This window comes from Eleutherodactylus coqui, unplaced genomic scaffold (assembly GCF_035609145.1).
Source record: "Eleutherodactylus coqui strain aEleCoq1 unplaced genomic scaffold, aEleCoq1.hap1 HAP1_SCAFFOLD_53, whole genome shotgun sequence".
NCBI lineage: Eukaryota > Metazoa > Chordata > Amphibia > Anura > Eleutherodactylidae > Eleutherodactylus > Eleutherodactylus coqui.
The window spans coordinates 61,796-314,496 of record NW_027101708.1 but is presented as its reverse complement, the minus strand read 5'-3'; the positions used below and the strand labels follow the sequence as shown (position 1 = coordinate 314,496).

The following is a 252,701-nucleotide window of genomic DNA, read 5'->3' as shown; positions in this document are numbered from 1 at the left end:
ATACTCTTGGCGCTATGGAGCCTATTAGCGCATGAAGCAGAGTTGGTTTCTTTTTTAATTATTCAAACTCCATGCTAATGTGCGAGTTTGAAAAAAAATAAGAAGATCGGTCCTGTCCTATCTTTCTAAAAAAGTAGTGTTAACACACGAGAATCTCGATAGTCGTAATGAAACCATCGAAATCAATAGTTTCATTTTGGCCCGTTACACAGCCATGATTATCATGGTCGCATAACAACATAAAACATGCCCATCTGTGTAAGCCCTAAGATAAACATGGGATCTAAAATACTTAAATTTTTTTGGAATCAATCCAACATACTCTGCCCAGAGTGAGGGTGGCTTTACACGAGCGTGTATTTGTGCGTGCATACGCGCGCACAAAAATACGCTTCTATTAGAACCAATGCATTCCCTATGGTGTGTGCACATGTCCATGCTTTACAGGCATGTGCCTGCAAAGATAGGACATGCGTGCACCAGAGGGAGTGCACGCATTGTCTTCAATGGAGCGCCGGCTGCTGCCAGCGGCTCCAATGAAGACAATGGTCTGCCGGCACCCCTGAATTGTTTTTCAGGGAAGAGCTTTATATATAAGCTCTTCCCTGAAAAACAAGAATTTTAGTGTAAGAAAAAAAAAATGTTAAAATCCCCGCCTGCTGAAAGAGCTGCTTCTGATTGGCTAAGGCGCTCAGCCAATCACAGACAGCTCTCGGCTGTCAGTCATTCAGTGAGAGCTGCCTGTGATTGGCTGAGGTGCTCAGCCAGTCACAGACAGCTGCTTCTGATTGGCTGAGTACTTCAGCCAATCAGAAGCAGCTCTTTCAGCAGGCGTTGGTTTTAAATCCCCACCTGCTGAAAAAACTGTATTACAGAGCCGGGGACAGCGCAGAGAGGACGCGGCTGAGCCAGGCAGCTGAAGGAAGGTGAGTATTATTTTTTTTATATTTTCAACACCACTTTTCCTTGTTTTTTAGTAAAGGGCTTATATTTAAAACCCTTCCCTGAAAAACAATTACAGGATGCCGGCAGCTGGATCCCCTACCACAGCTGTCAACTGTGACAGCTGTGGTAGGGAATTCTTAATTCCCCACAGGGATGAAGAATTCCTTTGCTGCATCTGTCACAGATGTGGCAGGTGCAGCAGGGAATTCTTTTTCCTTGTGGGGATGAAGGAAACATCTGCCACAATTCAGGGGTGCCGGCAGACCATTGCCTTTAATGGAGCCGCTGGCAGCAGCCGCCGCTCCATTGAAGGCAATGTATGGACCTTCATACGCGCATGTTTTTGCACGTACATAGTTGTGCACCTATGTACACACAAAAACATGCTTGTGTGAAGCCACTCAGACCTGATAAGTTTCTGCATAGCAAGTGATTATTTCTAATACTCCTCCTAATCAATCTATCTTCATTACAGCACAAATAACTACTACATACCAGAACTCATCAATGATTAGTAATTTATTTTTTTTTAACATTGTTTTTTATTTTATTTTTCCATGAATAACTGTTACACAGGTGCAAGCATATCATAAATTGTATACAAACATAGAAAGAAAGAACATCTTAGTATTGTAGTGTATAGGCAATTGCGCTTCTTCTCTTGAATATTGCATTCACAGTGAACCTTTATACCGCTAAAGAAAAGTATCTGATCAGCAACTTGATACATAAATTTGCCCTTTGTAAACAACCGTATGGAATATTGTTGCAGTCCATGACATAACAGGTAATACCATATTCGCTCAAACGAAACATAAACTTAGCATCGTTAAAATTTATATGCCTTGAAGTTATAAAGGCTCCCTCCATCTGCTCCACATCTCCTCGTGCCTCGCTAGCGCGTTTTCTCTGAATGCCAACCATCTTTCAAACACCCTCTGTTCCATCATTCGATTTTTAAATTCGCTAAATTTGGGCGGGTCCGGGCCTCGCCAGTGTTGCGCTATAAGGGTCTTAGCAGTCATCAGGGCGTGACCCACCAGATATCCAGCTGGGGCGGGAACACTCTCCAGGCCCACGAGTAACAGAATGTGTTTAGGCGCTCTTGGTACACGGATTTTTAAAGTGTTGTCTAGAAGATTTAGAATATCTTGCCAATAATTGGACAATTTAGGACATGAGCAGAAAATGTGTGACAAAGTGCCCGTACAATCGCACCCCCTCCAACAAAGGCCATCTCCCGTCTTGAATCTGCTACGCAATAGTGCAGGAGAGTAATACCACCTCAGTACAATCTTTGTTTGGAGCTCCAGTATACCCAGCCCCTTGGTAGACCTTCCGGCCAGTCTAAAGGCATTATTCCAGAATTCTAATGGAATGTCCGACTCTAACTCTTTTTCCCAGTTTAGCATATGGACTTTCTTTAAAAGATTATTGTTACCTGTCGATATATCATAAAAAGGCCTAGTTTCCGATTTTTTCAGGTTGGGTGTAGAGTTGAGTCTATTTGTAATGTCTCTTGGGATCTTTATTGTGTGTATCCTAGATCTAGCAAGAAAGTGGATAATTCTAGAATACTTAAAGACGTCCCGGCCCTTCAGGCCATACAAGTATCTGAGCTCATTAAAGGATTTTGCAGAACCGTTTGACCACAAAGCCGACACTGTCCGCACTCCTTTCTCTACCCATTCCCTCAGGTCCAGCTCAGGGACAAACACACCCAAAGTTTCGAGAGGAATGTTAGGGGTCTCCAAGGCACTTTGTACAGCCATCTTTTTTGTTAGTTCACTCCAAGCCGTAAGTGATGATATTGTAGTGGGGGATAGTGGTTTAGTATTTATCTTTATATTTGCCTTCGATTTTTGTTCGGTTGACATAGCTTCCAAGGACGCTGCAAGAAGCAGTGAGCTGCTTGAGGTAAGCTTGGCAAAACTTCTCTCCATTCCTACCCAGCCTGTCCTATCGTCCCCAGAGATTAGATATCTGGTTTGATTTAAGATTGAAGCTCTATAGTATTTTTCCATGTTGGGAATATCCGCTCCTCCCTTAACACGTCGCATAGCCAGAATAGACAGTGCCAGGCGAGGTTTCTTGCCGCCCCAGACAAAGTTTGACATTTGTCTCTGAAGTTTGCTTAATGTAGTATGGGACAGAGCAACTGGCAAAACTCTAAAAAAATAGAGGATCTTAGGTAGGAGTTTCATTTTGTACGACATGATTCTTCCGTACCAAGTAAGGTTAAGTCCCGTCATACGATCTATCTCCCTCTGCATTTGTTCTATCAACGGGGGGGTAGTTTGTTTTCTCTAGGTTAGCCATGTCGGGGGATATATGAATACCCAAATAAGGTAGGTCTGTATCTCTCCATTCATATGGGAACTCTTTTTTTATTGCATTTTTTAGTTTTTTAGATGTATTAATTCCCAGGATTATTGACTTATTTATGTTGAGTTTATATTGCGAAGCATTACTGAAAAGTTTTAAAATTTGTTGGGCTGCCCTTAAGGAGCTCAGAGGGTGTGTCAAGGTGAGGGTAACATCATCCGCAAATAAACCGATCTTGTGTTGGCGGAAATTCAGTGGGATGCCCCTTATCTCAGGAGACGACCTGATGGCTTCGGCCAGTGGCTCTATTGTGAGGACATACAAGACAGGAGAGAGGGGACAGCCCTGTCTCGTACCGTTAGATATTTTAAAGGGCTCTGAGAGTGTGCCATCCACCAGTGTCTTAGCCAACGGAGCAGAATACAGGGCCCGGATAGCACGCCGCAACCCCCTCCCCAAAACCAAACCTGGCCATTGTTTGAAATGCAAAGTCCCAGTGGACACGATCGAAAGCCTTTTCGGCATCAAGGGCCAACATGACCGCTGGGGCATGAGATAACTTTAGTGAATGCAGAAGATTAAGAGTTCTGCGGGTGCCATCCGGGGCCTGCCTCCCCCTCACAAAACCAACCTGATTGGAGTGTATTATCCCGGGGAGAATCTCGAGCAGTCTCGTTGCAAGGGTCTTGGAATAGATCTTTATGTCCGCATTTAAAAGTGAAATCGGGCGAAAAGTTGACGGGTCGTCCGGGGTTTTGCCCGGTTTGGGCAATACTACGATAGTAGCCTGGAAAGCCTCCTCCGGGAAAGACCCATGCCGCATAGCAGTGTTGAAGTATTTAACCAAATATGGGGCCAGTATGCCGGAGAATAGTTTATAGTATTCAGATGAATACCCATCGGGCCCAGGGGCCTTTTGATTTTTCATATTTACGATTGTGTCTAACACCTCCGGTACAGACATTTCTCTATCTAGTTCCATCGCTTGTGAATTGGTGATACTTGGGAGGTTTAGATTATTCAGGAAATTATCTATCACAGTTTTATTTGGCTGGACAACAGACGGATCATCTTTCAAATTATATAGTTCACTGTAACAAGTGCGAAACTTGTCTGCTATCTGTTTTGGGTGAGTAATTTTAAATTCTTTGTGCTTCAAGTTCCACACAAATGGAATAGTGGCTCTGACCGTCTTCTTTTTAAGTAGATTAGCCATCCATTTAGATGGTTTATTTAATGAGGAGTATATATTGGCTCTATGGGCTGTGACTTCTTTATCAAATTCGTTTTGAAGTATCTTACGGAGTTCGAGTCTCGTTTTAAATAGCTCTTTATGGGAATGCGAGGCAGGGTCATCCCGTAGTGTGCCCTCCAGACGCTGTATTTCTGCCACCAGGGACTCGGTCTTATCTAATTTCTTTTTTTTGTATCTGGCTCCTTATTTAATAAGAACCCCTCTCATAAACGCTTTATGGGCGTTCCACAAGGAGCAGGGATCTATGTCTGAGGTGTCATTTAGAACGAAGAATTCCTCCATGTTTTTTAAAATTTCTGATTTGTATTCAGGAATTTTCAATAAATATACATTATTTCTCCACATTCTGGCTGGCTGTTTACACTTGCCCAAGGCAATTGATGTCACTATTGGAGCGTGATCCGACTAAGTAGCCGTACCAATTTCTGCTTTCACTACCGATGTTATGAGCTGTTTGTCAACCAAGCATAAATCTATGCGTGAAAACGTTTTATGGCGGGGGGAAAAAAACGTATTTCTCTGGCTGCGGCGTTGAGGCAACGAAAAGTGTCGAAAAGAGCGTGTTTGCGCAGCCAGTGATTTAGAGAAGCATTTATTTTCCTGGAGTGGTGGGTGGAATCAATAGAGCCCTCCGGAGTCAAGTTAAAGTCTCCGCAGAAAATCAATGGACCCTTCGCCACTTTGCATATTTTTTTTATAAGTTTGTTTAGAAAGCTTAACTGTTTCTCGTTTGGGACATAGACATTGATTAGGGTGACTGGGGAGCCCCTCAATTCTCCCACCAGGACTATGTAGCGACCTCCGGGGTCGCAGATTTGCTTTGTGAGGTTAAATGAGGTAGATTCACCAAACGCCACCATCACACCAGCCCGCTTCTTCGGGGCGCATGCAAAAATGGCGTGCGGGAATTTCTTGTGGGCCATACGGAAAGTGTCTGTGTCTAACAGGTGAGTCTCCTGAATACATACGATATCGATGTTATTACGGAGGGCCTCCTTCCACACGAAGCTTCTTTTCTGGGGAAAATTCAACCCGTTGGCATTCAGTGACAGAATTTTCATAGCCATATTACTGGAACAGGCACCTTGGAGCTAAGAGACGGGGACCTTGGATAGATAGCGATGCCTGACAAAACAGAACTGAGTAAAAGACAACAATTTGTTACACAGAAAGCCATACATTTGTAAGATATAGAGTCATGAGGCGAAAGCTTGCTGTAGGCAAGAAAAAAACTGCATAAAAAAAGAAAGGAAAATGGCAAGCGGTCGCTTGCTTACTCATTTGGGGGGGAGATAAGAGTTCGCGAGAGTGTCCAGCATAACTCTCTAGTCTGCCATTCCTTGTGGCAGTGGAAACGGGTGTGGATAGAGCTCCTCACTTAGAAAACTTCGAAAATAGTAATTATGGTCTTCTTTCCCGAGTTTTTCCAGAGGGTTTTTCGGTGCGAGACATAGGAAGATCTTTTATCTTTAGACCCCACGAATTTAGAGTTGCTTTAGCTGAAGCGAAGTCGTGGAATACATGGGCTATATTTTCCCTGGTAGCAATTATCTTCGTGGGGAATCCCCACCTGTACGGAATATTCGCCTCTCTCAGGGCCAAAGTTACACTTGCGAAATTTCGTCTAGCCTCCATAGTTGCCTGAGAAAGATCAATAAATAATCGAATGTTGGCATATGGGCTTGGTAAGGATTTCATTCTCCTTGCTGCTTGCATGAGAGCATCTTTTGTGCTGAAATGGTGAATCCTCACTATATCATCTCTTGGACTGTTATCCTTTAAAAATTTCGGTAGCGGGAGTCTATGTGCCCTGTCGATCTTGAGCTCATGTTCGGGCAGATTCAGGAGTAATTTCTGGATCAGACGTGAAACGTATTCAGGAATTTCGGCATTAGAAACTTTTTCGGAAACTCCGCGGATTTTGACGTTATTGCGTCTGTTCCTGTCTTCCAAATCGGTTAATTTGTTTTGCAACTTGATAACATTTTCTTCTAATTCGTAGTGGGCATCGATAAGCTCGTTGTGCGATTTCACAAGCTCTTCCATTTTATTCTCGGTATTGTTTAATCTGTTAGTAACTTCTGAAATTGACGTGTCGACATAATGAGACAAGCCTTTCAGGTCCACTTGAAGAGTATTTCTCAAAGCTAATATCGCCTCTTTAATATATGACTCGGAAGTCGGTTTGTCTGAGGCTGGCAGATTATCGATTTCTCCTTCATTTACAGGAAGGGATGCAATTGTAACAGGGCTCTCACCCTCTGTGTCCTCTATCATTCTTTGCCTCTGCTTAGCTGGGCTATTTGACGCAGAGTAAACGCCTTGTGTTGCTGCCGGCGCCATTTTGTTTTTGGAGCTGCGGCTTGTGGAAGCCCCAATTATTAGTGTATTCTCTCCTAATAAACCGTTTGCAGATTGGGGTGCGGTTGTATCAGGGCTCTCTCCCTCTGTGGCTTCTGACATTCTTTGCCTTTGTTTAGCTGGGCTGTCTGAAGCAGAGTGGACGCCCTGTGTTACTGCCGGCGCCATTTTATTTTTGGAGCTGCGGCTTGTGGAAGCCCCGGTTATTAGTGTATTCTCTCCTAATAAGTCGCTTGCAGATTGGGGTGTAATTGTATCAGGGCTCTCTCCCTCTGTGTCTTCTAACATTCTCTGCCTTTGTTTAGCTGGGCTGTTTGAAGCAGAGTGAACGCCCTGTGTTTCTGCCGGCGCCATTTTGTTTTTGGAACTACGGCTTGTGGGGGCCCCGGTTTTTAATTTATTCCCTCCTGATGGGCCTTTCTCTTCTTGTCCTGCTCCTTTTAACCCCTTCTGCCCACTGTCTCCTTCCTCTCTGCCCGCGGGAATTGGGATCAGGGACTTGTGGAGGTCTCTTACCGGGGTTCCCGCTGCTGCATCAGGCACCTCTTCTGCCGCCATTTCCGGGAAAGAGCCGAGCGGGACAAAGAACTCCTCCAGACGTGTCGAGACCGCTTTGGAAGTTCTCCTTCTTGCTGCCGCCATGCTCCTGAGAGGTTTATCCTGCTGAGGGGTGAGTTTCCCGAGTCCACTACTTGCTTTAGAGTCGCTGAGAGTAGCTGCCGAGCGGAGCCTACACAAACGCTGCCGTCTCGGACTCACTCCAGGCCACGCCCCCAATGATTAGTAATTTAAACAAAACATAAGACCAATTAATTATTGCGGTATCAAATATTGCAAGTCAATGAAGTTTATAACACAATAATCTTAAATTATCATCAGTACAGTTGCTTATTTATCACACCCCATTCCTGGATTTGTCACAATACTTTTTCACAAGTAGAATATTATACAAGATATATTCACAGAATTTTCATAGTTTTCCCTCCAAACAAAACCCAAATAACCATACCCTTGACAAACCACACATTTGCATTGAAAAAACTATAAGGCTGAGTTCACATGGGGCGGAATTGCTGCAGAATTACAGTGCGGACCCTCTGCACAGAGATTCCGCTGCATTTATATTAGCACCAAAGTGGATGAGAAAAAAACTGCACAAAATCCAAGCAGAAACTTACCAGGCCACTGGGAACCGGAAACCGGGAGCGCTGACAGCAGGAAGCCTCTGAAGGACGTCAGGAGGAGCGCCGCATAGTGTGAAACCAGTTGCAAATACCAATGGTAAGAATTTTGACTGGTTTTTGGATGCAGAAGTGCTGCGGAATTTACAGTGGAAATTTCTGCTGCAGACATTCTGCAGTATTTCCTCTACATGTAAACATACCGTAAGTCAACTTGAGTTATGCTGCCACGTGCAGTGTGCCCTCGGTATTAATAGTGTCCCCTACATCAGCCCCAGTAGTAATAGTGACCCGCACAGTGTCATCAGTAGTAACAGTGTCCCCCATATCAGACCCAGTAGTAATAGTGACCCCACAGTTGCCTCAGTAGTTATAATGTCCCTTATCTGAGCCGCAGTAGTAAGTGACCCCTATATTAGCTACAGTAGTAAAAGTCACTCCTATATTAGCTCTAGTAGTAATCGTGTCCCCCTATATTGGCCCCAGTAATAATAGTGACCCCTACAGTGTCCTCAGTAGTGATAATGTCACCTATTTTTGTCCCAGTAGTAATAGTGACCCTTACAGTGTCCTCAGTAGTAATAGTGTCCCCTATGTCAGCCCCAGTAGTAATAGTGACCCCACAGTCGCCTCAGTAGTAATAATGTCCCCTGTATCAGCCGCAGTAGTAAGTGACTCCTATATTAGCCACAGTAGTAATAGTGACCCTTACAGTGTCCTCAGTAGTAATAGTGTCCCCTATGTCAGCCCCAGTAGTAATAGTGACCCTTACAGTGTCCTCAGTAGTAATAGTGTCCCCTATGTCAGCCCCAGTAGTAATAGTGACCCCACAGTCGCCTCAGTAGTAATAATGTCCCCTGTATCAGCCGCAGTAGTAAGTGACTCCTATATTAGCCACAGTAGTAATAGTCACTCCTTTACTAGCCCTAGTAGTGTAAGTGAAATTTAGTTTGGTTCATGGACATTGGTTCATTCTGATGATCTCTTTAAGGCATCCAGAGACAACACCATGCCATGCCGTCTCCTGCTCCTGCCCTGGCTGACCCGCACTCCACCGGCAAACAGATCTAATGATTAACCCTTTTGGGACCCACCAATTGCCTGTATATTTTAAACACCAGCTGAACTCACGAAGGGGTTATCCCCGAAACGTGATTTCATAAGCTGATCACATACTTTATTAAATAAAAGGAAAAGTTTCACATACCTTTGGTCACTTCCTATTTGCTTTAATCTGGAGTGTTGCGCCTTCTCCATTGCCAGTTTTTTTCTATTCTCTTACTCTATCATGCTACCAGGTGGTGCGTCATCTGGTCAGGCAGCACCTCCATTATTGAAGTTATCACTTCACTTCACAACTTTTATAGTATCATTGTTCACAACAAACACAACGGTACGGGTTTTGCTCCACCCCTCTTTTTCCTCCTCGTCAACATATTACAAATAGTGTCCCCTATATCGATCCCAGTAGTAACAGTGACCCCCACAGTAGCCTCAGTAGTAGAGCCCCCCTGAAATCCATATACTTATATCCTCTTGGTCTGCATAGCGCTGCTGCACAACGGCGCTGCTGTGGGCAGAGGTGTGTGCACCTGACTCCTCCTCCCCTATGCTCTCCTCCTCCAGAAGTCTGGGGGGGGGAGATCCCAGGTGCACACACTGCTGTCAGTGTGTACATTCTGCAGCAGTGCCAGTGAGGGATTACTAGCTGGGGAACTGCAGCACCCCAACTGGTAATCACCTTCATGGTGATCCCGTGTGCTGAAAGCAGGAGAGACATCATGAAAGCAGGACAAATGCCTGTCCCGCTTGGGACAGTGGAGAAAGTGGCCCACAGGGTCCCAAAGTGGGACTGTTCTGCCTAAACTTGGACGTTTGGTCACCTTATTTTTCAGTGATTGTACTGTATTGATCTGCTTTATCATAAGCAAGCTGTTCTGACATTGCACCATCACCAGAGAGCTACATACATCACACACCTCCTTTTCCAGTTGTTGCACTTCCTGCAACACAGTCTAATATGTATCATGCATCTTTCGATTTGCACTCAACAGTATCCATCCTCTTCGACACAGAAGCAAATTCTCTGCCCTTTTCTACCTTTACTTTTTGCAGAGATTTCACAATATCCGCAGGTTCTCCGCCGTCCATCACATCATCCCAGGGCTCATCAATCCTACACACTGCAACCACTCAGGGGCCAATATATTATAGGGTGCTTTATTCCCCCCTGCAATAACTGTTGATTCAACAGACACTTCATTGTTTTTAGACACCAACATTTTCATACTATGGCGGATTTTCTTAAATAACATTTTTGTACTATGCCGGATTATCAGAAGGCGTTCTTTAAATTTCAGATCAGAATTTTACTTTAAAATGACTATTACTCTCAGCATAATCCTGTTTGTAACACCAATTAATATATCGCTGCAAGGAGCAAGGCAAAGTTCAGATTACGCTTTAAAGAGAGTTAATTAAGTGATAATTGAGCATAGTGGTGAATGATTGTCCTTTTATAGTAAATTATCATATCTATATACAAAGCATAAAGATTGCAAGTTACATCCACATCATTAACTAAACATTAGCTAAGAGGTTATGGCCCTTTTACACGGACCGGCAAAAGTGTGATTAGTTTAAGTAAGAGAAACCAAGTAATCTTGTAGATATGATAACTTTTAATACATGATGTTATAGCAAGCTTTCAAAACCTAACAGAAAGTGAGGATGAGATCGCATCGCCACACGATTAAAGAGAGAAAGCCAGAATTACACGTGGCAAAGCATTTTTTTTTAGTCACAGACGCAACATACAACCTATGAAAGTTATCATACTTAAAGGCAATTTTAAGTCCAAACATCACAGAAAAATTTGGCAATATAAGTTTATAACCATCTTTGATACTATCAGAAAGGGTCTGAATCTCGGAGGGGGGTTTCTACATTAGTGGAGATTATGCAATATGAGAAACCCAGAGCAGATGTAACACGTTGGCCTGGTATTGACCCCCTAACATCAATTTAGAGACTATAAATTTTAGTCTCATTATTCGTTGGCAAGTCGTTATTACTGACTTTCAGGGCTCACTCACACGGGCGTTTCAACATCCGATTATTCACGCGTTAGAAAAAATTCCACTATATAGAACCAATGCTTTCCAATGAGAGCGGTCACATGTGTGATTTTTACATGCGCAAAAACGTCTGCGGCGAAAATTATAGGACACGTTTGTTAAAACGCAGCTAGCTGTGTTCTGCATTTGCAAAGAATTTTTGCAAAAACGCAGGATTTGCGATTGTCTGCTATTGTGTTTTTTCAAGCACGCCGCACTATACTCCCATCATCTGAGCAAGTGCATAGGCTTCTATGCTGAAAGTGAAATCAATAGCACACGCTGATGATGTTACCCTTTTCGGGGCAACTGTGTAACTTCTGGCCAAAGAGGTCGTGTGAATGAAGGCATTGAAAGAACTTTTGCATTGCCTGCGCCCCTCCCCCCGCCTCTATGCGTTCACTATAAAAGTTTCCTGGTAGCGTGGGTGAAGTATGGCTGACATTTATAACAAAAAACAATATGGAGAAAAATTATTTGATCCGCACTGTGGAGAGGCGGCCCTCCTTGAGGGATACGCGCTGCAGAGCGTAGAAGAACAGCGGACAAAAGATTGTGCTGTGGGAGAAGGTTGCCCAAGCAACATATAGGATGCAATGGCGTTCATTCAGCGTCAGTACCCGGAATGAAAAGAGTGGAATGAATGTATTCTTTGTTTTTGCATCCTGCTCACACTATATTATTGCTTTTGCCCAACCACGTTATGTTTGCCCAAATTGCTTGTAAGTATCTGTTTACTTAGTCTGTGTTTTTCACCCTGTGTACGTGAATTATAGTTGCCGTGTATGTGCCTTTATGATATTTATGTAGTCTGACCTAATGGCCTGAAACACTTGCATGCCATTGCTTTATGCGTTGGGCCCTTTTCTGTGGCGTTATTTTGTGTCCTGATAGGTACATGTTTTTGGGTGGTTTTTTTTCGCGATTCCTATGTTTATGTTGCATTGACATTTGTTTGATCACTTTGTTTTTTGTTGTCTTATCCTTTTTTAGTTGCTGAAGTTATGACATCATGGCGTTCAATACGCGATGCCTTTCGCAAGAGCCTCATAAAAAGGCATGAACAGGGCTCATGGGCGCGGACGTACAAATCTGCAGAGCAGTTAAAGTTTCTGTGTCCAGTTATGGAACCTTCCCCCGTAAGTAGAAATGAATATTGCAGTAGGGGGCCCCAGTAGGTTATGTTGGAAAAAAACAACAATTAGTACAGATGGCTTGTTTTAATGTAAAAATTGTATGTCTTTCATCCCACTACCAGTGTGTATAAACCACTCCTGTAAAGACATTGTTTGTGTACCCATTTAAATGCATGGTTTGTCCTCCCACAGTGTTTCCTCGTTGGACTCCCCCTTGGGATTCCTCTTGATGGTCCTGAAGGAATCCCCCTAGGCATCAATCCAGTAGTCCCCTTAGGTCTCCTGGTTTGACTCCCCCTTGGGATTCCTCTCGGGAAGGAATCCCCCTAGGTGGAGCCCTAGTAGGCCCCAAAGGAATCCCCCTAGGGCTTCCCCTCGGCATCGACGATCATAGCAGGCCCATCATCATGTGCCCGGAGATCTAGAGTGTGCTGCATTGCAATATTTGCAATCCCGGGCAGATGATAATTGGGCTGATTTATTTGGTCGCTTGATTGCCTGACGTTTGCGATAGCTGCCCACTGCTACAGGGGAAAGTGAGGGTTGCTGTGGAGATGGTGCTTAATGCCGCACTCAATGAGTGTCCAGTTATGGAGGTGTTCTGGTTTTTAGACCACTGGCGTCTCCACAGTAGGGGAGACGCCTGGAGTACAATATATGAGAATTGGCTCCAATATCCGACGGCCAGGGCCCCTGCATATTTCCAACATCAATCTGGCTGGCGAGCTGGTCGCGGGGATTATTCCCCCGCCATTGCAGAGGAGTACAGACTGCAGTTCACCAGATCAGGGGCGTACATTAAGGGAAGACACAAGGAGGCAGACGTCTCCCTCTCCAGTCTCTACCACTGAGGCTGCCTCTCATACACAGGAAAGAGGTAACACAAGTGTGTGATTGGGTGTGATTGGAAAGTGTTGACACATATTGATGTTGTGGGTGGCAAAAGGCAGTTTTTGGGGGGGTTTTTCGCCCAATCATAAGAACATTTAGTGCGTGGCTTATACACCTTCAGCCCTAGTGCAACACATAAAATGTACACTTTAGCAACAGAAACATACTGGCACAGACTGGCACCTTGAACTTATGGAGTCTGAAGTGTGGTACGCAATGGAGTGTGTATGAAGCACATCATAGAGCTTGAGGTCACACGATTGTCCCATGGCCATGCCCATCAGAGTGTATTTTCAAAGTATGTATTTAAGTACTCTCCATTTTAAAAATGTGTAAATATTACAGCTGTCAAAACAACGTGCCTTCCTGACAGCCTTTGGCAATGTGGTAGAATATTTTAAAAGATCCATGCCACATAGTCTGTGCCCGTTATTCATTGGATATTTCAAGGCCTTACTTCTACATGTAATTACAAGCATGCTGCTCTTGTTTTGATTTGTGCCTAAATTAGTGTTCACTTTAATGTCCCAACAGATGAGACACAAAGTCACAGGGTAGAATCTGGGCAGGCCGGCCCTTCTACACCGCGGCTGGCCTGCCAGGCCCCACTTCCACCAGAAGTCACTCCAGTAGAGCCACCCGATAAGTGTAAAAGACTGCACAGCAATAATAAAAGCATACGGTCGTGTTAACTCAATTATAGATTTGTTAAATATATTTAAACAATGCCTCGCTCTCCTTGTCTGCAGAAGAGCCCCCTGCCAGTGAGCCAGTATCAGCAGAGGGTTCCCCTGTCGGACTGGCTCCTCTGAGGTCCCTACAGCCTCTGGTGGAGAGGGAGAGACCTGACTTGGTCCCGTCCCGCCCTGTGACTGGTAATTGCAACACACTGGTTACACACTGGGGCCTGAGCAAATAACCATCTGGGATAACAGTAGGATAGGCAGCCAAATGTTCCTTGAATATTTGGCTCAGACAACGCTGCACACAGCTGAAATAATGAATGTGGTCTCCACCCACAGTGGGTGAGCAAGGGACCAAGGGACACATGACTTCTCTCATGTTCCTACTTTTGAGGCAAATTCAAATAATATTAATGACTGAAACAAATGTGCATTTGCTGTTAGGACTGTTTAGCAATCATTTTTGATTTTTGTTTGACCCACAGCGTGGAGAGATGTTCACCCTGATGAGAGGGGGGCCTGGTTCTTCAACGAGTTTTGTCTGTGTCGCCTGCAGATCGATGTGCTGCAGAGTGGCCTAGACCGAGTCTGTGAGCGCCTGGCCAACCTCCATCAGTGGGGAGTACATCACTTCCCGACGATGGAGCAGAGGTCGCTCCACCCACCTTCCACCTCCACACAGTCCCAGTCCATGCCCATGGATCTTTCAATGGCACATTGACTTATGCTTGTGGGGGTGCAGAAAGGGCCCTGCGTTGCCATCATTTCTGCTGGTTCATCATCTGGAAACAGAAGCTTGATTTTGTGCCATCCCAGAAATGTTATATGTTTATAAATAGATCTATATTTGAGCCAGGTTGGCTTGTTATTTACACTTGCCAGTTTTGCACAAGTTTTTCACCCCCCCCCCCCCCAAAAAAAAAAACTGTCATCTTCTTATTATAACTAGAGATGAGCGAGCATACTCGCTAAGGCAAACTACTCGAGCGAGTAGTGCCTTAGCCGAGTATCTCCCCGCTCGTCTCTAAAGATTCGGCTGCCGGCGAGGGTGAGAGGTGAGTTGCGGCGGTGAGCAGAGGGGAGCGGGGGGGGGGGGGGAGAGAGGGGGAGAGAGAGATCTCCCCTCCATTCCTCCCCACTCTCCCCCGCCCCCCGCCAGCAGCCGAATCTGTAGAGACAAGCGGGCAGGTACTCAAATAAGGCACTACTCGCTCGAGTAGTTTGTCTTAGCGAGTATACTCGCTCATCTCTGGTTATAATCTTTTAACAATCAACACAACGGGACTCTTTTTGCCAAACACAGGGAAGTCTTTCATTCGGATGTCACTGGTAAAATGCTTGCTGCAACACACATCAGGTGAGGTACACATATGTGAGGGGAAGTATATTAGTCCTGGTGACCAACATTACTAGAAAAACTAGGAAAACTAACAAAATAAAACACAACATGCTGAGTTTCACTCCTAGACACAACTTGGGTACCTTGTTTGGCCCTTTTTTATTTCCCTGAAAGGTACTATGGCTTTTCACATGGACAGACTTTTATGGTGGGTGAGTGCTTAGAGCTGCAAAGCTTTTTTTGCATGGAACTATAATTTACTCAGATCAATACATGTAGTTCACATAGAAATAAAAACATACATTAGAAGGGACACAGTCCATTCATCCTAATGTAGGGCACAATAGTCACTGTTAACACATTCTTACAACGGTGGTCCAGGCGACAATACTTGAGCTTCTACATTTGCAGGGTGTGGTTAGTCTGGGCACTTCATTTCGGAATTAACGATTTGTCCTTGCATGGCAAGCATATATGTTTGAAAAAAGGTGGCCAATATCTGTGAAATGTTCCAACATCTGATGACCTGATTTTGGTTACACAACCAGTAAGCCAATGCAATCCTCTGATTAGACCTATACAAAAAATGCACATATTTGAAATCACTCCAAAAACAAACATTTCCATCAAATATATCTCTAAAACATATACTCTCGTTTAGTGAATATTTGAAAAACACTATCAGTAGGAGGAAATGTTGTAAATGATGTATGAAAATCTTTCTATCAGCCAACATAACTAGAGTGGCAACAGCACAAGATTTGCTCATATACGTGATTCTTTGGGAGGGGTCATATTGGCATCCCTTACAAACACAATAAATTTGTGGCCTTGCCATTTACCTGGACAACATTCACACGTCTTCTATAAAAGATAGTGTTGCTGCATCCCTAGTGTGATGGCGCTCATTAACCACACCAGAATACCTATAGAGAATGACAAAAAAAAGGTTATAACGCTCAGCCATATTTATCTGGCAACACAAAATATGCCCTTCTAACTGTATAGAATGTAATGTTTGAAAAGGTTTGTGGTTATGGCCCATAACGGCACAAACATCTGCAAGCCTATTGTAATTTGGCTGGTAAAAACCTAAATCACAGCCTGCCAAATTTGCACTATATACACACAACTGGTGAGCTGATTTCCTAGGAGAACAGAGGTGACCGCACTTAGCAACAAAATACGACGAGGGCCACAGTTGAAGCAGAAAAATATCACGTCTCATTTTTAAAAGGAGTCCCTTGGATGAGGCAAAAACGAGGTATTGGTTCACTACATTGGCCACCTTCTGCTCCTTGGCCAAAATATCCAAAATAGGCCCCAAGTGGGAGATAACACTTGCTATATCGAGCGGAAGATGGCCAATTTAGTACCAGCTCGCAACCCACGTCAAGGGTCCTTGTTATTTGCAAGTCCCTAACTGCCAAAAAGTGCCAAAAATAATCTAACTAATAAAAAATGTGGGCACAGCCAGCTTTAAAAAAAAATACTATTTTGAGAAACCAGCTCATTGGCCACGAAAGCGCTCCCTGTCGAGAGAGGAAGTACTCCGCGAAGAGGTCCCTGACTTGGATGACAGAGTGTGCTGGCCTACCATACTGCACAGACTCCTCCTAAACTTCGCCCCCAAAAGCAGTGGGTAAAGCATCCACAGTATTCAAAACCATATCATGTTGCTGGAACAAATTATGTAGAACCACACAGGTGCAAATTACCGCAGACACGTTGTCAGGACCCAGCTGAATGGCACTTAGTAACACTCGCCAATGATTAATGAGAATCCCAAATGCACACTCCACATAATTCCGGGCATGTGTGAGGTGGTAATTAAAGACCTGCCTCCTGGTGTCAATGTTCCTGCGAGCAAAGGGACACAGAACATGATTAGACAGGCCAAATGCCTCATTCGCCATGAAGACAAATGGGCGTAGGCACAGAAAGCTGCTTATCCCTCAGCCGCCTACCCATACTGGAAGCACTGACAAAGGGCTTTCGCACCAAAGTGTGGCTTATTATTAGGTATTAATGCCTGTAAAAGGGAACGTTAACACCTACACAGTTAGCCTTTTTAATTACTGAAAAGTCAAACCATATGTGCCGTGGCAGTGGAGCCTGTGATGGTGTTTCAGGTGTAGGTGTTAGGTTTGCTAATGTGCTGGCAAATCAAAGATGCAGCCTAATAACCAAACATGTCTAGTCAAAGAGACAAAGCCAACACAGGGAAGGGATCAAACATAATTACATACATGATGTGACCTAGAGACAGATGTTCACTTACCGCAGAGTGACCAGGAGTCTTTGCTCAGCACAAATACACTCACGCATGTTGGTATCTCTGTGGGTAATCCCGGAACTCACCACCTCCAGAAGTTTATCGAACATGACGACTGACAAACGACAAAAGGCGATGAACTTGTCTGGGTACTGCCTCAGGTCTGCGTACAGGGAGTAAAACAGCGTAATACGTTCACGCTGCGACACCATCGGAGGCACCCAGTACCTCCTGGCCCTCCTCCTCCTCCTGACTCCATGTCTCCAAGTCCAGTAATGTCTTTCACATCCAGGTCGAACCAGAAGCAGAATGAAGCGAAGGCCTCATTACAGCCAATTTATAACTCCTTGTAGTGGGCTGAACCACAAATAGATGTGCGAGGATCAAGTTCCAGACGCTCAAACATTCATGTGCATATTGCTGCGCATTGCGAATTTATGTGGCGGAAAAACGCTGCTAGGTACGTTTTTTTCGGCGTGACGCGTGCTTCGGTCATGTGGACTTTTGAACACATGCATATTGCGCACAAAAATGTGTGTGTTAAAACGCCCGTATGACTGAGCCCTCAGGCAGGATAAATACTAAACACTGGATTGCGGGAAGGTGAAAATACTCACCTCCCTTCCTGCAAGTCCTACCGCCGCTCTCGGATCCACCGCTGGCTTCTGCGCATGCGCCGATGTGGCGCGCATGCGCAGAAGGCCGGTGAGCCCGGCAAATTCAAAATCTCCCTGCACCCGGCTGTCACAGATAGCCGAGTGCAGGGAGATATGACTGAGGAACGCTGTATGCGGTTAAAACGTTTTTTAAAAAAAGTTTAAAAAGTTAAAGTTTCATCTCCCCTTAGGGATCGTATCCATAAGGAGAGATGAAATTACGTACTCAAGGTTCCCGGATTTGTCCCCTGATGGGATGTTGATCCGTGGACCTTACCACAGCTTCGGCACATGCGCCTGTCAGCATGATGGCGGACAAATGCGCAAAAGTGAAGGATTGCCCAGGAAATTTGAAAATTTAAGAGCCTGGAGATGTCACGGGGGGCCGCGGTATGCGGTTACTGGTCACGGGATCGCCGTTATCCAATGCATAATGGTGATCACGTAAAAGTTCTTTAAAAAGTGGAAGTTTCATCTCCCCTCATCGATGCGATCGGTGAGAGGAGATGAAACATCTTCTCGGAGGATTACGCATTTGAATCCAGATGCGATTATCCTCCATGGACCCTTCCGGCTGCTGCGCATGCGCCCGCCGGCAAAATGCCGAACACATTCACAGGAGACGGGGAGCCCAGGCAATTTTAAATCTCCTTGCTCCCAGCGACCAACGGTCGCTGAGTGCTTGGAGCAGTGACTGGTGGCCTCGTTGAGCGGTCCCCGATCACGTGATAAAAAAGTAGCGATCTAACATTAGGCCGGTCACACATGACCGGAGAGGAATTACGGGTTCTGCATGCGCTTGATCAGCGGTAATCCACGGATCAATCACATGCATTGGATTACACAATTCCCCCAATTAGCGGGTCGGAATTACGTAATCCACTCGCAGAAAACAGAACACAACATGTTATATTTTACCGCGGATATCCGCGACCTAGAGCCCATTGTTCTCTATGACCATGGATATACCTGCAGCCCATATACAAACACATTGTGCACGAGCTGCGGGTACCCGGGTCATCTCTAAGCGAAATATAAACAAAAAACTGTGTACTGTGCATGACTTCCTGTGCAATTACGCAGTTATGCGCAGTACATTACGATGCCGTACGCAGCGTCATGGACCGGCACATAGGTGGGATCCGCTGCGGGCCTCCGCAAGCGGATTCCACATACGGCCGTGTGAGCCCGGCGTTATTCAGACCGCTACCTGTAATACATAATTTACAAGAAGCCCCGGGAACGCTTGCCTTCCTGTAGTTCCAGGAGCAGCTTGTTGAGTGCCTTCTGTTTGAGACCGCTGCACCGTAGCAAGATTACGAAGCCTCACAGAGCGCCACTTTACACCCCATCCTTGCCACTGAGGTCACGAAATACCAACCCAAGAAAGCTTGGGAGGAGGGTGCTTATACGGTTTTCTTGCCCCATGTGCCTATTCCAAGCAGTCTCCGTTATTACCCCCTTTTTCGGACATAAAACGCAGCTTACATTATTACTTTTATCTAATATTTAGGGAATGCCAAAAAATGTGGATGGTGAGGGGAGATTATTTTTAGGAAGTCAATTTTTTTTACGTACTAATGGGCAATGGGGCTTGGAATTTATTCAGTTGTGCCCTGAAATCCAACGGGCGTTCCCTCCATTATGGGCCTAGCCATGTGTCCTGTAAGCAGATTGGGGCCACAATGGGTATGTTTCTGAACACGCAACAAACAGGGGGATCCATTTTGGGGTGAAAGTTTTCATTCATGCTTGTGCTGCACAGAAAAACTGCTTTTAAAGTGACACAATTGTCAAAAAAAATGAAAATTGTATTTCTTTTCCTTCTGCTTTGCTTACGTTCATTCAAAACTGTGGGATCAAAATACACAGTATACCCCTAGATAAATTCATTTAAGGGTCTAGTTTTCAAAATGGGGTCATTTGTTGGGGTTCTCTGTCGTTTTGGCCGCTCACGGGTTCTACAAGTGAGCAATGGGGCCTAAAACACCTTCAAGCAAAATGTCTGTTCTGAAAGCCATCGGCTGCTCCTTTTCATTTTGGGCCCCGTTGTGCATATAAACATAAGATTAGGGCCACAATGAGTTTGTCTCTGAACACAGGACAAACGGGGGTATCCATTTTGGGGTGCAAGTCTTCATTCATCTATGTGCTGTACAAAAAAAAACAGTTTTTAAAATGACACATTTGCCCAAAAAATGAAAATACAAACTTTTTCCTTCTGCTTTGCTTAGATTCATTCAAAAACTGTGGGGTCAAAATAAGCAGTACACCCCTAGATGAATTCGTTAAGGGGTCTAGTTTTCAAAATGGGGTAATTTGTGGGGGTCCTATATCACTTTGGCCGCTCAAGGGCTCTACAAGTGGGCAATGGACCTAAATCAGCTTCAAACAAAATGTCTATTCTGAAAGCCATCAGCTGCTCCTTTCAGTTTGGGCCCCGTAGTGTATCCAAACAGAAGTTCAGGGCCACAATATATATGTTTCTGAACACAGGACAAACAGGGGTATCCATTTTAGGGTGCAAGTCTTCATTGATATGTGTGCTGTACAAAAAAAATGTTTTTAAAATGACACAATTGCTAAAAAAAATGAAAATCGTAATTTTTTCCTTCTGCTTTGCTTAGATTCATTCAAAAACTGTGGGGTCAAAATAAGCAGTACACCCCTAGATGAATTTGTTAAGGGGTCTAGTTTTCAAAATGGGGTCATTTGTGGGGGTTCTATATCGTTTTGGCTGCTCAAGGGCTCTACAAGTGGGCAATGGGGCCTGAAACACCTTCAAGCAAAATCTCTGTTGTCAAAGCCACTGGCTGCTCCTTTTGCTTTGAGCCCCTTTGTGCATACGGACATAATATTAATGGGTATGTTTCTGAACACAGGACAGACAAGGGTATCCATTTTGGGGTGCAAATCCTCATTTTTATGTGCAAAAAACTGCCTTTAAAAGGACATATATGCAGAAATCTGAAATTTTATTTTTCTCCTCTAAATTGCATTAACTCCTGAAAAAAAAACATGGGGTCAAAATACTCCTGACCCCCCTCAGTGAATACATTAAGGGGTGTAGTTTTTAAAATGGGGTCATTTGTCTCTGAGCCTTTGCAATGTTGGCTTGGTTTAGAAAAACAAAGTGTTCCTCAAAATGTTAATAATCAATGTCAAATTTCTACGTCTCCTAAATGGTTTAAAAAAAAAAACGAAAGCTTTTCAAATGTGCGTCCAGAATGAAGTAAACAGATGGAAATATATATCTTATCAAAAATTTGTACAGTATGTTTGCACATATTTGATATATTACAATTAAAAATGTGAAAAAATGACAATTAAAAAAAAATTTCTCAATTTTGGCACTTTTAATAATTGTACACAAATTCTATTGGGCTATTTTTACCACCTAAATGAAGTACAACATGTGGCGAAAAAACATTGTCAGAATCACTTGGATATGCAAAACCTTTACGGAGCTATTTTATGTTAAAGTGACACAAGTCAGATTTGCTAAATTTGGTCTGGTCATTAAGGTGCAAACAGGCTTGGTCACTAAGGTGTTAAAGTCTCCCTGCTCCTGGCTACCAAACATAGCCAAGAGCCCGGAGATTTCACGGGAGACGTGGTCAGTGGTATCTGGTAACGTGATCACCGCTATCTAATGGTTAACAACAAACACGTCATAGATCCGAACCATGAGTGGGGGAGAAATTACTTATCTAAGGCCTCCGGCGATGTTGCCCGATGGGATTTTTACCCGCAGACCTTTCCCCAACTTCGGCGCATGCGCAAATTGGCAAAATGGCAGACACAAGCGCAGAAGCTGGGAGAGGGCCCGGGAAATTTAAAATCTCCTTGCTCCTAGCTAGTAAAGGTAGCTGAGAGCCTGGAGCAGTGACCGAGTGCCGCAGTGAGTGGTCCCCGGTCACATGATTGCCGTTATCCAATAGATAGTGGCGATCACGTAAAAGTTAAACAAAATTTTACATACAGACATAAGATTAGGGCCACAATGGGTAAGTTTCTGAACACAGGACAAACAGGGGGCTCACTTTTAGGCTGCAGGTCTTCATTCAGATGTTTGCTGTATAAAAAAAACTGTTTTTAAAATGACATAATTGCCAAAAATATCGTAATTTTCTCTTTCTGTTTGCTTAGATTCATTCAAAAACTGTGGGGTTAAAATATGCAGTACACCCCTGGATTCATTCGTTAAGGTTTTTAGCTTTCAAAATGCGGTCATTTGTGGGTTTCTGTATTGTTTTGGCAGCTCAAGGGTTCTACAAATGTGCTATGGGGACTAAAACACCTTCAAGCAACACACCTTCAGCAAGACACCTTCAGCAAGACACCTTCAAGCAAGACACCTTCAAGCAACACACCTTTAAGCAAGACACCTTCAAGCAAGACACCTTCAAGCAAGACACCTTCAAGCGAAAGCCACCGACTGCTCCTTTCGAGTTTGGGCCCCGTTGTGCATACAGACATAATATTATGGTCACAATGGGTATTTTTATGAACACAGGAGAAACGGAGATATCCATTTTGGGGTAAAAATCCTCATTTTCATATGCACTATAGAAAATAAAACGGTCTTTAAAATGACATATTTGCCAAAATATGACTTTTTTTTTTTTCTCCTCTAAGTTGCATTAACTCCAGAAAAGAAACTGTGGGGTCAAAATACTCACGACCCCCTCAGTGAATACATTAAGATGTGTATTTTTTTTAAATGGGGTCATTTGTGGGGGTATTTATCATTCTGACACCTATGAAAACGAAATGTTCCTCAAAATGTTAATAACCAATGTTAAATTTGTATGTCTCCTAAAGTTTTTCCAATTTGCTTCCAGAATAAAGTAAATAGAAATATATAACTATCAAAAATTCGTACAGTATGTTTGTACATATTTGACATATTGCAGTTGCAAATGTAAAAAAAAATTACAATTTTTCAAAATTTTCCCAATTTTGGCACTTTTAATAAATATACACAAATTCTATCGGGCCATTTTTACCACCTAAATGAAGTACAAAATGTGACGAAAAAGCAATGTCAGAATCAGTTGGATATGCAAAACCTTTACGGAGTTATTCTATGTTAAAGTGACAGATTTTCAAAATTTGGCCTGGTCATTAAGGTTGAAACAGGCTTTTTTCATTAAAGGGTTAACAGCTGATATAGGACCACAACAAAGATAAACCTTCTTTTGGGCATAATTAGTGGAGACAAAATTATCAGGAGAGAGGGCGTGGCTTCGGCATGGCAGCATGAGGAAGCAGCAAGAAGGAGCTCCGGTCCCACATACCCTAATTACTGCATGGTAAAGGCCGGCAGAAAGAAGGGGAGCGTCTCACTTTCAAGATTCCTCAGCAGCACTCCTTCTCCCCGCTGGTCTCCGAACATGGCCCCTCCCAGCGATCTTTGCAGGTAAGCCTGGAATCCACACCACCCCTTCAAGTAAGGCTATCGGGACTCACCAGCGGCGCTGCGGGCCCCGCCCCAGAGCCGGCAGACAAGCTGATGCCGGGTCCAGCGTCCCACACCAGCGGGGAGAAGAGTGTGTTGTCCATCCTGCCGGTTCCCCATAGCAACAGTGGGCTTACACCACCTCTGGCAGTTAACGCAGGGAAGGCAGTACAGGATGGAGGGAGGCAGCGAGGAGACATTCTGGCAAATGCTGCCAGTCCTCCTCTGTGGCAGGAGGACAGGAAGAGGGGCCCATTACCAGTCAGCTTCTTCAATGGCATGGAGTCTGAAGTGCATGTGCTCCCCCCACACTCCATCAGGCTGCAGCTCCTATGCCTTAGCGGAGCAGGGATAATTCTAACCCCCTGCAGAAGCGACATCAAAGGGGCACTGAGTTTGTGACACCACAAGCCCCAGCAATATATACCTCCACGCAGCTGAGCTTCCCCACAAGTCAGGCACTGGGCACCCATAGGCAATCCCTCCAACTAATCAATCAGGACATTACAGCCCCCATTCCGGGGGCCCTAACTCCACAGGCACATGTCAACCTTAAATGCATTCTATCCCCCTTCACCGAATCCTTTCGGTACACGGAGAATGCTTCTCCTCCTGCCGCTTCAGCTCTCCACTCGCAGTCTGGTCTACAAAACTCAGAAGACCCTTCTCTCCAAATGCCCACAGATCTGAATCATACCTTAAAGGAGCTATGAAAGATGGTCCGCGCCTTACCAACTAAGACTGACCTGGAGCTACAAATATGGCGTATAGAAGAAAAACATAGCACAACAATCCAGGCCGTGAATCAGTCAGTCCAATTCCTAACAGAACGGATCCTGGTTCTGGAGCAAGCAACTACAACTACCTCTCTGGAAGTGCCGCACTTAACCCAATCTCTGAACAACCAGCGGGTACAGATGAGAGACTTTGCTCTGCACCTGGACGACATCAAAAACAGGGAGGGGACGCCGCAACGATCTGAAGATATTCTACCTGATGCCCTCCATGACTGCATTGTAGCCACCTTTAAAATGCTTCTGAACAGACCAGAAAACAGAATTATAGAGTTGGACAGAGTTCACCGTCTAGCAGGACCGCGTAAGCGTAACTCCAACTTCCCAAGAGACGTTATCTGCCATATTCATTTTTATAGACAAAAGGAGGACTTCTTGCGCTGCGCTTGGGAGCAGGGTCCAGTCAACTTCAAGGGCTCAGAGATCACTATCTTCCTGGATGTCTCCAGACTGACCTTATACATGAGGACCGGTATTGGAGGCGACACGTGCCGCAGATGCCACGTACAGATGGGGCCATCCTTTCCACATCATTTTGACAAGGCGGGGCCGCAGCTTTAGTGTTTAGTCTCCAGAGGACACGGAGGGGGTGTTCAGTTTCTTGGAGACTCCACCCATACCGCTTCCGAACTGGACTCTCCTTCTCAACTTCAACTTTAGCCAACCGATGAAAGAGGATCCTGCTCAAAGAGATGTATTATCTAGAGGAATGTCTGTAAAATCCCCCAGAAATCAAGGCTAAAGCTGGTTATCAAGGCAGTCTATATTGTTCCCAGAGCCCTCATAGATATTATACGGGGATGAGGGGACAGGAGTGGTTCTAAAAGTTTATGCTGCCAGGCAGGCTACCGCCTCTATAACCCACAGCTTCTCTTGACTCTGCTCCCCTGTCACTCTAGAGTTAGGCATTAGTGGGTTCTGGGGCTCCCCCTCACCCAGGTGTCACCTGTATACACTTCTTTAGTGCCGGTTTTCCTGTGAGGACTGCTTTCCAAGGTCTGTCTTGCTGTTCTGCGTTTCCCCATTTAGGGTTCGTGGGCCGTGATTTGTCTCCCGAGAAGGGGGTCTGCGCCCCTAGTTTAATAGTGCAACTGCTCTTCAGTAGGGATTTCCTTTTCTACAGCTTTCCTAACCCTTGCCCGTCTTCCTGTTGTATCTTGTAGTGGTGTGTCTATGTTGTTTTTTTTTTTTCTTTCTTCTCTTTCCCTTCACCGCCTTCCCTCCATAGTAAGGCAACTTCGGGGTCTTTTCCCCTTTCTGTCTCTCTTTTCCTTTTTTCTCTTTCCCTTGCTCCAATTCGTATACACATTTGCCAGGATTTTGGAATGGGTGTAGACGCACCCTCCACTCAATGATGTCTTCTGCTAATGCTAATCTGAATATTTTTTCTATTAATGCACAGGGTCTGAATATACCGGAGAAAAGGTACTCCCTCCTCCGCCTTTTGTAGCAAAAAAGAGCGCATTTCGCTTTTGTACAAGAAACTCAATTCAGAGGGGATTCGATTCCTAAGCTGAGAGATGCTCGGTTTGCGGATGTCTATCACAGCGCTTGCTCAGTTTCCAAGACCAAAGAAGTCTCCATTCTGGTGACCAGCTCCATCCTCTGGGAACACCTAGACACACGGGGGAACGGTGCAGGTAGATACCTCTTCATTAAGGGTAAGTTGGCAGAGACCCCAGTTACCCTGGCCTCGCTTTATCTTCTCAACTCCTCCAAGGTTTCCTTACTCGAGGGGGCCTTGGAGTACCTGGAGGAATTCCGGGAGGGCATCCTGGTACTAGGGGGGGGGGTGACCTAAATATTCCTCTTAACTCATCTATTCATACATCCAGAGGGGTTAGTAGCATGCCCGGATCCACACATCGCAGGTTACACAAGCATCAATTAATCGATGATTAGAGAATCAGTCACCCTTCCACAAAAGATTTTACTTTTTTCTCTCGTCCCCACAACTCCTACTCCAGAACTGACTACTTCCTGCTTCAACAAGCCAGTCTCCCTCTAATTACATCAGCACATATTGACATCATATCTTTCTCAGACCATGCCCTTGTCTTTATCTCACTCTCCTTTCCTTCACTACACCACAGGATGTGGCATTAGCCTCTCAATGATTCTCTCCTACAAGACACAGTAATTAAAAGTGAGATCCAAAATGCCCTAGAGGAATTCTTTAACAAAAATACAAATCAAGTGACAGCCCCGATTTCCGTGTGGGAGGCCCATAAGTGTGTTATTTGGGGGTCCCTCATCAGTATCAGGTCCAGAGTTAAAAAAAAGAACGCAGCACCCCACTACGGCTACTTCTCAATCGCATTCAGATCCTGGAGTCGGCACATAAACAAACTTTAGATGCGACAGTGTTGGAGCTAGTACAATTGCGGGATAAGGTATGCTCTCTGTGTATGGCTCGAGCTAAGGGCATGTTGACAAAATGCAGGAGACAATTTTATGAGTATGGCAATAAGCCCAGTCGTACTCTGGCCTGGGCCTTACAGAAAGAATGAACTCGTTCATATATTTCAAATATCTCCTCTCCATTGAGCCGTAGCCTCCATGGGCCACAACAGATCGCCTAGGCATTCTGAGATTATTTCCAGTCCCTTTACAACCTGCCCCTTCCCCCGTGGAGCAAGACAGATCCTCGCGTAGATCTTTGATTCAAAACTATCTTCAAAATTCAGGCATGCCTCAGCTTTCACAAGAGGCAATTCAAATGTTAGAATCACCCATTTCACAAGAGGAACTCTCCTGCGTAGTAAAAGAATCCCACACAGGAAAAGCACCCAGCCCGGATGGTTTTACCCTCCAATACTTTAAGACACTCATTGAAACTCTGCCCCTCATTTCCTCCAGGCTTTTAATTCCCTTACCTCGGGTGTTAGCCCCCCAAGAGATACCCTGAAAGCGTTTATTACGGTAACCCCGAAAGAAGGTAGAGATCCATCTCAAGGTCAGAGCTATCGTTCTATATCTCTTTAAAATGTAGATCTAAAACTTTTCTCGAAAATCCTGGCCAATCGCTTATCAGCCCTTCTCAGTGATATAATTCACGGAGATCAAGTGGGGTTTGTTCCTCTGCAAGAGGCATGTGACAACACTGTCAGGGCTATTAACATCATCCATCAGGCAAAAATAACCTCCTTACCCATATGCCTTCTCTCTGCTGATGCTGATAAGGCCCTTGACAGGATTGACTGGGATTTTTTGAGAGAAACTCTATGCCATTTAGGGTTAGGCCACAACATGTTGAACTGGATCTTTAGCTTATACTCTTCCCCCACCGCCTCAGTCAAAGCAAATGGTATGCTTTCTTCCCCCTTTAACATTTCAAACGGCACACGACAGGGTTGTTCTCTCTCCCCTCTCCTCTTTATCCTGTGCCTGGAACCTCTCCTCGCATATCCGTTCCAAAGTCAACATAGGGGGTGTCCGGATGGGGGATACAGTACACAAAGTAGCTGCATATGCGGACGATCTGCTGTTCTTTTTGTCATCCCCTAGGGTCTCCCTTCCTGTCCTTCTGAATGAACTTTGTATTTATGCCACGTTCTCTAACTTCAAAATTAATTATCAAAAATCGGCAGCGCTTAATATTTCCCTCCTCTCTCGTTGGTAGTCAAGATACAGGGCTCCTTCGCCTTTAAGTGGGCCAGAGAAAGTATCAAATATCTAGTGGTCTATTTCATGTCGCATATCTCCGACCTCTATGCAGCCAATTTTCTGAATCTTTTAAACAACATTAACACCTTCCCGCTGCAGGGCGTAAGTTTACGTCCTGGCAGCAGGGTACTTCCCGCAACAGGACGTAAACTTACGTCCTGGGGATAGCGCGGGATCAAATATGATCCCGCGCTATCCCGCAGCGGGAGCCGGCTGTCAGACACAGCTGGCGTCCCGCTGCAACAGCGGGGGGACATCGGCGATGCGCCCCCCCCCCCGCTGTAAACCCCTTCCCTGCCGCGATCTAAATAGATCGCGGCAGGGAAAGAGTTCACAGAGGGAGCGGACTCCCTCTGTGTCTCCGGCCGGCTCTCGCAATAACATCGCGAGAGCCCGGCCTGTCACCATGGTAACTGGATGCCAGACACTGGCGTCCTGTATTGCCTATGCCTATAATCGATGTACAAGCGATAAGGCATGGCAGAGCAGTAGCTCTGCCATGCCTTATGACAGCGAACATAAGTGCAGTGATATAAGTCCCTCAGAGGGACACAAACAGTGTAAAAAAAAAACAAAGATTAAAAAAATGAATAAAAAAAATGTAAAAAAGAGTTTAAAAACCATTTTTTATGCTTTTTCTCAGATTAGCATAAAAAAAGGTAAAAAAAAGATAAAACCCCACATATTTGGTATTGTCGCGTCCGTAACGACGCGTACAATAAGTTGCACATGCTTTTGACTGTGCACGGAAAAAACGCAAAAAAAACCCTAAAAAACTGAGGCAAAAGGCTAATTTTTAGCATTTTGCCTCACTAAAAACGCAATAAAAGTGATCATAAAAGCCGTATGTACCCCAAAATGGTACCAGTAAAAACTACAGCTTGTCTCACAAAAAATAAGCCCTCACAGAGCGCCGTACATCAAAAAATAAAAAAGTTACAGGACTTTGAATGCAACGATTTAGAATAGAAAAAAGATTTCCAAAAAAAAGGGTTTTTATTGCAGAAAAGTGGGAAAACCTAAAAAAAATGTAAGAATTTTGGTATCGTTGTAACCGTACCGGTCTGCAGAAAAAATGGAAAGTCTCATTTATGCTGCATGATTAACGCTGTAAAAAAAAAAATCTATGGCAGAATTGATGCGTTTTCTCTCCCTGCTATCATTAAAAAAAAAAAGTTTTACAATATAGTCTATGTACCCAAAAGTGGCACCGATAAAAACTACAGTTCGCCATGCAAAAAACAAGCCCTCATACGGCCGGAAAAATCAAAAAGTTATGGCTTTTGTTAAACGGAGAAGAAAATCCGCCAAAAATTGTTGCGTCCTTAAGCCCAAAATAGGCCATGTCATGAAGGGGTTAAAAGAGACCTCCCCTTCTGGACAAAGGGCTTTTATCTTGGTTTGGCAGGTGTTCAATATTCAAGATAAACGTTCTGCCCAGGGTTTTGCACACTCTCCAAGCTTTACCCACTGACATCCCAAGACTTTTTTTTAAGACATCTGTCTTTCCTGCTCACAAAGTTTGTCTGGGCAGATAAACCTACCCGTATAGCCCGGAGCCTTCTGTCAAGGCCCAAGGCAATGGGGGGCCTAAGCCTCCCAGATCTAGTGGCTTGCCACCAGGCTTCCCAGCTAATGAGAGTGGTTGACTAGCATAGGCACTCGGATTGCAAGTAGTGGATCTCAATGGAGCAGACGTTTTCCTCAATACCCCTGTCAGACCTCCCTTGGGTTCAAGTAGACATCACGGCTGAGCTTAGGTCGCATCCTACAATAGGACCCACTCTTAGAGTGCTGTCTCGGCTTCTCCACAAGCCTGGGGTTTCACCCATGCCCTCACCCCTGTTTCCCATCCTAGGTAATTCGGCCTCCCCCCCCCCCCCCCAGCTTAAAGGGTCGCAGGTTTCAATTCTGGCTCCGCAAGGGTAGGTTTAGAGCAATCCACTTTATCTCAGAGGGGCTTTGGTTGTCGGTAGATGAGTTGACCAACATCACAGACTCGGTGCAGTTGAATTTCAGGCAGATCCATCAAATCAGACATTTTCTCCTTTCTTTACCTTTGGTCATGGGATTTTCACGTGCAAAGACTCCATTTGAGCAACTCTGTAGTGGGACAAGTCCCTCTCGTCATACTCTTTCTCGCATATATAATATTTTAATGCTGGATGTGGGGAGCTCCACACTTTCTTACATCTTAGCTTGGGAGAAAGAGTTGGGGTCATCGTTTACACCTGAACAGCTAACCAAGATTTACACCTACACGCATAAGTTCTCCATTTCAAGCAAGTTTCGGAAAACAGGATTTAAAATTCTTTCTCACTGGTACAGGGTGCCCTCCCATTTACACAAAATGTTTCCTGCAGTCTTCCCACTTTGTTGGGGATGCGGAGCAGACCAGGGGACCTTATTACACATTTTCTGGGATTGCCCTGTGCTAGCAGGTTTCAGGTCAGGGGTGTGCCTCCAAATTCACAGATTTTGCTCTGCCCAAATCACCCGCATTCTTCCTCCTGCACCTCAATGACATCCCGGAATATACCTATAGGCGCTCAGTGGTGAGACATCTGGTAAACGCAGCAAGGGCTTGTGTTCCAAACTCTTGAGACAAACGCTACTGCCCTCCATTTCATTATGGTTCCATCTTATAGGTGAGATCAGGGAGATGGAAGAGCTCACAGCATCACTCAAAGATGCTCAGGAAAAGTTTACCAAAACATGGCATCATTGGTTGGAGTTCCAAGACTCGGATGAATATAAGAATCTTTCTGGGCAGAGCGCTGGGTAGATCCCCTGACAGGGGTCCTCGCCCAGTTGTCTATCTCCCTCACTTTCATGGCTTATACATTTTTTCTATCAGAGCACAGGGATCTGATTTTGCTTTTCCTTCCCCCCACCACCCTTCCCTTTTTTTTGTTGTATCACTTTGTCTTATCAGTATTAGTCCTTGTCCTGTTGTTTTTCTTAGTCTTGCACAGAAGATATACAGTAATTAGTGCGTCAGACAATGTCACAGTGTTTTCTCTACAGGATACCTTCCAATCATAACCTGTTGGAGAACTTGATGACTAAAGTGGAGAAACATTGCCCTAGGCTCCGTAGATTGTAACATATGTATCCAATAGAATTAGCATAAACTTACAGGGATTCTGTCCTCAGTGTGGTTGATTCTTAGCTGCTGGCTGCATGCCACAGAACCTGAACATATCTTTGTAAACACACGAAGATTTATCTTTATTGTAAAAACTCACTTTTATATTGTTGCACATTGTATGCAAATCGGCCCGCCTTGAGTCATGGACGTGGGTCACCTGAGCCCTGAGTCACAGTGTCCAGCCTTTTCTTAGCCCCCCTCCTTGCTTGACCGGTTTTTCTTGCCACTTACACCAGCAGTGTGAAATCCTGTACTTCCACCATGTGGCCCTCCATAGACAAGTGTCTCGAATTCAGTGCACATGTCCACTTCAGGCTTTAACCCGTTTTGGACCAAGCACTGTAAATATACGGTACCTGGTCACGGGCTTTAAGCCCAGCCGTATGTAAAATTATGGAGGGGATTAAAGCCTCCTGCTCTGCAATCAATCAGAAGCAGGACGGGTTGTCAGGTGTTCGTAACAGCTGATAACCTAGCGGAGAAGGCGGGAGGGGTTTTTAGGCCTTTTTGCCTTCTCCTTCCCAGAGTACGCAGTGCTCAATGAGTGCTGTGTACTAAAAAGTAGAAGTGAAAGTGCAACTTCCACTATGGGAGCCCAGGGGTCACGTGACCGTCAGCATTCCCTGCTACTGCAGAGCTGCAGGGTCGTACTAGTGTCACTTCAGGGGTTGTTTTCCACTGTAACTGGGACTCCTATGGATGCAGCTCCAATGGATGCCCCAGCTACAGTGAAAAAAAGCCAAATAAAAAAAAAAAAGGTGGATGCCCTCCAAAGGTCTTGTATGATGCCATGGGGAACATAGATAGTAAAAAACATACCATATATACTTGAGTATAAGCCGACCCGAATATCAGCTGAGGCACCTAAGTTTACCACAAAAAAAATTATAATAAATATAAGACCTTCCATGAAAATCGTCCCTAGCTGTAGTAAAAAATAAAAAAAAATATTTATTTACCTCTCTGCTGCTGCTGGGGCTCAGGCGCGTTTAGCCGCTTGGGTCCCGGCTCCCCCTTCCCCCCCAGTTATTTTCAGGGAAGGGCTTTAAATAGAAGCCCTTCCCTAAAAACCATCCCTAGTTGTAGTAAAAAAAAAAAAATCTTTACTTACCTCTCTGCCGCTGCTGGGGCTCAGGCGTGTCTAGTCGCTTGGGTTCTGTCACTGTAATGAAGTTCTTTCAGCAGGCCGGGATTTAAAATCCCCGCCTGCTGAAAGGGCCGCATCTGATTGGCTCAGCGCTGCCTGTGATTGGTCACAGTGCTCACCAATCACAGGCAGCGCTAGGCCATTCAATGAATTCAATGATTGTCTGAGCACTGTGACCAATTATAGGCAGCGCTAAGCTGTCATTCAATGAATGGCTGAGTGCTGCCTGTGATTGGCTGAGTGCTCAGCCAATCAGACACAGCCCTTTCAGCAGGTGGGGATTTTAAATCCCCGTCTGCTGAAAGAACTTCGTTACAGTTATGGCTAAACGCTGCTAAGCCCCTGGCAGTGGCAGAGAGGTGAGTATAGATATTGTTTTACTACAACTAGTCATGTCTTTCAGTAAAGAGCTTATATTTAAAGCCCTTTCCTGAAAATCACTGCAGAGGGTGGCTAGATCACTGGCTAGATGTGCCTGAGCCCCAGCAGTGGTGGAGAGATAATTATAAATTTTTATTTTTTTTTCAGGACCCTCACTCGAGTATAAGCTGGGTGGTGGCTTTTTCAGCATAAAAAATGTGCTGAAAAAGTTGGCTTATACTCGAGTATATACGGTAATTACATACACAAGTTACAGAATAAAATAACAATATGTACATGAGAAAGAAAATAACCCAAAACCGACGCCAACCAAAACCATCGCTATAAGCGCCCCTTAATCCAAAACCATACATATTATATATCAAAATGTCCGAAACAAAATGAGGAACCCATTACCATACTTTATTTTAGTGTAAATATACAAATTAAAAAATAAATAAATAGAGATGTTAAAAAATATTTTTTTTTTAGCTTTTTACCCCCAAAAATGGGGCAGTAAAACCACCACATGGGTAAAATGCCTAAAAAGTGCCTGGTCCTTAAGGGGTTAAGAGCTTAACTTTATCTCCACCTCTCCTCATCGGTGGCACATGTTCAATTACTTGACATTTGACTTGAGATTATGTGACCTGCTTGCTAAGGCCTTAGTCAGACGGGCGTTTTTTCGCGCAATTTGCGGATCGCATGACGGATGCGCATCCGCAAATCGCGTGACCGGTGCGCGCAAGTCGCCCGCAAATCGCCCGAAAATCTGCTCCTAGCCGCGTTTCATTAGAAACGGGCCGGAGCTGTCCAGCGCATTGCATTCAATGGAGACGGCAATAGAGCCGCCTCCATTTAAAGCAATGCGCTGCGGGCGAGCCCGGGATGAATTGTCGGTAAGGGCTTAAATATATAAGCCCTTCCCTGCAATTCATCCTAAAATGTGTTAAAATTAAAAAAAATTGTATACTCACCTTCTCCCGGCAGCCGGAGCTCCGCGCGGCCGTCCTGCAGTGGGTGTGAAGGGGGTGTGAGTCAGACCTGCCCCCTAATTGGCTCAGCGCTGAGCCAATCAGAGGCATGCCTCACTCACACCCATTCATGAATTCATGAATGGATGTGAGTCAGACCTGCCCCTGGTTGGCTCAGCGCTGAGAGGCAGCAGTCACTCACCCATTCATGAATTCATGAATGGGTGTGTGAGTGAAACCGGCCTCTGATTGGTCAGGGCTGTGACCAATCAGAGGCAGATCATTCAGCAGGCGGGGATTTTAAAGCCCCGCCGGCTGAATAGTGCCGAGAAGCAGTTCAGGAGAACTGACAGCGGCTGCGGCTGGACTCCGGCTGCAGCGGAAAGGTGAGTATACAATTTTTTTTTATTTTAACACATTTTAGGATGAATTGCAGGGAAGGGCTTATATATTTAACCCCTTCCCAACAATTCACCCCGCGCACGCCGGCAGCCCATTGCTTTCAATGGAGCGGCTGTATTGCCGCTCCATTGAATTCAATGGGCAAATATCGTTCTTCTCTGCCACAGCTGCTACAGCTGTGGCAGAGAAGAATGATTTGTCTTCTATATGTTCTCAATGGGGTCGGCGCTGCTGCCGCCGGCCCCATTGAGCGCATATACAGAAGAGAACAGGAATCGCAGATCGCAGATAGGTGCGATCTGCGATTTTTTGTTCTATAATTTATCGGACGAGCGCATAAAAAGCGCTCATGTGTCCGATACCATTGCGAAGCAATGGTTTTATAAAATCGCCGGACGCATGCGCATGCGCAAATCGAGGCTAAAAACGCCCGTCTGACTAAGGCCTAAAAGTGAAATGTTATGGCCAGAATAAGGTCTTTGCACCATATAGTGATGGTCTCATACATGGGGAGTTTCCTGAACATGTTTGAGATCACATGTTTTTAATGAAGTTCTGTATAGTATAACATGCAATGTTTCACAAATAGACCTTAAGGGCTCTTTCAGACGAGCGCTGTGGGCTCCATCCGCGATGTGAGCTGCGTGCTTTCCAACTTCCATAGGAGCCTATGGATAGCACACAGCAAAGTTAGGACAGGTCTAACCACGGAACTAAGTGCAGGCATAGAACTCGCATGTCCTATCATTGATTGGTGCAAGCGTTTTGCACGTCTAAAATTCATTCATCTGAACGGTTCTATACTAAATAGAGATGAGCGAGCATACTCGTCCGAGCTTGATGCTCGTTCGAGTATTAGGGTGCTTGAAATGCTCGTTACTCGAGACGAGCACCACGCGGTACTCGTCTCGATTAAACGAGCACTGACCATTGAATTCAATGGAGCTGGCAATACAGCCGGCTCCATTGAATGCAATGGGCTACCGGCGATCTCAGGATGAATTTTCGGGAAGGGCTTAAAAATATAAGCCCTTACCTGAAAATCATCCTAAAATCTGTAAAAATAAAAAAAAGATGTATACTCACCTTTCCGCTGCAGCCGGAGTTCAGCCGCGTCTGGCCGGCAGTTCTCCTGAACTACTCTCTGTAGTATTCAGCAGGTGGGGATTTAAAATCCCCGCTTGCTGAATGAGCTGCCTCTGATTGGTCAAAGCCTCACCAATCAGAGGCAGCTCTCACTCACACCCATTCATGAATTTATGAATGGGTGAGTGCTGCCTCTGATTGGCTCAGCGCAGGGACCAATCAGGGGCAGCTCTCAGCTGTCAATCAGAGGCAGCACTCAGTGAGAGCTGCCTCTGATGGGTGAGGCTGTGACCAATCAGAGGCAGCTCATTCAGCAGGCGGGGATTTTAAATCCCCAGTTGCTGAATACTACACAGAGCAGTTCAGGAGAACTGCCGGCCAGACGCGGCTGAACTCCGGCTGCAGCGGAAAGGTGAGTACACATTTTTTATTTTTTTTTTACACATTTTAGGATGATTTTCAGGTAAGGGCTTATATTTTTAAGCCCTTCCCAAAAATTCATCCCGCGCTCGCCGGCAGCCCATTGCTTTCAATGGAGCCGGCTGTATTGCTGGCTCCATTGAATTCAATGGGCTAACATCATTCTTCTCTGCCACAGCTGTTACAGCTGTGGCAGAGGAGAACGATCTTTATGCTGACAGTGTGGGGGGGGGGTGGCCCACTCTTGCCGCTATTGTGGCCTAATAGTGGGACCTGGGAACTTGAGATGCAGCCCAGCATGTAGCCCCTCGCCTGCCCTGTCCGTTTCTGTGTCGTTCCCATCACTTTCGTGAATTTCCCAGATTTTCACAAATGAAAACCTTAGCGAGCATCGGCGATATACAAAAATGCTCGGGTCGCCCATTGACTTTAATGGGGTTCGTTACTCGAAACGAACCCTCGAGCATCGCGGGAAGTTCGACTCGAGTAACGAGCACCCGAGCATTTTGGTGCTCGCTCATCTCTAATAGTAAACCATTGGTTCTATTTAGATGCGATCTTTTTGCACGCCTATCATGCGTGAAAACATCGCTCGTCTGAAGGAGGTCTAAGGGTATTTTCTCATTAGTTTACCTGCTTCTACTCTATCTAGCTGTTCTCGGCAGTCTAGACGCTTTGTTATTGGTCTGGATGATCGCCCACACCTCTTCAGGTTCCAGCCAGTGGGGTCAATACTCCCGAGCACTAGCACTTGCTTCTATGCCATCCCTACTTTTGCCCTCCTCATGGTCCCATTGAACAGGTTCATGTTGGTCCCGTTCAATACTGTGCATATACCGTTCAGAAATGCACATGCGCATCTGCAAATGTGGCAGAATCTTTTGTACATTAGACCAAGCAATGAACGATTCATCACTAGAGAAAGTACAGAAAACAGTCATTCAGACCTTGTTAGAGTTTAGATATTTATGGACCCCAGGAGTGAGACTAATGCCCCCCCCCCCCCCATATGAATAATACATCAGCGATATATCTTTTTTCTACAATACACAAAGTAAAAAACTATTTGTTGGAGTGAATACAGTGTTTATGCAAAAAAACTATATAAAACTGTTTGTATACAGGGGCCACATTGGGTACCTGACACATTGGGTACCTGAATCTGTAGCTAAATGTGTCATGAAATTATAAAAATTTGGCTACAAGACCGATCTAAGTATATTTTTGTTAGCAATAGCTTTTAATATGGATGAAATAAAGAATCAGTGATTTTAATGTATTCCTTGTGAAACGTTGTGCCGAAATGTAATCCATTCCTCTGTTGCCTTCATCCTGGTTATCCACCAGAAGTCTCTGAGCACCCTCCCTAAAAGAACTATCAGCAGGAAAGGAACAGAAGCACCTGGGTGAGTGACTCTGCATTGTTTAGTTTAAGAATTTATTTATGACCTATCCCAAGGATACATCATCAATAGGAAAAATAACCAAAGTCCAGGAAAGCCCCTTTAAAAGGGAGGGGTGTAGGGGGAGGGGGTTAAGATGCATTTTTGCTTTGATATTTTATAAGGTTTTTTAGGTTCGCCTATTCTATGGATTTATGTAAAGTTTGTCAAAAGTTCAGTGACTGATTACTACAGCCCTGAAATGTACTTTTATTGATTCAGGCTAACTGGTCTTGTTCATTTGGAAGTATTACAGATAGAGATGAGCGAACATACTCGTTTAGGGCGATTTCGCAATCGAGCACCGTTTTTTTCGAGTAACTGACTACTTGAGCGGAAAAGATTCGGGGGGCGGCGGGGGTTGCAGTGGGGAACAGGGGGGAGCTCGCTCTCTCTCTCTCTCTCTCTACCCCCCCCCCCAATCCCCTCTGCAACCCCCCACTCACCCCCGGCGCCCCCCGAATCTTTTCACCCGTGTAGTCAGTTACTCGAAAAAAGTGGTGCTCGATTGCGAAATCGCCCTAAACGAGTACGTTCGCTCATCTCTAATTACAGATAAAAAGAAATCTATTGTATTTAAGACACTAACGACTTCATACAATTTGATTTGGCTTCAATTATATCTAAAGAACAGAAAATGAAGTGCACTCTCTAATTGACAAAGACAGATACTAATAAACTGAAAGGTAACATGCTTCCATATATTTACATATGCTAGGTGGCAAATTGGAAGCTCTCCAGCAGTCATTTGTATCAAAGTGTGACATTAAAAGTAACATTGAGATTAAAAAAATGAATAATTCTATTTATTGATTTCATTCTGCCATCTGCCTCATCATTCCCCGTTGAAAGAGGGGATTTGCAGGGGGGGGGGGTCATAGTAAACTATAAATATGAGCCTTGACCTATTCCAGAACTGTATTCCCTTGGAGGACTCTGAAGGGCATGAGCATAGACCAGCAAAACATGAGTGGGTGCTATGCGGATTGCTTAGAAAGGCCACTTTCTAGGGGGTTTCGTAAATTAGGTAGACTAATTGCCAGGAATCCCTGGTACTTTGTTATTATTCCTATTATTTTGTCGGTTGGGCTAGGAGTTGGGTTATGTTTCCTGGAACAAAGAGAAATCAACAAGTTGGAAGAGCTCTTCACCCCAGAACCAAGTATCGCAAAGGGTCAGAGAGATTTCATCAAAATGCATTTCCCCATGAACGACTCAGGCCAGTTCTCAGTGCAGCGCATGTACACGGTGGGCACATTTGCTTCTCTCATTGTCATAAGCACATCCAAAAATATTCTCAGTAGGAGCAACTTTGAGGAACTCCTGAAGTTGGATGCAATGGTCCAAAATCTAACCTCGAAGTCTCGCTTAAGGTTCGATCAACTGTGTGCTCAAGTCAACGGTCCCTCCTGCCTACCGACCAACCCTCTACTCAACTTGATGAACAGTAGTACAGAGGAAATCCTAATATCATACCCAGTGCTATCTAATGGGGATTATGTTGGACTGTACATTGGAGGGGTGACCCTAGGTCCTGGTAAAAATTTGCTGAAGGCTAAGGCGCTACGGTTCTTATATTTCCTGAAAGAGGATAATGGAAAAATCCAAAACCTCAGCTTGGAATGGCTGGAGCACTTCATGAAGTCCCTTCCAGGAGAAATAGAAAAATTACATCTAAAGTTTTTGAAGGTAAGTTAAAGGGGTATTTCCATCTTAGTCAAACAATACACATCTTCCATGGTGGTTACAGAAATAGTATAGAACAGACAGTTCGGCTGTTTGTTTTTTTTAAACATGCTGCCTCAGGCATGAGGAGGAGAGCCAGGACAGGGCCTGGGGAGCAGTGTAAATTGATGTGCAGTATGGATTTTAATCACTTTAGCACCATCGAAAGCATATAAACGTCCTGCAATCCTGAAGAGTGTCAAGTCCGCTCCATACCTGGTGGCTACCAGCTATTTATTACAAAATCAGAGTTTGCTCTGATTGCGGTAGTTAACTGCTTAGGTGCTGCAGTCAAAGATGACTGTGTGTCTTAACAGTCAGTGGGAGGGGGGAACACCTTCCCACACTTCATCAGCACCCCCAAAGCAGAATCTGGGGCTGCTGATGGGCTAGCATGGCAGCCCAGAGCCTACTGACGCCTCCCAAGGTTGCCACGCATAGATGCTTATCAAGCTCTGCCTGAAGCATGGCTTGAAAGGCAACATCAAAAATCACCATATACTGCAATGCTACAATATATAAAATGATTGCACGTTCAAGTCGCCTCCAGGGACTAAATAAAAGTGTAAAAAAAAGATTTAGCAAAGTTTTTTTAAATAGATAAAAAAGTTGGAAAAGAAACTCTTATTAAAAAAACAGCTTAACCCTACAAGGAAAAAAATGATTTACTTTTTAAAAAATAGAAAAAACATTTTAAAAACGATATAAATCTGGCATCACCGTAATCGTACCGACCCCTAGAACAAGTTCATCTGTCATTTTTACTTCACTGTAAATGCTGTAAAAACTAAAAACCACGTTATTGCATTTCCTTTTTCATTTCTCTCCACTTAAAAATTTTAAGTTTTCCCGTACATTATAAGGTACATGAAATAATATGCAAAAACAAGCCCTCACACCGCCTTGTCAATGGAAAAATTAAAACGTTACGGCTCCTGGAAGGTGGGAATGAAAAAATCAAAATTGAAAAAAAAAATCTCTATTCCTGAAGTGGTTAAATCTGTAGTTTGTCAATTTATGCTGAAGATTTTCACCAAAGATTTCACCTTTTAAAATCAGGAAATGAAATCAATGGCAAATCTTCGAAAATATCTGCACCCAAATCCACAGCGTATTTTCCACTGAGGAGATTCCGCTATTTGTAGGCGTGGCCTAAGGTCTCACCTCTCACGGTGGATCAATCTTTGGCCAAATCTAAGTCAAAAGTGTCCCATTCATCGGACTTCGCTGCAGATTTTTCCATGCGTGGGTTTTAAATCTGCTTCATGTAAAAAAAAAAAAAAGAGGTGCCATGTTGCTTTTTGATGTGGAATCTGCCTTGGGTTTACTCCACACGAATGAGCCTGATTGAATGCGGTTAAAATCCATGTGCTGATCAGTGGCGGCAGAAGTGAGATTTCCCGTAGAAAACTGCAGTGAAAGCGAGGATTTCTGCAGAGTTAATTAAAAAGAGGGAACAGATTATGGGACTTAATTACAAACAAGCTACTAAAGAGAGGTCCGCAATCCACACATCAATGAAAAGGAAGGTTCAATGTTTTTTATGACATATCAGTAAGTTCCATTTTCTGCCACATACGCTCCACATTTTCAGGAGACATGAATGGACGATCGGTGCTTTTCTGTTTTACATATGTAACCAAGTACAACAAATTTTCTGCGCCATTTGTACATTTGTATGTGATGAGACAACGGTTTTTTGAATCAATGTCGGAATTCACATTGCACTTCAAACACTGGATGCACACTTAGCAAACTCGAGTGGACAAAACAATTTCTTCTGTGCTTTCACCATTTTCCTGTAAATTATAAACGAGAAACAGCGCTGGGGTGTGGCCAAAAATGGAAGTTACTGATAGGTCATTTAAAAAAATTGGAACCTTCCTTTTTCCAGTGATGTGTGGATTGTGTCCCTCTCTTTTGTAGTTTGTAATTAAATCCCAAATCTGCTCCTTCTTTTCGAATAACTCTGTAGTGAGGGGCGTTCCGCCACGTTTTACCTCATTCCCATATCTGTACATCAGATCAGGAAGAGCCCGTCTACTCAGGAAGCATGGAGAGAAAAAATGTACATTGACAGAAAGCAGGAAAGGGAAAGTATTACACCCAGCATGTTATTGGTCCTCCATCTAGTACATACATACGGCAGGTTGTCCTGTATTAACAGTAGGTGATTTTAAAGGATGCCAGTCAGCATCTGCTTGTGAATGCTTCCAAATAATAAGACTAATCCTCTCTGCACCCCTCACAGGTTTATCACTCGACCTCTATCTCTCTTCAGAAGGAGTTTGATGTAAGCACAGAAACTGTTATCCCTTTGTTCTCCATCACCTACGTGGTGACCATATTGTTCTCCATACTGTCCTGCGTCAGGTAAGTGAATCCTGGGGCTGTCTAGATGTTGGTCATATGCTATTCTAGAAGGCTGAGAGAGCAGTATAAATTCACCTCTCATGATCGCACACTGGTGTCAGTGCCAGCCTTGGGGTAGATGGTGCCCTGTGCAGAATTTTTTTTAGTGTCTCCCCTCCATCACATACGAAAAAACCAACGCATAATGCACAGTTCGGATGACTGCATGTTTTCTGCTTATGCAGAAAGTTGCAAGATAGCAGTAAAGATGAGCCAGCATACTCGGTAAGGCGATTTACTCGAGAGAGCATCGTCTTTTTCGAGTAACTGCTGATTCATCCCTGAAAATTCGGGGGTGGGGGCGGCGCGGTGCGGCGGGGGGTGGGGGGGGGTGAGTGAGAGAGATCTCTCTCCCGATCCCCTTCGCAACCCTCCACTCACCCCCGAGCCCCCCCCCCCCCCCCCCGAATCTTCAGGGACGAGCCAGCAGTTACTCAAACAAGACAATGCTCTCTCGAGTAAATCGCCTTACCGAGTATGCGCGCTCATCTCTAGATAGCAGCATACCCATAGCAGAACAGCTCAGTGAATGAATACTGTACCAGAACCAAACTCATAACAAAAACAATTACTGTTCCAGAACTATGCTTAGTGCATAAATACTGCATCAGAACCAAGCCCAGTACATAAATGCAGCAACAGAGCCAAGCTCAAAACATAAATACAGCACCATAAGCAAGCGCAGTGCATAAATACAGCATCAGAACCAAGCCTGGTACATAAATACAGCATCAGCGGTAATGTCATAATCCCACCCCATTCCCTCGTTCTCCCCCTTCCTCCCTTTTAACACTTGTTCACCCAGTTATAATATACAAGATGACTGTAATGACTAATATGTATAAGTTTATTGAAATTGTGTATTACACTCAAGTTGGTTGAGTACAAAAGATATGTAACGTTTTCATTTCAATAAAAAAAACTGGAATAAATACAGCATCAGAACCAAGCACAGTATTACATACAGAACCAGAACCAAGCTTAGTACATAAATACTGTACCAGAACCAAGCTCAGTACATACTGTACCAAAACCATGACATTAATTCAGCACAAGAACCAACCTCAGTACACTGATACAATAACCAAGGACTAGAGATGAGCGAACGCGTTCGTCCGAGCTTGATATTCGTGCGAATATTAGGGTGTTCGGGATGTTCGTTATTCGTAACGAACACCATGCGGTGTTCTGGTTACTTTCACTTCCTTCCCTGAGACGTTAGCGCGCTTTTTTTTGGCCAATTGAAAGACAGGGAAGGCATTACAACTTCCCCCTGTGACGTTCAAGCCCTATACCACCCCCCTGCTGTGAGTGGCTGGGAAGATCAGGTGTCACCCGAGTATAAAAGTCGGTCCCTCCCGCGGTTCGCCTCAGATGCGGTGTGAGTTAGATGAGGGACAGTGCTGTTTGTACCGGAGCTGCTGTAGGGAAAGAATTGGTAGTTAGTGTAGGCTTCAAGACCCCCCAAAGGTCCTTATTAGGGCCACTGATAGCTGTGTGTTGGCTGCTGTTAGCAGTGCCATTTTTTTTTTCTCAAAATCGGCTCTGCAGAGCATTCCACCCTCCATTGATACTGCAGGGAAAGAATTGTATTGATACTGCAGGGAAAGAATATACGCAGTGCTGCCTTTTGGTGGAAAAAAACTGAAAACAAATCTATTTGTCCAGCCTCTGTCCGTCCTTACGCCTGTGGAGACGTGTGAGCTGCGTGAAGAACATTGCTAAATCATACGCACCCAGCTACGCTTTACTGCTGGCTTCGCCATTTGCTTTCCTTAATTGGGAAAAAAAATACCTGCTCTGCCAGAGTTATAATAACTCTGCTACCCTCACGTTCTGTGACACATAAGCAGGGACACAGCACAGTTATTAAACTTCTCATGTTCATTGAATATACGCAGTGCTGCCTGTTGGTGGGAAAAAAATGAAAACAAATCTATTTGTCCAGCCTCTGTCCGTCCTTACGCCTGTGGAGACGTGTGAGCTGCGTGAAAAACATTGCTAAATCATACGCACCCAGCTACGCTTTACTGCTGGCTTCGCCATTTGCTTTCCTTAATTGGGAAAAAAATACCTGCTCTCCAAGAGTTATAATAACTCTGCTACCCTCACGTTCTGTGACACATAAGCAGGGACACAGCACAGTTATTAAACTTAGATAATTCATTCACTAGAGGCAGTGGGGCCTTTCGTTTTCCAAAAAGGGCAAAAATTATATTTGGCCTGCAGTCTTGCGCCAATTTATTTCCTGCCTGTGAAATCAAATCACTGGTAATACAGCATGCTGAGGGGTAGGGGTAGGCCTAGAGGACGTGGACGCGGCCGAGGACGCGGAGGGCCAAGTCAGGGTGTGGGCACAGGCCAAGCTCCTGATCCAGGTGTGTCGCAGCCGACTGCTGCGCGATTAGGAGAGAGGCACGTTTCTGGCGTCCCCACATTCATCGCCCAATTAATGGGTCCACGCGGGAGACGGTTATTAGAAAATGAGCAGTGTGAGCAGGTCCTGTCCTGGATGGCAGAAAGTGCTTCGAGCAACCTATCGTCTACCCGCAGTTCTGCGCCGTCCACTGCTGCCAATCCGAATCCTCTGTCTGCTGCTCCTCCTTCCTCCCAGCCTCCTCACTCCACTACAATAACACCTGCTCAGGAGCGGGAGCACTCCCAGGAACTGTTCTCGGGCCCCTGCTTAGATTGGGCAGCAGCGGTTCCTCTCCCACCAGAGGAGTTTATCGTCACTGATGCCCAACCATTCGAAAGTTCCCGGGGTCCGGGGGAAGAGGCTGGGGACTTCCGCCAACTGTCTCAACAACTTTCTGTGGGTCAGGAGGACGATGACGATCAGACACAGTTGTCTTGCAGTGAGGTAGTAGTAAGGGCAGTAAGTCCCAGGGAGCAGCGCACAGAGGATTCGGAGGAAGAGCAGCAGGACGATGAGGTGACTGACCCCACCTGGTGTGCAACGCTTACTCAGGAGGACAGGTCTTCAGAGGGGGAGTCAAGGGCATCAGCAGGGCAGGTTGCAAGAGGCAGTGCGGTGTCCAGGGCCAGGGGTAGAGGCAGGGCCAGACCGAATAATCCACCAAGTGTTTCCCAAAGCGCCCCCTCGCGCCATGCCACCCTGCGGAGGCCGAGGTGCTCTAAGGTCTGGCAGTTTTTCACAGAGACGCCTGACGACCGACGAACAGTGGTGTGCAACCTTTGTCGCGCAAAGCTCAGCCGGGGAGCCAACACCAACAGCCTCACCACCACCAGCATGCGCAGGCATATGATGGCCAAGCACCCCACAAGGTGGGACAAAGGCCGTTCACCGCCTCCGGTTTGCACCCCTGCCTCTCCCCCTGTGCCCCAACCTGCCACTGAGATGCAACCCCCCTCTCAGGACACAGGCACTACCGCCTCATGGCCTGCACCCACACCCTCATCTCCGCTGTCCTCGGCCCCATCCAGCAGTGTTGTTCAGCGCACCGTTCAGCCGTCGCTTGCGCAAGTGTTCGAGCGCAAGCGCAAGTACGCCGCCACGCACCCGCACGCTCAAACGTTAACCGTCCGCATAGCAAAATTCATCAGCCTTGAGATGCTGCCGTATAGGGTTGTGGAAACTGAGTCCTTCAAAAGTATCATGGAGGCGGCGGCCCCGCGCTACTCAGTTCCCAGTCGCCACTACTTTTCCCGATGTGCCGTCCCAGCCCTGCACGACCACGTCTCCCGCAACATTGTGCGCGCCCTCACCAACGCGGTTACTGCCACGGTCCACTTAACTACGGACACGTGGACAAGCACAGGCGGGCAGGGCCACTACATCTCCCTGACGGCACATTGGGTGAATTTAGTGGAGGCTGGGACAGAGTCAGAGCCTGGGACCGCTCACGTCCTACCCACCCCCAGAATTGCGGGCCCCAGCTCGGTGCTGGTATCTGCGGAGGTGTATGCTTCCTCCACTAAAGCACCCTCCTCCTCCTCCTCCTCCTCTGTCTCGCAATCAAGATGTGTTAGCAGCAGCATGTCGTCAGCAGTCGGTGTCGCGCGGTGTGGCAGCACAGCGGTGGGCAAGCGTCAGCAGGCCGTGCTGAAACTACTCAGCTTAGGCGATAAGAGGCACACGGCCCACGAACTGCTGCAGGGTCTGACACAGCAGACCGACCGCTGGCTTGCGCCGCTGAGCCTCCAACCGGGCATGGTCGTGTGTGACAACGGCCGTAACCTGGTGGCGGCTCTGCAGCTCGGCAGCCTCACGCACGTGCCATGCCTGGCCCACGTCTTTAATTTGGTGGTTCAGCGCTTTCTGAAAAGCTACCCACGCTTGTCAGACCTGCTCGTAAAGGCGCGCCGGCTCTGCGCACATTTCCGCAAGTCCCACACGGACGCTGCCACCCTGCGCACCCTGCAACATCACTTTAAGCTGCCTGTGCACCGACTGCTGTGCGACGTGCCCACACGGTGGAACTCTACGCTCCACATGTTGGCCAGGCTCTATGAACAGCGTAGAGCTATAGTGGAATACCAACTCCAACATGGGCGGCGCAGTGGGAGTCAGCCTCCTCAATTCCTTTCAGAAAAGTGGGCCTGGTTGGCAGACATCTGCCATGTCCTTGGTAATTTTGAGGAGTCTACCCAGGTGGTGAGCGGCGATGCTACAATCATTAGCGTCACCATTCCTCTGCTATGCATCTTGAGAAATTCCCTGCAAACCATAAAGGCAGCTGCTTTGCGCTCGGAAACGGGGGCGGGGGAAGACAGTATGCCGCTGGATAGTCAGGGCACCCTCCTGTCTATTTCTCAGCGCGTACAGGAGGAGGAGGAGGAGCATGAGGAGGATGAGGAGGAGGGGGAAGAGACAGCTTGGGCCGCTGCTGACGGTACACCGGCTGATTGCCTGTCATCCTTTCAGCGTGTATGGCCTGAGGAGGAGGAGGAGGAGGAGGAGGATCCTGAAAGTGATCTTCCTAGTGAAGACAGCCATGTGTTGCGTACAGGTACCCTGGCACACATGGCTGACTTCATGTTAGGATGCCTTTCTCGTGACCCTCGCGTTGCACGCATTCTGGCCACTACGGATTACTGGGTGTACACACTGCTCGATCCACGGTATAAGGAGAACCTGCCCACTCTGATTCCCGAAGAGGAAAGGGGTTCGAGAGTGTTGCTATACCACAGGACCCTTGCGGACAAGCTGATGGTAAAATTCCCAGCCGACAGCGCTAGTGGCAGAAGGCGCAGTACCGAGGGCCAGGTAGCAGGGGAGGTGCGGAGATCGAGCAGCATGTACATCCCAGGCAGTGCAACAGTCTTTAAGGGCCTGGCCAGCTTTATGGCTCCCCACCAAGACTGTGTCACCGCTCCCCAGTCACGGCTGAGTCGGCGGGAGCACTGCAAAAGGATGGTGAGGGAGTACGTAGCGGATCGCACGACCATCCTTGGTGACACCTCTGCCCCCTACAACTACTGGGTGTCGAAGCTGGACACGTGGCCTGAACTCGCGCTGTATGCCCTGGAGGTGCTTGCTTGTCCTGCGGCTAGCGTGTTGTCGGAGAGGGTGTTTAGTGCGGCTGGGGGAATCATCACAGATAAGCGTAGCCGCTTGTCAACCGACAGTGCCGACAGGCTAACACTCATCAAGATGAACAAAGCCTGGATTTCCCCAGACTTCTGTTCTCCACCAGCGGACAGCAGCGATACCTAAACAATACGTAGGCTGCACCCGCGGATGGAAGCTACGTTCTCTCTCACCATCCAAAACGGGGACATTTCTGCTTCATCAATCTGTGTCTAATATTCCTCCTCCTTCTCCTCCTGCTCCTCCTCCTTAAACCTCACGTAATCACGCTGAACGGGCAATTTTTCTTAGGGCCACAAGGCTCACTCAAATAATTTTTCAGAACAATTTTTATAAGTTTCAATGCTCTTAAAAGCGTTGGAACTTTAACTTGAACCAATTTTTCGTTACACTGGGCTGCCTCCAGGCCTAGTTACCACTTAAGCCACATTAACCAAAGCGATTAATGGGTTTCACCTGCCCTCTTGGCTGGCCATGGCCAATTTTTGGGATGTACATTAGTACTGTTGATACAGCAATTTTTGTGGGCCCTCGCCTACAGTGCAATCAAATTAATTTTTAGCCCACCTGCATTACAGCTGACGTTACCTCAGCTGTGTTGGGCAATGCAATGGGATATTTCTATGTACCGCCGGTGGCTTCCTGGCACCCACCCAGGCAGTGGGTCCACAGGGAGTTAAACCTACATGTGTCCACTTGTAAAGAACCCCAGTCTGACTGGGGCATGCAGTGTGGGCCGAAGCCCACCTGCATTAAGCACGACATTACTACCTCAGCTGTGTTGGGCAATGCAATGGGATATTTTTGTGTACCGCCGGTGGGTTCCAGGGAGCCACCCATGCTGTAGGTGCACACTGAGTTTTTAATACATCTGTACACTTCTAAAGAACCCGTCTGACTGGGGCATGCAGTGTGGGCCGAAGCCCACCTGTATTACGCACGACATTACTACCTCAGCTGTGTTGGGCAATGCAATGGGATATTTCTATGTACCGCCGGTGGCTTCCTGGCACCCACCCAGGCAGTGGGTCCACAGGGAGTTAAACCTACATGTGTCCACTTGTAAAGAACCCCAGTCTGACTGGGGCATGCAGTGTGGGCCGAAGCCCACCTGCATTAAGCACGACATTACTACCTCAGCTGTGTTGGGCAATGCAATGGGATATTTCTATGTACCGCCGGTGGCTTCCAGGCACCCACCCAGGCAGTGGGTCCACAGGGAGTTAAACCTACATGTGTCCACTTGTAAAGAACCCCAGTCTGACTGGGGCATGCAGTGTGGGCCGAAGCCCACCTGCATTAAGCACGACATTACTACCTCAGCTGTGTTGGGCAATGCAATGGGATATTTTTGTGTACCGCCGGTGGGTTCCAGGGAGCCACCCATGCTGTAGGTGCACACTGAGTTTTTAATACATCTGTACACTTCTAAAGAACCCGTCTGACTGGGGCATGCAGTGTGGGCCGAAGCCCACCTGTATTACGCACGACATTACTACCTCAGCTGTGTTGGGCAATGCAATGGGATATTTCTATGTACCGCCGGTGGCTTCCTGGCACCCACCCAGGCAGTGGGTCCACAGGGAGTTAAACCTACATGTGTCCACTTGTAAAGAACCCCAGTCTGACTGGGGCATGCAGTGTGGGCCGAAGCCCACCTGCATTAAGCACGACATTACTACCTCAGCTGTGTTGGGCAATGCAATGGGATATTTTTGTGTACCGCCGGTGGCTTCCTGGCACCCACCCAGGCAGTGGGTCCACAGGGAGTTAAACCTACATGTGTCCACTTGTAAAGAACCCCAGTCTGACTGGGGCATGCAGTGTGGGCCGAAGCCCACCTGCATTAAGCACGACATTACTACCTCAGCTGTGTTGGGCAATGCAATGGGATATTTCTATGTACCGCCGGTGGGTTCCAGGGAGCCACCCATGCTGTAGGTGCACACTGAGTTTTTAATACATCTGTACACTTCTAAAGAACCCGTCTGACTGGGGCATGCAGTGTGGGCCGAAGCCCACCTGTATTACGCACGACATTACTACCTCAGCTGTGTTGGGCAATGCAATGGGATATTTCTATGTACCGCCGGTGGCTTCCTGGCACCCACCCAGGCAGTGGGTCCACAGGGAGTTAAACCTACATGTGTCCACTTGTAAAGAACCCCAGTCTGACTGGGGCATGCAGTGTGGGCCGAAGCCCACCTGTATTACACACAACATTACTACCTCAGCTGTGTTGGGCAATGCAATGGGATATTTCTATGTACCGCCGGTGGCTTCCTGGCACCCACCCAGGCAGTGGGTCCACAGGGAGTTAAACCTACATGTGTCCACTTGTAAAGAAACCCAGTCTGACTGGGGCATGCAGTGTGGGCCGAAACCCACCTGCATTAACCCTTTCCAGTCCACTGTGTGACCTGTGAAGACATTAGGGTTTAAGGCTGTACAGCTCCGTTGTTGGTAGACGTCCGTCGGGGTTCTCTTACTGTATATTGCCAGCCTCTCTGCTGTCGGAGCCTATCCTACGTGTCAGCTCATGCAGTACTGGTTTTAGCCAGTATATAGCGCCGTTGTATAACAGCAGAAAAAGAGTAAGCCCCCTAGGAAAACCATATACAAATTGGATTGGAAAGGGTTAAGCACAACATTACTACCTCAGCTGTGTTGGGCAATGCAATGGGATATTTCTATGTACCGCCGGTGGCTTCCTGGCACCCACCCATGCTGTAGGTGCACACGGAGTTTTTACTACATCTGTACACTTCTAAAGAACCCCAGTCAGACTGGGGCATGCAGTGTGGGCCGAAGCCCACCTGCATTAAGCACGACATTACTACCTCAGCTGTGTTGGGCAATGCAATGGGATATTTCTGTGTACCGCCGGTGGGTTCCAGGGAGCCACCCATGCTGTGGGTCGACAGGGACTTCACAATAGGGAGTTGTACCTGCCTGTGTCTATGAATTAAAAAGCCCGGTCTGACTGGGGCATGCAGACACCTTGACAGAATGAATAGTGTGTGGCACATAGGTTCCCCATTGCTATGCCCACGTGTGCAGCTCCTGATGGCGGTGGCACAGGATTCTATTTCTCATTGCTTCTGTACAGCATTGTGGGCTATCGCTCCGCCACTTTTAAAGAGGGTCGCTGCCTAGCCGTGCCAACCTCTGCAGTGTGTGCCTGCGGTCCCTCGTCATGGCAGACGCAATTCTAAATAGACATGAGCGTGGTGTGGCATGAGGGCAGCTGAAGGCTGCCCAGGGACACTTTGGTGTGCGCTGTGGGGGGGAGGGGGGGGCGGTTGGGCAGCATGTAACCCAGGAGAAGTGTCAGTGGAGTGTCATGCAGGCAGTGATTGTGCTTTGTTGGAGGTAGTGTGGTGCTTAGCAAAGGTATGCCATGCTAATGAGGGCTTTTCAGAAGTAAAAGTTGTTGGGAGGGGGGGGGCCCACTCTTGCCGGTATTGTGGCTTAATAGTGGGACCTGTGAACTTGAGATGCAGCCCAACATGTAGCCCCTCGCCTGCCCTATCCGTCACTGTGTCATTCCCATCACTTTCCTGAATTGCCCAGATTTTCACACATGAAAACCTTAGCGAGCATCGGCGAAATACAAAAATGTTCTGGTCGCCCATTGACTTCAATGGGGTTCGTTACTCGAAACGAACCCTCGAGCATCGCGGGAAGTTCGTTCCGAATAACGAGCACCCGAACATTTTGGTGTTCGCTCATCTCTACCAAGGACATAATAGAGGAAGATCATCTGATTGGGTGGACCTAATGGGTGAGATCGCCCCAGCCTGCATTCTCCGGTACCCATTCTACAAGTTATAAATGTATAATTTATACCAAAAACTGGCATAAATTATACTATGTCAGACTTGGCGTACATTTTTCTGAAGGCGCATGGAGGAGACTGGGATATGCTGATTACATGACGGTGTGCGCCTCTCCATGTATTAAGCACATGGTGCTGGGGAAACTGTACTAAGGCCTATTGCACACAGGCGTATTTGCACTGTGGGATCCGGAGCGAGCGTTGGCCTCCAGATCCCGCAGCAAATGCAGCCCATAGGACATGCCCACGAGCGAAAATCAACTACGATATTCCGGGGTGGAAATCGCAGCATGCCCTATTTCAGTGCCAGCCTGGCATGGCCACATCATCGCTGACGTGCCGGCTCTGTACTGCGCATGTACGGCTGTACGCCAGCCGGCACATCCACAGCGCAGAGTGAAGGCTCCGGACAGGTAAGCTGGAAGTCACTGCAGGGGCACATGGTCGCATCCCACTGTGAGAATCTCGCAGTTGGAATCAGACCCGTCTGCATTCGGCTTAAGTCCGATGTTGGAAATGCCGGGTTTAGTAAATTTCCTCCAGTGTTGATAAATTTGGTGCTGAGTCACTTTGTTCACCATCCAGCTACTGGAGAGAGATTGAAACTAATTGTGAGACTTTTTAAAAAGTCACATGTCATAATTGACTCTAAATTCTGGCCAGGCAACAAGCCACGCCCACTTTACTAGACACTTCTAACAAGTGGAGTGAGAGGCGGGACATATGTTCTTTTCGGCACAAATCAATGCTAAGGCTGGGCTTCCACAAACAGGTCCGATTCCACATGCAGATTTCCGAAGACCTGTGGCCATTTGCAGAAAGTAATTGCGAATGATCGCGGAAGATCGTGGATGCGAGCGTTTTTCCACACATATATACGCTATCCGCGGTGTATCGTCCGCGCAGAAAAAAGATCTCTCTCACTCGGCTTTTTCATCTATTTTCTTTTGAAGTTGCGAGTGTTTCTGATGCTCATACGCAATGTTAATAGCATATGAGCGTCGGAATACTTGCATACTCTTCAACGGGGGCCGTCCGCGCAGAATCTTCACTAAAATAGAGCACGCTGCCATTTTTTCCCGCTCACGGAATAGACAATTTGTAGCCATGAGTGTGAACGAAAAATCAAAAATACATGCCTTTCAATGCCCGCGTTTACCCACAAATCTTCCGTGCGGACGGTGATCATGGATTCTGCAATTAAACTTTGTTCGTGTGAGACTCCCCCAAGTTTGTCTAAATTGATTTTCATGAAAAAAGGTGCAACTTACACCAGAATTCTGCCCCAACACCCGCAATAAACGTGCGCCAATATTTACTTCTCCCCTTCATTCCGCTTTGGATATTATATAAATCACTTTAGTAATTCTGAAATGAACAAAAAAATTCTCTGTGCTTTGTTTTAGCCTAGACAATGTAAGAAATAAGATTTGGCTGACCACCATCGGAGTGCTGTCCCCCGGATTAGCCATTCTGACCAGTTTCGGGTTGCTGTTATTGTGTGGAGCCCCATTTGCTAGGACAGTTGCAAATGCGCCCTTTCTTATCCTTGGTAAGAAAAAACTGTCACTTTACTGTTCTGTGTTTATAAAATGTGTAAGAAAAGTATTAATTCAAGTTGGTTCCTGTCCCCAGAGGAGCTTATCGTCTACTGTACATTCTCTTGCGCAATGTCTTTTAAGCGATAATCGTTGTGTGCATTTAGCAAGGTGATCGCTCAAGTTTTGAGCGATCACTTTGCGCTCCGAGCGGGTATACAGAAGACAAATGAGGCTGCTTGTCTTCTGCATCCAGCTCTTCTCTTCTCAGAGTATAACAGCTGAGCGCTCCGACTGGGGTATACAGAACACAGGTGGACCGCTGTGTTCTTCATACCCCGACTGTTCACAGAGTGCTCAGCTGGTATACAGCTGTGCGCTCCGTGCAGGGTATGAAGAGCACAGCTGGACTGCTTGTGTTCAGGGAGCGGGATACAACTGAAACAATAGTATCAGCTGTATCCCACTGTGTACACCTGATAAGGCTAATTGTTCTCTTTCAGCATGCTGAAAGAGAACGATCAACGATTCATTGACGAAACCTGACGATGTCAGTGCAGTTAGACCCAACGATTCTCACTCAAAAGACGGCTTTGAGCGATTTTTGAGCGAGAATCGTTGAGTCTTAATGGGCCTTTAGACCAGCAAGATCTGTTGATTCACTATCCTAACAAAAGGAACTGCAGACCTGAGCAAGATATTAAAAATTTCATAGAGTTTCTTAGGCGCATATCACATCGGATACTCTCCACGACATACTTTCTACTAATGTCTGATCAACTTCAGTTGGTATTTCCCTCCATTCATCCTGCAAGCATCTGGCATTGCGACTCAATTAGCATACCAGGACAGGACGTCCCATAACAGGAGCAGCGAGTGCAGGAGCAGTGCAGCTCTCTCATTGATTGCAATAGCAGTGAAGCCAGCACCCGTACTTCCTCCCCTGTCCGCTGATGATGACATCGGACCCACTGCACTGGACAGTAGATAGGTCATCAGTTGACACCAGCCCAGACAACCCCTTTAATATTGTATGTAGCCTGATGGCACTGGCTTTAATATGTTTAGTTACATATTTGGCATTATTTATATAGAACCAACATATTTCACAGCGCTCTTCCCATCCTTGACCATTCATATAATGGAACTCACAATTTCATATCCCGATCACAGAATGTCTGGATCCTTCGTTGACTGATTCTGTAGTAAATAACACAGTAGTTGCTCTCCCTTTTTTCTTGTCATAGGCGTCGGGGTGGACAATATGTTCATTATAATCTCCTGTTGGCAGCAAACGAAGGTGACGAGTACACTAGAAGAACGAATGGCTGACACATACCAGGAAGCGGCGGTGTCCATCACCATCACTACTCTGACGGATGTCCTTGCATTCTACATCGGGATAATGACCCACTTCCCCTCTGTGCAATCCTTCTGCATCTACACGGGAACTGCGCTGGTCTTCTGCTATATCTACTGCATAACTTTCTTTGGCGCAGTATTGGCTTTGAACGGGATACATGAGAACAACAACCGGCATTGGTTAATTTGTATGAAAGTGGACGATAAAAAGGACGATAAAAAGAGCCCGTTGTATAATGCGTGTTGTGTTGGGGGATCGTACGACCCAACCCGGGAGACTGAAGTTGAACATCCAATCACTGTATTCTTTTATAGGTACTACGGCCCACTTCTTACAAAACTGTGGCCAAAGGTAGTCGTGTTAGTCGTGTATCTGTTATATTTATCTGCCAGTATTTATGGGTGCGTTCAGATACAAGATGGAATCGATATTCGAAGTTTGGCTAATGCCAATTCTTCCTTGACCGAATTTTATGATGTAGAAGCTTTATATTTTTCTAAGTATGGTCCAACGATTATGGTGGTTGTGACGAATAAAGCCGATTACTGGGATATAGAGACTAGGGAGATCATTGAAGCTTGCATGCAAGAGTTAGAAAAGGACCGCTATATAGCCAAGGACTATACTACGTCTTGGTTGAGAACATATGACAAAATCGCAAAGGAGGAAAATCTGAACATAAGCACCAAGGAGAATTTCATGAAACATTTAAATCGACTTTATCTAAATTTTTCTCAATTTAAACAGGACATCAAAATGGATGGTTATGAGATTAAGACCTCCAGGTTCTTCATCCAGGCCGTTAGTATAGTCACCGTGGATGATGGTAAAAACATGTTAAACCACTTACGAGACGTCACAGCCAATTGCAATGTGGAAGTGTTCGTCTATCACCCCTTATTCATATACCTGGACCAGTACATTGTAATCATCCAAAACACAATTCAAAATATCATAGTCGCGACGGTGGTCATGCTGGTCATTTCGGTTCTGTTCATACCGGACCCGTTATGCTCCTTGTGGGTGACATTTGCAATTGCATCCATTATAGCTGGTGTGACCGGCTTCATGTCCTTCTGGAAGGTCAACTTAGACTCAATCTCGATGATAAATCTGGTTATCTGCATTGGGTTTTCTGTCGATTTTTCAGCTCATATTGTATATGCGAGTGTTGCTAGTCGGAAGCCAAACGCAAACCAGAGAGTGATTGATGCCCTGCATGTCCTGGGCTACCCTGTCGTACAAGGGGCTCTGTCAACAATTTTAGGCATTGCTGCACTTTCTGCGGCCCAAAGTTATATCTTCAGAACTTTTTTTAAGATCATGCTCCTCGTTATCACATTTGGGGCACTTCATGGGTTGGTATTTATACCCGTGTTTTTAATGGCAGTAGGAGCTTGCAGAGAAACAGACAACGGCAAAGTAGAGCCTGAAAATGCCGAAGATAAAAGTACTAAAGTTTTGCCGCCTGCGGTTATTTATAAAGTTCATCCTTTAGCGTCTGAAATCCAAATGAGAAGACCAGAAATGAGTTTGCCAGGGTATGCCATTTCAACATCCAATGTGAGGGACTATAGTAGTCTGGATGGGAATTGCTTCTGTATGAGTTGGCAGGGAAGCATTTACTCTGTTCATCCAGATGCCAAACAAATAGGCAATGATCATGCCAACAGGCTGGTGGAGTATAGAAGGAGAATGCTCGAAGTTTACCTGGACCATTAAACTGATCATGACTGTCACTGAGTATCATCGGTGGTGGTCAATACAAAATGTATACACAAGTTATGGGCTTCTGGAGCCAAAAATTACACAATTGTGCAATTATGTTAGTGTTTTCTCGTGATTCTCATATCAAACTGAAAATAATTTACAGTTACTACATGCTGCAGAGGTCTAGCTTAGAGACGTTTTACACAGGACGACCGTCGGGCACTTCAGCGTCCAAAAGCCATTCCAACAATTATCACTCCTATGCCTTCTTAATGGAGCGAGGATTGCTCAGTGAATGGAGGCTGGCAGGCCGGAATGAGCTCCTTCCCATCCGCCTTCATTTTCAGTATGCAGGCCGTCGTTGATAGATAGATAAATGACAGACTGCTTGTATAGGCTGATCGTCATTTGATTTTTATGCATGCAGAAACCAAATGACAGATTAAACATCGCTCGTTCAGTCACTGCTGCCACTTATATTGAACGATCACGGCTCAGTTTCTCGCTGGATCGTGTAAAACGGCTCTTAGTTTGCCTTCTACTAACAAGCCAAACCTTATAGGGTAGTTCCCAAATAGTATAGCCCAAATAACGCTGCAAGAGCGTTACCCTAATAACTCCATCTAATAGACTGCTACTCAGCCGCATCGACGCCATGCATGTGCATGATCACTCAGAGCGGTGCACACAGATTGCAGTGGAATGCATGACATTTCTAGTGGGCGGAGCTAGAGATGTCACTACGGATGGAAAGGGAGCGAGGCCGGACTACAGACAGAGGTGGACTGCCTATTGGACGGTCCAGGGTTAATTTGCATATGGCGTGAAACACTATCGAGGAGGGATATCTCAGCAATGGAAGCAGACTGGAAACTGATAGAGGTATTTTTGGATTCATCATAACAGCACATGGAGCCACGTCATCTTCCCGCATCACTATAATTAGGTGACAGCCCCCTCCTTTCCTCATACCTCCTCTTCTACATACACTAGTAATGGAGGAGAGACAAAATAAATGTCCCAGGAACACATATGATTTTTTTTTTCCCTTTGAATTGCTATATGGAAAATAATGGGATCTAGACAGAGGAGCGGATGGCGGTCTGCGGTTCCAGTATCTATTTAGTTTTATCACTTTGGAATCCCTATAAAAGTAGTAACAGCAAAAAAGACTCCTCGCTACAGCTCAATCTATTATATTAGGAATACCAATAATACTACTAGTACCTGGAAAGAAAGAAAAAAGGCTACCAAGTGGCAAAAGCTGAAATTACCAAATCTGTTTCATTTTGTTTGTGTGTGCAATGATGTAATCATTATTAGTAGGCGGATCACTTTCTTATTGTATGTTCTTTAGTTATTGTGTAATATTCTACATGTAAACTGTCACTTTACGACGTGATCGGCGTCTTTGCCGACGTCCAACTGATTTTCTTTGATACAAATAAATACGGACACAGTTCAGCGACTGGTCGTCTCTTCTATTCTCTTTATAATAGAACGAGAACACCTGCAAAGTCGTCATGCAAAATCCTACACAGTGTTTGTACATGTTGCAAAGTCGTATTTCCAACCAAAAAAACCTGATTTTCCTTGGAACGTGGCCTGGGGTCCCTTGAGAGTCAGCAATTACTAGGAACTGTCAACCAAGAAGGCAAATCAGTCAGAACCCTTAGCCACAGCTTAAAACGGGGGTTGATGAGGTGCTTCACCCTTGTGGAGGTATTAAGATGACCTGTGTTACATTTGTTATTCAGGGGTTAATAGTGAGTAGTCTAAATATCGTAAAAGCAGGGTGTCCTTGATACTGGGGGCTTGAGTGCCTTCTGAAGAACATATTTAGTCATTGTATCCGCATTCCTCAAGGCCCTTTTACATGGGTTGACAGCCTTTCAAATGCCTGCACTTGTAGTTCTTGTATTTTGCAAATAAAAGAACTACAAGTTGAAGGAAACCAATATGGCTCGACAAGACTTTAAGGGGGGGGGGGGGGGTCTATAAGCGAGAAAAAGAAAGTGTTTAAATTACTACAACAAGAAGGCAGTGAAGAAGCGCTGAAAACATACAGCAAGAAAAATAAATTATGTAAAGAAAAGAGCAAAATTGCCAAGGAGGAGGCAGAGAGACTGATCGCCAACAGAGAGCAAAAATAACCCTAAACTATTTTTCAATTATATAAACGGTAAAAGGAATCGCACTGAAAGCACTGGCCCTTTAATAAATAATGCAGGAGAAATCATAGAAGATGATGGGGGAAAGGCAAATCTATTAACTAGTTTTTTCTCACAGCAAAGTATGTATAAGAGCAGCACTCCAGGGGTTAAATAAAAGAATAAATCTTTATTGTGCCCACACAACGTTTCAGCCCTCCATCCAAGGGTCTTTATCAAGTTCTAGTTTTTTCTCACATGTATTCACGGAGGAAAGAGAAATGTCACGAGATACAGGGGGATAAAATGAACCCCCCGCTAAGTATCGTTTGCTTAACACAGGAAAAAGTGCAGAGCCAGTTAAAGTACATTAAAATCGACAAAATTGCCGGGCCAGATGGAACACACCCAAGGGTTCTATAGGGAACTAATTGAGGTGATAGATAGACCACTATTTCTTAAATTTAGGGACTCTATTTAGACCGGGGTTGTACCACTGGATTGGCACATTAATAACATGTGATTCCAATAAACAAAAAGTGGTCAAGAAGAGAGCCTGGTAACTACAGGCCGGTAAGTCTCACTTCAATAATTGGAAAAATACTCGAGAGGTTTCTGAGAGACCCCATCCTAGAATAACTCAAGGAAATTAACGGTATAACTCCTCATCAGCATGGGTTCACGAGCGACCGACGGCTCTGTGTGCCGCCTCTGGCAAGTGTGCTATAGGTTCGCCACCACTGTGACAACGGGACTGCACAGTAAAATATCAATATGTGCAGACAATACAAAATTATACAAGATAATTAATACAAAGGAGGACAATATACAGCTAATTTACCTAGATAGGCTGGGGGTTGAGTAGAAAAATGGAAAATGAAGTTCACTATTGATAAATGTAAGGTTATGCACATGGGCAGGACTAATGGATGTCACCAATATACAGTAAATGGGGTACTGCTAGGTTAAAGTAAAATGGAAAAAGGCCTGGGGGTACTAGTGACTGTAGCCTTAACAGGTGCAATCAATGCCAGTCAGCTGCTGCAAAGGCAAATAAAGTCTTGGGGTGCAGTAAAAGAGGTATAGGGGCGAGAACATTATTCTTCCGCTGTATAAGGCACTAGTCAGGCCCCACATGTTCTATTGGTGATAAATCTGGCAACCAGGCAGCCACAGAAGTGTCGCAATGTTGTGGGGGCTTCTGTGACCTCTTGTGCGTGCGGCCGAGCATTATCCTGCTGCCTCTTGAAAGCCACCATGAGAAACGCATGTGGCTGCAGGATGTCTTGAACATATCGCTGAGCTGTCATTGTCCTTCGTACCACTACTAGGTGTGACCGACTGTTGTATGTAATCATGAATGACAGTGATTGGCTGGCGCCCAATAAGCCAATCACAGCCCTCGTTTTGCTGGAAGCGGGGTATTGAAAGCCCCGTCACCATCAAGAAGCTGAGATGTCAGATGGGCAGGACACTGCAAATTGCTGCAGCATCGCCGGAGACAATCGCGAGGCATTGGCACACCGTGGACCAGATGAGCATAAGCCCACCTGCCCATATTCTTGAAAATGAGACATTGTGCCTCTTTTGGGGCAAAAATTAATATAACAGTGTTTTATTTTTGGGGAAATACGGTATATCCGCTGAATTTCTCTGATCAACCAAGTTGGTGATTCTGTCATAGCAGGAGATTAGATTAGTCTAGGATGACTTGTTTGTTACAAACCCATGCTGGCTCTGGTTAATTACTCTTTTTTTATCCGAGTACTTGCATACATGCGGTCTTAATAATTTAAAGATCTTTTCTGGTATAGAAGTCAGGCTTACAGGCCTATTTTTTTGAAGCTAGGGACATTTGCCCTTTTCCAATCTTCTGGGACTTCTGCTGTGCTTCAGGAATTTTCAAAAGATTATCACGAGTGGTTGAGCAATTACCTCCGCTGCTTCCTTTAATATCCTAGGATGTAATTCATCTGGATCTTGAGACTTGGATTTATATACGTTAGCTAAGTGTTCCCTCACCATCTCTATGCTTATAGATAGCCGGCATTCTTGTATTCCCCCAATAGCACAGGTTAGATCAGTTGATGTTATATCTACTTTCTGATAAACAAGATACAAAATAGGAATTTAAAAGTTCAGCCTTCTCAACATCATTCTTAACCAATTCATCATTTTCATCTTGCAAGCATCCAATAGCATCTTTGACTTCTCTTTTGCTTTTGACCCCCCAAATCCTTTTTTTATTGCTTTTGGCCTCTGTTTCAAGCCTCACTTTATTATTAGCTTTTTTCTGACAGTTGCCCTACAGTTTCTACAGATCGCATTATATTCTTCTTTAGACATTCCCCCCCCCCCTCTTTTCCATTTGCTAAACATACTTTTCTTCCTTTTTAACATGTGCACAAGTTCTGTGTTCATCCATCTCGGTCTCTTTAAATGCTTCCCATTCTTCCTTCTTTTAGGGATTGGTAACGATTGTGCTTTGAGACTCCCATTTCACAATATTTCCCAACCTTTTTGGACATTAGATTCTTCATACCCGCTTTCGGAGTTCATTAAAATCTGCCTTTCTGAAATCCAAACTTGAGATCTGAGTTTTCTCAGGTCTTCCTCCCCTTGTTATCCAAAATTCAAGGCTATCATGCTCACTGCCTTCTAAAGACACAGCCACTCTTACTTCCTCAACCATTCCCTCCCTATTGGTAAGAATTAGGTCCAATTAGGTTACATGTCTGCCTGAAATGGAACTGCATGCAGAGTTTTGACGCAAAACAACAACAAACTTTATCTATGGGAGCGATTGCTCTTATTTTTAACAAGGTGTATGTGATTTATATATACTAACTCCATTAAACATGTTTGAGCGGTTGCCAAGTATTTTTGCTTATGGGAGTTATGGCGACACCAGAGCAAGGTGGGTCAGTTGTTTCTGAAAAGGTCATAGAATTCAGTAGAGAGAAGCTTTGGATATGCTAGAAATGTGCAAGGAAACCAAAAAAAAAAAAAAAAAACCCTTTTAAATCAACCAGTCATGTGAAGAAGAAGCTGAGACAACATGGAGGCTGACATCAAGAGTGTTTATCACAAGTATGTGCCAGCTGGTAATAAATGATACATTGTGTTACCGCAGTAATCGATAACTACTCATTAATTTATTTCATGTCACCCAGCCTTTTACTCCAGAGGAAGCCTCTCTCATCAGCATTTATAAGCGGCCATGACAGCTACAATTACGTCTTATCAATCAGATATTTTAGTCAAAATAAAGAGATGAAACGGAAAATTTCTTCTGCAGTTAATAGGAAAAATCAACAGATTAATGATGGCAACAGCTGAATGCAGCGAGTATAGATAACACCCACACGACAACAGTCTAATGCTGGGGTAATAAATCATTTTCATGATTACTAAGTACGCAGCTCTCTTAACCCCTTCAGGAGCACAGCAGGGCTGCAGTTTTTTAGATTCCACAAGACTTCTGCTCGATTTGCAAGCTGATTGGTTGTTTGATGAATCAGCCAACCCGAAAACAACCAAATCACTGAATCAGCCAACCCAAACAACCAATCAGGTTGCGAAATTGAGCAGAAGTCTTGTGGAATATAAAAATATGCAGCAGGGGGTGGTGGAACTCATGGGTAGCTGGCTGGGTTTGTGCTGTGAGGGGAGAGCTGTGGCGCAGCAGGTAGCGGTGGAACTCGTGGGTGGTTAGCTGGCTAGGTTTGTGCGGTAAGGGGAGAGCTGTTGCGCAGCAGAGGGTGGTGGAACTCATGGGTGGCTGGGTTTGTGCGGTGAGGGGAGAGCTGTGGCGCAGCAGGTAGCGGTGGAACTCATGGGTGGGTGGCTGGCTGGGTTTGTGCTGTGAGGTGAGAGCTGTGGCCCAGCAGGTAGCGGTGGAACTCATGGGTGGGTGGCTAGCTGGGTTTGTGCTGTCAGGGGGCAGCTGTGGCGCAGCAGGGAGAGGACAGCATTGCTGTGAAGGGAAATTGTACCATAAGAGGGAGATTTGGCACTGAAGGAGGGGCAGCAATGCTGGAAAAAAGAGACAATCCACTGCTGGAAAGGAGAACTATTGTGGCCTCTTGAGATAGAACAATGTAGCCCTTACACCAAATAGTTTGTGCACTCCTGTTCTAAATGGCTAAAATAAGACAAACATACATTACCCCATTAGATCTTAAGATTTATTTACATATTTAAATATGCTTCATACACCTCAATTTACACAGGTCGGAATCCGAGTTACATTCACTTCTGACAGAATAGTAAGCAGGTTTCCGTGAGATCCTTTGTACAGCAGGGTGATGGCGGCAGCTACAATAAAACACCGCTGGCGATAAAAATAAGAAATATATATCTCACACAAGAAATGTGGATCAGCAATAAGTGTCCTCTGCACACATAGTAAAGTGCGACGCTGTCAGTTCTGAGATCGCTACTTAAAATAGTGGTGTTTTCTGCTGCTACTCTTAGCGGTCGGGAACACAGAAAATAGCTTGTAGCCTTATATACATTTTAGCGCTGGTCAATACCGATAACATAAAGGGACCTGCAGGAAGCCCAAGACGGACGATTTCCCTTTTTCAGGCTGAAGAGGATGAAGCCATCGTGTTATCACGAGGCGCCCTCCGGTTTGCTGCGTACTTCAGCACCACCTACCCGGGTCATCCATCACATGCACCATTACAGCTGTAGGATCCGCAAAGACATCGCGATTGACACGTTGAAGATCAACAGGTTTTCTTCCTCCACACTGACCCTTTTTAACCCTTTCCAATCCACTGTCTGACGTCTGAAGACATTCTGATTGAAGACTGTACAGCTCTCCAGCATGTCACATACCGCAGAACTGTCTCTAGCCAGCAGATGGTGCCATTGTAAGCCCCCTAGGAAACCCTGAATCCAAAATTGGATTGCAAAGGGTTAATGTCAAGAAATTTCTTATGGGTGCATTTTTAGGTATGATTGACCAATAAGAAATTTGGCCCAACAACTTGACAGGTCCTCTGTAACGTGACCCTCCGGTTTCCACATAACATTCCCTACAGCTATTCTCTTCTACTCTTCCATTTGGGCCTGTTCCAGGCTTCTTTTTCAGCTGTCCAAGATGGCTGCAGTAATTACTAGTTACCTAATGCGTGTACTGCTATCTGATTGGCCATTGCTGATCACATGAGAAGCTCTGGCCAATTGGAAAGCATGTACAGAGTAGTACCGGTAGTAGTCCAACTACCGCCAGTGCATTGTGGGAGACCAAAGCGACTCTCTGGGCCTAGACAAACAAAGATGGCTGCAGCGCTTTTCTGACTCCCTGTTGCACACTAAGCATAGTTGCATTGGTAAACTTGTCTTAGACTAATGATGCATACTAATAAATCGCGTGCATCAGGTAGTCAGGAAAGCAGTGTGGTCATCTCTGTCACTTTAAGTACACTTAAAAATTGCGATGGCCATCTTGGATGGCTAATAGCAGAAGTTGGAACCGGTGGATCTGAGAGGCAGCAGAAAATGGGCAACGTACACCCGGTTCGGGGACAGAACTGTATCTCAAAACCAGAGGGTTACTTTAATAGAGGGAAAGAAGACCTTATGAGGAGTAAAGGGTTAGGATTTTATTGGGTCCTTATTAAAAGGGGAAAAAGTGTGAGTCTGTATATACATTTCTCATTGTGATGCCAGATGTTAAAAGGAAACCGGTCACCGACTACGAGCACCATAAAAAAAAGGTATGGTGCTCATTGAGCAGGTTCCTAGAAGCACGCAAAGATATTTTTTATACTTGCCCTTCTCCCGATGCCCAGGCTGTCGGCCCCAACAACCCACATGCAGACTTTACCATCAGACTCAAAGCTGCAGGCCGTGTGCGTACACTCCCATTGATCCCCATGGGAGAGCTGAAGTGCCCAACAGTCGTCCCAGCAATAATTGCTCCTCTGCTTTCACAACGGAGCGATCATCGTTCAGTGAACGGAGGTGGAGTGGCCTGGGGATCGTTGCGGCCAGCCGACCTCCATTCTCAGTAAGCAGGTTCATTCATTATACAGGCTAATGGTTCCGTCACTGCTGGCATTAACACTAAACGATCATCGGTCAGTGTAAAAGGGCCCTTAGACTACGAATGCATTATACTTGCTCTGATTGACCAGAGCAGCTCACTGGCCATTCAGAGAGCAGTGCACAATGGGTATTAGTCAGTTAGAAAATTGCTGCAGCCATCTTGGATGGCAAAAAAAAAAAAAAAAGAAGGACCTAGAATTATCGAAGCAGAAGGACAGCGGGGAGTATAGCCCCCCCTCTTCCTCTGCGTCGGCCAGAGTTTTAGCCCAAAAATGGAGGGTTGCTGTAAATATCCAGATCCATTTCGCCTTTTTAGATGTACACAGCAAGTTGGGTTATTTTGTGTTTGTTTTTTGCGTCTGGACACACATTCTCTTGGTCGCTCTCGTTTTCTCCTGACCCATTCAGGTGCTTTCCGAGTAATAAGCAGTGCGGTTGTTATATACATTACACACATTATGGCAGTAGCTGACCCAAGGACCATGAGGCCATACAGTGTGAATGGTGCGTGTATCTGCGCAGAAGTGATGGATGCAGCCATCATGCACCAGGCAATATACTGCTATGTGGTGCAGCGAGGGTTTTCTAGACTGTTATCTATATAGGCCGTTCTGAGGCCCTTCCCACTTCTGTTGGATACAATGCCCTATTTTCAGGGTACTGCCTAATTCTATAAAGGTGAAGCTACATACCCAAGAAGGAAAAGACTGGATTTTGAAATTCTGCAACATTTCGGTATAGCTTTAAGGGGTTTCTAGTTGTAGACTGCTGATGGCCTATCCTTAGGATTGGACATCAGTAGTAGATCGGTAAGGACCAGTCGCCAATCAGCTGCTCCCTGGGCTGGTGTGCTTATACACGCAGCTGATTTCTGCAGGAGACAGATAGCTCCGTTCCCACTGCAGTGGTCAAGTTTAGTATTGCAGGTATTGAAATAAATGGAAACATTGGCCTGCAATACTAAGCCTGGCCACTGCTGTGAGAATGGAGCTGTCTGCTTCCTACAGAAATAAGCTCAATGTATGGGTGCACCAGCCTGGCAAACAGTTAATCGGTGAGATTTTCTGGTGACAGGTGCCTGCCGAAATACTATTGATGTCCAATCCTGAAGACAGGCCATCAACAGTTTACAACTAGACAACCCTTTTAAATAAAAAGTAGTTTGGAAATAAAAAGAATGAATTATACGGAGATGATAAAACAACGAGGAGCTCGCAGTCCGTGGCACTGGAAGTATCATCTACTGTTCAGCTTCTTTCCTTCTAATACCTTCTTTCCTTCTAATACCATCTGAATTTCTTTGGCATCCAAAGTCTCATACATTAGTAAAGCCTCCGCCAGGTTTTTGTGCTCCTTTGCGTGAGTTTTAAGAATGTCTTTTGCCCGTTCATAAGAATCCTAATATGGGGTAAGAAAAAAAGGAAAAAAGATTCAGTACTGAAAAAAAATAAAATCACACACACACACACACACACACACACACACACACACACACACACACAATGAGTGTATGTGTAAACAGACACACACTATAATATATCTAAAGGTGAAAGGACTGACTGACTCGCTACTAATTCTCTAACTTCCCGGTGTTGTACAAACATGAAATTTGGCACAACCATTCTTTAGGTCCTAAATAGGAAAAGAAAAAAGGGTCGCAACTCGATTATTCAATGCCAATTGCAAAAGTAAGTGGTCCCCTATGTAACATAACTTCTCGGCGTCGTACAAGCGTGACATTTGGCGCGAGCATTCTTTAGGTCCTAAGTAAAGAGTGGGGGGGGGGGGGGCACACTCTGCAGAGGGACATCGGTACATGCAGCCTGAGGATAATCTAACGCTCTTCTATGTGTTAACTCGAGCGGAGTCGGCTAGATCAGCTAGTGGGTATATATATTATATTATACACATATATACACAGTCACTAACTACCTCTTCTCCCCTAGGAGTGTATCAAAAAATATTAACGACCACCTGTCCGCGACTTACATGCTCCGCCCGTGATTACGACAGGGACGTCATCGCTGTGAAGATTACGGGCAAACTACATCCCCTACAACCCATCGCGGCCTCAGTTGCTATGGAATACTAACGACAACCTGTCTGAGTTCCATGTGAAGATGCCAGTCATGTGATCAGTCACCTGTGTGGGAGGAGTCCGCAGGTCACATGATGGTGACAATCACAGGGCCTTCACTTTTTTTTTTTTTTTTTAAAACCTACAGAGCCGGACAACAGCCATGAGCTGGTTGTGATTCCTGTTGTATGGGATAAAAAGTGTATGTAGCAGAGCTGTGTGTGCGCGCTTTAATTTCCTAATAATTACTATATTCATATATACACACACACACACACACACACACACACACACAATGTTGATATAAGGGATTAAAATATCCGAGCCAAAAAGATCATTTGCAGTGGGAAATTGCCCCCTTGTAGGGAGGCTCTAGTACCCTGTTGTAGCGCCTCTAGCTTGGATACAAGATGTGATACGGTGGGCATGGAGGCTCTAGCACCCTGTTGTACCGCCTCTAGCTTGGATACAAGATGTGATACAGGTGGGCATGCAGGCTCTAGTACCCTGTTGTAGCGCCTCTAGCTTGGATACAAGATGTGATACAGGCAGGCATGGAGGCTCTAGTACCCTGTTGTACCGCCTCTAGCTTGGATACAACATGTAATACAGGCGTGCATGGAGGCTCTAGCATCCTGTTAGGCTGCCTCTAGATTGGATACAAAATGTGATACGGGCAGGAATACAGGTTTCATATGGTATCTTGTGGCATATTGCTCCACATTTGATGTGACAACTTCTAGATCGTCTAAACTGGTAGGCTGTCGAAATTGGTGCCCTAGGTGTTCCCATACATGTACTATTGGTGATAAATCAGATGATAGGGCAAGTCACGGAAGTGTGACAATGTTGTGGGGGCTCCTGTGACCCCCTTGTGTGCGGCCGAGCATTATCCTGCTGCCTCTTGGAAGCCGCCATGAGAGGAACACATGTGGCTGCAGGACGTCCTGTACATATCGCTGAGCTGTCATTGTCCATCGTAACACTACTAGAGGGGACCGACTGTTGTATGCAATGGCCCCCAGACGGCCATTGTCTGTGCCCAAACTCAACTTGAATTAACTGCTGAAGACAACCTAGTTCCACTTTGCAGCAGTCCAGTTTCTTCATTCACCCCACACCACTGCAAACAGAGGCAACATAGGGTGGGTGCCAAAAGGCAGTACAGGTACTGGGCTCCGTGAGACCAAATGTCCTTCAGCCAAGCACCTAAAAATGGTTTCGACAGACACAGGGGTGTAACGATGATGCCACCCGTTTCTGGATGGTGGACAATGAAACAGTCGCGTCTGTTTGTGCTTGTCGAACGATAACAGTCCTCTCTTCTGGTGGTCTGTCAGGGGGTCCTGAGCCCGGTCACCTTGTGTGCCCTCACACATCTACTGGTCCCAACACCTCCTAACAGTCTGGTCAGACGCTCCTCTCTACTGGTGGTCTGTAGGGGGCGTCCTGAGCCCGGTCACCTTGTGTGCCCTCACACATCTACTGGTCCCAACACCCCCTAATAGTCTGGTCAGATGCTGCTCTCTGCTGGTTGTCTATTAAAGACATTCTGAGCCCAGTCACCTTGTGTGCCCCAACCACTGGTCACAACACCTCCTAACAGTCTGGCCAGAACGGCTGGTTGGGGAAATTCATCAATATGACCATCCAGCTTCTCACATCCCAATAATGCGCCCCCCTCTGGTAACGGGGTGACATCTCTTCTTTGTGTCGTAGAGGCGTCTAGTGGTCAACAAGCTCTACACAAGCGGAAGAAGAGGTCACTACACACGAGGAGCCTCCGAGAGCCTCTTATAGGCCATGGGGAGGAACCACTTTTAGGGCCTTCGGTGACCGTTCATTTAATCACCACAACTCTCATCATGTACAGATCTGCCTGAGATGAAACCGCAGGACGGGGTCTGCAGCAAAACGACAACTTCTGGGAGCGGGATTTATTTTACAATCAGTGTGGGATATATAGAATATATTTTACACACAATGCAGTGTAGCTTCAGTCTAGTCTGTTTTTATGGAACATGTCTGAACAGAGATTTACCGATCTTACCTTCAACAATGTTCGAACTTCTTGCTCGATGGCAGCTTGTGTCTCCGGACTCAATTTCGAGGTGTCAGAGTAAGTCATTACCCCAAGCTGAAATGCAGGAAACAAAAGCATGCTAAATACAAAGCGACGCTCAGCTAGTCTGCATGAACTTTCCGTTATAAAACCCATTTTCAAAAACCACATTAGACAATCCTGACTTCAAAGATTGGCAGCCCGTGCCCTGTGCTGGTACTGAATACTTTCTGCCATGAACCCCTCCGCCACTAGCACAGTTTCCAACATTTGTTGTTTTGTTGCTATGCCAACAACAAAGGTCTGAGCGCTCGTATGAGTGACCATAAGGGTTGGAAGTGCAGTGCTCTCGCACACACATCTGTGGTCCCTCCATCATCAAAATAAGACCTAACTTGAAAATAAGCCCTAGTGCATCTTTTTGCGAAAGTTATTAAAAATTAATATAAAGACCTCGTCTTATTTTTGGGGAAACAGTAAATCCAAAAAGGTCAAATGGTCTGAATGTGAATTTCTGTACCTTTTCACTCATTCCAAATCTTGTTACCATCAGTTTTGCTATTTTTGTTGCGTTGGTAAAGTCACTAGAAGCCCCTAAAAACAATAGAAGAAATGTCAGATCTGTAAAACCTGGGGTCATGTAATAACTAGTGTGCGCTCAGGAAAGACGTTACCTGTAGTTACGTATTCCGGCCCAAAAATTATTTCCTCCGCCACTCTACCGCCCATGCTCACATCCATCTGAGCGAGGAGCTGCGAGCGGGTCTCGTTCCAGCGATCCTTCTCTGGTAGAAGAGACACCTACAGAAGTTAAAGACATTGTTTAGGATGCGTTCACACGTTGTGGATTTGTTGCAGAATTTCAAAAGCAGATCTGCAGATACACCGCAGGGTCGGGTTACAGCAGAAAATACTCAGCGGTTTTGTGAACAGGATTTGCTTTACTGCCATTCACTTTAATAGTAGAATGTAGAAAAACTGCAGGGTTCCGCAATGTGTGAATTCACCCTTATTAGGGATCACTAGTAATTATTAGGAAATTATGGTACCAGTGTTTCTGGGGGCGTACAGCTCTGCTACATGCACGTCACACACAGCTCTGCTAGGTTTCTTTTGCATATGAGCTGTATGTAATTTACAAACTTCAGAGCTCACTGAGGAGACATGTTTGCTTGTAGCTTTTGCATATCTGCTGCAAAAGATCTACAAACTTCAGCTGGTGGCTGAGGTGACATCGTGGCTTGCCACTGTGTCATGTAAGCTGCACCTAGCTTCACGGCGGCTTTGACCCCTCTGTGGTGACATGCTTGCATAGCTTCACGGCGGCGTTGAACCCTCTGTGGTGACATGCTTGCATAGCTTCACGGCGGCGTTGAACCCTCTGTGGTGACATGCTTGCACTAGTTTCCACACTGGAGAACGGTTGATGATTAGATGAAGGCTGGCTGGAGTTGGCGGCATTAGCACTGGAGATGACATGATACCACATTCAGAAGATGTGAAGATAGCGGGGGAAGGACGATGCTTCGTCGTTGTTGGTCAGTATGTATCGCCAGCTATATGTGTGGACATTTGTGAGGCGTCATTTATTGGAGTCTCCACACAGGTGTGCAGCTGTCTGACAACCAGCTACAAACTACCTGACTGAATACTGCTGTATCCATAGCAACTGAGGCCACAGGGGGGTGTGGGTGATGTAATCCACCCATAATCCCTTATTCAGCTCAGAGACCATGTGACTGATCGATTACAGGTCCTCTCAGCACACCAGCTACATATGTGTAAATTTGTGATGTGTCATTTATTGGAGGCTCCACACAGGTGTTCAGATGTCTCACAACCAGGTAAAAACTTCCAGACTGAGTACTGCTGTATCCACAGCAACTGATGTAGTTCGCCCATAATCCCTTATTCATCGCACAAGGAGGATAAAAAGGACCTGTAATGACGTCACGGTCATGTAATCAGGAGGCGGAGCTAAGAGCCAGTAACTGACATCACAGGTGCTGTCAGGCTCTGCATGTATCTCACATAGCACACACACGGACTGACGGACAAGTTGTCGTTAGCAATTTGATGCAAAAATTGGTGGCCCGCACCTGCGCATATGTATAGAACATTCATTACACCTTCAGGTGAACCAGCATTGCATATAACTCACATGACCGAGCGTCGGCCCCCGCGGCATGATTGTCGCTTTGTTTATAGGCATAGCATCTTTGGTGAAATAGGCAATTATCGCGTGTCCCGACTCATGATAGGCAGTAATGGTTTTATTCTTGTCGTCTATCACCACGCTTCTCCTTTCGGGCCCTGAAGAAAAATAAAAGTAACACTGATGAGCAAGAGCCATGAAACATACGATACATGTACAGTCCTATTAACCCCTTCTAAACCAAGCTCTTTTGTGGCTTAATGACTAGGACAAATGTTGGAAATCTTGTTTTTCATCCCATATTGTACTTTATTTAGGGCGGCTGCACACAATCGGGATGTTAATTGCGGACGGCTCATGGGTCCTCTTCACGGAAGCTGCTCAAAGACAGAGCATGTTGTGCAATGAAAATCCGGCCGTGTGCAGCCGCCCTTAAGTGGTAAAAGTAGAGATACAATTTGTTTTTAATAAATTTGGCAAAATTGAGAAAAATGTTGAAAATGTTTTTACATTAGATATACATTTCCACTTGTTTACTTCATTTTGCAAGCACATTTGAAAACGTGCACAATTTTGAGCCTCCGCATTCAGCTACTATCAGTTTATGGCACAGATGCATATTCTGCAATAATTCATATATGACAGCCGTTCTGTAACAGGCTCCAAGTTATGTAAAGGGTGCATAGTGATATAGCAACTCTTCTGGCTTTTAGTATTTAATAGACCCCCCACCCACTTGCCTTTATGACGGCATTGCATCGATGAACCGCTGCTGGTGAAAGCTGGTAACTATTGATGATCTATCCTGAAAACCCTTTTAATCTTAAGTCACACACACTTAAGACATTTCACACTTTAGATGACGCTCCCACACTTTCTTATAAAACTCTTAGCTGCAGTAACTCCTGCGGATGAATCCGATGTCTGTTTTGTAGAGAGGACACAATCGGAACTTCTCCTCTTCGGCGCCAAACAGCTCAAATCTCATTTGATCTATGCAGGTTATACTTGCTCTTGCCAACTGTTCTTCTGTCCACGTGGCATGATCTTGTGCCCATTGAAGACTGACAGCTTTCATTTTCTGCATCATCCTCAGATGACGTGTGAGCAGACCACTGATATTCAGACGTCTATAGGACGTTCTGATGCATTCACTCCAGATCCCACATTGTTCTTAGAGATGGCCGTACCACTTCTCTGACTGCCTGTTGTACACTGCATTAGTGTGAGTCATTTGTAGAAGGGCTCATTCACACAGGTGTATGCAGTTCAGTTACGGTCCATGAACTGATCAACTTTTTAACTATGCGTATTTGGTGCATATGCTTTTCTTTTGCACACGTATGCACTGCGGTCTGGCGGTCATGGCAAAAAGGGGGAGGATTTAAACTTTTAATCGTTTTTTTTTTTTTCCACAATTAGTAAAACTTTTTTGATCTAATATAGCATTACATTATATTGCAATCTGACAAGCAATCTATGAAGCCACCCCACGGGGATGGCTTGATAGGCAGTCTGCCAAGACAGCCCTGGGGCCTTTCAGGAGGACCCTGGCTGCCATGACACCCACACTGCTCCATGCGATCTCACCGCGGGGAGGCCGTATGGGACACCCGAACATCGTTCGGAGGATTTAAATGCTGCTATCAGAAGATCACACCGCGATCTCTTTTCATACATACCCAGACGCTGCAAGGTGTAAATGTACGTCCTGGAGAGGGAAGGGGTTAAAAGGTTAACAGGCATGAACTCTCATTATTGTTGTGTCAGCCAGTTGTCAGCTGTTGCTAACAGCCGACACAAACCATGTATGGAGCGAGCTCAGATTCCGAGACCGCTGCCTAATTAACGCTGCACAGCTAGGATGTACGTACAAGTCCTGGGACGCTAAGGTGTTTACTCTTCAGATCAGTTATAAGCAATATATGTAAAAAAAACAAATAATAAAAAGAATAAAAATATCACATTACGCACCCATAAGTATTTTATCCTTGGCAAACTCCATTTCCGTCATGGTGACCATGTCTTTTCCATCCACAGCAGCTTTCAGCGCGGCCTGGTTAACCAGATTCTCCAGGTCTGCTCCAGAAAATCCCACAGTGCCACGGGCAATTATTTCAGCATCAATGGCTAGAAGGCAAGGGAACAATTGTTTTTAAACTAGTTTTATTGTGAACAGAACATATCAAGTGATATTACTCAGTGACAAGGTGAGTGTGAGAGGGTGCAGGTCTACAAATCAGTTACAATGACTCAACAATATCCATTGTATAAGCTAGTTCGCAGAGTTGAGGATATTATCTCCATACCTGTGAAGAGCTAAATGGCACCTGGATGGGTTTAAAAACTCATTAGGTCCACCAATTACTGGAATGCGTTTTGCGTGTGGGTTGTGGTTGATGAGCCGCGCCAAATTCCCCAGATTTTATAGAATTTATCTGGGCACTATCTATTTTTGTATACAATTTTTTATATGGGAGAAGAGAACTGACTAGATTATGCCAATTGGGGGGGCGGTCGGGGGTCTCCTACCCATCCAGTGCAATGCTACAGCCTTACAGGCAAGAAACTGCACCTCGCCAAGAAAAATGCAGATATGAGATTGCCACTGCTCCTCATCCAGTATACCTAGCAGACAATCAGCGGGGTTAGTTGGGAGCAGCGACCCCAGTAGTTGTCCCAGGAAGTCTGTAACCTCCGTCCAGAAGGAGTATATCACCAGGCAGCTCCACATCAGACGGGTATGGTCAGCGCAGGGTGTCTGACAGCGATGACATTGTGTGTTGGGGTTCAGGCGCTTGCTGTCAAGTAACATTGATGTATAATGTGCGGTTGAATCATCGTTGTTGGCTGCTGGCGAGAATGACGTGTAGGAGTACATTGCGGTACGCCACTCCTCGTCAGAGAGCGAGGGGATTATTTTTCACCATTTGTCCAAGACCCCCAGCTCCACGTATGAAGTTTTATATGGAATGAGGTGCGTATATATCAGCGAGATTAACCCCCGAGGTCCCTGCGTGCGCAAAACTCCTATCAAGAGATCAGTGGAAAGGGATTGATGTGGCTCTGTGAATTGGGCATTTAGCGCGTGTCTTAGCTGGAGGTATCTGTAGAAGCTGGTCCTGGGGATCTGGTAAAGCTGCAGCAGCTGCTCATTGGAGGCCACAACTCCATTAATGTATACATGCTGCAAGTAGGCGACTCCAAGATCTATCCAGAATTGGACATCTAGGAGGTTCAGCAACTGTGGTAGTGCTCCATTACCCCATAGGGGGGTTTCCAGGAGAATGCCTTCACGCCTAGCGATCCATTTACACATCTGCCAGACTCTGGCGGGCTATCTGTATATAGGGAGCAGCCGTCTAGTATGCAGGTCTGTTTTTCCAGTACAATCCAGAGGGAAGCGCATCAGATGATGTTTGGGAGATCTCAATCGAAAAGCCAGTGGTGAACGTATCTAATGTAGCCCGCCAGGTAGTACAGTTTATAGTCCAGTAGTGGCGTGCCATATCTTTTGGGCGCTGTAAGGTTTCCAAACGGAGTTTCGCTCTGGCCGTACCAAAGATGAAGGAGGTTAAAGGGGTTGTCCCGCGCCGAAACGGGTTTTTTTGTTTTTTTTCGATAGCCCCCCCCGTTCGGCGCGAGACAAACCCGATGCAGGGGTTAAACAAGAAAACCGCACAGTGCTTACCTGAATCCCCGCGCTCCGGTGACTTCTTACTTACCTGGTGAAGATGGCCGCGGGGATCTTCTCCCTCGGTGGACCGCAGGTCTTCTGTGCGGTCCATTGCCGATTCCAGCCTCCTGATTGGCTGGAATCGGCACGTGACGGGGCGGAGCTACAAGGAGCCGCTCTCCGGCACGAGCGGCCCCATTCAGAAAAGAAGACGACCGGACTGCGCAAGCGCGTCTAATCGGGCAATTAGCCGCTGAAATTAGACGGCACCATGGAGACGGGGACGCCAGCAACGGAGCAGGTAAGTGAATAACTTCTGTATGGCTAATATTTAATGCACGATGTACATTACAAAGTGCATTAATATGGCCATACAGAAGTGTATAACCCCACTTGCTTTCGCGGGACAACCCCTTTAATGGAAGAGATCAATTTTAACATTCGAAATTTGCGTTCGCATTAGGAGGCCGTTTTCTCCTTGTAAGTGGAGACGATATATCATTTCCAGATACAAGATATCCCCAAGAGGAGTTTTCAGGTGACCTGAAGTTATCGCCCATCTGTGTCATGTATTTGCCAGTTCCCACTGAGATCCTCGGCTCTGAATGCTTGATGTGTGATTTGCACATACCCGCCAGTACAGCTACCTCCATGCATGAGAGCCATACAAGCACTTGCTCTATTAGGTGGTGCCAGTGTTTGCCTGTATATGGGTCTTCGGACAAGTGACATGCATTGATATATACTGCGTGCGCAGCTAATCCTGCAGGCTGTATACATGAACTCCGCTTTGTGAATACTACAGCCCGCTCACATCCTTCATTCCAAGAGATCCATATGATAAAAGTGTTTGGCGCACGTTATGTCGCTATATGTTATTTAATACGGTTTCCGGTGAAAACTTACATGGGTCATACTTGATTTTGGCGAGGTACAATTCCAGGATTTCTGTGCGTCCCTTCACGTCTGGCCGGGGAACAGTCACCTTCATGTCAAAACGACCCGGGCGTACTAAGGCACTACACAGAGAAAAATAAAAGAAAGTGGCATAAAGCTCATCTCCAGCATGGCACCATCACCCGCAGTGTCTATATATGGTGCCAAGGAAAAACAATTAACCCTTTTCCGATTGTTCTCTGTTGCAAACACAAAGGGTTTCGTTATTTAAAAACTGAGTCATGTTTTCACTCTGGCTTCCGTACTTAAATGGGCATTCCAGGCTTTAGTAATGGATGACTTATTTTCTGGATATGTCGGCACTAGTTGATGGGTGGTGGTCTGCTGCTCGGGACCCTTCTCCATCAGCTTAATGCGTTGTCAGTGCAGCGGGCCCGAATGTCATCAGTGGTCACTGCAGGAAGTAGGACCATCGGCTTCACTCCCATTGAAATTAATGCCTCGCTGCTCTTCCACTTTCTGCTTCTCTAATGTCACTACCTGTCCTGATCATGAGAAAAGCAGGAAGTGTAGGAGAAGCACGGTACGCCAACTGATTTGAATGGGAGCAAAGCCGGTGCTCCCACTTCCTGCAGAGACCACCGATGACGACATTCAGCCCGTTGCATTGACAGCATAGCAGACAAATCGGCAGAAGCACAAGGGTCTTGAGCAGTGGACCACCACCCAACCACTGATGACCTGTCCAGAGGTGCTGCATCTCCCTGCAGCACACGAGGGAAACAGTGCAGGGAACAGAGGGCAGGCAAACCACGTGACCAAGCGGCGGGAAAATCGTATGTCCGCCCAGCGGGAAATAAAATGGCCGCTCTGCGACACGTGGCTGCCACTGAAAAGGCTGCACGGCAGCCAGCACATGGCCGCGTACCCACACTGCACAAAACAGGCAAGCACGGCCCCAGCTAACAGGGGTGACAGCGCGCCTGCAGAGACTGAGGACTGAGCAGCGGGATATTTCCCCCACACACAGAAGTAGAAGACTGCAGCTAAGGCAGCTATGCCTGGCCGGTCGGCCCGCTGCCCGCACTTCCAGCCGCAGGCGGTAGAAAGCAGCCGCGGGCGGCCCCACCGGAGCCACGGTACCCACCGCCGGCGGCCCCCCAGGTCCCCCCCCCCCCCGATGATAACAGACGAGAAACACAGGGCAGGGAGTGGAAGCAGCCAGCTCCACCCCATGTGTAGTGGCCAGTGCCGGTAATTGCAGGTGCAGCACCACCTATTAAAATCATTGAAAACGGTGCCTGCAATTACCAGCGCAATCTGCTTCTGCTCTGTACACACATTACAGTGTAAAAAAAAAAGTCCCCATAATCCTTAAGGCGTGACAAACCAGCATCACAATATGCCATTATTAGGGGTCTAATACGTACTTATCCAAGGCTTCCGCAAAGTTTGTTGCTCCGATGATTATGACGCCTTCATTGGGCTTAAATCTGTAAAAAGAAAAAAGTAAAAACACAGGCCTAATGCGACACGATTAAAGCAGTTTTCAGAGTTTCTGTACATCCACTGTTCTTTTCCCCCCATTACGTACAGACACTGTTCAGTTTGCTCCACATTTCTTGGGAAGCTCTGTTCCCACAGCAGTGACATGTGGCTGGCATGGTTTGTTTACCATAAGGTGACATCACATACATGCTTCACATCGTGCTCCGTAATAGAGGGCGCATGTAGACTGTCTGTAGATGGAGTGGGCTAGGGAGCCGACCCCGCTAAACACACTGCGGGCGTCAGACATCTTTGACAGCCGACACCTGCCAGGATCCACTCTGATCGCGGCAGTCATCCATTGTCAATTCTGACAACAGCATTTAAATGTCCTGATCGGCAATCGGGGGTCCTGAATAGCCCTCTGGCAAAACGATCGGTGGGTGCCATTTGTTTGTCATGACAGCCTGGGGCCAACTGAAGGCCAGTACTGCAGTGAATGACTATGGAGATGTGCTTGTGGAATGTCTTCATAGACCGCCTGCCAGAACAGAGTAGAATGCAATACTATGGTATTGCATTATACTGTACGAGTGATCAAATGCTCGCAAGTTCCCTATGGGAATTCATAAGAAAATAAAAAACATTTTAAACTTAATTTTTTCTTAAAATAAATATTAGAAAAAAAAAATTTAAAAAAAAGTTTAAACTCCCACCCTCTTTTCTCAGTTTCATCAAAAAAAGAAAAACAAATTTAGTATCACTGCAGTCACAAAAGTCCAGATTAAAATTTCACATAATTAATGCCCCACTGAACACCCTGAGAAAAAAATAAGCAATGCCAGAATTGCACGTTTTTTTTGGCCTCCCCATATCCTCCTAAAGAAAAAAAAATGTAATAAAAAGCTATTCACAAGTAGTATACCACAAAATGCTACAAAAACAAAACATACACACCCCCCCCCCCCCCCAATTTTTTTTTTTTTTTTTATTAAATCCTGTTATTTGTATAGCGCTAACTTTCAGGTAATTAATTAATTACCCGCCACCAAGCTGGGTACTCATTTTAACGATCTCGGAAGGATGGAAGGCTGAGTCAACCTTGAGCCAGCTACCTGAACCACGCGGGGATTGTACCCGCAACCTTCAGGTCGAGAGCGAGAGCTTAGGACTGCATTTCTGCTGCCTTAACACTCTGCGCCAGACGAGGCTCTGCACGTCGCCACGCAAAAAACGAGCCATCACACAACTCGTTTGACATAAAAAGTTATATAGGAAGCAAAAGATGGCAACAGAAATCAAATTTATTTTTTTTAAGTTGTAGTACGACGATCGTGAAAACGGGGGTCCCGTATTCCCCACCTTCCTCACTGCAGGCTTACTTTAACCCACCTTTTCCCCCGTAGTAAGGTGGAGACTGAATAGAGCGCTGGTCAAACAAGAGCGCCAACACTTTCAGTGGCTTAGGTATTTCCATCATCCACCCTGAAATGACTGGAGCGCCGAAAGTGCATTTTCGACCAGCACTCCATTTATTCTGACAGCACTGCGGGGAGAGGGGCGACCCTCGTAGTGATGAACAGAGGGGGACACAGGATCCCTGGCCTCAAGATCGACAGCAGCGAGACCCCCACCAATCAGCAAGCTATTCCCTATTCTGTGGGCAGGGAAAGTTTGTAATCTTGGGCCAACTTCTTCAATATTTATATATTCCCTGCTGCTGATTGACAGGTCTCAAATGCAAAGAGACTGTCAAGAGCATTTCATTATGAAATGGTTATTCGTTATTTAAGGAAAACCAAGAGCAACAACAAAAAAAAAATATATAAAATTAAATCAAGTGGTTAATATAGCACTCAGACACGTACCCGTCCATCTCTGCAAGCAGCTGGTTAATAGTCTGTCGAGAGTACGGGTGCATGGGGGACTCGATCCTTTTACCACCCACTGAATCCAGCTCATCTATGAAGATGACACACGGTGCGTTGGTCTTGGCTTCCCCTTTAAAGAAGAGGAAGAAGAAAAGAAGTGAACCTCAAAATGCTAAGGCAATGACCGATATCCATCAGCTGCAAACTCTCATCATTCACGATACTACAATAAGAAAAAAGGGAGAAGTATATAAAACATTAGGAGCGGCATCGCCGATTAGCTTGATAAAGACCCGAGCACAGGGTCGATACGTGGCTGCTTGCTTTCTCATGGCTATTTAATAAAGAAGACTTCAATGAATGCTGCCTAGTTCCTCCTCTAAACATTAGGAGCGGCATCGCCGATCACATCCAAAAGCCACGATGACCGAGTCTCACTGCCACACTTTCTAGTTCAGCCTTTGTTTTTCCTCAACTTCTGAAAGAACATCCCAAACAGATGTCAGCTAGAGTCAAATGCTCCGGGCCACGTTATTTTATGTGGCCCGCGAGATCTGGACGCTGAGGGATCGGCTCTCTACTTTCCCCCGAGGATGCAGCCAGCGCTTGGCACGGAGAGCGAGCGCCATCTTGGATTCTTGTGGCTTTTTTTTATAGCACATATTCACTGCATTGTTCAAAGTGTGGAATTTAAAAAAAAAAAACACACAACTAAAAAACACAAGCAAGAAGCTCTCATAGATTTCTCCTGCTCTCATGCGTAAATACGCAGTGAATACATATATATCATGTGCATTCACTGCGTATTTATGCGATCCCATTGGCGGCAATTCCAGTCCCTAATATGGACCAAAATAGGACATGCATAAAATACACCCAATCCAAATTAATGGGGATAACATGGAGTGAAAACACGCTTGTGTGAATGAGGCTTATAAAGAGCTCCTTGAAGGCAACCATAAAGCTGATGTGGGCCACAGTGAAAAGGAGTTTGACACCCCTGCTGTATTACCTGATCTTGTAATGACCTATTTTGGAGCATTCTGGTATGTATGTGAAATCTTCTGATAGATTAAACCTATGGACACTAAAAGGGCTGTCCAGTTGTAAACTACTAATGGCCTATCCTCTTTATAGACCTCCAATAACCCAGGATGCCCGCCGATCAGCTATTTGCCGTCTCAGCACTCATGTGCACTGAGCTGCAGGAAGCAGATAGCTCAGTTCCCACTGCAGTGGCCAAGCTTGGTATTGCAGTTCGAGTTCCTATTCACTTCAATGCCTGTAATACCAAGTCTGGCCACTGCAGAGCATATCGGACCAGAAAGCAGCAGATTGGTGGGGTTCCTGGGTAATTACAGCTGATAATCTACTACCAAATTGAGAATGAGCCTCAATGAATGTAGCTAATCCGTGTGTGGATCAGTGTCATGTTATAAGCGCAAGTCAGAAATCTGAGATAACCGCTTTTTCCAGCACCAATTTGTAATTGAGGTAGTTGGTTCCAAGCACCTTTTCACACAGGGCGACTTTTGGGCGCAGAAGTGCTAGTCTTCCCAGCAATAATGGCTCATGTGCTTTTACACAGGAGCGCTGATCGCTCGGTGATGAGAGGTGGAGCCGGCCGGGGATCCCTCCGCCCGCCCGCCTCCATTCACAGTAAACAGGATGGAGTTCATAGATTAAGGACTGCCTGCTAAGACAGACTGATTGTCATTCGGTTTTTATGCCTGCATGATCCAAACAACGAACCAATTATTGTTGGTAGTTTAGATTGTGCCAGCATTTATACTGAGTGATAACCATTCAATGCAAAAAGGGCCCTACGGGTACGACTACACGGGACAAGTCCAATGTGGATCTTACGTGCCGAAAATCGGCAGCATTTCCAGTAGCAGCAAATGGGAAGTGACAAAACTAATCCACACGTTACAGAGAGAAATAAAGTGCATGATATTCATGTAGAAATTGGCACATGCTGCAGATTTTAAATCAATTTATCCTGCAAATTTTCACTTTGGATTTCACCCTTTGCGGACCAACCAACACTCAACAGATGAGCTGCAGCATTTACCAAAGTGCTATACAGACAAGCCTGCACAGCAGATCAACTGTAAACCATTGGGGTTGATCACACACGTTAACATTATTCAGGATGCGCAGCACGTACTGAAGAGATTCCGGATGCGACTCGCTCCGACACCTACAAACATCTCATCAAATTCTGAACCAGAAGCATAATAGAAAGGAACATTGGCTTCCCCAGCCACGGCTCGAGCGAGGAGAGTCTTTCCGGTTCCAGGGGGTCCAACCAGAAGGATCCCTAGAAGAAAAAGGTTAAGCGGTAAGTTTCCATCACTCACACAACAGAAACGTATCAGCGGCTGCTTCTTACAGAGTCTTCCAAATGAGACGAGGATGCGGCGACACTAAAGAGGTCCTCGTCAGACTGGCAACCTTACTGCCATTACATGACAAGGCGATCCCGACACTGATGATGGCACACCCCCAGTGTTCTTCCAGCAGGTAGGTGGTGTTCACCTGGGCTGTTTGCTGCATGACCTCATAATAAAGCATTTTTTTCGAGGACCCTACAGCGTTCCTTACCTTTGGGAAGCTTGCCTCCTAAAACTGTGAATTTCTGTGGATTCCTCAAGAACTCCACTACTTCTTGTAGCTCCTGTTTTGCCTCTTCAACCTGTTTATACACAAATCCATCAGCATTCACCAAATTGGAGAACATTCACAATGAAAGAATCAGCAAAACATTTTCTTAATGGTTGGTAGGAAGAAATTGGATTCAAAAGTGCTAAAAGAGGCCAAACATTCCAGTTCTGAGGATCTTCAGCTTTTCAGGCGAGAAGAAAAAGGGAACAACCTTCAACCGGCCGCATAATGCAAGATGGTCCCCAACAGAGACCGCCGGGGAGACATCAGCTGTGCAGCCGGGTTACGATGCCCCTTCCCTTCTCTATTACGGAAAGGAAGAATGTTTGTGCTGCCTGTGCTTTCATGATAGCAAGTACTGGTTTTCAAGTGGCTTTACTTTTATGGAGGGGGACTGTGTAGCAAGCCGAGCATTCTGCCAGTAGTTCCCTGTCCTGATTTCCTTACTTTGACTTTCCATGCTACATTGCGTACTCTGGTCAAGTCAGCAGTGAGGCAGTATGTGAATGCCCACTCCTCTGATCTCCCAGGACAATGAGGCATTTAGAGACATGCTGGCCAAATGGTTAGTAAACTCGCTACAATGCATGTGTGTAATTCGTGCACACATGCTGTAACAGCAGGAGGGGCAAAGACTGGTGATCCTCATCACAGTGTCTGCAGATCTGTCAGCCTGCAAGTGCAGGGAAGCCACCTGTAAAGATTAACCCCCCCCCCCCCCTCCCATGTCCTTATTATGGAATTTATGTACCTAATGACAGAGTAGATTGCAGAGAATTTGTTAGGGGTGCAATTTGCTAGGGGTGCCGGGAACAAGAGCCGGGGTTATCAGCCAATTGTCCCAGGGAAAGCACTCTGAGTGACAACTAAAACAAAAAGTTTAAAAGTCTTGCAGCTCCACCACGGACACTCGTGCTCCCTTGAGTACGATTCTGGAAGTTTCTGCAGCAGTCATTGCTGCTTATTCACATGGCCACTACAGCCCATCTCTGGCTGCAGTGATCACATGAATAATACTGCTACAGCAGCTTCCAGAACTGGAGAAGTTGGGAGCGGAGGTTACTGTGGACCCCGCAGCGATGAGGAGACTAAATGGAGCGCTGGTTCCATCCACTTTCAATGGGATTCCCGAGTACCCAAGCGGCGACCTGTTCGGGTATTTGTCACTCCCATTGAAATGAATGGAGTGCCAACCACGCATGCTCGCCCGACGCCACTTTCAAAGTGATGTCATTGCAAGGGGGAGAAACGACACCTGCAGTGACAAAGTGGGACACAGGAGTTCCGGTCCTCAGATTAGCAAACTATCCCCGATCCTGTGGATAGAGGATAATCTCTTTTAAGAGAGACTACTGTTTTGTTTTTTTCATTTTTATAGTTATCTGCCTCTGGATCACTTTTAACAACCTTGCAAAACCCCTTTAACTGCAGTCATAGCTAAGGGTTTTTCTGAATGGAGGAAAGATAAAAGTCTGATCGGTGAAACCCACACTGATCTTGAGAATGGAAATTTTATGTGCCCCTCATCTCCTCACTATGGGATTGCTGTACCCACCCGCAGTGCGGCGCCACTCCATTCATTTTCAATTGGGCTTCTGCAGAGGGCAGAGTAGCTGTACTCTGTCATTCCCGTTGGACCCATTGAAATGAATGGAGAAGCTCATGTGTGACCACTACTCTATTCAATCTCCTTCTCACTGCAGGGGGTACAGAGAGTTCACAGTGATAAGAGGGAGACTGGAACTCCCGTTCTCTGTATCGGTAGGGATCTGGGCAGCGAGACCCCTGCCGATCACACTCATCACCTATCCAATAGAGAAGTAATAAAAGTCAATTTTGGTACAACTTTTAATTCTTTTGAAATTCCTGATCCTCCCTGGACCGTAGTACGTCAATAACCATACAATGCCCTATAGTCCATTGATCAGTAGAACCCCCATTATTTGCACTCACCCCCTTCACGTGTTGAAATGTGACATTTTTCATCTGAATCGGATCCACAGCTGCATCAAGGCCGGATGTTGCTCTGAAACGAACTGCAAAAAATAAAACAGGTTGTAACTTAAAATGTAAGCTTTAATTTGGACTACAAAAGTTTTAACTTTTTTTTTCTTCCCTTTTTAAACATGTCTAAAGCACACGTCTTTACCTCATTTACTGAAATAAATCCCATGATGCCTCAGATTGTAAAGTGACACGATTTGGGGTGCATATCTTTATTTCCCCAAGAAGTGTTCCAGAACTGCTGCAGTGTTACAATCAGTGGGCTGTGACCCTGCCCGACAGGTCCACCATTACCAAACGAGTCGCCTCTTCCTGTGCCTAGGTGCACTACTTCATAGAATGGTAGAGTTGGAAGGGACCTCCAGGGTCATCGGGTCCAGCCCCCTGCTCAGTGCAGGATTCACTAAAATATCCCAGACAGATGTCTGTCCAGCCTTAAAAGACTTCCATTGAAAAACTCCTCACCTCCCGTGGTAACCTGTTCCACTCATTGATCCCCCTCACTGTCTAATATCTAATCTGTGTCTCCTCCATTTCAGTTTCATCCCATTGCTTCTAATCTTTCCTTGTGCAGATGAGAATAGGGCTGATCCCTCTGCACTGTGACAACCCTTCAGATATTTGTAGACAGCTATTAAGTCTCCACTCAGGCTTCTCTTCTGCAAGCTAAACATTCCCAGATCCTTTAACCGTTCCGCACAGGACATGATTTGCAGACCGCTCACCATCTTGGTAACTCTTCTCTGAACTTGCTCCAGTTTGTCTATGTCTTTTTTAAATTGGGGTGCCCAGAACTGGACTTCTCTTAATACATCCCAGAATTGTGTTTGCCTTTTTGGCTGCTGCATCACATTGTTGACTCATGTTCAGTCTATGATCTATTAGTATATCAAAGTTTTTTTTTTTACATGTGCTGCTTAGCCCAATTCCTCTCATTCTGGTTTTTTTTTTTTTCCTTCATTTTTCTTGCCCAGATGTAGGACTTTGCATTTCTCCTTGTTAAATACCATTCTGTTAGTCGCTGCCCACTGGTCAAGCTTTTCTAGATATTTTTGGTTCCTCTCCCTCTCTTCCCTGTTATCTATCCCTCCAGGCTTTATGTCATCGGCAAATTTGATCAGTTTCCCATCAATTCCCTCCTCCAGATCATTTATAAAAATGGTGAACACCACTGGGCCTAGGTCAGAGTCTTGTGGTACTCCACTTGATACATTCTTCCACTTTGAGTGATCGTACTCAATTAGTGGTCATAAATGGCTGCACATCCACCAGTTGCCTTGGCAATCCCATATTTGGTAATTATTTCAATAACGATGGCATGAGATACTTTGTCAAATGCTTTACTACAGTCAAGATATCTACTGTATTTTCCCAATAAACCGAATTGATGAATCTGTTATAGAAGGAAATTAGATTCGTTTCGCATGACTTGTTTGTTACAAAGCCATGCTGGCTCTGGTTAATTACTCCATTGTCATCCAAGTACTTGCATACATGCTGTTTAATAATTTGTTCAAAGATCTTTCCCAGTATAGAAGTCAGGCTCACAGGCCTGTAGTTTCCTGGATCCACCCTTCTCCAATTTTCTGGGACTTCTCCTGTTCTCCAGGAATTTTCAGAGATTATGGCGAGTGGTACAGCAATTACCTCAACTGCTTCCTTTAGTATCCTAGAATGTAATTCATCTGGACCTGGAGACTTGGATTCATGTAAGTTAGCTAAGTGTTTTGTCACATCTTTCTGCTTTTAGATATATACCGTATTCTTTTATTTCCCCAATAGCACAGAGAAGATCAGTTAAGGTCACATTTACTTTCTGAAAGAAAACAGATACAAAATAGGAAGATACCCTTGTTTTTGTCTTCAACCTCTTAGAAGATCAAATTGTCAGAAAGAGCGGATAAGAATTTGTGGGACACAAATGTCTGGATAGGTAAAATCTCCCATGATCACTATGTCGTACTTTTTTGGAGAGCTTGGCCATCTGATGCAGAAAGAGTTCCTCCATATCTTCTGCTTGTCCCGGCGGCCTATAGTAAATGCCTTCAATGGTGTCCTTTCTGTTGTTCTCTCCTTGTAGTCTCACCCAAACAGTTTCTACAGAACTCCCAGCTCTGAAGCTTGAATCTCTGTGGCGAGGAATGTTTTCCCGAACATACAACACAACACCTTCTTAGGTCTGTTTCTTATAAATAAGTTGTATCCTTCAAGCCTTGTATCCCAATCATGTGTATCATCCCACCAAGTTTCCGTGATGCCTATGACATCATATTTCTCTTCCTGTGTTAGGAGCCCCAATTCTCCTTGTTTCCCATGCTCTGTGCATCTGTGTAGAAACATGTTAGTTTGTGATCGAGGTCTCTTGCTCCTCTACTTTCCTTCTGATTTCTCCCCACTTCTAATAACAAGGTTCTCAATGGTGTTCATTAGCTGTATATTTTTGCCTGGCTTTTCACTTCCCTTCTCATATTGTTCTAGTTTAAAGCTCTACTGGCAAATATGTGTTCCTGTCTTTGTAAGGTGCAACCCATCTCTAGCAAGCAATCCATCATATAGGTACTGCACTCCATGGTCTAGGAATCCAAATCCTTGCTGACGGCACCATCAACATAGCCGGTTGTTCACCTCTAGAATGCTGTTCCATCTCCTTATTCCATGGCCATCCATGTAGGAGGATGGATGAGAAGACCACCTGTGCTCCCAGTTACTTCCCTTTCCAATAAAAAAAACTACAGCTCGCCACGCAAAAAAATAAGCCTCATGACTGTCGACGGAAAAAAAAAAAAAGTTATGGCTTTTGAAAAGTGGAGAGGAAAAAAAAAAAACACCTAAATAGGATTGCGCCCTTAGGACCAAAATAGGCCACATCACTAAGGGTTTTCCTCTCTGGACAATTCTTCCAGATGTCCCAACAGTCTGAGGAGGGCTTTATCAGAGAAAATACTGTACAGGAGCAACTTCTCCCAAGCACCCAGGAGCAATTTGGTGATGAACAATGTATTTCCAGCATGATGGAGGGCCATGCCACAAGGTAAAAGCGGTAAAGACGAGACTCCAGGAACAAAACATCGACATTTTGGGTCCCTGGACAGAAAACTTGCCAGATCTCATCCCATTGAGACCCTGCGATCAATCCTGAAAAAACAGGCGGACAAACAAAGACACAGAACTTGTGATAAACTCCAAGCAGGGAATAGGAAGAATGGGCCGTCGTCAGGATTTGGCCCAGAAGCGGATATCATCATGTCAGGACAAACTGCAGAAGTTTTGGAAATAAGGGTAATTACTAACGATTGAGTCTTTGCCGAAACCTGACTTAATTCTTAAAAAAGTGTAAAAACTTATCACAAGCTTATAAAATTGTACATCAGTAACCATAGAAACATCTGACTAAAATATGTAAAAACATTAAAGCAGCAACCTGTGTGAAAGCCAAGATTTGTGTTAGTCTCAAAACTTTTGGCCACGACTATGTTTGTATAAAACATTAACCCTTTCCCATCCACTGTCTGACGTCTGAAGACATTATGATTTAAAGGGGTTGTCCCGCGGCAGCAAGTGGGTCTATACACTTCTGTATGGCCATATTAATGCACTTTGTAATGTACATTGTCATTAATTATGAGCCATACAGAAGTTATAAGAAGTTTTTCACTTACCTGTTCCGTTGCTAGCGTCCTCGTCTCCATGGTGCCGTCTAATTTTCAGCGTCTAATCGCCGGATTAGACGCGCTTGCGCAGTCCGGTCTTCTTGTTTTCTGAATGGGGCCGCTCGTGCCGGAGACCGGCTCCTGGTAGCTCTGCCCCGTCACGTGCCGATTCCAGCCAATCAGGAGGCTGGAATCGGCAATGGACCGCACAGAAGCCCTGCGGTCCACCGAGGGAGAAGATCCCGGCGGCAATCTTCAGCAGGTAAGTAAGAAGTCACCGGAGCGCGGGGATTCAGGTAAGCGCTGTGCGGTGTTCTTTTTTAACCCCTGCATCGGGGTTGTCTCGCGCCGAACCGGGGGGGGGGGGGAGGGGGGGGTTGAAAAAGAAAAAAAAAAAAAAACGTTTCGGCGCAGGACAACCCCTTTAAGGCTGTACAGCTCCGATGTTGGAAGACGTCCGTCGCGGTTCTCTTACTGCATATTGACAGCGCCTCTGCTGCCGGAACCTATCCAACGTGTCACCTCATGCAGTACTGGCTTTAGCCAGCATATAGCACCATTGTATAAAGGCAGAAAAAGAGTAAACCCTCTAGGAAAACCAGGATACAAATTGGATTGGAAAGGGTTAAAAGAGAAGAGAAGTTGGCTCTCCGGAAATTGTCATTCCGTAAACATTTGTTTTTCTCGTTAAATATTAATTCTGAAGCCTTTTTTCTTAGATTTCTGCATTCTTCCATTTCTCTATTCTTCTTTCTGGGAAGGTACATACATTGACAACTTGTCAATAGGATGTATCCCTATACAGGCCGACACTGGGAGCACGGATTGTACGGCGTCAAAGTATAGGGACATATCCATAGCTGCTAACACCTGGATGTCAAAGTATTCATACATTTCCAGGAGGAACAACAGAGGAACGGCAGAATTTAACAGTTCTAATAAAAGGGGTAACAGCATTGTTATTCCATGGGGAATACAAGTACAAAACATTTCAGCTAAAGCTCATAAAAGACAGAAAGCTAAAATACCAGCAAAGATCAGTATCTCACCTGACAGAAACGGAGTTTTCGCTATACCATAGATGCCAAGTAGTAACACCGCCAGGAGGATGTAACGGGTTCTTTTCAGAGATTCTAGCAAATTAGGGAAAAAAGAGGAACAATACAGCGATATTCAGACTTAATGTTGTAACTAAGAATAATAAGATGCAGATGTGACGAATGGTTACAAAATAAGACCGAAATCAGCTGCAAAATGAACCTTCAGGCGGCTCTCACCCACGGCGTCGATAAGACACGGCGTTTCAAATGCGTCGTTTTACAGCAAATCTGATTGGCGTTTAACGCAAGTCACAGTGACTGGCAGTGTTTTTTACCGCACCCCATCAACTTTCCCTAAGTATATGTTCAGACGACAGAATGTGATGTAGATTTCTTTGCATAGAGTCTGTCACGGCTAAAATCCGTAACAGAATCCACACATCCTTCTCCCCCTCCCCCGGCAGGGGTACTGTATACATTACGTGGCAAATTCCTATAGAAATTAATGGAATGGAGATTTGCAGCAGAATTTTAAACAGATTCCGCCTCAAATTCATGATAAAAATACGCTGTGCGAACATACCTTAAGGAAAAGTGGTTGCTCAACTCCTGCAGGCAATGTGTATAGGGTCCAAACACAATGTAAAACACTTCACTGGCATTTTCTAACCTTAGGCCTCATGTCCACGGGCCCGCAGATATGAGGCCAGAAAATAAATGATACTCACCTGTCTGGACACTGCGGGGCTCTCCTCCATGGCAGACGGAATTTCTTTCTTCTGCACGGGGAATGTATTCAGGACGCCTGCACCATGCAGTCTTTTTTATTTTTTTTAAACTACTTTCCTGCGACACAGACGCAATGACAGCTGTGTCTGTACCGTGGATCTGGACGGCTTCCATTGGCTTCAACGGAAGCTGCGGGAGCCATCAGTGCGGGAAAAAAAAGACTTATAAAAATGGAGCATGCTGCGGTTGTTTTCCTGCACGTGCGATCCGCACACCGGGAAAAGTGACGTCCGCAGGTATTTAATTACCTGCGGGTGCCCAATGATTCCCTACGGGCGCGGATCACACGTGTGGGAGACCCGCACGGTTTTTAAAATTACATTTTTGCCGTGGACATGAGGCCTTATAGTTAATGAAAGCTTTAGCCCCATATTACTGAGCAGCTTTTACAGTAAAAAATAAATAGATTTAAAAGATCCTAACACCCCCCACCCCCGTTAGGTCCTAAATTCATCTACCGTCAAGGAAGATTACAAAGCCTGCCATATCCATACCAGTGGTCCTCTGAGTGAGAGCTTGCGCTTTCAGGAAACCCTCTGCAAACCCGTTCTTAAAAGCGTCCTGCTGCCCTTCTGGAATATTCTTATTTTTAATAATCCTGTCCATGTTTTCTACGTCTGGAACTCGATCTCTCATCAAGAATCCCTAGAAAAAGAAAAAAAAAAAAAAACAGCTACACACATTTTCATAGGCAAAAAACTGATGAAACCGAGACAAACTGGGTAAGTTAAAGGGATTTTCCGACAATAAAGGGATTATCCGGAACTTGACTAATGATGACCTGTCCTCAGGGTAGGTCATCAATAGTTCATCAGCAGGGGGTCTGCTGCTTGGAATTTCCGCCGATCAGCTGTTCGCTGGGTCTGCCTCACATAATTCAATGGGTGCTGTGCCTGCAGTACCAACTCTGTCTGCTGCAGTACAGACAGTGCTATGCGCTTCCAACCAATAGGGCCTGGCAACAGCTGATCGGCAGGGATCCCAATCGGTGGGCCCTTGCTAATCAGCCATTGATAATCTACCTTACAAATAGATCATGAGTAGAAAAAGTCCCAAACAAGCCCTTTAAAGAAAAAAAAAATGCGGCTTAGGGCTCTGGAAAAAAAATAAAATAAAAAAGGAATACACACCAGTCAGATGTCCCCTAGGTCCATCACAGCTGCTGTCATATGTGTTCATTGTACATGCAAAGGGCTTAGCCAATCACAGGCTTCAGCGATCATGTGCCACTCATACCAGGGATTGCTTGATCGCTAGCATACTACACTGCACTACTTATATAGTCTAGTGCAATTCTGACAGGTTAATAACCAGACCCTGCTAAAGGCTGGTATGCCTGGCAGATTCAGAGGACTTGGCCAAGCTTCCAACTGCCATAGGAACCCATCGGCACTCTGGGATCGCATTACGGAGTGCTGATAGATGACAGGGGGAGCTACTTCCCCAATACTGACTGTGGCATCAAAGGGGTTAAACAGTTAAAGGGAGGTTTGGGGGGCTTTTTTTTCACTCCCAGCAGTTAATGCAGGATCCCAGGTGTCATTCGACAGCCAGAACCCAGCTGTTCCCAGCACAGAGTTTCCCGTGCCAGCCATAAGATTAGGCCGAAGAGATGCAAGTCTGGCCACTAAGGGGTTAATCTCGCACACAAACTGCTATCAAAAGTCCCTTACACTATATAAGGAGACTGTAATATTCATAAATACCTTCATGAATGATGGCGCAGCATTCTCCGCTGCAGCGATGCGCTCCGAGGTGGACTGCAGGCGTCTGTCTCTTGTTTTCACGGTCTTGAAGCCCCGAGACTGGATGTAACCTAAGAGCAAGTCACATTACAGCTACAGGCTTTAGATGACTGCGTCTTCCCTACATTACAGAGAATCCTACATCCGTTTCTGCGACGGCTGATAACACGGCGCCTACTAGGTGCAATTTTACAGTATATGTGATAATATCAAGAAAAACTGCAGCAAAATCAAGTCTAGAAAAACAGAAGTGATCTTACCGGGCCAACGCTGCAGGTCTGTGCCGACTTGTTTTAGTGGACTTGGCTGCTGCCCGGCAAAAGGTCGCAGAGCGCTGAAAGTAGTTGGATACCCTATAAAGGAATAAAGGGGAAAAGCAAAGTTAATAAAAGGTTGAAGACAGCATGATTGTGGCAAGTCAGGTGAGCCGTGTCCACCAGTATGCAGAGATCAAGCACAGCGATCCATGGACAGGGCTGCACTTCCAGCTCCGTTTTCACCAGAATTTACTGTTAAAAATTGTCACTAACCGTTTGTTAGTTTATACCAATACTATAATAAATAGCTATTTTTTGGATTCAGAGGTGCTGCTGCGGGGGCGCACACTTCCGCCTGCAGCAGCGCTGAGAAGAGCAGTAGTGGCGCTCAATAAGGACCAGAAGGAGGGTACGTATGTGGGTTTCAGGGTTGGCTCTATTAATACTGGGGCTACTGTGGGGCGGGGGGGGGGTCACTTACTACTGGGGTCGATACCACTGAGGACAGTGTGTGTGGTCACAATTACTACTGAGGGGGTCACTGTTACTACTGGGGTCGATATAGGAGACACTATTAGTAATAATGTTCCCGATATCAGCCCTAGTAGTAATAGTATTACCACTGAGGACACTGTGGGGAAGGGGGGGGGGGGGAGGGGGGGACACACAATTACTACTGATGCCACTGAGGGGGTCACTATTACTGAGGCCACTTTTCCTACTGGGGCTGATATAAGAGACACTAATTAGTGAGACTGCTCTGCATACGGCAGATTACCTCAAGCTGACTTACGGTATGTTTACACGGAGGCGAAAATGCTGCGGAATGTCCACAACAGATTTTTCTGCTGCAAATTCCGCAGCATTTGGCATCCTGTACCAGCGGCGGGGATTTTGACTGAAAAATCAGCCGCGTACCCGCAGCCGATTTCATGCTATGCGGCACTCCGCATCCCCTCCTCCATAGGCTTCATGCTGTTAGCACACCCCGGCTTCTGGTTCCCGGTTGCCTGATCCTGAGCGGCCACTACAGGCCACTGGGAAAGCAAGCAGAGAGCTCTAACAGCATGAAGCCTACGGAGGTAGTGAGGGGGCAGTGCCGCGTAGTATGAAATCAGCTGCAGGTACGCGGACGATGTCCAGTCACAATCTGCACCAATGGTAAGTATTTCGACTTTTGTGATTGCAGAAATGCTGTGGAATTTACTTCGTCTTTTTTTAAACAGCCCTGTACATTTTATATGGACGGAGGTAAAATCATATGTTGTGATAAGCCCCGCCCCTGACCACACCCCTCTGTCCCGCTTTGACTGGTCACCTTACAAAACCTGCAAAGTGCGTTACTGCGGTCCGGCCAGCACTCACCATGTTTGTTTTCAAAGAAAGACTCTGTGGATACGTGGGAGGTGTGCCAGCACGAGGGGCTTTCCTTCTCATCAGAAAAGAAGCCGGGAAGAAGCTTGTTCAGAAGTGCGTCGAGGTCCGCGGTCTTCAACTCAGACAAGCCCAGGTCCCTGAGGTTTACGGCAGGCTGAGGAAAGAAAATAAGGTTTATGTCCGAATTACACAGTGGCTACTGACGCCCCCTACTGACGATCAAGAAAACGTTTAAAGCTAAAAATATGCATACACTATGCCTCCCATTGATTTGTAGTGGGAATCTATTTCCCTATCTTGACGACACGGTTTTTTTCCCAACTCGTATTAAAAAAATCTGTGTTATGGAAAAAAAGGGATGTCATTTTTTTCCCTATTTATCCTTAGGACAGATTATCTGTAGTAGATAGGCAGGAGTCACTTGCCTAAGAACCCCAAACAGCTGTTTGCCAAAGGCAGCACACTCACACACACCGATACGATATTGGCAGAAAGCAGACAGCTCAGTTCTCACTCCAGTGGCCAGTCTTGGTATTGCAGTAAATCTCACTCATTTCAATGGGAACTCGGCCTGCAATACCAAGCCTGGCCAATGAAATAAGAACAGAGCTGTCCGTTTCATGCCGAAGTCAGCTCAGTGCACCGGCCCAGCAATCAGCTGTTCAGCAGGGGTCCTGGGTGACAGACCACCACTGATCTACTATTGATTACCGTCCCGATAACAGGCAAGCTATAGTTAACAGGACAACCCCTTTAATGCCACTTAAAATCTGAACATTGAGGTCTGCCTGCAATGAACCCCAAATATTAGGCTACTCCTGACATCGCAAACAGTAGTCCGGGAACATAAGAAGTGAGGAGATGTCTTGTAGGGTCTTCATAATGGAAAATTAAAAGGGTTCTCCATGACATTATTGATGATCCTTACAATAGGTCATCACTAGCGGATTGGACCTCCGCTGTTCACCTGATTGGCAGGCTGCTGTCAGTCCGGACAGCGCCGAAGGAAGGAAGAAAGGGCTCTTAATATTTTAGCTGCCCAGGTTGCTTTCACTGATACCAATGGGCTCTGTGCCTAAAAGGCCAACCTGAGAACAAGCAGAGGCGGACAGTGCTTGGCACCTCCATCATCTGCATTGAGTGGCCACATTCTCAGGAGCGCAATAAAAAAGTAGCTTGTTTCCCTGGCAATGAGCGGGGGGGGGGGGGGGGGGTGGTTCACATAGAATCACTACTCAACTTTATTCACCAAAGCAGCTGAGGACTTGGATCCGGAGAATGGTACGTACCTCGGCGCTGTAGGTTTCAGTGTCCGCGGACGCGTCACGCTGCAGAACCTGAACGGAGGGCGAGCTGGGAAAGTAGACTGCAGTTTTGGGAGAGTGGAAGGCAGTAATGAGATGGCTTAATGGTACCGTAACCTACGAAGAGAGAAACAAGCAGATATTAAAGGGAACAGGGCATCATAAAACGGCTTCTTGTAGAAATAGAGTTTCATGTTAAACACATAAAAAAAATTACCAAGTCTTTTTATATATATGTTTTAATTTTTTTTAAAAACCTAAAATCCTGCAGTCCTCACACTGACCACTAGGCCTAACAACAGTCTTGGCATAAGCCAAGCTTATGGAGTGAAGGTAGGTGACCATGGAGTCCAGGGGTATAAGTGTTATACTTACCTTCCCTGTCACCACTGCAGTGCATTACGTGGCGGACTACCTAGAAGCGCTATTCAATGCATTGCGGGGTGGCTTCCAGCACTCATACCGGGGGAGTGACGGGGAAGGGAAGTATAACACTTATGTCCACAGCTCACCTACATTCAGCCCACAGGTTTAGCTTATAGGGCTACAAGTAGGCGAGAGAGTCTCTGCGGCTCAGGCAAGATGGCCGCCTAAGTGCTATTCACTACTTGCCGCTACCTTCCAGCAGCTGAAGACGACCTCATAAAGGTCTACAGAAGAGGTCTACAGACCTCCATGTACCAGCAAGTAACACAGACAGGCGAAGGGGAGTAGTGCTTGGGTGAGCAGCGACCAACGGGGGGGCTCAGAAGAGAAACCCCTGCTAAGCAAAACTTTTGCCGTGTCGCTCCGACGTGTCAAAGGTTGGAAAAAAAGCCTAGTTACTCGTTAAAGGAGTTTATCAACACATGAAGTGGTGGCTTCCCCACGGATCCTGAGGCTATCTCCGGCAGAGAGCTGCCCCGTCCATACCAGCACCGATCATTCCTACCCGCGCGATCCCATCATACCAGCACTGATCATTCCTACCCGCACTGATCATTCCTACCCGCACGATCCCATCATACCAGCACTGATCATTCCTACCCGCACTGATCATTCCTACCCGCGCGATCCCATCATACCAACACTGATCATTCCTACCCACGTGATCCCATCAATCATACCAGCACTGATCATTCCTACCCGCACGATCCCATCATACCAACACTGATCATTCCTACCCGCGCGATCCCATCATACCAACACTGATCATTCCTACCCACGTGATCCCATCAATCATACCAGCACTGATCATTCCTACCCGCACGATCCCATCATACCAACACTGATCATTCCTACCCGCGCGATCCCATCATACCAACACTGATCATTCCTACCTGCGTGATCCCATCAATCATACCAGCACTGATCATTCCTACCCGCGCGAACCCATCATACCAGCACTGATCATTCCTACCCGCGCGATCCCATCATACCAACACTGATCATTCCTACCCGCGTGATCCCATCAATCATACCAGCACTGATCATTCCTACCCGCGCGATCCCATCATACCAGCACTGATCATTCCTACCCGCACGATCCCATCATACCAGCACTGATCATTCCTACCCGCACAATCTCATCAATCACACCAGCACTAATTCCTACCCGCGCGAACCCATCATACCAGCACCGATCATTCCTACCCGCGCGAACCCATCAATCACACCAGCACTGATCATTCCTACCCGCGTGATCTCATCAATCATACCAGCACTGATCATTCCTACCTGCGCGATCCCATCACACCAGCACTGATCATTCCTACCCGCGCGATCCCATCACACCAGCACTGATCATTTCTACCCGCGCGAACCCATCACACCAGCACTGATCATTCCTACCTGCGCGATCCCATCACACCAGCACTGATCATTCCTACCCGCGCGATCCCATCACACCAGCACTGATCATTCCTACCCGCGCGATCCCATCACACCAGCACTGATCATTCCTACCCGCGCGAACCCATCACACCAGCACTGATCATTCCTACCTGCGCGATCCCATCATACCAGCACTGATCATTCCTACCCGCGCGATCCCATCATACCAGCACTGATCATTCCTACCCGCGCGATCCCATCATACCAGCACTGATCATTCCTACCCGCACAATCTCATCAATCACACCAGCACTGATCATTCCTACCCGCGCGAACCCATCATACCAGCACCGATCATTCCTACCCGCACGATCCCATCAATCATACCAGCACTGATCATTCCTACCCGCACAATCTCATCAATCACACCAGCACTGATCATTCCTACCCGCGCGAACCCATCATACCAGCACCGATCATTCCTACCCACGTGATCCCATCAATCATACCAGCACTGATCATTCCTACCCGCACGATCCCATCATACCAACACTGATCATTCCTACCCGCGCGATCCCATCATACCAACACTGATCATTCCTACCCACGTGATCCCATCAATCATACCAGCACTGATCATTCCTACCCGCACGATCCCATCATACCAACACTGATCATTCCTACCCGCGCGATCCCATCATACCAACACTGATCATTCCTACCTGCGTGATCCCATCAATCATACCAGCACTGATCATTCCTACCCGCGCGAACCCATCATACCAGCACTGATCATTCCTACCCGCGCGATCCCATCATACCAACACTGATCATTCCTACCCGCGTGATCCCATCAATCATACCAGCACTGATCATTCCTACCCGCGCGAACCCATCATACCAACACTGATCATTCCTACCCGCGTGATCCCATCAATCATACCAGCACTGATCATTCCTACCCGCGCGAACCCATCATACCAGCACTGATCATTCCTACCCGCACGATCCCATCATACCAGCACTGATCATTCCTACCCGCACAATCTCATCAATCACACCAGCACTAATTCCTACCCGCGCGAACCCATCATACCAGCACCGATCATTCCTACCCGCGCGAACCCATCAATCACACCAGCACTGATCATTCCTACCCGCGTGATCTCATCAATCATACCAGCACTGATCATTCCTACCTGCGCGATCCCATCACACCAGCACTGATCATTCCTACCCGCGCGATCCCATCACACCAGCACTGATCATTCCTACCCGCGCGAACCCATCACACCAGCACTGATCATTCCTACCTGCGCGATCCCATCACACCAGCACTGATCATTCCTACCCGCGCGATCCCATCACACCAGCACTGATCATTCCTACCCGCGCGATCCCATCACACCAGCACTGATCATTCCTACCCGCGCGAACCCATCACACCAGCACTGATCATTCCTACCTGCGCGATCCCATCATACCAGCACTGATCATTCCTACCCGCGCGATCCCATCATACCAGCACTGATCATTCCTACCCGCGCGATCCCATCATACCAGCACTGATCATTCCTACTCGCACAATCTCATCAATCACACCAGCACTGATCATTCCTACCCGCGCGAACCCATCATACCAGCACCGATCATTCCTACCCGCACGATCCCATCAATCACACCAGCACTGATCATTCCTACCTGCGCGAACCCATCACACCAGCACTGATCATTCCTACCCGCGTGATCCCATCAATCACACCAGCACTGATCATTCCTACCTGCGCGAACCCATCACACCAGCACTGATCATTCCTACCTGCGCGATCCCATCATACCAGCACTGATCATTCCTACCCGCGCGAACCCATCATACCAACACTGATCATTCCTACCCGCACGATCCCATCAAGCATACCAGCACTGATCATTCCTACCCGCGCGAACCCATCATACCAGCACTGATCATTCCTACCCGCACGATCCCATCATACCAGCACTGATCATTCCTACCCGCACGATCCCATCATACCAGCACTGATCATTCCTACCCGCACGATCCCATCATACCAGCACTGATCATTCCTACCCGCACAATCTCATCAATCACACCAGCACTAATTCCTACCCGCGCGAACCCATCATACCAGCACCGATCATTCCTACCCGCGCGAACCCATCAATCACACCAGCACTGATCATTCCTACCTGCGCGATCCCATCACACCAGCACTGATCATTCCTACCCGCGCGAACCCATCACACCAGCACTGATCATTCCTACCTGCGCGATCCCATCATACCAGCACTGATCATTCCTACCCGCGCGATCCCATCATACCAGCACTGATCATTCCTACCCGCGCGATCCCATCATACCAGCACTGATCATTCCTACCCGCGCGATCCCATCATACCAGCACTGATCATTCCTACCCGCGCGATCCCATCATACCAGCACTGATCATTCCTACCCGCGCGAACCCATCATACCAGCACCGATCATTCCTACCCGCACGATCCCATCAATCACACCAGCACTGATCATTCCTACCTGCGCGAACCCATCACACCAGCACTGATCATTCCTACCTGCACGATCCCATCATACCAGCACTGATCATTCCTACCCGCGCGAACCCATCATACCAACACTGATCATTCCTACCCGCGTGATCCCATCAATCATACCAGCACTGATCATTCCTACCCGCGCGAACCCATCATACCAGCACTGATCATTCCTACCCGCACGATCCCATCATACCAACACTGATCATTCCTACCCGCACGATCCCATCATACCAGCACTGATCATTCCTACCCGCACGATCCCATCATACCAGCACTGATCATTCCTACCCGCACGATCCCATCATACCAGCACTGATCATTCCTACCCGCACGATCCCATCATACCAGCACTGATCATTCCTACCCGCACAATCTCATCAATCACACCAGCACTAATTCCTACCCGCGCGAACCCATCATACCAGCACCGATCATTCCTACCCGCGCGAACCCATCAATCACACCAGCACTGATCATTCCTACCTGCGCGATCCCATCACACCAGCACTGATCATTCCTACCCGCGCGAACCCATCACACCAGCACTGATCATTCCTACCTGCGCGATCCCATCATACCAGCACTGATCATTCCTACCCGCGCGATCCCATCATACCAGCACTGATCATTCCTACCCGCGCGATCCCATCATACCAGCACTGATCATTCCTACCCGCGCGATCCCATCATACCAGCACTGATCATTCCTACCCGCGCGATCCCATCATACCAGCACTGATCATTCCTACCCGCACGATCCCATCATACCAGCACTGATCATTCCTACCCGCACGATCCCATCATACCAGCACTGATCATTCCTACCCGCACGATCCCATCATACCAGCACTGATCATTCCTACCCGCACAATCTCATCAATCACACCAGCACTGATCATTCCTACCCGCGCGAACCCATCATACCAGCACCGATCATTCCTACCCGCACGATCCCATCAATCACACCAGCACTGATCATTCCTACCCGCGCGAACCCATCACACCAGCACTGATCATTCCTACCTGCGCGATCCCATCATACCAGCACTGATCATTCCTACCCGCACTGATCATTCCTACCCGCACGATCCCATCATACCAGCACTGATCATTCCTACCCGCACGATCCCATCATACCAGCACCGATCATTCCTACCCGCACGATCCCATCATACCAGCACCGATCATTCCTACCCGCACGATCCCATCATACCAGCACCGATCATTCCTAGCCGCACGATCCCATCATACCAGCACCGATCATTCCTAGCCGCACGATCCCATCATACCAGCACTGATCATTCCTACCCGCACGATCCCATCATACCAGCACTGATCATTCCTACCCGCACGATCCCATCATACCAGCACTGATCATTCCTACCCGCACGATCCCATCAATCACACCAGCACTGATCCCATCACACCAGCACCGATCATTCCTACCCGCGCGAACCCATCATACCAGCACCGATCATTCCTACCCGCACTATCCCATCATACCAGCACCGATCATTCCTACCCGCACGATCCCATCAATCACACCAGCACCGATCATTCCTACCCGCACGATCCCATCAATCACACCAGCACCGATCATTCCTAACCGCGCGATCCCATCACACCAGCACCGATCATTCCTACCCGCACGATCCCATCATACCAGCACCGATCATTCCTACCCGCACGATCCCATCATACCAGCACCGATCATTCCTACCCGCACGATCCCATCATACCAGCACTGATCATTCCTACCCGCACGATCCCATCATACCAGCACTGATCATTCCTACCCGCGCGATCCCATCACACCAGCGCTGATGATTCCTACCCGCACGAACCCATCATACCAGCACCGATCATTCCTACCCGCACGATCCCATCATACCAGCACCGATCATTCCTACCCGCACGATCCCATCAATCACACCAGCACTGATCATTCCTACCCGCACGATCCCATCAATCACACCAGCACTGATCATTCCTACCCGCACGATCCCATCATACCAGCACTGATCATTCCTACCCGCGCGAACCCATCAATCATACCAGCACTGATCATTCCTACCCGCGTGATCTCATCAATCATACAAGCACTGATCATTCCTAAACGTGTGATCCCATCAATCATACCAGCACTGATCATTCCTACCTGCGCGATCCCATCATACCAGCACAGATCATTCCTACCCGCGCGATCCCATCAATCATACCAGCACAGATCATTCCTACCCGCGCGATCCCATCAATCATACCAGCACTGATCATTCCTACCCGCACGATCCCATCATACCAACACTGATCATTCCTACCTGCGTGATCCCATCAATCATACCAGCACTGATCATTCCTACCCGCACGATCCCATCATACCAGCACTGATCATTCCTACCCGCACGATCCCATCATACCAGCACTGATCATTCCTAAACGTGTGATCCCATCAATCATACCAGCACAGATCATTCCTACCCGCGCGATCCCATCAATCATACCAGCACAGATCATTCCTACCCGCGCGATCCCATCAATCATACCAGCACTGATCATTCCTACCCGCGCGATCCCATCATACCAGCACTGATCACTCCTACCCGCACGATCCCATCATACAAGCACTGATCACTCCTACCCGCACGATCCCATCATACAAGCACTGATCATTCCTACCCGCACGATCCCATCATACAAGCACTGATCACTCCTACCCGCACGATCCCATCATACAAGCACTGATCACTCCTACCCGCGCGATCCCATCATACCAGCACTGATCACTCCTACCCGCGCGATCCCATCATACCAGCACTGATCATTCCTACCCGCACGATCCCATCATACCAGCACTGATCATTCCTACCCGCACGATCCCATCATACCAGCACTGATCATTCCTACCCATGTGATCTCATCAATCATACAAGCACTGATCATTCCTAAACGTGTGATCTCATCAATCATACCAGCACTGATCATTCCTACCCACGTGATCCCATCATACCAGCACTGATCATTCCTACCCGCATGATCCCATCATACCAGCACTGATCATTCCTACCCACGTGATTCCATCATACCAGCACTGATCATTCCTACCCGCGTGATCCCATCATACCAGCACTGATCATTCCTACCCGCGTGATCCCATCATACCAGCACTGATCATTCCTACCCGCGTGATCCCATCATACCAGCACTGATCATTCCTACCCGCGTGATCCCATCATACCAGCACTGATCATTCCTAAACGGGTGATCCCATCAATCATACCAGCTGCACTCTGATTTCCCAGTGAAGTCAAAAAATAACCTTTTAATACAAACTTATTAGAGGAAATTGGCTAAAATATGCTTTATTTTCATTGGAAAGCTCTGTGATGAGAACATACATGTTACTATTGCCGGGTTTAAAGCGAACTTCCACTTTATATACGTGTAGTGGAATCCCACAAGATCACCCAGATCTACACACAACCCAAGAGGTGGCTGAGGTCACAGCGATGCGGCGCCATCACCTGACTGACCGCCCCATCACTGCCTGCTACTAGACCGGCTGTTTCACTCTCCAAAATAGCGTGGAGTAATTATAGACCTGCAATACCTGTACCGCGGGAACGCTACAAAAACCCACAGGAGCTCAAAACGCAAGCAATCATTTTGCATAGCTACTAACGGGCACTATTGCCTATTAGCAGCTTATTAGCTTCATTTGCATCTAAATGAGTCTCCCTTCCCTGTATGCAGAGAACAGCGGATGGTCTGTTATCTGCATACAGCTCCACTGTTCTACCGCAGGAAAGCAATGTTATAGGCGCTCCCGTGGAGAGTCACAGCGTTCGGTCCCTGCTATCAGCTGGCCAGCTGAATGATGGTTTTTATGCTGAACTAAAAATCGTTAGGCCAAAAAGCAAACAATGGTAGCATTTACACGGAACGATTATCGCTCAAAAGACATCGTTTGAACAAGTTTTGAGCGATAATCGTTGTGTGTAAATGGGCTTTTACCACGCTAGCTGGGAAGCAGGTCCCGCAAATGGATGTAAACTTCGCAGCAATCCTATAAGAATATTTTCCAAAAAAGGGGTTTTTAATTTTTCAAAAAATTATATTTTATATCACACACTTTTAGTAATTGTACCAACATGCAGGAAAAAGCATATCATGTTGTAAAGGGCCTATTCAGACGACTGTATATCGGCCAGGTCTTCACGCCCAGCTGATATACGGTGTCCCTCTTTGCAGGGGGAGGAGGCTGGAAGAGTCATGAGCAGTGCACTTAGCTCCGCCTCATCCCGCCCCTGTCATTGCAAATAGTGCAGAGGGTCGGAGAGGGGGTGGAGAGAGGGTGGGAGCTCAGTGCACTGCTTCCGGCTCTTCCAGCCTCCTCCCCCTGCAAAGAGGGACACCATATATCGGCCGGGCATGAATACCAGGCCAATATACGGTCGTCTGAATAAGCCTTTATACTAGATGATTGATACTATAGGAAGAAAAACAACAACACATTACTAGAAGTTATACGATACATTTTTTTGTACCCCCAAAAACGTTACCAGTTATAACTGCGGCTCGCCACGCAAAAAAAAAGCCCTCATACAGCAGTGTTGATGGAACAATAAAAAAAGCTATAGGTTATGAAGAGCGGCCATCAAAACCCAAAAAAATCATTGCGTCCCCAGGCCCACAATCAGTAAGGGGTTAAAGGGTAGTATATGGGACCAGATGAGGAAATCTTTAACCCCTTAGTGACTTGGCTTTGACCATAAGGACAACAATATTTGGGGGATTTTCATCTCCACTTTCAATAACCGTAACTTTATTCTTCCATCGACACGGTCCTAAGGGGAGCTCGTTTTTGCGGGGTGAGCTGTAGATTTTATTGGTACCATTTTTTTTTTCTGAGAACAGAGAGACAAAAAAAAATAATAATAATAATTTGTCCGCGCAAATATCACTGCAGAAAACAAATGGCGGCACGCTCTATTACTGTGCGGGGCGCAGACAACGTATTCAGCAGTTCCAAATATATATTTACAATAAATGTACAGCACTTGGTCCCGGGCTTTAATCCCAGCGATTGGTAGAATATGGTGCGAGGGATTAAAGCCTCTGCAATCAGAAGCAGGACGGTTGTCAGCAGTTTGTCACAGCTGGTTTAACCCCTTCTGCCTTCTCCTGTCTTCAGTACACAGCGCTCAATGAGTGAAACTTCAGGAGTCGGCGGTCATGTGACGGCAGAGCTGCAGGGTCCTAGAAGACCCAGATCAGCTCTGCCAGTGACTACTGTCACTACAGGGGATGTTTCCCTGTAACTGAGGCCCATATGGACGCCCCAGCTACAGGAGGAAAGGGGGAAGAGACCATGTGACTGTACCCCAGAGGTCTTACATGACATCATGGGGGGTCATAGATGGTAAAAAACATTACAGAATAAAAATATGTACAGAAAGAAGAAAATAACCCCAAACCGTCGCCGTGTGCGCCCTGTAATCCGAAACCATACATGTGTATTATATATCAAAGTGAGGAACCCGTATACTTTAAGTGTAAATAGACTAAAAAAATAACTAAAACATTAAAAAGATCTTTTGTTAGCTTTTTACCCCAATAAAACAAAAAAAAAAAAAAAAGAAGAAGAAGGGAAAAAAAGGCAGTGAAAAATATATAAAAATAAATATTACCCTATAAGTCAAAAATAATTTTGGCAGCTGAAGGAAAAAAAATGGGTCAGTGAAACCACCAGACGGGTAAAATCCCTAAAAAGTGTCGGGTCCTTCAGGTACAGATAATACGGATCGCTGTCCGTCCTGGGCGGGCCGGCAACCAATGGGGTCCCAACGGGCACACACATACGGTCCTGTTACATTTTTTTTTTTTGCAGGTGCGACTTTTCACACTTGACTGCAGCGTGCCGCGGCGGCCGGCGAGCGACCCGGCTGTACATAGCAGCCAACCGCGCCGCCTCAACAGTCCCCGACGTGTCCGCGCCAAACGTTCAAGTTGCCAAGCAGCTTGAGGGCCCAGTCAGTGCCAAGAGCCAACAGGTCGCCAGTCGCCACCGCTCCACGTGCCGATGTGAAAATAAACCCTCACCGCCTAGATCAGAGCGAACCGATGTAACGGGGCGGAGCCACTCGAGTAGGCGCAGATTCCACGCCAAATATCGCCTTATACCCTGAAAATAAGCCCCAGAAGGATTTTTCAGGGTTTTGAGGCTGTCTGACGGGTCGGAGCCGCCGGCGGACATATAGAGAGCCGCGCACCAAATCACTCCGCTTTTCACCCAAAAATCGTAAACGGTCGTGTGAATAAAGCCTCATTGAGCCCCGCGGCACCGGCCACCATCAGCTCCGCCAGGGGGGGGTAAAGCCCGTCTAGAAGCACAACCCCCTGCCCCCTCTAACACCCCCTTCCCGGCCTCCCGTGCCTCCTCTGTCGTCCCCCCCGGCCTTGGACCGGCCCTGACTGATAACTCCACAGCGCTGTGTAACAACTTCTGCCCCGGAGCGGGCGGACTACAAGTCCCAGCGTGTCACCGCACTCTCCCTACGTCACTGACGTGCCCTCCGGACGATGACGCCATGCTGTGACGTCACTCACCTGCGGCTGCACCGTGCTGCTGAGCGAGAACATGGCGTCCGAACCGAGGGGAGTCCGCCCGGCTCTCTTCCCCTCCGGCCACTCGGCTGCAACCCGGCGTGATGTAACAAAGGTGACCCGGATAACCCGGCAGCCAGGAACTTCCGGGGCGGGACACCACTTCCGGCCCGGCCGCGGTAACCATGGCGACCGGCTGTGCTGCTCCCATAGTGCCAAACTTCAGTGTGATATAGATATATGCCCCCGGGTTGGCTGGTGGAGGAGTGGGCAGTAATAGGCTGATGTGCCCCCGGGCTCTCCTCCTCCTGAAGGACATTTCTGGCTTTTCTGTCAGGAAACGAGCTTCTTTTTAGGGATAAAAAACTGTGAATCTGTGAACAAACTGTAAACTTACCATTTTTGTGCGCCCTCCGCTGCGGGGTCAGATGCTGCCATCGTGGAGCGAGAGGCGGCGGCGAGAGTCTTTACAGGCGGCGGTCGGTGGCGACATTTCTCTTTAGCTGCGGGTTATTTAGCATACTAGGCCAATTTGGCGCAGATTTATCACAACTCTGTATGGGACGTTCACACGGAGCGGAAATACTGCGGACCAAACTGCGGCAAAATCTGCAGCGTTCACACATCAAAAACGGATGTGCAGCTGCTGTCAGCCCACGGCGCTCATCACACATCCGCTGCTGCCGCCGGTCGGGTGATGTGGGAGCGGGCTGCCTGTCGCCAGGGGGAAAGATGGCGGGGTGCGCTGCGAGGAGCGACGCTGATGGCAGTTGCGGATCTGCAGCTAAATCCGAGTCAGAATCCACACCGACGCTGCAGATTTACAAACTGTTTTTGATTTGGAACTCCTGCGGATTTTCCCGCTCCACGCGGACGCGCTCTCAGGCCGCCATCACGCTCACTGCCTCTTACCTCGATTAACGCAGCGTCCCGAGCCAACCGCAGTACAGCGCTGATTTCATGGGGCCTCGCAGACCAGCACTGTGGCGTTTCTAATGCGGTGATTTTCGAGCGCTGTCTTTTCTCTTTTAACGCAGCGCATCGCTTGTCACAATAATGGCGTACGGAAAAAATACTGTCAAATACTTTACAATGCGTGCCAAGATGCCGCTCAAAATCGCGGTAAAATGCCACAATTTCGAGCCTCGTTTTCTGAACGCACGTGCGAGAGAGGCCCTAGGCTAATTTAACACAAGTGACTGCGATATCCGTCCGCGACACTCTGCCCAATATGGCGCTCGCCAATGTGCAATTTCCCCATGGATGTGAGTCTGTTTTGCATCACTTGGGGTAAGTAACGACCCTCCGGAGGAGCTGGTGGCGGAGGATCGCGGAGTGTTTGCCATTGTTTTCAGTGGGAGACCTCGCATCACACTTGCGGACCCCTCAGACGCGCTGTGATGCTTTGCCCGCCCCATTGAAAACAATGGCTGATGCGAGAGCACACCCAAAGATGGGACATGCCGCCATTCTTCTCTGACATCGCGAAGTGGGAAAAATCACTCGTGTATGACGCCATTCAAAGGAATATTTGGTATCTAGCAACACACAAATCTCACGCGAGATCCACGACCGCGCCAAACCGCCCGTAGTCCGCCTTCACATGACGCCTGAACATCTGCGGAATTTCTGTGGCGTTTCTGTAGATGGGCGGAGTTACAAGCTTTGCAGAAATCGCAGCTTTTTTTGTTGCACAATTTGAACACATAATTGCGTCTTTGTGCGCGGATTTTCCGCTGCAGAACGGGTTCCGGTTTTGTGATCTGGTATTTCCGGCTAACTTTATTAACAAAATCCATAAACGCGGATTTTCAAGCAAATTCCGAGCGTTTCTCTAGCGAGGAACAATATTCCATTTGCAGATTATGGTGCGCTTTTTATGTTTTCCATTGATCTCCGTGGCGAACATCCGCGCATTTTCCACAACATAAGCAGGCACGCAGCAGATCTGTAAACTGCAGCGTTTTTCAAATTTCATGCTTTTCCATAGAAGAAATGAACTGTCAGGTGTAAAGATTTTTTGAATCCCCACCGTTAGCGAAAAATCCGCAGTGTTTACTGTCTTCGTGAAGGCGTCCTTGTTGCCCCTGGCAACCAATTACAGCGCAGCGGCTTTCATTTTACCGAGCATGCGAAAGGGGGCTTATTACCCTGAAACGCGCCGCGTCTCCACACCTCCGTATGCTGCATGTCGTCCTTTGTTTTAAACAAATCTCCTCGTTGGTAACCTCAGGGGCTTCTGCCCACGGACGGATATTTGCTGTGGAATCCGCGACAGGCATCTGCACCGCGGATCCGTAACATGTAGGGCTCATAGCATGCTATGGGAAAATCGATTCTTCCTGCACACTTGGGGAAACTAATTGCGGTTTCCGCAAGCAGAGGAAAAATCGCACCATGCTCCATTTCTCAGTGGATTCTGCGTGGACGGCGTCCATTGAAGTCATTGGGAGCCGTCCGATCAGCGGCTCTTCTGCAATGTAATTGGTAGCATGTGGTGTGATGCTGCCACCGAATGGGAAATGCGATCCAAGGGCATGCCTAAAAAAATAATGCGCCGCGGTTTGTTTCTCACATTGAGGTGCGATGCGATGTGGAAAAAAATTGCTCCTGTTTACACATTGAAAAGAGCGGGGTTCATATCCGTGCGTCTCGCAATGCACAAATCTCGCACGATTTTCTCTGTCATGTGAAAATGACCTAAAGGGATTGAGCACGTAGGGATGTTTTACGCGGACGGAAAATCATTCAGGATCTCGCTAATCGCGATTATCGGTCAGACTAAATGTTTGAGCGACTGAATGACGGACAATGAATTGGTCTGTTAATTTTCTGCGCACATTAAAGCCTTATCAGACGGGCGTTTTTTTTGCGCGATTTGCGGATCGCATGACGGATGCGCATCCGCAAATCGCGTGACCGGTGCCCGAAAATCTGCTCCTAGCCGCGTTTCATTAGAAACGGGCCGGAGCTGTCCAGCGCATTGCATTCAATGGAGCCGGCAATACAGCCGGCTCCATTGAAAGCAATGCGCTGCGGTCGAATGTGGGATAAATTGTCGGGAAGGGCTTAAATATATAAGCCCTTCCCTGCAATTCATCCAGAAATGTGTAAAAATAAAAAATATATATATACTCACCTGCTCCCGGCAGACGGAGTTCCGCGCGGCCGGCCTGCAGTGGGTGTGAAGGGGGTGTGACTCAGACCTGCCCCCTGATTGGCTCAGCGCTGAGTCTGACTCACACCCCCTTCACACCCACTGCAGGCCGGCCGCGCGGAACTCCGTCTGCCGGGACAAGGTAAGTATATATATATTTTTTTATTTTAACACATTTCTGGATGAATTGCAGGGAAGGGCTTATATATTTAAGCCCTTCCCGACAATTCACCCCGCGATCGCCGGCAGCCCATTGCATTCAGTGGAACCTGCTGTATTGCCGGCTCCATTGAATTCAATGGGAAAACATCGTTCTTCTCTGCCACAGCTGTTACAGCTGTGGCAGAGGAGAATGATTTGTCTTCTATATGTTCTTAATGGGGTCAGCGCTGCTGCCGCCGGCCCCACTGAGCGCATATAGAGAAGAGAACAGGAATCGCAGATCGCAGATAGGTGCGATCTGCGATTTCTGTTCTATAATTTATCGGACGAGCGCATAAAAAACGCTCATGTGTCCGAATGAAAAATGGAAAGAAAATTCACAGAAAGATGAAAAAAATCACATGAAAATTAAATGAAAAGTCAGACTGATTTTTCAAACCAAAAAGAAAGCTGCTGGTGTGTAAACAGACAATGTGAGGCGGGATGTCCGTGTGCTGACCGATGCGGGCGGGATGTCCGTGTGCTGACCCATGCGGGCGGGATGTCCGTGTGCTGACCCATGCGGGCGGGATGTCCGTGTGCTGACCCATGCGGGCGGGATGTCCGTGTGCTGACCCATGCGGGCGGGATGTCCGTGTGCTGACCGATGCGGGCGGGATGTCCGTGTGCTGACCGATGCGGGCGGGATGTCCGTGTGCTGACCGATGCGAGCCGGAATGTCCGTGTGCTGACCCATGCGAGGCAGGATGTCCGTGTGCTGACCAATGCAGGCGGGATGTCCATGTGCTGACCGATGCAGGCGGGATGTCCGTGTGCTGACCGATGCAGGCGGGATGTCCGTGTGCTGACCGATGCAGGCGGGATGTCCGTGTGCTGACCGATGCGAGCCGGAATGTCCGTGTGCTGACCGATGCGAGCCGGAATGTCCGTGTGCTGACCGATGAGACACAAGATGTCCATGTGCTGACTGATGCGAGGTGGAATGTCCGTGTGCTGAATAATGTGAGGCAGGATGTCCGTGTGCTGACCGATGTGACACGGGAGGTCTGTATGCTGACCGATGTGAGGCGGGTTGTCCGTGTGCTGACCGATGCGAGGCAGAATATCCGTGTGCTGACCGATGTGACACGGGATGTTCGTGTGCTGACCGATGTGACACGGGATGTCCTTGTGCTGACCGATGTGACATGGGATGTCCTTGTGCTGACCGATGTGACACGGGATGTCCTTGTGCTGACCGATGTGACACGGGATGTCCATATGCTGACCGATGTGACACGGGATGTCCTTGTGCTGACCGATGTGACATGGGATGTCCGTATGCTGACCGATGTGACACGGGATGTCCGTATGCTGACCGATGTGACACGGGATGTCCTTGTGCTGACCGATGTGACATGGGATGTCCGTATGCTGACCGATGTGACACGGGATGTCCTTGTGCTGATCGATGTGACACGGGATGTCCGTATGCTGACCGATGTGACACGGGATGTCCTTGTGCTGATCGATGTGACATGGGATGTCCGTATGCTGACCGATGTTAGGCGGGATGTCCGTGTGCTGACCGATGCGACGCGGGATGTCTGTGTGCTGACTGATGCGACGCAGGATGGCCGTGTGCTGACCGAAGTAAGGCGGGATGTCCGTGTGCTGACCGATGCATCCTTAGGCTGCTCTTCCACGGGTGATCTGGATTACGCATGCATAGGCTCGCAGCGGAATCCGTCTCTGATCCCGGCCGGTGACTCCGGATACCTTCGCCTTTCTGTATTGCGGATGACCGTGGATGCTTGCCTATGAACATGCGCAGTACAGATGTTCTGTAATCATTGTTTTTCCGTCGCCCTCGCTAGGCGTTGATGCAAGTCCCCGCGGCCTATTGTGGATGAGCTGCGGATTAGTCAATGGAAGCCGTCTGTGTGGATTCCACAGAAAAATAGAACTTGCTCCGGTTTTAAATCCACTTGCGGAAATTGCAATCGCTGTCCGCCCATCTGAGTATATATGCAAATGCTCTATTTTTTCAATGTGTGCGGAATACCGCGATCATCCGTTGCGGTGACGATTACGGATTACGCAAATTCAAATCTGGTTGTGCGAGACCGACCATAAACTGGAGAAAGGAAGAAAAGTTGCAGAAAAGTGGCATGAAAGCTCCCAGCATGATGGATCCCTCCTGCGGGACGGATCTGGATCAAGGGGGGCAGCTGTGTATATTGGGGCGTGTTCACACAGCAGACTTTGATGCGTTTTTTCTGCTCCCCTTTCCATTGAAGGGGTGAATTCTGCTGTGGATCAGCACCAAAATCCATGTTGTGCGACTTTTATGCGGTTTTTGAACACGGATTTTAGTGTGCACTTTCTACTATGCACGCTGCTGGTATGTAAGCAGTTGGCTGACCGCAAGCGACGTTCCTCCAGTAATCAGTCGCTGACTATGCTCGACTTCTGCGGAAAAACACAGCAGTTTTCAAAAGCAAACATGTAGGCAGCTGCCCTCAGTAAAGATGGCCGTCGCCAGCCAGACAGAGGCGTGGTTAAAGAGAACTCTTCACAGTAATTGGTCGCTATTCCTTCTTCCGACGTCCAGGCCTGAATGCTAGAAGATTATTGGTGGGGAAGACTAGTGACGTAAAGTGAAGGCGCGGCTCCCGTTTAAACGGCCGCGGCGGCGACGCCGAGGTCTTACCTGGGCACATAGACAGCGGAGTCAACGGCGACATGGGGGTGGTGGGAGCGGCGGAGGATTCCGACGTGTGCGGGGAGAAGAAGTTCGTGGTGCCGCAGCCGCCCTCCATCGAGGACTTCACCATCGTGAAGCCTATCAGCCGCGGAGCCTTCGGGAAGGTGTATCTGGCCCGCAGGAAGAACAACAGCAGGCTGTTCGCCGTGAAGGTGAGACGTGTAATGTGTAGGGCATGCTGAGACTTGTAGTGCAGGTGGGGAGATCCTCCAGTGGTTGCTGCAGGCTGCCCGACACTTGAGTGGTGGAAATACTACAATTCCCAGCATGCTCCACCTGCTTCTGACTATGAAGGCATGCTGGGAGTTGTAGTCCTTGCAGTAACTTGTTTGCTGCCCCATCGGCAAGTCCTAAATCCTGTAACCGAGTTATTGGAGCGATACGTGACCGTGCGAAATATACCGTCCGTATCCACGGCCGCGGGATGTAAAGATACGCTGACCGTGCGGAATATACCGTCCGTATCCACGGCCGCGGGATGTAGCGATACGCTGACCGTGCGGAATATACCATCCGTATCCACGGCCGCGGGATGTAGCGGTACGCTGACCGTGCGGAATATACCGTCCGTATCCACGACCGCGGGATGTAAAGATACGCTGACCGTGCGGAATATACCATCCGTATCCACGACCGCGGGATGGAGCGATACGCTGACCGTGCGGAATATACCGTCCGTATCTACGGCCGCGGGATGTAGCGGTACGCTGACCGTGCGGAATATACCGTCCGTATCCACGGCCGCGGGATGTAAAGATACGCTGACCGTGCGGAATATACCGTCCGTATCCACGGCCGCGGGATGTAGCGATACGCTGACCGTGCGGAATATACCGTCCGTATCCACGGCCGCGGGATGTAAAGATACGCTGACCGTGCGGAATATACCGTCCGTATCCACGGCCGCGGGATGTAGCGATACGCTGACCGTGCGGAATATACCGTCCGTATCCACGACCGCGGGATGTAAAGATACGCTGACCGTGCGGAATATACCGTCCGTATCCACGACCGCGGGATGTAAAGATACGCTGACCGTGCGGAATATACCGTCCGTATCCACGACCGCGGGATGGAGCGATACGCTGACCGTGCGGAATATACCATCCGTATCCACGGCCGCGGGATGTAGCGATACGCTGACCGTGCGGAATATACCATCCGTATCCACGGCCGCGGGATGTAGCGGTACGCTGACCGTGCGGAATATACCGGCCGTATCCACGACCGCGGGATGTAGCGATACGCTGACCGTGCGGAATATACCATCCGTATCCACGGCCGCGGGATGTAGCGGTACGCTGACCGTGCGGAATATACCGTCCGTATCCACGACCGCGGGATGTAAAGATACGCTGACCGTGCGGAATATACCATCCGTATCCACGACCGCGGGATGGAGCGATACGCTGACCGTGCGGAATATACCGTCCGTATCTACGGCCGCGGGATGTAGCGGTACGCTGACCGTGCGGAATATACCGTCCGTATCCACGGCCGCGGGATGTAAAGATACGCTGACCGTGCGGAATATACCGTCCGTATCCACGGCCGCGGGATGTAGCGATACGCTGACCGTGCGGAATATACCGTCCGTATCCACGGCCGCGGGATGTAGCGATACGCTGACCGTGCGGAATATACCGTCCGTATCCACGGCCGCGGGATGTAGCGATACGCTGACCGTGCGGAATATACCGTCCGTATCCACGGCCGCGGGATGTAGCGATACGCTGACCGTGCGGAATATACCGTCCGTATCCACGACCGCGGGATGTAAAGATACGCTGACCGTGCGGAATATACCGTCCGTATCCACGACCGCGGGATGTAAAGATACGCTGACCGTGCGGAATATACCGTCCGTATCCACGACCGCGGGATGGAGCGATACGCTGACCGTGCGGAATATACCATCCGTATCCACGGCCGCGGGATGTAGCGATACGCTGACCGTGCGGAATATACCATCCGTATCCACGGCCGCGGGATGTAGCGGTACGCTGACCGTGCGGAATATACCGTCCGTATCCACGACCGCGGGATGTAAAGATACGCTGACCGTGCGGAATATACCGTCCGTATCTACGGCCGCGGGATGTAGCGATACGCTGACCGTGCGGAATATACCATCCGTATCCACGGCCGCGGGATGTAGCGATACGCTGACCGTGCGGAATATACCGTCCGTATCTACGGCCGCGGGATGTAGCGGTACGCTGACCGTGCGGAATATACCATCCGTATCCACGGCCGCGGGATGTAAAGATACGCTGACCGTGCGGAATATACCGTCCGTATCCACGGCCGCGGGATGTAGAGATACGCTGACCGTGCGGAATATACCAGCCGTATCCACGGCCGCGGGATGTAGCGGTACGCTGACCGTGCGGAATATACCGGCCGTATCCACGACCGCGGGATGGAGCGATACGCTGACCGTGCGGAATATACCATCCGTATCCACGGCCGCTGGATGTAGCGGTACGCTGACCGTGCGGAATATACCGTCCGTATCCACGACCGCGGGATGGAGCGATACGCTGACTGTGCGGAATATACCGTCCGTATCTACGGCCGCGGGATGTAGAGATACGCTGACCGTGCGAAATATACCGTCCTTATCCACGGCCGCGGGATGTAGCGATACGCCATCCTGCGCCGGCCGCACTCGCACTGCGTTTGGGTCTCTGGAGAGAAGCTGGAATTAAAGGGATGGGCTTTTCTCCCCCGTTGATTTCCATAGGCTCCCGGCTCCGTTCCGTCAGGTTTTCAGACTTTAAAAGAAAAATTTAGTATGGAAAAACAACTGCAGACCGCGCTGCAAGAGCCGCATAACCTTAACTGCGCGTGTGCCAGTCGGCGCTTCAGCTGGCACATTCGCATCAGAGGAGACTGTCATCGCCATAGCAACAATAGGGCGTCCTCTGTATTGCACATATGCCGGTTGGCACTTCGGCTGGCACAGTCTTGGAAGAGAAGACGCCAGACAGATAAGCTGGGGTCACCGGACGGGCACTGGGTTGAACTCTGCTGCGGGGTCCGCCCTGCCGCTGTGCAGGCGGCCTAAGGCCACGGTCACACAGGGCGGATTCCCGACGGAAATGTCGCAGTTTAGCCGCTCGCTCTTCCGCTGTGGCTGGCGCTCCCATAGAGGAGAGCGCGGCCGCAGCGGGAAAAAAGACATGCTGCGGTCGGCAAATCCGCGCCGCAGCAGCGGCTTCTGTCAACTTGGCCGCAGCAGATTTGCCGTCCCGTGTGGACGAGATTCCTGAGAAATCTCGTCCACATGGCTGGCTAATCCCGGGATTAGCGGCCGCATGTGGATTTGCCGTGGTGAAATTCCGCACGGAATCTCCGCGGGAAATCCGGCCTGTGTGAACCCAGCCTCATGTCCACGGGGAAAATCAGGCCCGCTCCGGATTCTCCATGTAGAATCCGTAGCGGGTCCCTCCTGCCCCGCGGACATGAGGCATAAAAATAAGAATAAACTTACCTCCCGCCCGCTTCGGATCTTCCCTTCGCCGCGGCCTCATCTTCTCTGCGTCGCGGCCGGATCTTCTTTCTTCGGCCCGGCGGATGCAATCATCCATACTCTGTACTATGTTATCCACTTGTGATAAATAAAGTGAAGTTAAATTAACCTATATCACCAAGAACAGTTCATCGGGGGAGGGGAGCGGGGGTCTGCCATTGGGGTCCCTGCTGATGGGGCTTCCGTCCATACGGGCAGCGTTGTACACTCACTTTCACTTCCATGTGACTGAGCTGATCCTGTGCTGTGTGATGAACATGACGGCGCTGGGGGGAGGGCGGATCGCTGGTTCAGTCCTGGAATCTCCTTTAAAGGGAATGTGTTACAGAAAACGACCCGTTCATGAGTGAGGTTTTTTGTTAAAGACCTTTTTTTGGTGTATTTTAAAATCTTGAAGTTTGTCTGTTAAAGAAGAAAACCATCCTAAAGTCCTGCAGTTCTCTCAGCGGCCACTAGAGCTAATAATGGTCTGAGACTTCCTGATCTGTAGAGTAAAGGCCCATTTAGACACGATTATCTTTTGAGTGATAATTGTTGTGCGCTTTTTTACAGCACAACGTGATCGCTCAAATGTTGAGTGATCATCTTGCGCTCTGAGCGGGGGATGCAGAAAAGTGGGGCCTCCTGTCTTCTGCATTTATACAGCCAAGCGCTCCGAATGGAGGATGCAAGAGATTGCTCTGTTCTTCATACCCGAGCCTGTGTTCAGGGAGCGCGATACAGCTGAAGCAATAGTATCAGCTGTATCCTGCTGTTACTTCCTGGTAAGGCTGATTGTCAGCACGCTGAAAGACAACGATGAGCAACCGCTTAACGAAAACTGCACAATGTCAGTGCAGTTACACACAACGATTATCGCTCGAAAGACGGCTTTTGCGCAATAATCGTGGTCTAAATGGGCCTTAACCTTCTCAACTGTAATCCCATTTCATCACAGGCAGGATTATGCTGAGGAGACGCCTACATATAGATAACACAGGAGCCACCATTCACAATAGTCACAGCTCACCTCCTCCCCTCCCTGTACAGACAGGATTACACTGAGAGGAGACAACTATATATAGATAACACAGGAGCCACCATTCACAATAGTCACAGCTCACCTCCTCCCCTCCCTGTACAGACAGGATTACACTGAGAGGAGACAACTATATATAGATAACACAGGAGCCACCATTCACAATAGTCACAGCTCACCTCCTCCCCTCCCTGCACAGACAGGATTACACTGAGAGGAGACACCTATATATAGATAACACAGGACCCACCATTCACAATAGTCACAGCTCCCCTCCCTGCACAGACAGAATTAAACTGAGGTGACACTTATATATAGATAACACAGGACCCACCATTCACAATAGTCACAGCTCACCTCCTCACCTCCCTGTACAGACAGGATTACACTGAGGTGACACTTATATAAAGAGAACACAGGAGCCACAGTTAACAATAGATAATGTCACAGTTCACCTCCTCCCCTCCCATGCCCAGAACTCTCTCCCACAGGAGTGCATTGGTCTCCTGTCTATTGTGTGAACTGCCCCTGACTAGAGATGAGCAAGTATACTCGCTAAAGGCAATTGCTCGAGCGAGCATTGCCTTTAGTGAGTACCTGCCCCGCTCGAGATGAAAGGTTCGGGTGCCGGCGCGGGGGAGCGGTGAGTAGCGGCTGTCAGCAGGAGGGAGAGAGAGATCTCCCCTCCGTTCCGCCCCGCTCTCCCCCCCCCAGCTCCCTGCCCGCCGCCGGCAGCCAAACCTTTCCTCTCGAGCGGGCAGGTACTCGCTAAGGGCAATGCTCGCTCGAGCAATTGCCTTTAGCGAGTATACTTGCTCATCTCTACCCCTGACGTTGCTGGAAAGCCTCTCCTAGAATGGCTACTGACTGGGGTTCAGTTCTCGACTACTTAATGCTGCGTTTCTCGCTCCTCTGATAAATATTACGGAACGGACGCGACGCTGTTGGCGCAATTGTATTTTTTAATGAGCTTTGTGTCCTTTTTGCAGGTGGTGAAGAAGGCCGACATGATTAATAAGAACATGGTGCATCAGGTTCAAGCGGAGAGGGACGCTCTCGCCCTAAGTAAAAGCCCATTTATTGTCCACCTGTATTACTCTCTGCAGTCAGCCAACAATATCTACCTGGTGAGCCCCTCCCCCCGACTCCCCGCTGTCCCTCAAGGTTCTTGCTCTACAAGTTTTACGGGTGTTTGTAAAGAACTTTGTGGAAGTCTTTCCGTATTCCGACGCTGTTGATATTCTTGATCTCCTCCTGCTGATCCCACGTTACCTTGTATTATAATCCAGAGCTGTAATCACAATGCTGCTAGTTGTCGTGGGAAGCTGCCATCACTTAGGCCGGCTGCACACGAGCGTGACGGGCTCCGCCGCGGAATATTCCGTGGCAAAGCCCGTCACGGCGCCCCCCAGAGACCCCATACTTACCAGCGGATCCGGTGTCTTCGCTCCCGCATGACGCTTCCCCGCCCACTGCCGCCGCGTCATATGACGCGGCGGCGGTAGGCGGGAAAGCGTTTTCACGCTATCTTCCGCTGTGCTGTGAACGGATGGCTTACATTGACTGCAATGGAAGCCATCAGCGCGTACACCCGCGGCAAATAGAGCATGCCGCGGGTGAGGACGGGAGATTTCACGGTGCGGAATTCCGCGGTGGAATTCCACACCGTGTGCATTGAGCTATTAGGTTCAATAGAACCTAATAGCTGCGGGCAACGCAGCGGATTTTCGCCGCAAATTACGCGGCGTAAATCCGTTCATGGGAAGGAGGCCTTATTGTCAGACACCCCAGCAGCTCCTGTAATGCAGCGAGCTTCGCTTTATTGGATCACTCTAGTGCCGTGTGTAGATGCAACTCTTCCCAGACTGGGAATCGCCGGCTAACCCTTTGGAGTACCGCGATTCAGCAAGGAATGCTGGGAAATCTGCGTCTATCGCCGGGGCGGAGGTGCAGCCGCAAATTCCACAGCATTTCTGCATCCAAAACCGTTAAAATCTCCACCATTGATACAGATTGTGATGGTGTGCGCGCCCCTCCCAAGTCTTCGGCACCTCCTTCACCCGCTACCTGGCGGCCTCTAGTGAGCGCAGCGCCGCTGGTCAGGTGATACGGAAATGATCAGTGGCCACCGGGTGAAGGAGGCGCTGACAGCCGAGCGCAAATATATCCGTGTGAATGAGCGCGTATCAACAGCCCTTTGAAGGCAACCAGAATGCTGATATGGCCCTTGGTGAAGATGAGTGTGATGCCCCCTGCTGTAGATGCCATGTGGGTGATGATGAATGCGGGCAGCGAGTTGTGCGGGCGCAACGGGTTGTGTACGTGATCATTGGTGTCTTCTACCAGGTGATGGAATATCTCATCGGTGGCGATGTCAAGTCTCTCCTGCACATCTACGGTTACTTTGATGAAGATATGGCGGTTAAATACATTTCTGAGGTCGCTTTGGCTCTTGACTACTTGCACAGACACGGAATAATCCACAGGTAATTTACGTTCCGCCGCCAAGATAGTCAGCAGAAGGGGTGGTCAAGGGGTACCGATGGGCTAGCATGACAGCCTGAAAGCCTACGGAAGGTTCCCCATAGCTGCCGCCACGCATAGATGCCTTTCAAGTTCCGTGACCACATTAAAAACTCAATATATAGTGCAATACTAAAGTACTGCAGTATATAGTATGATCAGGCAAATAAATGCAAGTTCAATACCCTGTGGGGACTAAATAAGTGTGACTTTAAGTAAAAAAAAATTTATCAAGATTTTATTTTATTTTTTATTTTATTTATTTTTTTTTTAATCTTGGCTCCCAAAAAATTTGAATAGAGTGATCAAAAATGTGTGTAACCCAAAATGCTGGTAATAAAAAATTACAGCTCGCTCCACGAAAAGAACAACCCTTTCACAGCCCATTTGATGAAACAATGAGGCACAGGTCTCAGAATACGGCAACGGAAAGCAATTTTTGCTCAAGAAATTTTTTATTTTTTTTTTACCTTTTTAGGATGGATTCAGACGACCGTATATCGGCTTGGTTTTCACGCCGAGCTGATATACTGTGTCCTTGTCTGCAGGGGGGGAGGAGAATGGAAGAGCCAGGAGCAGGAACTGAGCTCCCGCCCCTCGCCACTATTTGCAATGGGAGGGGCGGAGCTAAGCGCCAGGACTTAGCTCCGCCCTGTCTCGCCCCCTCCTAATGCAAATAGTGGCAAGGGGCGGAGAGGGGGCGGGAGCTCAGTTCCTGCTACTGGCTCTTCCATGCCCCCCCTCCTGCAGACAAGGACACCGTATATCGGCTCGGCATGAAAACCAAGCCGATATATGATCATCTGAATCCACCCTTATAAAGGGAAACCACAATAGAATCTTGTCATCGCCATAATCATACTGATCCGCCATTTTTACTGCACTGTAAATGCAATAAGAAAATGAAACCCACCAAAAATGGCGCAGTCGTGTTTTTTTGTTTGTTTTTTTTTGTGTACAATTTCTCCCCACTTTAAATGTAAGACTTCTGTACATTAAATTGCACCATTTAAAATCCGACTCGTCCCGCCATTAACAAGCCTCATACAGTTACGTATGGAAACAGGTTATGGCTCTTGGAGGGCAGGGACCAAAAAATAAAGTGATGTCTGGTCCTGGAGGGGTTAACATGGTTTGTGTTTTTTGCAGGGACCTTAAACCAGACAACATGCTGATCTCAAACGAGGGTCACATTAAGCTGACGGACTTCGGACTCTCCAAAGTCACTCTTAAAAGAGGTTGGTGTAAAGGCCCATTTAGACACGGCGATCTTTTGAGCGATAATCGTGTTCTTTACAGCGCAGGGTGATCCCTCAAACATTGAGCGATCACCCTGCGCTCCGAGCTGCGGATGCAGAAGACAAGCGGGGGTGCTTGTCTTCTGCATCCAGCTGTTCTCTGCTCGGAGCGCCTGGCTGTTATACAGCTGAGCGCTCCGTGCGGGGTATGGAGAACACAGCTGGACCGCTCTGTTCTTCATCACCAGCCTGTGTTCAGGGAGCGGGATACAGCTGAAACAATAGTATCAGCTGTATCCCGCTGTGAATCCCTGATCAGGCTCATCGTCAGCACACTGAAAGATCAGCGATGGCTTCACGAAAACTGCAGGATGTCAGTGCAGTTATACACAACGATTATCGCTCAAGACGGCCTTTGGGCGATAATTTTTGTGTCTAAATAGGCCTTAAGTGTGGTTGGACCTCCTTTACCGCATCATGGTAGCAATTGGAACTTGGACACTTGAAGTGACGCTCCAGTCTCAAACCAAGATGGCCGCACCACTTAGACTACGGAAGTACAGTGTGACGCTGCAGGATGCTTTGATTGGTCAGTGCTGCTCATATCAAACAAAGGGCTTGTCCAGGGTCAGAAAATACATGGTTGTCTTCCAAAAACGGCGCCACATCTGTCTACAGTTAGTAATGCAGTTCTGTCTCACTTCAATGGATATGAGCTGTAGTTCCATAGTCAACCCAAGGACAGGAGTGGCGCTGTTAACTGTAAGTACTGTGAACATACAGTGCTTGGTCCCGGGCTTTATTCCTGGCGGGGGCAGGGGAATTGAATTGGGAAGGGTTGCAGGGATTTCTGTTGTTCTGGGGTTGATGTTTAGTCTGAGCCGTCCTGGCAGACTTGTGACTAGATTGGGTTTAGCGTTTTCTCACAGGCTCCCGGCGCCCTGCACAGTCTGGTAACGTGAAGGCCTACGCGCTGCAACAGGCAGCGAGGTGTCCGAACGTATCTCGCTGTGCGCCGGCGGTCCTCGGGGTTTCATATACAAGTCGTTACATTGTAGTCTGTTTTGTGTTGGACTTCATGTTGCACTTTTGTCCTTTCAGAGATTAATATGATCGATATTCTTACGACTCCTTCAATGGCCAAACCCAACCGCGATTACTTCCGCACGCCGGGACAAGTCCTGTCGCTCATCAGCTCGCTGGGCTTCGTAAGTGTTTCCGACAACGCAACGTCTGAGGCGAACGAATACATCGCCATATGTTGTGGTCGACTTAAAGGGAATGGGGTGGGCAGCGTTGGTCTCGGGTGGGGGTGGGGTGTTCCATCCCTGCTATTTTAGTGTGAGAGAAACTAAAATAAAATGTGTTAATCACTTTCCCCCCCCCCCCCCCCCCCCCCCCATCACCACCATCATTGATTTCACGGGGTGTTTAAAAAAACAGTAAGGCTTTCGTTTCCTTTTTCCAAATTTTTTTTTTTTTTTTTTTTTAACCGGTTGTATTATCTATAGGGGTTATATAGGACCTCTGGGGGACAGTCACATGTCTGTATTTTACACACTTCTGCTGTAACTGGAGCATCTATAGGAGCCCGAGTTACAGGGAAAAACTGAGAGCCGGTGTGGGGTCCGCTGAGACCCTGCAGCTCTGACAGGCCGGAGGTAGCTGGCAGTAAATGACACTGCTGCTTTCTGCGTTCTTTAAGTAGCTGGTCTCCTCCTTGGGGTCTTCGGCTGTGTCTGATTGGCTCATGCTATCTTCCAGAAAAGGAGCTTTAATCCCGCACTATAAATTTACACCTCTTGGACCTTAATGGGTTAAAAAAAAAAACTCTTGCCTCTTTCAGTGTTCAGCAGCTTTGCTGAAATTGCATCTCCATGGTAACAGACCACAATGAAACCCCTTTGTAGTCTGATCTTGTGATGGTGCTACCTTTTATATGGCCCCTACTTCTTTGTAAGCTGCAGTAGCTATCTTTGCAGGAAGTGCGGACGGCTGCAGGATCGGCTGCGTAGTGAAAAATGGCGGTGACTTTATAGGGAAAAGCCTGTTCTCAAAGTTTCTGCACCTTGACTCTCCTGATTGTCGAGGTGTCCATAACATCTGAGGGGTCTGTCTGGTTGAAGCACGTTCCCCGTCTCCTGCGATGCGGTGATCCGGCGCTGGATCTTCGTCTTTTTATTGGTTATGGATCTATTTTTGTTTCCACCACTATAGAATTCTCCGGCCCGCGGTAAGATGGCGGCCGCTTCCTCGATGACCCCGGTGCTGAGCGAATCGTCACAGAGCAACTCGACTCCTCTTGCAATCCAAAATAAAGAAAACTCCGGGAAGAACAAGCTGCTGATATCGTGTAAGTAACTCGCAGGCCGTACTTACAGGCGATCAGCATGTCCTGTTTTTGGGTTATTCCACTCTGAGAATCGCCCATTTCTTGTGGGAGCCAAAAAAAAAATCGCACTTAATCTGTATTTTTATTTTACCTCTTTGAAGAAAGCGTCGTCGTCTCCCCCCCCACCCCCCTCCCCCCTCCTTCCTCCCCGCGTTAAAATCTCATGTTTTGTGATGTGTGTAACTCAGAATTGCTTTGCAGCTGCTGAGCAGTCGCAGGTTTACGACTGAAGCCCGAAGGACGTCTCGTTCGCGTCGCCGCGGATCTTCTGGCTTCTTCAATCATGTAAGGCGGATTCTGGGAGTTCCGTGCTGCGGACGTCTCACCCTCTGCTTCCCTTTTCAGCACCCGCGGTGAACACCTCCAGTCCCAGCATGCCGGTGAAATGTCTGACGCCAAACCTCTTGAAGTTCCGGGCGCAGCGCGGCACGTCCAGCACCAGCAGTCAGTCCCGCTTGTGTCTGTCCAGTATGGAGTCGGATTATTGCAGTAGTCCAAAGTGGGAAACCGGAAACCAGGTTTGTGATGCGATTGGTCGTCTGGATGTGATTCTGAGCCTTACGTAAGCTGCGGCTCGGGGAGGGTAATGGCGGCACAGTCTGTTGTGGGCTTTATATAGCAGCGCGCAAATCCTTACTGACTGCGGCATTCAAGTTATTCTTCAGTGGCCGTTGGTAGCCTTACAGCTTTATTGTATGGAAATGATTGGTGGGATGACCCCCACTATTGTGCCACGGCGGGGGAGGTAGTGACATTGTAGTACGGCACATTGATGGCTCTGGAGCTTTGCCTGCACCATCACTTTGCCTGAACCCCTTCTCACCCAACCCCCCTCCCCGTTCCCCGCTGGCACCCGAATCTTTGCGGATAAGCAGGCATGTACTCGGTAAGGACGATACTCGCTTATGTATCTGTCCTTACAGAGTACGCTCCCTCATCTCTAGTTACCATGTCTGTCAAAAGCAAAGTAAAAGCAAGATGCACTGCAATACCGAAGTATTGTAGTGTATTCTATCACTGATCATAAGATCATGTTGAAGTGCCTTATTGGGACATTAAACAAAAAAATCTAAAATCCAAACAAACTTGTTGTTTTTTGTTTGTTTTTTTGTAGTTTTTTTTAATTGCATTTTCGAAGATTTGTTGTTTTTAACCCCTAAGTTCCAAGAGCTATAACTGTAACTTTTTTTTTTTTTTCATCATCCTAGCCACATGAGGCCTTGTGTGTTTGCGGGACGATTTGTATCTTCTAACGGTACCACTTTGGGATACATGAAATGTATCTGAGAGAAAGGAAAAGAAATTAACACCACGACCGTCTGTCTTTTTTTTCTTTTTCCTTGAGGTATTCTGTTACTTTTAGGCCGGGCTCACGCGACCGAAAGCATAAACACTGCAGGTATCACAATGTTTTATTGCCATGTAAGCCAGCTATCGCTCTGTATGGCAGCAGTGGTGCACTGAGCATGACGGCGTATCTCACGCCTGCTGCTGTGCGCAGTGTGACTAGTGTGTTTTTTGTGTTTTTATATTTCCCGCTGTATCTTTCAGTGGCGTTGCATACTAAACACCGCACATACTGGTGTATTGCGCATGTACAGTGTTTTATATGGAACCCTTAGAGAATAGGGATGTACGCCGGTACTCTGCGGTAAAACTGAACATGCGGCGTTCTTTTTACGCACGATTTTATATGCAGTTAAACCTCCGCTAGTGTCAGCGGGTCAATACAAATGAATGTACTTTCATAGACTCCATTGACGGACATTCCGCTCGTGAGTCCAGCCGCACTCTGCTGGTCGCCGCCATCACAGGAATAACAGTTTATTGTATGTTCGTATTCTTCTTCTCTGTGTTCCAAGAGCTGTGATGTTTTTAACTTTTCACCAGCTGAGCTCTGCGAGGTTTTGATTTCCCCATGACATCATGACAGCATACGCTGGAGGTTGCTCACCTGCTGACCTGAAGGGACAGGAAGAGGCAGAATATAAAAAGCACCTCCCCTCCACCAACACCAGTGTTTTTCCTGTCCCTTCAGGACAGCAGCGGCAGAACTCCAGCAACGCTGTCCCATGCCGGAGGAGGACTTACTGGCGAAGCGGCGGCGTGGATCTTTCGGGCAGCCCCGGCAAACCCAGTGGGAAGGACCCCATCTGGGAGCTTTCCGGGGCATTTCGGGCGGCGGCCGCCATCTCCGCGGCCGCCATCTCCGGTGGGCCGGGGTCCAAGTACGGGCTGCCGGCACCACTGCGGCCGTCATTACGGCGGCGGCCGCCATCTCCGGGTCCAGGGCCGACAGGAGCGCTCCAGGGGGCGTGGCTTCGGATACAGCGCGGTGACGTCAGGCGCTCCGCAAAGGGGGCGTGGCCTGGCGCGGCCGGCGCCAAATTCAAAAATCTGCTGCCCCTGCATCAGCTGGTGGTGTTTCTCCACGCTAAGGAACGATCCTAAGCACAGGAAGCGTTCCTGCAAGGCGCAAGATGTCGACCAGAGAGGACCCAGAGACCCTCCTAACTGTAAGTGGTCCAGTGGACCAACCTACACCTGCACTACATACACTTCCCGACTAACAGAGTTTCCCTTGTCTTACAGGACAGGGATACTCAAAAACCGAGGGAGGCTAGACGCAGGAGTAAAAAATGTCCAGTATGTCTAACCAAACTCGACGACTCCTGCACAAAAACGTTATGCGCTACCTGCTCCGCGAAAATTATGCAGGAGGAAAAAACTTCCCTTATGGCCGAAATTCGGTCAGTTGTCCGAGAAGAAGTGCAGTCCTCCCTCTCAGACCTCCAACCTGGGCCTTCCGGGGTTACACGCAGGTCGGTTCCGGCGGTGTCTGAGTCTGACTCCGACATAGCGGAAAATGTGGATTTTGACGGGGAAGTGACACAGGAGGACAAGAAATATCTTTTCTCTACCACGGACATGGATCAGCTGCTAAAAGCAGTACGCAGGACCATGCAGGTGGAGGAAGATGTGCAGCAACCCCGCACAGTCCAGGAGGATATGTTCGCGGGGTTACTCCCGCAACAAAAATCTTCATTCCCCGTAAACGCCACGCTCAAGCAGCTGATTCTAAATGAGTGGGAGAGCGTGGATCAGGCTCCGCTAATCCCCAGGGAATTTAAAGAACGCCTGTTATTTCCGGGAGATGAAGTGTCCTTTTTGGACGAGATACCTAAAGTCGATGCTGCAATTGCCATGGTATCCAGAAAGTCCGGGTTGCCCTTTGAGGATACGTCCCACTTAAAGGACCCGTTGGACCATAAGGTGGACACATCCATGCGTAAAGCCTGGTCTACTTCCGGTCTCATCATGAAAGCTAACATCGCGGCCACTTCCGTGGCTCGTTCCATGGCAATCTGGTTGGACCAATTCGCAGCCCTAGTGGACCAAAAAGCCCCTAGGGAGGAGTTCGCAAGCGGCATCCCTCTGCTGCGAATGGCAACAGGGTTCCTGGCAGATGCTTCGATGGAAACAGTCCGCCTCGGAGCCCGCATGGCAGCCCTATCGAACACCGCCAGAAGGGCAGTGTGGGTGAAAGAGTGGTCAGGGGACGCAGCGTCCAAAAATAGGCTATGTACCCTACCGTTCCGGGGCGGGCGTATATTCGGACCAGACCTGGATCGTCTGCTGGAGAAAGCAGCTGACAAGAGTCACGGACTGCCTGCCACCAGACCACCCAAGAGACCCTTCACCCCTCATCCCTCGTCTACGTACGCCGGGAAGGGAAAGACCGGAAGATGGTCTTATCCAAAGGGCGGAAGGGGTAAGACTTTAACTTTTGTCCCTCAGCCCATACTTTCAGGCCCGGTAGGGGGTAGACTGACTCGCTGTGCCAATAGCTGGCGTAGTATTACAACTAATGAGTGGGTACTGCACCTAGTGGCGGAGGGGTACAGGATCGAGCTACTATCCCGCCCCCCGGACAGGTTTATGATAACCCCAACCCAGTCTCCAGGCCTAGAACAGGCTCTGTTGGAGGGCGTACGGAACCTGCAGGGTCTCGGCGCAATTATCCCAGTCCCTAAGAAGGAACAGGGAAAAGGTTTCTATTCCCCCCTCTTTCTGGTTCCCAAACCAGACGGCTCCCACCGCACCATTATCAATTTAAAACAACTGAATAAATTCATTGAATATAGGAGATTCAAAATGGAAACCATTAGAACTGCAACTCCTTTAATTGCCAGGGATAACGTAATGGCTACAATAGACCTTAAGGATGCCTATTTTCATATCCCTATTTACGCCAACTCACAAAAATTTCTGAGGTTTGCGCTGAGGGTAGAGGGGGAAATCCGCCACTTCCAGTTCGTCTGCCTACCATTTGGAATCCCCTCGGCTCCGCGAATTTTTTCCAAGGTCGTGATGGAAATGGTGGCCTTCTTACGAAATCAGGGTGTCATGATCATCCCCTACTTAGACGACTTCCTGTTGGTGGCAGATTCCCCGTCTGCTCTGAGATCACACTTAGAGTCCACATTGCAATTATTTAAGGAGCTTGGCTGGATTGTTAACGAGTCAAAATCCAACATGGAGCCAGAAACCAGGAAGAAATTCCTGGGTGTCATCCTGGATTCCAGTCTACAAAATTCGTCCCTTCCTCCCCTAAGAAAACATCTTATCATAGAGGAATGTTCCAACCTATATAAAAAAACATAGGGTAACGATAAGAGACGCAATGCGGATCCTGGGACTAATGACTTCGTGCATCGGCGTGGTCCCCTGGGCCCAATTCCACAGTCGCGGACTCCAGTCACTAATTCTCCAGAATTGGGACAAATTGCAGGCTTCGCTTGATCAGACAATCCCTATTTCTGCGGAAGCCAGAGCTTCACTCCGTTGGTGGGTGTCGTCGGACAACCTGTGTCAGGCATCCGATTGGAACTTGGACCCGGCCGTAATAATCACGACCGATGCCAGCGCCAAAGGGTGGGGGGCCCACTTTGAAGGCGGTTATGTACAGGGGGCCTGGGACGTTCACGAGAAAGCTAGCTCATCGAACTTTAGGGAGCTTAAAGCTGTATGGAAATCCCTGCGTAGCCTGCAAACACGATTAGTGGCGAAACATGTGAGGATCTTCTCAGACAATATGACAACAGTATCACTCATTCGCCACCAGGGTACCACCAGGAATCCTCCACTACAACGACTGGCGGGGCGGATCCTTCAATGGGCGGAAGGCACAACAAAGTCCCTATCGGCCTTTCATATAAGAGGAGCCGAGAACTCAGCCGCGGACTTTTTAAGCAGAAGGAAAGTGGACCCAGGAGAGTGGGAACTCCATCCAGAGGTGTTCAGCCTTCTTGTGGAGAAGTGGGGGGTACCAGAAGTAGACCTCTTTGCGTCAAGCGCAAACACCAAATGCCGGCTTTTCTTTTCCAGAGGCGCAGAGAAACAGGCCCTGGGCACGGACGCTCTCTCTCACCCCTGGGATTGGGACCTAGCGTATGCCTTTCCCCCTCTACCACTAATCCCGCTTCTGCTAAGGAAATTACTGCAGTCAACCCTAACAGTAATTTTTGTAGCACCATATTGGCCCAAAAGACCGTGGTTCCCCCTCCTGAGATCCCTGTCAGTGGGAGAGCCCTTCCACCTTCCAACAAGACCGGACCTACTGTCGCAGGGCCCTCTTCTTTACCCGGAAGTTCACAAGTTCAGGCTTACGGCCTGGAGCTTGAGCGGGTAAAGTTCCTAGGAAAGGGTCTTTCCCCTAAGGTTATTTCCACCATTAGCGAGAGCCTTAAACCCTCGACACACAAAATCTACTCCAAAGTCTGGAAAAAATTTTCGGAGTGGTTAGGCCAGGACATCCAGCAGCTGGATCAGCCAGACGTCCGGAAAATCTTAGATTTTCTCCAGGCGGGCCTGGATAAAGGTTTGAGTCCGAATACGCTCAAAGTCCAAATTGCGGCCTTGGGGGCATTCTTCGATCTCGCGCTAGCGGAGCACAGGTGGATTAGGAGATTTCTTAGAGGGGCGAGCAGATTACATCCATCCACACGGGCCACGGCACCACCCTGGGATCTAACCATAGTCCTTCAGGCCTTATGCGACCCCCCATTTGAACCGATTACGGATCTATCCATCGCCTGGCTGACATACAAGGTAGCCCTGCTTGTGGCAGTTACGTCAGCCAGACGCGTGGGGGAAATCCAGGCCCTCTCACGAAGGGCCCCATATATGACTATCCACCCGGACAAAATAGTTTTTTCTTTAGACCCATCCTTCCAGCCTAAAGTATTGTCAGATTTCCACAGGGGCCAACCAATAGTTATTCCAGCCTTTTGCCAAAATTTCAAAAATGCAAAAGAACAAAAGCTCCATAATATAGACGTCAAAAGAGCTGTACTAGCGTACCTCGAGGCAACAGAAAGTTTCAGGAAGTCTGACAAACTTTTCGTTCAATTTCAGGGGCAGGCCAAAGGAAAGGCCGCTTCTAAAGATGCAATCGCCAGGTGGCTCAGGAGAGCCATCCAGGAGGCTTACAAGGCCAAGGGCATCCCCCCTCCAGAAGGATTGAAGGCCCACTCAACGAGAGCGGTGGCATCCTCTTGGGCGGAGAGAGCGCACGCATCAATTGAGCAAATCTGTAACGCAGCCACATGGACTTCAGGCCATACTTTCATCAAACATTATAGGCTGGACTTTAAATATAGTCAGGACGCATCCTTCGGTAGGAAGGTGCTCCAAGCCGTAATCCCTCCCTAAAAAGCCCATGCCACTTATTTGGTATTCCTCCAGCGTATGCTGTCATGATGTCATGGGGAAAACGGGAATTTTTTCTTACCGATAATTCCCTTTCTGGAAGACATCATGACAGCATACGGGCTTTTTTCCCCCCCTTACCAACATGGTTACCCTAGTTTGTCCAACACATGAGGTAATGTGTATGCTTTAACTTTGTTTTCTGAGGTGTGTGATGTCAATAAAAACACACCTTCTGGTTAAGTAACTGGTCACTGTGGTCATTTGGAACGCACTGCTGTTGGTGGAGGGGAGGTGCTTTTTATATTCTGCCTCTTCCTGTCCCTTCAGGTCAGCAGGTGAGCAACCTCCAGCGTATGCTGTCATGATGTCTTCCAGAAAGGGAATTATCGGTAAGAAAAAATTCCCGTTTTTTGTGGGGTGAGCTGTAGTTTCCATTGGTACCATTTTAGGGTAACTGCAAATTTTTTATTTTTTTGTTTTATTTTTTTTTTGTGAAACTAAAAATGGTAATTTCTTGGCTTTTTGTGCTTATTCAGTATACATGCACTCACTATTACTTTGGTTAATATGATTCTGGAAATAGGTTTCACATTCTTTTACTTAGACATAATAAAAGCCCTTTTTTGGGGTAAGAAATGTTACTTTTTTTCCATTTGCCTTACCACCTTCTATGCCCCACAACAGTTTTTTTTTTCTTTTTTATTTCACCAAATACTCTGTGGAGGCCTCGTTTTTTGAGATTTTGAGCTGTAGTTTCCTTTAAAAAGTTGCCTGTTCCCAAAATAGTTTGAATCCCTTTTTATTGCGTTATTTTGAATTTTTAGATTTTATGTTTTTGTAATTTTTTTTGTTTTGTTTTGTCCCTCCTTTGTAGATGTGATTGTTCTCTGGCTGCTGCGCTACTCTGCAGTACTTATGTAATGCAGTATAGTGGGACCTACTGGTGGCCATGAGGATCTTTCAGCCACTGCGATCACATTGAAGGGGGCCGATGAAAGACGGTGTTCTTATATGCTGGCACGTTAGAACATCAAACTATGTTCCTGGTATTTAAATAGTTGAACTGTAATCAGCACCTACGGTCGCCATCACTCGCCACCTACGGTCGCCATCACTCGCCACCTACGGTCGCCATTACTCGCCACCTACGGTCGCCATCACTCGCCACCTACGGTCGCCATCACTCGCCACCTACGGTCGCCATCACTCGCCACCTACGGTCGCCATCACTCGCCACCTACGGTCGCCATCACTCGCCACCTACGGTCGCCATCACTCGCCACCTACGGTCGCCATCACTCGCCACCTACGGTCGCCATCACTCGCCACCTACGGTCGCCATCACTCGCCACCTACGGTCTTCCTGGCATAGAAGCCGACCGGCTGATACCTGTACACACACAGTTGGTATCGCTGCATCCTATCTTGTGGGGTGAACACTATAAAGTCCGTGTACCGCCAACAGTACCAATAACTACAGCTCACCCTGCAGACGACATAAAGCCCTCACACAGCACCGCCTGTGGAAAAATACAAATGTTAGTGCTTTTTTTTTTTTTTTTTTTTTTTTTATTATTTTGGAAAACTTATTTTTGACATTCAAAGTCAGTGTTTGTTTGTTTTGGTTTTTTGTTTGTTTTGTTTTGTGCCAAAGTAGAAAAACCTAATAAATCTAAATGTAGAGCTTTGATGTCCTCTCAGTTGTCGCCCAAAATGTCTGAAAGTACTGCTTGTTCCATGATAAAACAAGCCGCCATATGCTTATGTTGATGGCAAATTAATGTAGGGATTCTGAAGTGCAGAGAATCTAGTTGGCAGCATGATTAGGCTGGGGACTGCGTGACGGGTCAGTCCGGAGGAGGATGATGATGGTACCTTTCAGTTTTCTTCACCACATGCTCCAGCTTGTCCCACTTCCCGCACAGTAAGGCAGCGGATCGTCTCCTGCAGTGTCTCGGCGGTCTTCAGTCTATTAACATGCCCTTCCTAGGTATAGTGCCTTTAAAGACCCTCTGTGCTTGAGCCACAACAGGGCCACCAGTGCATGTTCAGACTCTGGCGGCCGTCCATTATGACATTGTGTGCGTATGCTGGACCCCGACTGACGTGTCTGGTGCGCTGGCAACCTACTGCTGGATCCCCTAGGGCAGCGCAGGCACGGAGGGTCTTGGCATGTGGAGTGTCTCAGAGGGGCGGGTTACAGACGAAAGCGGGGACAGAGCGCCTGGATAACTGCGGGAGTTGATCCACCAACAGACGGATTTTATGTCGCTTGCATAACGTGCAGCAAGAGGGATATTTTACCGCTGCAGCACCTGATGAAGAAGTGAGTTATCGTCGTCATCGTCCATTTGTGGCACAACTTAAACAATTGGCTTATGCTTGTAACACTCACAGATCTGCTTTAGGGTGTTAACCCCTTAATGATGCTGCCTTCAACTTATTTTATATTCTGTTGACATAGAAACTTTTTAAAGTTGGGTTTTTTTTTTTTTTTGTGCATTAAATACCACAGAACTCGTCCCGCAGAAAGCGAGCCTTCAGACCGCTAAGTGGAGTGAACAAAAATGCAATTCCCCATCTTTGGGGGGGTTCCTATTTTCACGGCGTACACACTGCTGCAAAAATGACAAGAGTCCGTACGATTACGGTTCTACAGACTTATTTCTTAAGATTTTTATTTTTAAATGTTAGTTTCCGCCGCCTTCTTCTGGCAAATATAACTTTTTTTTTTGGTCAACATTCTTGTATGAGGGCTCTTTGCTGCAGAACGTCCTGTAGTTTCTATCTTTACTATTTTGGAGAATGTAGGTGTTGTTCGTCTTATTTGGTTACCCTGTCTCCAAGAAAAAAATAGTGGTACTTTTTTTTTTTTTTTTCTTTCCCCCACATTTATTTTTTAAGCCGTTCACTTTGCAGGATAAGTTTTGCTTTGATAGATTGGGTTCAGCAATAGCAAGTGTTTATATAGAATATTTTTTTTGTTTGTTTTAAACTTTCATTATCTTTTTGGGGTTTGTTTTTTCTTTTTTTCTAATAAAACTTTTTTTCTTTTTCTTTTTTGTGTGTTTTTTGGTACCCTCTCCTGTGATCATTGGATAGCTCATAGAGTAGAAATCGAATGCACTATAATGAAAGTCTATGGTCTTTCTGACAGACTGTCTATTACACCAGGCCTTCAAAATCTCATTTTGGAGGGGCCGTTCGATACCTTCCCGAATGCCAGTCAGGGCATTTAAAGGATTAACCACTACGATCAGCAAGTGTGTGTCATCTGTCAAAGACAGCCAACACTGGCAATGTATGGGGCGGGATCGCCCCCCCGATCCCACTCTCTAACCCTGTGCACCCAGGAAGTAAATATATGTCCCGGGGTGTGAAAGGGCTAAAAACTAAATGTAACAATATTTTATGAGCTGCACTCCTGATCATTATAATGGTGGTTTTTTTATTTACTTATTTTTTCTCCTGTTTTCTAGGATTTAGAAGGTCCGTCCTATCTGAGCTCCAGTCGTTTAAAGAATAGTCTGTCTGATAAGTCAGTGGGCAAACTCCAGGTAGGAAAAGTCACCAAGTGCCTGAAGGATCTGGAGTCGGCCATCTCGCCTATCGTTCGCAGAAACAGCAAGAAATCGAACTCTCAGACTAACCCTAGAGACCTAGGAGACACTCCCATTGCCGGTCTGAACGCAAAGGGCGTCATAAGGAAATGTCTTTATGTCCCCAACACTCGGGAAGAAAAGGAGAACTTGGGTGCGCGCGGGAAGTTAAGAGAATTGCCCAGATCTCCAGAGTCGCCTCCTTGGCTGGCAAGTTCCTCCTTAGATCCCATAAAGTACCACGAAGATGAAGGCGCCGATAGAGTCGGAGTCAAAAGGAGTTTTTCGCATGTTGAAACGAGTCCGGAGGAAGATCTTAAGGACAAGAAAAATGCTTCCCGGTATAAACGCCCTTACAAAGTCTCCGACGTTAAGGTCAACCCCAGTACCGGCCTAACAATGGAGATCAATGCCTTGTTTCTTGGTGACCTGGGCAAAAGCACCGCGAATGAAAAACTAGAGAATGGTTTTATTCCCGCTCCGCCGGCTCTGGAGACGTTCGGCTCAGGAAATGCTGTTGCCAAGAACTTGTTGTGCGAGTTAGATGAGAACTCCGAGCTGGTGGAGAGCGGTGGCACCAGTGGACCAGGGGAGGGCGATACTCGCAAGCAAAGCGCCAGTGATGGTTCGGAGTCTTCGCCTAATAATATGTCCATTACTGAACACCCGCTGGAGAGGAAGCTGTCTGATGTGGATAAGAGCATGAAGGAACTGTCTTTTAAGTCTGAGAGTGAAGCTGATACAGACTCGTCCGAGGAAGCAAATGCACCCGCATCAGCTGAAAACCAAGAGCGGCCGGAGGGTATCGGCGCCCGTCGTAGCTTTACGGAATTGACCAATGATTCTTTGGCATCTCCAGCAATGGCAAGGATCTTAAATGCGTCTAAACGAAGAACCATGGTGGCTTTCAGGAGCTACAACAGTTCTATAAATGCGTCCAACCTCTCAGAACCTTCCCGGATAAGCGTCGGATCAGTGGATAAAATCCATTACTCTCTGGCTTGTACAGGATCTTACCCGTTGACGGTTACTCCTGCCCAAAAGGATAGAACATACAAGAATTTCCAGGTATGACCGAATATACTTCATGTGTAACGTCAGACCAAAGTGCTGAGACAGACGTTATGTAGACCGTTTCTAGGAGGTTACCATCTATGATGGACCGTGGTAGAGCTTCAGTTTCAGTGTCCATTAGCGGTGTTGATTGCTTGACTGTAGATTATTGAAGACTGTCGGACATCATGGAATGAGACCAGGCTTGAGAAAGTATCTCCTACTGTGGTGGACTTGGCATAATTAAAGAGGATGTAAACTATGGTCGATGTACAGGACTGCTCATCAATAGTAGATCAGCAGAGGTCTGCTATCCAGGACCCGCACTGATCAACTGTTTGCGCAGCCAGTGCGTTCGTGCACTGAGCAGACATGTACGGGAAGCAGACAGCTCTGTTCTCGCTACAGTGGCCAGGCTTGGTATTGCAGGCATTAAAGTAAATGTGATCTTTGCCTGTAGTACCAAGCTTGTCTACCGCAGAGAGAATAGAGCTGTCTGCTTCTTGTAGAACTCTGCTCCCTGCATGAGGCCCAACAAATAGGTGATCCGAGGGAGTGCAGGGAGGTAGACCCCTGCCAATCTATGGTTAATGGCCTGTCCTGCACATAGACCATAGTTGACAACTGGACAACCCCTTTAAACACTACATATTTCCCTGAGGCAATCTGCAGTTTCCCATGAAGGGCTGATCCTTGTGGGTTTCTGCTATTGGGACACATTGCAATCAGCTGACTGGCAGTGGGCCTTCATTTAGGGAAAGGCTTCTCTGAATGGGACTACACACGGAAGGTTCTGGGGTTTCAGTGGTGTAACCAAACCAGAGGCTTAATGGGCATAGAAGGTGCAGAAATTGCCTTAGCTAGCCCCACCACATTGATCACCACTCGGACCTGGCTCGGGAATGTCAGGACAACATTACCAGAGAGCAGACGGGATGTCCGGCACCACCGGGGTCCACTTAAAGGGGTTGTGCCAAAATGAAACCTAAACATTGAATAGGGTACCCCCTCTTGGGACCATCTATGAACCAGAACGAAAGGGCTGCTCCTGTCCGGCAGTACTTGGCCTGAAGGGAAAGTGTCAGGTTAGCTGTGGCTTCTGCAAAATCGTCTGTTTGCCGGGGGTATAAGGAACAGGGCTTGGTATGATCAGCTGATCGCCTCGAGACCCCCGTTCTCATGGAGTTGCCAAAATGCCAAGTGTGTGGCATAATCTGACGACACTTTGGCAATTACATGCCGCCATGGTCAAATCCTAAATAATAACATAGGGGGGGATACTCGCCTGCCCCGACACTCATTTCTCCAGTGGCCGGATCCCGCTGATCCTCCCTTCCAGCTGCACAAAAATACTATTAATGATCTATCCTCCCTTACCTCTGCATAGGTCATCAATAGTTGATCAGGCAGGACTCACTGCTCAGGACCCTAGCCGATCCGCTGATCGGGCGCCCGCTGACAGCACCCATTCTTCAGTGACATCGCCTGTAGTTTTAGGCTTCAACCATTACTGAGGTCACAGCAGCAGCTTCCTCTCCGATCCCAGCGTATACTGGCGCTGTCAGTGGGCGCCTGATCCAGAGGATAGGCCATCAATAGTATTTTTGTGGAAAACCCCTTTAATGGTCATGTGACCGCTGCCACAGTCACATGATCATCAGGATGTACATCCAGTGGTGAAGACCAGCAGAGGACCGGCCACTGGAGGACTAGGGGCTGAGTATTATTTTAGTATTGCCCCGGAGCGGTTTCTTTCCTTCTCGGATGGCCCTTTTTGCTGCTGGTAGCTTTGTACAAATGATTCCACGAACAATCCGCCTCATCGCTGATCGTTCTTAAATGTCTGGCCAGCTGAAGAGCAGGGACCGCTCGAATCACGTCCAACTCTCTTATTAGGGGGGTTAGAACCGACTTTGGTCTCATTTCAGGTGTTTATCCTCTTCAATTAAAAAAAAAAAAAATCCTCAGCCAGAAGTCCTTTCCTAGGAAGTTGTGCAAGACAAAGGCAGCCGTTCCTGTAGCGGATTCAACATCCAAACTTTTTCAAGACTGTTTTTGAAAACTAGAAGTCATTTGGTTGCTAAGTAATGGAACATAAAATTAAACTTTTTTATTTATTTATTTATTTTTATTTACTTTTAGGGTCAGTCAGAAACACCTTACAGGACACCAAAGAGCGTGCGGCGAGGAGCGGCCCAGGCCGAGAATGAGAAAATCCTTGGGACGCCGGATTACTTGGCTCCAGAGTTGTTACTCGGAAAGTCTCACGGTGAGTTTCTCCTTGCTGAATGGCCCCCTGGGTTCTGTCACTCACTCGGTGGCCATCCAAGTAAGGGTGCGTTCACACGGGTGATGAAATGGCGCACGTTTTGTGAGATGCATGAAAATGGAATCCTTTTCAATGGCTCTGTTTTACCTGGGTGATTTATCTCTCGGTGGTGATACTGCGAGACACAAAAACCACAACGTGTTCTACTTTCGTGGTGAGTCTCAAGTTGGAGTAGAACACATAGATGTGCGGTCTCCTGCATGGCGCACTGAGTGTCCTGCGCAATGCGAGTCACGTCTGAGAATGTGAGACATGCCTTGCGCTCGCCCGTGTGTATACACCCTAGGGTCTTGTTCTCACTGGCTCTGGCCTCAGGTTAACCATTGCTTTTCCTCTTTTCCATTGAAAAGCAGAAATACAGACATAAAGCGGAACAAGCAGAAAGGGTTAACTGAGGCGAACGCCAGTGGCAACCGACCCGAATAAAGTGTAATCTGTCATTCTGCACGTTTTCAGTCTGTATTAATGTCCGTGTAACGCGTGTTTTCTTTGTATGCAGGACTGCTGGTAGCCGGTAAGTTAACGATTGCCGCTTTGGTAGCGGGAAGCTGCTTTATACGCGGTCCACATCTAACAGCATTTGCCCAGCTGACTAAACATTTATTACTCCATTCTGTATATTTTGGATCATTTCATGAATCGGGAAACCTTCTATTTAAAGGGACTGACAAGGTTTAATAAAACTGTTGCTTTCCTCCAAAAACAGCGCTCGATCTGTCCACAGGTTGTCTGGTATTGCAGTTTATTTCCATTCACTTAAAGGGGTTGTCTCGCGAAAGCAAGTGGGGTAATGCACTTTGTAATGTACATCGTGCATTAAATATGAGCCATACAGAAGTTATTCACTTACCTTCCCTGCGCTGGCGTACCCATCTCCATGGCTCCGTCTAACTTCAGCGTCTAATCGCCCGATTGGCTGGAATCGGCACACGTGACGGGGCGGAGCTACGCGATGACGCTAGAAGGGGGCGGAGCCAGAACGCCGATGCTGCCGGGCAGACCCGAAGGCAGAAGACCCTTCTGCGCAAGCGCGTCTAATCGGGCGATTAGACGCTGAAGTTAGACGGAGCCATGGAGACGGGGACGCCAGCGCAGGGAAGGTAAGTGAATAACTTCTGTATGGCTCATATTTAATGCACGATGTATATTACAAAGTGCATTAATGCGGCCATACAGAAATGCTGAACCCCACTTGCTTTCGCAAGACAACCCCTTTAAGTGGAGCGGAGCTGTGATACCAGACACAACCCAGAGCTGTGGTGGTGGTCTCCGAAGTCCTGAAAAACCAGGCGGCTTTCTTCTAAGCTGTAAAACGGAGTCCACAGTATATTTTAAGTACAGACTATAAAATGGAGGAAAATTGCACGAAGATGGGTCGCTAAAGGGATTCTATCACCGGGTTCATGAAGCTCGACTCAGAGCTGAGCTCTTACTGAGGCGACCGCAACGGTCTCTCGCAAAAGGAAAGGTGAGAAAGCTGTCAATCTGCACGGTATGTGTGAGAAGTCGGCTTGGCCCGCCCTCGTGACTCAGTTGGGTTTCAAGTAGAACTTCATAAACCCGGTGCCAGAATGCCCATAAAATGTTCTGATAAATGATAAATTGTAGCTACGAAGGACATGAAACCTACCGATGTAGGTGATGATTTCACTTTGGCCAATCTGTGCTCATTAACCTGCACAGCATCGGCCTCGGTAACGGGGCCGAATGCAGAAAGAAGCAGCAAGGGATACGATGATGGGGGCCGGTAGAACATGACTACTGGTTATCATTCTGTCCTATGTTTTAGGTCAATAAATGATCACCAACCTTTCAATGTACTTTGCCGAAACCGATCATGTAGGTGACTACATGAAGCTTTGCAATATACCATCCGAGAAACCCTTTCTCCACTTATTGGGCACCTTTCCTCCCCATCCCAAGCCAGACACTCACTCTGGATTTGCTTCTAAATTAGTCTTGGTAAAAGACAAAATAAATTGAAGTCTTTGAGGAAGGGAGAGGAGGAACAAAGTGAGAAAAAAGCAGCTATTAAGTGATTTACTCTCTTCCAGCAACTGTAATCACATCTCTACTGCTCAGTACTTCTTTATAATGTCTTCCATGCTTCTGTGCATGAGATGTCTTATAGGGGCGCAGGATCTCGTCTTCTGTGTTTGCAGGGTATGGGAGATGACCTAGCGGCAGGCTCCTTCCAGCCCCTTAGACAGAACAATGATATCTTGTTTTCGGCAGTAGGGATTCATTCCCCACTGTGTATTGGTTCTCCCAGCCCTGGCTCTACACTTGGTCTATACATATGCTCGGTGCTGGCTGGGGTCTTCATGCTTTCTCAACATCTGGGCCAGAATTTGCTTGGTTTGGCTGCTGGATGTGAAGGGTTTATCATGATGGCTTGATACTTGTAACATGAGGGGATGATCTGGTTGAGGCTGACTCTGATGTATTTCTCTAGGACCAGCGGTGGACTGGTGGGCCCTCGGAGTTTGCCTCTTTGAGTTTCTCACTGGCATTCCCCCATTTAATGATGAGACTCCAGCTCAAGTCTTCCAAAATATTCTGAAGAGAGGTAGGTTTTATTCTACTGGCCACCCGGCTCACGTCTCCAGAATCCTCTTACAACTCCTAATAAGATGACTTGTAGTCTTGTTGTATCTCCACTCTGATGAGCACTTAACTTCTGGTATCTGCAGATATTCCTTGGCCAGAAGATGACGAAACCCTCTCTGTTAACGCTCACAGCGCCATAGATATTCTCCTCACCCTCGACAACACTAAGAGAGCTGGTCTAAAAGGTAAATGGCTTCCTCTGGTGGACTTGGCTGCATGACTAGCCGTTACGGCATGTCTCCTGTAACTCCGCTTCACGGCCGGATCTCGTATGGACTTGCGGTGGCCTTACAGGGGCAATTGTTGTCCAAATAGCCGATAAAGCGAGTTATTAGCATATGGGGGACAGTGTGCGTCTACAGAGCGCTGGACAATGTCCCTCCCTGCAAAGTCATTTAAGGGGTTGTACCAGGCATAGGAGTTATCAGATATCCACAGCTGATTGGTGGAGAGCCTCCCTTTTGAGACCCCCACCAGTCTTCCATGTCCCCCTCTGCCTATTGCTGCAGGGGTTCTCCATCCATTCCCTGTGATGTCAGTATGCAGGGAGTGCGGGCCGAGCATGAATGGATGACGCTCCATTCAGTCCAATGTGGCTGCCGGAAATACGATTCATTGCAATGGTGCTGACTGCAGTCCCTATGGAAGTGAATGGACTGTCAGTGCGCTTGTGTGACCAGCGATCTGTTCTCCATTCAATCGCCTCCTTGCTGTGGGGGTGCGGTAATCCTGCAGTAAGGACCATGGGACGACGGGGAATACGGGACCCCTGTTCTCAAGATTGGTGGGTGTTTCACTGCAGAAACCCCTGCCGATCAGCAAGTTATCTCCTATACGGAGTGAAGGAGAACATGAAATCTTGGTAAACCCCTCTAAGGGCGCCTTCACACTGGCGAGAAAATCACACGTTTTTTTGAGTGATGCGAGAGTGAGTGAAAACGCAGAATTCTAAAACCAATGATTTTCAATTGTTTCCCTCACATTTGCGATGTTTTCATTCATGTGATGTTGTGAGAGAGAAATGAGCACTCTGCTTTTTTTTTTTTTTTTATCCATCCCTCATGTTTCCTTATGGAGCCTCCTTTTTCTCAGATCACGAGCGCAAACTTGCGATTTTCATGCGATGCGTTTTTAACATTAAAAAAAAGTGGCAAAATCGCAAGTGGCAGTGATGTCTGTGAGAAAGCAGCGCTGATCAAAACACGGTAAAAAGTCGCGTTTTTCCTGTTTTTTTTTTTTATTTTCTCACACAACGATCGCCAGTGTGAAGAAGCCCTCAGACAGACGGCTGCCTGTTTACACCCGATGATGATGAAGCGACCTTATAGAGAATTGTTTTTTCTTTTGGTGAGCTGAAATGGAGCGCCGGGTGCACACATTCTCATGAGTCGCCGTGTTTGCAGTGAGCTGTCCCATGCGCGCTCTCGAGCGAATATTTAAATGAGTTGTCCTGTGTAAAGGCTTGCTTAAGGCCCATTTAGACACAGCGATTATTGCTCAAAAGATGTCTTTTGAGCGATAATCATTGTCATTTACAGCGCAAGATGAGCGATCACCTTGCGCTGTGAGCGGAGGATGCAGGAGACAAGCGGGGTATCTCTACTTGTCTTCTGCATCCAGCTGTTCTCCACTCTGAGTGCTCGGCTGCATACAGCCGAGCGCTCAGAGCGGAGGATGCAGCAGACCAGTGGGTTGTCCCCGCTTGATTTCTGCATCCAGCTGTTTTCTGCATGGAGCGCCCGGCTGTTATACAGCTGAGTGCTCCGTGCCGGGTATGGAGAACAGAGCTGGACCGCTGTGTTCTTCATACCCAGCCCTTTTATCAGGGAGCGCGATACAGCTGAAACAATAGTATCACCTGTATCCCGCTGTGAATCCTTGAGAAGGCTCATCATGGTCTTTCAGCACACTGAAAGATAACGATGAGCGACAGGATAACGAAAACTGCACGATGTCAGTGCATTTTCACGCAATGCTTATCGCTCCAAAGACAGCTTTTGAGCGAATTTTTAGCGGTAATAGTTGTCTAAATGGGCCTTTTAGTCTGCAGTTTCTAAATGTAGTGATATGTAGAAGCTGCAGAAGGCGAACGCTGATATTTAACACTAATGCAAAATGATTGACGGACAAAAATACACGCCTTTACATGAGAAATTGCTCCCCAAAAGGAGTGTATATGCTTGAATCCCTTAATGCTATAGGATGTAACTTTATGTCCTGGCTGCCTGATGCTTAAGGCTCATAAGTTGAATCCGGGCTAACACTGACTGACAGCCGTTCTCCCGCTGCAGCAACGGTGAGAACACCAATCCCTGTTAACCCCCTTACACATGATCCATGTAAAGGCTTCATAGAGAGAGCGGGATATCTTCAAAGATGGCCAATTGGTTACCATTGCCTAGCATATCTAGCAATTGCAACACTACAATGCAGTACAGGTTACTGCAATGTATTATGATGATCATACGATCGTTGGTTCAAGTCCCCTGCAGAGACATCATTTCCATCCCCATGGTCAATATTGCTCTTTTTAAAAAGTGAAAAAAATAAGCATTACGTGAGCAAAAAAGCGGAATGTATCCCAGAATAGTCCCAATAATCTACAGTCTGTCATGTAAAAAATAAGACCTCCAAAGATTTTGTTTTTGATGGAAAAATGAAGTTACGGGACTTTGAACGCAGGAATGTAAAAAGCTTTATTGTGAAAAAATTAAAAAAAATATAGTGTATGAATTTTTTTTTTTTCATAAAGAATGAGTGTTAATGGGTTAAGCATGTTTTAACACTTGTGTATTCCTCCTTGTGCAGAACTGAAGGCTCATGCTTTCTTCCATGGTATAGATTGGGAAAACTTGCAGAACATGCCAATGCCTTTCATTCCGCAGCCGGACGATGAGACGGACACGACTTACTTCGAAGCCAGAAATAACGCCCAAGACCTGAAAGTGTCTGGATTCACGCTGTAGGCCCCGCTGCCGCCCATGGACCTTCCTTCCAGTATTTTAACCATAAGTGAGAACACTGGAGTGCATTCAGTTCTGGTTTTTAGCGAAGTTGACTACTAGGTTTTTAGTAGTTTTAATTAGTTATATAAAAAAAAAAAGCGTAAAATAACGACCAGCGCCGCACATCTTATGTCTTGTAAATATTTAGTTTGGCTTTAAAACCAGTGTTCTCGCCCCGCGCACCTTACATTAAGCCAAGGACCGCAAGTGTAAATCTTAATGTAAAATAAAGGAATATAATGTTTGAGCTGTTAAGATTCTTCCTTGTTTTTAGTCTTTAGTGAAAATGGAGGGGAAATGCATGTTGGGGGCGGACCGCACCGGCTTTAGCTCCGTCCGGGTCACAGATGGAGTCCCAAAGTGTGTGCTGGTCTGACCGCGGGTCTCTGGACACTGACTGCACGATGCTCGGAGTCGGGGTCTGGAGACGTACGGTCAGACCAGGACACTCTTTGGTGGTATTCTGTGGAACGGATGGAGCTTATTGGCGAATTTTACCCACTTCCTAGCAGAGGGCTTCTTTTGGTGAAAAATGCTACCTTGCTGAAAGTGGTGGCTCACAAGAGCAGCAGTGGATGAGGGAGCGCCTAGAAAAACGCCATTAACACAATGATGAATTGTGGGCCATAAATAACGAACTGAAGAGTCCCACCAATTGCTTAAGGCCTCCTGCAGACGGGTGGAAATTCTGCTGCTTGATTCCCCGCAGAATTTCCACCCGTACATGCCTGCATAGGATTGCATTACGCAATCCTATGCAGACGGCCGCAGTTTGCGCGAAATCACACGCAGAAAACAAACCGCGGCGTGCTCTAATTCTGTGCGGGGCTCACCGGACGCGGGCTCCGCTCTGCGCATGCGCCAGCAGTCTGCGCATGAAAGAGCCGGAGCTGTGGGAGCGGCTCCAACAAGACTGTCTAAGGACTTTCCACTTTACTTAAAGGGGTTGTCCCGCCATAGCAAGTGGGGTTAAGCACTTCTGTATGGCCATATTAATGCACTTTGTAATATACATCGTGCATTAATATGGCCATACAGAAGTGCTTAATCCCACTTGCTTTCGCGAGACAACCCCTTTAAAGGGGTTGTCCCGCGCCGAAACGGGTTTTTTTTTTTTCAACCCCCCCCCCCCCCCCCCCGTTCGGCGCGAGACAACCCCGATGCAGGGATCTAAAGAAAGCTGATGATCATGTCTTACAGATTAATATCCCTGAACCTTTTTTTTTTTTTTTATAGACAGGAACAGCAATGCCAGAGCCGCCCCCCCCCCCCATCTAAATACCCTCCAATTAGGATTACAGTACCTTTAAGAAAACCTGATTGACACGTGTTTTCTGTATAGATTTTATTACTAAAGTAGATATTACAGGAGAGAAATTCCATATTCACATTATTATTATTATAGTCCGATTTCCTATCCATCTCCACCTTGATATTCGCCGTCCTGCTTCGCCCCCTCGGCGGTGGATGTGTTGTCTACTACATGCTTTCCTGAAGTTTAAAAATAATTTAGATTTCGACTGAATTCGTATGTGATAAAACATTAATAACTAGCGCCAGCTCAGGATATATTTCATGTATTCAAGCTTTAGTAAAATTAGTCCTTATTTTATCATTCACATAGTGCAAGGAATTTACTAGAGAAGAGGAGCTCCCAGCCGCCACCCTCGGGGGGGGACAATTACAGGGCGTCCCCAAGTAGCTCTTCTGAACCAACGTCGCTTCCCACTGAGCGCTCAGGAGGGCTTCCTAGACACAAGAGGAGCAGGTTACACAGTTATTGTATACGAACATATTACATGTACTAGAAGGTCGAGCAGAGACCCCCTCCTCCCCCAAATGAAAGCCACCCTTCATAGCAGCTCTAGCTCATCGAGGTGGAGGCCACACAAGGAACATATTCGGACATCCATCTACCATAACGGTTTCATATACAAAGGCGAGTGCGACATATAAGGTGTCATGCACACGGCAATATACAAAGGTCTTTTTTTTTTTTATTGGTCAGGCTCACAGAAACAAATTTGGCAGAGGACAAAATTTGTACTATGCTGCACCAGATGCCATATTACAGCAATTCTTCTAAGAGAGACTATCTCGTTAAAGGGACCAAATTCTGTCCCGGGACTGGAGAGCGGTATATTATCTGCTATCCCTCCAATCTCAGATCCTGTATTTGGCCATTCAAAATGGACTATAACTGCTCTCTGATTGGCCACAGCTGCTCATGTGATCAGTGCTGGCCAATCAGAGAGCAGTGTGCATTAGGTAGTTAGAAATGCTACAGCCATCTTGGACACCAAAACAGGGTGCAGAACCAGCGGATTGGAGAGATAGTAGGGAAGAACTGCAGGTAATATACCCCCGTGCCCCAGAACAGAATTTTGTCCTGAAACCGGAGTGTCGCTTTAATATAGCAACGTATGGCGGGACAGAGTGAGTACAGCGAGTAGAACAAACCAGTAGGAACTAATGATTTCAAGCTTTACAGAAGCTCGCATTCTTAGCATACACAAAGATTCCAGAGTTTTCCCAATAAAGGTGATCGGTTCCGGGATTAACTGGGCAATAACGATGATAAACACTACCCTACCAAAAGTAATTGGACCCCTGAGCAAGAATCACAAGTAGTATGTATTTACATATGTTAATACATAGTGGGGCTCCTTTGGCCCTATTGACATCAGATCCTCTCCGTGACATACTTTCTACTAACGTGTGATACACTTCAGATGGTATTTCCCTCCATTCATCCTGCAAACACCTGTCTAGTTTTCTCAAAGTTGGACGCTGTTCACCTTTCCTGACCTGACATTCCAATTCATCTCAGATGTTCAGTAGGTTGGCTAGTCCGATCGTGGAACACCCGTATCCTCAGACAACATAAAACAGTGTTGGGTGTGTGACGAGCTGCGTTGTCTTGTTGGAATTATGGCCGACCCTTCCCAGAGTATTAGTACATTATAGCCTAGAATGTCAGGGTCACCTCCTTGTTCATGGTTCCTGTCATTACAACCAACGGACCGAGACCATGCCATGTAAAATACCCACAGACCACAACAGAACCTCTGTCATTCTTAACTGTTGGCACAACACACTCAGGCAGGCAGCGTTCCCCAGGATCCTCCACACCCAGGTACGTCCATCTGATGTGAAGGTGGAGTAGTGCGATTCATCACTTCATAGAACGTTCTTCCATTGTTCAACAATCCAATGACGACGCTCTCTGCGCCAATACAGACAGGCCAATGGATCTTCTATGAGAGAACTCGACAGGCGTTTGCAGGATGAACAGAGGGAACTACAAGCTCAAGTGTATCAGATGTTAGTTGGAAGTATATTACAGAGAGTATCCGATGTCATTAGGGCCAAAGGAGCCCCACTAAGTAGCAACAAATGGAAATAAATACTAAGTTCGACTCTTGCTCTGGTGTCCCATCACTTTTGTGTATATGAATCCGTGTGTGCGGGTTTCCTATAACTAGTCAGGATCTCTGGCGTACAGTGAGGGTAAAGTATAGTACAAGTCATTGTTGAAACTGGAGGTTATGCAAGATAAATTGTGATTCTTTTCCTACATTAAAAATATTTTAAAAAAGCCTTTATAAGGGGTTGTCCATCCGGCCCCTCTTATTACTGGATGGCTCGCTGAACGTGGTCGGGCCGAGTCCTTCAGAGCTGCTCTTTGCTCCAACTTTCCCCTCCCGTTCTAGAGCGGGGTCCACAGCTGCCAGGGAAATAGTGCCACAGTGGAAACTTACCTCCGCTTCCTTTGTAAGTATAGATGTATTAACCAATGAGCAACGAATGGCCAGATAACCGCAAACACTAGCGTGCCAGACGAAATCTCAAAGGGCCACCAGGATGGTTTCTGTAGGAGACAGAACAATTATTACAAGTGGCCTACATGCCATCTAATCAGTATAGAACATCTAGTATTAAAAGGGGACCGTGCCGTCAGACTGCAGGTTGTGCGCCCGCACTCCCATTTTTTTTAAAACTGTTTTTACTTCGAATTAAGCTTTATTGACACAGTTTTTTAGTCCATGAAGGACACTTGAGGATGTGATTACTGGGATAGTACACTGCATTGCTTATATAGCGCATTCTACTAAGTCAATAGCAGCAATCTATTACACTCTACGGGAGGCGGGCCTAATAGGCCGAGTCACATGGCAGATATGGAGGCCTTCATCAGGCTTCCGCCTGCCATGAGAACCCACTGGTACCTTGTGATTGCACTGCTGATGGGTGTCATTGCAATTGATTGTGGCATATAAGAGGTTACACTGCCAGGATCTGAGGTTTCCCCTTTCCTGGCAGTGAGAGCAGGAGCCGGGCTGTCAGACGTCAACCAAGCCATCACCTTACAAATATGTATTTGCATGTTTAACTCTTTCCAATCCAGTTTCCCTGCCACCCGCACGCTCCCCGTCCCTTATTTATTTTCGGTGGGAAAGCGTATTGTGGATTCCTTGTTAACACCTAAAAATGAACGGTCATGATGATTCTTTTTTAAGCAATGTTTTGAGAACACTTTCCAATCCAGTATCAGCCCTCGTCCAGCAGCAAGATTTCCCTGCATGGCTCCTATGTTTCTTACAGTATGCAGGACAGAGCTCCGATGTCGTAGGCTGTTCTGTATACTGTAAGAGGCATGTGTCGGCCCTTGTCTGACATCGTAGCTATGCAGGTTAATATTAATGTCGGGTCGAGGGCCGTTGCTGAATTGGAAAGGGTTAAAGCCAATTAGTGAGGTCAGTAAAAAGGCGTATTGCGGTCAGGGAGGGGTTAAATGGGTTGTACAGGACTTTACTATTGATGGCCTGTCCTCTTTATACAGCTGGGGTCTGCCACCCAGGATCCCTCCCAATCAGCTCATATTGGGCCAGCTATCATTGCAGACAGATTCAGAAGCGGACAGCTCTGTTACACATTGCCGCGGCTCTGGTTGGTATTGCATTGAATTCAATGACTACAACACCAACCCGGACGGCTGCAGTACAGACAGCGCTATCTGCTTCCGAATCTGTATCCAATGACAGCGAGCCATATGCCAGCTGATCGTCGGGGACACCGAGCAGCAGAACCCCGCTGATCAACTACTGATGACCCATAAAGCAGGCAGGTCATCAACAGTAAAGTCCCGGAAAACCCCTTTAATTACAGCATATTGTTGCAGATGAAGTAGCGGCACTGGTGGTGATTTAGGGGAGGTCCACGCCGTCCGGTCAGCATGCAGATTTGATGCAGTCAAGAACTGCATTCAGTTGCCTGTATGGGGGTTTTGTCACCAAGTTCTTGCAGTTGCGGTGTGTTTTTTAACTATATGTTTAAAGGGAACCCGTCTTCAAGGTTTTACAATCCACAAGAAACCTTCAACGGCGCTGCTAATGAGACTTTTTGGTTCTGTTCTTGCGCAAAACATGAGACCGACCTGCGGCCAAATGATTATTCCACAGCTGATGAATTCAACACATCCTCCGTCTGTGCCGCACATCAAAACCACCATTAAACAAAAAAACTGGAAAAATTGGTCTGTGGTTACATCACAACTGCATCCTGACCGGCGGCGCGTCCTCATGGAGCGCAACATATAAAGAAGAAGAAAAACGTCTTATTTTACCTTGTTAGCTGACTGATGAAGATTAGATTCCAGGAGCGCCGACCTGGCCTAAAAAATAAATAAAATAAACAAAGACTGTGAGACCGCAACCAAGACATGAAAAACTTCAAAAAAAAAATCCTCTGTACAGCCATTAACTCTTTCCAATCCAATTCCCTTCCCCCGCACACTCTCCGACTCTTATTTATTTTGGGTGGGAAAGCGGGTTGTGGATTCCTTGGAATCTCTGGGCATCTCTGCATCACCTGTCCAGCGGTGCTGCGTTCCGTAAAGGTTGCTGGGTACCGGGTGAAGGAAGCGCCAACAGCCTTAGACTTTGGAGGTGAGCCCTGTGTCTTCTGATATAAGCTGCTGGTACCATCTCCAGTCAAAAATATCCCCAATGATGCGGATTTTGACTCTAATTTGGATGCAGAAATGATGAAAAATTTACTGTGGATTTTGCATTGCGGCCATGCCACAACATTTCCGCCCGGTATACACATATCCTAAGGGTGCCAGCACACGTGGTGTAATGGTATCCCTTTTTTTATAATCTCTACACCGTTGATGCTGCCGCCTCCTTGGATACCATTGCATTTATTTGGGGTTTGGTTCATGACCCCACAGGTGGCTTGGCATATACAGACTGGAACCTCTGCACTGAAGTGCATGTGTTAGGTGTGCTGCGGGACTTTCCTATTTCTACTAAGCACACGTGGTGTATTCACTTACAGCTTTCCACTGCATAAAACTGGCAGCAAATCTGCAGGAGCCAAATCCACTTCTAAATGTTACAGATTTGCTGTGGATTCCAACTTTTGCATTGAAATTCATTATTAAAATCTGCAACATTATTAAAACGCTGCGGATTCCAGGCATGAATTTTTTCATTGCATGTGGACAAGATTTTTCAAATATCATCCTCGTGGCTTGTACCATAAATGCTGCAGATTTTTCACAGCAAATTCCGCAGCATTTATGCCCAGTGCATAGGTGGCTTAAAGAAAAAAAACAAAGGGGTGTGGTGCGCCACCCTTATATATAGAGCAATTGACATTTGTCAATTAGCCAGAGCTGGTTGAGGAAGGCTGGGTTTTCATATCCGATTCCCTGACGGTCTAGGGCAGTACAGTTGTTAATGTTTCTTTCTCTGGCGGTCTAGGGTAGTAGAGGGGTTAAGGTTTCTTTCTCTGGTGGTCCAGGGTAGTAGAGGGGTTAAGGTTTCTTTCTCTGGTGGTCCAGGGTAGTAGAGGGGTTAAGGTTTCTTTCTCTGGCAGTCCAGGGTAGTAGAAGGGTTAAGGTTTCTTTCTCTGGCAGTCCAGGGTAGTAGAAGGGTTAAGGTTTCTTTCTCTGGCAGTCCAGGGTAGTAGAAGGGTTAAGGTTTCTTTCTCTGGCGGTCTAGGGTAGTAGAACGGTTGTGGTTTCCTTCTCTGGCAGTCTAGGGTAGCAAAGAGGTTAAGGTTTCTTTCTCTGGTGGTCTAGAGTAGTGGAGGGGTAAATTTATGCTTTCCAGTTCCTCGATGGTTTAGGTTAGTAGAAGTGTTGCTGTCACTTTAGATATGATGTCAGGGCTGACTAGCAGTAGTCTTTGTGACTTTTAGAGTAAGACTTCTGGTGAATGGAGTGGACTGACACGGCTGGTGACATCACTAATCGGCACCTACCCATCCACTTTATCCTGAACCTGGGAGAAGAGTCAAGGTTAATCGGGGAGTATTATTTCAACTTTCACCAATGCTGATTATAGCTTACTGAGGCCCGTGGTGAGGGGACAGGACGGATGCTTTACGACAGAGCTCTGCGGCTACGACTGAACTACAACTATGGGACACACGCTATGCAACCCCTTCAAGACCAGAGATTTTTTTTTCCTGCTTTTTCGCCCCACCATCCAAGAGCCATAACTTTTTAATTTTTCCTTATCAGGCTTGCTTTTTACAGGAGTTGTAATTTTAATGGTACCATTAAATGTTCGGTGTAATGTGCGGAAAACTGTTAAAAACTTTTAAGTGGTCAGAAATATTTTTTAAAAAAAGGCAACTGCAACACTTTTCGGGAGGTTTAGTTTTTACATCATTCACAGTGCAGGAAAAATACCATGAACTTTGTTCCGTGGGTCATTACGGTTATGTTGACACCAAATATTTTTATAGTTTTTCAATGTTTTTGTATTTGGAAATAGTAAATTCAATTTTTACTTAACCAATTAAGGACCAAGTACTGTAAATTTACAGCGCTTGGTCCTGGGCTTTAAACCCAGCCGATAGTAAAAATATGGTGGGGGGGGGTTAAAGCCCCTGCTTCTACAATAAAATAGAATAATGCACAGTTATCAACTGTTAGTCACAGCTGATAACCTGAGGAGGAGGGAGAAGTGGTTTTTCACCCCTTCAGCCTTCTCCTTTCCCGAGTACACAGCGCCCAATGAGCGCTATGTACTAAAAAGTGAAAGTGGAAGTATAACTTCCACTACACGAGCCAGCAGTCACATGACCGCCGGGATTTCCTGCTACAGCAGAGCTACAGGGTCCTAGAAGACCTTGACCAGCTCTGCCGGTGATTATTGTCACTACAGGGGATGTTTTCCTATGGATGCCCTAGCTACAGTGTAAAAGTGTAAAAAGATCATGTGAATATCCCCCAGAGGTCTTGTATGACGTCATGTCGGACATAGATATCAAAAAGAATAGTTACATATATAGGTAAAACAAAACTACAGAATAAAATAAAAATATATACATAAAGAAAATAACCCAAAGCAGACGCCAACCCAAACCGTCGCTGTATGTGCCTTGTAACAAAATGAGGAACCCATTCCTGTACTTTATTTTAGGGAAAACATACTAATTAAAAAAAAAAAAAAAAGAAACTATAAATGTTAAAAAAAAAAAATAATTTATGTAGCTTTTTAGCCCCGATAAAACTAAAAAACGGGGAAAAAAAGGCAGTGAAAAAGATATTTAGAATATAGCCCTATATGTCAATGAAAAAAACTGCAGCAAAAATAATTTTGGTAGCTGAAGGAAAAAATATAGAGCAGTAAAACCACCACAGGGGTAAAATCCCTAAAATGTGTCTGGTCCTTAAAGGGGTCAAAAATACATTGATTTCAGCCACCGTATTCTGAGACCCGAAACTCTTTAATTGTTCTGTCGATTGTCCTAATTTTTTGAGGGGTGAGCCGTAGATTTTATTAATTCAATTTTGAATACCATATGCCTTTCTGATAATCTTTTTCTAAAATTTTTCTTAGAGCTGGAATACAAAAAAACCCCCCAAACCTTAATTCTGGCATTCCATTTCTTTTTTAACAGTCTTAGTCATTCGGGGTAAATATTGTGATATTCCTATAGTTTGGACTAATACGCACATGGCGATTCCAAATCTGTGGGTTTTTCTAAATGTATATTTTTTTATCAGTAAAATAGGAAAAAGATTTCTTTTAACTTTTCAAAAGGTTTTTTTTTTTACAGTAAAAATACACAAAAAAACTTTAAAATCTTCTTTTACACTTATATTTAGTTCCCAAAGGGAACTTTTACTTTTAATAATTTGATCTCTTGTACTATATATTGTAATACTTCAGTATTGCAGTATATTATGATTTTTGATTTTACCTATCAAGCCTTGCCAAGGACAGGATTTGATGCACTCTGTGCGGCCATGCTAACCTGATTGTGTTGTAGGCGGGAGGCACAGGAGGGACTGTTTACCCGGGATCAGAGATAGCTGCCTTCAACTGCCATGATCAGTTGTCAGAAACAACCGCCCCGGTATGAGGCAGAATCTTCTCCCGAGCCCGCTACATACACACTTCACAACCGCACAACGTTAATATACATTAGGTAGTCATGAAGGAGTTAATATATTTTTACAGTACATACAATCGTCTGGTAAGCGTTGCGTTTTCTTTAAGGACGGCGTATAAAGCTACTGCAGGACTGGCATCCAGAGCGGTCAGTTACCTGAGAAGCAGTAAGGGCCTCCAACGTCTGCAGCCTCTGAAGCACGTTCTGCATGTCCTCCTGCAACCGCATCAGTACCACCGCTATCTGCTCATTAATGCTGCCCTCCGGTCCCTTCTCTGATCCCCATCGCTCACCATCTCCACCGCTTCCCATCTGACCCCCGCGGGATCCATCGCCCACGGGATTCATTCGACTGGCTGGATGAGAGAAAATTTGGTGCAGAGTAAGGTTACACAACAGACATCGCTCTATCGCGTAGACGTGCGCCAATGGGACCTTCAAACATAATGGTAGAAGGTGAGCCTTGCCTTCACCTACTAGAAGCTGCCCAAATGCTGCTGTGACCTTACAGCTCACTTACCTCTTCCTCTCCTGGATGCATAGTAGTCGGCCTTCTCATTCCCAGACTTCTCTTTCTGCGGAGTTCGCCCAGAGGCTTTCCCGTCTTCTCCACCTTCCTTTGCTTCTCCGCCAACTCGCACGTCTGACGAAGGCTCGGTGATCAGAACGCGCTCCACCAGCTGACTGTGGTCAACCTGCAAGTCATAAACGGGTCTACATGGGAAGCCAATCACACAAAGACGACTATGCATTCTGCATCAGACTGCGATTTCAATGGGCGGCCTACAAAGTAAAGGCTTTCTGGCACTGGTCACCGATTCTTAAACATGGCAGCTTTATAATTATGACGGACGGATCTGGGTTTGTTGGCAATATCTCCAGTCCAAAGTATCAGCTATCTGAAGGCAGGAGATGATGCAGATTTACTGCACTCCTTTTCTTAATCCCGAGCCTTCTTAGCTGCTGCCGGTTGGACACTGACATGGTAACTTGATGAGAGTCGGGTGCTAATCACAGCTCCCCCCGTCTCCGCTCCAGTGTCACAGAGAGAACCAAGGATTTGTGCCTGATAAAGGAGCAACTGAAGCTCCGAACCCTTCTGTTTGTCAATAAAAGTATCTGTTTTTTGACCCCATTGTGGAGGTTCCATCATTCTTGATGACCCCTCTGCAATGATTATACAAGAAGTCTATCCACGCATGTAGTTCCTCTAATTGTGTCTACTTGTCTGTGTGTTCTGGTGGGTTTTTCTGGTTCCCTGAGTGCAGGAGTCCTTTTCTCTTTATCTATACCTATTACTTCTGGGGGTCTTGTACCCCAGACTGTCTCCTTGCATGCTCTCCCTGGATGTTCTATTGGGACAGGGTTTCCTTCACCTGCGACACACCATTTACTCTCCCACTTTGGTCTTTGCATAATAAATCGCTACAGGTCCCCCCTTCATATATCCGGCTGCAGTCAGCAGAGGCGCCGTCCCGACCACCCACCGCCAAGTGTTGCTTTATGTGAGCTTCGTTTTTCATCTGCAATCTTTATTCTCTCCAAGCGATTCACATCCAACTGGGTAGAATGCCATGTTGTATTACTAAATGGGCGCATGCATTCGCCAATCTGGTTTGAATCTTAGAACTTTTCCATGAAGACCCTCCATTTTTTGAAAAATTTCAATGCTTGGAATTCCGCGCATTTTTCAATCTCCAATCTCTCCATTTTTAACTTAGCTGCGGCAGTATTTCCGATAATTCTGGGGGCCATTTTGACAGCAGACATCGTCTGCTTATTATGAGGATAGTATGCTTAATATATTAGTGTTTTTCGTTTGGCTAGGAACAGCATGAAATGCACAGGCTTGGTTAATGGTACAAGCGATTCTCCAATTACATGCACCAGCGACTGGACCTCTGCCCAATGCTGTGTAAGAAATCAGATTTTGGTTGAGAGCATCTACAGCATGCAGGTTGATATTGAAACCGTATAATCGCCCCATGTATGATTTTGAAATGTTTCCCGCCATCTTTCATTGGCTATAGCCTTTCTCACAGAGGTCCAGCCCGCTTGTCACATTTTTTCTTTTTGTATTTTATCCAAACGGGTTTTTGAGGGAAAAAAAGTCATGTTGCTTTTTCAACTAGATTTTTTTTTTTTTAATTAAACTTTATTGAATTTTTTGGCACTTTTTTAACTCCTGAAGGGAACTGGAAGATGTGATCACTTATTTGCTAGGATAGTACACTGTATTACTAAAGGCCCTTTTAGACACGACAATTTTCACTCAAAGCCGTCTTTTGAGCGATAATCGTGTCTAACTGCACTGACATCCTGCAGTTTTCCTTAAGGAATCGCTGATCGTTGCCTTTCCGCATGCTGAAAGTTTAGCAATCAGTTATCAGGAATTCACAGCGGGATACAGCTGATACTATTGTTTCAGATGTATCCCGCTCCCCAATGACAGGCTGGGTATGAAGAACAGAGCAGTCCAGCTGTGTTCTCCATACCCCACACGGAGCGCTCAGCCGTATAACAGCCGGGCGCTCCGAACAGAGAGCAGCTGGATGCAGAAGACAAGCAGGGACACCGCACTTGTCTTCTGTATCCTCTGCTCGGAGCGCTCGGCTGTATAACAGCAGGGAACAGCTGGATGCAGAAGACAAGCGGCAAGCTATTTCGAGCCATAAGCATTGTGTCTAAACCAGGCTGTAGGTAGTGCATTCTATTAACCTTTGTACAGCAGCCTATCACCCTCTGCAGGGGGCAGGGTCTAATAGCCCGAGTTACATGGCAGACACGGAGGCCTTGGTCAGACTTCCAGCTGCCATGGGAACGCATTGGTATCTTGGAATCATACTGCAGGGTGCTGATGGGTGACAGAAAGATCTTCCTCGCCCTGTCATCTGCTTACATGCTGCAGTTGCTATTGATTGTGGCATACAAGGGGTATAACTGCCAGGATTCGAGGTTGCTATGTTTCTTGTGGTTAGAGCAGGAGCCGGGCTGTCAGTAGTCCGCCAAACCACTGCTTTAAAAAATATGTATGTGGAAGTTCACAGCCCATTCATGACTGGTGTAAAAAGGAGTCTTGGTCACTAAGGGGTTAAGAAATACGTTTCCTTTCTGAGTTTGCCTCTTAAAGGATAAAGAGAATAAGTGGAAGACATGAGGAGCTTGCCAACATAACATAATGAAGTTCCCTCTTCAGTTCTGGTAAATCGCCAGTGGAAATTGGATAAATAAAGGCGCAGTTATTTAGGAGAAGCTTCTCTTATCGCCCCCTCCTGATGTTTCCGAGAGCCGGATAGTTAATGAACACTAACGCCATTATAATATGTCACATCGATGCCAGACTCCATTATCATGTAAGAGATTCCCACTTACTTCGTCTTGTCCAAACTGTTCCATAGAATCGCAGAAGATCTCCGAGTCCGAGTCACTTGTCAGGTGCTGCATCGCAGCAATATCCTCCGTGCAATCATCTCCTGGAAGACAGGATGTAACTGGTTAATAGCGACTTCTGGGGACGGTTTAGTACGATGCACCTCCAAGGAGAGCGTTCCCAGTGCAGACAATACCTGGTGGTGCTGCCTATTGGAACCCATCTTATTTGGGTGACACTTCATTGTTTCCCCTCCCAGCCGCACCTCTACCGACGTATAACAGGTCATTTCTAATTGTTTGTTCTGCGCGCTATAATGCACAGAAGGGGGGGCACTGCATGCTATAACGTGCAGCGGGAGGGGGGCACTGCACGCTATAATGTGCAGCGGGGGTAAGGGGGGGTTGTTGGCGGTACTGCGCGCTATAATGCACAGAAGGGGCACTGCACGCTATAATGCGCAGCGAGGGGGGGCACTGCACGCTATAATGTGCAGCGAGGGGGCACTGCACGCTATACTGTGCAGCGAGGGGGCACTGCACGCTATAATGTGCAGCGAGGGGGCACTGCACGCTATAATGTGCAGCGAGGGGGCACTGCACGCTATACTGTGCAGCGAGGGGGCACTGCACGCTATACTGTGCAGCGAGGGGGCACTGCACGCTATACTGTGCAGTGAGGGGGCACTGCACGCTATACTGTGCAGCGAGGGGGCACTGCACGCTATAATGTGCAGCGAGGGGGGCACTGCACGCTATAATGTGCAGCAAGGGGGCACTGCACGCTATAATGTGCAGCGAGGGGGCACTGCACGCTATAATGTGCAGCGAGGGGGGGCACTGCACGCTATAATGTGCAGCGAGGGGGGCACTGCACGCTATAATGTGCAGCGAGGGGGCACTGCACGCTATAATGTGCAGCGATGGGGGCACTGCACGCTATAATGTGCAGCGAGGGGGGCACTGCACGCTATAATGTGCAGCGAGGGGGGCACTGCACGCTATAATGTGCAGCGAGGGGGCACTGCACGCTATAATGTGCAGCGAGGGGGCACTGCACGCTATAATGTGCAGCGGGGGTAAGGGGGGGTTGTTGGCGGTACTGCGCGCTATAATGCACAGAAGGGGGCACTGCACGCTATAATGTGCAGCGAGGGGGGGCACTACACACTATAATGTGCAGCAAGGGGGGCACTGCACGCTATAATGTGCAGCGAGGGGGGCACTGCACGCTATAATGTGCAGCGAGGGGGCACTGCACGCTATAACGTGCAGCGTGGGGGGCACTGCACGCTATAATGTGCAGCGAGGGGGCACTGCACGCTATAACGTGCAGCGAGGGGGCACTGCACGCTATAACGTGCAGTGAGGGGGCACTGCACGCTATAACGTGCAGTGAGGGGGCACTGCACGCTACAATGTGCAGCGAGGGGGCACTGCACGCTATAATGTGCAGCGAGGGGGGCACTGCACGCTATAATGTGCAGCGAGGGGGCACTGCACGCTATAACGTGCAGCGTGGGGGGCACTGCACGCTATAACGTGCAGCGAGGGGGCACTGCACGCTATAACGTGCAGCGAGGGGGCACTGCACGCTATAACGTGCAGCGAGGGGGGCACTGCACGCTACAATGTGCAGCGAGGGGGCACTGCACGCTATAATGTGCAGCGAGGGGGGCACTGCACGCTATAATATGCAGCGAGGGGGCACTGCACGCTATAATGTGCAGCGAGGGGGCACTGCACGCTATAATGTGCAGCGAGGGGGCACTGCACACTATACTGTGCAGCGAGGGGAGGCACTGCACGCTGTCTGCTGCTTTTACAATACTAATTAAGAGGCAAGAGATTAAAGTATTAGTCTACGCTCCAACCCCCATCCACATACTGCAGATCATGTGATCAGTACAGCGAGTATAATATGCTATTCTGTTCTCTGGTAAACAGGACACACAAGTCGGGTGACATCAGGTAGCCTGAAATCAGCACCAAGTTAGTCACAGTTCTAGAATTACGATACTTAAGAGTACAAGTACCTTTACAGAATGATCCCACACAAGTGGAAGAACTATGTAAATACATTAAAATTACTTATCCTGTACTGCTCCTGAGTTACACCCTGTGTTATACTCCAGAGCTGCACTCACTATTCTGCTGGTGGAGTCACTGTGTACATACATTACTTATCCTGTACTGATCCTGAGTTACATCCTATATTATACTCCAGAGCTGCACTCACTATTCTGCTGGTGGGGTCACTGTGTACATACATTACTTATCCTGTACTGCTCCTGAGTTACATCCTGTATTATACTCCAGAGCTGCACTCACTATTCTGCTGGTGGAGTCACTGTGTACATACATTACTTATCCTGTACTGCTCCTGAGTTACATCCTGTATTATACTCCAGAGCTGCACTCACTATTTTGCTGGTGGAGTCACTGTGTACATACATTACTTATCCTGTACTGCTCCTGAGTTACATCCTGTATTATACTCCAGAGCTGCACTCACTATTCTGCTGGTGGAGTCACTGTGTACATACATTACTTATCCTGTACTGCTCCTGAGTTACATCCTGTATTATACTCCAGAGCTGCACTCACTATTCTGCTGGTGGAGTCACTGTGTACATACATTACTTATCCTGTACTGATCCTGAGTTACATCCTGTATTATACTCCAGAGCTGCACTCACTATTCGGCTGGTGGAGTCACTGTGTACATACATTACTTATCCTGTACTGATCCTGAGTTACACCCTGTGTTATACTCCAGAGCTGCACTCACTATTCTGCTGGTAGAGTCACTGTGTACATACATTACTTATCCTGTACTGATCCTGAGTTACATCCTATATTATACTCCAGAGCTGCACTCACTATTCTGCTGGTGGAGTCACTGTGTACATATATTACTTATCTTGTACTGCTCCTGAGTTACATCCTGTATTATACTGCAGAGCTGCACTCACTATTCTGCTGGTGGAGTCACTGTGTACATACATTACTTATCCTGTACTGCTCCTGGGTTACATCCTGTATTATACTCTAGAGCTGCACTCACTATTCTGCTGGTGGAGTCACTGTGTACATACATTACTTATCCTGTACTGACCCTGAGTTACATCCTGTATTATACTCCAGAGCTGCACTCACTATTCTGCTGGTGGAGTCACTGTGTACATACATTACTTATCCCGCACTGATCCTGAGTTACACCCTATGTTATACTCCAGAGCTGCACTCACTATTCTGCTAGTGGAGTCACTGTGTACATACATTACTTATCCTGTACAGACCCTGAGTTACATCCTGTATTATACTCCAGAGCTGCACTCACTATTCTGCTGGTGGAGTCACTGTGTACATACATTACTTATCCTGTACTGATCCTGAGTTACACCCTGTGTTATACTCCAGAGCTGCACTCACTATTCTGCTGGTGGAGTCACTGTGTGCATACATTACTTATCCTGAGTTACACCCTGTGTTATACTCCAGAGCTGCACTCACTATTCTGCTGGTAGAGTCACTGTGTACATACATTACTTGTCCTGTACTGATCCTGAGTTACACCCTGTGTTATACTCCAGAGCTGCACTCACTATTCTGCTGGTGGAGTCACTGTGTACATACATTACTTATCCTGTATTGCTCCTGAGTTACACCCTGTGTTATACTCCAGAGCTGCACTCACTATTCTGCTGGTGGAGTCACTGTGTACATACATTACGTATCCTGTACTGATCCTGAGTTACACCCTGTGTTATACTCCAGAGCTGCACTCACTATTCTGCTGGTGGAGTCACTGTGTACATACATTACTTATCCTGTACTGCTCCTGAGTTACATCCTGTATTATACTCCAGAGCTGCACTCACTATCCGGCTGGTGGAGTCACTGTGTACATACATTACTTATCCTGTACTGATCCTGAGTTACACCCTGTGTTATACTCCAGAGCTGCACTCACTATTCTGCTGGTGGAGTCACTGTGTGCATACATTACTTATCCTGTACTGATCCTGAGTTACACCCTGTGTTATACTCCAGAGCTGCACTCACTATTCTGCTGGTGGAGTCACTGTGTACATACATTACTTATCCTGTACTGACCCTGAGTTACATCCTGTATTATACTCCAGAGCTGCACTCACTATTCTGCTGGTGGAGTCACTGTGTACATACATTACTTATCCTGTACTGCTCCTGGGTTACATCCTGTATTATACTCCAGAGCTGCACTCACTATTCTGCTGGTAGAGTCACTGTGTACATACATTACTTATCCTGTACTGATCCTGAGTTACATCCTGTATTATACCTCAGAGCTGCACTCAGTATTCTGCTGGTGGAGTCACTGTGTACATACATTACTTATCCTGTATTGCTCCTGAGTTACACCCTGTGTTATACTCCAGAGCTGCACTCACTATTCTGCTGGTGGAGTCACTGTGTACATACATTACGTATCCTGTACTGATCCTGAGTTACACCCTGTGTTATACTCCAGAGCTGCACTCACTATTCTGCTGGTGGAGTCACTGTGTACATACATTACTTATCCTGTACTGCTCCTGAGTTACATCCTGTATTATACTCCAGAGCTGCACTCACTATCCGGCTGGTGGAGTCACTGTGTACATACATTACTTATCCTGTACTGATCCTGAGTTACACCCTGTGTTATACTCCAGAGCTGCACTCACTATTCTGCTGGTGGAGTCACTGTGTGCATACATTACTTATCCTGTACTGATCCTGAGTTACACCCTGTGTTATACTCCAGAGCTGCACTCACTATTCTGCTGGTGGAGTCACTGTGTACATACATTACTTATCCTGTACTGACCCTGGGTTACATCCTGTATTATACTCCAGAGCTGCACTCACTATTCTGCTGGTAGAGTCACTGTGTACATACATTACTTATCCTGTACTGATCCTGAGTTACATCCTGTATTATACCTCAGAGCTGCACTCAGTATTCTGCTGGTGGAGTCACTGTGTACATACATTACTTATCCTGTACTGCTCCTGAGTTACATCCTGTATTATACTCCAGAGCTGCACTCACTATTCTGCTGGTAGAGTCACTGTGTACATACATTACTTGTCCTGTACTGATCCTGAGTTACACCCTGTGTTATACTCCAGAGCTGCACTCACTATTCTGCTGGTGGAGTCACTGTGTACATACATTACTTATCCTGTACTGATCCTGAGTTACATTCTGTATTATACTCCAGAGCTGCACTCACTATTCTGCTGGTGGAGTCACTGTGTACATACATTCCTTATCCTGTACTGACCCTGAGTTACATCCTGTATTATACTGCAGAGCTGCACTCACTATTCTGCTGGTGGAGTCACTGTGTACATACATTACTTATCCTGTACTGATCCTGATTTACATCCTGTATTATACTCCAGAGCTGCACTCACTATTCTGCTGCTGGAGTCACTGTGTACATACATTACTTATCCTGTACTGATCCTGAGTTACATCCTGTAGATCTTTTATTAGAAAAGTATAAAACACAACCAAACATGAACAATAACACAACTGTATACAACAAGATGAGGCCCTTCCCCTCTGGTCCATGACCCATCAACAAAAGAAAAGTCACTTTATACCCATTCCCCCTCCCCCCACTGTACACTCACACAGCCACTCATACTCAATATATAACAAAAATACTTAAAAGAGCATATCACTACAGAAAACTAGAACTACAGGTCCAGCCGAACCCCCTGAAACCACACAAATAAAACGAAATAGCGTTAAACAATAACAGAAATAACTAACCAAACCATCCTAACATAAAGACTGAGCCAACCGGCATATAACCAAACCAAACTAACATAAAGACTGAGCCAACCGGCATATAACCAAACCAAACTAACATAAAGACTGAGCCAACCGGCATATAACCAAACCATCCTAACATAAAGACTGAGCCAACCGGCATATAACCAAACCAAACTAACATAAAGACTGAGCCAACCGGCATATAACCAAACCAAACTAACATAAAGACTGAGCCAACCGGCATATAACCAAACCAAACTAACATAAAGACTGAGCCAACCGGCATATAACCAAACCATCCTAACATAAAGACTGAGCCAACCGGCATATAACCAAACCATCCTAACATAAAGACTGAGCCAACCGGCATATAACCAAACCATCCTAACATAGAGACTGAGCCAACCGGCATATAACCAAACCATACTAACATAGAGACTGAGCCAACCGGCATATAACCAAACCATCCTAACATAGAGACTGAGCCAACCGGCATATAACCAAACCATCCTAACATAAAGACTGAGCCAACCGGCATATAACCAAACCATCCTAACATAAAGACTGAGCCAACCGGCATATAACCAAACCATCCTAACATAGAGACTGAGCCAACCGGCATATAACCAAACCATCCTAACATAAAGACTGAGCCAACCGGCATATAACCAAACCATCCTAACATAAAGACTGAGCCAACCGGCATATAACCAAACCATCCTAACATAAAGACTGAGCCAACCGGCATATAACCAAACCAAACTAACATAAAGACTGAGCCAACCGGCATATAACCAAACCATCCTAACATAAAGACTGAGCCAACCGGCATATAACCAAACCAAACTAACATAAAGACTGAGCCAACCGGCATATAACCAAACCAAACTAACATAAAGACTGAGCCAACCGGCATATAACCAAACCAAACTAACATAAAGACTGAGCCAACCGGCATATAACCAAACCATCCGAACATAAAGACTGAGCCAACCGGCATATAACCAAACCATCCTAACATAAAGACTGAGCCAACCGGCATATAACCAAACCATCCTAACATAGAGACTGAGCCAACCGGCATATAACCAAACCATCCTAACATAAAGACTGAGCCAACCGGCATATAACCAAACCATCCTAACATAAGACTGAGCCAACCGGCATATAACCAAACCATACTAACATAGAGACTGAGCCAACCGGCATATAACCAAACCATCCTAACATAAAGACTGAGCCAACCGGCTAACAACCAAACCATCCTAACATAGAGACTGAGCCAACCGGCATATAACCAAACCATCCTAACATAAAGACTGAGCCAACCGGCATATAACCAAACCATCCTAACATAAAGACTGAGCCAACCGGCATATAACCAAACCATCCTAACATAGAGACTGAGCCAACCGGCATATAACCAAACCATCCTAACATAAAGACTGAGCCAACCGGCATATAACCAAACCATCCTAACATAAAGACTGAGCCAACCGGCATATAACCAAACCTTCCTAACATAAAGACTGAGCCAACCGGCATATAACCAAACCATCCTAACATAAAGACTGAGCCAACCGGCATATAACCAAACCATCTTAACATAGAGACTGAGCCAACCGGCATATAACCAAACCATCCTAACATAAAGACTGTGCCAACCGGCATATAACCAAACCATCCTAACATAAAGACTGAGCCAACCGGCATATAACCAAACCGTCCTAACATAAAGACTGAGCCAACCGGCATATAACCAAACCAAACTAACATAAAGACTGAGCCAACCGGCATATAACCAAACCATCCTAACATAAAGACTGAGCCAACCGGCATATAACCAAACCATCCTAACATAAAGACTGAGCCAACCGGCATATAACCAAACTAATATTTTTTTTTTTTTTTGTTTTTTTGGGTCCCCAGTGCAGCTTGGGGGCCATGCCTGCTCCACCAGTCTGTGCCCAGAGTTCAAAGTTCAGGTCGTGCCAAACCACACCAGGGTTTTTTTTGTTTTTTTTAAATATACGTTATAGCACACTTTTCCCTGCCGCAGCCTGGGGGCCATGCCCACTCCACCAGTCCGTGCCCAGAGTTTGTTTGGGACGTGCCAGGCTACGGCTCAAGGCGTGAACCCCACTCCCCCCAACTCCCCACCCGACCTATCTACCACCCGAAATGTGAATATATACAATATATACAAAACCATAATAAACTATACACCGACATACACCAAAATACATACTATACAATATATCCATACAACCCGAAAGCCTAAGGTCGGCTCACCTGCAGCCCTACTTCTTTTCATTTTGCCCAAACCAAAACAAAAGGCTTCATGGTGCACTCACAGCCCACTACCGGGATTGGAGATGATAAACCAGGCACATACACGGCAATGCCCTTTCCCTTCTCTTTTTTTTTAAAAAGGTCTCCCTATTCTTTCCCTAATTTGCCCTAGACTGTCCTTAGTCTGCCCCTCAGTCTGACCCTTCATGGAAAACTTTCCCTGCCCTATCCCTCCTCTATCCCTATCCTGTCCCTATTCTCTCCCTACTCTGCCCCTAGTAAATTAAGAAAAGACTGTCCCTAACGAAATACAAGCCCTCTCCATAGGAGAGAAGCCTTAGATGTGCCCAGCCTTTCATACTCCAAAGAACGCACCTTCACCAGGTCACCCAGGATGTTCCTACAGACCGTATCCACGGGGAGGATTTTCAGCTCCGTCGAGATTAGACACCGTGCACTCCAGATGTGGAACCTGACCACTAGGCTAACTAGGAATAAAGTGCAGCGGTCCCTGCCACCAAGACCTCTGAAGGCTCCATAAGCCCACTCCGCATAGGAGAGGTGTGCCAGCTGACGCCAGCCTATGGAGACCCCTACCCGTTGGTAAACCTCTGTATTAAAGGGGCACTGAAGCAGGAAATGCTCCATGCTTTCCAGCACGTCGCTGCACTTCTGACGGGGGCAACCCCTGTCAATCAGAGGCCTGCTCTTCAAGTTACCCCTTACATACAGTCTCCCGTGAAAGCAGCGCCAAGCCAAGTCCCAAAACTTCAAGGGGACCCGGGTTGAATTCAGTAAACGTAACCCTCCCTCCAGGTCCCGACTTGGGCAGTCCTTGAGCGCCAGGGGCTTCTGGAAATGGGTCAACAGGACTCTTTCGTCGAGGAGCCTCCTCGTCAGAGTCCTGATCTCCCACATCCCCAGACCCCACCGGCGTATCACCTTCAGAACCAAGGTAGCGTAAGCCGGGAGATATCCATGCTGCGTGCGAAGGTCCTTCACTCGCCCTCCTGTCTCCCATTCCTGGAAGAAAGGCCGAAACCATCCCCGGCAGGAGTAGACCCACAGAGGAGCCCTCTCTTGCCAGAGGTTGCCTATGTTGATCTTAAAAAAGGTGTCTACAAGAAACACCACGGGGTTGACCATAGATAACCCCCCTAGTCTCCTCGTGCGGTATGTAACATCTCTCCTGATCAGGTTCAACCTGTTCCCCCACAACATTAGGAAGAACAGGTTGTAGACCCGGGTCCAGAGAGGCTCTGGCAAAATGCATGCGCTGCCCAGGTAGATAAATAAAGGGAGCAGGTATGTTTTGATCAGGCTAACTCTTTCCCGAAGGGTTAAAGACCAACCCTTCCACTGATTTACCTTCTGAGTGGCACCGTCTAGCCTGTCTACCCAATTTTGCATGGGGTAATCCCCCTGGCCAAATTTGATGCCAAGAACTTTTGCTGAAGTCTGGGGCACCGGAAGAGTGTCCGGGAGATCAAACACAGGATCCCCCCTTCCTAACCAGAGACTTTCACACTTATCCCAGTTGACCCTGGACCCAGATGCCTCTGAGTAGCCATCCACCTCCGACACCACAAACTCCGCCTCCTCCCTTGAGGATACGAAGAGCGTGACATCATCGGCGTATGCCACTGCCCTCAGGGTAGCCTCCGGCACCGCCCTGTCCATCCCGACCCCTGCTATAGGTCCACGATCAACCCTCCTGAGGACGGGATCTATCGCAAACACATACAACAGGGGACTTAGAGGACAGCCCTGGCGGACACCGGACCCCACCCCGAAAGGGCGGCCAAGCCAACCGTTCACCAGCGGGAAAGTCTCAGCCCCTGCATACAATGTTCGCAGCCAATCAACAAACCCCACTGGCAGGCCGTATCTCAGAAGGACGGACCAGAGGTACTCGTGATTAACCCGATCAAACGCTTTGGCCTGATCCAAGGACAGCAGGTACCCCTCCCAGTGACCAGCCCTACCCTGCTCCACTGCCTCCCGGACACCAAGAACAGCGCTAAAGGTGCTACGGCCTGGAACAGAGCAATGCTGGGCGCCCGAGAGGAGCCGGGGTGCAAACTTCACCAACCGATTAAACAGCACTTTTGCCAGAACCTTCCTGTCCATATTGAGAAGTGCTATGGGACGCCAGTTCTCAATACGGCTCGAGTCTTTACCCTTTGACAGAAGGATCAAAGCTGACCTCCTCATTGACTTTGGCAGAGTGCCCGAGGAAAGACACTCATTTAATACCTCCGTCAAGAGGGGACTCAAGAGGTCCTTGAAGGTCTTATAATACTCGGATGTTAGTCCGTCCGGTCCTGGCGATTTTTTGAGCCGGAGCCCATCAATCGCCAGTTTAACTTCCTCTATTCTGATCTCTCCTGTGAAAACATCAAGAGAGGTGTCTACCCCCGGCTCAGGGACAGTTTCAGCCAGGAAAGCCGACATCACTTCCGAATCTAGATCCCTCTTTCCCAAGAGTTGCGAGTAGTAGGATCTGACGACCTCCAGAATCCCTGATCTGGATCGATTCAGGGATCCTGTACTATCGATCAGTCCAGTGACCACTTTACTATTCACTGACATCCTACAGTTTCTGTAAGGGTCGGGCGAGCGGTACTTCCCGAAATCCCTCTCAAAAACCAAGGATGCGTGTCTATCGTACTGGCACTTCTTGAGCAAAGATTTCACTCTGGAGATCTCCTCGCGGCTATCTCCAGTCGAAACGAGATGTTCGAGTTTCCTCCTCAGGCCGTTGTACAGGCGGTACCTGTCCAGGCATCTGAGGTTGGAGAGCTCTCGGAAGAACCTCGCCGCCCTCCTCTTGAACATCTCCCACCACTCTGACTTACTGCTGCAGAGATCCAGTAATGGTACCTGGCTCTGCAGAAAATCCTCAAAGGACTGTCTTATCTCTGCTTCCTCCAGGAGTGATGAATTCAGTCTCCAAAAACCTCTGCCCATCCGGGGGGTCTCTGCAACATTCAGAGAAAACAAAATCAGACAGTGGTCGGAGAATTCCACCTCAACAACGGACACTGGTGAAGAGATGGCTTCCTCCTTCAAAAAAAACCTGTCTATTCTTGACCTGCTCTGACCTCTATAATAGGTGAACCCCTCGTGGCCTGGGGTGTGCCGGATGTGGACATCCACCAGGCGAGCCTCGCTAGCTATGCTATTAAGTGCGACGCTGTCAAAAGTCAACCGCCTGTCTCCAGAGCCTCCCCTATCGCGGGCTCTTGTGACTGCATTAAAGTCACCTCCAAAGACAACTTGGCGGCTGGTAAAAAGGTAGGGCTTGATCCTCATAAAGAGACTCTTCCTGTCCTTTTTTGACTGGGGACCATAGATGTTTACAAGTCTCAATTCTTGTCCCTTCATGAGGACATCTAAGATCAGGTACCTTCCCATGTCTAATTCAATAACTCGTCGGCATTCAACCGCTGCGGTAAAAAGGACCGCCACTCCGCTATACGGCTCGGCCGCAAGAGACCAGTAGGAAGGGCCTGACCTCCACTCCCTTTTTGCCTTATGTATCGCTGCCAAATCAGACAGCCTGGTCTCCTGCAAAAATAAAATGTCAGCTTCAACTCGGCTGAGAAAATCAAAGGCCGCAAATCTAGCCATATCCGACTTAATGCTGGCAACGTTAATTGATGCCAGAGTCAGCGGAGTGGGTGCCGCCATCATGAGTGATTAAATTAGATGGCTTTCTTCCTCACACACCCTTCCTCGGGGTCAGAGGAAAGCCCCTTGCTTCTTTTTTTGGACATAGATGTGTCCATAGCAAGGGATCCCCCGACCCCATCGTCCTTGTTTCCAGGCTCTAGAGTCGCCTCCTCCCCTGTAGGAACTATGCCTCCATGAGGAGGAGACTCAGCGCCCCCTGTTGACCCTTTCTTTGCCCCAGGAACCTTGCCCTTTCCTTCCCCCTCAGAGGAGGAAGAGATGTCTTGAAGGGCTCGGAACCTATTGGAGTGTCCAACTGGAGGTGAGCAGGCTTCCCCTTCCAGTACTTGGCCCGGGGTGGGAGAAGATCTTGAATCCCCCCTTCGCTTCCTCCTCGTGGCACGTAGCTTACGCCTTTTTTCTAACCACCTCTTGCCTTCCTCATCCACACTTTCATAGTGGGAGGAATCTGCAGAGTTGGTCTCCTCCCTCTGGATCCTCCTGTCCTCTTCATCTAACTCGCTGTCCCTCAAAGCCTCAGCCACGAGATTTGCTTCTGGAACAGGGGCCACCATCGACCCACCTGCTGTGGGCGCTCCTGTCAGCTCCCTGCTCCGTCTGCGCTTCTCCTGACGCCTCTGCTGAGCAGCCGTCTTTTGCCGGTTCTTCCCTGGCTCCTGAGCTCCCCCACCTCTGCTGGTCCCCTCACCCCCGGAGGCCACCTCATGACCCCCATCCGTAGGGGCAGAGACCGCATTGGCAAAGGAGCGTGGACAGCGGCTAAATGGGTGACCGAGATCACCACACAGGTTACACCTAATCTCTGTACAGGAGGCGGCAAGATGACCCAGACCCCCACACAGAGCGCACTTCAAGATCTTACAAGCAGCGCTCAAGTGTGAGGGGTCGCCGCACCTGTGGCAGAGCTTCGGCTGCCCCTGGTAAAAGGCCAAGATATGATCCCTGCCGAGGAAGGCTGCAGATGGTATGTGAGCCACTGAGTTTCCTAAACGCTTCAGCTTGACCATAAACGTCCAGGCCCCGGACCATATGCCGTGCTCATCCCTGTTCTTTTTGGGCATCTCCGTCACCTCTCCGTACCTACTGAGCCACGTCATGATGTCAAAGCAAGAAAGTGACTCGTTACGAGTCAAAACAGTCACTTTCTTGATATCGTTCTGGCGAGACACCACCTGGATGGCAAAGTCCCGCCAGCCGGGCTCGTTTTTCATCAGCTCATAGTTCCCCCAGAAAAGTTCTAGACCCTCTGGGCGAACGAAGCTGATGTCAAACTCAGACGTGCCGTAGGGATGGATCAGGGCAAAGATGTCAACCGCCCTAAAGCCCATCTTCAGTAGGAGCTCCACTACCTTCCCCCTTGGAGGACATGCATCATTGCCCCTCCAACGAAGACGGACCACATTCCTACGACCTGCGTCCTGCCCGGGTGTTGGTAGGGACCATACGGTCTCCCCCCTTTGCTCTCGGAAGGCACCCAAGCCATGTCTCTCTTTCCAGAGAGATAGGTCCACCTCTCTTCCTCCAACTGTAATTGAACTCTCCCCTTTCCGTAGAGCCTCCAAGAGGCGCTGTTGCAAAACGCCCTCCCTAGAGCCTGGAGACAAGGAGGACCCACTCCCTCCAGCGGCGACACTGGCATAACTCCTACCAGGTGTTGTCGCCGCTGGAGGGGCGACTGGAACCTGTGACACTTCCTGACCCCCTGAACAAACTGTACCTGCTTGTGCAGCAGGTGCCCCTATATTAGGGGCGCCAAGAGCTCCCTGGGTCTCTGGGCTCTTAGTAGTATCAGAGACCTGGGCTGAACTGGGAATCTTCTTATTACCACTAGTACCTCTCTCGCACGCACCCTCACCATGCGGACCAGATTTTGGGTCAGGACCAGGGTCCAAGCGGGCCTTAGCAGACCTAGGGGGCAACATTGCTGGCCCAGCTTGTGCAGCTGCAACTACCGCAATGTTCCCCCCACGGCCAGCACGCTGTGTTATAGCAGAGATGTTTTTAGTTTTGCTTTTGCCTTTCTTTTCACCTTTGCCAGAAGCCTCCGCATCACTGGGTGCCTGGGACCGAGAGACCCCCGCAGACCGAGCTGTCACACAGGAGACCTCAGATGCTGATCCCGCTGCTCCCTCCGCATCACTGGGTGCCTGGGACCGAGAGACCCCCGCAGACCGAGCTGTCACACAGGAGACCTCAGATGCTGATCCCATAGCCCCCTTCGCATCACTGGGTGCCTGGGACCGAGAGACCCCCGCAGACTGACCTGTCACACAGGAGACCTCAGATGCTGATCCCGCTGCTCCCTCCGCATCACTGGGTGCCTGGGACCGAGAGACCCCCGCAGACTGACCTGTCACACAGGAGACCTCAGATGCTGATCCCGCTGCTCCCTCCGCATCACTGGGTGCCTGGGACCGAGAGACCCCCGCAGACTGACCTGTCACACAGGAGACCTCAGATGCTGATCCCGCAGCTCCCTCCGCATCACTGGCCTTACTGGCACCATCACCGCCATAGCCTTCAGCCTTCTCAACTTTACCACAGGGTCCCAGGTCGGAGGTGCCTCTTTCTGGCTTTGCAGCCGGACCAGCGCCCCCCGTCACATAGACAAATTTTTCCTGGGGCTTCCTTTGTTTTCCTTTTTTATCCTTGATTTTTGTGTCCACTTTGGGAATGTCTTTGCCAAAATGAAGACCCCCCATATGAGGAGGGGATTCCAGCAGTTGCGACACCAAAGCCCCCACCTTATGACTTCCTTCCTCCAGATCAGACTCCTCAGAGGTTGTTGGTAGCCCAATCTGCTCTAGCTGGAGATTGCTGGTACTTGTAGTGCTGCCTTGGGTTAGGGCTTGTTCAGCCGAACACGCAGGCTGCTCTCCCAGACTCTCCTGTACATCCTTGTAGTCGTCCTCATCCGAGCTGTCGTCGCGATCACTGGACTGATCAGTCTGCTGCGAGTTACTGCGTCCTGCAGCCATCTTCGCAAACCGATCATCGTTCATGATCTTTTCTTTAAAGGGACCGCTCTCCTCCAAGATCCGCTCTCTCACATCTTTCCACACTTTAATGCACTCTTTGCACTTCTGCATTACTTTAGAGACTTCGGCCTTTTTGCCTTTAGAGGTGGCTTGGTCTCTTTGCAGCCTGGCAGACCGCAGTTTTTCCATCTGCATAACAATCTGCTTTCCTGCAGTCTCATACTCGGCCATGCTTCTTGCCAGCCGGGAGGCCAGCTCTACTACAGACTCTCCCTCTGGCCTATCACTCTACTTTTCCGGCTTTGCCAGCTTCTGTGGCTTACCTGTCTTCCTCCGGGCCTGGCTACGCGTCACCATCTCGCTGCCTGCGCTGTCGGATGCAGCCGCACTGATGGACTGGCCCGCGTTACTGCGCCTGTGACTGGAGCCCGTGTCACCGCTGCCACGACTTAGAACCGTCCTTTTCTCCGGTTCACCTGCAGTCCTTGGCTTCTTATATTTTGCCGCTGCTGCTGCGGAACATCTTGGAGCTGCAGAAGCCACCGATGCCACTGCGAAGTTGCGGCCATCTCTGTCCTCCCTCCCTCCGACCGAGATCGGAGGGAGGAGGTGCGCGACTGCATGACAAACAAAGCCCAGAAACGTGCACTGTTCCTGGGCTCTCAACAAGGTCTCCACCTGAGAAGCAGACCACACCCTGGATCCTGCAGAGCTCTTCAGAACACAACCTTACTCCAGAGCTGCACTCACTATTCTGCTGGTGGAGTCACTGTGTACATACATTACTTATCCTGTACTGATCCTGAGTTACATCCTGTATTATACCCCAGAGCTGCGCTCACTATTCTGCTGGTGGGGTCACTGTGTACATACATTACTTATCCTGTACTGCTCCTGAGTTACATCCTGTATTATACTCCAGAGCTGCACTCACTATTCTGCTGGTGGAGTCACTGTATACGTACATTACTTATCCTGTACTGCTCCTGAGTTACATCCTGTATTATACTCCAGAGCTGCACTCACTATTCTGCTGGTGGAGTCACTGTGTACATACATTACTTATCCTGTACTGCTCCTGAGTTACATCCTGTATTATACCCCAGAGCTGCACTCACTATTCTGCTGGAGTCACTGTGCACATACATTACTTATCCTGTACAGACCCTGAGTTACATCCTGTATTATACTCCAGAGCTGCACTCACTATTCTGCTGGTGGAGTCACTGTGTACATACATTACTTATCCTGTACTGCTCCTGAGTTACACCCTGTGTTATACTCCAGAGCTGCACTCACTATTCTGCTGGTGGAGTCATTGTGTACATACATTACTTATCCTGTACTGCTCCTGAGTTACACCCTGTGTTATACTCCAGAGCTGCGATCACTATTCTGCTGCTGGAGTCACTGTGTACATACATTACTTATTGTGTACTGACCCTGAGTTACATCCTGTATTATACCCCAGAGCTGCACTCAGTATTCTGCTGGTGGAGTCACTGTGTACATACATTACTTATCCTGTACTGCTCCTGAGTTACATCCTGTATTATACTCCAGAGCTGCACTCACTATTCTGCTGGTGGAGTCACTGTGTACATACATTACTTATCCTGTACTGATCCTGAGTTACATACTGTATTATACCCCAGAGCTGCACTCACTATTCTGCTGGTGAAGTCACTGTGTACATACATTACTTATCCTGTACTGACCCTGAGTTACATCCTGTATTATACTCCAGAGCTGCACTCACTATTCTGCTGGTGGAGTCACTGTGTACATACATTATTTATCCTGTACTGATCCTGAGTTACATCCTGTATTATACCCCAGAGCTGCACTCACTATTCTGCTGGTGGAGTCACTGTGTACATACATTACTTATCCTGTACTGACCCTGAGTTACATCCTGTATTATACCCCAGAGCTGCACTCAGTATTCTGCTGGTGGAGTCACTGTGTACATACATTACTTATCCTGTACTGCTCCTGAGTTACATCCTGTATTATACTCCAGAGCTGCACTCACTATTCTGCTGGTGGAGTCACTGTGTACATACATTACTTATCCTGTACTGATCCTGAGTTACATACTGTATTATACCCCAGAGCTGCACTCACTATTCTGCTGGTGGAGTCACTGTGTACATACATTACTTATCCTGAGTTACATCCTATATTATACTGCAGAGCTGCACTCACTATTCTGCTAGTGCAGTCTCTGTGTACAAGATTCAAAGCTCAAATCTCCCAGCATTCCTTGCTAGCTTTAGTGATTTGCATTCTGGGAAGTGTCATCTTTATATCACATAATGTGGAGTAATTTAGCCGCTCTGCACTACAAGAGTTCAACCAAACTGTTAATTCCCTAAAAAACAACGCATTTCGGGCCTAAAGGACGGGACAGCTGAGTGACTTCACCATGTGGTGGTTTTGTGCTCCTACTTTTTCCCCTGGCCTCTCGGTATTATTGTTCCCGGGTTGTATTTGTCACTTATAGGGCTAGGTTTTTAATACCTTTTTTACAGAATTTTTCCCCGACTTGTTATTTTATTGGGGCTGATTTGCACAAAAATCTATTTACAGTCAATTATTTTTTTTATGCTAAAATGACGTTCCGGAGCGGCTCAGCCATTTCTGTCGGGTGTATCGACCTATAATCTGTATAGTCTGGCAGTAATGGGCGGCTGTGGTTGGCATCGGCGATGGGTCATTTTCTCTTTCTATATATATATATTTTTTTTTATTACTTTATAACTTTTTTGACCATGATGTCACATCAGACCGCCGGGGGTCGTTCACTCTATATTTTATTCCCTATTTTACACTTTGCTCCTGTAGCTGGGGCATCAGGAGCCCCCCTAGTGTGGCAGTAGTCGCTGTCGGAGTTGGTCAGGGGTCTGCTAATATCCTGCAGGTCTGACATGCCAGGTGTTGTTGGCAATCACATGATCACCGTGTCCGGTACAGGAAATGGCGCTGCCGCTTCCTGCATCTCACTCACTGAGCGCTCTGTGGCCTGTAAAAGAGAAGGCAGAAGCAATTAAAGAACGCTTCTGTTACCGACAGCCGAGACCCCGCCGGCTCCGGCTGGACTGCAGCAAGAGAAGCTTTAACCCCACGTCATATATTATTGGCCAGAAATGAAGCCCAGGGCCCTGTGGCGTATGTTTATGTCGCTTGGTCTGTAAGGAGTTACAATTATTTTGCCCGGGGTCGGTACGAATACAATAATACTAAAATTATATTTTTGGGGTTTTTCCACTTTTACACAATTAAAATCTTTTCTTTTGGGAAATATATTTTTCTTGCATCGCTGTATTCAAAGTCCTATAGCTTTTTTATTTGTCCCATGGACAGAAGAAGTTTCTATTGGTACCATTTTAGGATACATGTAGCTTTTGGATCATTTTTATTGGGAGGCAAAAAAAAAACAAACATTTTGGCTCAGTTCTTTGCTTTCTTTTTTGCTTCAACGTGCAAACTAGAGTGTGTTCAATTTATTGTACGGGTCATTATGGACTTGACGATGCCAAACATGGTGTCACATTGATCTCCTGCGGCCTGTAGTTCCATGGACTTCCACACTTCCACAGGTGTGTGAAGACTGAGCTGGCTGGGTGCGTATTGCTCCAGTCAGTCATTCACCACCGGCCTGCTGCACATAAACACGGAGCTGGCCATTTATGCTTCTCCCCATTCCCTCCCAGATCTCTGGTACTTGGAGTTGTGCATGTTCTGCTTCGCTGTTACTTGCATGCATGAGGTTTTGGGTGGGATTCCCTTCTGCCTATTTGTTGGTGTGAACAGCGACAGGTTCAGTGTCTGTTTGTAGGTGTTGACTACACTTGGTGTGAACGGTCCTGTTCACTATGTGTGTTTTTTCGTTTGTTGGGTGCCCCTGCCACTTACTATCTACGGCGAGTCAGGCCCCTAGGTTCCAGCGTAGGGCTGTTCCCATTGGGACGATCGCCCCACTTGTAGGCAGGGTTCCCTTTTTGTGTTTTAATCGTCTTGTTAGAGTAGGGACTCACAAGACAACGAGGACCCTTGGCGTTGGCTTGTGAGCTTACATATTCTGGCCAAAATACAACCGATACCTCGTATGTACAAATTAGATATTTCCATCAGTCTGAGTGTTGTGGTACAGCGGTAATTATTTGGCACCTGCTGCCCGTTGCAGTTTGTATGCACGTCCTTACTCCCCTCTCCTCTCTCCGGCCTTTGTTCCGGTTGCATCCATGTAGGTTATAGTTCACACGAACTGCACGGATGTAAAACATTGTTTTTTATTTTTTTTCTCTAAAAAGAGGGGAAAGTGCCTAAAAAAGGGGTTTATTTTTTATACTTTTTAAAATTTTAATCAATACTTTTTTAATAGAATTTTTGGAAAAACAGAGAAGTGCTACAAGCTCCATTACAATGACAGGCTGAATATAACGGAGCAAGAAACATGGAGCAGTATGACTAGACACCGAAAATCAAGGGCGTAACCAGGACAATTATTGTTTTTCACATTTTTTTTGTTTACCATTTTTGTTTTACGTTTCTTTTATGTCTCTGACCTTCAAACAGCGATCTTATGATCACCTTGATAATAAACTGCAGTACTTCTGCACTGCAATGGAGTGGCACTAACCTTTACTGGCCTCCAGGTCTTTCCCCGCAGCGTCCCGTGTGCTCTCCGGCTTTACGATTATCTCATTAGTGGTATCGTTGAGATCAGACTTGTTAGGTACGTGATTGGGAATGTCAGAAATACAATCGCTATGATTTTCGTGCAAACCATTAGCAACTGTAGTGGCGGGGCACGGCGGCTCCGCGGCGGCGTCTTTCTTCACTGCTTCTTCCTCTGTGGAAAAATAAACAAAAACAGGTTTGTTAACTAGAGATGAGTGAGCACCCAAATGTTCGGGTCCGCGTTATTCAAGTCGAGCTTTTCGTAAAATTCGAGAGCTCTAGTCCAGTAACGAACCCCATTGACTTCAATGGGAGACTCGAGCATTTTTTGTATGTGGGACGCCAGGTCCCGAGATTTTTTTATTCTCTCTCTCTGCCAATGACATGCGCTGTGCCGTGGTGGGGAAGGGCCAAAACAGGCACGTCACAGTGGGGAGGAGCCAAAAACTGGGGCGGAGTCGAACACGGCTTGATGCTCGTTCGAATAACGAGCACCATCAAGTACGCTAATACTCGAACGAGCATCAAGTTTGGCAGAGTAGGTTCGCTCAACTCTATTGTTAACATTAAAGAGGTTTTCTGAACCTGCGATGAAAAACCACCAAAATCAGCCCAATCTGCGATGACATCCGCGCCGGTGACCTCACTTACATTCTACTACTGGCTCCATGTTACTTTGCAAGCCTGCCTTCTGCTTGCGCCACCTCGGCTCTCCCTTCATTTATACAAGAACCATCATCCTTAGCGCTGGCGTCGCAGTCAGCACCAGCTCCAGCGATATGCGCAGTATTTTCACGGACCGAAGCGTTACTCATTCACGGCAAACGGCACTTTTTTGCTCACATATTCAATGCACTTTTCACGTGAATATACATGTATCCTGTGTATTCACTGCCCATTTATGTTGTCCCATTGGCTTTAATGGGCAATTTCGGTTTGTAATACGGGCCAAAATAGGACATGCTGAAATTTTTCTCATGCGCATGAAAAATACATGTCTGAATACCCCAATACAAATCAATGGCGTTTACCTTCTCTGTATTGCATGTGTAATATGGAGCGCAAATACATCTGTGTGATTGAGGCCTTAGTGTAAGGAAGCGATGTGTTATCCGGAAACACACAGCTCTGTACACACTGCAGTGGCCTGAGATGGTACTGCAAGCACAGCTCCCATTCAGTTCCTTGCCCACTGCAGTATGTATGGAGTTGCGCGTTTCCAGCAACATGTCAGCTCTGTACAGCCTGGAGATCAGCTGATCGGTGACGATCTCCGGCCGTGACCTGTCCTCAGGATAGTTCATCAATAACTCAGTCCTGGGAGACCTCTTCAACCCTGGAACCTGTGTAAATCATGGGCATGCTGATTAAAGGGACGCGTTGGCATCACCCCCAGCCATACCTGTAGCTGGCCGTTCAGATCAGCAAATAGTTGAGTTTTGGAAAATTAGTCCCATTAGGCCTCCTTCCCACGAGCGTGACGGGCTCCGCAGCGTAATATTCCGCTGTGAAGCCCGTCACGGCGCCCCCCAGAGCCCCTATACTTACCTGCGGGAGATAGCGTGAAATCGCTTCCCCGCCCACCGCCGCGCGTCACCGCCCGTCACCGCCCACCACCGCCGCGTCACCGAGCGTGTCACGTGCACAGCCGGCCGTGTCACGTGACGCGGCCGGACCGCGTCATTTGGCGTCATATGACGCTCGGCGGTGGGCGGGAAAGCGTTTTTTCACGCTATCTCCCGCTGGTTACAGCGGGAGATAGCGTGAATGGACGGCTTCCATTGACTGCAATGGAAGCCGTCAGTGCGTACAGCCCGTCCTCACCCGCAGAAAATAGAGCATGCTGCGGGTGAGGACGGGAGAAATCGCGGTGCGTAATTCCGCGGTGGAATTACGCATCGTGAGCATTGTGCTATTAGGTTCAATAGAACCTAATAGCTGCGGGCAACGCAGCGGATTTTCGCCGCGAATTACGCGGCGGAAATCCGTTCGTGGGAAGGAGGCCTAAAACCATGAATATTATACCACGAGGATGTTACAATAGAAAAGATGGGGCCGACGGTAATACACGGCGCACATCTCTAATACCTTGTTCACTTAACTCGGCTCCATCCTCATCCTCCTCATCCTCCTGCCTTCCATTCTCCTCTTCTTCCGACTCGGCTCCGCTGTCGCTGCTCTCCGCCTTCCCGTTCACAGCCTTACAATTGGGTGTGGAGGTCAGAGCAGAGCTGAGGTCTACAGGGAGGCGACAAATACAAAGACGTCACATTTCCACCACGGAAGAGCGAACGAGCAAATGTTAACAGGAAATCAATGATCAAAGCCGACAAAATGAGAGAAAGAAACAAATCTACGGGACGGTTCCTACGGCGGGGGTCCCATCTATCAGAGGTTTCGTGCCGACACAAGCGATGACATTGGGGGGCACGGTTTGCACTGGTCAACTGATATGAACAATCCTATGGAAAACTATAGGATCTTCTAGTATCCGTCTTACTGCAGCATTGGATGGCCGGATATATAGGGACCCGGCCTCATACAAGGGCTTATTCACACTGGCGTATGCAACTCTGGCCCGTAAAAGACGCAGCATTTTCACTTTGTGTGCATGTTGCCGTTTTGCTGAGCATGTGCAGGATTTTATATCCATGTTGCATCCGTGTGTCATCCATTCTTCACACATACAATCCCCCCCCAAAAAAAACAAACTCAAGCAGTGAAGTTGGTTTTGTCACAAGCCACAGAAAACCGGGAGTTCAAAAAAACAGCGCAGTGAACGCAGATGCTATTGCGAGTTCGCAGAATTTTTTTTAACGCGCCCAGAGGCTATAATGAGTGACCGATCGAAGGATATGGACCAAAATAGGATATTTAGCAATTTATTCTACTTACATGGACCATCGTCCTGCATGTAAAAACGCACGTTTCAATGCATCAATTTAATTGAGACGCTAAAGTGCGCCAGATGGCCGTCCGCTACCAGAAGACACAATGCTGCCCATGTTGGCTTTATCTGGCAGACCCTCCATCGTATTCCGTGGGGAAACGGTGAAGCCCAGCTGCCACACAACCCTCCGCACAGCGAAGAGCGGCATCAGGTGTTAGAACTGCCGGCCAAACAAGTTGTGGAGGGCAGATATCTATTGTCTCCGGCCGGCTGAAGACCAAGAATAAGTCCTGGATCCCATCCCACAATAAACTGCAACTTACAGAACTTTGGCAAGAAAATACGGAGTAAACGTTCCCAAAAGACACAACAAATGGGAATGTGGAAAGCAGCTGTCGGCGGTGCGGATAAGGGGAACCGCCGTCCTGGAAGTAACCAGCGTTGGGAAACAGACGGGCAGAACGAGTAAACCTGCGGCCCCACGGCCAAACGTGGAATGAAGCCCAAGTCAAATGTGCTCATTGACTGCATCCAATGAGTGAGGGAGATATGAATGTATCTGAACCCCCTAGAATGGATCGGGTCTTATTAGGGCGTCACATGGGCTACACCATGCTACATAAGATGCCGACCCTCGGATGTGTCAGCTATACCTTGTGACCAGAGCGGAACGCTACAGGATATTCGGAAAATACACACAAGCCGTCCATCACAAAGCAGCGTGCATCAGCCCGTCCGCAGTGGGGCAAAAAGTGATTTTTTTTTCTATAGCAGTTTTTTTTAATTTTAAAAATCCAATAAAACAGAAAATACAAAAAGGTAGAGATGTCAAATAGGAAGAACGGAATAAGCCAGATACATGCAAGATAACTGGAGCAGCACTAATAATGTACAGGTCTGTCTGTGTATTTGGTATGAAAGAGCCTTTCCAGAAGGCGGGCTGCTTGACTGGCACCAAGTGCGTACAAAAACAACCAAGAACTAGGCAAATCCCTAAACCAGTAACCAAAACAGGAAGTTGGCATAATTTGAGGTCAGTAAAAGGGAATAAAAGAGAGGGGAGGAGTGAGGGAAGGCAAGAAAATAAAAAAAGAAAGGGGGTAGCGGGGGTTGAAGTTTGGGTCTGGGAGCCACCGAGGTGAGAGTATTAAGATGAACCCGTAAAACCAGGTTAGTTCTACCTTATTCATGCATCTCTTCCCAATGACTGTCCGTGTCCTATTCTCTGAGGAATAGTAGGCGGGGAAGAAGACTTCCGGAGGAGAGGCATGCAGGCTTTATCCACATTTAGAAGGTGTCTCAGTAAGGAGCACTTTTATTTCTGAATGGAGAAAGAAGAACCCCGCGTCCCGAGGCAGAGGCCGACCCGTGATATCAAAGGAAATGTGGCAAGCCTCCTCCGAAAAGGAAGAAAGGAGACAGAGGGACCAGAAGACATGAAGAAGGGAACTGGGCTCCTGTCCACACCTCCATCACAGGGAGAGACCCCAGGGAATAGGACCACTGGGACGGTTTCCCATTTTCATAAAAAATGTGGGGTAACTATTAACCAACCCTCGGGAAAGGGCAGGATAACCCATTGTAATTATATGGGACGGAGTGTCTGGCGGGCCCACAAGTGGAGCAGAGGGATTCTAAATCTGTCAGACGGTGAGTAGTTCGAGAAGAGGAGGAAGTTAGGAAAGGAAGTGAGAAGACTCCAATGCCACTCATCCAACAGGGAAGTCCTGGCGGTTATATAAGAAGGTCCGCGGAGGGCCAACTAGCTCCATCCAAGAAATACTGGACCTGAAGGCTCCCCCTCTGAGCCACTCCCGGAAACAACCGCCACCGATATTCCTGGGAGTAAGAGTGGATTCCCAAGAATTGGGAATAGAGGAGATGGTGCTGGGGAGATCTCCGGATTGGGGAAGAGCAGCTGCTTTTAGGATCAGGCCGGGGGCTCCAATAAAAGGGCCATTCAGTGTATTCGGAGTTGTACATGCAACCTACATAATATAAATGGCATCATTTTGGTTACACAGCCTATAGATCCAGTCCTCGGCACCGGTTCCTGACAATCTTCAGCAATGAGTGAAGCTTTTCTTCAAGGTTCTTATTAAATGATTTATTAGCAGAACTACAGGAGGAAATCCCGAGGTTATAAAGTGCGACCGTAAATGTTATAGAGTGCTCTGCGTCAGCAGAAGTTGTGATCTTCGAGCTCCTCTTACTAACCACAACTCAGACACTTCTCCCCGAGGCTGACCCAGCATTCAGGAGATCAATGGACTCACAGCGTCACATATATAACGGTCTGCCTAGTATATAGCCTACTCTAAAGAGCCATCTCAAGGAAGCGAGATCTGACAGCGCAAGGGCTGCTATAGGCATACTCTCTATAGAGGCCCAACTACAAGCCGCCCTAACAAGCAGGCGCTAATACCTCCCATTCCCCCCTCATGCGTGCCGCGTGACATTAGTAACCCTGAACTACTATGAACTTTGATAGCTGCAAACAGAAACTTGCTTTGGAAGTGTTTTGCACTGATATGGTGGATTAACTAAGTCCAAAGATCACAGCAGCCCAGAATCGCTCTGCCAGCGGGAGTGGAATGTTACCAGCAGCTTACAGGAGAGCTCCGAGCGCAGGATGCAGAGAAACGGTAAAAAAACGGGGCGCCGAAGACACAAAGTAACAATATCCCATAGAAAATCATTGAAAACAAATAAATAAAAAAATTCTGTTTAGGTTGTCGTTCACATGTGCTCTGAAGACTCCGACGCAGATCTGTCATGGAATCCCAGATAACACGCGGCGCTACTTCATTTGGGAAAATCTGAGGGCATGCTGAAAAAGATGGCCGCCATTATAGTTATGGCTGCACCCCCGCGGTTAGGAGATTCATCATCCAGTAGCTGCCGGACATTAAATCAATTACTTTAAGCAGCAGCCTCTTCTGTGTGAGTCTCTGCCTCTGCAGCACCTTCCTCTTCTCCCTCCCCTCTCCATAGACTTCTATGGGCAGCATGAGACAACACCTCCCCATAGTTCCCATAATCCATCTTGGTGTCTCCATTATTAGATTTATTCTCCTTCTCTTCATAGGGCAGCAGTAGATGGGACTCCAACACTGAGGTGAGATAAAACACTTACTAGAAGCTATAACCATGTCTAGGTGTGAGTCTCTCCTCCTCCTTCACTCTGTGCTCTCTATAGATTTCTATGGGCAGCATGAGACAACAGCAAGCAATGAGCAAAAGAGCTGCCCCCCCCCCCCCAGCTTTCCATAAATCATTTCATTGTCTTTGTCACTACAAACAGACTTTATGCGACAAAAAGCAAATAGAAAGAAGGGGGACCCCTAGTGGCCAGCTTTTTCAGAGGGATTCAACAGCACAAGTCCATCATTTTAAGCAAATCGAGCAATTGGCACTTTCGCTCGTTATCATATCTCGAAGTGCGACAACCATTTTTATACCTTCTACACACATTGCATTATTGTCAGGTACTCTTCCCAGGTTACAACGTGTTCTAGGCCCAGAGTTCACTATCCTGGAATCAGTCGACGAGCCACTAACCCCCCTCATAAGTGCATTGAAATTCCACTCCTGGTTTGCTTCCCGCATGCTCTAAACTTTTTGAATATTTTTTTTTAGGCTTAGAGGAAAGAAACAAAGTCAGAATGGAATTTTCCTTCATACCTTCTAAAGACTTAGCAACTTTGTCCAGTCGTACTGGCATGTGGGAAGAAGAGGAGAAACAGCAGAAAGTTTTGATTGAAGGAAATACACAAATAGATAAGAAGGAGAAACACGTACTGAGAGGAGCGTAAAGCACAAAGAAGTTTGGCCCAACCTGAAGATACAGCCGATCCGCGTCCGTGCTTTTTGTCTTCCACTATTTCATAAAAGGGTCCGATAACTTGGAGTAATTCTTCCACTTTCTCCGTCACTGGCATTGTCTCAAGGATCTAGTGTCCAAAAGGCAGAGGTCACACAATGGAGGAGAGGTCAAGGTTCTAATTCGTTTAAATGCTATTTATCAAAATGTCTTTCATGGAAACGGTGCAGGAGACAAATGGCGAGTAATAGAATTCCTCCACTGCGGTCCCCGGACTGGTGGGTCGCTTTCAGGTCTATTTACAGGGGCCGATGATCGGCCAAATGTGTTCATTCGCAATCACTGCCCTTTGTAAAGATGCCCAGAGTTTGCCAACAAATGAGCAAATAATCAAGCATTGTATCGGTTATACGGGCGCCTCTACTGGTGTAAACAGGGGGTGCGCTGCGGACCGAAACGCAACCTATGGGGGTACGATACACATGCGCATGAATACTGCTGCACATAAGAGGAAGTCTAACGAGCGCTGATCAACTTTACGTTTCTAGTTCAGTCCAGCTATTAACGATGAGATTCCCACATCAGCCCCTCCCCCACTAACTACATTTAGGCCAATTAACAAAGCAATTATGGCTGCGCAGTCTTTCGGCCAGGTTAGACACCTGTAGTGACCCAGATATTATAATTACTTTCAGGTCACCTGATGTCAGCCAAAACTCAGGTTACGAAACGCACCAGCATGAAAACAGCAGACGCCTCCGAGGTATAAAAACCAACGGGCGCCAGCTGGCTAGAAGCGGTCCGTGGTTTTTTAACCCTCCGACCACTGCTCCAGTTCTTGCCTGGTCTCATATGTGGGTGAATTTGTGAGATCGCTCCCCCCCCCCCCCATGAGAAATTCTAGAGGACATTCCATATCCTAGGAGATAAGCAAAAAGGGCAAGCAGTCCTAGAAGGGGGGGGGCATGTGGTCCGAGTCGCTCCGGGGAAAGGGTGGTTGGCGCAAGGTGTGAGCCACTCCAGGGGGGTGGAGAGGGAGCCAGAGGTGCGAGCCACACCGGGGGAAAAAGAGTTGTGCGAGCCACTGCGGTGGGAACACGAGAGGTGCGAGCCACTGCGGGGGGGGGAACACGAGAGGTGCGAGCCACTGCGGGGGGGGGGGAACACGAGAGGTGCGAGCCACTGCGGGGGGGGGGGAACACGAGAGGTGCGAGCCACTGCGGGGGGGGGGGGAACACGAGAGGTGCGAGCCACTGCGGGGGGGGGGGGGACACGAGAGGTGCGAGCCACTGCGGGGGGGGGGGGGACACGAGAGGTGCGAGCCACTGCGGGGGGGGGGGGGGAACACGAGAGGTGCGAGCCACTGCGGGGAGGGGGGAACACGAGAGGTGCGAGCCACTGCGGGGGGGGGGGAACACGAGAGGTGCGAGCCACTGCGGGGGGGGGGGGAACACGAGAGGTGCGAGCCACTGCGGGGGGGATCACGATAGGTGCGAGCCACTGCGGGGGGGAACACGAGAGGTGCGAGCCACTGCGGGGGGGGGGGAACACGAGAGGTGCGAGCCACTGCGGGGGGGGGGGAACACGAGAGGTGCGAGCCACTGCGGGGGGGGGGAACACGAGAGGTGCGAGCCACTGCGGGGGGGGGGGAACACGAGAGGTGCGAGCCACTGCGGGGGGGGAACACGAGAGGTGCGAGCCACTGCGGGGGGGGAACACGAGAGGTGCGAGCCACTGCGGGGGGGGAACACGAGAGGTGCGAGCCACTGCGGGGGGGGAACACGAGAGGTGCGAGCCACTGCGGGGGGGGAACACGAGAGGTGCGAGCCACTGCGGGGGGGGAACACGAGAGGTGCGAGCCACTGCGGGGGGGGAACACGAGAGGTGCGAGCCACTGCGGGGGGAACACGAGAGGTGCGAGCCACTGCGGGGGGAACACGAGAGGTGCGAGCCACTGCGGGGGGAACACGAGAGGTGCGAGCCACTGCGGGGGGAACACGAGAGGTGCGGGCCACTGCGGGGGGAACACGAGAGGTGCGAGCCACTCCGGGGGGAACACGAGAGGTGCGAGCCACTCCGGGGGAACACGAGAGGTGCGAGCCACTCCAGGGGTCCAGAATAGCCAGCCACTTCGGGATGACATTACCGCAGACAATCTACTTAGCTGTAATCAAATCCGAGCACTTGTTATTTTCTGCAGAAGTCTAATGACCCGGACCGTTAGTCCGGACCGGGCAAGTAGATATTCCTGGAATAACAAGATCTTCAGTTTCGGGCAAATAATGTTGATGGTTTCGCTGTTTTTGTAGCGCGATGGATTATAATTGATCACTTTCTGTAGACTGGGGGATGCTCAGAAGCTCCAGCCTATATCTGGCCTCAGATAACAGATTTTTGTGGGTGCACCACCCAATCTATCCAATGGGATCTATACCAATCTGGACAACTACACTACACATTGATGGCCGCCGTAGGATTGTTTGTATGAACGATCCCACCGCTGGCCAATTAGAAAGCAGCGTGTCGTGTGCTCTGAATAGTGACTAGAGCACCCCAGAAATGTTGAATGTACGATTAGTGGCTCCAGGAACATTGGGGTCAGCGGCAGAAGTAGGTGACTGACATTACCAGGTAATAAAGCTCACCCATCTGGTCGCTGGGACAGGAGAGGCACTTCAAACTCTTACTTCCTTTCCAATAATTTTTTTTTTTTTTAAACTTTTTTTAAAGTTATTTTTACTTTTTTTTTAAGTCCCCATAGTGGAATTGAACTTGCGATCATTTGATCACTTATACGGTAATACATAATACCACATTTCGACAAGCAGACCATGAAAGAACGCCCTTCATAGGCATTTCTTCATGGCAACCATGAAGGGGGAGCCTTTCAGCACCCTGTGGGCAATGATCAGGGTATTTAAATGTCTCTGTCGGAATTGATAGGAGCATTTAGAGACATAACTGCTGCAATCAGCGTTAGCGCATGGGTGTCTGCTATGACAGACAGCTGGTACCTGCCATGTGTGGAATTGGATCGGCTTGCAATGCCGCTCCATATAAGCCCCGCCCACACACGGGATGTAAATGTACGCCCTGTAGTGTTAAGGGGTTAATATAAGGAGGCTGTCCTGTAAGGTTTTACATCGTTCACATGGTTTATGACGCTCCGACAATCTTACCATGAAGCAAACCTGCAAATAGACTACAACTTCTTACTTTTTTCATCTCATCCACATAAGCGATCATGGCGTCTTCCTTGGACATGTCGCCCAATGAGTTCCAGGCGTCCCTGAAAGAAATCAATAAAGTAAGACTCGGTAATTAGTAAGACCATCCTAATGTGATGCAGTCAATGTCTGCTCTATAGGGAGACCACCCTTTATGGTGAAACACCACTTCTCCTACCCGAGGGAACAATTGGACAACATTACAGATTCGGTCCCTTCAGCGCTCCCCCGACTGCCAGCAGAACCATCTGAGGTTCCCACCGGCGGCGGGCGTTCCATCATGGGAATAGGGGAATGTACTATAAAGGAAATAACTGGTGCCCAATGGCCCCCGAGGACTAGAATGTCCCCAGACAATGTAGCACAGCATGGGGCTCTATACGATCCGGTGGGAATCTGTGACCGACGCTCCGAAACCGCCAAAGCAGAAGCTGAAGCCGACGCACCAGAAAGAGGGCATGCTAAAGCGGGTAAAAGAGCAGTCGTCCGCACCCCGCTCTACGCCAATTGTTTGCTGAGGATTTTGGGAGTCTGACCGCCGTCTTTTATCGTATCAGGGCTCGTTCCCATCTGCGCCAAAGAGTCTGTGTGGAACCTCTGGCTTAAAGGGGTTGTCCCGCGGCAGCAAGTGGGGGTATACACTTCTGTATGGCCATATTAATGCACTTTGTAATGTACATTGTGCATTAATTATGAGCCATACAGAAGTTATCAGAAGTTATTCACTTACCTGTTCCGTTGCTGGCGTCCTCGTTTCCATGGAGCCGACTAATTTTCGCCGTCTAATGGCCAAATTAGCCGCGCTTGCGCAGTCCGGGTCTTCTTCTTTTCTGAATGGGGCTCCGTGTAGCTCCGCCCCGTCACGTGCCGATTCCAGCCAATCAGGAGGCTGGAATCGGCAATGGACCGCACAGAAGCCCTGCGGTCCACTGAGTGAGAAGATCCCCGCGGCCATCTTCATCAGGTAAGTAAGAAGTCACCGGAGCGCGGGGATTCAGGTAAGCACTCTCCGGTGATCTTTTTTAACCCCTGCATCGGGGTTGTCTCGCGCCGAATGGGGGGGGGGGGAGGGGGGGTGTTGAAAAAAAAAAAAAACCCGTTTCGGCGCGGGACAACCCCTTTAACCCTTTGCAATCAAATTTTGGATTCAGGGTTTCCTAGGGGGTTTTCTCTTTCTGCCATTATACAATGGTGCCATCTGCTGGCTAGAGCCAGTACTGCGGTATGGGACATGCTGGAGAGGCCCCCCGATAACAGAGCAGCCAGTAATATACAGTAAGAATACCCTGCCAGACATCTTCCGACATCGGAGCTGTACGGCCTTCAATCAGAATGTCTTCAGACGTCAGACAGTGGATTAGAAAGGGTTAATATGTGTGGTATAGTGCCAGGGGGATGACAGAAATCCAAAAAATCTCCCTGCTGTTAGTGGGGTCTGCTAGTGCCTTTCATGCGGCTGGTCCGGCACTTCATTTTTTCATTGCTCAGCTCCTATGACGAAGCCGAGCAGCCAGACTCCAAGGTAGAATTGTGATCCGGCCTTAGAGGGGTTTACCACTACTTAAAATAGCTTCCTAGCCCCTCCGTCCTCCCTTGTGACTGCTGCAGCCAATCACTGGTTATAGAAGGCCACAGCTGGGTCCAGTGATTGGCTGCAGCAGTCACATGTCCTGCTCAGCAGCAACCAGAAAGGACGGAGGGGCTTTGGAGCAATTTTAAGTAGTGGAAGAACCCTTTTAAAGTAGATGTCTCTGTTGAGCCCTTTAGCCATCATGTTAAAATGTTTCCATTCACTGACAGCAAGCAGAGATAAGGCACAGCTCACACTTGCGTTACGTTCTTTTGTAGAACAAAGCTGAATAACGAAAAAAAAAATGTTAATTGCCACATGGCGGCCTAAATGGCGCCAGACAGACCTCATTAACTACAATGGCGTCCATCAGCTTCCCCTCCCCCAAGCATTTTATTGGACAATAGCGTGGCACGCTGCGCTGGGGACCCTCAGGCAAAGAAGTGTACGGACCGCTACGGCAAGGAATATCAGACCGCTGGAGATGGTTTTATTATAGAGACAATAAACCCCGCCTGGTAATGGGCGGTGAATAAGCGCTCCCGGCTGTCGGCTGTGCCTGGGGATCAGCTCTGGTACAAAGCGTACAGCCTCCGAGCCCCCAGCAGGCGGAGTCAAGTGCAGGTCAGCGATATCTGCAATGGCTAAGTAAGGGCTCCTTCAGATTGGCGTCGGAGGTTCCCTGCGGAGTCTCAGGCGCCAATTTCCATTTTAAGCGCAGGACCAAAGAGCGCCGAATGCTGCGCCATTTCACTCTACAAAATGCTGGAGGGAAACCAAACAGACCGCATTACAGTCTATGGAGTCCGTTCAGCGCCGTTCGGTTCCGTAAGACGAATCCAGTGGATTCCGTATTTCTGCTCCCACAAAGCCATGTGAACGGGGGCCACACAATGCCCGACATAACATATACGCAGCGCAGCAATAGGAGGCACCATTTGTAGCGGCCGACGGGGTCCCAGAATCCGGGTCTCTGGATGTTGCACGGTCCGAGCGTCGCCTGCTTGTAGAAACTGTAGAACTTCAGCATCATTTCATTGGACGGCTGGAAGGAGCCTGCAGGGAAATGTGACAATCAGAAAGGAGAAGCCGCAGTTCTTTACCCTTCCACACGGATCCGCAACATACCGGCGCGGTAACACATCCCATACCGGCACGGACCCGCCACATATTGGCACGGTAACACATCCCATACCGGCACGGACCCGCCACATATTGGCACGGTAACACATCCCATACCGGCACGGACCCGCCACATATTGGCACGGTAACATATCCCATACCGGCACGGACCCGCCACATATTGGCACGGTAACACATCCCATACCGGCACAGACCCGCCACATATTGGCACGGTAACACATCCCATACCGGCACGGACCCGCCACATATTGGCACGGTAACACATCCCATACCGGCACGGACCCGCCACATATTGGCACGGTAACACATCCCATACCGGCACGGACCCGCCACATATTGGCACGGTAACACATCCCATACCGGCACGGACCCGCCACATATTGGCACGGTAACACATCCCATACCGGCACGGACCCGCCACATATTGGCACGGTAACACATCCCATACCGGCACGGACCCGCCACATATTGGCACGGTAACATATCCCATACCGGCACGGACCCGCCACATATTGGCACGGTAACACATCCCATACCGGCACGGACCCGCCACATATTGGCACGGTAACACATCCCATACCGGCACGGACCCGCCACATATTGGCACGGTAACACATCCCATACCGGCACGGACCCGCCACATATTGGCACGGTAACACATCCCATACCGGCACGGACCCGCCACATATTGGCACGGTAACACATCCCATACCGGCACGGACCCGCCACATACCGGCACGGTAACACATCCCATACCGGCACAGACCCGCCACATATTGGCACGGTAACACATCCCATACCGGCACGGACCCGCCACATATTGGCACGGTAACACATCCCATAACGGCACGGACCCGCCACATATTGGCACGGTAACACATCCCATACCGGCACGGACCCGCCACATACCGGCACGGTAACACATCCCATACCGGCACAGACCCGCCACATATTGGCACGGTAACACATCCCATACCGGCACGGACCCGCCACATATTGGCACGGTAACACATCCCATACCGGCACGGACCCGCCACATATTGGCACGGTAACACATCCCATACCGGCACAGACCCGCCACATATTGGCACGGTAACACATCCCATACCGGCACGGACCCGCCACATATTGGCACGGTAACACATCCCATACCGGCATGGACCCGCCACATATTGGCACGGTAACACATCCCACACCGGCACGGACCCGCCACATATTGGCACGGTAACACATCCCACACCGGCACAGACCCGCCACATATTGGCACGGTAACACATCCCATACCGGCACGGACCCGCCACATATTGGCACGGTAACACATCCCATACCGGCACGGACCCGCCACATATTGGCACGGTAACACATCCCATACCGGCACGGACCCGCCACATATTGGCACGGTAACACATCCCATACCGGCACGGACCCGCCACATATTGGCACGGTAACACATCCCATACCGGCACGGACCCGCCACATATTGGCACGGTAACACATCCCATACCGGCACAGACCCGCCACATATTGGCACGGTAACACATCCCATACCGGCACGGACCCGCCACATATTGGCACGGTAACACATCCCATACCGGCACGGACCCGCCACATATTGGCACGGTAACACATCCCATACCGGCACGGACCCGCCACATATTGGCACGGTAACACATCCCATACCGGCATGGACCCGCCACATATTGGCACGGTAACACATCCCATACCGGCACGGACCCGCCACATATTGGCACGGTAACACATCCCATACCGGCACGGACCCGCCACATATTGGCACGGTAACACATCCCATACCTCAAGCTAAGCCTGTGCAGGGCTTGTTCTGAGATGCAGCAGCTAAAAAGAAAAGCTGCAGTGTAAAGCATAAGGGAGAAACAGACCAGCAGCCTGTGCTGCTGAGACAAGACTCCATTAGATAATGCTGCTGCGCTGGAGACACTGAACACAGCGCTCCTAGACCAGGATCCAGGGACGGACGGAAGGACTGACAAAAAGAATCCAAAACGTGTTTCTCTAACAGTAAAAAAAAAATTGCCAATGGGGAAATAACGGGTAAAAAGAGACAAAAAAGCGATACCTTTCCGATGGCACCCTGTGCAGCACCCCCACCGCTCAGCCAATCACTGAGGTCAGTGGTCACATGCCATCCATGCCAGATGCCATTACAGCCCTTTCAGGGATCAGACAGGTGGGCACACCTGCGCGGCACTGGGGGAGGGGCTTATCAGAAAGGCAAGTATTGTTTTTGTTTCTTTCAACCCATTATCTCCTCAATGGAATAAGTTTTTTTTTAACACTTGGAAAAACCATCAATATAATTGCATCCAGCAGATTGTGGGATTCTCACCATTCTTGGGCAAACTCTGGATGACGCTCACAGCCGCCTCAAATCTCGTCTGGTGGAGGGGTTTCGTGTCCGCCATTTTGTAGACAAGGAGATTGCAAAACCCAAACCTGAGAGATCAAAATGCTGAAAGACACAGAAAGAAGAAATGATTATAAGGCCTCATAGACCCCAAACAAGCCGTGATAGCGCCCCCTAGGTGTCTATGTGGTGTTACTGCACCTTCAAAGGCTTCTGGTTTCATATGGGGACATTTTGTTAAAATGGATTCTGTATTATTTTACGGAGAATATTGCCAAATTACGGTGCCGCAGCCTTAGACGGGGCCCCTATGCCGCAGCCTTAGACGGGGCCCTATGCCGCAGCCTTAGACGGGGCCCCTATGCCGCGGCAGTAACTGGGGCCCCTATGCCGCCGTACAGCCTCCTGAATGTGTATCTGATGGCAAATAACGCATAAATCTGATCGCGCCTATGACGCACACTATCACTCCAGCGCTATAATTGAAGAGCCACTCCAGTGAATACACAGTTTTTCATCCCTCACCTGGTTGCCTGTCACATTCCGGAGACCCCTACATGCCGTACAGCCTCCTGTCTGATACAGACATTATCTTGATGCTGAGATTTTCCCTGTCTTTCTCTTCCTCTAAGCTGTGCTAGCAATCCCGTGATGCATCAGTATAGCATCACATGACCAAATAGAGCCAGTGCCATCTCTGCCTGATGGGAGGATAGTGTGATTAGGATTACCTTCCATATTCACCTAAATAAGCTACAGCCCATAAGTATACAGCCAGGAGGATGAGCGGTGATCTCCTCTGTTATACCTGTGTGTCAGGAGAACTATCACTGCTGAAGAATACCTCTTCATAAATATAAACCTTCATTCAAAGATACTTTAAAACGATTATAAACCCAAATATACACACAAAACGATAAAAAAACAGAAATACCTGCGTGCTGCCTGAAGGTAACGGGTTATGCGGACGGTATTACTGGAGAACTGACGGTTTGTTGCTGCACTCTGATGTTGATGGTACTACACAGATAACGGGGGCAGACTATATTCTGGTAGCCCACCGACCCTATAAATGAAGCTCTCCCCTCCAGCGGCTTCCCGTGATCCTCATGTACAGATGGGCTTACTGATTAGAGGGCAGCTGCTGGACATTGGGCACAAATACGCCCTTACAATGTTCTGTCAGGTGATGTAGTGCGGCCATCTTTGGTGTTGCTATAATCACCCCTTAGGTACATCTGCTCGCCCGCTGGACGTCCGTTATCCTCACACTTACACTATTATATAGCCATATATATATATATATAGGACGCCCACATGCTGACATCTTGTGATCGATGGATGAAGCGCTTTGATGTACGTAGCGTGCTGATATGTGCGCGAGCGCTATGCCGTATTAGGTCTGCACGGATCTTGACACCTCTTGGCGCACTTTTATCAGAGGGTATTTCGCTGACACAAACGTAAATGTGCGAATGCTGTGCGAGTATACGCAGACGTAAGGACGTTGGACAAGGATGCCGTAAGCCGTATATCAGTCTGTGCGGAGGTGGATATTGCTTTATACATGCGCACGCTTATTAACATACGCAGGTCCGAACGTAAACGAGCATACGCTTTACGATTAGACGCACACGTAATGACATTGTTAAAAGACAGACGTTGGTCGGCGTGCGATCCACGGGCAGCGTGTGTGTAGAATAACCGCGCGCTGATATCTGTCATTCATAATTGGCTTACTGGGGCGTTTGGTGGAGTTTTGCGCTCTGATGGTTCTCTTCACATCAGCGGGGGATCACGGATATTTCTGCGCACCGTGCCCGTCCTAAGTATGAATATCCCCCAATGACCCCAATAATTATCTATGTGGGAGAAACGCGTTGGGTTGGATATGGGGACGGTCTTAGGGTTGTGTAAGGTGACAGCATGCCTAGCCTTTGTTGAGTGGGGGCCGCTCTTGTCAGGGCGGTCGTCCCGCAGTTAAGCCGGGTGATTGTATGTCCTGTATAGAGTCAGTGGGCCATCAGAATATAGTCTGGCTGCCCCGTTACCCGTGTGTCGTGCCATCAACATCAGAATGTGCGCCAGCAAGCCGCAAGCGGTCAGTAAAACCGCCGTATAACCCGTCATTCTAAAAAGACGGCACGCAGGTATTCTCTGCTTATTACCCCTCTGTGTGTAGTGGGGGTAATAACGGTTGTAAAGTACATTTGAATGAAGGGGGGTCCTTCAGCAGTGATGGTTGTCTGGTTATTGCGCCCCGCCGTTATATATCAGTGATCATCATCATTAGTAACTGTGATGAACGTTGGACCCCCGCAGGTCTCCTGCGCATTCACTGCGTATTTGCGCCGGCCTATTTACATCAATGGCCGCCTGCGCTATGCAATACTCACCAAGATGGGTCGTGCCACGCCAAACATCACATGAAAAAATACGCTTAGTTGAACTCAGTGAAATCAATGGGTTCCATTCACTGCGTATTGCGCACAAAATACACAGCGCCAATTCTCCCGTGCGGACGAGCCGCTACTCCCGTGGGGAGTCACCAGTAAATCTTCGTCAGCCGCCTCATAATTACCTCCAGTAAATATACTTCACAATTACAGTCAGAGCGCTCGAAAACACTTGAAGTCCATTACTAATAACCCTCCCGTAATTAGTAGACTCCTCTACAGAACGATTATCACATCTTCACGTTGTCACACAAGACATCTTAACAGTTAGAGAGGCCGGAAATAACCTCCGCAGGCTTAAAGGGGTTGTACAGTTGTAAGTCGTTGCTGGCCTGTCCCCTGGATAAACCATCAGTAGTAGATTGGCAGACCTTATTTGCCGAGGTGTTCTGCAGATAACCTGGTTTCTGGGCCAATGTATTCATACACTAAGCTGGTTTTTGCAGGAAGAAGACAGCTCCGTTCCCACTGCAGGCCAGGCTTGGCATTACAAGCATTGAAGTGAATGAGAAACTGGCCTACAATACCAAACCTGTCCACTATAGTAAGAACGGAGCTGTCTGCTTCCTGCAGAAATCAGCTCAGTGTATAAGTGCACCGACCACAGCCCTGCAAATCTACTAGTGATAGCCTATTGTGAGGATAAGCAATCAATAGCTATATATTGCATGGATAGGCAGAATGCCTGCATTCTGCTAGTAGTGAAAGCAGCAAGGTAGCAGCATACCCACACCAGTACCAAGCTCATAACATTCATACAGCACCAGTACCGAACTCATAACATTCATACAGCACCAGTACCGAGCTCATAACATTCATACAGCACCAGTACCGAGCTCATAACATTCATACAGCACCAGTACCGAGCTCATAACATTCATACAGCACCAGTACCGAGCTCATAACATTCATACAGCAACAGTACCGAGCTCATAACATTCATACAGCACCAGTACCGAGCTCATAACATTCATACAGCACCAGTACCGAGCTCATAACATTCATACAGCAACAGTACCGAGCTCATAACATACATACAGCACCAGTACCGAGCTCATAACATACATACAGCACCAGTACCGAGCTCATAACATACATACAGCACCAGTACCGAGCTCATAACATACATACAGCACCAGTACCGAGCTCATAACATACATACAGCACCAGTACCGAGCTCATAACATTCATACAGCACCAGTACCGAGCTCATAACATTCATACAGCACCAGTACCGAGCTCATAACATACATACAGCACCAGTACCGAGCTCATAACATACATACAGCACCAGTACCGAGCTCATAACATACATACAGCACCAGTACCGAGCTCATAACATACATACAGCACCAGTACCGAGCTCATAACATACATACAGCACCAGTACCGAGCTCATAACATACATACAGCACCAGTACCGAGCTCATAACATACATACAGCACCAGTACCGAGCTCATAACATACATACAGCACCAGTACCGAGTTCATAACATTCATACAGTACCGAGCTCATAACATTCATACAGCACCAGTACCGAGCTCATAACATTCATGCAGCACCAGTACCGAGCTCATAACATTCATGCAGCACCAGTACCGAGCTCATAACATACATACAGCACCAGTACCGAGCTCATAACATACATACAGCACCAGTACCGAGCTCATAACATTCATACAGCACCAGTACCGAGCTCATAACATTCATGCAGCACCAGTAGCGAGCTCATAACATTCATGCAGCACCGAGCTCATAACATTCATACAGCACCAGTAGCGAGCTCATAACATTCATACAGCACCAGTACCGAGCTCATAACATTCATGCAGCACCAGTAGCGAGTTCATAACATTCATACAGCACCAGTAGCGAGTTCATAACATTCATACAGCACCAGTAGCGAGCTCATAACATTCATACAGCACCAGAAGCGAGCTCATAACATTTATACAGCACCAGTAGCGAGCTCATAACATTCATACAGCACCAGTAGCGAGCTCATAACATTCATACAGCACCAGTAGCGAGCTCATAACATTCATACAGCACCAGTAGCGAGCTCATAACATTCATACAGCACCAGTAGCGAGCTCATAACATTCATACAGCACCAGTACCGAGCTCATAACATTCATACAGCACCAGTACTGAGCTCATAACATTCATACAGCACCAGTACCGAGCTCATAACATTCATACAGCACCAGTACCGAGCGCATAAGATTCATACAGCACCAGTACCGAGCTCATAACATTCATACAGCACCAGTACCGAGCTCATAACATTCATACAGCACCAGTACCGAGCTCATAACATTCATACAGCACCAAGCTCATTACATACAGCACCAAGCTCATAACATACATACAGCACCAAGCTCATAACATACATACAGTACCGAGCTCATAACATACATACAGCACCAGTACCGAGCTCATACCATACATACAGCACCAGTACCGAGTTCATACCATACATACAGCACCAGTACCGAGCTCATACCATACATACAGCACCAGTACCGAGCTCATACCATACATACAGCACCAGTACCGAGCTCATACCATACATACAGCACCAGTACCGAGCTCATACCATACATACAGCACCAGTACCGAGCTCATACCATACATACAGCACCAGTACCGAGCTCATACCATACATACAGCACCAGTACCGAGCTCATACCATACATACAGCACCAGTACCGAGCTCATACCATACATACAGCACCAGTACCGAGCTCATACCATACATACAGCACCAGTACCGAGCTCATACCATACATACAGCACCAGTACCGAGCTCATAACATACATACAGTACCAAGCTCATAACATACATACAGCACCAGTACCAAGCTCATAACATACATACAGCACCAGTACCAAGCTCATAACATGCATACAGCACCAGTACCGAGCTCATAACATGCATACAGCACCAGTTCCGAGCTCATAACATGCATACAGCACCAGTACCGAGCTCATAACATACATACAGCACCAGTACCGAGCTCATAACATACATACAGCACCAGTACCGAGCTCATAACATACATACAGCACCAGTACCAAGCTCATAACATACATACAGCACCAAGCTAAATATATAAAGTAGCAGAACTAAGCACAGTGCTGTGTGGGCGCCGTGGACTTTGATGAGCAGGTAAAGTCTGCACCAAAATCCACACCAATTGGTTCAGATTTCATGCTGATTTTCCGCAGGTAAAATAAACAAGTTTTATCAATCTAGGAACGCGGCGATGCCGATTCAATGATTTTTCTTTAAAAACGAGTTTTTTTGTGCTAAAGTAGTAAAAAACAAATGAAATCTCTATAAACTTGCTAAGCTGGGTTCACAAGGGGTTGATTCGCTGCAGAATTTTCACGCAAACCCTCCGCATGGAAATTCCGTCGCACTTACAGCAGCAGCAAAGTGGGCGGGATTTGGAAGATCTCATCCACATGCAGCGGAAATAACCGCACAAAACCCGTGCGGAAACGGACGTGCGGCGCGGAACTAAAATCCACGACATGAGAATTATGTCGCCGTCTCCACTGCGGTGTTCATCCCCTCTCAATCAGGAGGTGAATTTTGCACAGGAATTTGAGATGAAACCCGCAGTAAGTGGGTATGGGGGCGGGCATCCTGCGCCCCATCCGCTGCAGGTCTGTGTGGATGTTCCGGTGGAGTACAGCCCCATCTGCGGCAGGTCTGTGCGGACGTTCCGGTGGAGTACAGCCCCATCTGCGGCAGGTCTGTGCGGACGTTCCGGTGGAGTACAGCCCCATCTGCGGCAGGTCTGTGCGGACGTTCCGGTGGAGTACAGCCCCATCTGCGGCAGGTCTGTGCGGACGTTCCGGTGGAGTACAGCCCCATCTGCGGCAGGTCTGTGCGGACGTTCCGGTGGAGTACAGCCCCATCTGCGGCAGGTCTGTGCGGACGTTCCGGTGGAGTACAGCCCCATCTGCGGCAGGTCTGTGCAGACGTTCCGGTGGAGTACAGCCCCATCTGCGGAAGGTCTGTGCGGACGTTCCGGTGGAGTACAGCCCCGGGTGCGGCAGGTCTGTGCGGACGTTCCAGTGGAGTACAGCCCCATCTGCGGCAGGTCTGTGCGGACGTTCCAGTGGAGTACAGCCCCATCTGCGGCAGGTCTGTGCAGACGTTCCGGTGGAGTACAGCCCCATCTGCGGCAGGTCTGTGCGGACGTTCCGGTGGAGTACAGCCCCATCTGCGGCAGGTCTGTGCGGACGTTCCGGTGGAGTACAGCCCCATCTGCGGCAGGTCTGTGCGGACGTTCCGGTGGAGTATAGCCCCGGGTGCGGCAGGTCTGTGCGGACGTTCCAGTGGAGTACAGCCCCGGGTGCGGCAGGTCTGTGCGGACGTTCCAGTGGAGTACAGCCCCGGGTGCGGCAGGTCTGTGCGGACGTTCCAGTGGAGTACAGCCCCACCTGCGGCAGGTCTGTGCGGACGTTCCAGTGGAGTACAGCCCCATCTGCGGCAGGTCTGTGCAGACGTTCCGGTGGAGTACAGCCCCATCTGCGGCAGGTCTGTGCGGACGTTCCGGTGGAGTACAGCACCGGGTGCGGCAGGTCTGTGCGGACGTTCCAGTGGAGTACAGCCCCATCTGCGGCAGGTCTGTGCGGACGTTCCAGTGGAGTACAGCCCCGGGTGCGGCAGGTCTGTGCGGACGTTCCAGTGGAGTACAGCCCCATCTGCGGCAGGTCTGTGCAGACGTTCCAGTGGAGTACAGCCCCATCTGCGGCAGGTCTGTGCGGACGTTCCGGTGGAGTACAGCCTCGGGTGCGGCAGGTCTGTGCGGACGTTCCAGTGGAGTACAGCCCCATCTGCGGCAGGTCTGTGCGGACGTTCCAGTGGAGTACAGCCCCGGGTGCGGCAGGTCTGTGCGGACGTTCCAGTGGAGTACAGCCCCATCTGCGGCAGGTCTGTGCAGACGTTCCGGTGGAGTACAGCCCCATCTGCGGCAGGTCTGTGCGGACGTTCCGGTGGAGTACAGCCCCGGGTGCGGCAGGTCTGTGCGGACGTTCCAGTGGAGTACAGCCCCATCTGCGGCAGGTCTGTGCGGACGTTCCAGTGGAGTACAGCCCCATCTGCGGCAGGTCTGTGCGGACGTTCCAGTGGAGTACAGCCCCATCTGCGGCAGGTCTGTGCGGACGTTCCAGTGGAGTACAGCCCCATCTGCGGCAGGTCTGTGCGGACGTTCCGGTGGAGTACAGCCCCATCTGCGGCAGGTCTGTGCGGACGTTCCGGTGGAGTACAGCCCCGGGTGCGGCAGGTCTGTGCGGACGTTCCAGTGGAGTACAGCCCCATCTGCGGCAGGTCTGTGCGGACGTTCCAGTGGAGTACAGCCCCGGGTGCGGCAGGTCTGTGCGGATGTTCCAGTGGAGTACAGCCCCATCTGCGGCAGGTCTGTGCAGACGTTCCGGTGGAGTACAGCCCCATCTGCGGCAGGTCTGTGCGGACGTTCCGGTGGAGTACAGCCCCGGGTGCGGCAGGTCTGTGCGGACGTTCCAGTGGAGTACAGCCCCATCTGCGGCAGGTCTGTGCGGACGTTCCGGTGGAGTACAGCCCCATCTGCGGCAGGTCTGTGCGGACGTTCCGGTGGAGTACAGCCCCATCTGCGGCAGGTCTGTGCGGACGTTCCGGTGGAGTATAGCCCCGGGTGCGGCAGGTCTGTGCGGACGTTCCAGTGGAGTACAGCCCCGGGTGCGGCAGGTCTGTGCGGACGTTCCAGTGGAGTACAGCCCCGGGTGCGGCAGGTCTGTGCGGACGTTCCAGTGGAGTACAGCCCCACCTGCGGCAGGTCTGTGCGGACGTTCCAGTGGAGTACAGCCCCATCTGCGGCAGGTCTGTGCAGACGTTCCGGTGGAGTACAGCCCCATCTGCGGCAGGTCTGTGCGGACGTTCCGGTGGAGTACAGCACCGGGTGCGGCAGGTCTGTGCGGACGTTCCAGTGGAGTACAGCCCCATCTGCGGCAGGTCTGTGCGGACGTTCCAGTGGAGTACAGCCCCGGGTGCGGCAGGTCTGTGCGGACGTTCCAGTGGAGTACAGCCCCATCTGCGGCAGGTCTGTGCAGACGTTCCAGTGGAGTACAGCCCCATCTGCGGCAGGTCTGTGCGGACGTTCCGGTGGAGTACAGCCTCGGGTGCGGCAGGTCTGTGCGGACGTTCCAGTGGAGTACAGCCCCATCTGCGGCAGGTCTGTGCGGACGTTCCAGTGGAGTACAGCCCCGGGTGCGGCAGGTCTGTGCGGACGTTCCAGTGGAGTACAGCCCCATCTGCGGCAGGTCTGTGCAGACGTTCCGGTGGAGTACAGCCCCATCTGCGGCAGGTCTGTGCGGACGTTCCGGTGGAGTACAGCCCCGGGTGCGGCAGGTCTGTGCGGACGTTCCAGTGGAGTACAGCCCCATCTGCGGCAGGTCTGTGCGGACGTTCCAGTGGAGTACAGCCCCATCTGCGGCAGGTCTGTGCGGACGTTCCAGTGGAGTACAGCCCCATCTGCGGCAGGTCTGTGCGGACGTTCCAGTGGAGTACAGCCCCATCTGCGGCAGGTCTGTGCGGACGTTCCGGTGGAGTACAGCCCCATCTGCGGCAGGTCTGTGCGGACGTTCCGGTGGAGTACAGCCCCGGGTGCGGCAGGTCTGTGCGGACGTTCCAGTGGAGTACAGCCCCATCTGCGGCAGGTCTGTGCGGACGTTCCAGTGGAGTACAGCCCCGGGTGCGGCAGGTCTGTGCGGATGTTCCAGTGGAGTACAGCCCCATCTGCGGCAGGTCTGTGCAGACGTTCCGGTGGAGTACAGCCCCATCTGCGGCAGGTCTGTGCGGACGTTCCGGTGGAGTACAGCCCCGGGTGCGGCAGGTCTGTGCGGACGTTCCAGTGGAGTACAGCCCCATCTGCGGCAGGTCTGTGCGGACGTTCCAGTGGAGTACAGCCCCATCTGCGGCAGGTCTGTGCGGACGTTCCAGTGGAGTACAGCCCCATCTGCGGCAGGTCTGTGCGGACGTTCCGGTGGAGTACAGCCCCGGGTGCGGCAGGTCTGTGCGGACGTTCCAGTGGAGTACAGCCCCATCTGCGGCAGGTCTGTGCGGACGTTCCAGTGGAGTACAGCCCCATCTGCGGCAGGTCTGTGCGGACGTTCCGGTGGAGTACAGCCCCGGGTGCGGCAGGTCTGTGCGGACGTTCCAGTGGAGTACAGCCCCATCTGCGGCAGGTCTGTGCGGACGTTCCAGTGGAGTACAGCCCCGGGTGCGCAGCCCGATGACATGAGAAAGTTATCGGTATTTACACCGAATGCAGAATGCTGTAAATACAAACCCCCAAATAATGGTGGAATTTCTGAGCATTTTTTTCATCTGCCCCCTCAAAAACAATTGTGTGTTGTCTGACTTTTAGCCCGTGCACCCCAGAGTGCGGCCAACTTGTGCCAAAAAAAGACAAACCCTCAAATGGCACTCAGCGAGCGGGGGCTCCTGCAATGTGACAATGACAACGGCTTGTCTTCTCATAGTACATCCTGGTGCCATCTCTTTCCCAGGTGACGCACCCAGTTGCCCACATGATTCCAGGATTCAAGTGCCCAGCAGAACATGGACCATCACACTGCCCCGCCGGCTTGTCTTCTTGTAGTACATCATGGTGCCATCTCTTCCCCAGGTGACGCACCCGGCCGTCCACATGATGCCAGTACCCAAGTACCCAGCAGAACATAGCCCATCACACTGCCCCCACTGGCTTGTCTTCTTCTGAATCTAGTACATCATGGTGCCATCTCTTCCCCCAGGTGACGCACCCGGCCGTCCACATGATGCCAGTACCCAAGTACCCAGCTGAACATAGCCCATCACACTGCCCCCACCAGCTTGTCTTCTTCTAGTACATCATGGTGCCATCTCTTCCCCAGGTGACGCACCCGGCCGTCTACATGATGCCAGTACCCAAGTACCCAGCAGAACATAGCCCATCACACTGCCCCCACCAGCTTGTCTTCTTCTAGTACATCATGGTGCCATCTCTTCCCCAGGTGACGCACCCGGCCGTCCACATGATGCCAGGATCCAAGTGCCCAGCAGAACATAGCCCATCACACTGCCCCCACTGGCTTGTCTTCTTCTGAATCTAGTACATCATGGTGCCATCTCTTCCCCAGGTGACTCACCCGGTTGCCCACATGATTCCAGGATCCAAGTGCCCAGCAGAACATGGACCATCACACTGCCCCCACCAGCTTGTCTTCTAGTACATCCTACAAAGTATGTTAGGCTGAATGAAGACAATGTCCATCTAGTTCAACCTGCTTCTACCCTCTAGTTGTTCCAGAGGAAGGCAAAAACCCCAAGAGGCAGAAGCCAATTAGCCCATTCAGGGGAAATATTCCATCCCGACTCCACGTGCCATCTCTTCCCCAGGTGACGCACCCGGCCATCCACATGATGCCAGGATCCAAGTACCCAGCTGAACATGGCCCATCAGACTGCCCCCACCAGCTTGTCTTCTTGTAGTACATCCTGGTGCCATCTCTTCCCCAGGTGACGCACCCGGCCATCCACATGATGCCAGCACCCAAGTACCCAGCTGAACATGGCCCATCACACTGCCCCCACTGGGTTGTCTTCTCATAGTACATCCTGGTGCCATCTCTTTCCCAGGTGACGCACCCGGTTGCCCACATGATTCCAGGATTCAAGTGCCCAGCAGAACATGGACCATCACACTGCCCCGCCGGCTTGTCTTCTTGTAGTACATCATGGTGCCATCTCTTCCCCAGGTGACGCACCCGGCCGTCCACATGATGCCAGTACCCAAGTACCCAGCAGAACATAGCCCATCACACTGCCCCCACTGGCTTGTCTTCTTCTGAATCTAGTACATCATGGTGCCATCTCTTCCCCAGGTGACGCACCCGGCCGTCCACATGATGCCAGTACCCAAGTACCCAGCTGAACATAGCCCATCACACTGCCCCCACCAGCTTGTCTTCTTCTAGTACATCATGGTGCCATCTCTTCCCCAGGTGACGCACCCGGCCGTCTACATGATGCCAGTACCCAAGTACCCAGCAGAACATAGCCCATCACACTGCCCCCACCAGCTTGTCTTCTTCTAGTACATCATGGTGCCATCTCTTCCCCAGGTGACGCACCCGGCCGTCCACATGATGCCAGGATCCAAGTGCCCAGCAGAACATAGCCCATCACACTGCCCCCACTGGCTTGTCTTCTTCTGAATCTAGTACATCATGGTGCCATCTCTTCCCCAGGTGACTCACCCGGTTGCCCACATGATTCCAGGATCCAAGTGCCCAGCAGAACATGGACCATCACACTGCCCCCACCAGCTTGTCTTCTAGTACATCCTACAAAGTATGTTAGGCTGAATGAAGACAATGTCCATCTAGTTCAACCTGCTTCTACCCTCTAGTTGTTCCAGAGGAAGGCAAAAACCCCAAGAGGCAGAAGCCAATTAGCCCATTCAGGGGAAATATTCCATCCCGACTCCACGTGCCATCTCTTCCCCAGGTGACGCACCCAGCCATCCACATGATGCCAGGATCCAAGTACCCAGCTGAACATGGCCCATCAGACTGCCCCCACCAGCTTGTCTTCTTGTAGTACATCCTGGTGCCATCTCTTCCCCAGGTGACGCACCCGGCCATCCACATGATGCCAGCACCCAAGTACCCAGCTGAACATGGCCCATCACACTGCCCCCACTGGGTTGTCTTCTCATAGTACATCCTGGTGCCATCTCTTTCCCAGGTGACGCACCCGGTTGCCCACATGATTCCAGGATTCAAGTGCCCAGCAGAACATGGACCATCACACTGCCCCCACCAGCTTGTCTTCTAGTACATCCTACAAAGTATGTTAGGCTGAATGAAGACAATGTCCATCTAGTTCAACCTGCTTCTACCCTCTAGTTGTTCCAGAGGAAGGCAAAAACCCCAAGAGGCAGAAGCCAATTAGCCCATTCAGGGGAAATATTCCATCCCGACTCCACGTGCCATCTCTTCCCCAGGTGACGCACCCGGCCATCCACATGATGCCAGGATCCAAGTACCCAGCTGAACATGGCCCATCAGACTGCCCCCACCAGCTTGTCTTCTTGTAGTACATCCTGGTGCCATCTCTTCCCCAGGTGACGCACCCGGCCATCCACATGATGCCAGCACCCAAGTACCCAGCTGAACATGGCCCATCACACTGCCCCCACTGGGTTGTCTTCTCATAGTACATCCTGGTGCCATCTCTTTCCCAGGTGACGCACCCGGTTGCCCACATGATTCCAGGATTCAAGTGCCCAGCAGAACATGGACCATCACACTGCCCCGCCGGCTTGTCTTCTTGTAGTACATCATGGTGCCATCTCTTCCCCAGGTGACGCACCCGGCCGTCCACATGATGCCAGTACCCAAGTACCCAGCAGAACATAGCCCATCACACTGCCCCCACTGGCTTGTCTTCTTCTGAATCTAGTACATCATGGTGCCATCTCTTCCCCAGGTGACGCACCCGGCCGTCCACATGATGCCAGTACCCAAGTACCCAGCTGAACATAGCCCATCACACTGCCCCCACCAGCTTGTCTTCTTCTAGTACATCATGGTGCCATCTCTTCCCCAGGTGACGCACCCGGCCGTCTACATGATGCCAGTACCCAAGTACCCAGCAGAACATAGCCCATCACACTGCCCCCACCAGCTTGTCTTCTTCTAGTACATCATGGTGCCATCTCTTCCCCAGGTGACGCACCCGGCCATCCACATGATGCCAGCACCCAAGTACCCAGCTGAACATGGCCCATCACACTGCCCCCACTGGGTTGTCTTCTCATAGTACATCCTGGTGCCATCTCTTTCCCAGGTGACGCACCCGGTTGCCCACATGATTCCAGGATTCAAGTGCCCAGCAGAACATGGACCATCACACTGCCCCGCCGGCTTGTCTTCTTGTAGTACATCATGGTGCCATCTCTTCCCCAGGTGACGCACCCGGCCGTCCACATGATGCCAGTACCCAAGTACCCAGCAGAACATAGCCCATCACACTGCCCCCACTGGCTTGTCTTTTTCTGAATCTAGTACATCATGGTGCCATCTCTTCCCCAGGTGACGCACCCGGCCGTCCACATGATGCCAGTACCCAAGTACCCAGCTGAACATAGCCCATCACACTGCCCCCACCAGCTTGTCTTCTTCTAGTACATCATGGTGCCATCTCTTCCCCAGGTGACGCACCCGGCCGTCTACATGATGCCAGTACCCAAGTACCCAGCAGAACATAGCCCATCACACTGCCCCCACCAGCTTGTCTTCTTCTAGTACATCATGGTGCCATCTCTTCCCCAGGTGACGCACCCGGCCATCCACATGATGCCAGCACCCAAGTACCCAGCTGAACATGGCCCATCACACTGCCCCCACTGGGTTGTCTTCTCATAGTACATCCTGGTGCCATCTCTTTCCCAGGTGACGCACCCGGTTGCCCACATGATTCCAGGATTCAAGTGCCCAGCAGAACATGGACCATCACACTGCCCCGCCGGCTTGTCTTCTTGTAGTACATCATGGTGCCATCTCTTCCCCAGGTGACGCACCCGGCTGTCCACATGATGCCAGGATCCAAAGCCGGACCAAGCTGGGCGCAGGTCTGGCAGACTGCGACCAATCAAATACTGATGGCAGCAGTCATTAATGGTAAAGCCCCCCCTACGGTTGTGGCTGATCTGTGGTTCATGCGCCCAACTATCCATGTGATCCCCAAAACACATCACAAACTACAAGGGGCCCCCTTCATGTGTGCGGTCCCTGCAAGGGGCCCCCTTCATGAGTGCGGTCCCTGCAAGGGGCCCCCTTCATGAGTGCGGTCCCTGCAAGGGGCCCCCTTCATGAGTGCGGTCCCTGCAAGGGGCCCCCTTCATGAGTGCGGTCCCTGCAAGGGGCCCCCTTCATGAGTGCGGTCCCTGCAAGGGGCCCCCTTCATGAGTGCGGTCCCTGCAAGGGGCCCCCTTCTTCAGCTCTGCCCTCCATCACACTGACCGCAGCACCCGCAGAGCGGACAGCCGGGCTGCAGACACCCACTAGCCGGGGACAAAGGTCGGGCTGTGCGGCCGGGCGCAGCAAACAGAGCCGCCCGGCACTCCTGCCGCACAGTCCGCGGGACGGCCGAGCCCAGACTGAGTTCACACAAGGAAGAAGCCATCACCTGGGAAGACACCTGCAGCGCCCGGAGCCGTCATACTGTCCCCATCTGTCAGAACCCGCCGCGGAGCATCTCGGGAAGTGTAGTCCTAAGGAGATGCCCGAACACAGCAGCGCGTGACCGCCGAGGACTCTTTTTTTTTTCTATTCAATTAACTTTATTAATATTAACATTACCATTGAAAGCGGAAAGACTGTAAGCACGGGGCGGCCATTTTGTTGTAGTGAAGTGTGATGCCCGTGCCAGGCCTCCTGTTATAGTGGGGTGTGATGCCCGTGCCAGGCCTCCTGTTATAGTGGGGTGTGATGCCCGTGCCAGGCCTCCTGTTATAGTGGGATGTGATGCCCGTGCCAGGCCTCCTGTTATAGTGGGGTGTGATGCCCGTGCCAGGCCTCCTGTTATAGTGGGGTGTGATGCCCGTGCCAGGCCTCCTGTTATAGTGGGGTGTGATGCCCGTGCCAGGCCTCCTGTTATAGTGGGGTGTGATGCCCGTGCCAGGCCTCCTGTTATAGTGGGGTGTGATGCCCGTGCCAGGCCTCCTGTTATAGTGGGGTGTGATGCCCGTGCCAGGCCTCCTGTTATAGTGGGGTGTGATGCCCGTGCCAGGCCTCCTGTTATAGTGGGGTGTGATGCCCGTGCCAGGCCTCCTGTTATAGGGGGGTGTGATGCCCGTGCCAGGCCGCCTGTTATAGTGGGGTGTGATGCCCGTGCCAGGCCTCCTGTTATTGTGGGGTGTGATGCCCGTGCCAGGCCTCCTGTTATAGTGGGGTGTGATGCCCGTGCCAGGCCTCCTGTTATAGTGGGGTGTGATGCCCGTGCCAGGCCTCCTGTTATAGTGGGGTGTGATGCCCGTGCCAGGCCTCCTGTTATAGTGGGGTGTGATGCCCGTGCCAGGCCTCCTGTTATAGTGGGGTGTGATGCCCGTGCCAGGCCTCCTGTTATAGTGGGGTGTGATGCCCGTGCCAGGCCTCCTGTTATAGTGGGGTGTGATGCCCGTGCCAGGCCTCCTGTTATAGTGGGGTGTGATGCCCGTGCCAGGCCTCCTGTTATAGTGGGATGTGATGCCCGTGCCAGGCCTCCTGTTATAGTGGGGTGTGATGCCCGTGCCAGGCCTCCTGTTATAGTGGGGTGTGATGCCCGTGCCAGGCCTCCTGTTATAGTGGGGTGTGATGCCCGTGCCAGGCCTCTTGTTATAGTGGGGTGTGATGCCCGTGCCAGGCCTCCTGTTATAGTGGGGTGTGATGCCCGTGCCAGGCCTCCTGTTATAGTGGGGTGTGATGCCCGTGCCAGGCCTCCTGTTATAGGGGGGTATGATGCCCGTGCCAGGCCTCCTGTTATAGTGGGGTGTGATGCCCGTGCCAGGCCTCCTGTTATAGTGGGGTGTGATGCCCGTGCCAGGCCTCCTGTTATAGTGGGGTGTGATGCCCGTGCCAGGCCTCCTGTTATAGTGGGGTGTGATGCCCGTGCCAGGCCTCCTGTTATAGTGGGGTGTGATGCCCGTGCCAGGCCTCCTGTTATAGTGGGGTGTGATGCCCGTGCCAGGCCTCCTGTTATAGGGGGGTATGATGCCCGTGCCAGGCCTCCTGTTATAGTGGGATGTGATGCCCGTGCCAGGCCTCCTGTTATAGTGGGATGTGATGCCCGTGCCAGGCCTCCTGTTATAGTGGGATGTGATGCCCGTGCCAGGCCTCCTGTTATAGTGGGATGTGATGCCCGTGCCAGGCCTCCTGTTATAGTGGGATGTGATGCCCGTGCCAGGCCTCCTGTTATAGTGGGATGTGATGCCCGTGCCAGGCCTCCTGTTATAGTGGGATGTGATGCCCGTGCCAGGCCTCCTGTTATAGTGGGATGTGATGCCCGTGCCAGGCCTCCTGTTATAGGGGGGTGTGATGCCCGTGCCAGGCCGCCTGTTATAGTGGGGTGTGATGCCCGTGCCAGGCCTCCTGTTATAGTGGGGTGTGATGCCCGTGCCAGGCCTCCTGTTATAGTGGGGTGTGATGCCCGTGCCAGGCCTCCTGTTATAGTGGGGTGTGATGCCCGTGCCAGGCCTCCTGTTATAGTGGGGTGTGATGCCCGTGCCAGGCCTCCTGTTATAGTGGGGTGTGATGCCCGTGCCAGGCCTCCTGTTATAGTGGGGTGTGATGCCCGTGCCAGGCCTCCTGTTATAGTGGGGTGTGATGCCCGTGCCAGGCCTCCTGTTATAGTGGGGTGTGATGCCCGTGCCAGGCCTCCTGTTATAGTGGGGTGTGATGCCCGTGCCAGGCCTCCTGTTATAGTGGGATGTGATGCCCGTGCCAGGCCTCCTGTTATAGTGGGGTGTGATGCCCGTGCCAGGCCTCCTGTTATAGTGGGGTGTGATGCCCGTGCCAGGCCTCCTGTTATAGTGGGGTGTGATGCCCGTGCCAGGCCTCTTGTTATAGTGGGGTGTGATGCCCGTGCCAGGCCTCCTGTTATAGTGGGGTGTGATGCCCGTGCCAGGCCTCCTGTTATAGTGGGGTGTGATGCCCGTGCCAGGCCTCCTGTTATAGGGGGGTATGATGCCCGTGCCAGGCCTCCTGTTATAGTGGGGTGTGATGCCCGTGCCAGGCCTCCTGTTATAGTGGGGTGTGATGCCCGTGCCAGGCCTCCTGTTATAGTGGGGTGTGATGCCCGTGCCAGGCCTCCTGTTATAGTGGGGTGTGATGCCCGTGCCAGGCCTCCTGTTATAGTGGGGTGTGATGCCCGTGCCAGGCCTCCTGTTATAGTGGGGTGTGATGCCCGTGCCAGGCCTCCTGTTATAGGGGGGTATGATGCCCGTGCCAGGCCTCCTGTTATAGTGGGATGTGATGCCCGTGCCAGGCCTCCTGTTATAGTGGGATGTGATGCCCGTGCCAGGCCTCCTGTTATAGTGGGATGTGATGCCCGTGCCAGGCCTCCTGTTATAGTGGGATGTGATGCCCGTGCCAGGCCTCCTGTTATAGTGGGATGTGATGCCCGTGCCAGGCCTCCTGTTATAGTGGGATGTGATGCCCGTGCCAGGCCTCCTGTTATAGTGGGATGTGATGCCCGTGCCAGGCCTCCTGTTATAGTGGGATGTGATGCCCGTGCCAGGCCTCCTGTTATAGTGGGGTGTGATGCCCGTGCCAGGCCTCCTGTTATAGTGGGATGTGATGCCCGTGCCAGGCCTCCTGTTATAGTGGGATGTGATGCCCGTGCCAGGCCTCCTGTTATAGTGGGATGTGATGCCCGTGCCAGGCCTCCTGTTATAGGGGGGCAGGAAGCTTCTGTTGTGGTTTGTTCTTGACGGCCAATTACACTGTTGTTGTTTTATAAAAGCCATTGTCACACGAATACGAACCGCAGTCTTTCTGAATACATACAGATGAGCGATGCGTCATTGGAAAGTCCCGCACAAGAAAAGTGCAAGTGTGAAGGCACCTTAACACATGTGAGGGTCACTATGAGCAGCACTGACGGTGTGGGGTCTATAAGGGGGCACAAAAATGGAGACAGTACTCCTGTGTGGGGCACCACAGGTGGCATTGCTGATATTTGGGAATGTGTAAAAGGGTGAACAGGTGTTAGAAAAAGCAAGGAGCCAAAAATGTCTGCATGTAATTCTGCAGAAACCAGTGGCTGAGAGAAATCATTATGGTGGTCTGGACCAGATGCAGAAGAAAAGGGGAACCGAGTTACTCCAGTCTGTGAGGATGTGACATGTGATCACTGGAGATAATCCACTATACGGTCTGCAAAGCACCTGTGTAGAGCTGGTGTCTACCATTATATGGCCCCCGTATGGGGGTAATATTGGTCTGCAGCAGCACAGTGATATGAGTGCAGTCTCCAGTATTATAATCACTGGGTCACATAGGGGAAGAAAGATTTTCACTTTCACTTTTTTAGTACATTGCGCTCATTGAGCAATGTGTACTAAGCAAAGGAGGAGGCAGAAAGCGTTCAACCCCACGTCTCCCTCCTCCTCCGGGGTATGAGCTGTTACTAACAGCTGTCCTGCTTCTGAGTGATTTCAAAACAGGAGGCTTTAATCCCTGCTGTAATTTTACATACGGCTGGGCTTTAAGCCTGGGACCAAGCGCCGCATACTTACAGCTCATGGTCCTTAATGGGTTAATGTATGACTCCAGCCCTAATAAAATCACCCTTTTACCCCATTTCTTACTAAGATCTAATATTGAAATATAAGCAGAATTGTTCGAAATGCTTCTGAAAAAGTCTGAACTGTTAAAATATCACATTATCTCTGCCACGCGGTGAACACCGTAAGAAGAAAAAATGCGCAATGCTGGAATTAATTTTTTTGGGTTATCTACCGCCCCCCAAAAAGATAACAAATGATCAAAAAGTCATATTTACCCCAAAATGGTACCAAAACCCCACAGGTGACCCTCACAGAGCCCATCGATGGAAAGAAATGTAACCACATATGCACCAAATCTGCAACATGTGATCTCAACCTAAAGCGAATGAACGATAAGTATTTGAGGACTCTCATCCCTGCGAACCCCACCCACTTATCCGACTTAGATTACAAACCCTTACTTAACAGACTGGAAGCTGACCTCCAATGATGGCGCTCCCCTTCCCTCTCGTGGTTTGGTAGTAGGTCTTAAAAATGGATATTCTGCCAAGATTTCTATATCTTTTCCGAAGCCCGCCACTTACACTGCCCAGATCATATGTGTCCTTTATTCATAAGATGGCTGTCACGTCCGTGCGACAAACGAGCAGCACGCTCCGCACAGACGCAGGGTGACGTTCACAACTACTGCAGTTGATAATACTATGCACTGTAGAACAGTGCGCAGCACAGCAGGAGTATGTAAACCAGAACGTAAAGCTCGTGTGACACGAGTACTACGCTCAGCACGGCGCAGGATAATATACACACTGCTGGAAATAGTAGTACAGCACACTACGCTGAAGAGTTGCACCACTCCAGGGAGAAGGAAGCCTGGCCATAACCTAGCAGGGGAATAATGGGTCCCTTCCCTGAAGTGGAGTCATCGCCTCGATAGAGGCGGCCCCACAGTCTTCATCCTGGGTCCTGATTGTCTCTATAGGAGCCCCTGGAGAGATGAACCGACACAGCAAGCAATACAAATAAAAACAGAAATACAACTGAAAAGGAAACCGCAGCACTTATCTGGAAATAGTAGCAAGACACCCCAGCACAGAGGAACACCACACTCCAACAACTCCTCTATGAACTGAATAAGCAGCGATGAGCAAGAGGAAGGAGTAAGACTATAAAGCTCTCCACACCTGAGGCCTAGCAGAGCAATTAGAGAACCACACCCCTGACCTCTCAGGAATGACCAATCATCAGCATGCAGCAAAGAGAGACAGCAACCAGCAGTCTCTGCACATGGTGCATTAACCCTTGTCCTGCATAACAAGGCGACAGGTCTTGGCCTGCGGCGAGGTCACTACGCCACGACGCTGTCATGATTGACAAGTTGTGACAACAGCCTTGGTCTTTGTATGGAGGGTCTCCAGACCTTGACTGAAATATAGCCTCCTGATCTGACCCAAAGGAGAAGGGGGTGCAGGCATCCATGATTTTTTCCTGTATCATAAGGCCATGATATGCAAGCGGGTCCTGGATCTTCTGGATTATTACTCTGAGAAACTTTAAGTAGAGATCGAACAGGACTCGTCTCTGTCCATAGCTCAGGGTCTTTTTTGGCTCCCTCTGGGTTCTTAATGACTGATTCCAGACTTATCCCCTTTTCTCATGATGGACATGAATATCTGAGAGCGCTTTCTGTCTCACCATCACCTCGTTACGTCTCCAGGCTCGCTTATCCCGTTTGTGGGTAATCCCCAATTATCTGCGCTGTTCCCCCTTAGTTTCTTGATTGGGTAGTCCTTTACCCCGTATTACAGATGTGGTATCTGTAGCTGGGGTGCTACCGCTTTGGGAATTGTTTGGTGCCAGGGGGACGTTGGCTGGAGCATGGTTCAAATGCTTCCAAATTTGTAGTTCTATAAATTTTCTTGGACCTACCTCTAAGCTTAGGTCTCAGCTTTCCAATGGCTGTACTTAGCTTCTCCCCCTCCCATGATATATCCTTGGTTTGTAAAATGCTGCTCTCAGAGGGGAAGAGTGATAAATCTCTGCCTGTAGACGTGTAGGCAAGGTCTTTTGTACTTACCCACGGGTTGTCAGTATGCTGGAGGCCTGAGGAACTCAATTACAAGTTGCTTATACGGCAGTATAGGACTCCCACCAGATGAGCAGAAATGTATCGCTGGCACTCTATGTATCGTCAGATCTCTGCTGGAGGTGCTCCTTGGCCTTTAGGTACATTCCTCCATATTTTGTGGAAATGCTCCCCAATTGCCTTCCTATTGATAGACTTTTCTTCCGTATATAAGAGCTTCTGCAGATTGTCGATCAGGCTCACATCTGAGATAGCCCTGTTGTCTATGTTCCCCTGCCCATAGTCAAGGTCAAGAGCGGTCTACTCCGTTTCTTTATTGTGGCCATGTGCCAGATCATCCTGATGTGGATGGAGGCCCTTAACTCTCCAATGCACTTGGAGGAAATCGGATCAGAGGACAATAACCCACCTTTATTCCACGTGGAGCCCATTCTTCTACGGCCGTTAACGCCCGGCTGAGTTGCCACCCTGATGTCACCCCAAGTGTGTTGGCACACATCAATGACTTTCCATAAGTGCTCGTTGCTCGCGGTCAGGTGATGCTGCTTCTTTTTCTTTCTTTCCTCTTTCTTCTGCCTCCCCTTCATATTCTTCCCTCTCCTTCGCCTTCTCTTCTTTCTTCTGCCTCCCCTTCATATTCTTTCCTCTCCTTCGCCTTCTCTTCTTTCTTCTGCGTCCCCTTCATATTTCTCTCTCCTTCGCCTTCTCTTCTTTCTTCTGCTTCCCCTTCATATTCTTTCTCTCCTTCACCTTCTCTTCTCTCTTCTGCGTCCCCTTCATATTCTTTCCTCTCCTTCGCCTTCTCTTCTTTCTTCTGCGTCCCCTTCATATTCTTTCCTCTCCTTCACCTTCTCTTCTTTCTTCTGCGTCCCCTCCATATTCTTTCCTCTCCTTCGCCTTCTCTTCTTTCTTCTGCCTCCCCTTCATATTCTTTCCTCTCCTTCGCCTTCTCTTCTTTCTTCTGCGTCCCCTTCATATTCTTTCCTCTCCTTCACCTTCTCTTCTTTCTTCTGCGTCCCCTCCATATTCTTTCCTCTCCTTCGCCTTTTCTTCTTTCTTCTGCGTCCCCTTCATATTCTTTCCTCTCCTTCGCCTTCTCTTCTTTCTTCTGCTTCCCCTTCATATTCTTTCTCTCCTTCGCCTTCTCTTCTTTCTTCTGCCTCCCCTTCATATTCTTTCCTCTCCTTCGCCTTCTCTTCTTTCTTCTGCCTCCCCTTCATATTCTTTCCTCTCCTTCGCCTTCTCTTCTTTCTTCTGCCTCCCCTTCATATTCTTTCTCTCTTTTGCCTTCTTTTCTTTCTTCTGCGTCCCCTTCATATTCTTTCTCTCCTTCACCTTCTCTTCTTTCTTCTGCCTCCCCTTCATAATCTTTCTCTTCTTCGCCTTCTCTTCATTCTTCTGCCTCCCCTTCATATTCCTTCCTCTCCTTTGCCTTCTCTTCTTTCTTCTGCGTCCCCTTCATATTCTTTCCTCTCCTTCACCTTCTCTTCTTTCTTCTGCCTCCCCTTCATATTCTTTCTCTTCTTCGCCTTCTCTTCTTTCTTCTGCTTCCCCTTCATATTCTTTCTCTTCTTCGCCTTCTCTTCTTTCTTCTGCGTCCCCTTCATATTCTTTCTCTTCTTCGCCTTCTCTTCTTTCTTCTGCGTCCCCTTCATATTCTTCCTCTCCTTCGCCTTCTCCTCTTTCTTCTGTGTCCCCTTCATATTCTTTCCTCTCCTTCGCCTTCTCTTCTTTCTTCTGCTTCCCCTTCATATTCTTTCCTCTCCTTCGCCTTCTCTTCTTTCTTCTGCTTCCCCTTCATATTCTTTCTCTCCTTCGCCTTCTCTTCTGCGTCCCCTTCATATTCTTTCCTCTCCTTCGCCTTCTCTTCTTTCTTCTGCGTCCCCTTCATATTCTTTCCTCTCCTTCGCCTTCTCTTCTTTCTTCTGCCTCCCCTTCATATTCTTTCCTCTCCTTCGCCTTCTCTTCTTTCTTCTGCCTCCCCTTCATATTCTTTCCTCTCCTTCGCCTTCTCTTCTTTCTTCTGCGTCCCATCCATATTCTTTCCTCTCCTTCACCTTCTCTTCTTTCTTCTGCCTCCCCTTCATATTCTTTCCTCTCCTTCGCCTTCTCTTCTTTCTTCTGCGTCCCATCCATATTCTTTCCTCTCCTTCACCTTCTCTTCTTTCTTCTGCCTCCCCTTCATATTCTTTCCTCTCCTTCACCTTCTCTTCTTTCTTCTGCCTCCCCTTCATATTCTTTCCTCTCCTTCGCCTTCTCTTCTTTCTTCTGCCTCCCCTTCATATTCTTTCCTCTCCTTCGCCTTCTCTTCTTTCTTCTGCCTCCCCTTCATATTTTTCGCTCTCCTTCGCCTTCTCTTCTTTCTTCTGCTTCCCCTTCATATTCTTTCTCTCCTTCACCTTCTCTTCTTTCTTCTGCCTCCCCTTCATATTCCTTCCTCTCCTTCGCCTTCTCTTCTTTCTTCTGCCTCCCCTTCATATTCTTTCCTTTCCTTCACCGTCTCTTTTTTCTTCTGCCTCCCCTTCATATTCTTTCCTCTCCTTCGCCTTCTCTTCTTTCTTCTGCCTCCCCTTCATATTCTTTCCACTCCTTCGCCTTCTCTTTTTTCTTCTGCATCCCATCCATATTCTTTTCTCTCCTTCACCTTCTCTTCTTTCTTCTGCCTCCCCTTCATATTCTTTCCTCTCTTTCGCCTTCTCTTCTTTTTTCTGATTCCCCTTCATATTCTTTCTCTCCTTCACCTTCTCTTCTCTCTTCTGCCTCCCCTTCATATTCCTTCCTCTCCTTCGGCTTCTCTTCATTCTTCTGCCTCCTCTTCATATTCTTCGCTCTTCTTCACCTTCTCTTCTTTCTTCTGCCTCCCCTTCATATTCTTTCCTCTCCTTCGCCTTCTCTTCTCTCTTCTGCATCCCCTTCATATTCTTTCCTCTCCTTCGCCTTCTCTTCTTTCTTCTGCGTCCCCTTCATATTCTTTCCTCTCCTTCGCCTTCTCTTCTTTCTTCTGCGTCCCCTTCATATTCTTTCCTCTTCTTCACCTTCTCTTCTTTCTTCTGCGTCCCCTTCATATTCTTTCCTCTCCTTCGCCTTCTCTTCTTTCTTCTGCGTCCCCTTCATATTCTTTCCTCTCCTTCGCCTTCTCTTCTTTCTTCCTGCTATGTTTTGTTCTGTTCCTGGTAATTTCATAAGGTGAACCCCCAGCCGGGCTCCCGGGAGTGCGGTAATACGCGGCGTGTGAGCTGGCCTATTGCCGTATATGGCAGCGATTTGTCACTGCGTATGACAGCATATCTCACACACGCATATAAACCTCGCATATATGCAATGTATTTCCTTATGTACAGCGTTTATTACACGCCCACATAGAACAATAGGGCTTTATCACCCGTAATACTCTGTAAAATAGAACATGCTGCATTGTTTTTTTTACGCGTATATTATATATAATGTGAATGCTTTTGTTGACTCCATTCACAGCATATTACACACATATAAATCAATTCTGCTGGTGTAAGCCAGTCCAGGGTGGGATTCAGAATGTTCCCTGTATTTGTTCCCAAACATAATAAAGGATGTTCTACCCCCTGCAGCGCTGCGCCGCTGTTCTTTCTTCTGCCTGCAGCAGACTGTGACATCCTCTTCAATGACTGCTTTTGCAGATTGTAGACAGACGCGGCGCGGAGTTTGGAGGTGCGGCGCTGGACTTGCGCGGAGCCAGGAGAAGTGAGTATAACATCTTCTATTATGTTTGGTTATGGGGGCCACAAATTTAAAAATAATAGCTCTGACATCCCCTTTAAAGGGGTTGTCCCGCGCCGAAACGGGTTTTTTTTTTTTCAACCCCCCCCCCGTTCGGCGCGAGACAACCCCGATGCAGGGAGGTAAAGAAAGCTCACCGGAGCGCTTACCTTAATCCCCGCGCTCCGGTGACTTCTCTACTCACCGCTGAAGATGGCCTCTTCCTCCGTGGACCGCAGCTCTTCTGTGCGGTCCACTGCCGTTTCCAGCCTCCTGATTGGCTGGAATCGGCACGTGACGGGGCGGAGCTACACGGAGCTACACGGAGCCCCATAGAAGACTGCAGAAGACCCGGACTGCGCAAGCGCGGCTAATTTGGCCATCGGAGGCCAAAAATTAGTCGGCTCCATGGAGACGAGGACGCCAGCAACGGAGCAGGTAAGTAAAAAACTTTTTATAACTTCTGTATGGCTCATAATTAATGCACAATGTACATTACAAAGTGCATTATTATGGCCATACAGAAGTGTATAGACCCACTTGCTGCCTCGGGACATCTCCTTTAAGGCCAGTGTCACATGAGCGGCGGACACAACCACGAGTTTGCTGACCTGAACTCACAGCATCTTACAGCCATCAGGTCACTAGACAGAGAGTGGAAAAAGACTGCAAAACTGTATCCATAATGTGCTCATTTGCAATGGCCATATAGAATACAGTTCTTGGTTCTGTTGCCATATTTATGTTATGAGCACATGTCTGGTGCCCTATTAATAGTATGAGCTTGGTACTGGTGCTGTATTTTCATACTGAGTTCGGTTCTGGTGCTGTATTTATGTACTAAGCTTGGTTCTTGTGAATTTGTTATGAACTCTGTTCTGGTGCTTTATGTATCTTGTAGCTTGGATCTGGTGCTGTAGTTATGTTATAAACTTGGTTCTCTGCCTGTATTTTGGCCATGATTGTTACATATCTTTTTTCTTGGCGTTCGTCGTGTGGGTTAAATAATGTGCTAGCTTTGTTACACAGGTCATTACGAACGTGGCAATATCAGTTTTGTAATTTTTCTCTTCTTGTAACAGAGGAAAGGTGAGGTTTTGACTTTTAAAATTTTTTTTATATTTCTTATAACTTTTTAATTTAGATTTTTGTCCCTCTAGGGAACTTGAATGTCATTAGAAACTAATGACATTCAATAATACACTACAGTACTTTAATATTGCAGTCTATCACATCGACCCATGAGACCCTGCCTTAAGCAAGGCCTCAGTGGCCTCCGTAGATAGTGGATTCAGAGGCCATATTCAAGTCTCCGGATCCCACAGCAACTTATCGTTACGCCTTGATGAAATTGTGGGGTTCTACGTCATTATGGCATGTAGGAGGCTGACAGAAGAGGCACCTCTGCCCGATTCTACACTGACCGTAGAATGCAAAGGGTTATACAGCTGGAATCAGAGGCTTCTGCACTCCTAGCTATTAGAGCTGGAGCCTGGTTGTCAACGGACGCTGAGCCCCCTGCTCCTCGCAGCACGGGACACCAGAATAATGCCCCTAATGACTGCCATAAAAAGGCATATTGGTGGCCACTTAGGGGTATAATAAGACAGTTCTGGGAATAGCCACTAGGGGGCTCTATGATGGTAGCTTTGTGCTGGCATTAGTAGGCTGCTGGGTTAGTGTAGTAAAAGGAAGGGCGTGTGTCTGCTCTGAGCTGTTCCTTCAGACTCCCGTGAGTCAGCCATCAGAGTGTGTGAGATGAGAAGTCCTACTGCTACATGTATTTGGTAAAGGAGTTTGATTAAGCTAATGCTGATGTGATATGGCATTAGGCCTGTGAGGTAGAAACAAGACATTATGTAGTTAGTGACCAGATGGCCAGGGTTTATGTTACATGCCAGTTTAACGTACATTGTGAAGAACTGTGAACCTTTACCGTGATGAAATAAAACTGGCAGCTGCCAAAACTTTAAGACCTTCTGGTTGTACAGTGCGTTCCTGAGAGTGTTGCCGCCATCTTGAGTGGAGAAGTCGAGTCATGACTAATCCCCCATTGTCACAAGGGTTAAGAGAAATGGCGCAGATTTTCTTCCAAGAAACGCTGCAGCCAGATGTTAACTTAAAGTATCGTCGCGCTTCCTAAAAAGTTTTGATCCCTAACGAGCCAGCAGAAGAGCTCATCCGAGTGCAGTCATTGCGCGCTGACCCTGATTTATCTGTTTAGTCGCTGCTGACTGTCGGTCACCTTGTGGATCAGCAGACGCCATGCTTCCCTGGCCGCTTCCTCCAGATTTTCCACAGTCATGTTCGTGTCAACCTTAATCATGAAGACAAATTCAATAAGAAGTCTGTGGACTCGTCTTCCACTAGTGGCGTCAGCGATCAGTGGAGGTCTCGCCGGCCGGACCGCCAGCAATCAAAACTTTTCACATGTCCTATGACGCATCCCAAGTTTTTAGGAAGAGCAGTTATACTTTAAGGCCAACAGTGGAATATAAAATGCTGCTTTTATCGCCTTTGTCCGGCACTGCTGATGCATTTGTTAGGGCGGAATATTTTTCATCTGGGTTCGGCTTTTTTTTTAAACACTTTTTTCTATAAACGTCTTTATTGTACTTGAAAAATGCATTTACCCCCTTAAAGACATCTTTTTGTGGTTTTACCCCTGGGGTGGATTTATAGCCCTATTGTTTTCTGGCTTGCCAAAATTATTTTTGCTGTGTTGTTTTTTTTTGGCACATATAGGGGTATTTTTTAATCTCTATGAAGTTTTTCAGTTTATAGGATTACAGGACGGATATGGTGACGGGTGAGGTTGTCGTTGGCGGTGGGTCGGTTTCTTTTTTTATATACACATTTTTATTTTAGTCTGCACTTTTTTTAAACTTATTTTTAGTTCAAAATGTATTTTTATTACAGACTTTGCACATTACAACCAATATGGTGAACACAGTTCTAGATACGAACTGAAATATGGACAATATCAAAACCAAGAGTCATATGGCTTGACAACCTATCGCTATAGGGCATCGCTACAGGGGAGATCTCTCATTATACTATATTTTGCACTCTGAGCACGCCCACATTTTAGCACTAAACTTCTTTTTGTAACTTTTTTTATACCTTCTGTGTCCCCCATGACATCATATCAGATGTGTTTTTTTAAATATCACTGTGTATTTTATTTCCTATTTCATACTTTTCCACTGTAACATCCATAGGAGCCCCACTTATAGACTAAAACTTCCCCTAAGGATTCTTTAATCTCTAAAATATAGCCTTTATTGAAAATAAAATCTAAAAAGACTTTTTTTTAGAAGTCTGACCTGTACTGGTGTGCCCTAGAGTACAGGAACAGTGTGATATGGGACCTAGGGCTATATAGCTCAATATACGTATGACATTGAGCTGAATTGCTACAAGAAGTACCTCATAGGGTCGGATATAGAGATGAGCGAGTATACTCCCTAAGGCACATTACTGGAGCGAGTAGTGCCTTAGCCGAGTATCTCCCCGCTCGTCTCTAAAGATTCGGGGCCGGCGCGGGTGACAGGTGAGTTGCGGGGGGGAGTGGGGGGGGGGGGAGAGAGGGAGAGAGAGATCTCCCCTCTGTTCCTCCCCGCTCTCACCTGCCACTCCCCGCCCCCCGCCGGCCCCCGAATCTTTAGAGACGAGCGGGGAGATACTCGGCTAAGGCACTACTTGCTCATCTCTGCTCGGATACCCTAAGGGTCACGTCTTTGGTCCCATTCCCCCTACTCTCCAGCACCTGTGGAGTGTTGAGGAGTTTTTTCTTTCTTGTGTGTATGTCAGACTTCTAAGAAAGTCTTTTTAGATTGTATTTTCAATAAAGGTTATATTTTAGAGATTTAAAAATCCTTACAGTGAAAACCTCCTGTGGCCGCCTAGTTGATTCTTCTGCCCCTGCGGGCTCACACCCACTTGTGATTAAATAAAATAAAAGTTTTTATTGAGGCAGAGAAAGCAAGATCTATAATGCATCCAGGCGGTTTTACATTAATAGTCCATACGCACTTTACGATGCACTGGCTTTCACACTCCACCGACTCGCCACTGTGGAGCCTGTTGCTGGCACTTGCGATTTTTTTTGCACACAATATCGCTGTGTTTTTTTCACGCGATTGTCAATGGGACTTTCTAATGTTAAAAACGCATCGCGAGTTGGCGCTTTGTAATGTTTGTGCGATGCGTTTTTAACATTAGAAAGTCCCATTGACAATTGCGTGAAAAAAACGGAAGTGTGCAGGAGCCCTTAGGCCTCATGTCCACTAGCAAAATGGATTTAGTAAATCTGCGCTGGTGTCCCGCACGTGTGATTCACGCCCATAGGGAATCATTGGACACCCGTTGTTAATTAAATACATGCGGATGTCATTTTCCCCTGCCACGCGAATCGCACGTGCGGGAAATCACCCGCAGCATGCTCCATTTTCTGTGGGTTTCCCGCACGGACAGCCCCCACAGCTTCTATTGAAGCCTATGGGAGCCATCCGCTCCCGCGGCACTCCCGCAGCTGTATTTCTGCTGCTGAGCACATCCGCCAGGGTTAAATGGGTTAAAAAAATTTATGAATAAAAACACTGCAAAATCACATTGGTTTGTACAAGCCCAAAAACTCCACAAGACACACGTGAAGGAAGTTATACGGCGCCGGTGTGATGCTTTAGTGCTTTTCTTTCTTTGCTTTTTGCTGTGATTTTTATCAGCGCCATTTCACATTTTTAAAAAAATGCTGCTGTTTTTGTGTCAGTTTTTCAAGCAGATAAGGAGGATGGAACAATACCTCTGCAGCGCCACCTGCTGGATGGCAGCATTCCTGCAGATCCATATCCAGTAGGTGGCACTACAGAGGTATTGTTCCATCTGCCTTATTTGCATATTCCCCAGAGGAGCCTGCATGGCCTGCAAGTCTCCTCATTCACCTTCTCGGTGGTCTCCTTAAGGAGAGATGATACCCTCCCATCCTTTTTCAAGCAGACGCCGCATCCATGACTCTTTGCTTCTACATCTTCTCTCACTCAGCTGACCGTAAATTTCCAGCAAGCTTCCGAGAAATGGAACCACATCCCCAAATTGCTAACCGCCAGACAAGAGGGAAACGGAGAAGAATCGTCGGGCAGACACTATATAAATGTGGCAGAGGGCGTGCGCCATTTACGGCACCTTATTACTCCAGCCTGTTACAAATCCATTGCGCAGAGCCATAATTCTATCATATAATGCGATAAGAGGCGCGGGGGACGCCAGCAGTGCATCAATGCTTCTTAAAAGGTCTCTATGGCGAGCTCGCCGAGCCGTCTCCGGGCTTCTAATAAGCAAATGCGTTCAGGGAAATCGGAGGCATCTCTGGTTTATACAATCAATTTAACTCCTTCATGACCGCGCTCTACTTTTCCACTTTCATCAACAAAGTTGGACTTGCTCATCGTAATATCCTTCATTATAGGGTCGAATATTCTGCAGTACGCTGCAGACTATCCTGCCATGGAAACCCACGGGTATAAATGTGGATTTTAACACTGAATTCGGACATTTTCACTTCTGCCTCAAAATCCGCTTGTCAATTTTGGGGGGGGGAGGGGGGTTGTGAAGATTTTCCCACACATCTAGAGGTGCTTCTAGCTTTGATACAACAGGGTACTAGAGCCTCCATGCTCACCTGTATCACATCTTGTATCCAAGCTAGAGGCAGTATAACAGGGTACTAGAGCCTCCATGCCCCCCGTATCACATCTTGTATCCAAGCTAGAGGCGGTACAACAGGGTACTAGAGCCTCCATGCCCACCTGTATCACATCTTGTATCCAAGCTAGAGGCGGTACAATAGGGTAGTAGAGCCTCCATGCCTCCTGTATCACATCTTGTATCCAAGCTAGAGGTGGTACAACAGGGTACTAGAGCCTCCATGCCTCCTGTATCACATCTTGTATCCAAGCTAGAGGCAGTAAAACAGGGTACTAGAGCCCCCATGCCTGCCAGTATCACATCTTATATCCAAGCTAGGGGCGGTACAGCAGGGTACTAGAGCCTCCATACCCACCTGTATCACATCTTGTATCCAAGCTAGAGGCAGTACAACAGGGTACTAGAGCCTCCATACCCACCTGTATCACATATTGTATCCAAGCTAGAGGCAGTACAACAGGGTACTAGAGCCTCCATGCCTGTCCGTATCACATCTTATATCCAAGCTAGGGGCGGTACAGCAGGGTACTAGAGCCTCCATGCCCATCTGTATCACATCTTGTATCCAATCTAGAGGCGGTACAACAGGGTACTAGAGCCTCCATGCCTGTCCGTATTACATCTTGTATCCAATCTAGAGGTGGTACAACAGGGTACTAGAGCCTCCATACCCACCCGTATCACATCTTGTATCCAAGCTAGAGGCGGTACAACAGGTCACTAGAGCCTCCATACCCACCTGTATCACATCTTGTATCCAAGCTAGAGGTAGTACAACAGGGTGCTAGAGCCTCCATGCCTGCCTGTATCACATCTTGTATCCAAGCTAGAGGTGGTACAACGGTACTAGAACCTCCATGCCTGCCTGTATCACATATTGTATCCAAGCTAAAGGCGGTACAACAGGGTACTAGAGCCTCCATGCACCCTAATCACATCTTGTATCCAAGTCAGAGGTGGTACAACAGGGTACTGGAGCCTCCATGCTCGCCCGTGTAGTGGTCCACAGTTTGGGGTCCCCCCAGCACACGTCAGAATATGTGCTTTGTTTTTCTTGTATGTGGAATGAGTCGGGTTTATATTTCTAAGAGTTTGCAAGTATGAAAGGTTTAATATCTGGTCATGTCTGGAAAATGTATTGTTTTGTCCTGTGTGCAGTATAAAAGAGGGGTCACATGTCTGTCTGAGGGGTCTATTTAGAGGAGAGTTAGTGAGAGGAGTGAGACATGGAGGAGGCTGAAAGGTGGTCCGATTGTCCCTGCTTGGGCCTAGCCATTCCTGAGATACTCCCCATAGCCACTAACTATAAGGAGTGCATGAGCCCAGACAAAGGGAAAAGCTTGCAAGAACAACATACGTTCGAAGAGAGAGAGAGAGAGTTCCCACAGATAACTGCGACTGTGGATGAACAAATACCCCTTGAATCCCCACTGCTTCACCACTGTGAAGGCCGTTTTAGACGGGACGAGTGTCAGCCAATTGATACCCGTACTCGTCCCTGCACATACTGGCTGCGGTGCACCTGCATGGAAGCTAGTATAATTAGCTCTCAGCAGGGCGGCTGCAGGAGATTTCTCTCCTTGCTCCCCCCGTCCCCCTCCATTGACATAAGACAGCGGCCGTTCAGTACTGAATGGCTGCTATTAACACTGAATGAGGAGCAATCAGCTCATCATCCGGCGCCATATGCTGCCGAAAATATACAGCTGCCCCGCCCCCCTGCTGTTGCTCTGTGAGCGAGCCAACACTACTAGCTCCCGTTCAGGGACGAGTGTCGGGTATTGTTTGCCCAACAGTCGTCCCGTGTAAACCCACCTTAAGAACTGTTTATTGTTGTTTTTCTATAAGAGTTGAAGTAAACGGACAGGACCGAACGTTCCCAGTTCCCGTCCAGAAAATACACTGTGTGTGGACTACTTTATTCTACGATTTGAGAGATCCACACAGAGGATGGAATGTTGGCGTCACGAGTGACAAACAGGTCTACAGATAATCACGGTTACTAATTCGTGATTTCCCCCTGTTGGTAACGGGGTTCGGTCCCGAGCTACCCTTAGGAAGGAGACGGTAGAGCCCCGTGACAAGGTTATCTCTCTAACTCGCTGTCTCCTCGGCTGAGAGCCTGCTCCTCAGACGCTGCACCTGTATCACATCTTGTATCCAAGCTAGAGGCGGTACAACAGGGTACTAGAGCCTCCATGCTCACCCGTATCACATCTTGTATCCAAACTAGAGGCGGTACAACAGGGTACTAGAGCCTCCAAACCCACCCGTATCACATCTTGTATCCAAGCTAGAGGCGGTACAACAGGGTACTAGAGCCTCCATGCTCACCCGTATCACATCTTGTATCCAAGCTAGAGGCGGTACAACAGGGTACTAGAGCCTCCATGCCTGCCCGTATCACATCTTGTATCCAAGCTAGAGGTAGTACAACAGGGTACTAGAGCCTCCATGCCTGCCAGTATCACATCTTGTATCCAAGCTAGAGGCGGTACAACAGGGAACTAGAGCCTCCATGCCGGCCCGTATCACATCTTGTATCCAAGCTAGAGGCGGTACAACAGGGTACTAGAGCCTCCATGCCCACCAGTATCATATCTTGTAACCAAGCTAGGGCGGTACAACAGGGTACTAGAACCTCCATGCCCCCCGTATCCCATTTTGTATCCAAGCTAGAGGTGGTACAACAAGGTACTAGAGCCTCCATGCCCACCTGTATCACATCTTCTATCCAAGCTAGGGGCGGTACAACAGGATACTAGAACCTCCATGCCCGGCCGTATCACATCTTGTATCCAAGCTAGAGGCGCTACAACAGAGGACTAGAGCCTCCATGCCTGGCTGTATCACATATTGTATCCAAGCTAGAGGCGGTACAACAGGGGACTAGAGCCTCCATGCCTCCCGAATCACATCTTGTATCTAAGCTAGAGGTGGTACAACAGGGTAGTAAAGCCTCCATCCACGCCGTATCACATCTTGTATCCACGCTAAACGGGCTGCATAAGCGAACTCTGACATCGTTTGAATGATTAATCCTTACGTGTGGAAGCATCCTTACATAAGAGCCATTTACACGGGATGATTATTGCGCCAAATTGAATGATAGTGCGCGATAATCGTGACATCTAAATGCAGACATTGTTTACTTTTGTTGCTCACTTGTTCCGCATCTTGTCCCTGCATCCACTAAGGACAAACCTTCCTTCATGAATAAAATGTTCAACACTGAAAAACGCAGCGTGGTACACGGCGTCCTCCAAAAACCTTGTGGCCAATGAGTGAAGTACAAGGGTCTTTACTGAAATAGCATCAGTAATAAAACACATTTTGGCGCAAGGAGCCTCTTCATCAGTAAAGTTGGAAAATAAGCTGCATAATGCTGCTTAGAAGGGATGGGACAGGAATCAGGACACCAGAAGGGGAGGACTACGATTCTTGGATGCCGCTGTGACAGCGTTGCCTAAGTTCTAGCTTAACTGATGAAGAGGATCCTGTATTTCACTTCCTTCCTATTTCTACTTCTATTCTCTGCTTTGGGCACCCCATTTGGATTACTCAACCCATTTCTCCACCAGGTACTCGATAAACGAAAAACACACACCGCTCCGTTCTTGGAAGAAAAAACGTGGCCAGTGCCACATTAATTTATTTAGGAAGAAGTGACAAAGTAGGGATCCTCGACCAAAGCCCTACTTTTCCACCACTTGAGTTACATGGTTTGCCGCCACTCCTGTAGGCTGTCTTGGAGGGCACTGTTGAAAATGTCTAATCCTACATCTGAGAGATGCTCCTCATTATGTTGGTATAGCTCTTAGCATTTAAATTCTGTTCGGTCATTGATTTACCATATACGGCAGGTATTGACACTACAAGTCTCCATTTTCTTCTCTGTATTACGGAGGACCATATGACCAGTAACCTGGGCCACCTTGTTAACCAGCAGTTAATATCTGTTTGACCTATGGGCTGCAGAGACTTGTTTATTACACCACTACCGCCTATGTGGATGATCATAATGTTTGGTGGGTTCCTTTCAGCTACCTCACACACTAGGGGTGCAGCTGCCATCATCTTAAGCCTTTGTTTCAGAAGCACTGAGCTGCATGTGTGTCCTCTGATGGTCCAAGTTGAAGGCTATAGGGCCTTGGGCCGGTAATGCCATTCCTTGTGATGCCTACCATATTACGTCCCCAAAAGGTCCCTGCTAGAGATGAGCGAACGTACTCGGATAAGCTCTACTCGTCCGAGTAATGTGCCTTATCCGAGTACCGCTGTGCTCGTCCTGAAAGATTCGGGGCGCTCCGCTGCTGATAGGTGAGTCGCAGCGGGGAGCGGGAGAGAGGGAGAGAGAGATCTCCCCTCCGTTCCTCCCCGCTCTCCCCTGCAGCTCCCCGCTTCGCAGCGCGTCCCGAATCTTTCAGGACGAGCGGGGAGGTACTCGGATAAAGCACATTACTCGGACGAGTAGTGCTTATCCGAGTACGTTCGCTCATCTCTAGTCCCAGCTAATTCACTAGATCCTTGGCTATAGGAAGAAACAACGCAAATAGATATTTGTAAAAGGAGAAGGATTTGGGTAACCGCTCCTTGTATAGGCAATCACATTACTGGAAGTAAAGCAGAAGTTCATTTTCCTTTTTATATCCGATAATTTGCAAATCTGTAATAATTGACACCACAGTTTTCCTATTAGGATGAAATAATTAAAACATTTCTCAGTTGGCCTTCATAACGCTAGATTGTCACTTTAAACAGGATGTCAAATCTATAGGAGGAGGGCAGCAGACATAGAGTATATATTGTGGCAACATGGGGGTTACTCGCTCTCTGGGATCACCATCTTCTCCATCCAAGAGGGTTGGCATCACACGTATAACGTCTCAGGACCACCGAATTACTTCCTATTCTGGATTCCACCAGTTTTATTTCACACACAACAAACACATACTGGAACATAATAAAGTTTCAGGGTTTCCAACCCTCAGGGTCCCCATCACTATCCCCCAACTGTGGTGTCCAGAGGGCGTCCTCCATTGTCAGACACGGGCTGGGCCCCAGTCTGGTCCGCACTGGACCTCAGGTCCCAGTTCCTGACACTGCTACTGCAGCCCCTCTCTCTGGCTTTCAGCATGGGACTGAATGTGTTTGGAAATTTTAGCTCCTCCGGATACACCTGTACAGCGGTCCATGCTGAATAACACACCTTCCAGTAAACAGAAGGCCTGCTTACAGCTCACTGCAGGCCATTCTGTGCACCACCTTGCCACTAATATATATATATTTGGAGGGGGTGAGGTATTTAAGGATTCAGCATAACTTGTTAATTAGCAGAAAAGGTGGCAGCATATAGTGATGCACAAAAAAAACTCCTTGTCTAATGGACTCCATACCTCGTTTCATCTGTTTTTTGGCTTGAAAAAGACCTTTACAGGTTGAAACGTCGCCTAATTTTTAAACTATGAAACAATAAAGCATGTTCCTTTAGACAAGGAGTTTTTTTTGTGCATCACTATATGCTGCCACCTTTTCTGCTATACGTGTTTCCCCAAGGGGCTTCTGTCCATAGCCCTGTTGGTGGCTTTGCATCTATCTAACTAGATTTTTTTCGCTACAGAGAACTAAGATTCTCCTCTACTTAAAAATACTATTTTTCTCTAATTTGCCTCCCCCCTAGAGTGAGTGCCGTGGTCTTTTGCTTACTACTGTTAACTTGGTAATTATCCATATAAATCACTGAAGAATTTGGACTTTTGAGTCCGGTGGGTGGTCTTACTGAACGGTCGATAGTCTTTACTGAATGAGTGGGTACCCACAGATAGTATCCTTTTACTGAATCAGTTACCATTAGACTACACTGAATGGCCCTGTACTGTGAGCCCCCAGCCCTCTCTCAATAGGAGATTCCCCGTATGAATATTAAGTGCCAAGCCCCCGGAGGGCAGCATAAAATCATGTGACATGTTTTCCGTGGATCAGTTTCGGTGTGAGGGGCGAACCACACTGTCTTAGCGCGTCGCTGCCTGACGGACGGCCATATGTATGATGCTCAGAATTCTGGTCTAGAAACCTGCAGTCAGGCTGCGGCACACATTCGAATTCCTAACGTAAAAAGGAGGCAACATTCATTGCGGCTTTTTTGTTTTTTGCTATTGTTGTTTTTGTAAATAGAGGTGAAATGTGATTGTTCTCAGTAATAGAAACAACGTCATCTTGTAGATGTGATATCACTTAAAGCGGTTCTGTCAGCTCGTACACGCTCTCCAAACTGCAGGCATCATGTTATAGAGCAGGAGGAGGCAAGCGGACTGATATATAGTTTTATGGGGAAGAATTCAGTAGAACTGGTATTGATTGCCACAGAGAATACAGCTGATTACCTATCTTCAGGCTAGTTCATCAATAGTTGATCAGCTGAGCAGGGGCGCCCGCTGTCAGCCCAGCAAATACTCAGAGGTCGGAGCGGAGGCAGCGGAAATCTCTGCTCCGGTCTCTGTGTAGTGGCCAGCGCTTGTAACTGCAGGCACATCTTGTGTTGATATCAGTGAGAGGCGTGCCTGCAGTTACAAGCACCGGCCACTACACAGAGGTCAGAGCGGTAACTTCCACTGCCTCCGCTTCGACCTCTGTGTATTTGCGGTGCTGACAGCATGCGCCCGCTCAGCTGATCAGCCGTGGTCCTGAGCGACAGACCCCAGCCGATCAACTATTGATGACCTATCCTGAGGATAGGTCATCAGTAGTATTCTCCCTGGAAAACCCTTTTAAACCTCTGCTAGTACTGAGCTGAACAGTCCAATGGGCGGTCCTATCAGTGATTGATATTTATCTGTGTATGACTATATACACAGGGCTAGTTGTCAGTCATTGATGGGACCGCCCACTGGACTGTTCAGAATGAGGAAAAATGTAAATTAATAAAATAGAAGCTATACTGAACCTTTCCCCGCAAAACTCAGTTCCTCCTGCTCTATAACATCAAGCCTGCATTTTGGAGAGTGTGTGCGAATGACAGATTCCCTTTAATGGCTAATGGCAAGCTTTCAAAACGACTTCCGTTTCTTCATCAGGCTTATAACTGGATATATGTGAAGAAGCATATATACACATAGAAGACATGACATGGCGTGATTCATTTGCACTTAGAGCAATAACAGAACAGAATGAGCTGATGAGTAAATACTTAATTAGTCCACTGGGATGTAAGAGTTTTATGGTTTCTGAATTGATGTTGGAGGGGAGACAAGACACCAGATTTCTCAGACAGGCCACCCTGCCATAAAACCTGAGCGTTATCCAGGCCGTTTCCAAAATTATTCTGCGTTGAGATCTGAAGTGACCTTTTAATATAATAACCTTCATATGTTCTATATTGTGTCCTTGAGTACCAAAATGCTCGGTAAGTCGATCTTTCTTTAATTGTGTGATGAATCGATCTCATTCTTGCTTTAAAGGGTTGTCCGGGTTGTAGGTTTTAACTAAAAAACCTTTGCTATGCTGTTAAAGAACTAGCAGGCATATACTCGCCTCTCCCGGCTCCCGCGCCGCTGCTCCAGGTCTCCCCTCTGACATCATGCTTACAGACTGCCCCAGCCTATTTTCGGGATGTCACAGGCATTGCAGCCAATAATCGCGATTGCTGAGCTGTTATTGGCTGCAGTCCTTGGGATGTCCCATTTTACAGCTTGGGAATGGCTTTTTATGCTTTATGGTTCAAGAAGCGTTTATTCAGAGTCTCACATTACAACATTTCAATAAAAATATGCAATATAATAATTGAAGAGGAGTTATCATATATACAACCAAAAAGAGATTATACAGCATACAAAAGTGAGGAAATGGTAGAGAGATACCGGTATAATTAACCAACATAGGACAAGTCAACAAAAATAGATAAGTAGAGTTAAGAGGAGAAGAGGAAGGAAGAAAGAAGAAGAGGAAGGAAGAGAGTTTTCACAGTCTCTCCGATGGTGGCTAGGCCAGTGATACAACCGGTTCAGAGTATAATTTAGAATGGATGGGTAGCGTTAGATAGGCAGTTAGAAAAAGCATGATCATTTCTAAAGTCTGGCCATGTAGACCAACTGGAGTATAAGTTAAAATTAGCATTGTCAGCTAAAGATCTTAGCTCTTCCATATATGTTAGTGAGTCCAAGGCCTCAACCCATAACACTCTAGATGGAGGAGTAACCAATCTCCAAAGTCTAGGGCCATAAGGAGACCCTTCTTGGTTTGAGAAATAGAGCTCAGGAGTATGGAGAGAAGGGCCATCTCAGGTGTAATATCTGTTGTCGTCTTGCACAGTATTTTGTATAAAGCGGAGATGTTCTGCTACAATGGAGCTAACAGAGAGCAATCCCACCAGATATCAAACGGTTCCTGTTGCAGCAGAGCACCTCCTGCACAGGTCAGAGACAGATGGGTACATTTTATGTAGTTTGAAAGGGGTTCTATACCACTGAGACAAAATTTTAAAAATTTAAAGGGGTTGTCCCGCGGCAGCAAGTGGGTCTATACACTTCTGTATGGCCATAATAATGCACTTTGTAATGTACATTGTCATTAATTATGAGCCACACGGAAGTTATAAAAAGTTTTTCACTTACCTGCTCCGCTGCTGGCGTCCTCGTCTGCATGGAGCCCGCCTAATTTTCGCCGTCTAAAATGGTCGAATGGCCAAATTAGACGCGCTTGTGCAGTCCGGGTCTTCTGCTTTCTTCAATGGGGCTCCGTGTAGCTCCGCCCCGTCACGTGCCGATTCCAGCCAATCAGGAGGCTGGAATCGGCAATGGACCGCACAGAAGAGCTGCGGTCCACGAAGGAAGAGGATCCCGGCGGCCATCTTCAGCCGGTAAGTATAGAAGTCACCGGAGCGCGGGGATTAAGGTAAGCGCTGAGCGGTTTTTTTTTTACGTCCCTGCATCGGGGTTGTCTTGCGCCGAACGGGGGGGGGGGGGGGGGTTGAAAAAAAAAAACCCGTTTCGGCGCGGGACAACCCCTTTAACTCCTTCCCGCTCCTGGACGTACCTGGTACGTCATGGCAGCCTGGTACTTCCCGCAACATGACGTACCTGGTACGTCCTGGAGATAGCACGGGATCACATGTGATCCCGCGCTATCCCGCAGCGGGAGCCGGCTGTCAGTCACAGCCGGCGTCCCGCTCCAACAGCGGGGGGACATCGGAGATGCGCCCCCGCCGCTGTTAACCCCTTCCCTGCCGCGATCTAAGTAGATCGCGGCAGGGAAAGAGTTCACAGAGGGATCGCGATCCCTGTGTGTCTCCGGCCGGAACTCGCGATGTTATCGCGAGAGCCCGGCCTGTCACCATGGCAACGGGACGCCAGACACTGGCGTCCTGTATTGCCTGTGCCTATAATCGCTGTACAAGCGATAAGACATGGCAGAGCAGTAGCTCTGCCATGCCTTATGACAGCGATCATAGGCACAGTGATGTAAGTCCCTCAGAGGGACTCAAATAGTATAAAAAAAAAGAAAAGAAAAGTGTAAAAAAAAGAAAAATGTAAAAAAAAAAATGTAAAAAACCCCTTTTTTATGCTTTTTCTAATATTAGCATAAAAAAAGGGAAAAAAAACTAAAACCCCACATATTGGGTATTGACGCGTCCGTAATGACGTGTACAAAAAGTTGAACATGCTTTTTATTTTGTACGACAAAAAGCGTTAAAAAAAACGCTAAAAAACAGAGGCAAAATGCTAATTTTTAGCATTTTGCCTCACAAAAAAATGCAATAAAAGTGATCAAAAAAGCCGTACATTTCCCAAAATGGTACCAATAAAAACTACAGCTCGTCTCGCAAAAAATAAGCCCTTAAAGAGCTCCGTACATAGAAAAATAAAAAAGTTACAGGACTTTGAATGCAGCTATAGAGAAAAAAAAAAGATTTCCAAAAAAAGGGGGTTTTATTGCAAAAAAGTGTAAAAACCTAAAAAAAATATAACAATTTTGGTATCGTTGTTACCGTACCGACCCGCAGAAAAATTTTAGCGTGTCATTTATGCTGCATGATTAACGCTGTAAAAAAAAAAAAAAAATCTATGGCAGCATTGATGCGTTTTCTCTCCCTGTTATCATTAAAAAAAAGAAATAAAAAATTTACGATATTGTCTATGTACCCAAAAGTGGCACCGATAAAAACTACAGATCGCCACGCAAAAAACAAGCCCTTACACGGCCGCGTCCACGGAAAAATAAAAAAGTTATGGCTTTTGAAAAATGGAGATGGAAAAATACCAAAAAATCGCTTGGTCCTCAACTCCAAAATAGGCCATGTCATTAAGGGGTTAAGTTCCTGTTGGCAACAAGAAATCGACATTTTAGGAATAAGAGCAAAGGCTTTTTTCCAGAGTTCCCTGGGAAGTTCCTGCTATATGAGGCACATGCGCTCTATCTATGTGAGTTATAGTGGCTGGCTGGGAGTAGTGGTCAGCCAACTTGATTGGTCTCCGCTAGAGATGAGCGAACACCAAAATGTTCGGGTGCTCGTTATTCGGAACGAACTTCCCGTGATGCTCGAGGGTTCGTTTCGAACAACGAACCCCATTGAAGTCAATGGGCGACCCGAGCATTTTTGTATTTCGCCGATGCTCGCTAAGGTTTTCATGTGTGAAAATCTGGGCAATTCAACAAAGTGATGGGAATGACACAGCAACGGATAGGGCAGGCGAGGGGCTACATGTTGGGCTGCATCTCAAGTTCACAGGTCCCACTATTAAGCCACAATACCGGCAAGAGTGGCCCCCCCCCCCCCCTCCCAACAACTTTTACTTCTGAAAAGCCCTCATTAGCATGGCATACCTTAGCTAAGCACCACACTACCTCCAACAAAGCACAATCACTGCCTGCATGACACTCCACGGCCACTTCTCCTGGGTTACATGCTGACCAACCGCCCCCCCTCCCCCCCACAGCGCACACCAAAGTGTCCCTGCGCAGCCTTCAGCTGCCCTCATGCCACACCACCCTCATGTCTATTTAGAAGTGCGTCTGCCATGAGGAGGAACCGCAGGCACACACTGCAGAGGGTTGGCACGGCTAGGCAGCGACCCTCTTTAAAAGTGCCGGGTCGATAGCCCACAATGCTGTACAGAAGCAATGAGAAATAGAATCCTGTGCCACCGCCATCAGGAGCTGCACACGTGGGCATAGCAATGGGGAACCTATGTGCCACACACTATTCATTCTGTCAAGGTGTCTGCATGCCCCAGTCAGACCGGGCTTTTTAATTCATAGACACAGGCAGGTACAACTCCCTATTGTGAAGTCCCTGTGGAGCGACAGCATGGGTGGGTGCCAGGAAGCCACCGGCGGTACATAGAAATATCCCATTGCATTGCCCAACACAGCTGAGGTAGTAATGTTGTGCGTAATACAGGTGGGCTTCGGCCCACACTGCATGCCCCAGTCAGACTGGGGTTCTTTACAAGTGTACAGATGTGTTAAAAACTCCGTGTGCACCTACAGCATGGGTGGCTCCCTGGAACCCACCGGCGGTACACAAAAATATCCCATTGCATTGCCCAACACAGCTGAGGTAATGTCAGCTGGAATGCAGGTGGGCTAAAAATTAATTTGATTACACTGTAGGCGAGGGCCCACAAAAATTGCTGTATCAACAGTACTAATGTACATCCCAAAAATTGGCCATGGCCAGCCAAGAGGGCAGGTGAAACCCATTAATCGCTTTGGTTAATGTGGCTTAAGTGGTAACTAGGCCTGGAGGCAGCCCAGTGTAACGAAAAATTGGTTCAAGTTAAAGTTCCAACGCTTTTAAGAGCATTGAAACTTATAAAAATTGTTCTGAAAAATTATTTGAGTGAGCCTTGTGGCCCTAAGAAAAATTGCCCGTTCAGCGTGATTACGTGAGGTTTCACGAGGAGGAACAGGAGGAGGAGGAGGAGGAATATTAGACACAGATTGATGAAGCAGAAATGTCCCCGTTTTGGATGGTGAGAGAGAACGTAGCTTCCATCCGCGGGTGCAGCCTACGTATTGCCTAGGTATCGCTGCTGTCCGCTGGTGGAGAAGAGAAGTCTGGTGAAATCCAGGCTTTGCTCATCTTGATGAGTGTTAGCCTGTCGGCACTGTCGGTTGACAAGCGGCTACGCTTATCTGTGATGATTCCCCCAGCCGCACTAAACACCCTCTCTGACAAGACGCTAGCCGCAGGACAAGCAAGCACCTCCAGGGCACTCAGCGCGAGTTCAGGCCACGTGTCCAGCTTCGACACCCAGTAGTTGTAGGGGGCAGAGGCGTCACCAAGGATGGTCGTGCGATCCGCTACGTACTCCCTCACCATCCTTTTACAGTGCTCCCGCCGACTCAGCCGTGACTGGGGAGCGGTGACACAGTCTTGCTGGGGAGCCATAAAGCTGGCCAGGCCCTTAAAGACTGTTGCACTGCCTGGGATGTACATGCTGCTCGATCTCCGCACCTCCCCTGCTACCTGGCCCTCGGTACTGCGCCTTCTGCCACTAGCGCTGTCGGCTGGGAATTTTACCATCAGCTTGTCCGCAAGGGTCCTGTGGTATAGCAACACTCTCGAACCCCTTTCCTCTTCGGGAATCAGAGTGGGCAGGTTCTCCTTATACCGTGGGTCGAGCAGTGTGTACACCCAGTAATCCGTCGTGGCCAGAATGCGTGCAACGCGAGGGTCACGAGAAAGGCATCCTAACATGAAGTCAGCCATGTGTGCCAGGGTACCTGTACGCAACACATGGCTGTCTTCACTAGGAAGATCACTTTCAGGATCCTCCTCCTCCTCCTCCTCCTCCTCCTCAGGCCATACACGCTGAAAGGATGACAGGCAATCAGCCGGTGTACCGTCAGCAGCGGGCCAAGCTGTCTCTTCCCCCTCCTCCTCATCCTCATGCTCCTCCTCCTCCTCCTGTACGCGCTGAGAAATAGACAGGAGGGTGCCCTGACTATCCAGCGGCATACTGTCTTCCACCGCCCCCGTTTCCGAGCGCAAAGCAGCTGCCTTTATGCTTTGCAGGGAATTTCTCAAGATGCATAGCAGAGGAATGGTGACGCTAATGATTGTAGCATCGCCGCTCACCACCTGGGTAGACTCCTCAAAATTACCAAGGACCTGGCAGATGTCTGCCAACCAGGCCCACTCTTCTGAAAGGAATTGAGGAGGCTGACTCCCACTGCGCCGCCCATGTTGGAGTTGGTATTCGACTATAGCTCTACGTTGTTCATAGAGTCTGGCCAACATGTGGAGCGTAGAGTTCCACCGTGTGGGCACGTCGCACAGCAGTCGGTGCACTGGCAGCTTAAAGTGATGTTGCAGGGTGCGCAGGGTGGCAGCGTCCGTGTGGGACTTGCGAAAATGTGCGCAGAGCCGGCGCGCCTTTACGAGCAGGTCTGACAAGCGTGGGTAGCTTTTCAGAAACCGCTGAACCACCAAATTAAAGACGTGGGCCAGGCATGGCACGTGCGTGAGGCTGCCAAGCTGCAGAGCCGCCACCAGGTTACGCCCGTTGTCACACACGACCATGCCCGGTTGGAGGCTCAGCGGCGCAAGCCAGCGGTCGGTCTGCTGTGTCAGACCCTGCAGCAGTTCGTGGGCCGTGTGCCTCTTATCTCCTAAGCTGAGTAGTTTCAGCACGGCCTGCTGACGCTTGCCCACCGCTGTGCTGCCACATCGCGCGACACCGACTGCTGGCGACATGCTGCTGCTAACACATCTTGATTGCGAGACAGAGGAGGAGGAGGAGGAGGAGGAGGGTGCTTTAGTGGAGGAAGCATACACCTCCGCAGATACCACCACCGAGCTGGGGCCCGCAATTCTGGGGGTGGGTAGGACGTGAGCGGTCCCAGGCTCTGACTCTGTCCCAGCCTCCACTAAATTCACCCAATGTGCCGTCAGGGAGATGTAGTGGCCCTGCCCGCCTGTGCTTGTCCACGTGTCCGTAGTTAAGTGGACCGTGGCAGTAACCGCGTTGGTGAGGGCGCGTACAATGTTGCGGGAGACGTGGTCGTGCAGGGCTGGGACGGCACATCGGGAAAAGTAGTGGCGACTGGGAACTGAGTAGCGCGGGGCCGCCGCCTCCATGATACTTTTGAAGGACTCCGTTTCCACAACCCTATACGGCAGCATCTCAAGGCTGATTAATTTTGCTATGCGGACGGTTAACGTTTGAGCGTGCGGGTGCGTGGCGGCGTACTTGCGCTTGCGCTCCAACAGTTGCGCAAGCGACGGCTGGACGGTGCGCTGAACTACACTACTGGATGGGGCCGAGGACAGCGGAGGTGAGGGTGTGGGTGCAGGCCATGAGGCGGTAGTGCCTGTGTCCTGAGAGGGGGGTTGCATCTCAGTGGCAGGTTGGGGCACAGGGGGAGAGGCAGGGGTGCAAACCGGAGGCGCTGAACGGCCTTCATCCCACCTTGCGGGGTGCTTGGCCATCATATGTCTGCGCATGGTGGTGGTGGTGAGGCTGTTGGTGTTGGCTTCCCGGCTGAGCTTTGCGCGACAAAGGTTGCACACCACTGTTCGTCGGTCGTCAGGCGTCTCTGTGAAAAACTGCCAGACCTTAGAGCACCTCGGCCTCTGCAGGGTGGCATGGCGCGAGGGGGCGCTTTGGGAAACACTTGGCGGATTATTCGGTCTGGCCCTACCCCTCAGCATGCTGTATTACCAGTGATTTGATTTCACAGGCAGCTAATAAATTGGCGCAAGACTGCAGGCCAAATATAATTTTTTCCCTTTTTTGAAAACGAAAGGCCCCACTGCCTCTAGTGAATGAATAATCTAAGTTTAATAACTGTGCTGTTTTCCTGCTAATGTGTCACAGAACGTGAGGGTAGCAGAGTTATTAACTGTGGCAGAGCAGGTATTTTTTTTCCCGATTAAGGAAAGCAAATGGCGAAGCCAGGAGTAAAACGTAGCTGGGTGCGTATGATTTTTACAGGTTGCACACGCAGCCGACACGTGTCCACCGGCGTTAGGACGGACAGAGGCAGGACAAATAGATTTGTTTTCACTTGTTTTCCCACCAACAGGCAGCACTGCGTATATTCAATGAATAATAACTGTGTTGTGGCCCTGCCTATACAATTCTTTCCCTGCAGTATCAATGGAGGGGGGAATGCTCTGCAGAGGCGATTTTGAGAAGCAAAAAAAATGCAGCACAGCTAACAGCAGCCTGGACAGTACTGCACACGGATAAATATGGCCCTAGAAAGGACCGTTGAGGTTCTTGAAGGCTACACTCACTCCTAACACTCTCCCTGCCTATGCAGCACTTCTGTCCCTAATGCCGGGTGCAACGCTCTGCAGAGCCGATTTTGAGGAAAAAAAAATGGCACTGCTAACAGCAGCCAACACACAGCTATCAGTGGCCCTAATAAGGACCTTTGGGGGGTCTTGAAGCCTACACTAACTACCAATTCTTTCCCTACAGCAGCTCCGGTACAAACAGCACTGTCCCTCATCTAACTCACACGGCATCTGAGGCGAACCGAGGGAGGGGCCGACTTTTATGTTCGGGTGACACCTGATCTTCCCAGCCACTCACAGCAGGGGGGTGGTATAGGGCTTGAACGTCACAGGGGGAAGTTGTAATGCCTTCCCTGTCTTTCAATTGGCCAAAAAAAAGCGCGCTAACGTCTCAGGGAAGGAAGTGAAAGTAACCAGAACACCGCATGGTGTTCGTTACGAATAACGAACATCCCGAACACCCTAATATTCGCACGAATATCAAGCTCGGAAGAACACGTTCGCTCATCTCTAGTCTCCGCCCAAGGGGCGGAGACTCCTGAATATAGTCTGGCAGCTGCTGATAGCAGTTGCCAGTTATTGGTTCCGTTCCCTGTGAAAAGCCTTGTAAGATACACTACAAGGCACCAGTAATTTAGAGAGTACCCGACCTCCTAGATGACCCTCCCGACAGTCACCTAGGAGCTGAAGTTTTCCTGCTGCTTCCGTGGCTGCCTTTCCTGGCAAGACATGATGCGATGACCAGCCTTGCAGCAGTAGAAACAGAGTTGGTTTGAAGCCCGGAACCACCTCCGCTCTCCAAGACTCAATCGATCTACTTCCATATCATCAGCTCCGGGGGTTGACAATGGGGTACAGGCTGTAGCTGTTGCCAGAAACTTAGCACCACGTTCTTGACAGTACTCTAGTTTAGCTTCCCTTGTAGACCTGAGTCTACGATCCGCTCTGACTGCCAATTCCATAGCCTTATTCAAAGTAGAGGGTGATGGATGGGACAACAATAGATCTTTTACTGCGTCAGACAGGCCTACCAAAAACAAATCCTTGAGCGCACAGTCGTTCCATGCAGATTCACCTGAATACTGCCTGAAACTAGAACAATATTCTTCTGCCGACTGGCGCCCCTGGCGAAGGGCCAACAACTTACTGACTGAACCACACGATCGGGTTCATCAAAAATATTCCCGAGCTCAAGAAAAAAAGAATCTACCTACTGCAGACAAGCAGAATCAGACGGTAAAGACGAGGACCAAGACTGAGGCCCTTCTCTGAGCAGAGACCTAACAATCTCCACCTGTTGGGGCTCGGACCCAGAGGAACGAGGCCGCAAGTGAAAAAACAACTTACAAGCCTCCCAGAAGACAAAGAATTTTTTCCAGTCCCCCAAGAACACCTCGGGTAATGGGCATTTAGGTTCAGGTACTGGAACAGCGGACACAACCAACTGCTGCTCATGATGGCTGAGACACCCTGACAGGTCCTGAATCATCCCAGCCAGGTCATGAATCTGACCGGTAATCGTATTGTAGGACTCCATACACACCGTGAATCCCACCACAAAAAAACGCAGGAAAATATTTTTTGGGCCAGTTATTATGTTACAGTACTAGTAGTGTGCATAGGTACGCACGGCGCGGGGCTCCCTGACTCTCACCCACGCCAACGTCCCTTCCTGGAGGTAGCCCCAAAGGTGGACAGGTCCAGGCCGCCAACACTGACTCTACGCTGCCTAGTGGCAGGACAGGGAGGAACCACCATACCTATTCCGAAGACAACTTACTAGTACTGACAGGCTAGGCAGATGGAATAACCAAACACGACAGGAAAACCACAGAACACAGGCAGAGCTGGATTGGGACAAGGTAACTTCCACTGGTGCAGGACCGAAGTCAGACACACAGGGAACGGAACCAATAACTGGCAACTGCTATCAGCAGCTGCCAGACTATATTCAGGAGTCTCCGCCCCTTGGGCGGAGACCAATCAAGCCAGCTGACTGGAGCTCCCAGCCAGCAACTATAACTCACAGAGATAAGAGTGCGCGCGCCTCTTATAGCAGGCACGCGGGCACGCCACATGCTGCGCCTGCACACCGGAGCACGGCGCCACCGCTGGCCGACCCGAACGTAAGCAGAACACCATCACAGGACGCCGCGGCGAACCGCGCCACTTCCACCCGGGGTCCCTGACCAGCCTCATGGTAGCAGTGCAATTTTTCAAAAGGGGTAAGTTCCAGTGTCAAGTTAGATAGAGGTGGGTGTTAATGAAGAGCTATAACAACCGAGCTGCAAATATTGTAGCCAAGACCATTGTGTGCCCCTGAGACCCCTGCTCAAATCAGAGATCGCAGGCCCAAGGGTTTAATACAACACGCACACAAGGAAATCGGACCTCTGATAAGAAGTATAGAAATGTACTGGGCACCGTAGATGGAAACTGCCGGTTACCAACCAGGGGTGTAAGAGGTCCAGGGAATGAGACCAGACTGGAGCAGCTAGAAAATCTATGCCAGGTCCACAAGAGAATAAACACAAGGGGTGAGACTCCAAATGTATTCCAATCGATCCCCCCGAAGAATCCAAAAGACCCCTTGGATGGGCACGGGGTTCAATTTGCACTCTGTTGCTACCCAGTGTTTGGTTGGTCTGTAATGGAAGAGCTCAAGAACACAATTTCAAATGGATGCCCTGTGGTATAGATCAACATTGGATAAGCCTATACCTCTGGCCGATTTAGATCTAGTGAGTAGTCCATAGTTTAAACCTGATCTAGGATTTTTCAAAATAAAACTGCTTATTAGCTTGCATAATTTACAAAGATAATTCCCAGGCGAACCCCAGGGAACAGTCTGGAACACATAACATTAACCTTACCAAACAAGATAATGGAACTGACAGCAAGCTGTGAGATCGGATTCAAGAGTATGAAGAAGGGGGTTATAATTGCCAAACCCGATCTCTGTCAGAAGAGAGATGAATCCCTAAATGTTTAATTGACAGATCTCTCCATCTGAAAGGGAATGTTTTCTGTAGATGGTTTATCTCCCGGGCTGGTAAGGTTGTATTCGGTATCTCAGAGTTTTGGGTATTTACTCTGAAATTACTAAGTTCCCCAAATCTATTGAATTCTTGAAGAATGACTGGATGACCAACTCTGGGAAAGGGGACATAGATCAACAAGTCATCCGCAAAATGTGACATCTTGTGCTCCGTGTCCCCTATTTTTATTCTCATGATAGTCATTTTTCCTAAGGGCATTGTTTAACTATTCCATGACCAATATGTACAAGTATGGGGAAAGGGGACATCTCTGTCTCATTCCATTCCTAACCAAAAAGGGGACCAATTAGGAGCCATTCACCCTTACTTTTGTTGAGGGCTGATGATAAAGGGTCATGATCCAGGCCATCATTCATGGCCCCAAACCTATTTTCTCTCTCCGCCAGAAACCCCAGTGCACTCTATCAAATGTATTTTCAGTGTCGACAGCTAAGAGGCATAGAGGGTCATCGTCTTGCAAGCGTGGGTCATCAATGATAGGGTCTTTATAGTAATGTCCCAGGTCTCATGTCCCGGTACAAATCCCAGTTGCTCTTTGTGTATGCGATTAGGGATGTCAGGACTCAATCTGAGTGCTATCATTTTTAATAATAACTTGACACCCATATTAATTAATGAAAAGGGCCGAAAACTACTGCAGGTTGAAGGATATTTCTCGGCTTAGAGATAAGAGTGATATGAGCCCACAGGGACAGGTGGGCTGACACGGGAAACTGCATTAAAAGCCCATAGTAAAGGGCTGGATATTCATTCACTACACACCTTCTAGAATCTGGGTATAAGCCCATCAGGTCCCGAGCTCTTCCCAACCTTCAGGTCCTGTATAACCAGAGCTAATTCAATAAGAGAAAAGTCCTGATCCTGATTCAGCACTCGTAGGGGTATATTTCCGGAAGCAGTGACCTCCAAATAATTCCTAATATCAATTTGCGATGGAGTCTCGGAGGGATCAGGATGTTCATGCATATTATGTAGGTTGAAATAGTAGGAACAACATTCCACTAAGATCTCCTGAGGGGAATTCACCCTTAGGGCGCCCACCCACTGGCGATTTTTTTTCCTGCGAAATTCGCAGCATTTTTTTTCTCTGCAGGGGTCTATGGGACTTGTAATATTAAAATCGCGATCGCGCAAAATCGCTCCTGGGCCCCAATGCAAAACCTGGAACGGGGCCCCCAACTATAATGCTTTATCCATAGTACTGGGCTTCCTATATGGAGAAGAGAGGCCTTATGGGCCCCCTAAGGCTCCTGGGCCCAGGTGCAACTGCATCCCCTGCATCCTCTATAGTTACGCCCTTGCTTCCTGCCACAGGATGTAAGGTTACATCATGGCAGGCTGCTACTTAAAGGGGTTGTCCCGTGCCGAAATGTTTTTTTTTTTTTTCAATAGCCCCCCCGTTCGGCGCGAGACAAACCCGATGCAGGGGTAAAAAAAAACAAACCGTCCAGTACTTACCCGAATCCCCGCGCTCCCGCGACTTCTTACTTACCTTAGTAAGATGGCCGCCGGGATCTTCACCCACGATGCACCGCGGGTCTTCTCCCATGGTGCACCGTGGGCTCTGTGCGCTCCATTGCCGATTCCAGCCTACTGATTGGCTGGAATCGCCACACGTGACGGGGCGGAGCTACAAGGAGCAGCTCTTCGGCACGATCGGCCCCATTCGGAAGGGAGAAGACCGGACTGCGCAAGCGCGTCTAATCGGGCGATTAGACGCTGAAATTAGACGGCACCATGGAGACGGGGACGCCAGCAACAGAGCAGGTAAGTGAATAACTTCTGTATGGCTCATAATTAATGCACGATGTACATTACAAAGTGCATTAATATGGCCATACAGAAGTGTATGACTCCACTTGCTTTCGCGGGACAACCCCTTTAAGGCAACAGAATGTAACCTTACGTCGTGTGGATCTTGTGGGATCTGAAGAGATCCTGCGGCATCCGGCAGTGGGAGCTGGCTATTACTGATAGCTGGCCTCCTGCTGCAACAGCGGGGGTGCATCAGGACAGCAACCCCCACTGTTAATCCCTTACATGCCGTAATCTATATAGATCGCGGCGTGTAAAGGGTTCACAGAGGGAGCGTGCTCCCTCTGTGACGTCATCGAACTCTCACTATGTAATCATGGAGGGCTGACAGGTTGTCATGTCAACAGGATGCCAGCTACAGGCGTCCTGCTTTGCCAATGCCTATGATCGCTATAACCAGCGATAAGACATTGCAGTACATAGGTTCCATAGTGATCATAGGTCTTATGGTACAAGTCCCCTACAGGGACATAAATTATGTAAAAAAAACCTAAAGAAATAGTGTAAAAAAAAATATTTAAAAAAATAATAAAAAATACACTTTTTTGCATATTTTGCCCTATTTGTATGAAGAAAATAAATTTAAGAAAAACCCCACATATATGGTATCATCGCGTCCATAACGACCTGTACTATAATTTGAGCACAGTAATTATTCTGCGCAGCAAAAAACGTTAAAAAACGGACGCCAAATGCTTATTTTATTCGTTTTACCTTCTATAAAATAAACCTCCAATGCAATAAAAAAAGATCAAAAAAGCTATATGTACTCTAAAATGGTATAAATAAAAACTACAGCTCGTGACGCAAAAAACAAGCCCTCACAAAGCTTCAGACTTTAAATGCAGCAATGTAAAAATAATTATAGTTTCCAAAAAAAAGGGTTTTTATTGTGCAAAATTTGAAAAACCTAACAAAATGATAATGTTTTTGGTATCGCTGTAATCGTACTGACCCACGGATAAAAACGTATTGTGTCATTTATGCTGTTTGATTGAGGCTTCATTCCCACCAGTGTATATCAGCCCGCCGTTTTCACGCCCGGCCGATATACGCTGTGATCTGATACATTGGATTCCTATGGGAACTCATGACAGCGACCAGAGTTGAGAGGGAGTTTAGCAGCATACCTGCTAATCTCCCTCCCTCTGCTCTCCTCCCCGCTCGCAGGCTCACCTCTGCTCTCCTCTGAGCTTGCTTTTTGCAATGGGAGGGGGTGGGGTGGAGCTAGGCTCTGCCTCTGTCCCGCCCCTGTCCACAGCCAGCAATGGGAGGAGGTGGCTCCGCCACCTGTCCCATCCCCTCCCATTGCATAGAGTGAGCCGGAAGGAGAGCAGAGGTGAACTTGCGAGGGGGAGGGGGGGGAGGGGCGACAGCATGGTGACCTCGGCGTATATGCGGCAGGGCCCATGCCGTGTGAACGGGCGCTCAAACGGTAGATTTGCACGCCTGTTCCGGAGCTTCAACACCCCAGATGGTAGTATATATCAGCCGACCGTGAAAACGGCGGCCGTTACACGTTTGTGGGAAAGAAGTCTGACGCGTAAAAATAAATAAATAAATAAAAAACAGTGGCAGAATTGATCGTTATGTCCTTAAGCCCAATATAGGCCATGTGCTTAAAGGGTTAAAAGCCCTGGAATACCTCTTTAATGTTTCTCAAAAAGCTAGGTCAGCCCTTCACCTTTCAGGAGCGCGGGACAGATGGGTGACGGTCGCTGTGGCAGCTACAATGGCAGCCATATTGATTAATATTGAAAACATCTCAACTGAAAATCCAATAACTGGAGGTTTCATCGTGCGCCTCCTCTCTGCGCGGCACGAAGACGCTTGGCGGATTCGCGGCGCGTTTTCCTCCGATCTCTAACTATAGCTGCAGCTTCCTTTTGTATTTCTCACACTGAAGCTTTTCTGACAATGGGGCATAATTATGGCGCAATCATCGGGCGGTGTAATTGTCTCCTGCACATAATGAACACTGATGAGTTCGCCTTTGTGCTCGCGATGTGGCGGCGCTGACACCATCGGCATTCACTATTCAACTTTTTCAAAATTTTAATGATAAAATTACATTTATTCTCACAAAGCTGCAAGTAATAACTGGAGGAACTATTTCCTCTTCGTATTCTGAATTCTATTAGGCAAATAATGTGACCGGTGCGACGCGCATATACAGACTACAGTGGGACACGCAAAATGGGGCTCCATAGCAAGAACTGAATAATGTTCTTAAAGGGGTTACAGCTCATTGCCGCACTCCCCAGCTTACCTCTCCCTCCCTTGTTGGCAGATACGACACTCATTCCTCCCCTCGCTCTGGTGTATGCTTGGTCCCTGTTGGCCCAGAGGGTGCATGCACACGCGTATGCTTGTACTCTTTGAGGACCAGCATGCATGTCAGGTACCTGAGTTTGTGGTCTTTTCGCCGAGCTTAAGGTGCTTTTCTTGCGTGTCTGATTCTCTGTGTCACGTCCGTGCGGCTCACATGCACCACGCTCAGCATGGATGCAGGGTGATGTTAACAACTACTGTAGTAAATAGATATGCACTGAAGAACAGTGCGCACCACAACTGAAATGCGTAACCCAGATGAAAAGCCTGTGTGACACCAGCGTACTACACATTTAGCACGGCAACAGGGAACGTACACACAGTTGGATATAGCGGCACAACATGCTATGCTGAACAGTAGGTAGCACCACTCCAGGGAGGAGGAAGCCTGGCCCTAACCTAGCAGGGGGGGTTGAAGGGTCCCTCCCTAGAAGCGGAGTGTTCGTCTCAATAGAGATGGCCCCACAGTCTTCATCCTGGACCCTGATTGTCCCTATAGGAACCCTTTGAGAGATGAACAGAACAGCAAAGCAAAATAGAAATGAAAAGCAGAAATACAACTGAAAAGGAACCCGCAGCAACTTATCTGCAAGTAGAAATACACCCAGCACAGAAGAGATCCAAACTCCAGGGACTCCACTATGGAACGGAATAAACAGCACTGAGCAAAGGGAGGGGTGAGAATATATAGCCACTATGCACCTGGAAACTGGCAGAGTGAATGGAAAACCACACCTCCACCCTACTCCCAGGCATGACTAATCCAGCATGCATTCATGCAGTACAGACAAACAGCACCAGAAGTCTACGGTGCAGTAACCCTTGTCCTGCAAAACAAGACGACAGGTCTTGGCCTGTGTCGAGGCCACTATGCCATGGCGCTGTTGCAACCAACAAGCCGCGACTCTCTGATTTCTGACTTCGGCTATTCCTGACCTTGTTGTATTCTCCACTCCTGACCTTGGCTTGTTATATTGACCAGGCATCTGTCTGCTGCCTGGCGGGACCTCTGGGCTGTTGTAATGCGCTGAACCCATTCTGTGTATCTTGACCTCCAGCTTGTTCCTCATTCTGAAATTGTGCTACCTAACGAGGATCATTTATTGCGGACAACTGACACTTGAAGGGAGGCTCTAGTACCCTCCTGGGCCGCCTCTAGCTTGGATACAAGATGTGATAGGGGCAGACATGGAGGCTCTGGTACCCTGTTGGGCAACACATATGGGGGCAGTGTGGCTCTCCACAGCAAAGGCAGGATTGAGGTGCCCACCCCTAGGTCTCCAAACACAAAAACAGCCATTCTCAGTGCCCAAATTAAACCTGGAAAACAACCTGGTTGCTGAAAACAACCCAATTCCACTCAATAGTAGACCAGTTTTGTCATTCACGGCACCACTGAAAACGGAGGTGACTATGGGTGGGTGTCAAAGGCAGTACACGTAATGGGAGATATTAGACCAAGTGTCTTTCAGCAAAGCACCTGGAAATGGTTCTGACAGACACAGTGTGAGGGTATATGTATATATTGCCATATGTTCTTTATGCTTTTATACCTGTATGCAAGTTCTATTCAAAGTTAAAATGAGAAAAACTTATATGTCGCCTTACATCAGATATGCCAAGAGGCCTTGCAGGCGAAGACAAAATGTACAACACAAAGAAGAACCAGACACAAGGCCGTGTGCTTGGCCGTTTTCCCAGAAGTGCCTTATCAAGATGGAGACCGTTCAACTATGCATCTGAACTTTCACTGTCTCAGGCCGGAAATCCGGACTTCCCATATATGGTTATGAGCCCATCACCCATTCCTGGTGATGAGACAAAGGGTATAAGATCTCATGTAATCTGTAATAAAGCGCGAAGCGCAGTCATGTCCCGTGTGAGGAACTATACCAGACCTCCGTGTGTGGTGTCTCTTCTTACCGCCGGCAGCGGGGCAAGTGGGGTGGGCCTGATTGGTGCTGTACTTAGAATATTACCCTGACAATTTGGCGCAACCAACTGGGGCGACAAAACACCAGAGCTTACAACGCATTCCACCCGGATCCACGCCACGGGGAAGCCGTCCTGCTGCAAACCGAGCCTGATCAACTCACAGAACTCCAGGTAAGACCAGCATATATTTATGTTGTGTTTTACGCTGAGTCTTGCAGCAGGAGGGACTATCTGTGGTTTGTGACCGGACGGGTTGGGTTAAGAGTTCTACACGGTAACTCGTGTGGGCTTCGGGTTTGCCGTCATGGACCACTGACCGTGATATGCGCACCAATCGCTCACCCAGGAACTAGTCTGTAGTTTATTTGTACTTTGAAGTCCGTAGTGTTTTACCGATAGTGAAGGCTGTTTGTTGTATTTAGTCTCACAAAAGAAGGGACCCTCGGGTGTTTTTCCAGTATATAAGGGACTAACAATTTGAAAATTAAGAAGGATGCATGCTGAGAGGGATGCATTTTGTGAGACAGGCTTCATAGGAGAAGGGACTCTCGGTTGTTTTGCCTTATATATGGGGCTAACGATTTGATTTCAGAGAGATGCATTCTGTGAGGCTGGTTCCATAGGAGAAGGGACCCTCGGTTGTTTTGCCGGTATATAAGAGGCTGACAATTTGAAAATTAAGAGGGATGCACTCTATGGAGCGTGTTATTATTATTATTGTTGTTGTTGTTCTAATATGCGTAAGATCTTATTAAAGAAGATAGAGCCCCTCAAGGGCTGCCGCCATGCGGATGAATTTGTAAACTGTAAGAAAACTCTAATGAAAATGTGTGACATCGACCCGCACGGCAGATTACAAAAATGGTGTCTGGGAGGAGGTCTTTAGGACCAAGAGGCGCCTTAAAAGACCAAGGTTTGCTAGAAAGTGCTGGAGTGAGAGAGAGAGAGAGAGAGAGAGAGAGACAGTCAGAGAAAGTTAAGTACGTACACATTATTTGTTTAACCCCCGTTTAAGGACCAGGTTGTTTTGTACCTTAAGGACCAGACACTTTTTAGGGATTTTACTCATGTGGCGATTTTACTGCTCCATTTTTTTTCCTTTAGCTACTAAAATTATTTTTGCTGCGTTTTTTTTCCCGTGACATATTGAACTTTTTTTTAAATATCTTTTTCACTGACTTTTTTTTCCGTTTTTTAGTTTTATTGGGGGTAAAATGCTAAAAAAAATGATTTTTTTAACATTTATAGTTTTTTTGAAAATTATTTTTATATTTACACTAAAATAAAGTATGGAAATGGGTTCCTCTATTTATTTCGGGCATTTTGATATATAGTATGTATGGTTTTGGTTTACAGGGCGCGTACGGCGACGGTTTTTGTTGGCGTCTGCTTTGTGTTATTCTCTTTCTTATGTATATATTGTTGTTTTATTCTGTTATTTTGTTTTACTGATGTATGTAATTGTGTTTTTTACTATCTGTGTCCCCCATGACGTCATATAAGACCTCTGGGGGACACTCACTTTTTTTTTTTTTAAACTTTATTTGACATTTTCCCACTGTAGCTGGGCAGTCCATAGGACCCTCAGTTACAGGGGAAAGCAACCCCTGTGGTGACATTAGTCACCTGCAGAGCTGCCAGGGTCTAAGTCTGATCCTCCAGCTCTGCAGTAGCAGGGAATCCCGGGAGGTCACATGACCCCCCGAGGCTCCCGTAGTGAAAGAACTTCTTACTTTCACTTTGCCCCGACAGTGCTCATTGAGCACTGTACATCGGGGAAGCAGAAGGCAGGAAGGGTTAAAAACCCCTCCTGCCTTCTGCTCCAGGGTATCAGCTGTCACTAACAGCTGATAAACTGTTCCTGCCTCTGACTGATTGCAGAGGCAGGAGACTTAGAGCACCGCCGTATTTTTACGATCGGTGGTCCTCAAAGCCCAGCACCAGCCGCCGTATATATACAGTGGCTGGTCCTTAATGAGTTAAGAAAGTATCCGTAAGTGAAATGTTGAAAAGTACAGTAAGTGATCAAGAGGGTGTCGGGAGTGTGTCTATTGAAGGTTACATTGGCAGTTAGGTAGGGAGAAAGTGCTGAAGGAACAAGCAAAGTCGAGGAGAAAGTTACAAAGCATGTGATTTGTTGGCAGAGAGAAAGAAGAAAAGGTGTATAATACAAGATAGATAGATATGGATATATGTGTGTATATATATGTATATACTGTATGTGCAAACGGTTAACTGAGCTTGCTTTTAGAAGAGAAGGTTTTGTTGACATGTAGCTGCAGTCTGTGTAAGCTTTTCAAGGTCAAGAAGATAACAAAGCAAGAGAAAATGCAATAATAACCCTGGATAATATCTTTGCTTGCTGTAAAGGAATGAAGGGTTGAAATGAATTTAATTAATTATACTGTCTTAGTAGGCAGGAAATATAGCAATTTCTAAGGTATATTCTTACTTATACAGGGGTTGAAAATGAAGAACATGTTCCAAGGTCCCAGGATATGTGTTATTTATGAGTTCAAATGCAGGGCTGTGCAGTCAGTGAATGCATATTCAGAGATTTATTTTGAAAAGGTGGGGGCTTTTAGACTTGACTCAAACTCAGGGTCACAGAAACTAAAACACTTCAGCGTTTAATACAGCATATAATAGCTTCAGTAGATAAGAAATATAGAATGTCTCAGTCACTCAGCAAACTTTTTTCACATAATTTGTCAAAGATAGCGCTCATTCACAATCTCATCTCAATAGAATCATGTACTTTATAACATTATAGCACTCACCTCAATGTTTTTCAACTGATGTATGTATGTTTGTCAAACTTTTTTTGTCTGTGCATCTGCATGTACTGGGACACCTTCAATGGGGGGTGACGGAGCAGACTTGAGCGCATGGATGGATGAGAGTTAATGCCCAGTGTTCAGGCTGTGGTGAGTGTGTGATGCAGATATTGACTGGGGATAAAAGTCCCCCCCATGCATGGGACTTTGCTTGGTTGAGATGTGTACGTGTAGACTGTTAAGCTGAAATGAGCTGTGAAAAAAGACGCACGCAGCCAGTATTGAGGGGGTGGAGCTAGATGATGTAAAAGTACGTAATGTGTTTCATCCCTCTTCTCGACAAGGGAAGGGGTGAGGATCTTGAGCAGCTAGTAAAAGTTTTTGTTTTGTTTTTTCTCCTGTCTCAAATTTGATAAGACATTGCAGGCAGGATCAGATTAATAATGAATTTGCTTAAAGGATATCACATTTCAAATATGAATAGATGTTTTGTAGGTTATTCTGCCCCGGTGTAACTCATGTCTCTGTTATTGGTGCGAACATTTTACAGGCCTTATCTGCATCCATCAAATCTTTTTATAATGTTGTACTACCTTAAACCCGGCTACTATTCTTCCAATTGAGTACCCTGGTTCAAAGGGGGGGAGGAGAAGGCATAGGTGATCGAGGTATTGCAAATCAGCCATTTTTAATTTTTTTTGCAAGCCATTTTTAAATTTTTACATTTTTTGCAACAAGATTCTGATCTTTTTGAAATAGAATATTAGCCTGATTGTCTAGCAGTGATGCAACAAGAAAATTTAAGTTTTAAAAAGTTACTGAAGCCCTTGTTAACAATGCATATTTTGAGTTGTTTTTTATAGATGGTACCCAGGGTGATTGACAACTCCACTCCGGTTATGCAGTCGTAACACAACATGACACGGTAAAAGCAGAATTCCTCCGCATGTCGCAGTACAAGAAGCAGAACTAAAAGCCCTCAATGAGGCGTGTAGAGTGGTAGAAGGTAAGACGGCAAACATTTACACTGACTCCCGGTATGCATTTGGCATAGCTCATGATTATGGCCCAACATGGAAGGCCAGACAGTTTTTTACCTCAGCAGGACAACCAATTAAGAATGATGCAGCGGTGCAGATTCTCATGGAGACCCTATTTCTACCTGACAAGGTGGAAAGCTCACACCAATTCCTACACCAGAGAAGCAAGAGGCAACGCCATCACAGACCACACAGCAAAAGCAGCGGCCCTCAAGCCGTGGAAGAAAGAAGAAAAGAAGAATTTGATAATAACTTTGGACTTTGACTAAACCTTGGACTTTGATAAAAACTTGGACTTTGATAAAAACTTGGACTTTGATAAAAATTTTGGACTTTGATATGCTAAAGACTTTACAGTTACAAGCCAGCAAGGAAGAAAAAGACAAATGGACTAAAAAGGGACGGTATATGGTGAACAGTCAACAGCACTTGCCCACCATGGTCCCTGTGCCTCATGATGGCCCAGCTGATGCACAGAAAGACGTACCTCTTAAAGCAGTAATGATGTCAACGCTTGAACAAGGACAGGTGGCTCCTGGGTTCGCTGTAGCTGCCGCATCATTTGTCCAATTTTGCATGATCTTTGCCGTAAAGCAACAGGGCAGAAGTAAATTTGCCACATCACACTTGCCTAGACCACTCTACCCATTTTAGGGATTGCAAATTGGCTACACTCAGCTCCTACTTGTTGGGAAGCATGAATATGTGCTTGTTGTTGTTGATTTCTTTTCAGGTTGGAGACCTACCCTGTTACCAAAGTAAATAAGCAGGTAACCGCACAGAAGCTCATGAATGAGGTAATCCGCAGATACAGGGCACCGGAAGTGATTGAGTCAAACAAAGGTACACACTTCACAGGTGAAATAATGCAAAACATCATGTCTGTTTTGGGTATATTCCAGGCTTTTCACACACCCTACCATCCGCTGAGTAGTGGGAAAGTAGATACAAATGGCAATGAAGAAAATGGGCAAATCTTGAATTGAGTGTCTTCTATTAGTTTTTCTTTTTTCCCAGGAGGGTACATGCCACAGTATCAGAGTTTGGGGAATGATTTTCTTGTTAATTTTGTCATAGGCCTCTCCAAGGAATTGTTAGTAATCCATTCTGTAGTCTCTGCTTTTCTCCCAGGTCCTACAGATGAGTGTCACAATCTGAAACCAGGTGACAGGGTCTATGTAAAAAAGTTTGAGAGAAACCCTGTTTAAAGGTCCTTACCAGATGTTGCTTACCACCCCAACTGCAGTCAAGCTCGAAGGAAAGCCCACTTGGATCCGCACTTCGCACTGAAAGAACTCATGATCCTGCATATCCTTTACATGCTGTAATGTGGTACAATTCCTCTAACACACACCTTTGACTACTGTACACTAGGCCCTTGTTTCAGGGATCAGAACAAATTAATACAATCAAATGTGCAATATGAAGCCTACACTGAGGGTGAGAATCCAACACTGCATCGTGCTAAGAGAGAAGCTGACGCTCCAGGTGGTAACTTTGATCCACATGTATACATAGATGCAATAGAAGTGCCAAGGGGGGTGCCAGATTAATTTAATTCCAGAGATCAGGTTAAAGCAGGTTTTGAGTCCTTATTTGCTTTTGTCACTGTTAAAGGGGTTGTCCGGCCATAAACATTAGGTCTCATTACTTCTGTTTGCCCATTTCCATGCACTTTGTAATATACATTGTGCATGGAAAATGAAGCAAACAGAAGTTTTGGACTTACCTGAAGGGATGCCCCCCCCCCCTGTGTTGCTCCTCCGTCGTCCTTGGTTACCACAAGAATCTTCTCCTCTTCTTGTCGGGCCGCAGCAGCTCTTGTCGGCGCGGGAACGAGCCCCTTCTCATCCGCGCATGCGCAGTTCTTCTCTCTGCAGCCGGGACCGATATACGATCTTCTTGTGTGCAGGGGGGGGGGAGGATGGAAGAGCCTCAGAGCAGGAACTGAGCTCCCGGCCCCTCTCTGCCTCCACTCCGCCCCTCTGCACTATTTTCAATGAGGAGAGGCGGGATGGGGGCGGGGCTAATTCTCGCACCTTAGCCCCGCCCCCGTCCCACCTCTCCTCATTGAAAATAGTGCAGAGGGGCGGAGTGGAGGCAGAGAGGGGGCGGGAGCTCAGTTCCTGCTCTGAGGCTCTTCCATCCTCCCCCCCTGCACACAAGAAGATCGTATATCGGTCCCGGCTGCAGAGAGAAGAACTGCGCATGCGCGGATGAGAAGGGGCTCGTTCCCACGCCGACAAGAGCTGCTGCGGCCTGACAAGAAGAGGAGAAGATTCTTGTGGTAACCAGGGACGACGGAAGAGCAACACAGGGGGGGGGGGCATCCCTTCAGGTAAGTCCAAAACTTCTGTTTGCTTCATTTTCCATGCACAATGTATATTACAAAGTGCATGGAAATGGGCAAACAGAAGTAATGAGACCTAATGTTTATGGCCGGACAACCCCTTTAATAATAATGTAGATTGGATGAATTATATCTATTACAATCAGCAGAGGTTTGTAAACTACACCAGGGATGCTTTACAAGGGTTAGCTGACCAGTTTGGGCCCACTACATCCATGGCGTTCCAAAATAGAGTGGCCCTGGATATGATTTTAGCAGAAAGAGGTGGAGTATGTAACTTCCTGTATGTGTATTATCCCTTTGATCTAAAAGAGTATAAGTAAGGGACTGGATAATGTGACCAAAATTTCCCTTGTTTGAAAAAGATGAAGAGCCAGTTCCGATAATGACAACCAGATACGTTACCAGAAGAATGGAGAAATGTACTAGTACTGCGCCTGCCCCGGTCTCATAAGATGGACTGTCAGTGGGATTCCCATTTGCCTAGGGATAGTGCAGAAGACCTTAGGTTCCGGCGAGGGCACACCCTGTGGGGTGTTAACTCGTACAGATAAAGGGTATGGATGCCCGGAAATAAGCCCAGGGAATCCATGGCCTCCTTCTGAGGTGAGGTAGGGATTCCCCCTCCTAGGAGTAGGGACTTACGGGCAGTGGAGAAACCCTGATGCAAGGGAGAGACGACCGAGGAAGAGTGCAAGGTCTGATGCTTGATCTCCATATAAGTTTTTAGGGGGGTTTGTGAGGGTATATGTATATATTGCCATATGTTCTTTATGCTTTTATACCTGTATGCAAGTTCTATTCAAAGTTAAAATGAGAAAAACTTATATGTCGCCTTACATCAGATATGCCAAGAGGCCTTGCAGGCGAAGACAAAATGTACAACACAAAGAAGAACCAGACACAAGGCCGTGTGCTTGGCCGTTTTCCCAGAAGTGCCTTATCAAGATGGAGACCGTTCAACTATGCATCTGAACTTTCACTGTCTCAGGCCGGAAATCCGGACTTCCCATATATGGTTATGAGCCCATCACCCATTCCTGGTGATGAGACAAAGGGTATAAGATCTCATGTAATCTGTAATAAAGTGCGAAGCGCAGTCATGTCCCGTGTGAGGAACTATACCAGACCTCCGTGTGTGGTGTCTCTTCTTACCGCCGGCAGCGGGGCAAGTGGGGTGGGCCTGATTGGTGCTGTACTTAGAATATTACCCTGACAATTGGGGGTGTAATGATAGTGCCACCTGTCTCTAGATGGTGGACAACAAAACGTTTACTAGTTGTCTAACGAGGGTGTCCTGAGCCCGATCACCTTGTGTGCAACCATTCAGCTTCTCACATCCTAATAATGCGCCCCCTATCAGACTCTGGTAACGGGGTGAAATCTCTTCTCTGCCTTGTAGAGATGTCTAGTGGTCAACAAGCTCTACACAAGTGGAAAAAGAGGTCACTACACACAAGGAGCCTCCGAGAGCCTTTTATAGGCCAAAGGGGAACCACTGTTAAGGACTCAGGTGGCAAGACCGTTCATCTAATCACTCCACAACTCTCATCGCTCCTCGGACGCCTCTGCCCTGTGCCAGTCACTGCACTGGCTGCCGTCATATACAGAATTCAATTTAAAATCACTACCCTCATCCACAAAGCACTCCGCAGCACCGTGCCGCCCTTCATTGCCTCCCTCATCTCAATCCATCACCCAGCCCGGGCCCTCCGCTCTGACAACAAATCAGATTAAGCGCTCCTGTAACTTGAACCTCTCATTCCCACCTTCAAGACTTCTCCAGAGCAGTACCAGTCCTCTGGAACATGCTACCCACAACTATGCGGGCAATCCCTGACTTAACTTCAGGCATGCTCTAAAAACGCACTTCTTCAGAAAGGCATACTATATCTCCTAAACCAAACCCATCTTTACTCCCCTTGATAACATGCTCCCTGACCTACTGACTGCAATCCCTGCTAGCCACCATCAACCGCCCCCTGCAGTCATACCGATTCAGCCTCTATACGGCCTGACCACTGTCTATGTGCATAGCATCCCTCACTCTCCACCCCACCATACCCTGCACATTTCCAGCCCCTTTGTCTTCTGTATCCCCCCATTATCTGTAGTATGTAAGCTTGTTGGAGCAGGACCCTCACCCCTACTGTCTCCATCAGCTGATTACTTCATGTAACCGTGGTTTTGTTTCTGTTCCTCCTGTCTTGTAAGCTCTGCAGAATATGTTGGTGCTATATAAATACAGATAGTCCCCGACTTGCGAACATTCGACTTACGAATTTCGCTAGATACGAACTATCTGTCCTGCATAGTATGATGTAATGCTATGGCATTACATCATACTGTGCAGGGACCGGGCAGGCTTCTATCAAGCCTGATAGAAGCCTGTCCGGTCAGATCGCGGTTGCTGGGCAGCCGGGGGCCTTCTGAAAGGCCCTAGGGCTGTCTATGCAGAGCGCCTATCAAGCCGTGCGCTCTATGGGCACTCTGCATAGGCAGCCCTGGGGCCTTTCAGGAGGTCCCCGGCTGCCTAGCAACCGCACAGCGTCCCACGATCTCATCGTGGGACGCTGTACGGGCCCCCTGAACGTCGGGTGCAGGCTGTTTCTTACAGCGGGCACCCGGCGGCAGCAGTTCCGACGAGCCGCACCGCTCGTCAGAACTGTTAACACTCTAAATACCGCTGTCAGAGCGGTATTTAAAGTGTTAACAGTTCTGACAAGCGGCGCGGCTCGTCGGAACTGCTGCCGCCGGGTGCCCGCTGTAAGAACAGCCGGCAACCGACGTTGTATGGAGCGGGATCCACCCGCGATCCCGCTCCATATAACCATTTGTTCGACTTGCGAACAAAACGGACTTGCGAACGGGCTCCCGGAACGGAACCTGTTCGCAAGTCGGGGACTATCTGTATAGATTATTATTATTATTATGATTTACATATGTGCCTGAGATGTAACTGCATTTGTAGTGGCCTGAAGTTAATAGAAGTTGTAGTAGAATGTGTTTGTATGATCTATGTCTGTCTTGTGCCTTTGTAATGTCCTTGTTTTGCTTGTAGCATGAATCAGCATTATGTGTAGTGCATGTCTGCAGCACCGCAAGGGTTAATTGTCAGGGTATGTCTGGGAAATGTAGCAGTTTGTGTGCACCATTTGTTAGTCACGTGATCGTGCTTTATATATGTGGTTGCAAGATGTATGGGAGTTGGTGGTTGAGTTTGGTTTAGTTGGTAAGGGAGTAGGAGAGAGGAGAGTCTGTCTGCACACAGACACCATTGGTCTGTGTGTGGAGAAAATGGAGGAGACTGAGAGATGGCTGGATGTTCTGCCTCTGCAGGAAATGCAAAACGTCTTCAGTGCTAATGTCAGATACTGAGAGAGAGAGAGAGAGAGAGAGAGAGAGAAGGAGCCATTCGTATGCAAGTGGTGAGTTACTATATGCAAGCCAGTGTTGAGAGCATTGATTCTGGGAGAGCAAAGAAGACACAGATAACTGGGACTGGGGACTTTGTATGTATGCCCCATGTACCAGCACTGTTGCCTTGCTAAGTCTATGGTTGGATTGTAAACTTTATTGGATTTACTACGTTCAGTAAAATGGACATCATCGACCGTTCTCGGTGTGTCCAAAAAAGTACTACCTTGTGTGGGCTCTAATTATTCTAAGGAGGAGCTGCATCAAAGGAAAGGAACGGTGGCTTCACCCATGACAACTAAAGACTTTCAGGTAACTTTGCCCGGTTACCATCCCATTTTGTTTTGCCCTTGACTTCCCCCTGTGGCGACGTGGACGGGTCCCATGCTACCCGGAACTGGGGAGGGGACGGTAGAGCCACCATACCAAGTGACCATCTCCACCCCTGCTGTCTCCTTGGCTGTGGGTCTGGTCTGTGGACACTGCAGGCACAAGTTTTGGCATCATGAACAGGATAAAAATGCCTCTGTGCCGCATGTATCCGGTTGTGGTAACGGACCCAAGTCAATTTCTGTTACTTCAATATTTTTCTGGCAATAAAGAAACCCTCTGAGCCATCGTCAAGAACAAGGTTTGGCTGGCTATCAACATGCATAGGAAAGGTGATGATGTTCCACCTGCATATGTATCTTAAAGGCGGTATCGTCTGAAAAAGGACTGCGTTATACTACTGGATAAGGCAGAGTTACCCTCATTACATTTTGTTCAGGGAAATAAGGAGAAATGTATGGACTGTTTGGATGCACAAGATGGCGCGCAGCCTTCTTTTTCCTGCGCACTACCCTAGCCCGTGAAATTTTCCCAACACTTTATTCCCACTGTGGCTAAGGAAAAAGTAGGGGGGGAACAGAAGAGACACCAAAGGGAGAAGCAAAGCGAACTTGTGAGTTTACCACTGGAAGTTTCTTCCGAGTCCAGTGAGAATTCCCGTGTGCAGGATGTCTACCAGTGCATACAGAATTGTACCTGGAGGTTACCCACTGTGCCCACCAAGATTCTATTGGGGTTAAGAGCAAGACCTGTTAGAGCTACTCCCTACATTTTTCCAGCTTCTTCGCCTAAAGAGAAAAGACTTCAAGACCCCGCAAACCCTGATGTTCAGGCTACCAGAGTCACGTCTCCCATAATACTGCAACTCGAATTTCTCTTGCTTCAAGGAACAGAACACTTCACAAATTCAAGACTTCTGAGGGGATTCAAGAATTCCCGTACCCTCTGTAAATCCTAATTCACAAAGACAATCAGGAGGCTAAGGACTCACTGCCTCCATCACTACGTCTTTATGTAAAAGCGTATTGGACTCAAACTTTAGCTTCATTTTGTGGATGACCAAAAAGAGAAGCCACTTGAAAGACTCCGATGGAAGTCATTTGATTTTATCGGGATCCAGGGGATGTTTACCGGTTTAGCCGTTTGTGTGCATAATTTGTTAGTCACGTGATCGTGCTTTATATATGTGGTTGCAAGGTGTATAGAAGTTAGTGATTGGGAGAGTTTGGTTTCCTGCACACAGACACCATTGGTCATTGTGTAGAGAAAATGGAGGA

At 48.0% G+C, this 252,701-nt stretch overlaps 5 protein-coding genes and 1 long non-coding RNA gene across 7 annotated transcripts; 3 read left to right on the top strand and 3 right to left on the bottom strand.

Annotated features, from left to right (window-relative positions):
• Window positions 1-15,356: 15,356 nt before the first annotated feature.
• LOC136590902 (uncharacterized) lies at window positions 15,357-31,393 on the bottom strand. Its single transcript, XR_010787777.1, has 3 exons — window positions 31,333-31,393; window positions 16,075-16,158; window positions 15,357-15,807 (listed from the first exon to the last, which is right to left on the bottom strand). It is a non-coding gene; the product is annotated as an uncharacterized lncRNA (long non-coding RNA).
• A 6,603-nt stretch (window positions 31,394-37,996) lies between these two features.
• On the top strand, window positions 37,997-56,656 carry LOC136590895 (patched domain-containing protein 3-like). Its single transcript, XM_066588416.1, has 4 exons — window positions 37,997-38,755; window positions 41,043-41,164; window positions 52,002-52,147; window positions 53,381-56,656. Exons 1-4 carry the CDS (start codon window positions 38,012-38,014, stop codon window positions 55,216-55,218), a joined length of 2,850 nt encoding a protein of 949 aa, XP_066444513.1. The 5' UTR covers window positions 37,997-38,011; the 3' UTR covers window positions 55,219-56,656.
• Window positions 56,657-61,529: 4,873 nt separating this feature from the next.
• Window positions 61,530-103,608, bottom strand: LOC136590899 (ATP-dependent zinc metalloprotease YME1L1-like). Its single transcript, XM_066588419.1, has 19 exons — window positions 103,468-103,608; window positions 92,461-92,592; window positions 91,160-91,325; window positions 89,798-89,890; window positions 89,499-89,608; window positions 88,287-88,437; window positions 87,013-87,096; window positions 82,263-82,345; window positions 80,250-80,340; window positions 79,813-79,965; window positions 77,640-77,772; window positions 75,714-75,776; window positions 74,293-74,405; window positions 71,685-71,840; window positions 69,717-69,868; window positions 68,230-68,356; window positions 68,076-68,149; window positions 67,544-67,630; window positions 61,530-64,814 (listed from the first exon to the last, which is right to left on the bottom strand). The coding sequence occupies exons 1-19, from the start codon at window positions 103,498-103,500 to the stop codon at window positions 64,653-64,655; spliced, it is 2,163 nt and encodes a 720-aa protein (XP_066444516.1). The 5' UTR covers window positions 103,501-103,608; the 3' UTR covers window positions 61,530-64,652.
• A 5,828-nt stretch (window positions 103,609-109,436) lies between these two features.
• Window positions 109,437-139,800, top strand: LOC136590903 (serine/threonine-protein kinase greatwall-like). Of its 2 annotated transcripts, XM_066588424.1 has the most exons (13): window positions 109,437-109,681; window positions 115,072-115,209; window positions 116,429-116,568; window positions 117,755-117,843; window positions 118,945-119,051; window positions 120,061-120,196; window positions 120,581-120,753; window positions 130,429-131,616; window positions 133,744-133,870; window positions 134,430-134,444; window positions 136,386-136,499; window positions 136,624-136,725; window positions 139,349-139,800. In XM_066588424.1, exons 1-13 carry the CDS (start codon window positions 109,508-109,510, stop codon window positions 139,504-139,506), a joined length of 2,661 nt encoding a protein of 886 aa, XP_066444521.1. In that variant the 5' UTR covers window positions 109,437-109,507; the 3' UTR covers window positions 139,507-139,800. The 2 variants fall into 2 exon arrangements, with proteins under 2 accessions (XP_066444521.1, XP_066444522.1); XM_066588425.1 differs by lacking the exon at window positions 134,430-134,444.
• On the top strand, window positions 122,438-125,012 carry LOC136590904 (uncharacterized). The gene is made up of 2 exons (XM_066588426.1): window positions 122,438-122,751; window positions 122,828-125,012. Exons 1-2 carry the CDS (start codon window positions 122,716-122,718, stop codon window positions 124,898-124,900), a joined length of 2,109 nt encoding a protein of 702 aa, XP_066444523.1. The 5' UTR covers window positions 122,438-122,715; the 3' UTR covers window positions 124,901-125,012.
• A 1,075-nt stretch (window positions 139,801-140,875) lies between the features above and the next one.
• On the bottom strand, window positions 140,876-201,643 carry LOC136590898 (acyl-CoA-binding domain-containing protein 5-like). Its single transcript, XM_066588418.1, has 13 exons — window positions 201,522-201,643; window positions 186,817-186,939; window positions 184,244-184,364; window positions 181,728-181,800; window positions 178,527-178,641; window positions 173,887-174,036; window positions 171,758-171,970; window positions 152,335-152,435; window positions 149,483-149,657; window positions 149,119-149,318; window positions 145,172-145,219; window positions 143,307-143,416; window positions 140,876-141,294 (listed from the first exon to the last, which is right to left on the bottom strand). Exons 2-13 carry the CDS (start codon window positions 186,890-186,892, stop codon window positions 141,282-141,284), a joined length of 1,395 nt encoding a protein of 464 aa, XP_066444515.1. The 5' UTR covers window positions 186,893-186,939; window positions 201,522-201,643; the 3' UTR covers window positions 140,876-141,281.
• Between the last annotated feature and the right edge of the window lie 51,058 nt (window positions 201,644-252,701).

Excerpts from the sequence above, each read along its gene's own strand:
- LOC136590895 (XM_066588416.1), top strand. The coding sequence starts at position 38,012 with ATGAGCATAGACCAGCAAAACATGAGTGGGTGCTATGCGGATTGCTTA. Across the intron at positions 41,165-52,001 it reads TCCATACTGTCCTGCGTCAG|CCTAGACAATGTAAGAAATA; the intron begins GTAAGTGAATCC and ends GCTTTGTTTTAG. Across the intron at positions 52,148-53,380 it reads TGCGCCCTTTCTTATCCTTG|GCGTCGGGGTGGACAATATG; the intron begins GTAAGAAAAAAC and ends TTCTTGTCATAG.
- LOC136590899 (XM_066588419.1), bottom strand. The coding sequence starts at position 103,500 with ATGTTCTCGCTCAGCAGCACGGTGCAGCCGCAG. Across the intron at positions 89,609-89,797 it reads AGACCTGCAGCGTTGGCCCG|GTTACATCCAGTCTCGGGGC; the intron begins GTAAGATCACTT and ends ACTTGCTCTTAG. Across the intron at positions 64,815-67,543 it reads AAGTTCGAACATTGTTGAAG|GATTCTTATGAACGGGCAAA; the intron begins GTAAGATCGGTA and ends ACCCCATATTAG.
- LOC136590903 (XM_066588424.1), top strand. The coding sequence starts at position 109,508 with ATGGGGGTGGTGGGAGCGGCGGAGGATTCCGACGTGTGCGGGGAGAAG. Across the intron at positions 116,569-117,754 it reads AGACACGGAATAATCCACAG|GGACCTTAAACCAGACAACA; the intron begins GTAATTTACGTT and ends TGTTTTTTGCAG. Across the intron at positions 119,052-120,060 it reads TCATCAGCTCGCTGGGCTTC|AATTCTCCGGCCCGCGGTAA; the intron begins GTAAGTGTTTCC and ends CCACCACTATAG.
- LOC136590904 (XM_066588426.1), top strand. The coding sequence starts at position 122,716 with ATGTCGACCAGAGAGGACCCAGAGACCCTCCTAACT. Across the intron at positions 122,752-122,827 it reads ACCCAGAGACCCTCCTAACT|GACAGGGATACTCAAAAACC; the intron begins GTAAGTGGTCCA and ends CTTGTCTTACAG.
- LOC136590898 (XM_066588418.1), bottom strand. The coding sequence starts at position 186,892 with ATGGCGGACACGAAACCCCTCCACCAGACGAGATTTGAGGCGGCTGTG. Across the intron at positions 149,319-149,482 it reads TGCATCCAGGAGAGGAAGAG|CCAGTCGAATGAATCCCGTG; the intron begins GTAAGTGAGCTG and ends TCTCTCATCCAG. Across the intron at positions 143,417-145,171 it reads TTCATCAGTCAGCTAACAAG|AAACCATCCTGGTGGCCCTT; the intron begins GTAAAATAAGAC and ends TGTCTCCTACAG.